General features: G+C 43.2%; 2 protein-coding genes and 1 pseudogene across 4 annotated transcripts; 2 read left to right on the forward strand and 1 right to left on the reverse strand.

Moving 5' to 3' along the window:
* Positions 1-48,077: 48,077 nt before the first annotated feature.
* On the reverse strand, positions 48,078-115,166 carry LOC140210492 (palmitoyltransferase ZDHHC1-like). 2 transcript variants are annotated; one of them, XM_072279484.1, is made up of 8 exons: positions 114,988-115,166; positions 71,307-71,510; positions 67,725-67,900; positions 65,707-65,808; positions 61,628-61,752; positions 55,289-55,444; positions 52,134-52,234; positions 48,078-48,355 (listed from the first exon to the last, which is right to left on the reverse strand). In XM_072279484.1, the coding sequence occupies exons 2-8, from the start codon at positions 71,508-71,510 to the stop codon at positions 48,167-48,169; spliced, it is 1,053 nt and encodes a 350-aa protein (XP_072135585.1). In that variant the 5' UTR covers positions 114,988-115,166; the 3' UTR covers positions 48,078-48,166. The 2 variants fall into 2 exon arrangements, with proteins under 2 accessions (XP_072135585.1, XP_072135586.1); XM_072279485.1 differs by having other exon boundaries at positions 48,224-48,355; positions 52,126-52,234.
* Positions 115,141-190,255, forward strand: LOC140210491 (11-beta-hydroxysteroid dehydrogenase type 2-like). 2 transcript variants are annotated; one of them, XM_072279482.1, is made up of 5 exons: positions 115,144-115,567; positions 160,797-161,009; positions 167,708-167,893; positions 183,903-184,040; positions 185,267-190,255. In XM_072279482.1, exons 1-5 carry the CDS (start codon positions 115,267-115,269, stop codon positions 185,617-185,619), a joined length of 1,191 nt encoding a protein of 396 aa, XP_072135583.1. In that variant the 5' UTR covers positions 115,144-115,266; the 3' UTR covers positions 185,620-190,255. The 2 variants fall into 2 exon arrangements, with proteins under 2 accessions (XP_072135584.1, XP_072135583.1); XM_072279483.1 differs by lacking the exon at positions 167,708-167,893 and having other exon boundaries at positions 115,141-115,567.
* On the forward strand, positions 123,668-123,801 carry LOC140210795 (U2 spliceosomal RNA; annotated as a pseudogene).
* Positions 190,256-253,256: the final 63,001 nt, after the last annotated feature.

A 253,256-nucleotide genomic window follows, 5' to 3' on the forward strand; every position in this document is an offset into this window, starting at 1 on the left:
CACGTAGTCTTATGTTTTCAGCAGTAGGCTGGAGGGCTGTACTACGTAGTCTTGTGTTTACAGCAGTAGGCTGGAGGGCAGTACCATGTAGTCTTGTGTTTACAGCACTAGACTAGATGGCAGTGCCACATAGTCTTGTGTTTAGAGCAGTAGGTTTACGGGGAGTACCACGTAGTGTTATGTTTTCAGCAGTAGGCTGGAGGGCTGTACCACGTAGTCTTGTGTTTACAGCAGTAGGCTGGAGGGCAGTACCATGTAGTCCTGTGTTTACAGCACTAGACTAGATGGCAGTGCCACATAGTCTTGTGTTTACAGCAGTAGGTTTACGGGGAGTACCACATAGTCTTGTGATTACAGCAGTAGTCTAGAGGGCTGTGCCACGTAGTCTTGTGTTTACAGCAGTAGACTAGACAGCAGGACCACGTAGCCTTCTGTTTGCAACAGCAGACTAGAGGGCAGTACCGCGTAGTCTTGTGTTTAAAGTAGTAGTCTGTAGGGCAGTACCACGTAGTCTTGTGTTTACAGCAGCAGACGAGAGGGCTGTACCACATAGTCTTGTGTTTACATCAGTAGTTTAGAGGGCAGTATCACGTAGTCTTGTGTTTACAGCTGTAGTCTGGAGGGCAATACCACGTATTCTTTTGTTTACAGCAGCAGACTAGAGGGCAGTACCATGTGGTCTTGTGTTTACAGCAGTAGTCTAGAGGGCAGTACCACGTAGTCTTGTGTTTACAGCAGTAGACTAGAGGGCAGTACCATGTAGACTTATGTTTTCAGTAGTAGGCTGGAGGGCTGTACCACGTAGTCTTGTGTTTACGGCAGTAGGCTGGAGGGCAGTACCATGTAGTCTTGTGTTTACAGCACTAGACTAGATGGCCGTGCCACATAGTCTTGTGTTTACAGCAGTAGACTAGAGGGCAGTACCACGTAGTCCTGTGTTTACAGCACAAGACTGGAGGGCAGTACCACATAGTCCTGTGTTTACAGCAGTTGACTAGACGGCAGTACCATGTATTCTTGTGTTTACAGCAGTAGACTAGAGGGCAGTACCACGTAGTCCTGTGTTTACAGCAGCAGACTAGATGGCAGGACAACGTAGTCTTGTGTTTACAGCTGCAGACTACAGGGCAGTACCACATAGTCTTGTGTTTACAGCAGCAGATGAGAGGGCAGTACCATGTAGTCTTGTGTTTACCACTGTAGGTTGAATGGCAGTACCACATATTCTTGTGTTTACAGCAGAGGACTAGAGGGCTGTACCAAGTAGTCTTGTGTTTATAGCAGTAGGGTAGAGGGCAGGACCACGTAGTCTTGTGTTTACAGCAGTAGGCTAGAGGGGAATACCACGCAGTCTTGTATTTACAGCAGTAGACTAGAGGGCAGTACCACGTAGTCTTGTGTTTATAGCAGTAGACAAGAAGGCTGTACCACGTAGTCTTGTGTTTACAACTGTAGGTTGGATGGCAGTACCACGTAGTCTTGTGTTTACAGCAGTAGTCTAGAGGGCAGTACCACGTAATCTTGTGTTTACAGCAGTGGACTAGAGGGCAGTACCACGTAGTCTTGTGTTTACAACTGTAGGTTGGATGGCAGTACCACGTAGTCTTGTGTTTACAGCAGCAGACGAGAGGGCAGGACCACGTGGTCTTGTGTTTACAGCAGTAGTCTAGAGGGCAGTACCACGTAGTCTTGTGTTTACAGCAGTAGACAAGAGGGCAGTACCACGTAGTCTTGTGTTTACAGCAGTAGACTAGAGGGCTGTACCACATAGTCGTATGTTTACAGCAGTTGACTAGAGGGCAGTACCACGTAGTCTTGTGTTTACAGCAGTAGACTAGAGGGCAGTATACTGTAGCCTTGTGTTTACAGCAGTAGTCTAGAGGGCAGTACCACGTAGTCTTGTGTTTACAGCAGTAGTCTAGAGGGCAGTAGCATGTCGTCTTGTGTTTACAGCAGTAGAGAAGAGGGCAGTACCACGTAGTCTTGTGTTTACAGCAGTAGACTAGAGGGCAGTACCACGTAGTCTTGTGTTTACAGCAGTAGGGTAGATGGTAGTACCACGTAGTCTTGTGTTTACAGCAGTAGACTAGACAGCAGTACCACGTAGTCTTGTGTTTACAACTGTAGGTTGAATGGCAGTACCACGTAGTCTTGTGTTTACAGCAGTAGACAAGAGGGCAGTAACACGTAGTCTTGTGTTTACAGCAGTAGACTGGAGGGCTGTACCACGTAGTCGTATGTTTACAGCAGTTGACTAGAGGGCAGTACCACGTAGTCTTGTGTTTACAGCAGTAGACTAGAGGGCAGTATAATGTAGTCTTGTGTTTACAGCAGTAGTCTAGAGGGCAGTACAACGTAGTCTTGTGATTACAGCAGTAGAGAAGAGGGCAGTACCACGTCGTCTTGTGATTACAGCAGCAGAGAAGAGGGCAGTACCACGTAGTCTTGTGTTTACAGCAGTAGACTAGAGGGCAGTACCACGTAGTCTTGTGTTTACAGCAGTAGACTAGAGGGCAGTACCACGAAGTCTTGTGTTTACAGCAGTAGGGTAGATGGTAGTACCACGTAGTCTTGTGTTTACAGCAGTAGACTAGAGAGCAGTACCACGTAGTCTTGTGTTTACAGCTGTAGACCAGAGGGCAGTACCATGTAGTCCTGTGTTTACAGCAGCAGACGAGAGGGCAGGACCACGTAGTCTTGTGCTTACAGCAGTAGGGTAGAGGGCAGTACCATGTAGTCTTTTGTTTACAGCAGTAGACAAGAGGGCAGTACCACGTAGTCTTGTGTTTACAACTGTAGGTTGGATGGCAGTACCACGTAGTCTTGTGTTTACAGCAGTAGTCTAGAGGGCAGTACCACGTAGTCTTGTGTTTTCAGCAGTAGACTAGAGGGCAGTACCACGTAGTCTTGTGTTCACAACAGTGGCGTAGAGGGCAGTACCAAGTAGTCTTGTGTTTACAACAGTGGCGTAGAGGGCAGTACCAAGTAGTCTTGTGTTTACAGCAGTAGACTAGAGAGCAGTACCACGTAGTCTTGTGTTTGCAGCAGTAGGGTAGAGGGCAGTACCACGTAGTCTTGTGTTTACAACAGTAGACTAGAGGACAGTACCACGTAGTCTTGTGTTTACAGTAGTATACTAGAGGGCAGTACCACGTAGTCTTGTGTTTACAGCAGTAGGGTAGAGGGCAGTACCACGTAGTCTTGTGTTTACAACAGTAGACTATAGGGCAGTACCACGTAGTCTTGTGTTTACAGTAGTATACTAGAGGGCAGTACCACGTAGTCTTGTGTTTACAGCACTAGGGTAGAGGGCAGTACCACGTAGTCCTCTGTTTACAGCAGTAGACTATAGGGCAGTACCACGTAGTCCTGTGTTTACAGCAGTAGACTAGAGGGCAGTACCACGTAGTCTTGTGTTTACAGCAGTAGGGTAGAGGGCAGTACCACGTAGTCTTGTGTTTACAACAGTAGACTAGAGGACAGTACCACGTAGTCTTATGTTTTCAGCAGTAGGCTGGAGGGCTGTACTACGTAGTCTTGTGTTTACAGCAGTAGGCTGGAGGGCAGTACCATGTAGTCTTGTGTTTACAGCACTAGACTAGATGGCAGTGCCACATAGTCTTGTGTTTAGAGCAGTAGGTTTACGGGGAGTACCACGTAGTGTTATGTTTTCAGCAGTAGGCTGGAGGGCTGTACCACGTAGTCTTGTGTTTACAGCAGTAGGCTGGAGGGCAGTACCATGTAGTCTTGTGTTTACAGCACTAGACTAGATGGCAGTGCTACATTGTCTTGTGTTTACAGCAGTAGGTTTACGGGGAGTACCACGTAGTCTTGTGATTACAGCAGTAGTCTAGAGGGCTGTGCCACGTAGTCTTGTGTTTACAGCAGTAGACTAGACAGCAGGACCACGTAGCCTTCTGTTTGCAACAGCAGACTAGAGGGCAGTACCGCGTAGTCTTGTGTTTAAAGCAGTAGTCTGTAGGGCAGTACCACGTAGTCTTGTGTTTACAGCAGCAGACGAGAGGGCAGTACCACTTAGTATTGTGTTTACAGCAGTAGTCTGGAGGGCAGTACCACGAAGTCTTGTGTTTACAGTAGTATGGTAGAGGGCAGTACCACATAGTCTTGTGTTTACATCAGTAGTTTAGAGGGCAGTATCACGTAGTCTTGTGTTTACAGCTGTAGTCTGGAGGGCAATACCACGTATTCTTTTGTTTACAGCAGTAGACTAGAGGGCAGTACCATGTGGTCTTGTGTTTACAGCAGTAGACTAGAGGGCAGTACCACGTAGCCTTGTGCTTACAACAGTGGGATAGAGGGCAGTACCACATAGACTTGTGTTTCAGCAGTAGGCCAGAGGGCAGTACCAAGTAGTCTTGTGTTTTCAGCAGTAGACTAGAGGGCAGTACCACGTAGTCTTGTGTTCACAACAGTGGCGTAGAGGGCAGTACCAAGTAGTCTTGTGTTTACAACAGTGGCGTAGAGGGCAGTACCAAGTAGTCTTGTGTTTACAGTAGTATACTAGAGGGCAGTACCACGTAGTCTTGTGTTTGCAGCAGTAGGGTAAAGGGCAGTACCACGTAGTCTTGTGTTTACAACAGTAGACTAGAGGACAGTACCACGTAGTCTTGTGTTTACAGTAGTATACTAGAGGGCAGTACCGCGTAGTCTTGTGTTTACAGCACTAGGGTAGAGGGCAGTACCACGTAGTCTTGTGTTTACAACAGTAGACTAGAGGACAGTACCATGTAGTCTTATGTTTTCAGCAGTAGGCTGGAGGGCTGTACCACGTAGTCTTGTGTTTACAGCAGTAGGCTGGAGGGCAGTACCATGTAGTCTTGTGTTTACAGCACTAGACTAGATGGCAGTGCCACATAGTCTTGTGTTTAGAGCAGTAGGTTTACGGGGAGTACCACGTAGTGTTATGTTTTCAGCAGTAGGCTGGAGGGCTGTACCACGTAGTCTTGTGTTTACAGCAGTAGGCTGGAGGGCAGTACCATGTAGTCTTGTGTTTACAGCACTAGACTAGATGGCAGTGCCACATAGTCTTGTGTTTACAGCAGTAGGTTTACGGGGAGTACCACGTAGTCTTGTGATTACAGCAGTAGCCTAGAGGGCTGTGCCACGTAGTCTTGTGTTTACAGCAGTAGACTAGACAGCAGGACCACGTAGCCTTCTGTTTGCAACAGCAGACTAGAGGGCAGTACCGCGTAGTCTTGTGTTTAAACCAGTAGTCTGTAGGGCAGTACCACGTAGTCTTGTGTTTACAGCAGCAGACGAGAGGGCTGTACCACTTAGTATTGTGTTTACAGCAGTAGTCTGGAGGGCAGTACCACGTAGTCTTGTGTTTACAGTAGTATGGTAGAGGGCAGTACCACATAGTCTTGTGTTTACATCAGTAGTTTAGAGGGCAGTATCACGTAGTCTTGTGTTTACAGCTGTAGTCTGGAGGGCAATACCACGTATTCTTTTGTTTACAGCAGTAGACTAGAGGGCAGTACCATGTGGTCTTGTGTTTACAGCAGTAGACTAGAGGGCAGTACCACGTAGCCTTGTGCTTACAACAGTGGGATAGAGGGCAGTACCACATAGACTTGTGTTTCAGCAGTAGGCCAGAGGGCAGTACCAAGTAGTCTTGTGTTTACAGCAGTAGACTAGAGGGCAGTACCACGTAGTCTTGTGTTTACAGCAGCGGACGAGAGGGCAGTACCACATAGTCTTGTGTTTACAGCTGCAGACTCGAGGGCAGAACCACGTAGTCTTGTGTTTACATCAGCAGAGGAGACGGCAGTACCACGTAGTCTTGTGTTTACAGCAGTAGGGTAAAGGGCTGTACCACATAGTCTTGTGTTTACAACTATAGGTTGAATGGCTGTACCACGTAGTCTTGTGTTTACAGCAGTAGACTAGAGGGCAGTACCATGTAGTCTTGTGTTTACAGCAGTAGACTAGAGGGCAGTACCATGTAGTCTTGTGTTTACAGCAGTAGACTGCAGGGCAGTACCACGAAGTCTTGTGTTTACAGCAGTAGACTAGAGGGCAGTAGCACGTAGTCTTGTGTTTACAGCAGTAGACTAGAGGGCAGTACCACGTAGTCTTGTGTTTACAGCAGTAGGGTAGAGGGCAGTACCACGTCGTCTTGTGTTTACAGCAGTAGACAAGAGGGCAGTACCACGTAGTCTTGTGTTTACAGCAGTGGACTAGAGGGCAGTACCACGTAGTCTTGTGTTTACAGCAGTAGGGTAGAGGGCAGTACCACGTCGTCTTGTGTTTACAGCAGTAGACTAGAGGGCAGTACCACGTAGTCCTGTGTTTTCAGCAGTAGACTAGAGGGCAGTACCACGTAGTCTTGTGTTAACAGCAGTAGGGTAGATGGTAGTACCACGTAGTCTCGTGTTTACAGCAGTAGACTAGACAGCAGAAACACGTAGTCTTGTGTTTACTGTTGTAGACCAGAGGGCTTTACCATGTAGTCCTGTGTTTTCAGCAGCAGACGAGAGGGCAGGACCACGTAGTCTTGTGCTTACAGCAGTAGGGTAGAGGGCAGTACCCTGTAGTCTTGTGTTTACAGCAGTAGACAAGAGGGCAGTACCACGTAGTCTTGTGTTTACAACTGTAGGTTGGATGGCAGTACCACGTAGTCTTGTGTTTACAGCAGTAGACTAGAGGGCAGTGCCACGTAGTCTTGTGTTTACAACAGTTGTGTAGAGGGCAGTACCACATAGTCTTTTGTTTACAACAGTAGGCTAGAGGGCAGTACCACGTAGTCTTGTGTTTACAACAGTAGACTCGAAGGCAGTACCACGTAGTCTTGTGTTTATAGCAGTAGCCTAGAGGGCAGTACCATGTAGTCTTTTGTTTCCAGCAGTAGACTAGAGGACAGTACCACGTAGCCTTGTGTTTACAGCAGTAGGGTAGAGAGCAGTACCACGTAGTCTTGTGTTTACAGCAGTAGTCTACCACGTAGTCTTCTGTTTACAGCAGCAGACTAGAGGGCAGTACCACGTAGTCTTGTGTTTACAGCAGTAGTCTAGACGGCAGTGCCACGTAGTCTTGTGGTTACAACAGTAGTATGGAGGGCAGTACCACGTAGTCTTGTGTTTACAGCAGCAGACCAGAGAGCAGTACCACGTCGTCTTGAGGGCAGTACCACGTAGTCTTGTGTTTACAGCAGTAGACTAGAGGGCAGTACCACGTAGTCTTGTGTTTACATCAGTAGTCTGAAGGGAAGTACCACGTAGTCTTGTGTTTACAGCAGTAGGGTAGAGGGCAGTACCACGTTGTCTTGTGTTTACAGCAGTAGACTAGACAGCGGTACCACGTTGTCTTGTGTTTACAACAGTAGACTAGGGAGTATTACCACGTAGTCCCCTGTTTACAGCAGTAGGGTAGAGGGCTGTACCACGTAGTCTTGTGTTTACAACAGTAGGCTAGAGGGCAGTACCACGTACTCTTGTGTTTACAACAGTAGACTAGAAGGCAGTACCACATAGTCTTGTGTTTACAGCAGCAGACGAGAGGGCAGTACCACGTAGTCTTCTGTTTACATCTTTAGGTTGAATGGCAGTATCGCATAGTCTTGTGTTTACAGCAGTAGGGTAGAGGGCAGTACCACGTAGTCTTGTGTTTACAACAGTAGACTATAGGGCAGTACCACGTAGTCTTGTGTTTACAGTAGTATACTAGAGGGCAGTACCACGTAGTCTTGTGTTTACAGCACTAGGGTAGAGGGCAGTACCACGTAGTCCTCTGTTTACAGCAGTAGACTATAGGGCAGTACCACGTAGTCCTGTGTTTACAGCAGTAGACTAGAGGGCAGTACCACGTAGTCTTGTGTTTACAGCAGTAGGGTAGAGGGCAGTACCACGTAGTCTTGTGTTTACAACAGTAGACTAGAGGACAGTACCACGTAGTCTTATGTTTTCAGCAGTAGGCTGGAGGGCTGTACCACGTAGTCTTGTGTTTACAGCAGTAGGCTGGAGGGCAGTACCATGTTGTCTTGTGTTTACAGCACTAGACTAGATGGCAGTGCCACATAGTCTTGTGTTTAGAGCAGTAGGTTTACGGGGAGTACCACGTAGTGTTATGTTTTCAGCAGTAGGCTGGAGGGCTGTACCACGTAGTCTTGTGTTTACAGCAGTAGGCTGGAGGGCAGTACCATGTAGTCTTGTGTTTACAGCACTAGACTAGATGGCAGTGCCACATAGTCTTGTGTTTACAGCAGTAGGTTTACGGGGAGTACCACGTAGTCTTGTGATTACAGCAGTAGTCTAGAGGGCTGTGCCACGTAGTCTTGTGTTTACAGCAGTAGACTAGACAGCAGGACCACGTAGCCTTCTGTTTGCAACAGCAGACTAGAGGGCAGTACCGCGTAGTCTTGTGTTTAAAGCAGTAGTCTGTAGGGCAGTACCACGTAGTCTTGTGTTTACAGCAGCAGACGAGAGGGCAGTACCACTTAGTATTGTGTTTACAGCAGTAGTCTGGAGGGCAGTACCACGTAGTCTTGTGTTTACAGTAGTATGGTAGAGGGCAGTACCACATAGTCTTGTGTTTACATCAGTAGTTTAGAGGGCAGTATCACATAGTCTTGTGTTTACAGCTGTAGTCTGGAGGGCAATACCACGTATTCTTTTGTTTACAGCAGTAGACTAGAGGGCAGTACCATGTGGTCTTGTGTTTACAGCAGTAGACTAGAGGGCAGTACCACGTAGCCTTGTGCTTACAACAGTGGGATAGAGGGCAGTACCACATAGACTTGTGTTTCAGCAGTAGGCCAGAGGGCAGTACCTCGTAGTCTTGTGTTTACAGCAGTAGACTAGAGGGCAGTACTATGTATTCTCGTGTTTACAGCAGTAGGGTAGAGGGCAGTACCACGTAGTCTTGTGTTTACAGCTGCAGACTCGAGGGCAGAACCACATAGTCTTGTGTTTACATCAGCAGAGGAGAGGGCTGTACCACATAGTCTTGTGTTTACAACTATAGGTTGAATGGCTGTACCACGTAGTCTTGTGTTTACAGCAGTAGACTGGAGGGCAGTACCATGTAGTCTTGTGTTTACAGCAGTAGACTAGAGGGCAGTACCATGTAGTCTTGTGTTTACAGCAGTAGACTAGAGGGCAGTACCCTGTAGTCTTGTGTTTACAGCAGTAGACTACAGGGCAGTACCACGAAGTCTTGTGTTTACAGCAGTAGACTAGAGGGCAGTAGCACGTAGTCTTGTGTTTACAGCAGTAGACTAGAGGGCAGTACAACGTAGTCTTTTGTTTACAGCAGTAGGGTAGAGGGCAGTACCACGTCGTCTTGTGTTTACAGCAGTAGAGAAGAGGGCAGTACCACGTAGTCTTGTGTTTACAGCAGTAGACTAGAGGGCAGTACCACGTAGTCTTGTGTTTACAGCAGTAGGGTAGAGGGCAGTACCACGTCGTCTTGTGTTTACAGCAGTAGACTAGAGGGCAGTACCACGTAGTCCTGTGTTTTCAGCAGTAGACTCGAGGGCAGTACCACGTAGTCTTGTGTTTACAGCAGTAGACTAGAGGGCAGTACCACGTAGTCTTGTGTTTACAGCAGTAGACAAGAGGGCAGTACCACGTAGTCTTCTGTTTACAACTGTAGGTTGGATGGCAGTACCACGTAGTCTTGTGTTTACAGCAGTAGTCTAGAGGGCAGTACCACGTAGTCTTGTGTTTACAGCAGTAGACTAGAGGGCAGTGCCACGTAGTCTTGTGTTTACAACAGTTGTGTAGAGGGCAGTACCACATAGTCTTTTGTTTACAACAGTAGGCTAGAGGGCAGTACCACGTAGTCTTGTGTTCACAACAGTAGACTCGAAGGCAGTACCACATAGTCTTGTGTTTATTGCAGTAGTCTAGAGGGCAGTACCATGTAGTCTTGTGTTTACAGCAGTAGACTAGAGGACAGTACCACGTAGCCTTGTGTTTACAGCAGTAGGGTAGAGAGCAGTACCACGTAGTCTTGTGTTTACAGCAGTAGTCTACCACGTAGTCTTGTGTTTACAGCAGTAGACTAGAGGGCAGTACGACGTAGTCTTGTGTTTACAGCAGTAGTCTAGACGGCAGTGCCACGTAGTCTTGTGTTTACAACAGTAGTCTGGAGGGCAGTACCACGTAGTCTTGTGTTTACAGCAGCAGACCAGAGAGCAGTACGACGTCGTCTTGAGGGCAGTACCACGTAGTCTTGTGTTTACATCAGTAGTCTGAAGGGAAGTACCACGTAGTCTTGTGTTTACAGCAGTAGGGTAGAGGGCAGTACCACGTTGTCTTGTGTTTACAGCAGTAGGCTAGAGGGCAGTACCACGTAGTCTTGTGTTTACAGCAGTAGACTAGACAGCGGTACCACGTTGTCTTGTGTTTACAACAGTAGACTAGGGAGTATTACCACGTAGTCCTCTGTTTACAGCAGTCGGGTAGAGGGCTGTAGCACGTAGTCTTGTGTTTACAACAGTAGGCTAGAGGGCAGTACCACGTAGTCTTGTGTTTACAACAGTAGACTAGAAGGTAGTACCGCATAGTCTTGTGTTTACAGCAGTAGTCTAGAGGGCAATACCACGTAGTCTTGTATTTACAGCAGTAGTCTAGAGGGCAGTACCACGTAGTCTTGTGTTTACAGCAGTAGACTAGAGGGCAGTACCACGTAGTCTTGTGCTTACAACGGTAGGGTAGAGGGCAGTACCACGTAGTCTTGTGTTTGCAGCAGCAGTCTAGAGGGCAGTACCACGTAGTCTTGTGTTTACAGCAGTAGTCTAGAGGGCAGTACCACGTAGTACTGTGTTTACAGCAGCAGACGAGAGGACAGTACCACGTAGTCTTGTGTAAACAGCTGCAGACTAGACGACAGTACCACGTAGTCTTTTGTTTACAGCAGTAGGGTAGAGGGCAGTACCTCGTAGTCTTGTGTTTACAGCAGTAGACTAGAGGGCAGTACTATGTATTCTCGTGTTTACAGCAGTAGGGTAGAGGGCAGTACCACGTAGTCTTGTGTTTACAGCAATAGACTAGAGGGCAGTACCTCGTAGTCTTGTGTTTATAATCAGTAGACTAGAGGGCAGTACCATGTTGTCTTGTGTTTACAGCAGTAGACTAGAGGGCAGTACCACGTAGTCTTGTGTTTACAGCTGCAGACTAGACGACAGTACCACGTAGTCTTGTGTTTACAGCAGTACGGTAGATGGTAGTACCACGTAGTCTTGTGTTTACAGCAGTAGACTAGACAGCAGAAACACGTAGTCTTGTGTTTACTGCTGTAGACCAGAGGGCAGTACCTTGTAGTCCTGTGTTTTCAGCAGCAGACGAGAGGGCAGGACCATGTAGTCTTGTGCTTACAGCAGTAGGGTAGAGGGCAGTACCCTGTGGTCTTGTGTTTACTGCAGTAGACAAGAGGGCAGTACCACGTAGTCTTGTGTTTACAACAGTTGTGTAGAGGGCAGTACCACATAGTCTTTTGTTTACAACAATAGGCTAGAGGGCAGTACCACATAGTCTTGTGTTTACAACAGTAGACTCGAAGGCAGTACCACGTAGTCTTGTGTTTACAGCAGTAGGGTAGAGAGCAGTACCACATAGTCTTGTGTTTACAGCAGTAGTCTACCACGTAGTCTTGTGTTTACAGCAGTAGACTAGAGGGGAGTACGACGTAGTCTTGTGTTTACAGCAGTAGTCTAGACGGCAGTGCCACGTAGTCTTGTGTTTACAGCAGTAGTCTGGAGGGCAGTACCACGTAGTCTTGTGTTTACAGACTAGACTAGAGGACAGTAGCACGTTGTCTTGTGTTTACAGCAGTAGGGTAGAGGGCAGTACCACGTAGTCGTATGTGTACAGCAGTAGACTAGAGGGGAGTACGACGTAGTCTTGTGTTTACAGCAGTAGTCTAGACGGCAGTGCCACGTAGTCTTGTGTTTACAGCAGTAGTCTGGAGGGCAGTACCACGTAGTCTTGTGTTTGCAGCAGCAGACGAGAGGGCAGTACCACGTAGTCTTGTGTTTACAGAGTAGACTAGAGGACAGTAGCACGTTGTCTTGTGTTTACAGCAGTAGGGTAGAGGGCAGTACCACGTAGTCGTATGTGTACAGCAGTAGACTAGAGGGCAGTACCACGTAGTCTTCTGTTTAGAGCAGTAGTCTAGAGTGCAGTACCACGTAGTCTTGTGTTTACTGCAGTAGACTAGAGGGCAGTACGACGTAGTCTTGTGTTTACAGCAGCAGACTAGTGGGCAGTACCATGTGGTCTTGTGTTTACAGCTGCAGACTAGAGGGCAGTAGCACGTAGTCTTGTGTTTACAGCAGCAGACGAGAGGGCAGTACCCCGTAGGCTTGTGTTTACATCTTTAGGTTGAATGGCAGTAACACATAGTCTTATGTTTACAGCAGTAGTCTAGAGGGTAGTACCACTTAGTCTTGTGTTTACAACAGTAGTCTGGAGGGCAGTACCACGTAGTCTTGTGTTTACAGCAGCAGACGAGAGAGCAGTACCACGTCGTCTTGAGGGCAGTACCACGTAGTCTTGTGTTTACAGCAGTAGACTAGAGGGCAGTACCACGTATGCTTGTGTTTACATCAGTAGTCTGAAGGGAAGTACCACGTAGTCTTGTGTTTACAGCAGTCGGGTAGAGGGCAGTACCACGTTGTCTTGTGTTTACACCAGTAGGCTAGAGGGCAGTACCACATAGTCTTGTGTTTACAGCAGTAGGGTAGAGGGCAGTACTACGTAGTCTTGTGTTTACAGCGCTAGTCTAGAGGGCAGTGCCACATAGTCTTGTGTTTACAGCAGTAGGTTGAAGGGCAGTACCACGTAGTCTTGTGATTACAGCAGTAGTCTAGAGGGCAGTACCACGTAGTCTTGTGTTTACAGCAGTAGACTAGACAGCGGTACCACGTTGTCTTGTGTTTACAACAGTAGACTAGGGAGTATTACCACGTTGTCCTGTGTTTACAGCAGTAGGGTAGAGGGCTGTACCACGTAGTCTTGTGTTTACAACAGTAGGCTAGAGGGCAGTACCACGTAGTCTTGTGTTTACAACAGTAGACTAGAAGGCAGTACCACGTAGTCTTGTGTTTACATCTTTAGGTTGAATGGCAGTACCGCATAGTCTTGTGCTTACAACGGTAGGGTAGAGGGCAGTACCACGTAGTCTTGTGTTTGCAGCAGCAGTCTAGAGGGCAGTACCACGTAGTCTTGTGTTTACAGCAGTAGTCTAGAGGGCAGTACCACGTAGTCCTGTGTTTACAGCAGCAGACGAGAGGACAGTACCACGTAGTCTTGTGTAAACAGCTGCAGACTAGACGACAGTACCACGTAGTCTTGTGTTTACAGCAGTAGGGTAGAGGGCAGTACCTCGTAGTCTTGTGTTTACAGCAGTAGACTAGAGGGCAGTACTATGTATTCTCGTGTTTACAGCAGTAGGGTAGAGGGCAGTACCACGTAGTCTTGTGTTTACAGCAATAGACTAGAGGGCAGTACCACGTAGTCTTGTGTTTATAATCAGTAGACTAGAGGGCAGTACCACGTAGTCTTGTGTTTACAACAGTAGACTCGAAGGCAGTACCACGTAGTCTTGTGTTGACAGCAGTAGGGTAGAGAGCAGTACCACGTAGTCTTGTGTTTACAGCAGTAGTCTACCACGTAGTCTTGTGTTTACAGCAGTAGACTAGAGGGGAGTACGACGTGGTATTGTGTTTACAGCAGTAGTCTAGACAGCAGTGCCACGTAGTCTTGTGTTTACAGCAGTAGTCTGGAGGGCAGTACCACGTAGTCTTGTGTTTGCAGCAGCAGACGAGAGGGCAGTACCACGTAGTCTTGTGTTTACAGCAGTAGGGTAGAGGGCAGTACCACGTAGTCGTATGTGTACAGCAGTAGACTAGAGGGCAGTACGACGTAGTCTTGTGTTTACAGCAGCAGACTAGTGGGCAGTACCATGTAGTCTTGTGTTTACAGCTGCAGACTAGAGGGCAGTAGCACGTAGTCTTGTGTTTACAGCAGCAGACGAGAGGGCAGTACCCCGTAGGCTTGTGTTTACATCTTTAGGTTGAATGGCAGTAACACATAGTCTTATGTTTACAGCAGTAGTCTAGAGGGTAGTACCACGTAGTCTTGTGTTTACAACAGTAGTCTGGAGGGCAGTACCACGTAGTCTTGTGTTTACAGCAGCTGACGAGAGAGCAGTACCACGTCGTCTTGAGGGCAGTACCACGTAGTCTTGTGTTTACAGCAGCAGACTAGAGGGCAGTACCACGTATTCTTGTGTTTACATCAGTAGTCTGAAGGGAAGTACCACGTAGTCTTGTGTTTACAGCAGTAGGGTAGAGGGCAGTACCACGTTGTCTTGTGTTTACACCAGTAGGCTAGAGGGCAGTACCACATAGTCTTGTGTTTACAGCAGTAGGGTAGAGGGCAGTACCACGTAGTCTTGTGTTTACAAGAGTAGACTAGAAGGCAGTACCACGTAGTCTTGTGTTTTCAGCAGTAGGCTGGGGGGCAGTACTACGTAGTCTTGTGTTTACAGCACTAGTCTAGAGGGCAGTGCCACATAGTCTTGTGTTTACAGCAGTAGGTTGAAGGGCAGTACCACGTAGTCTTGTGATTACAGCAGTAGTCTAGAGGGCAGTACCACGTAGTCTTGTGTTTACAGCAGTAGACTAGACAGCGGTACCACGTTGTCTTGTGTTTACAACAGTAGACTAGGGAGTATTACCACGTAGTCCTGTGTTTACAGCAGTAGGGTAGAGGGCTGTACCACGTAGTCTTGTGTTTACAACAGTAGGCTAGAGGGCAGTACCACGTAGTCTTGTGTTTACAACAGTAGACTAGAAGGCAGTACCACGTAGTCTTGTGTTTACATCTTTAGGTTGAATGGCAGTACCGCATTGTCTTGTGTTTACAGCATTCGTCTAGAGGGCAATACCACGTAGTCTTGTGTTTACAGCAGTAGTCCAGAGGGCAGTACCACGTAGTCTTGTGTTTACAGCAGTAGACTAGAGGGCAGTACCACGTAGTCTTGTGTTTTCAACGGTAGGGTAGAGGGCAGTACCACGTAGTCTTGTGTTTGCAGCAGCAGTCTAGAGGGCAGTACCACGTAGTCTTGTGTTTACAGCAGTAGTCTAGAGGGCAGTACCACGTAGTCCTGTCTTTACAGCAGCAGACGAGAGGACAGTACCACGTAGTCTTGTGTTTACAGCTGCAGACTAGACGACAGTACCACGTAGTCTTGTGTTTACAGCAGTAGGGTAGAGGGCAGTACCTCGTAGTCTTGTGTTTACACCAGTAGACTAGAGGGCAGTACTACGTATTCTCGTGTTTACAGCAGTAGGGTAGAGGGCAGTACCACGTAGTCTTGTGTTTACAGCAATAGACTAGAGGACAGTACCACGTAGTCTTGTGTTTATAATCAGTAGACTAGAGGGCTGTACCATGTAATCTTGTGTTTACAGCTGCAGACTAGAGGGCAGTAGCACGTAGTCTTGTGTTTACAGCAGTAGGGTAGAGGGCAGTACCTCGTAGTCTTGTGTTTACACCAGTAGACTAGAGGGCAGTACCACGTAGTCTTGTGTTTACAGCTGCAGACTAGACGACAGTACCACGTAGTCTTGTGTTTACAGCAGTAGGGTAGAGGGCAGTACTACATAGTGTTGTGTTTACAGCAGTAGGGTAGAGGGAAGTACCACATAGTCTTGTGTTTACAGCAGCAGACGAGAGGGCAGTACCCCGTAGGCTTGTGTTTACATCTTTAGGTTGAATGGCAGTAACACATAGTCTTATGTTTACAGCAGTAGTCTAGAGGGTAGTACCACGTAGTCTTGTGTTTACAACAGTAGTCTGGAGGGCAGTACCACGTAGTCTTGTGTTTACAGCAGCTGACGAGAGAGCAGTACCACGTCGTCTTGAGGGCAGTACCACGTAGTCTTGTGTTTACAGCAGCAGACTAGAGGGCAGTACCACGTATTCTTGTGTTTACATCAGTAGTCTGAAGGGAAGTACCACGTAGTCTTGTGTTTACAGCAGTAGGGTAGAGGGCAGTACCACGTTGTCTTGTGTTTACACCAGTAGGCTAGAGGGCAGTACCACATAGTCTTGTGTTTACAGCAGTAGGGTAGAGGGCAGTACCACGTAGTCTTGTGTTTACAAGAGTAGACTAGAAGGCAGTACCACGTAGTCTTGTGTTTTCAGCAGTAGGCTGGGGGGCAGTACTACGTAGTCTTGTGTTTACAGCACTAGTCTAGAGGGCAGTGCCACATAGTCTTGTGTTTACAGCAGTAGGTTGAAGGGCAGTACCACGTAGTCTTGTGATTACAGCAGTAGTCTAGAGGGCAGTACCACGTAGTCTTGTGTTTACAGCAGTAGACTAGACAGCGGTACCACGTTGTCTTGTGTTTACAACAGTAGACTAGGGAGTATTACCACGTAGTCCTGTGTTTACAGCAGTAGGGTAGAGGGCTGTACCACGTAGTCTTGTGTTTACAACAGTAGGCTAGAGGGCAGTACCACGTAGTCTTGTGTTTACAACAGTAGACTAGAAGGCAGTACCACGTAGTCTTGTGTTTACATCTTTAGGTTGAATGGCAGTACCGCATTGTCTTGTGTTTACAGCATTCGTCTAGAGGGCAATACCACGTAGTCTTGTGTTTACAGCAGTAGTCCAGAGGGCAGTACCACGTAGTCTTGTGTTTACAGCAGTAGACTAGAGGGCAGTACCACGTAGTCTTGTGTTTTCAACGGTAGGGTAGAGGGCAGTACCACGTAGTCTTGTGTTTGCAGCAGCAGTCTAGAGGGCAGTACCACGTAGTCTTGTGTTTACAGCAGTAGTCTAGAGGGCAGTACCACGTAGTCCTGTCTTTACAGCAGCAGACGAGAGGACAGTACCACGTAGTCTTGTGTTTACAGCTGCAGACTAGACGACAGTACCACGTAGTCTTGTGTTTACAGCAGTAGGGTAGAGGGCAGTACCTCGTAGTCTTGTGTTTACACCAGTAGACTAGAGGGCAGTACTACGTATTCTCGTGTTTACAGCAGTAGGGTAGAGGGCAGTACCACGTAGTCTTGTGTTTACAGCAATAGACTAGAGGACAGTACCACGTAGTCTTGTGTTTATAATCAGTAGACTAGAGGGCTGTACCATGTAATCTTGTGTTTACAGCTGCAGACTAGAGGGCAGTAGCACGTAGTCTTGTGTTTACAGCAGTAGGGTAGAGGGCAGTACCTCGTAGTCTTGTGTTTACACCAGTAGACTAGAGGGCAGTACCACGTAGTCTTGTGTTTACAGCTGCAGACTAGACGACAGTACCACGTAGTCTTGTGTTTACAGCAGTAGGGTAGAGGGCAGTACTACATAGTGTTGTGTTTACAGCAGTAGGGTAGAGGGAAGTACCACATAGTCTTGTGTTTACAGCTGCAGACTAGAGGGCAGTAGCACGTAGTCTTGTGTTTACAGCAGCAGACGAGTGGGCAGTACCACGTAGTCTTGTGTTTACATCTTTAGGTTGAATGGCGGTAACACAAAGTCTTGTGTTTACAGCAGTAGTCTGGTGGGCAGTACCATGTAATCTTGTGTTTACAGCAGCAGACGAGAGGGCAATACCACGTAGTCTTGTGTTTACAGCAGTAGGGTAGAGTGCAGTACCACGTAGTCTTGTGTTTGCAGCAGTAGCGTAGAGGGCAGTACCACGTAGTCTTTTGTTTACAACTGTAGGTTGAATGGCAGTACCACATAGTCTTGTGTTTACCGCAGCAGACGAGAGAGCAGTACCACGTCGTCTTGTGTTTACAGCAGTAGACTAGAGGGCAGTACCACGTAGTCTTGTGTTTACAGCAGTAGTCTGAAGGGAAGTACCACGTAGTCTTGTGTTTACAGCAGTAGGGTAGAGGGCAGTACCACATTGTCTTGTGTTTACAGCAGTAGGCTAGAGGGCAGTACCACGTAGTCTTGTGTTTACAGCAGTAGGGTAGAGGGCAGTACCATGTAGTCTTGTGTTTACAAGAGTAGACTAGAAGGCAGTACCACGTAGTCTTGTGTTTTCAGCAGTAGACTGGAGGGCAGTACGACGTAGTCTTGTGTTTACAGCACTAGTCTAGATGGCAGTGCCACATAGTCTTGTGTTTACAGCAGTAGGTTGAAGGGCAGTACCACGTAGTCTTGTGATTACTGCAGTAGTCTGGAGGGCAGTACCACGTAGTCTTGTGTTTACAGCAGTAGACTAGAGGGCAGTACCACGTAGTCCTGTGTTTACAGCAGTAGACTAGACGGCAGTACCATGTAGTCTTGTGTTTATAATCAGTAGACTAGAGGACTGTACCATGTAATCTTGTGTTTACAGCAGTAGACTAGAGGGCAGTACCACGTAGTCTTGTGTTTACAGCTGCAGACTAGACGACAGTACCACGTAGTCTTGTGTTTACAGCAGTAGGGTAGAGGGCAGTACTACATAGTGTTGTGTTTACAGCAGTAGGGTAGAGGGCAGTACCACGTAGTCTTGTGTTTACAGCTGCAGACTAGAGGGCAGTAGCACGTAGTCTTGTGTTTACAGCAGCAGACGAGTGGGCAGTACCACGTAGTCTTGTGTTTACATCTTTAGGTTGAATGGCAGTAACACAAAGTCTTGTGTTTACAGCAGTAGTCTGGTGGGCAGTACCATGTAATCTTGTGTTTACAGCAGCAGACGAGAGGGCAATACCACGTAGTCTTGTGTTTACAGCAGTAGGGTAGAGTGCAGTACCACGTAGTCTTGTGTTTGCAGCAGTAGCGTAGAGGGCAGTACCACGTAGTCTTTTGTTTACAACTGTAGGTTGAATGGCAGTACCACATAGTCTTGTGTTTACCGCAGCAGACGAGAGAGCAGTACCACGTCGTCTTGTGTTTACAGCAGTAGACTAGAGGGCAGTACCACGTAGTCTTGTGTTTACAGCAGTAGTCTGAAGGGAAGTACCACGTAGTCTTGTGTTTACAGCAGTAGGGTAGAGGGCAGTACCACATTGTCTTGTGTTTACAGCAGTAGGCTAGAGGGCAGTACCACGTAGTCTTGTGTTTACAGCAGTAGGGTAGAGGGCAGTACCATGTAGTCTTGTGTTTACAAGAGTAGACTAGAAGGCAGTACCACGTAGTCTTGTGTTTTCAGCAGTAGACTGGAGGGCAGTACGACGTAGTCTTGTGTTTACAGCACTAGTCTAGATGGCAGTGCCACATAGTCTTGTGTTTACAGCAGTAGGTTGAAGGGCAGTACCACGTAGTCTTGTGATTACTGCAGTAGTCTGGAGGGCAGTACCACGTAGTCTTGTGTTTACAGCAGTAGACTAGAGGGCAGTACCACGTAGTCCTGTGTTTACAGCAGTAGACTAGACGGCAGTACCATGTAGTCTTGTGTTTATAATCAGTAGACTAGAGGACTGTACCATGTAATCTTGTGTTTACAGCAGTAGACTAGAGGGCAGTACCACGTAGTCTTGTGTTTACAGCTGCAGACTAGACGACAGTACCACGTATTCTTGTGTTTACAGCAGTAGGGTAGAGGGCAGTACTACATAGTGTTGTGTTTACAGCAGTAGGGTAGAGGGCAGTACCACGTAGTCTTGTGTTTACAGCTGCAGACTAGAGGGCAGTAGCACGTAGTCTTGTGTTTACAGCAGCAGACGAGTGGGCAGTACCACGTAGTCTTGTGTTTACATCTTTAGGTTGAATGGCAGTAACACAAAGTCTTGTGTTTACAGCAGTAGTCTGGTGGGCAGTACCATGTAATCTTGTGTTTACAGCAGCAGACGAGAGGGCAATACCACGTAGTCTTGTGTTTACAGCAGTAGGGTAGAGTGCAGTACCACGTAGTCTTGTGTTTGCAGCAGTAGCGTAGAGGGCAGTACCACGTAGTCTTTTGTTTACAACTGTAGGTTGAATGGCAGTACCACATAGTCTTGTGTTTACAGCAGCAGACGAGAGAGCAGTACCACGTCGTCTTGTGTTTACAGCAGTAGACTGGAGGGCAGTACCACGTAGTCTTGTGTTTACAGCAGTAGTCTGAAGGGAAGTACCACGTAGTCTTGTGTTTACAGCAGTAGGGTAGAGGGCAGTACCACATTGTCTTGTGTTTACAGCAGTAGGCTAGAGGGCAGTACCACGTAGTCTTGTGTTTACAGCAGTAGGGTAGAGGGCAGTACCACGTAGTCTTGTGTTTACAAGAGTAGACTAGAAGGCAGTACGACGTAGTCTTGTGTTTACAGCACTAGTCTAGATGGCAGTGCCACATAGTCTTGTGTTTACAGCAGTCGGTTGAAGGGCAGTACCACGTAGTCTTGTGATTACTGCAGTAGTCTGGAGGGCAGTACCACGTAGTCTTGTGTTTACAGCAGTAGACTAGAGGGCAGTACCACGTAGTCCTGTGTTTACAGCAGTAGACTAGACGGCAGTACCATGTAGTCTTGTGTTTACAGCAGTAGGGTAGAGGGCAGTACCACGTAGTCTTGTGTTTACAGCAGTAGGGTAGTGGGCAGTACCACGTAGTCTTGTGTTTCCAGCAGTAGGGTAGAGGGCAGTACCACAGAGTCTTGTGTTTACAGCAGTAGACAAGGGGGCAGTACCACATAGTCTTGCGTTTACAGCAGTAGACTAGAGGGCAGTATCATGATTCGCTGCTGATCTTTGCATTAAGCAATCCAGACACTCAATTCTTTCTTCTCACAAATGTTTTTACCCGTCCCAGTTAGCCAAGACCCTCCATCATTTGTGTCATTTACATCAAATCAGATCAGTGAGGATTGTGCTGTGCTGCCTTCAGGTCTCATATGCCTCTGGCTACAGGATTGCATGCCCACAGCTCAGTAACTCTAACCACACGTCGTTGGTATGTGGGCGAAAGCCAGAGCACATCATACAGTTGGCACTGACTGCCCAGCTACCAGGGAAACGTGGTGTGGGAATAGCATGCCTCTGCAAGTTAACATAGTCAATGGGCTTAATGGCCTTCTGTGGTGTTGGAAGGAGATACAGAAAAGTGAATTAGGCTATTGTATCAGTCATGATCAATTTTTATGTTAACCTCAGTAAATGTAACCTCAGTCTGTTTGACAATAGGGAGAGAATGTGCATACAATGATATTCTTAAAACACATCGTGCTGAAAATGTACAGGCATCAGCTCACAGAGCAAGGAGGATTATTTTCATCAGGTAACGCTCTGTGCTCTGCTTTGTCAGACACACTGGAGCATGAACTGCTTTTGGCCAACTGCTGATATTTCTCCTTCACCCTTTAAGTTACTTGAAAGAACATGAAATACTGGCATACAGAACAGACACAGCATGGTTTATATTTTGGGTGGTGAGTTGCAGGGTTATCTCTACCATAAGATACAGGAGCACAATTAGGCCATTTGGCCCATCAAGTCTGCCCTGCCATTTATTCATAGCTAATCATTTTCCCCCCCTCATCCCCACTCCCCAGCTTTTACCCCATAACCTTTAATGCCACGTCCAATCAAGAACTAATCAAGCTCTGCCTGACATACACCCAACGACCTGGTCTCCACAGCTGCCTGGGGTAACATATTCTACGAATTTATCACCCTCCGGCTGAAGAGATTTCTCTACATCTCTCTTTTAAATGGGCGCCCCATTTTCCTGAGCTGTGCCCTCTTGTCCTAGACTCCCCCACCATGGGAAACATCCTTTTCACATCTGCTCTGTCAAGGTCTTTCATCATTTGAAAGGTTTCAATGAGATCCCCCCCCCCCCACCAATTGCTCTAAATTTCAGCGAGATATAAGGAGGTACAAAGTGCTCCTCCCTCCGTTAGCCTGCAGGTCTCCCTTGGGCAAGGAGTAGCAGTTGCTTAGCCCCCACCTCACAAAATATCAGGGTCACATGAAGCCATGAGACCTGGTAGTGGATGGTCGTATGAGCAGCTGGTGTATATCACAAGTCCTGGTTATGCAACCACTGACACCAGGCAGACAGTCTCTGAAGAGTATTGATAATGGCTGGGGTCACCTGTCTTGCAAAGGCACGGACCAGAAGGAGACAATGGCAAGCCACTTCGATAGAAAAATTTATCAAGAACAATCATGACAGGACAAAAGGTTTCAGCTGAAATGTCAACTGTACTCTTTTCCAAGGTGCTGCCTGGCCTGCTGAGTTCCTCTAGCATTTTGTGTGTGTTGGTAGGAGAGGAGATTTGGTCATGGGAGAAAGGAAGGAGGAGGGACATCAGAGGTAGGTTAGAAACATAGAAACATAGAAAACTTACAGCACAATACAGGCCCTTCAGCCTCAAATGTCATGGTCCGGTCCGTGAAGTCCGCATTCCGGTTCACGGTCTGATCCATCAACCCTTGCTCCAGGTTTTCCTGTCTACCCTGTTTCTGTCCCCGTTGAGCACGAATTGAGGCAGCTGATCCTGGTTGGGGTTGGCTGCATAAATACCCCCAGAGACCAGGGCGTGGCAGCTGGATTGTTCTTGCTCCTTGTATCCCTTCCCCTGCCTTCTGTTTCCTCGCCTGAAGCCTAGCCTAGCCTAGCCTAGCCTAGCCTAGCCTAGCATAGCCTAGCATAGCCTGGCCTGGCCTGGCCTGTAACTCTCGCCTCACCTGGAGCCACCCTGTATCTATGTCCCTTGCCTCCATCGGGTAAGTCAGGCCAGTTTGCCGTTACCGTGCGGTGGGTTCTGTCTCTTCCTGTCCCTTGCCTCCGTCGGGAGGAGTACTGCGCCCTGCCCAGGAGGAGCTGCAAGACCTCAAGTCTCTAGCCGTGCCTCGCCCCAAGCCAAGCTTTAAGACGCCAAGCCTCGAGCCTCGCCCTAAGCCAAGCTTCAAGACCCCAAGCCCCAAGTCTCTAGCTCTGCCTAGTTCTGGGGTCTGAGCCAGAGGCAAGACCCAGGTACTGGGTCCTTGTCCAGTCTCTGTCTCGGAGTCCAAGCCCGGGCTCCTAGCTCTCTTGTCCAGTCCTGATCCGGGTTCCCGGTTTTCGTGTCCATGTCTTTGCCCTCACCCTGTATCCTAGTCCTGTCCCGAGTACTTCAGTGTCTGTTTCTTGCACTTGGGTCTGTTTCCTGCCGCCTCCTTATGACAACAAAGCTGTGCTGAACATGTCCTATCTTAGAACTACCTAGGCTTTACCCATAGCCCTCTATTTTTCTAAGCTCCATGTACCTATCCAAAAGTCTCTTAAAAGACTCCATCATTTCTGCCTCTAACACAGCCACAGGCAGTCCATTCCACGCACTCACCACTCTCTGCGTAAAAAAAACCTACCCCTGACATCTCCTCTGTACCTGCTTCCAAGCACCTGAAAACTACGCACTCTCGTGCTAGCCATTTCAGCCCTGGGAAAAAGCCTCTGACTATCCACACGATCAATGCCTACCAGTATCTTGTACACCTCTATCAGGTCACCTCTCATCCTCCGTCGCTCCAAGGAGAAAAGACCGAGTTCACTCAAACTATTCTCATAAGGCATGCTCCCCAATCTAGGTAACATCCTTGTAAATCTCCTCTGCACCCTTTCTATAGTTTCTACGTTCTTCTTGTAGTGAGGTGACCAGAACTGAGCACAATACTCCAAGTGGGGTCTGACCAGGGTCCTACATAGCTGCAACATTACCTCTCGGCTCTTTAACTCAATCCCACGATTGATGAAGGCCAATGCACTGTATGCCTTCTTAACCACAGAGTCAACCTGCACAGCAGCTTTGAGTGTCCTATGGACTCAAATCCCAAGATCCCTCTGATCCTCCACACTGCCAAGAGTCTTACCATTAATACTATATTCTGCCATCATATTTGACCTACCAAAATGAACCACTTCACAGTTATCTGGGTTGAACTCCATCTGCAACTTCTCAGCCCAGTTTTGCATCCTATCAATGTCCCACTGTAACCTCTGATAGCCCTTCACAAAATCCACAACACCCCCAACCTTTGTGTCATCAGCAAATTTACTAACCCATCCCTCCACTTCCTCATCCAGGTCATTTATGAAAATCACAAAGAGTAAGGTTTCCCAGGACAGATCCCTGAGGCACACCACTGGTCACCAACCTCCATGCAGAATATGACCCGTCTACAACCACTCTTTGCCTTCTGTGGGGAAGCCAGTTCTGGATCCACAAAGCAATGTCCCCTTGGATCACATGCCTCCTTACTTTCTCAATAAGCCTTGCATGGGCTACCTTATCAAATGCCGTGCTGAAATCCATATACACTACATCTATGACTCTACCTTCATCAATGTGTTTAGTTACATCCTCAAAAAATTCAATCAGTCTCGTAAGGCATGACCTGCCTTTGACAAAGCCATGCTGACAATTCCTAATCATATTATACCTCTCCAAATGTTCATAAATCCTGCCTCTCAGGATCTTCTCCATCAACTTACCAACCACTGAAGTAAGACTCACTGGTCTGCAATTTCCTGAGTTATCCCTACTCCCTTTCTTGAATAAGGGAACAACATCCACAACCCTCCAATCCTCCGGAACCTCTCCCATCCCCATTGATAATGCAAAGATCATCGCCAGAGGCTCAGCAATCTCCTCCCTCGCTTCCCACAGTAGCCTGGGGTACATCCCATCTGGTCCCGGTGACATATCCAACTTGAAGCTTTCCAAAAGCTCCAGCACATCCTCTTCCTTAATATCTACATGCTCAAGCTTTTCAGTCTGCTGCAAGTCATCCCTATCATCGCCAGGATCCTTTTCTGTAGTGAATACTGAAGCAAGGTATTCATTAAGTACCTCTGCCATCTCTTCCGGTTCCATACACCCTTATCCACTGTCACACCTGATTTGTCCTGTTCACTCACGTCCTATCTTCTTGCTCTTGATAGGCAGGGGAGGAGAAGAGGAGGGGTAGGATGGAACCAGAATGGAGAATGGGAAAAGAGAGAAGGGGAAGGAGGCAGAAATTAAAGAGAATCAGATGAATGCATGTTTATGCATCCGGCTACCTAGAGAGATTATGGGACGTTGCACCTCCAACCTGAGAGTGACCTCACTGTGGCAGTAGAGGAGGCCACAGACCGACATGTTGGGTTGGGAATGGGGATTGGAATTAAAGTGGTTGGCCACTGGAAAACCCTGCTTGTTGTGGATGAAGCCACAGTGTTCCTCTTATAGCAGCTGGTTGATACTTTTACAAATGTTTAGCACTGGTAAAAGAGTAAACAATGGGTTTTCCTTTCAGCTGTTTCAACTGAACAGGCATAGCCTTATCAAATTTAAAAGTAGTATTTCGTATCGCGGAGGTTTGTCAAAAGACTCAGCTCGGCCATGTGGGCAATACATAATTATTCAATGCAGGGAGTGGTGTATTTCTGATTTGTACATTACCAGCTACTTACTTCACTTTCGAAAAGACTATGTCAATGTCTGTTGAGGTGATGTTTTTGCCATCAATGATTTTGCAGTCTTTGCACAGCTTGGCCCAGTTTTTTCCGGTCATTTCATTGCCGGTGGCTTTGGTGTCTCCATAGGCCGCAAACTTCTTGAATGACTCATGTAGCATTTGCATGTTCACTGTGCCTCCCTCAGCCATCTTCCTGATGAATACAGAAAGAAATGAAGTCGTCTACTGCAGAGCCTACTGCCGGAAATGCACAAGGCCACTATCAGATCCCTCCCGTACCTAATGAAGAGGCCACTCAGTGTGTGCTGGTGGTCTTCTGCTGCTGCAGCCCATCCACTTCCAGGTCCAATGTGTTGTGCGTTCAGAGATGCTCCTCTGCACACCACTGTTGGAACGTGTGGTTATTTGGGTTATAGACACCTTCCTGTCAGCTTGAACCAGCCTGATCTCTCTCATTCGCATGATGTTTTCACCCACAGAACTGACACAGTTTGGATGTTTTTAAACTGTAGAGGCTGTTTTACACGAAAATCCCAAAAGTTCATAGTTTCTGAGATACTCAAGCTACCCCATCTGGCACCAATGGTCAAAGTCACTTAAATCACATTTCTTTCCCATTCTGACATATGGTCTGTAGAACAACTGAACCTCTTGACCATGCTTGTATAGTTCTATGCAATAAGTTGCTGCCACATGATTGTCTGATTAGATATTTGCATTAATGAGCAGCTGTAGAGGAGTATCTGATGAAGTGGCTACTGAGTGTAAAAACCTTATTTCACCACCTTTCCAGTGAAAAACTGAATTTATTCAAGATCCACAGAGAGTGTGAACAGCTTGCTGTTCATTTGTCAGCAGAGAAGCATAGGTCCAGCACTTGGCCACGTGGTGCGCCGACAACAACCTGGCCCTTAACACCCAGAAGACCAAGGAGATCATTGTGGACTTCAGGCATGCTAGGAGCCACACTCACATCCCCATCTACATCAACGGATCTGTAGTGGAGTATGTAGCAAGCTTCAAATTCCTTGGTGTTCACATTTCTGAGGATCTCACCTGGTCCCTGAACTCCTCCGTCCTAATCAAAAAGGCGCAACAGCACCTTTATTTCCAGCAGAGCATCAAGAAAGCTCACCTCTGTCCCAGGATACTGACGGACTTTTACCGCTGTACCATTGAGAGCATACTCACCAACTGCATCTCAGTGTGGTATGGCAATTGTCCCCTATTGGACCACAACTATTGGACCGCAAACCACTCCAGCGTGTGGTGAAAACTGCCCAGTGGATTATCGGCACCCAATTGCCCACCATTGAGAATATCTACCATAAACGCTACCTGAGCAAGGTGAAAAACATTATCAAGGGTGCATCTCACCCTAACCATGGACTTTTCACTCTCCTCCCATCCAGTAGGCGCTACGGGAGCCTCCGCTCCCGCACCAGCAGGCACAGGAAGAGCTTCTTCCCTGAGGCTGTGACCCTGCTGAACCTCACATCACAGCGCTAAGCAGTATTGCACCCATATTGTACTATCTCAGTACTTTTATATTTGTGTGCTGTAGCACTTACTTTTTATTCGCAGTTATTTTGTAAATAACACTATTCTTTGCATTTCTGGTTAGATGCTAACTGCATTTCATTGGCTTTGTATCTGTACTCGGTACAATGACAATGAAGTTGAATCTAATCTAATCTAATCAGCTCAGCAGAAATGGAGAGCGGGTCAGACCCGGAGGACAGCATTGAAGAGAAGATTTCACCAGAACCCCAGCGGGGCAGTGGAAGTCAGTCCTCGAGACTAGCAGGATAATAAGGGTCGGATCAGGAGATCACCAAGCCATTGATTGTTGCACTGGAAATAAACTGTACCTTCATTATTTCGACCTTTCACCAACTGAAAGCTACTGAGAATAACCAAATAAATGTGTTCTGGGAGGAAAAGAGCTAAAACTTTTCTAAACAGAATGGATTCTAAACTGATGCAAGTTCAAACGCGATGGGGAGAGTAGACCTGAGCCTACTCCTCATTTTACTGAGACTCTGATTTAATTTACTGGATGAAGCTAGATGTGATCCATGTTTGAACATATTTATTGCTCTGCTGAATGACAAACAGTTCTCTAAGTGCAATCACTTCCTGGAAATTACTTATCCCTCTGAACTGGTAACTTCTTTTCCATTGACACAAGAGTGTAATGCCGTACAGTGTCAGTGACCTGGGTTCATCGCTGCTGCTGTCTGCAAGGAGTTTGTACCTTCTCCCCATGACCGTGTGGCTTTCCTTGGCGTGCTCCAGTTAACTCCCACATACTAAAGGTGTACCGGTTAGTAGCGTAGTCAGTCACGTGGTTGTAATCGGGCAGTGCAGGCTCACTGGGAAGGAAAGGGGCCTGCTGCCATGCCCTTCTCTAAGTAAACAAAAATATTTCAAAATCAATAAGACTCCAGGTCCTCAGTCTGGGCTGTAACTGTGTCTACTCTTACGTCTGTTTGGAACACGTGCACTGCTTCTTCCTACAAACGGTTGCTGGATCTCTAGAGTACAGCTGGCATTCTTCACTACGACTTCCACATCAACATGGCTGAAGTAGCAGAATAGCTGGCATAGATTTAACAACAATACTCCCTAAGCTAACACGTGTAACATAAGGGCAGGACGTTCAGAAAGCACTGGCCATTTTATCTGCATTTAGCCTGCAAGCATTTTTGTCCCTCCAAGTATCACTTGCTGTCTGATGTACCAAGTATGTACATCTCATAAGTGTGTACAGCACCCAGCATCAACTGCATGCCCACTGCTGCCAACAACATCACTTGGCACCAACTGCATGGTCACTGCTGCCAACAATATCACCGGGCATCAGCTGCATGCCCACTGCTGCCAATGTCTGTCCTAGTTTAAGAAACAATGAATACACAGCACAGGAAACAGCCCCTTGGCCCACCCTCTCCCCCATCTCTCGACCTCCCTCCCTCTCCCCCTTCTCTCACCCTCCCTCCCTCTCCCCTCTCTCGCTCTCCCTCCCTCCCCCTCTCTCTCTCACCCTCCCTCCTTCTCCGCCTCTCCCGCCCTCCCTCCCCCTCTCTCTCTCTCCCTCCCTCCCCTCCTCTCTCTCGCCGTCCCTCCCTCCCCATCTGTCTCGCCCTCCCTCCCTCTCCCCTCCCTCTCTCACCCTCCATCCCTCCCCCCTCTCTCACCCTCCCTCCCTCTCCTCCCCTATCTCGCCCTCCTTCCCCTCTCTCTCTCACCCTCCCTCCCTCTCTCCCTCTCTCGCCCTCTATCCCAACCCCTCTCCCTTGCCCTCCCTCCTTCTGCCCCCCCTCACCCTCCATCCCTCGCTCCCCCTCTCTCTCTTGCCGTCCCTCCTTCTCCCCCACTCTCTCGCCCTCCGTCCCTCCCCCCTCTCTGGCCCTCCATCCCTTCCCCTCTCTGCCGTTCCATCTTGTGGGATAAAATCTTTCCTGACGAAGGGAATCACTCTGCTTGGCAGGTGAGGTTTGTGGCTGTGAAACAACCTCAGGTTCTGGGGCCTCCTCAGTGGTGGTTGTAGGAGTTGATTCTGGGACTGCTGGAAGTGGTTCTGATAGCAGTAGCGAACTTTCTTCTCTAACAATTGACTCTGCTCTCCTCAACTAACTGATGTTTCCTCTCCAGATGGTATCAGACACAACCTCCACTGTGTAGGAGAGTGGTCCAGTTCCATCCTTAATATTTCTGAGCACCCACCTCTGGTCAGCTCTACAGTCCCTCGTCAGAATGGCTTGTCCAGGACAGAAACATTGAACCTCCTTGTCTGAGGGGTCTTCAGTCTGACTGAGCTACTTGTCCTGTATACTCCTGACATTATGCTTGAGGAGATCCAAGTGTGAGTGCATGGGACAACCCAGGAGCAGAATAGCTGGTGAGTTGTTGGCTGTGCAGAGGGTGGCATCACAATGTGCAAGGAGGAAGTTGGAAAGCTTCTGATTCGGTGTTGGTGTAGTGTGTTCTGCTGACATTGCTTGCAGTGTGTTCTTTAAGTTCTGAACAAAGCTTTCTGCCAAGCCAATTGTAACTGGGTGGTACGGTGCAGATGTAATATGTCTTATTCCATTTATTTTTAGGAATGACTGAAACTGTTCCACAACAAACTGTGGTCCATTGTCACTGAAATGTTCTGGAACACTAGTCCTTGAGACGAGGCATCTCAGTGCATCAACAGTGTGCAAGCCTGTAGCGGAGGCTGTCGGGAGCACTTCTGGCCACTTTGCAGCTGCAAGAAATTTGTGCCCATGAAAGGTCCAGTAAAATCCACATGAATCCTCTGCCAGGGGAGTGCAGGCCATTCCCAGGGTCGGAGGGGTGCTGCTCTTGGCATCTTCTGGACGTGTTGGCATCCTGAATGATGCATGACAAGCCATGCAATCTGCCAGCAACACTTCCATTTTGACCACACCTAAAGTCAAAGAAATGTACAGCACAGAAACAGGCCCTTTGGCCCATCTAGTCAGTGCTGAACCATTTAAACTGCCTGGGACCTGCACTGGGACCAGAGCCATCCATACCTCTACTATCCATATACCTATCCAAACTTCTCTTAGATAGTGAAATCAATTGTGTATGTACCACTTGTGCTGGCAGCTCATTCTACAAAAGTTCCCCTTCATGTTCCCCTTAAGCTTTTCACCTTTCACTCTTAACCCATGACCTATATTTGTAGTCCCACCTAACCTCAGTGGAAAAAGCCTGCTTGCATTTAACCTACCCATATCCCTCATAATTTTGTGTATCTAATCTCCCCTCAATCAACTACAATCCAAGGAATTATGTCCTAACTTAATTAATGTTTCCTTATAATTCAGGTCCGCCAGTCCCAGCAACATCCTTGTAAATTTTCTCTGTGCTCTTTCAACCTTATTTACATATTTCCTGTAGGTAGATGACCAAGACAGCACACAATATTCCAAATTAGACCTCACCAATGTCTTATACAAATTCAACATCCTATCTCCTGCACTCAATACTTTGATCGATGAAGGCCAATATGCCAAAAGCTTTATGACCCTATCAACCTTTGATGTTGCTTTCAATGAATTAGGGACCTGTATTCCCAGATCCCTTTGTTCCACAACATTCCCCAGTGCCCTACTTTTCACTGTGTAAGACCAACTCTGGTTGTGCAACACGTCGCACTGTGTGCATTAAATTCCTCCTGCCATTCTTCAGCCTATTTTTTCAGATTTTCTGGCAAGCTCTGAAGGTCTTCCTTGCTGTCCACTACACCCCCAATCTTGGTGTTATCTGCAGATTTACTGATCCAGTTAACCAGATTACATCCAGATCATTGATATAGATGACAAGCCACAATGGACCCAACACCCGGTCTCTGCAGCACTCCACTAGTCTCAGGCCTCCAGTCAGAGAGGCAACCATCTACTACCAATCTCTGGCTTCTCCTAAAAAGCCAATGTCTAATCCAATCTACGACCTCATCTTGAAGGCCAAGCGACTGAAACTTTTTGACCAACCTCCCATATGGGACCTTGTCAAGTGCCTTGCTAAGGTCCATGTAGACAACATCCACTGCCTGGCCTTCTTAACTTACCTGATAACTTCCTTGGAAACTTCTGTAAGATTGGCTAGACATGACCTACCACACACAAAGCCATGCTGACTATCCCTAATCGGTCCAGGTCTATCCAAATATTCATATACCTCGTCCCTTAGAAAACCTTCCAATAACTACTGATGTCAGACTCACTGGCCTATGATTCCCTGCTTTATTTTTAGAGCTTTTCTTAAACAGCAGAACAATATTAAAGATTCAAAGTATGTTAATTATCAAAGCATGTATAAATTATACAACCCTGAGACTATACAACATTGGCTATCCTCCAATCCTCTGGTACCCCACCTGTCGCTAAGAATGATTTAAATATCTCTGCTAGGACCCTTGCAATTTCTACACTTGCCTCCCACAGGGGAGTCTCAAGACAGCAAACATCTCCTCCTCCTCTGTAATCTGTTAGGGTCCATGAAGTTGATGCTGCTTTGCCTCACTTCTAAAGACTGTGTCTGTCTTCTGAGTCAATACAGATGCAAAAAAAAGCCATTTTTGATCACCCCATCTCCTTTATTGCCACTCATTCTGATCTTCCAGTGGAGCAATTTTGTTCATTTGTTCTTAACATACAGGTATTGTATGTTCTCCTTAGGATTCTCCTTTACCTCGTCTACTTGGACAACCTCATGCCTTCTTTTAGTACTCCTGATTTCTTTCTTAAGTGTTCCCTTTCATTTCTTATAATCCATAAGCACCTCATTTGTTCCTATCTGCCTATACCTGCTATGCACCTTTTGTTTTTCTGACAGGCATATACAAGCTTTGTACTCTCAAAATTTCACTTTTGAAGGCCTCCCACTTACCAAGGACACCTTTATCAGAAAGCAGCCTGTTCCAAGCCACACTTGCCAGATCCTTTTTAATACTATCAAAAGTGGCTTTTCTCCAATTTAGAATCTCAACTTGTGGACCAGACCTATCTTTTCCATTTTTACTTTGAAACTATGGCATTAAGATCACTGAATGTAAAGTGTTCCCCTACACAAACTTCTGTCACCTGCCCTGTCTCATTCCTTAACAGCCAATCAAGTATTGCACACTCTCTCACTGGGACTTCTATGTACTGATTAAGGAAAGTTTCCTGAAGACACTCGACAAACTCTATCCCATCTAATTTTACCATGTTCTTCTACAGTATGGGATTCCCAGTCAATATGTGGAAAGTTGAAATCAGCTGGTATAACAATCTTATGTTTCTTGCAACAGTTTGTGACCTCTCTACAAATTTGTTCCTCTAAATCCCTGGGACGGTTAGGTGGACTGTAATATAGACACATTAATGTGGTCATACCTTTCTTATTTCTCAGTTTCACCCATAACTCCTTCGAAGAAGGAGTCTGAGTGGGAGTGCCGAGAAAGAGATTTTTGAAATTTTTGTTATTTTTTTTTCTCCAACGGCGTTCTGAGAGGCGGGACTGCGCAGGCATGTGACGTCGGGCAGTGCAGCGCGGCAGATTTAAAAGGAACAGATCCTCATAGAGCGGGCAGCGTAGTTTGCGGGCTGCGGAGTGAGCCGGGAGCAGAGTGAAGACTTAAGGGCTTCGGCTCAACTGGCTTAGGCGGAAACGGGCGAGGTGAGGGAGCTTTGGCATTCATTTTCTGTTGTTATTTGAGGAGAGGGGCAGTATGAGTGTGAGGGCAGTTTGCTGTTCTTGGTGTCGGATGTCTCCAAGCCTCCCGGACGTCTACATCTGCGCCAAGTGCATCGAGATGCAGCTCCTAAGGGACCGCGTTACGGAACTGGAGCTGCAGCTCGATGACCTTCGTCTGGTCAGGGAGAGTGAGGAGGTGATAGAGAGGAGTTGCAGGCAGGTGGTCACGCCGGGACCACGGGAGGCAGACAAGTGGGTCACGGTTAGGAGGGGGAAGGGGAAAAGTCAGGTAATAGGGAGTACCCCGCTGGCTGTGCCCCTTAACAACAGGTACTCCTGTTTGAGTACTGTTGGGGGGGACAGCTTACCCGGGAGAAGCGACAGTGGCCGTGCCTCCGGCACAGAGTCTGGCCCTGTAGCTCAGAAGGGTAGGGCAAGGAAGAGGAGGGCAGTTGTGATAGGGGACTCGATAGTAAGGGGGTCAGATAGGCGATTCTGTGGACGCAGTCCAGAGACCCGGATGGTAGTTTGCCTCCCTGGTGCCAGGGTCCGGGATATTTCTGATCGTGTCCAAGATATCCTGAAGTGGGAGGGTGAGGAGCCAGAGGTTGTGGTACATATAGGTACCAATGACATAGGTAGGAAAAGGGATGAGGTCCTGAAAGGAGAATACAGGGAGCTAGGAAGGGAGTTGAGAAAAAGGACCGCAAAGGTAGTAATCTCAGGATTACTGCCTGTGCCACGCGACAGTGAGAGTAGGAATGCGATGAGGTGGAGGATAAATGCGTGGCTGAGGGATTGGAGCAGGGGGCAGGGATTCAAGTTTTTGGATCATTGGGACCTCTTTTGGCGCAGGCGTGACCTGTACAAAAAGGACGGGTTGCACCTGAATCCTAGGGGGACCAATATCCTGGCAGGGAGATTAGCGGGGGCTACTGAGGTGACTTTAAACTAGAATGGTTGGGGGGTGGGAATCAAATTAAAGAGGCTAGGCGTGAGGAGGTTAGTTCACTACAGGGGGATGGGAACCAGTGCAGAGAGACAGAGGGGTGTAAAGTGAGGGTAGAAACAAAAAGTACTATGGAGAAAAGTAAAAGTGGCAGGCCGACAAATCCAGGGCAAGCATTAAAGAGGGCCACTTTTCAGCATAATTGTAAAAGGACTAAGAGAGTTGTAAAAGAGCGCCTGAAGGCTTTGTGTGTCAATGCAAGGAGCATTCGTAATAAGGTGGATGAATTGAAAGTGCAGATTGTTATTAATGATTATGATATAGTTGGGATCACAGAGACATGGCTCCAGGGTGACCAGGGATGGGAGCTCAACGTTCAGGGATATTCAATATTCAGGAGGGATAGACATGAAGGGAGGGAAGGTGGGGTGGCGTTGCTGGTTAAAGAAGAGATTAACGCAATAGAAAGGAAGGACATAAGCCGAGAAGATGTGGAATCGATATGGGTAGAGCTGCATAACACTAAGGGGCAGAAGACGCTGGTGGGAGTTGTGTACAGGCCACCTAACAGTAGTAGTGAGGTCGGAGATGGTATTAAACAGGAAATTAGAAATGTGTGCAATAAAGGAACAGCAGTTATAATGGGTGACTTCAATCTACATGTAGATTGGGTGAACCAAATTGGTAAAGGTGCTGAGGAAGAGGATTTCTTGGAATGTATGCAGGATGGTTTTTTGAACCAACATGTCGAGGAACCAACTAGAGAGCAGGCTATTCTGGACTGGGTTTTGAGCAATGAGGAAGGGTTAATTAGCGATCTTGTCGTGAGAGGCCCCTTGGGTAAGAGTGACCATAATATGGTGGAATTCTTCATTAAGATGGAGAGTGACATAGTTAATTCAGAAACAAATGTTCTGAACTTAAAGAGGGGTAACTTTGAAGGTATGAGACGTGAATTAGCTAAGATAGACTGGCAAATGACACTTAAAGGATTGACGGTGGATATGCAATGGCAAGCATTTAAAGGTTGCATGGATGAACTACAACAATTGTTCATCCCAGTTTGGCAAAAGAATAAATCAAGGAAGGTAGTGCACCCGTGGCTGACAAGAGAAATTAGGGATAGTATCAATTCCAAAGAAGAAGCATACAAATTAGCCAGAGAAAGTGGATCACCTGAGGACTGGGAGAAATTCAGAGTTCAGCAGAGGAGGACAAAGGGCTTAATTAGGAAGGGGAAAAAAGATTATGAGAGAAAACTGGCAGGAAACATAAAAACGGACTGTAAAAGCTTTTATAGATATGTGAAAAGGAAAAGACTGGTAAAGACAAATGTAGGTCCCCTGCAGACAGAAACAGGTGAATTGATTATGGGGAGCAAGGACATGGCAGACCAATTGAATAATTACTTTGGTTCTGTCTTCACTAAGGAGGACATAAATAATCTTCCAGAAATAGTAGGGGACAGAGGGTCCAGTGAGATGGAGGAACTGAGCGAGATACACGTTAGTAGGGAAGTGGTGTTAGGCAAATTGAAGGGATTGAAGGCAGATAAATCCCCAGGGCCAGATGGTCTGCATCCCAGGGTGCTTAAGGAAGTAGGCCAAGAAATAGTGGATGCATTAGTGATAATTTTTCAAAACTCGTTAGATTCTGGACTAGTTCCTGAGGATTGGAGGGTGGCTAATGTAACTCCACTTTTTAAAAAAGGAGGGAGAGAGAAACTGGGGAATTATAGACCGGTTAGCCTAACGTCGGTGGTGGGGAAACTGCTGGAGTCAGTTATCAAGGATGTGATAACAGCACATTTGGAAAGCGGTGAAATGATCGGACAAAGTCAGCATGGATTTGTGAAAGGAAAATCATGTCTAATGAATCTCATAGAATTTTTTGAGGATGTAACTAGTAGAGTGGATAGGGGAGAACCAGTGGATGTGGTATATTTGGATTTTCAGAAGGCTTTTGACAAGGTCCCACACAGGAGATTAGTGTGCAAACTTAAAGCACACGGTATTGCAGGTAAGGTATTGGTGTGGGTGGAGAGTTGGTTAGCAGACAGGAAGCAAAAAGTGGGAATAAACGGGACCTTTTCAGAATGGCAGGCGGTGACTAGTGGGGTACCGCAAGGCTCAGTGCTGGGACCTCAGTTGTTTACAATATATATTAATGACTTGGATGAGGGAATTAAATGCAGCATCTCCAAGTTTGCGGATGACACGAAGCTGGGTGGCAGTGTTAGCTGTGAGGAGGATGCTAAGAGGATGCAGGGTGACTTGGATAGGTTGGGTGAGTGGGCAAATTCATGGCAGATGCAATTTAATGTGGATAAATGTGAAGTGATCCACTTTGGTGGCAAAAATAGGAAAACAGATTATTATCTGAATGGTGGCCGATTAGGAAAAGGGGAGGTGCAACGAGATCTGGGTGTTATTATACACCAGTCATTGAAAGTGGGCATGCAGGTACAGCGGGCGGTGAAAAAGGCGAATGGTATGCTGGCATTTATAGCGAGAGGATTCGAGTACAGGAGCAGGGAGGTACTACTGCAGTTGTACAAGGCCTTGGTGAGACCACACCTGGAGTATTGTGTGCAGTTTTGGTCCCCTAATCTGAGGAAAGACATCCTTGCCATAGAGGGAGTACAAAGAAGGTTCACCAGATTGATTCCTGGAATGGCAGGACTTTCATATGAAGAAAGACTGGATGAACTGGGCTTGTACTCGTTGGAATTTAGAAGATTGAGGGGGGATCTGATTGAAACGTATAAGATCCTAAAGGGATTGGACAGGCTAGATGCAGGAAGATTGTTCCCGATGTTGGGGAAGTCCAGAACGAGGGGCCACAGTTTGAGGATAGAGGGGAAGCCTTTTAGGACCGAGATTAGGAAAAACTTCTTCACACAGAGAGTGGTGAATCTGTGGAATTCTCTGCCACAGGAAACAGTTGAGGCCAGTTCATTGGCTATATTTAAGAGGGAGTTAGATATGGCCCTTGTGGCTACGGGGGTCAGGGGGTATGGAGGGAAGGCTGGGGCGGGGTTCTGAGTTGGATGATCAGCCATGATCATAATAAATGGCGGTGCAGGCTCGAAGGGCCGAATGGCCTACTCCTGCACCTATTTTCTATGTATGGATGTTTCTATGTATAACGCCTCACGAGTCGAGTTCTCCAATCTGCCCTGATGGAGCTCTGCTGTGAAGTTTCCCTGACTAGTAACGCCAGCACTCCTCCTTTAATGCCTCCTCTCTATCACGCCTAAACCAGAATCCCAGAATATTGAGCTGCCAGTTGTACCCCTCCTGCAACCAGGTCTCAGTACTGGCTACAATATCAGAATTCCATCTGTTGATCCATGTCCTAAGCTTATCTGCCTTTCCTGCAATACACATTGCATTGAAATATACACAGCCCAGGACATTAATCACACCATCCTCAAGCTTTTCATTCCTGACTGTGACTGAGGTCTTAACAACATCTGTCTCTACAACCCCTTCTCTACCTGACCGCCAGCCGTTCACCCTCCCTCTTAAGAATGCTAAGGGTTTGATCCGAGACGTCCGGAATCTTGGCACCCAGGAATCATGTTCTCATTCACAGAAGTTCCTTTTTGTTCCCCTAAGTAATGATACCCCTATCCCACAGCTCACGCTCTCCCCCACCCCCAGCCCGAGTCACAGAGCCAGACTCAATGCCAGAGACCTGAGGGTTGGGACTTTGCTCTGTTAGGTTATCTCCACTGACAGTATCCAGAGTGATATACCTGTGGTCGAGGCAGATGGCCACAGGGGTAGCCTGCACTGATGTTTAATCCCTTTCTCCTTCCTGACTGTCACCCACTTTCCTGTGTTCTGCACCTTGTGTATAACTACCTCTCTATATGCACTATCACCCCTTCAGCCTCCTGAATGATCCAGAGTTCATCCAGTTCCAGCTCCAACTCCTCAACACAGAGTGTTAGAAGCTGCAGCTGGATGCACTTCCTGCAAGTAAAGTCGTCAGAGACACTGGAGGTCTCTCTGCCTTCCTGCACCCCACAAGATGAGCTTTCAACTATCCCACCTGGTATCCTTACTGTTCCAACTAAGCAAATATAAAGAAAGAAAATCAATAAATAGACTGTGGGGGATAAAAATCTACATACAGCTTTTTCACCTTCTCTCACTCAAGCCTCTGGTTGTTGAAGCCTCGAAGAACTGTAGCCTAAAAATCCCCACTCTAACCCTATCCACTCCAACAATGGCCACTCCACTTGCTCTTGCCTTATTTTAGTTTGTTCTTGCCAATCAATCTGGCATGTAGTTCCTTCAACACTTTTGCTCTCAGCTTGGATATCGTCTCTCCTGGGCAGAGGGTATTGATCCACTTCCACTACTAGGTTGATGGTAACGTTAAAGTCGCCACAGATCCTGACAGACCCATTCCTCTCGGCTACTGAGACCACTGACACTGCCCATGGGCTCCACTCAACCTTGGAAATAGTTCCTTCAGCCTCCATGCAACCTAGCTCAGTGGCTACTTTATCATGGATGGTATAAGCAACTGGACAGTCTTTGTAAAACTTTGGTGCGGCATTTTAATTTAACACTATTTTACCCTTGATATGTTCAAGCTTTCCAATGCCACTCTTGAGTACTGCTGTGGCATCATCCAGTACCTTTCTTAATTTGCTTTCAGTTGACTCTGTTGCAGGTGATGTTGCTTGCAAATGGTGGATGGATCTCCAATCAAGTTGTAGTTGTTGCAGTCACTCACTTCTTCACTATGCCTGCCCTTTTGTTTTTACCACATACAAGCCTAGTGTGGCTTGTTGGTTGTTGTATTTCACTGTTGCAACTGTTGTTCCCACGGGCACTCTCTCTCTCCAGTTTAGGGTCTTAGGTGGATATCTGCAGATTTCACTTCAGTATCTTAGAAAGGCTGTTCAAACTCATTTGTGCAATGACTGAAACAGCCGAGCCAGTATCTATTGTTATTTTTCACATTGCATCTAGTCCTGTGTCACTCTCATCATCAGATTTTTTCATCAACAGCATGCAGATCAGTGCTCTTTTTGAAACTGCAGCTTGACCTTTTCACTTTTCCTCTTCCCTGTTCAGTCCATTTATTTTTGTCTGCCCAACATGCTCTTTGTATGTGAATTACTTTGTTGCATTTCTGCAAGTTTCGCTTTTAAACCTGCATTGATCGGGTGTTTGGCCAGACAAGTTTCTGCTTAGACTTTACAATTTTGTTTTGTTTGTTTTTACACTCATTCCTGACTGCAACTCAATTTCGTCTCTGTTTCCTGTTTTCATAGATACAGTGATTTCAATTGCTCTTTTAAAGGTAATTTGTGCTTCAGTTCGGAGCTGTTTTTGAATGCTTTGTTTGTAAGATACCACAAACTAAATGATCTCTCAGTGCATCATCAAGCCTGTCACTGAACTGACAATGCCCAGATAATCTCTTCCATTCAGCCACATCCACTGAAAAAAATTGACTCCCTTTCCTTTTGATTCCACTTGTGAAACCTAAAGTATTCCGCAATCACAATGGATTTGGTTCTAAATATTCCTGCATTACTTTCATGATAGCAGCAAAGCTCGTTTCTGCTGATTTGGTTGGAGCCGTCAAACTTGTAAACAAACTAAGCCTTTAAACCCAAAGCATTCAGCAAAACTCGCACTTGTGTCTCATTGGCTACTTCATTTGCTTCAAAATACTGTTCAATTTGTTCCATATACAGCAGCCAGTTATCTCTGTGCAGTTGAACTCCTCTGTCTTTCTGACGTAATCAGCCATTTCTGCTCTTAGATTAAATTTATGCTTATTATCACTCGGTACTCACTGTTTATGAACCAGTGAATTTGTCCAGTTTTTCTGCCTCTTTTAACTTTCTTCCAAAGAGAGACATGCTGTACTGTTTTTTTATAACTTCAAACTTCTCGCTGCATTTCAACAGATAGGCAGCCATCCTGGGTTTGTTTTAAAAATATCTTGTCGCCACTGTCACGTTTTGTAACTGCAAGACATGAAAACTAAATGTGGCACAGTGACTTACGCCATTCATGTACTAGTACATACAGTGTTGGGAAATGTATTGTTAATGCAGCTCGGTAAAAGGAACAATAATGCAGACTATTATCTAAATGGGGAGAAGGTTCAAACGTCAAGAGTGCAGAGGGACTTAGACATCCTCGTGCACAAAATGCCCAGAAGGTTAATTTACAGGTTGAGTCTGTGGTAAAGAGGCAGTTGCAATGTTGGTATGTACTTTAAGGGAAATAGAATATAAAAGCAAGAAGATAATGCTGAGCCTTTATAAAACACTAGTCAGGGTACACTTGGGGTATTGTCAACTGTTTAGGGCCCCATATCTCAGAAAGGATGTGTTTTCATTGGAGAGAGTCCAGAGCAAGTTCATGAGGATGATTCCAGGAATGAAGGGATTAACATATGAGCAGCATTTGGCAGCTTTAGGCCTGTACTCAGTGGAATTTGGAAGAATCCAGAGGGTCTCATTGAAACCTATCGAATGTTGAAAGGACTAGATAGGGTGGATGTGGAGAGGATGTTTCCTATAGTGAGAGTATTCAGAGTTGGGGGGCACAGCCTCAAAACTGAGTGGTGATCCTTTAGAACAGAGGTAAGAAGGAATTCTTTACCCAGAGAGTAGTGAGTCCGTGGAATGCTCTGCCACAGACTGCGGTGGAGGCCAAGTCCGTGGGTATATTTAAGGCGGAAGTTGATTGTTTCATGATCAATCAGGCCATCAAAGGATATGGTGAGAAAGCAGGTGTATGGATTTGAGTGGGATCCGGGATCAGCCATGATGGAATGGTGGAACAGACTTGGTGAGCTGAATGGCCTAATTCTGCTCCTTTGTCTTATGATTATGGGAGGGAAAAGGGGAGGGAAGCGAAGAGGAGAGGGGGAAGGAAGGAAGGAGGGTGGGGGGAAGGAGAATAAGGGGGAAGGGAGGGGGATGGGAGAACCAAGGAAAGGGGAAGAGAGGGGGAAGGTGGAGGGGGGAAGGGGAGAGAAGGGGAAGGTGGAAGGGAAGGGGAGGGGGGGAAGGTGGAAGGGAAGGGGAGAGAGGGGTGAACGTGGAAAGGAAGGGGAGTGAGGAGAACGGTGGAAGGGAAGGGGAGAGGGGGGAAGGTGGAAGGGAAGGGGAGAGAGGGGGAAGGTGGAAGGGAAGGGGAGAGAGGGGGAAGGTGGAGGGGAAGGGGAGAGAGAGGGGAAGGTGGAAAGGAGGGGGAGTGAGGGGAACGGTGGAAGGGAAGGGGAGAGAGGGGGAAGGTGGAGGGGGGAAGGTGGAAGGGAGTGAGGGGGAAGGTGGAAGAGAAGGGGAGAGAGGGGGAAGGGGAAGGGGAGAGAGGGGGAAGGTGGAGGGAGAAGGGGAGAGAGGGGGAAGGTGGAAGGAAAAGGAAGAGAGGAGTAAGGTGGAGAGGGGTAAGGTGGAGAAGGGGAAGGGGAGGAGGGAAACGGAGGAGGATGGTGGAGGGATATGGAGGAGGAGGAGGAAGGTAGGGAGGGGGTGGTGGGGGGGGTGAGGACAGACATGCCTTTCTTTCCCCCTGCCCTGCCAACACTAGTATGAACATGTCCTTTAATGGCTGCAAGCCGGCTGCCGGTTCATCCTGAAGTGAGTGGGACAGCAGGTGTGCAGTATCAAGTCACTAATGATCATATCTCGCACACTAACAACTTAAAGAGAGTGTTGCACTTTTATTAGGATTGTGATTAAATGCTGCATATAACCTGAAATGGCATACATAGGAGGTGCTTCAGTTTCCTCACACCTTCCATAGATGTACGGTTAGGGTGGGGTTAGAGAGTCATGGGCATGCTATGGTGGAATTCTTCATTAAGATGGAGAGTGATATAGTTAATTCAGTAACAAAGGTTCTGAACTTAAAGAAGGGTAACTTTGAAGGTATGAGACGTGAATTAGCTAAGATAGACTGGCAAATGACACTTAAAGGTTTGACGGTGGATATGCAATGGCAAGCATTTAAAGGTTGCATGGATGAACTACAACAATTGTTCATCCCAGTTTGGCAAAAGAATAAACCAGGGAAGGTAGTGCACCCGTGGCCAACAACGGAAATTAGGGATAGTATCAATTCCAAAGACGAAACATACAAATTAGCCAGAAAAAGTGGCACAACAGAGGACTGGGAGAAATTCAGAGTCCAGCAGAGGAGGACAAAGGGCTTAATTAGGAAAGGGAAAAAAGATTATGAGAGAAAGCTGGCAGGGAACATAAAAACTGACTGTAAAAGCTTTTACAGATATGTGAAAAGAAAAAGATTGGTAAAGACAAATGTAGCTCCCTTACAGTCAGAAACAGGTTAATTGATCATGGGGACCAAGGACATGGCAGACCAATTGAATAATTACTTTGGTTCTGCCTTCACTAAGGAAGACATAAATAATCTTCCGGAAATAGTAGGGGACAGAGGGTCCAGTGAGATGGAGGAACTGAGGGAAATACATGTTAGTAGGGAAGTGGTGTCAGGTAAATTGAAGGGTTTAAAGGCAGATAAATCCGCAGGGCCAGATGGTCTGCATCCCAGAGTGCTTAAGGAAGTAGCCCAAGAAATAGTAGATGCATTAGTGATAATTTTTCAAAACTCTTTAGATTCTGGATTAGTTCCTGAGGATTGGAGGGTGGCTAATGTAATCCAGGTTTTTAAAAAAGGAGGGAGAGAGAAACTGGGGAATTATAGACCGATAAGCTTGACATCGGTGGTGGGGAAACTGCTGGAGTCAGTTATCAAAGATGTGATAACAGCACATTTGGAAAGTGGTGAAATCATCGGACAAAGTCAGCATGGATTTGTGAAAGGAAAATCATGTCTGATGAATCTCATAGAATTTTTTGAGGATGTAACTAGTAGAGTGGATAGGGGAGAACCAGTGGATGTGGTATATTTGGATTTTCAAAAGGCTTTTGACAAGGTCCCACACAGGAGATTAGTGTGTAAACTTAAAGCACACAGTATTGGGGGTATGGTATTGATGTGGATAGAGAATTGGTTGGCAGACAGGAAGCCAAGAGTGGGAATAGTCGGGACCTTTTCAGAATGGCAGGCAGTGACTAGTGGGGTACCGCAAGGCTCAGTACTGGGACCCCAGTTGTTTACAATATATATTAATGACTTAGATGAAGGAATTAAATGCAGCATCTCCAAGTTAGCGGATGACACGAAGCTGGCCATAGTGTTAGCTGTGAGGAGGATGCTAAGAGGATGCAGGGTGAATTGGATAGGTTGGGTGAGTGGGCAAATTCATGGCAGATGTAATTTAATGTGGATAAATTTGAGGTTATCCACTTTGGTGGCAAGAACAGGAAAACAGATTATTATCTGAATGGTGGCCGATTAGGAAAAGGGGAGGTGCAACAAGACCTGGGTGTCATTGTACACCAGTCATTGAAAGTGGGCATGCAGGTATATCAGGCGGTGAAAAAGGCGAATGGTATTTTGGCATTCATAGCAAAAGGATTCGAGTACAGGAGCAGGGAGGTACGACTGCAGTTGTACAAGTTCTTGGTGAGACCACACCTGGAGTATTGTGTGCAGTTTTGGTCCCCTAATCTGAGGAAAGACATTCTTGCCATAGAGGGAGTACAAAGAACATTCACCAAATTGATTCCTGGGATGGCAGGACTTTCATATGATGAAAGACTGGATCGACTAGGAGTATACTCTCTGGAGTTTAGAAGATTGAAGGGGGGTCTTATTGAAATGTATAAAATTCTAAAGGGATTGGACAGGCTAGATGTAGGAAGATTGTTCCCGATGTTGGGGAAGTCCAGAACGAGGGGTCACAGTTTGAGGATAAAGAGGAAGCCTTTTAGGAGTGAAATTAGGAAAAACTTCTTCACACAGAGAGTGGTGAATCTGTGGAATTCTCTGCCACAGGGAACTGTTGAGGCCAGTTCATTGGCTATATTTAAGAGGAAGTTAGATATTGCCCTTGTGGCTAAAGGGATCAGTGGGTATGGAGAGAAGGTAGGTACAGGGTTCTGAGTTGGATGATCAGCCATGATCGTACTGAATGGTGGTGCAGGCTCAAAGGGCCGAATGGCCTACTCCTGCACCTATTTTCTATATTTCTGTGCTTTGTGGTGCCAGAGGTATGGCGACACTTGCAGGCTGCCCCTAGCACATCCTCATCGTATGTTGGTTGTGGACGCAAATGTCGAATTTCACTGTACATTTCAATGTTTTGATGTACATGTTACAAATAAAGCTAATCTTTAATCTTTAATTTCTACTAAAAGGAACTCCCAGTTTTAACCAAGTAAATCAGAGTTGCTGTGAATAATTACTATGATTAATCTCAAAGTAGCTGGCTTAGGAACAGATCCTTTCTTAGAAAGTACATTGTTTGCTCTTGTTGATGTCCATCTCCATGAAAATAAAGGGGGCATACGTTAATTTCAGATCGCTGCCTGGTGAGGTTTATTCATCTCTGCACTGAACTGTGGCTGTGGTCTGCAACTTTCACAGTGTGAACTTCAGTTCTGAATGCTATTTGCTTACTTTTATTGTTGGTATGTTTTTTCTCACTTCACACTGGGTGTTTGGCTATCTTCTTTTGTTTTAATGAGTTCTGTTGGGTTTCTTTGCTTTGAGGCTACCTGTAAGATGAGGATCAAGGTTGTATAATGTACGCATACTTGATAATCAATGTACTCTGAACTTTGTCATCTGTCATAATCTGGTTGAATATGACTGTTTTTTAATTTTCTGCATTATTGTATTTATCTTAAAATTCCACCACAAAGAATTGTGTAAATACTATGGGCTCCTGCTGTTGTAAAAAGAGTTATTGATCAGCATTTTTCACAAGCGAAGGGAAGTACTTGTACTTTTTCCACCACAGCAGATCATGTCATGTCCAGTCTATTGCTCAGTGCACTTTCAGCGTGGCTGGTGTCAGGGTCAGTTCCCGAGTCACGCTCTTGATTTATTTTATTGGAGCTCTCTTATGCTGATGCCATGGACAGAGTCACTGATCAGGCTCTGGAATCCAGCTCCTTTGTCTAAGTTTCGACCAAGACCATAATGTGGTCTGGAGTACATGAGTCTGCAGATGCTAGAATCTGGTGGAACAAACAAAACGCTGGAGGAACTCAATGGGTCAGGCAGCATCTTTGGAGAGAAATGGATGTCAACGTTTCAAGTTGAGGCCCTCACATGTACTGCCTGTCCAGACCCAGTTCAGATGAAGGATCTCAACCTAAAACATCAACTGTCCACTTCACTCCACAGTCCCACCACATTCTCCAGCATGTTGTTTGTTTCGCTGGAGCTCGGTAAGTTCCAGCAACACCCAAGTGATAACTCATCTTTTTTGGTTGGTTTATTTCTTTTTGTTTCCTCCCACAGTCCAAAGATCTGTCGGTTTGTAGGTTAATTGTTATAGTAGGTTGTCCTGTGATTAGGCGAGCATTAAGTCAGGGGATAGCTGGGCGGTGGGGCTCGAAGGGCCTATTCCACACTGTATCTTAATAAATAATAAATAATTTTTTAAACATTTAAAGATACAGCACAAAACTGGCCCTTCTGGTCCAACAAACCGCACCACCCAGAAACCCACCGATTTAACCCTAGCCTAATCACAGGACAATTAACCGACTAACCAGTAAGTCTTTGGAATGTGGGAGGAAACCAGAGCACCCGGAGGAAAGCCACATGGTCATTGGGGAAGACATACAAACTCCTTACAGATGGGGCTGGAATTGAACTCTGAACTCCGATGCCTCAAGCTGTAACAGTGTCACAATAACACTTTCCATTACTTTGGTGTTCTGATTGGGTGGTAATTAACTGGATGGATTTTTAATGATGATCTAGTAGTTTAATGGTTATTATTACTTAGCCTAACTTATTCTTTTGAAATTCCAGATTATTTAGCTAACCATATTTAAAAGTCACAACCACTGTGATGGAATTTGACCTCTTGTCCACAGGTCATCAGTGCAAGATCCTGGTCTCGGCCCAAAACGTCGACCATTTATTGATTTCCGTAGATGCTGCCAGACCTGCTGAGTTCCTCCAGCATTTTGTGTGCATTGCTTTGGATTTACAGCATCTGCAGAATCTCCTGTGTGTATGATCTGCTGCTCCACTGTGAAGTCTCTACAAGGGACTTCTACCCTGAAGAACTTTAGATTGTTTCTTCAACATGAGTTCAGTGAACCCTCTCTGACTGCTCCCCTCTTCTGCTCTCCAACTCTTTGACCATGTACTCACTCAAAGCTGCCACTCCTCTATCAGATTCCTTCCTCTCCAGCCCTTGGCCTTTCCCACCCACCTGGCTTCACCTATCACCTTCCAGCTAGCTCCCTACCCCTCTCCACCTGTTTATTCTGGCATCTTCCCCCTTCTTCTTCCATCGTGAAGGAGGGTCTCAGGCTGAGACGGCCACTGTTCCGCCAGCATTTTGTGTGCCTTGCTTTGGCTTTCTAGCATCGGCAGACTTTCCTGAGCTTCTGGCGAATCCTGTTATTTCACCAGCATACTATTTGCTTAATATCCCCTGTTAATAAAAAGTGATCAAATTTAAAATTGGCATTGCATCATCCTTGCATTAATGGCATATACTTGCAGGATTTATTTATTTTACTTAATTGACACCCAGCGTGGAGTTGCTCCTCCGGCCTTTCAGAGCCCACCACCCTGCAATCCCCTGATTTAATCTCAGCCTAATTAATCCATTTACAATGATCAATTAGCCTACTATAACACCGCGGGAAAAGTTTTACTGCTAACGTAATGGTCTTTCTGTGGAAGCAGTGTTTGGTTTATGGTTGGAGATAACGGGTGCTTTGGAATGTGAGCCGTCCGATCAGGGGCGCGGTTTTTTGTGTTGTGTGCCTGACGCCGTTGTGAGCTGGGTCCTTTGTTTGGCAGGAGAGGAAGAGAGAAGACGCTGGAGAGAGCCGGTCGTAGGATTCGATCCAGTGGGGGATCATGATTCGATGGAGCAAGGAGCTGAGGATCGGTGAATCTTACTTTTGGGGAAGAACTGAGCTCCAACTTGTGCATATTTGACTGTTCAAGTACGAGGGGTGATTGATAAGTTTGTGACCTAAGGTAGAAGGAGTCAATTTTAGAAAACCTAGCTCATTTATTTTTCGACATAGTCCCCTCCTACATTTACACACTTAGTCCAGCGGTCGTGGAGCATATGGATCTTGGACCTCCAGAAAGTGTCCACAGCAGGGGTGATTGACAAGTTTGTGGCCTAAGGTAGAAGGAGATGAGTTATTGACTTCAAACTTCCTGCAGTATCACTGAAAGAGTTGAACTGCACGTGCATGTAACGAGAGCTGTATATCTCCTTCTACCTTAGGCCACGAACTTATCAATCACCCCTGCTGTGGACCACCTGGAGGTCCAAGACGCTCTCAGTACATGCACGTGCATCTCAACTCTTTGAGTGAAAATGCAGAAAGCTTGAAGTTAATAACTGATCTCCTTCTACCTCAGGCCACGAACTTATCAATCACCCCTGGTATAATGGGCCCTTTTCTTTACAGACCCTTTAGTTATGATTCATAAATATAATTCCTTTAATCGTATACAGTCAGCGTGCTCTCTGTTGTTTGTAACAGGGTAGCAAATTGCACAGCGTCCACACAAACTGGAGTTTGGGATGGGAGAACTGTCTCAATCTCATGGAATTGGTGAGACTGGAGAGTCTCTTACGCAGCCCAAGGAAACCGGGCTTCCACCAGCTGCTACATCTTTGGACTGTGGGGGGACGCAAAGAAAACACACATGGTCATGAGAAGAATGTACAACCTCCTCACAGGCATCAGCGGGAATTGAACCTGGGTCATCTGTACTGTAAATTGTTGTGCTACGCACCGCCCTTATGCTACCATGTTTTAAAATACTGTTGCCATAGGGACAGATAGGTTCTCCAAAACTTCTTGACTCTCATGTAGAACTCACACAAAGCTCTGTCCCCTCTGTTGCTACATATTATCTGCTCCTGGTTAGGCTTTTTTCCCTCAGTTACACCATTCCTATGTCGTCAACAGTAGGAGCACAACCAGGCCACCAGGAGAATGGGCAAACACTGTACAGGTGAAATGGAGGTCAGTCTGAAACCCAAACAGTAAGGCAGGAGCAATATCTGTTGCTCCTCACTACCACCGCCTCCCCTGCATCACTGAGCTGCCTTTATATTCTTCCATATTCCTCTCAGCCTGTTCCCCACTCCCCCAGCTGTCAATGATCTCCCTTATGTACACAAAGGCATTCTTCCTTCTGTCTGGCCTGGTACTCTTCCTCAATCCTGTTTCATGTGGCAGACTCCTCCTCCCCTCCTTAACTCGCACTGGTATTCCAACCCCAATCTTTTAATCGCATGGTGACATTCTCTATTGCCCTCAACCTCCATGTTTGCGAGCATTTACGATTGTTGCCATTGTGGGTGAAAGTGCATCCTTAAAATATTTCATCCCTTGGAACAGAATCAGAGCAACAGAGCACAGCTCGCCGCCTTAGGACAGGAATGATGAACCAGGAGCAGTGAGTCACACTTTCTACCAGCAAAGAAGGCACTTAAAAGTAAAAGTAGAAATGTAATTTATCCTTTAATGTAAACGCTAGAGAACTTAAGCAACTGAAGAGGGTGCAGAGAGTGCAGGTGTCCTTCTGTCCTTTAGTGGAAGCATCTAAATGACTTCTACTTCTTCACTTTCCGGTCATACGTTCCAGCACCCTGGTAATTTGCAACGTAACCTGTATTTTCTGCTATGTACTCCCTGCCACTGATCCCTTTGCCTTTTCCGCTTTCGTCAAAGCGTTCCTTGTGGGAACCCGTGTACTTAGAGATGTCTGTCAGTCTTTCAATGCCACCTCCTTTAGTTGCAACCTAGAAGGAGAAACGACATTGAAAAGGTTAGATTTTTTTTTAAATATCTGTCGTTTTCACCATAAGTTTGCATTGAGGTCACTGGTCAAATGGGTGAGATTACATTTTTATGTCCAAAACAGATAAAGAGGGACTACAAACTGCTGCATTCATACAAGTTCCACAGGAGATCATGATTACATTTGAGAAAAGGTTTGAAGATAATGGAAGTATTAGGACCTTGTGCTTCACCAGGGTTATTAAAATGGGAATATATGAGGTCTGGTGCTGCCTAGGTTTGTTGGAACTGGAGTTGGCAGTGGGGTCTGAGGTCTGGTGCTGCCCGGTTTACTGAAACTGGTGTTGGCAGTGGGGTCTGAGATCTGGTGCTGCCTGGGTTCACTGGAACTGGAGTTGGCAGTGGGGTCTGGGGTCTGAGGTCTGGGTCTGCCTGGGTTCTCTGAAACTGGAGTTGGCAGTGGGGTCTGAGGTCTGAGGTCTGGTGCTGCCTGGGTTCTCTGGAACTGGAGTTGGCAGTGGGGTCTGAGGTCTGCTGTTGCCTGGGTTCATTGGAACTGGAGTTGGCAGTGGGGTCTGAGGTCTGAGGTCTGGTGCTGCCCGGGTTCACTGGAACTAGAGTTGGCAGTGTGGTCTGAGATCTGGTGTTGCCCGGGTTTGTTGGAACTGGAGTTGGCAGTGGGGTCTGAGGTCTGGTGCTGCCCGGGTTCTCTGGAACTGGAGTTGGCAGTGGGGTCTGAGGTCTGCTGTTGCCTGGGTTCATTGGAACTGGAGTTGGCAGTGGGGTCTGAGGTCTGAGGTCTGGTGCTGCCTGGGTTCACTGGAACTGGAGTTGGCAGTGGGGTCTGAGGTCTGGTGCTGCCCGGGTTCACTGGAACTAGAGTTGGCAGTGTGGTCTGAGATCTGGTGTTGCCCGGGTTCGTTGGAACTGGAGTTGGCAGTGTGGTCTGAGGTCTGGTGTTGCCCGGGTTCACTGGAACTGGAGTTGGCAGTGGGGTCTGGGGTCTGAGGTCTGAAGTCTGGTGCTACCCAGGTTCTCTGGAACTGGAGTTGGCAGTGGGGTCTGAGGTCTGCTGTTGCCTGGGTTCGTTGGAACTGGAGTTGGCAGTGGGGTCTGAGGTCTGGTGCTGCCTGGGTTCACTGGAACTGGAGTTGGCAGTGGAGTTTGAGGTCTGGTGCTGTCCAGGTTCATTGGAACTGGAGTTGGCAGTGGGGTGTGAGGTCTGAGGTCTGGTGCTGCCCGGGTTCACTGGAACTGGAGTTGGCAGTGGGGTTCGAGGTCTGGTGCTGCCCGGGTTCACTGGAACTGGAGTTGGCAGTGCAGTCTGAGGTCTGAGGTCTGGTTCTGCCCAGGTTCACTGGAACTGGAGTTGGCAGTATGGTCTGAGATCTGGTGCTGCCCAGGTTCACTGGAACTGGAGCTGGCAGTGGAGTCTGAGGTCTGGTGCTGCCCAGGTTCACTGGAACTGGAGTTGGCAGTGGGGTCTGAGGTCTGGTGCTGCCCGGGTTCTCTGGAACTGGAGTTGGCAGTGGGGTCTGAGGTCTGAGGTCTGGTGCTGCCCGGGTTCACTGGAACTGGAGATGGCGATGATTGCATTCCCGGAATGAAGGCGTCCAGGGCTATTGGAACCGGGGTCGGAAACAACTGGATCTGTGGTCTGGAGTACTGAGACCTGATGCTTTGTGGAAGCAAGAAAGGCAAAGAACTGGCAGTTGAAGGCATGGATATGGTGGAAGATGAAATGTTGGATGTTTCCATGGTAGGTGAAGGAGAAAGAGGCCTGCAGCTTTGGCAGAGACTGAGACTGGACCTGCAGGTACCTCTGCAGAGTGGAGAGGGTTTACGTGACAAATAGACCTGTTTCAGATTTTATCTTTTTGTACATTCACCTTTAAATATGTTTGCCAATCTCATCCCCTTAAAACTGTATCATTTAGGGCATACTCTAAATTTCTTTTTAACATGGTCCTTATATGGCCATTAACAAGCTTTTATCATCTTCACTTACACCAACGCTCATATAAAAAAAAGTCTCGGCATTGATTCTGTGGGACACTAATACCCGTACACATACTAAGCAAATCTAAAAAGCAACAAATTTACCCAGCTATTTTCCCAAGATCAACACATCTCTTACATAGCAACTTATCAACACCCTTTGAAACCTGTTAGAAATTCATGTTCTTTTCTCACAAAATAGAATTAGTTAAAACACCACTGACCACCTTTCATCAGCTGGTGCCTTTTCCATCAACTCTTGAAGTTCATCCATAATGAGCAGAAACTAACTGATCTATTATTTTATCGAGTTCACATCTCCATCAGTGGTTAGTGATTTTCACTCTCCCGTCTTTGGAAACATTTTCATATTTAAAGTAATTTCAGGAATATAATGGTGAGTGATCTTATTATCAATTTTGTCAAAATAAACTTGGACAGTAATCGGTGCAATACTGGAGGAAGGGGTGCTATGTGAGGGAGATTTGATCTACCCGCTCAAAAGTACCAACAAAAGATACTTTAAAAATATCCTTAAGACAATAGAGATACCCTGACATAAAAAGAAAATTCCTCTAATCATTCCTCAGTCAACATCTCTTCAATTTATTATTCAACCACAAGCCCAGTGCTGATTTCACCGCTGTACAAGAAACTTGCCATGTAAACTCTTTTGAACTCTCCTCCCCCACCCCTACCATCACCTTAAAGCTATCCCTCTTAGCATTTAACATTTCCACCCTGAAACGACGACTGTTGAAGGGTCTTGGCCTGAAATGTTGACTGTTTAATTCCTTCTACAGCTGCCACCCGACCTATTGAGTTCCTCCAGAACTTTGTGTGTTGTTCAGGATTTCCAGCAACCGTACACTCCCTTATGCTCCTGACTGTCTAGATTATCTGTGCTTGACAAGTTTACATTGGAAATCGGTTTATGATTGTCCCATGTACTGAGATACAATGCAACATTTTTGCTTCAGTGCCGTCCCAACACATCAGTCCATTCAGTCAGGTCTTCCTTAGTCCAAGCTTGTTCATCCTCTCCTTATAGCTGATCTCTTTAATCCAGACAACATCCTGGTGAACTTATCTGTACCCTGTTCAAAGCCGCTACATCTTTCTTGTAATGAGGCAAGCAGACCTGCACACAATTCTCCAAATTGTAGCACCACTGCCGACGACGGGAAATCTGTCCTGCCTGCTCTATCACCTTCACACCATAGGTGCTACTTTTAGGGAGCTATGGACCTCCTCCAAAATCCCTCAGTACATCAATCCTCCCAGAAACTCTATCCCTTCATCTTACGTGCAAACTCCCAAAGTGTAACACCTCACACTGGTCCAGATGAAGCTCCAGCCATCATTTCTCTGAGAACATTCCTGATTGGTTAAGATCCTGCTGAATCATTGGACAACCTTCCTCATTGTCCGTAACTGGAGCACAGATGTACTGTACGTTTTCATGTTTCCTAGCACCATGTCTCAATGTTTAGTAGACCTCCACGTTACTGTTTTTTCACTGTTACTCAAACCTTCCTAGACTACTTATATCCTAACTTCCAACCCTTGTCAGTTTATTAGTTAGAATCTATTAACTTCTATTCATTTCTCTACATACAAAATTCTTCCTGTTTCTGCCATTCTTTCATGATTCACAATCCAGTGTCAATATCTTAATCAGCTTAACCTGAGAACATAAGCAAGGTTTTCTGAACAGGCACAGGACAGTATCAGAAGTTATAAAATGCACATATCATTTATAGAAAACTGGCACCTTGCTACCTGAATAGGTCTCAATTGTGAAGCTTCTACTTCATCATTTTCCAACCTTTGACGTTGAGAGTGAAAAAGTTTGTATTCGTAAGTGCTTAGTCGATTCCACACTGTCAGAGAAAGAACGTGTCCAAGTTATGTGCCGCCTGCAAATTCTGCACTGAATCTCTAACGATGTCTTGCAAAATGAGTAATACTATTAAGTTCATTTTGGGTGTTAGTGCTGGGCTTTAGACATAAATGAAAAACAAATTTAGAAGTAAAATTTATTAAGATAGCAAACTGAAAAATACAGGTAAAATGTTTTAAAAGCTTTTGACACTTTAGAAAGAAAATCAAAATGTGTTTTTTTAATGCTGGACACCATTAGAACCTACTTTTATCAAGAAAACATTAAGAAGTTTATCTGATAAACGCTAAAATGTTCATTTTTGCTACTATGTGATATATCAGTGGTTTTGGACGCAATGCACTGTTTTTGCAATTATTCTTAAAGCCTGCTTTCTGAATTGCCAAGCACATTGCTTTCATATAAAAAACACAATTAGGCAGAATATTAGCAAGATATTTTCTGGTTATATGCTTATGGCTGGAGAATTGGCACACGTGCATGCGGTACATCTTGAAAAACAAAAAGGTAACTCTGGCCTTAATTTAATGGACAGAAGAAACACAGGCAAAACATATGAGCCATCAGTAACTCAGAAACACAGAAGAGATTCTGCAGGTGCTGAAAATCTAGAACAACGCACATAAATGCTGGAGGAAGTCAGCAGGCCAGGCAGTATCAATGGAGTAGAATAGACAGTTGCTGTTTCAGGCTGAGACTCTTCATCAGGATTAGAAGTGGGGCGGGGGGGGAGACGCCAGAATAAGGTGGTGGGGGATGATAGGTGAAACAAGGGGAGGGAGAGAGTAAATGAAGGGTAATGATAGACAAAGAGGTGGGAGGTGATACATGGAAGAGGTAAAGGCAAACGGAGTCTGATCGGAGAGGGCAGTGGACCATGGGAGAAAGGAAAGGAGGAAAGACACCAGAGGGAAGTAATGGGCAGGTGAGGAGAAAATAAGGGGCAGCGGGGAGCCAGATTGGGAAATGCAAGAGGGGTGGGAGAGCAGAAGAAATTACCATAGGTTAGAGAAATTAATGCCTATGTCTTCAGGTTGGATCCAACAACCTCTCTGAAATAAAACTTGTATTTCTTTCATTACCACAGCTACTGCAATTTAGAATTATTCAATTGTCTTCAAGTTATAACCCAAGGCTGTAAAAGATGGTACAAAAAACATCTGATTTTCCATATCCATCACATCATTCTCCCTAACTTCTGCCCTCTTCAACACGATCCAAGCACTAGGCACATCTTTACCTCTCCCAACTCTCCATGATCGCTCTCTACATGACTCCCTGGGGCACTTACTCGTCCCCACTCATCTTCTTCCTGGCACTTATCCCTGCAAGCATGACCAGTTCTATACTTGCCCCTCTCTCACCTCCATTTAGGGTCCCAAACAGTCCTTCCAAGTGAGGCGACGTTTCACCTGCAAATCTGTCAGGGTCATCTACTGTATCTGGTGACGCCCCCTCTACATTGGTGTAGGTTGGGTGGCCACTTGATAAGCACTGTTGCTCCCTCTGCCACAAAAGTTGGGATTTCCCCGTGGGCACACATTTCAATTTGACTTCCCATTCCCATTCCGAAATGTCAGACCATGGCCTCACAGACTGTCATGAGGCCACTCTCAGACTGGAGAAGCAACAACTCATATTCCTTCTGGGTAGCCTCACCAGATGGATATATTTAAAGTGTAGTTTGATGGTTCTTGATTAGTCGGGGCATCAAAGGTTATGGGAAGAAAGCAAGAAAATAGGGTTGAGATGGAAAATAAATCAGTGATGATACAAAGGCAAGCAGATTCATTGGCTGAATGGCCTAATTCTGCTTCTGTGTCTTATTGTCTTCAATTACTATATTTTGATTTCTATAATACATTAATTTCTTTATTTGAAAAAACTCAATCTCAGAATGTCCACTTTGCTAATAATGAATTGGCTTTGCAATCTGAATACAACCAAGAGCCACAGAACTATGAGACGCAAGTGATCTGTCGGTCAATTGAATGTGTATGAGAAGTGCAAAGGCCATTTCTATTTACCTTCATTTCTACTTTCTTTGAATCGTTTCCAAATTTTGAACCTGTCCTGTCAGAATCAGGAATGATTAACTGTGTTTGTTCAGGCATCAGGCTTCTAGATTAGTTTGCTAGTTCATTTATTCTGTACTGTGTCATATGACCTGTGGGATCATGGTTTGTCTATGACCATAATTGTTCTTGGTAGATTTTTCTACAGACATGGTTTGCCATTGCTGCCTTCTGGGTAGTGTCTTTACAAGACAGATGACCCCAACCATTATCAATATTCTTCAGAGATTGCCTGGTGTCAGCGGTCACATAACCGGGACATGATACGCACCAGCTGCTCATATGACCTTCCATCACTGCTCCCATGCCTTCATGTCACGCTGGTCTTGGGTTGGGGGGGTGCTAAGCAGGTGCTACACCTTGTCCAAGGATGACCTGTAGATCAGCAGAGGCAAGGAGCGTCCTGCACCTGCTTTGGTAGAGACGTTTCTCCACCCTGCCATTCATCTAGATTAGTAATCCAATTAAATATTACATTTATGCTGCCCTCTGGGTGAGGTTAACAAAGTGCCCGTCTTCCTTTCAATTATTTCATGAAAATAAATGTAAAGAAATGCAAGGTTTGAGGTCTGCACCCTTGCAGCAGAACAGAAGTGGTAAAACTAAAATTATGGAGCACTACCTTGGTGCTGATAATTACAAGGAACAGTCCAGGACAACCAACGTCTTAGTCAAAAAAAATGGAGTTCTCTTTTGGAAAAGTAGGATTAGTTTGCTCGACTGTGTAAATACTGTATGCCAAGCCTATTTTATCATCTGTCATAATTTCTATGATCTGTCAAAGTAGACACTTCCCATAGTAGAGAATTGATCAAGTTCAACTTTTAAATAATCATTTGCTTGTAACAGAATCTTTAAGACATAATTTAAAGAGGCCTTAATTTCTTTTAGAAAAAACAATACTAGCGGTGAATCTTACTGATGTTAAAACTGGAGCAGACATTTCGTACATTACTTACTGAGGTAGGAGTGGAAGAACAGAAGGTAGCACAAAGCTATCAGTGCAATCAGACTTAGTCCAATAGTGACCACAGCGAGAACAAGAAGAGTAGGTGCGTTTATACGAACGGAAAAATATGGCAGAAATGCAAGCCAAGTATTTGCATCATTTACCGCTGTTGGAATAAAGAGTACAAGTTTAAACTGGATTTAAGTTCCAGCAGATCTCTCCCAATCTACCCTTCATTTAAAGGTTCGAGGTATAATGCTGAAGATTCAGAGCAGTAATTGCTCTGAATGATCTACTGACATTCAGCCTGCCTGATTCCATTAAAGGACTTAAACTGGATAAAAGCCCTCATTGTTTCTTTCGTGAAATGTGCATGGGGGATAAAACTATACAAACTTGATCTGCAACGCATGTCCTTTTATCCATATTTCCACAAACATAACGTTAACGTTTTCAAACATTTTAAAAGCTCAATGACTTTCTGATTTTTATAAACTACCTAAAGTGATAAAATAATTCCATCAGAGCAATATAATCAGTGAGACTTACAAATGTTCAAAGAAAATAAATACACTAACATAATATAAGCTTTTTAGTCACTGTGTGGGGGTGTGTGTACACTGTATGCACTAATATACAATAATATTTCAGTCACCGTCGGGGGGTGTGTACACTGTATACACTAATATACAATATTTCAATGTTATTTCAAGGAATTATTATATCAATGAGAAATAACTGAATATTGATAATGTAGTGTTCTCGTGCATACAGTAATTGCATGAAAGCCAGAAACTCCTAATGCCTTAGTTAATATGGGTGTGTGTACACTGTATGTACTAATATACAATAATATTTCAGTCACCGTCAGGGGGTGTGTACACTGTATACACTAATATACAATATTTCAATGTTATTTCAAGGAATTATTATATCAATGAGAAATAACTGAATATTGATAATGTAGTGTTCTCGTGCATACAGTAATTGCATGAAAGCCAGAAACTCCTAATGCCTTAGTTAATATGGATCTCCAAAACACACTTAAATCAAGATGCAGGAGTATTGTTTACCATTAATATTTCAAAATACTTTTCCGCAAAACATTAACGGAATTAAGAATTTCAATTCAGGATTTTAAATACCTCTGTCTTTACAGTTTATATTCAAATTATCAAGTCATTTGAATTAAGTGTTTAAAAAAACTTGAACTGATATTGATTTTTGAAATCTAATCCTTACTTCAATTGTAAATTTTTGTCTTTAAGTTTTCTTCTTTAATTAATTGCGAGTAGTCAAGGGATTGTCCAGCTTTTGCTTCTTTAGTTTTTCAAGTTTTACTTTTACATGACATACTACTGGGTTACGGTCACTATTCCAGTCTGCACCTGGATACATTTTGCATTGAGTCACTGAGTTTCTAAATCTTTGGTTTACAGTAATAAAGTCAATTTGATTTCTGGTGTTATCACCTGGACTTTTCCAGGTCCACAAGCATCTTGGATGGTTTTTAAAGTAGGTATTCATAATGACCTGATTATTCATCTTGCACCATTCTACCTATTTCTCACCTCTTTCATTTCTTTCCCCTAGTCCAAATTTTCCTATGGTATTTCCATCAGCACCTTGTCCTACTTTAGCATTTAGATCTCCCATGACAATAACAATATCTTGAGATTTGCATCCATCCTTTGCTTGTTCAAGCTCTTCACAGAATTTATCTATATCTTCATTTGTTACATCTGTTGTTGGTGCATATACCTGCATAATTGCTAAACCAAATAGTTGTCCTCTGAATCTTACAAGGAGCACTCTTTCTGATATTGCCCAATGTCCTAAAACACTTTTTGCCATGTTTTCATCCATAAGAATATCTACTCCATTAGTATGGGATGTTCCACAATAATAAATTAGTGTTTTATTTCTATTCTGACAAGTTCCAGCACCTATCCAACGAACTTCGCTAATTCCCATGATGTTAATCTTTAGTCTTTCCATTTCATTTATCACATAGTTCAATCTTCCTGCTTGATATAGGGTTCTTACATTCCAATTGGCAATAATTTTCTTTTGTGTTACTTGAATTTTATGGGCACTAGCTTGATGACGGTCGGGGATCCTCTGCTAACCAGAATCAACCCTATCGAGCGAAGCGTCTTCAGAATTGTCTTGAAGATCCTCTTGACGCTGTTGTTGTGTGATACATTTTGTGAGTTTGACCATGGTTTTCTTAGCAAATAGATTCTAGGAAACCTAGTATCTAGCAAAGCTCTGAAAATCCTCAATCAGAGCCTCATCACCGGTTGCAGTTTAGAGTCATACCCAGGACACTATTGTGGGATAAAGTTGGAAAATTATAAATATGCATTAGAATCGACAATCAAACTATTAATTTTCCAAATCTGTAGCTGGTGAATACAGGTAAACCTGTGTTATTTGGTGGGGATGTGGTGGAGCTAGGGTTCTGCTCCTAGAAAGCAATCCACATGACTATCCTACATAATACAAAGCCACAGTATCTAAACAGGCATAAAGAACTGAGAGATGAATATAATTGCTTATATGTTTGCCATCCGCATCAGATTTTTGGGTGATACTTATGAATTCTGCAAGGGAGAATTTCCATTACCCAAACTGACCTAACAAGTGCTGCCTATATAGGGCTGCAATGCACTCATTCCCTTTGTAAACATAATGGTCTGAATTTAAAGTCACCAACCATAGAACTCACTGCTCTTCTCCCAGAAATATTTCCATAAGAATCAGAATCAGGTTTAATATCACTGGAGTACACTGCAATACATCATTATAAAATTATAATTTACATGAGGTATATATACAGTACTGTGCAAAAGGCTTTGTATTTATAAATATATAAATAGGGTGCCTAACACTCTTGGACAGTGCTGTATTTGTCAACGTGGAGTGGTGAGCAAACTTGTAAATCTGCAGAAGCAAAGGTTACTGGAAATGGTGAGCGGGGAGTACGGCAGGAGGGGTCTGGGACAGGTGGCAGTGCAGGAGTGCTGGGGCAGGGGGTGATGTGGGTGCAGACACACCCGGCCCTGAGACACCAGGCAAGGTCACTTGATTCCAAACAATTGGTTTATTGATCATTACAGAATGTCTCCCTCATGCTTCCTGCTCTCTTCCCTCCCCTTTTCCCCAACCATGATTCCGCTCTTCTTGTCCCCTTCCCACTCTCAGTCCACAATAGGGACTCACATCAGAATCAGGTTTATCAGCACTTACATATGTCATGAAATTTTTTATTTTTGTGGCAGCAGTACAGTGCAATATATAAGCTCACTACAGTACTGTACAAAAGTCTCAGACACCCCAGCTATACATGTGTGCCTAAGACTTTTGCACTGTACTGTAGTAAGTATATCTCTCTGTCTCGCTGCCTATACAATTAAATTACGTCAGTAGCGTAAAAAATGAGGGAAGGTTCTTGGATTCATTGTTCATTCAGAAATATTGTAACAAAGGGAAAAAAGCTTAAACGTTGAGTGTGTATCTTCAGGCTCCTGTAACCTCCTTCTTGATGATAGCAATAAGAAGAGGGCATGTCCTGGGTGATGGCAGTCCGTATGATGGATGCTGCCTTCTTAAGGGATCTATAAAGATCCCACAGTTAGAACCTCTTCTCTTTTGACATGTACAGGTGACCTTGTATTTGGGTTACAAGCCACTTAGGTTACAGAAATTCACTTACAGATTTCACAAATCAGTATCCAAAAATCTTGAGACACAGAATAAATTTCGCTCTTACAGAAGTTATGTCAGGAAAAAAACAAAATGTTTAAAAGAAACAAAAGAATATTTTCAGTTTTTATTCACACAAAGGGGTGAGGGAATAAGATTTGGTATAATGTCAATTGTCAGCTGACACAGGAACACACAGGTCAGAGTGCAGCGCTGCCAAGATCAGCACCTGCAAAGCGTTGTGGGAAGATGCAGTACCATGGCCAGCTCCTTTAAGTACAGGTGTCCCCCGCTTTTCGAACGCTCGCTTTACGAAACCTCACTGTTACGAAAGACCTACATTAGTACCCTGTTTTTACTTTCAGAAGGTGTTTTCACTGTTACGAAAAAAACCAGCACACGATAAAAAATCAGTGCGCGATAAAAGGCAGTACGCGCCCCGAGCAGCCACTCTCCCCCCGGATTCGGACAGGCATTCTCGCCGGCATTGCTGAAATACGTTCCTGTGAGCAGCCGTTTGCAAGATAAGGTCTAAGGTGTCGGAAAAGCCTAAAAGTGCTCGTAAGGGTGTTACATTTAGCATAAAACTAGACATAATTAAGCGTTTCTATCGTGGTGAACGAAGTAAGGAGAACGTGAGTTTGGCTTGTGGAAGCTGATGAAGATGATGTTGAAGAGGTTTTGGCATCCCATGACCAAGAACTGATATATGAAGAGCTGATGCAATTGTAAGAGGAAAGGATAGCAATCGAAACCAAATGCAGTAGCTAGCGGAAGTGAAGCAACTGCGTGAGATTTTCGCTGCAATGATAAAGTACAACCTTAATCTTGAAAGGGTACGTTGGTTTAGGGGATATTTGCAGGATGGTCTGAGTGCTTAAAAAGAACTGTATGATAGAAAAATGTGCGCAGCTCAGCAGTCAAGCAAGCCTTCCACATCAGCTGACAAACCTCGACCTTTGACATCAAGGCGGGCAGTCATAGGAGAAGATGAGCTGCCTACTCTAATGAAAACAGACGACACCCCAGTGTCCCACCACCCCAACCCCTGGGCCACAGACAGATACCAATTTGCGGAGAATGCAGCAGTAGCCGGGAGCCACACAGCACATCTTTAAGAAAAAAGCCAAAATAAACATGCTAATTAATTAGGTGTTGCCCGACACGTAATTGTCGGCCCAGATCAGAGGCAATGCAATCGGCAATCGACACTGATCTGGGCTGACAATTACGTGTCGGGTGGCACCTAATTAATTAGCATGTGTATTTCGGCTTTTTTCTTAAAGATGTGCTGTGTGCCTCCCGGCTACTGCTGCATTCCTGCATGCTTCGCGGATCGGTATTGGTCGGTGACCCGGAGGGTGGGGGCCACTGCACCAGCCAAACTCTGTCAACTCAGCCTAACACACCATCATCAGTGTGCTCCGCGCTTTCCCAATTCCGGTAAGTGACACTACACTGTACATACATTATTTCTACTTTATAACGGCTGTGTATTTATCATATCATTCCTGCTTTTACTATATGTTACTGTTATTTTAGGTTTTATGTGTTATTGGGCATGATTTGGTAAGTTGTTTTTGGGTCTGCGAACGCTCACAAAATTTTCCCATATAAATAAATGGTAATTGCTTCTTTGCTTTACGACATTTCGGCTTACAAACCGTTTCATAGGAATGCTCTAACTTCGGATGGCGGGGGAAACCTGTATTCCTAAAGCCTTTACCGCACTTCCACTCAGTCACAATGTTTGAACCCATTATCCCCCCAATCTGCTTCTATTTCTTCCATGATCCCCAATCATTGAATTTCATCCATTTCCAATAGCCCCATTTGTTGAACCTTTTCCTAATGCCCCAGACCTATGCACCAGGGAAAATGTGCCTCACAGGGGAACACAGCACTATGAACCACCTCCTCTCATCTTCGCATCCTTGGACTGGAGAGAGTGTGGCAAAGGAGAGACTGGCCTGTGGCTGTTAACCCACTCAAAGCAGTGACTCATTTCCAAATCTTATGCATCCACAGCACAGTGACCAGAAGTGAAATCTGACAATTTGTGTTGTTTCTTCCACAGTAGTCTTGTCCAACCCCAGAGTCTAATGTTAGCCTCAACTAATAAATAACGGCAGTGGGTTATTTTGTCCTCTCTGATAAAATGGCTTAATGCAAGAGAAAATATTGTGTATGTATACATCCCCACTTGTAACATGGGATTCATAGAAATTACAGCACAGTAAAGGCTCTTCAGAGTCAACCATCGAACCATAATCTAACCCTTCCCTCCTTCAATCATCCATGTGCCTTTCTAAGTGTTGTTTAAATGCCCCTATTGTACCTGCATCTACCACTACCCCTGGATAGGGAAATTGAAATCATCTCTGGAAAATTAGCTAAAATAAGCCAATGGAACTGCAGTGTCTTTATACATGGTCTTGGGCTCCTGCCTAAAGGAGGCAAAAACATCAGACATCTCTATTCGTGAACACACAAGAAAAAGATTCGAAACAGAAGTGACTCCTGAAAGAATCCTCACATCATTCAGACACAGTCAATTCAAACAGGGAGCAAAACAACTTGCCTTGTACAAAGCATCCGAAACATAAAGTCATTGAAATTAAAATTTAGCAAATAAACTTACATTCAAATTTTGGGTTGCTTCGAAGCAGGTTTGGATTGATGAAGAATGCAACAAGCACAAAGCCTGAAATGATGACGATTACCACACTACCAAGGAGAGCAATGATAACAGAGTTCAGGAAGTACCTGCATGAGAAAGCAGATTCAAAACATCAAGTGAATGAGTATTAAAGCATGCGCACTGTAAAGACGTCAGTGACCGGAACTGTTAAAATTCTACTGACTTTCTGCCGTCAAAGCCTATTGAACAGGTGCAGTGCAGAAGGGATGGCTGAGCAATTTTAACAAAGATTAAGAAAATATGAACTTTTTCTTCAATAAACAGTCAAGCGAGTCCTGAGGGGCCTCAGGCTGAAAAGTTGACTGTTTATTTCTCACCATGATGATGCCTGACCTGACCAGTTCCTCAGGCATTTTGCCTGTTACAGCCGCTCTCCATCGACACCAATCCTGCAGTACTCTCACTGTTGATTCGCCTCATATTCTCACCAGCTCCCCGGATCAATCTCTCACCTGCACATTCGGGGCAATTTACAGCAGCTCATTAACCCACCTTTGCCATTTGGGAGGAAATGGGAACACCTTCCTCAGCTTTTGGTCTTTGGCAAGAATCTACAGTGGTGAGGTCCACCTGACACAATCAACATGACAGCCAATCTGTTAACCTTTAAGCAGCTCGTTATTGCCTGTGAATATTCTCCAAAACCTTCTGTCACTGTACAGCAGAGCCATCAGATCATCTGAATGCATCATGTCTTGGCTTTGATTGCAGAAACTGCACAGAGTTGTGTTCACGGCTCAGCACATCACGGGAGTCAGTCTCATCTCTATGAACTCTGTCTATACCTCTTGCTGCCTCTGTAAAGCAGCCAGCATAATCAAAGACTCCAACACCCCAGCCATTCTTTCTTCTCCCCTCTCCCACTGGGCAGAAGATGCACAAGTCTGAAAGCAACTACAACAGGCTCCAGGTGGCTTCTATCCTGCTGTTATAAGACAGCTCCTTTGTGAAATAAAATAGACTCTTGGCTTTGCAATCTTCATTATGATGCTGTACTACACAGCTTACCTGTACTGCACTGTCTCTGTAACTTTTTATTCTCTATCATATCTTGTATAACCTTGTTCTACTTCAAAGCATTTGACTATATGAACAGTATGCAAGACAAGCTTTCCTCTGTATCTCGATACATAACAATAAAAAACCAATAACCAAAATTTGGACACTGAAGCAAATGCTGAGATGGGATGAGCTTAATCAGGGAAAGCAAAATAATATTGAACTGAAAAATGAAATGTTATGCTTGTCCCACAATCAAACAGGAGGTTAAATATCCTCATCTAGTGGTACCTGCAAAACTGATCTCAAAAGCAAAGAGGAATTCATTTTCCAGCTCTGATTTCCAATATTCAAAGCATTCAGTGCATAGTGAATAGTACATTCTGTAAATTTCCTTCTACATTATATTTCTGTGCATCCTCACAACAAACACAGCTTTTAAATGTCAAGGTGCAAAGTACAGTTACCCGATTTTTGAACATACTTTGGAGATCTATTTGGTACCCAGCACTCCCAAACGTGAGTAAAACTGACAGCAGTGAGTCCAGTAACACTAGTTTAAATCATCTGCACCTTACTGAATGAAAACCTTAACAGATGTACTGAAGTAAAATTTCTACGTAAGTCAGCACTCGGAATGAGGCAAAACCATCGATACACCACTTAATACTGCACATCAGGACCATTACATCATACCTCCAATCAATAGCATATACGAGACTTACACTCACAGTGATGGTCAGGGTCTGGCTGAAAATTTAAGTACTTTAGCTTGGTTTGTGTTTGAACGGGCTCTGATTGGACCAAGTTTCAATTTACTGATGTTAAAACAGGACCACGTGACTATACATTGTCATAACAGTTTAATTTCAATTTTTGTTCCACTCAAAAATATTAGGAAATAGCTATGTATATTTTTTCTTATTGACAAGCATGAGAAACCTACTGGCTGCCGATGGAGTAGTAGCATTTTTATAGTTGCTCCTACTCTACTTAATTTACTGTTTCCAACTTGTTTTGAAAACTTACTTTTAAACGCAGTATTGTTTTACTATGGGGGCGCCAAAGCTACTAAAAAAGAAGAGGACCCTTCTATAACTCTGGAATCTTTTATAGAGACACTTCGGAAGCATAAAAATGAACTTTCAGAGGAGTTCCAGCAGAAATTCTGGCAACTCAGTGCTGAATTTAAACAAATGGATGTAAAATTGGATTCTATTCAAAAAACTTTAAGTGAACACAATAAACAGATAAAAGAGAATGAAGACACTTTGAAGATGTTGGATACGAAGACTGATGACCTGGAAAAGAACTGTGATGAACAGTCAAAGGTTAATGAAAAATTAAGACAGAAAATTATTGACTTAGAAAATAGAAGCAGAAGAAATAATTTACAAATTCTGGGTTTTAAAGAGTTAATGGAAGGCAATCAGCCTTTGGAATTTTTTGCAAACCTTTTGGCTAACTTATTTCTGAATATTTTAAAATCTCCACCTAAAGTAGACCGAGCTCATAGATCACCAGTACCAAGACCTCCTCCAGGAGAACGACCTCGTTCAGTGTTAATTTTTCTTCACGACTTTCAAACAAAGGAACTTTTAATTTGTGAATTTCGTTGGAAAGGTATGATTGATTATGAAGGCCAGAGATCAGAATTGTGGAGGATTTTTCATCCCAGGTGTCGAATGAACGCTTCAAGTTTAAAAAGGTTATGTCGGAATTGTATAATAAAGGTTTTAAACCCTCTCTCCGTTGCCCCGCTCGTCTTAGAATCATTTTGGAAAAGGATCCTCAATTCCTTTATCTTTAAGTAATTTAACTGATAATTTTGTAGTTAAACACACTTTGAGGATTTGGGTACAATTTAGAAAATATTTCGGCTTATTGAGTTTTTCACTTCCAGGTCCCATTTTTTCTAACTTTTTTTTAAACCTTCTATGACTGATGTAGTTTTTAAAGAGTGGAATAGATTGGGTATTTAATGTTTTTAGGATTTGTTTGTTGGAGATAGTCTCTCTTCATTTGAACAACTGTCAGCTAAAACCCACATTTTTCGATATTTACAAATTAGAGACTTATTGTGTTCTCAAGTACATACATTTCCTAAAAGTCCAGATAAGAATTTAAAAATCTCTGGGAACAAGATTTACAGATTCCAATTTCTGAGGATACTTGGAATGAAATCTTTAAATTGGTTAATACCGCATCGTTATGTGCCTGTCATTCCCTTCTACAATTTAAAGTGGTTCATAGGGCCCACAGGACTAAAGATAAGCTGTCTCGTTTTTATTCAGATATATTTCTCTATTGTGATAGATGTAACAATGGAGACGCTTCACTAATTCATATGTTTTCGACTTGTCCGACTCTTGAAAAATATTGGAAGGAAGTATTCCAAACTTTTTTCGGTGCTTTTTAAAGTAAATTTTAAACCTAATCCTTTGACTGCCTTATTTGGTATTGTTGGAGGAAATGATATTATTTTGGAGACACATGATTGTGATATTTTGGCCTTTATTTCTCTTACAGCCAGGAGGACATTGGTGCTTCAGTGGAAGGATGCCACTCCGCCTACTCATGCTCAATGGTTAAATGATGCTACGTCATGCTTAAATTTAGAGAAGATCCGCTGTTCAATTTCTGAACCTAGACAAGATTTTTTTTAACATTGTGGGGACCGTTTTTGAATTACTTTCAAAATCTATGGTTTGCTATTAAGCACAGATGTTGGCTAATAATATGTTTTAATATATGATAAGGATTTTTTTCCTTTTTTTTAACCAAACAGCTGTTTTTTTTTCTAGTAGTGGGTTTAGATTTTTCTGTATAATAAAATTATCTCTTTTCAATATTATGTTTAAATTTAATTAATATGGATATGGGGTAATGAGACTATATTTGTGATTCCAATATATTGTAATCGATATATATTATCTCTCCTACTGTACTCTATTCTTTTATGTAAGAAATCAATAAAAATATTGAAAAAGAAAAGACAAGCATACAAAAATCTGACTTACCGGTAATTTCTGCTTCCGACACAATTGTTGAGCCACTTACAATGATGATCAAAATTACAGACACACTTGTTGCATTGTCTGCAGTGCTTGGACCTGTAACCCCTGTGAATCAGATATACAAACAAAATCTATAATGATCTATCATCCTAAAATTACAATAAATATGAAAAAGTAGGAACTTCTATACTTTTCCCACAGAGGGATAACTGTAGGGTCCTTGTGTACTTCTGGTTTGGTCAAAATACGAATAAATTGCACTAACACTGCAGTTCAAATAGCCTACCAATTGTAGAGCATTCTAAAACAGCATCTGTAACGAAACTACATGGCAGGAAGTTGTAACAGATGAACAGTCAAAGTCTCAAGGAGCGCACAGATCAGAGTATTCATTGGGGAGCATCAGAAGAGGTTCACAAGAATGATCCTGGGAGTGGAGGGGTTAATGAAGAGGAGTTTGATGGCTCTGGGCCTGTACTCATTCGAGTCCAGAAGAATGAGGAGGGATCTCATTGAAATATCGGAAGGCCTAGATAGATTGGACATGGAGAGGATGTTTCCAGTAGCGGGGGAGTCTAGCCTCAGAATAGAAGGACTCCACTTTGAACAAAGATGAGAAGGAGCTTTTTGTTTAGCCAGAGAGTGGTGAATTTGTGTAATTCATTGCCACGGATAGCTATGGAGGCCAAGTAATATTTAAATCAGAGGTTGACAAGTTCTGGGTTAGTAAGGGTGTCAAAGTTTATGGGGAGTTGGCAGGAAAATGGGGTTGAGCAGGATAATAAATCAGCCATGATGGATGGAAGAGCAAGCTTGATGGGCCAAATGGCCTAATTGTGCTCCAATGTATTATGTTTGATAGATAATACAGTACCGTGCTGTTTTACCCTGGATGTTCTGAATATCATACTTTCTAAAACCAGCAGGAAGGTGCAGGAGCCTCAGCGTCCACATCACCAGATTCAGGTACCTGATTGTTGCCCCTCAACAATCAGGCTCTGGAATCGGGGCAACTTCACTCGTACCGTCACTGAACTGTTCCCACACAACCTATGAGCTCACTTTCAAACACTCTTTCATCTCATGTTCTCGACATTTATTGCTTAGTTATATATTTCTTTTCTCTTTTATATTTGCACAGTTTGTTGCCTTATGCACGAAGGTTGTTTGACCTTCCTATTGGTTGCAATCTTTCATTTGTTGTATTGTGTTTCTTGCATTTGCTGTGTATACAGGCAAGATAATGAATCTCAGGGTTGTATATGGTGACATACTGCATATGCATGCACTTTGATAATAAATTTAATTTGAACTTTGAAACAGTAGTGCAGTGAACTTAAAGAAATAATTTCTTTGTTGCAAGTTTTTTCAATCAGTTTTACAATTCTAATGCAATAATTTGCAGTTACTAGAAAGGTATCAAATAACTACTGGTTGGAGGCCAAAACTGTTAATATTAATGGTGTAGACATAAAGAGATCAGTTTAGACAATTTTATATCTGCATTGAATAATATACTTAATTTTGTATTATTCTGATGGCTTACGACATCACATGTCTACAAAGACATAAGGTCGGAGGTTAGGTATAAAGTTCTTCAAACCTGATCTGATCAGTTTTATTTGTCACATGTCCATTGAAACATCGAACCATACAGTAAAACGCACTGTTTTGTCTCAGCGGCCAACACAGTCAGAACAACTCCATCACATGTGCTGGGGGCAGCCCCCAAGTACCAGCATGCTTCGGGCACAAACGTAGCATACTCACAATTTAGTAACCCTAGCCCATACATTTTGGAATATAGGAGGAACCAGAGTACCTGGAGGGAAGCCACGCAGTCACGGAGAGAGCATACAAACACCTTACAGTGTTGGGAATTGAACCCCATCTTACAGCTAGTGCTATAAAGTGTTACTCCAACTGTCACACTGCCATTGATCAAATGAGCCTCACCGATCCTCTACTTTGTATATTTTTCAGTTCTAAGCAACAGAAGCATTACTCGGTTCGGTACTTACACGTCAACTTCACAAAGCAGGCAGTAATGATTCTGGAGTACAGGTTTGCGTGTTCGGCAGCGAAACACTGGGGGTAATTTTTTACGTCTCTTGAGCCGAACGTTATCATCAGCTGGGTCAACGGTGGCCGCAATCACATAAAAAGCTAAGTGCCAAGCAAGAGCAGCACCAAAATACTAAAACGGGTTAAGGTTAAAATGTTCTGAATGCTATGGATGAAATTTTGTAACTCTTTGCACATCAGTTTTAAAACACTGAAGTAAAATTAGACATGACCAAGCCAAATAACAACCAGCTATAATTTTAAAGCTGGAACTATGAAATACAGTAATTTTATACACGTATTAAGACACGCAAGTCAGCTATTTCAGCTTTGATCCAAATTAAATGCCTTGCACTATTGGTGTTAAGCTGGTCAAACCAACACCCGAGTAAAATAATTTAATCAATTTGATCCATGCTAATATTTCTTAGGACTGTAAAAGTGAATAGTTCCAAAATATATGCATGAATATTGAAAAAACATTTGTAAGTTCTTCTAAGGTGGTAAAATCATTAGGCTGTTTGTATTAAACCCTGCTCTACTAAAGAATCGACGTCTCAGTCCTAACTAAGGGCCTCAGCCCAAAGCACCAACTCTTTATTCTTTTCTATAGATGCTTTATGGCTTATTGAGTTCCTCCTGGGGGGAGGGGCTGACCTATTTTTTGTTTACTATTATATTCTTTAATGTAGTTTTCCCCAATTTACATTGCATGTTTTGTAGTGTATTCAGATTTAAAGCTTAGATTTAATATTGAAGCAAATCTCTGATAATACTGACCATTCTTCCTTAATATTCTGTCATTAATTCATGCTTTTCCCATTAAACAAAAATACTTCCTTGTGGGTTTTTCAACCTAAAGGTTCTCATAATTCATAAATTTGTCCTGCATGTCTTTGCAGCGCAGTCACTTTGCCCACCCTCATGCAAATGAAGGTGCACCATGATTATATTATAACTGTTGCTGCATATAAGGAGGAGGGGTAGGATTTAGATCAGCCTTAAGGGGTTAAACACAAGTATAGTTGTGGTTCAGAAATTGCTGATGTTGCTGATATGTCTGCACAACACTCACACCAGCGGGAAAAATAACGAGAAAACCCCTTCTTCCAGACAGAAGGTGTCTGATCCAGTAGACTGGTAAGCCATACTTCAACAGAGCATCATCAAATTTCATGGTGTTGTACCTGAAGAAATTTAAACATGTTAAAGTAGTACGGTTTAAGAGCGCCACAATGGGGGAGAGGGGGAGAGGGAGTTTTAGAATTGGAACACCACGTTTTAGGTGGACTCAAGGTGTACAACAAACAGTGAGCAACAAAGTTCAAAGTTTCACCAGAATGAATTTGGGGAGTAAACCCATGGAGGGATATGAAAGTTACACTGGACTCAGAAGTCATGCAGACCCTTTATAAACATATGCATCACATTCAGTACTGGTCATCCCATGACAGCAAAGATGTGAAGGTTTTACAGAGAGCAATAAAAAAAATTTATGAGAGTGATTATGAATGTGATACAACAATTAGAGATATTACAAAAGTTTGCACCACTTTTCTTAGAGGACTCTTGAGTGTAGATTTGGTAGTGATGAGGTGTCTGGACAGGGGGGATAGTAGGAGGCTGTCCCCTTTGGTGAAGGGGTAAAGAACTAAAAGTCACAGGTATAGTTGAAGTCAGGAGTTTACATACACCTCCAAACATAACACTGTCCACTTGTATTGGGCAGTGGTGCCCGGGGGAAGAGGCGCTGGCTATCCACTCTATCTACTCCTCTTAATATCTTCTATACCGCTAGCATGTCTCCTCTCATCCTCCTTCTCTCCAAAGAGTAAAGCCCTAGCTCCCTTAATCTCTGATCATAATCCATAGTCTCTAAACCAGATCTCCTCTGTACCCTTTCCAATGCTTCCACATCCTTCCTCTGGTGAGGCGACCAGAACGGGACATAGCGCTCCAAGTGTGGCCTAACCAGAGTTTTATAGAGCTGCATAATTACCTGGCGACTCTTAAAACTCTATCCCCCGACTTATGAAAGCTAACACCCCATAAGCTTTCTTAACTACTCTAACTGTGAGGCAACTTTCAGGGATCTGTGGACATGTACCCCCAGATCCCTCTGCTCCTCCACACTACCAAGTATCCTGCCATTTACTTTGTAATCTGCCTTGGAGTTTGTCCTTCCAAAGTGTACCACCTCCCACTTCTCTGGGTTGAACTCCATCTGCCACTTTTCAGCCCACTTCTGCATCCTATCAATGTCTCTCTGCAGTCTTCGACAATCCTCTACACTATCTACAACACCACCAACCTTTGTGTCATCTGCAAACTTGCCAACCCACCCTTCTACCCCCACATCCAGGTCGTTAATAAAAATCACGAAAAGTAGAGGTCCCAGAACAGATCCTTGTGGGACATCACTAGTCACAACCCTCCAATCCGAATGTACTCCTTCCACCATGACCCTGTGCCTTCTGCAGGCAAGCCAATTCTGAATCCACCTGGCCAAACTTCCCTGGATTCCATGCCTTCTGACTTTGTGAATATGCCTATTGTGTGGAACCTTGTCAAATGCCTTACTATAATCCATATAGATCACATCCACTGCACTACCCTCATCTATATGCCTGGTCACCTAATCAAAGAAATCTATCAGGCTTATTAGACATGATCTTCCTTTCACAAAGCCCTGCTAACTGTCCCTGATCAAACCATGATTCTCTAAATGCCCATAGATCCTATCTCTAAGAGTCTTTTCCAACAGCTTTCCCACCACAGACGTAAGGCTCACTGGTCTATAATTACCCGGACTATCCCTACTACCTTTTTTGAACAAGGGAGCAACATTCGCCTCCCTCCAATCCTCCGGTACCATTCCCGTGGACAACGAGGACATAAAGATCCTAGCCAGAGGCTCAGCAATCTCTTCCCTCACCTCATGGAGCAGCCTGGGGAATATTCCGTCAGGCCTCGGGGACTTATCCGTCCTAATGTATTTTAGGAATTCCAACACCTCCTCTCCCTTAACATCAATAAATGTTGAGGAAAATCTTGTAAGGCTGCAGAGAAATGGCCAATGTGTAGAACTAACAAGCTACTTGAATGGAAAACGAGCATGAACACAATTCTCCAAATGATCTCCTCCTATGCTGTAACCATTCTATGATAGGGTTCCCTTGTCTGTTTGCCTGCAGGGACAGGCAGTCCTTGTTCACCATTTGCAATAACATTTCCTGGTCTTGTAGTTACTTTAACACTTCAGACTCTACTTTATTACAGGAAAATGTGCTAAATCAGAAGAATAAACTTAATTATAAAATTCATGCAGTATATTTTTACACAATGATTAATACCCACTTCTACTACAGTTCTTTATCAGTTCAAATGCACCTACATTTCCATGCTCACCAAAACTGAAACCAGCATCTTTGCATGATGCAACTTGCACATAAAATCACTGCAAGGAAACAGGTTAGACTGCGCAATTACTTCCTTAAACGTGTACTAGTAAGGTCTTACAGTCCTGTTAAAAAGGATACAATGTAGCCAGCAGGTATCCAATGCCGTGGAAGAAGAGGGATAAGTACACCAACTACAACGATAAGTAAGTACAAGTAGGCTGTCCAAGCCAATATCTGATAAGGATGTGGTGGCCAGCTCCAACCATTGAGCTTTGGGCGCCTGGGGGTGCAGCGTCTTCCAGTACGACAATTTTCCTCTGGTGCAGTTTCACTACCCTCCATCTGCAATGTAACATCAAAAAGTCATATCTAAGCTAACGCTGAAATAGCAATGAAGGTTATGTAGTTCCACTGTCCAGGCAATTCAGTTTACACTGCGTTAACTTTATACCCAGTCATGAGTGTAAAATGAATTCGCATAATACTTCCTATGTAGTTTCAATTCACTTTCCCTCTGCATCCACCTTGATTTTATTTATTCTGTGAGATGGCTTTCTTTACACAATCATTTTCACATCTGCCACACCCTCACCTTTCAGTTTTTTTTCTTCTCCTCTGGCTATATGGCAGCTTGCAAACAGCTTTGAAATGCATTACCACCACCTTCTGAACTGGAGTGTGGGTCAGGATATCGAAATCCTATATACTTATATACAGTACATCTCAAATGCTATAAAAAGGCCTGTATTCTTTCTTTCTTTATTAATCTTTTTATAGATTTTAGAGAAAACAATTATACAGACAACAGGAGAATTATCTCAAATATAGATATCAGCAACAATATAAACAAAAGATGAAATAGATATTATCATAATTACACATAGTAATAAGCAAATATGCTTATATGCAATATATAATAAAAAAGGGACAACTAATTCTCCTCTTATCAATTCATAAAGAGAGGAAAAAAACCTTTAAATTTTAAAATGAATGGAAAAAAACCCCACTGCACTAAAAAAAAGAAAAAAAAGCAAAGGGGGACTGGGCAGTCCATTTGGAGGATACAATGAAGAAAAAAGGAAAGACTTTCTGATCAAATCCAACACTTTGAGAAAAAAAATTTGAAGAGTAATAAATCAACTCAAACGAAAATATAGAATAAAAGGTTACCATATCTGCTCAAACTTAAAGGATGTATCAAATGTCTGACTTCTTATTTTCTCTAAACTTAAACAGGACATAATGGAGGAAATCCAAAAAAAAAGACCGTAGGTGGATTAGAATCCTTCCACTTCAATAAAATAGCTCTCCTAGCCAATAAAGTCGAAAAGGCTATCATATGTTGAGCGGAGACAGGAATATTTCCTGCTTCCGAAGGGATAATCCAAAAATTGCCATAAGTAAATGAGGTTGTAAATCCAGATCCAAGAATTTTGATAGCATTTTAAAAATATCTCTCCAAAAGTTATCTAGCTTTATACAAGACCAAAACATATGAGTTAAAGTGGCCACCTCAATATTACATCCGTCACAAATAGGATTAATATTGGAAAAAATACGCGCTAGTTTATCCTTTGAGATATGGGCCCGATGGATTACCTTGAACTGTATCAAGGACTGACGGGCACACATAGATGAATTATTAACCAAATGAAAAATTTCACTCCATTGATTATCTGAAAATGACTCTTGAAATTCCAATTCCCAAGCACGTTTAATTTTATCATTAGATATCATTCGTAAATTCAATAACTGTTTATAGATTATAGCTATCAACCCTTTTTGAGATGGTTTAAACTGAGAGAGGGTACCTGTCATATTAGGTGGATAAGCAGAAGGGTGATTTGGCAACAAACCACGTAAAAAATCCCTAATTTGTAAAATCTAAAATAGTGTACGTGAGATAAATCATATTTATCCACTAACTGAGAAAAAGACATTAAACAATCCCCTAAAAACAAATCTGGAAAAGTTATTATTCCCTTGGTTTTCCAAATTAAAAAGGCCTTATCCAAAATCGATGGTTTAAAAAAAATTAAGATGGATATTACTAGAAAGAATAAAATTACTTAACTCAAAAAATCTACGAAACTGAAACCAAATTCTTAATGTATGTTTAATAACGGGATTAAAATCTTGTCTACTAGTCTTAGAAAACAAAAAGGGAAGAGGAGCTCCCAGTAAAGAGGCCAAAGAAAACCCTTTCACCGAGTTTTCCTCCAAATCCAACCATGAAGGACATTCATGTATATCTGAATAGTGAATCCAAAGAGTAATATATTGAATATTAATTGCCCAGTAATACATTCTAAAATTTGGCAAAGCCATACCACCATCCTTTTTTAATTTCTGCAATAAGGGTTTACTCAATCTAGGATTTTTATTGTTCCAAATGTAAGATAAGATTATGGATTCTAGTCTGTCAAAAAATGTTTTAGGAACAAAGGAAGGAACTGCCTGAAATATATATAAGAATTTCGGTAAAACTATCATTTTAATAGCATTAATTCAACCTATTACTGGTAATGTCATAGGCGACCATTTAGAAAGCATTTGTTTGGTGTATTCAATTAATGGAAAAAAATTATATTTATAGAGGTCCTTAAAATTTTTAGTAATTTTAATACCAAGATAGGTAAAGTAATTTATAGCAATACTTGATGATTTGGATCTGAGTAATTATTAATAGGAAATAACTCATTTTTATGTAAATTTAAATTATACTCAGAAAATCTACTGAATTCAGAAAATATAGATAACATAGAAGGAATAGATTTCCTAGGATCTGAAATATAAACTAACAGGTTATCTGCATATAATGAAACCTTGTGTATTTTGTCCACTCTCTTAAAACCCTGAACAGTATTAGAATCTCTAAGACCAATAGCAAGGGGTTCTAAAGCCAAGTTAAATAATAAAGGGCTAAGAGGACATCCCTGCCGAGTACCCCTATATAATTTAAAATAGGGAGATTTTTGATTATTAGTTATAACTGCAGCCATAGGGGCATGATAGATCAATTTGATCCAGGAAATGAATCCCGGGCCAAAAGTAAATCTTTCCAAAGCGTCAAATAAGTAAGACCACTCCATCCTATCAAAGGCTTTTTCTGCATCAAGGGAAACAACACATTCAGATTCTTTGGATGGAGAAGAATGAATAATGTTTCATAATCTTCGAATGTTAAAATGTGAATATCTATTTTTAATAAATCCATTTTGGTCACTGGAAATAACAGTAGGTAAAATACTCTCAAGTCTATTAGCCAAGATCTTAGAAAGAATTTTAAAATCCACATTCAATAGAGAGACTGGTCTATTGGAAGCACATTCAGATAATCTTTATCTTTTTTAGAAATTAAAGAGATTGAAGCTTCATAAATAGTTTTCGGTAGAGTCCCAGAGGATATAGAATCAGTGAAAATTTGACATAAATGAAGTGTAAGTGTGTCAGTGAAAGTCTTATAAAATTCCACTGTATATCCATCCGGTCCCAGAGCCTTAGCTGATTGGAAAGAAGATATAACCCTTGCTATTTCCTCTTGTTTAATAGGTGCATCTAATGTATTCATGCTGATCAGCTTCTATCGGACAACTATAGAGAGCCTCCTGCTGTGCAGTGTGGTTTGCCAGCTGCACAGAACAGAACAGGAAGGACTTGCGGCAGGTGGTGAGGGTAGCAGAGCGGGTTACTGGCACAACATTACCCTCCCTCAGAGACATTTATACTGGCAGACTTCAAAAGAAGGCTACTTGTATTTCAAAGGATCCCACTCATCCTGGACATCACCTGTTTTCCCCTCTACCTTCTGGGAAGAGATACAGGGCATTAAGGATGAAAACAAAGAGACTCCTTAACAGCTTCTACCCACAAGCAGTGAAATGTGTAACACCCCCTTCCCTTCTCCTGCCCCCCTCCTAAGATGGTGGCAGCTAAATGCATCACACTTCCAGGAATGGCAGGTGTGCAATAGTCCTACCCCCCCCCCCCTCCATATATTATTAATTTTGGACTGCACTCCTGAGGTTTTAGAGTTTATTTTATGTATATCTTCTTTGTCATGCTGCAAAACGTTGAGCTGCTAAACTGTGTTTCATTGCTCCACAACAATGACAATAAAGATATTCTTATATTCTTATTCTTATATCTGGAATAGAAATTTTAGGTATATTCAATTTTTGCAAAAATCTATTCATAAAAGTAATATTGCTCGAAAATTCAGATTTATAAATATTAGAGTAGAAATCCATAAATATCTTATTAATTTCATAAGGATCTACCATTTCAGTTCTATCAGCTCTTCATATTTTCAGGATCTGTCTTCTAGCCATATTTGCCTTTAACTGACCAGCTAATAATTTGCCTGACTTGTCTCCATGTATATAGGATTGGTTTTTGGATTTAAGAAGTTGCTGTTCAATGGGAAAGGTCAAAAGCAAGTCATACTGTGTTTGCAGTTCCACCCTTTCCTTAAAGAGATCTTCACTAGGCATTACTGAATAAACCTTATCTATTTTTTTAATCATATTAGTAATCAGTAAAAGTACCGCCTTAGTTTTCCTTCTTAAACCTACTGAGTATGAAATTATCTGTCCCCTAAGAAAAGATTTCATCGAATCCCAAATAACCAAATTTGACTTTCCCTCAGTTGTTTTTAATTCAAAAAATAGAGTAATTTGCTCTTTAATAAAATTTACAAAGGTTGAATCTTGTAACAATGAAACATTAAGTCTCCACTGAGGTATCTGAATATTATCAGAAAACTTCAAAGTTAGTTTCATAGGTGCATGTTCTGACAACGCAATCACATCATATGTACACTCAACAACAGAGGGCACCAATCGCATGTCCAGCAAAATATAATCAATTCTTGAATATTTGTGGTAAACATGTGAAAAAAAGAAGTCTTTTTCTTTAGGATGTTTAAATCTCCAAATATCCACCAAACCGTACTCTAATAAAAAAGAATTAATACAAGTCGCAGCTTTATTAGGAAGCGACAGATTGGTGGACGATCTGTCAATCGACGGACTGAGACAGCAGTTAAAGTCACCGTCCATAATCAACTTATATTCATTTAAATTCGGCAATACAGAAAATAGCTTCTTTAAAAAGTTAGGGCTATCTATATTAGGTGCATATACACACGCCAAAGCCACCTTTTAACCACATAACAGACCAGTGACAATTAAATATCTTCCAATTAAATTAGTAACAGTATTAAAATGAACAAAAGGGATTTTAGAATTAATAAAAAGATACCCCTCTTGTTTTATTTACTGATAAAGATTGAAATAAGGGTCCCTTCCAAAATTAAAAAAAAATGATTTTCATCCTGCCTGTGGACATGAGTCTCCTGCGCAAAAATAATATCCACACAAAGTGTTTTTAATTTCTTAAAAATCTTTCTGTGCTTAATAGGTTGGTTCATACCATTTAAATTCCAAGATATTATACTCATTTTATTAAGATCCATATTTAAAGTTTGTGACAAGAATACACATAGATTAAGATGTTAGCTGCCCTGTGCTGGCACCAGTGGGATAAGCAGTTGGTCTGCCACTTGTCTTCAGAAGAGAGAGAGAGATAAGGAAAACAATGGAGCAGCATTTGGAGATGTTAATTAAGGGACGGGAGAGAGTAACAGAAGGAGAGAGCTGTCAAGATCGGCTCCCCCTTTGAACCCTGAACTGTTTGAAGTGATGGACAGGCGATACCCCAGCAGGGGGATAAAAAGGGACAGGTTCGCTAAGGCAAGGCACACACGACACCCGAGGTAACGAGACCCTGGAAGCGGTGCATCTCTCACAAGTCGGTGGAAAGTTTTGGAAGGCCGGTTGCGGGACCAGGCCATAGACGCACAGGGTGGAAAGGCACGATCGGCGGGAACCTGGTGTGTGTCCACCTTTGCCTGGGTGCCAGGTTCACCACAGAGAAACGGTCGTATCTGGAAACGGAGGGGTCACGGTCAGTGACCTCAGATGACATCACAAAGGACTCGCCTGAAAGCTGACTGCGAAGGTCTGTGTGGAAGCCGTTTTGAATATTCATTCGTTTTTGCTCTCTCTCTCCTTCCCCCCACTGTCCATCGCCACGGCAGCGATTACTGCGAACTGAACTGAACTAAATTGAACTGAACTTGGCGTCACTTTGAAACTGGTCATTTACTCCTAGACAACAATAGAGCTTGATTGATCCTGTTATCTTAATTCTGTGTACATGTATGTTTATCATTGCTGAACTGTTGCATTCATTATCCTTTTGATTAGAGTACTGTGTTGCTTGTTTCTTTAATAAAACTTTCTTAGTTCTAGTAATCCAGACTCCAACTGAGTGATCCATTTCTGCTGGTTTGGCAACCCAGTTACGGGGTACGTAACATAAGTGGGGTTCTCGTCCGCGATTTTGAATGCTAAATTTGGGATGGAGTAAATTGATTGGGTCAAAATTACCGGAAGAAAGAAAAGACAAACAGCAGAAATGGAGGCTGAGGAAATTTTAAAGGCGCCGACCTTGGAGGCATTAGAGGATGCCAGGAAATCGGAATTGGTAGCTGTGGCCAAACAGTTGAATCTTGCTAAGGGGAAGTCGACAATGAGGGGAGAGGAGATACACAGAGCTATCGTAGAGCACTATGTATCTGAAGGTGTGTTTCCCCAAGGCGAGCTGGAGGTGGTGTCTATTGAAAAACCTGCCAGAGACGCGGTACAGGTGCAGCTTGAAAAACTGAGACTCGAGCATGAGTTCCGGGTACGGCAGTTGGAGCGAGAAGAGAAAGAGAGGGACAGACAGTTGGAGAGAGAAGAGAAAGAGAGGCAATGGGAGCGAGAAGAGAGAGAGAGGCCGAGGGAAAGGGAATTCGAGTTGGAGAAGTTAAGGATAAGGGCAGAGCAGGGGCCCGTGCCGAACCAAGGTGGAGGAATCCGGGCGACCCAGGAGGTTAGGCTGGTTCCCCCATTTGACGATACCGACGTGGATCGGTACTTTCTCCATTTCGAAAAAGTTGCTACAAGTCAGGACTGGCAAAGGAATAAGTGGGCTGTTTTGCTTCAGAGTGTACTGAAAGGAAAAGCCCAACAAGCTTACTCAGCTTTGTCCGCGGAAGATGCCCAGAGGTATGAGGTGGTGAAAGAGGCCATCCTCAGGATTTATGAGTTGGTCCCGGAGGCATACCTGCAGAGGTTCCGGAATGCGAGGAAGCAGTGGGACCGCACGTATTTAGAGTTTGCCCGTGAGATGCAGACATATTGTGAGCATTGGTGCGCCTCGAAGGGGGTAGAGGGGGATTATGACAGACTGCTACAGCTGATCCTGATTGAGCAGTTTAAAGGTTGTGTCCCTGAGGGTATGAGACCCTACCTAGATGAGGAGGAGGCAGCCACGTTAGCCGCAACTGCTAAGTTAGCGGATGAGTATGCGTTGACGCATAAAATGAAGCTTGCCTTGAGTAAAGGCTACCAGAAGGGTAGTCAGGACGGCGGGAAGAGTCCGCCAGAAAAGTCAGAAAGTAAGCCGGGGACTAGTGAGAAGGATAAGGTAGACCGGGAGCAGTCTGGTAGGAAGTCTCCTGGGGTCGTCTGTTATAATTGCGGGAAAGTCGCGCGTCCAGGTGCTTTGCCCCAAAGAAGGAGGCGGGAAAAGGAAAAACGGCAATTTTGACTGGCTGTATCGAGCTGGTAAACGAACCGCTAGGACAGGACAGGTCTGCCAAAGTTCTGGAACGGCGCGAGAGGTTTATCTCAGCCGGATTGGTGTCAGTGAAGGAGGGGTTAAAACCAGTTCCAGTGCGGATCTGGAGAGACATGGGAGCGTGTCAGTCACTGATACTGAAGAGTGTATTAGAGTTTAGCTCAGAGACCCAGACTGGGGAGATCAAGGTCAAAGGTATTGGGGAAGGAACAGAGGCCGTCCCTTTGCACCAGATACACTTACAAAGCAACCTGGTCTCTGGACTAGTCACGATCGGGGTGAGGTCCGAATTACCGATGAAAGGCGTGGAAGTCTTGCTCGGTAATGACCTCGCTGGGGGAATCGTGTTCCCAGCCATGAGATTGACAGGTCAGCCTGCCAGCATTGAGGCCCCGCCCATGGACTCACAGGTTCATCACGGGACTGCGGTAGTAAATTTAGCTGAGACGTTTCTGCCAGCCTTGTACGAGAAGGGGGTAGAAAGTGAAAAGAAGGAGTGTAGTGAAACAAGAGGTAGTGAGGGAGCTGAGACAGACTTAGCATTAGCCAGGAAAGAATTTGTGCAGGCGCAGGAGCGAGACGAGGGGCTAATGGTTTTGGCAGAGACAGCTCTCTCTGACATAGATTTAACAAGGAAACTAGTAGGCTATTGTGTGGAGGAGGAAGTGCTAAGGAAGAAAGGGAGACCAAGTACCATACCCACAGATGAGGAATGGGGGGTGGTGCAAAACAGTTATGGGGATGAGGTCTTTAACCTGGCCCACAAGGTACCCCCCGGTGGACATTTTGCGGTACTGGAGGAAACAGTTGGTGGAATCATGAAAGAGGTTTACCGGCTGCACTGGAGGAAGGATGTTATTGATTATGGCCGACGCGAACTGAGACGGTCACAGGCTTTTGATATGCTAACAAACCTAGTCGGTGTTAGCGCGGAAATCAATGAAGCTAGGGGCCCCCTGATAAGAGAAAAAAACCATTTTGAAAAGGTGAGTATGGTATTGACCAGATGGGAGAAGGCTATTGTTTTGGCCAGCTCTGCTGATAAGGTCTCTCCCTTAATCTCCGAACAAAGCAACTCTTTAGGAGAAGTAATTAAACGACTCGCAGACGTGTGTTTGATTGTCCCGAGGTGATGCAAAGAACTGTGACGTTGGATGGTGCTTGTTATACTAGGGCAGCCTAGCGAGCAACCTCCTACAGAATGAGTAATTCGGTGACAAAAGGGCTGACGAACACAGAGGTGTGTATTGGCGATGTAATATGGCTGTCTGAAGCCAGCTTGATAGTGAACCTTGAAAAAAATGAGTTCGGCCACACGAAGGTCACTTACCTGGGAATTGTGGTGACACAGGGGCAGCTGGCAGCAATGCAAGCTACAGTGCAGGCTATCGCTGACATCCAAACCCCGACAGACAAGAGGGCCCTCAGAAGGCTCTTGGAGATGGTGTACTGTAGGAAGTTTTGCAATAACTCTGTGGTTACTACCCCTCCCCCTCCTACTAAGCCCTTGCGAGAGAAAACTAAGTTGGAATGGGACGACCCTTGTTATTGTGGTCCGGGACGAAACCCAATGAGAGGTTACATTGATCGCAATTCATCAGTGTTTTTGGCCACTATGAAGTTTCCTAAGTTGGAGCCTGGTCTAAGGGATTATTAATAACACATATAAAAGGAACAGAAAATGTGATGGCTGACTGTCTGTCAGGTGTCGACAACTTCAAATTCACTGTGTTAGCCAAATAGCTGATAAAGATGTGTATGTGTATGTATCAAATAATGTATTCATGTTTGTCATTTTTACCCCGGTAAAAATCCTTAAAGGGGGGAAGTGTGACAAGAATACACATAGATTAAGATGTTAGCTGTCCTGTGCTGGCACCAGTGGGATCAGCAGTTGGTCCGCCACCTGTCTTCAGGAGAGAGAGAGATAAGGAAAGCAATGGAGCAGCATTTGGAGATGTTAATGAAGGGACGGGAGAGAGTAACGGAAGGAGAGAGCTGTCAAGATCGGCTCCCCCTTTGAACTGTTTGAAGTGATGGACAGGCGATACCCCAGCAGGGGGATAAAAAGGGACAGGTTCGCTAAGGCAACACACACACGACACCCCGAGGTAACGAGACCCTGGAAGCGGTGCGTCTCTCAGAAGTCGGTGGGAAATTTTGGAAGGCCGGTTGCGGGACCAGGCCATAGACGCACAGGGTGGAAAGGCACGATCGGTGGGAACGTGGTGTGTGTCCACCCTTGCCTGGGTGCCAGGTTCACCGCAGAGAAACGATCGAATCTGGAAACGGAGGGGTCACGGTCGGTGACCTCAGATGACATCACAAAGGGCTCGGCCAAAAGCTGACTGCGAAGGTCTGTGTGGAAGCCGTTTTGAATATTCATTCGTTTTTGCTCTCTCTCTCCTTCCCCGCACTGTCCATCGCCACGGCAGCGATTACTGCGAACTGAACTAAACTAAATTGAACTGAACTTGGCGTCACTTTGAAACTGGTCATTTACCCCTAGACAATGATAGAGCTTGATTGATCCTGTTATCTTAATTCTGTGTACATGTATGTTTACCATTGCTGAACTGTTGCATTCATTATCCTTTTGATTAGAGTACTGTGTTGCTTGCTTCTTTAATAAAACTTTCTTAGTTCTAGTAATCCAGATTCCAACTGAGTGATCCATTTCTGCTGGTTTGGCAACCCAGTTACGGGGTACGTAACAAGTTTAATTGAAAAATTTTATAAACTAAACTAATGCGCAGGCGCCAACTAAATCCGAAAAAAGGGAGAAGCATGACTCGATCAGAAAGAAAAGCAAAACGATTGACAAAAAAAAACCCTCAGGACTGCCCAGTCAAAAAAAACTAATTTAATAGACTGACCCTCCTCCCCCGGAAACCCAAAAACCATCCAACAGGTGAATGGCATGCTGTTCTAATAACCTTTAACCCCTGTTTCCAGATAGCAGCCCCTGCTTACAAAGTAACACATTACCACCATGAAAAAGACATAACAAAGAATACATAAAGTAAACAGATTCCAAATATTTTCATATTATGTCTAACAATAGTTAAGACCAAATTAACGACGACCATCTTAAATTCATTTAAAATACGCAACCATGTATTCAAAAAAAAGGATAAATCCAACCAACTAATATACAACTAATTTTAAAGACTTACAAATTAAAGAAAAAAATAAGTGAATACAAATATGTTAAATTCAAAACTACATTAACTATTAAAGTCAACCAAATCCATATCTAAGCACTCGTAAAACATACAGTGGACTTTCATCGAAACCGTAACAAACGACTCCCAACTAAAAATTAACTCAAATCAAAGAAAAAAAATGTAAATCTATATACATTAAATCCAAAACTATATTAACTGTTAAAGCAAACAACAACAGATCTAAGTGAGTCAACCATGTCCGTGTCTGGGCGCTCATAAAACGTGGAGCGGATTTTCATCAAAGCCATTACAAACAACACCCAGCTAAGGATCAACTTTTCAAATTGCTTACGAAATGGACTTAAACTCCTTTATAAATTTCCAACCATCTTCTGGAGAGTCAATACGTCTTTGACAAGCATTAGCTGGAGTAATCATCAGACGAGCCGTATAATGCAGAGAAGGGCAACAGTTAATCTTAAAAAGTTCAGCCATAACTTCCTGATATTTAATTCTTTCAGCATAAATTTCTGGGGTAAAATCTTCAACTACACGAATCTTAACTTCGTTATAAATTAGCTTTCCCTTTTCCTTGCATCCCGAAGAATAGCTTCTTTGGTTGTGAAATAATGCAAGCACAGAATTACAGGACGTAGTTTCATTTCAGCTGAAAGTTTAAGACGTGGAATTTGGTGGCTCTGTCCAATATCAGACAGGCTTCGAAAATGTCACTAAAGAGTGAGTATAACATGTTCAAAAAAAACTTTAATGGCTCACCAAATTCCGTATTTTCAGGCAAACCCAGTATGCGTAAATTCATCCTGCAATTTCTGCTTTCCAGATCAATCGTTTTCTTCTTAATTCTTGATAATTCCAAAGTAGTCTCATTAATTTTCTTTTCCATAAAAGCCATTTTCAAATCCTGCTCTTTAATAGTTTGAGACATTAACTCCTGTTCTCTTTCAATTCTGCGAGCGCTCTGCTTAAGCATTAGATATCGATCTTCCAGTTTCCTGAACAGCGAGAATAGTTTTTTCAAGCATTTCACTACCGTTTCTCAATTTATCGATTTTGGTATCCACCGTACCGATCTTCGCATTAATAGCTTCTATTAAAGACAGCATTCTTTCTGAAGTAGAAACTTCCTCTGATTTCTTTGTTTGTTGAGCTTCGGGAAGAGTTTTGCCACTTCTTAATTCGGTTCCAGATCGAATATCAGCCATCGTAATTAAATCGTAAATCCTTCAGCAAAATTAATAAATCTTCAAACTTGAAACGAATCTAGCAGTGGAAAGTAAGTTGTAAAAGATGGAGCTATGACAAAAACGTCTTACTGCATGAGCTGCCAAGTGGAGACTTGGCCTGTATTCTAAGGAACTGCACTATATATTTAAATCAATAATCCTGAGACCCTTTCTGCAAAATACTGCTAATGTTGTATTTTATTCCATGATAACTTTAAAATCAACCATGCTCACTTAACTATATATTGGGCATCATATATGTAGAGGCCCCAAGTCTAGATCTGGCACTCAGCAGCCCCCCATAAGAGCATTCATGGACAATCTGACAGTGATGGCAACATCCGTCCCTGGGTGCAGATGGCTCTTTCAAGGGCTGGAACGGCTCATCTCATGGGCAAGGATGAGCTTTAAACCAGCCAAGTCCAGGTCTCTGGTCCTGAAGAAGGAAAGAGTGGCCGACCGGTTCCGCTTTACCCTGGGAGGGAGCCAGATTCCAACGGTGACAGAAAAACCAGTCAAGAGCCTAGGCAGGATCTTTGACAGTTCCCTGAAGGAGACAGCCGCACTTCAGCAAACTAGAAGCAACTTGATAACCTGGCTCACTGCGATTGACAAATCGGGGCTTCCAGGAAAATTCTAAGCCTGAATGTACCAACACGGAGTCTTGCCAAGGCCACCCTGGCCCCTTCTAGTCTACGAGGTGTCAATGTCAACAGTGGAAGCTCTAGAGAAGACCATCAGTCAGTTGCTCCGGAGGTGGTTGGCGCTGCCCCGGACCTTGAGCAGCATTGCCCTGTATGGGCAATCCACCAAGCTGCAGCTCCCCATCAGCGGCCTATCAGAGGAATTCAAAGTCACTTGAGCCAGGGAGGTTATGATGTACCGAGACTCCTCTGACATTAAAGTCGCTTCGGCAGAAATCCGTGTAAAGACCGGAAGGAAGTGGCAGGCACAGGAAGCTGTTGACAGAGCGAAAGCACGGCCGCAGCACAATATTTTGGTTGCGGTGGGGCGAGCAGGACTGGGCTGTTTTCCCAAACCACGCTACAACAAAACCCACAGAAAGGAGAAGCATCAACTTGCTCAGGACGAGATAAGAGCAGAAGTGGAGGAAGAACGATACAGCAAGATGGCCAGCCTGGACTAGGTGGGAGCAAGTTCTCCTAGACAGAGCTCTGGAGAGCCGAACCATTGTGCATCAAGTTTCTCATCCAATCAGTTTATGACGTTCTCCCAAGCCCGGGCAACCTGCAGAGGTGGGGCATGGCAAACACTCCAGCATGCCAACTGTGCCAGAAGAGGGGCACTTTGGAGCATATCCTCAGTTGTTGCCCGAAGGCGTTGGGGAAGGGTGATACCGCTGGCGCCATGACCAAGTCCTAAGGTCCATGGCAGATACGATTAGCACAGGTATTCAAGACAGCAAAAATCAGTATGCTCCCAAACAGCCCATCACCTTTATTAGAGTGGGGGAGAAGGCTCAGCATCGGCCTAGCTCCTCGGGAGGGCTTCTTACCACTGCACGAGACTGGCAGCTCCAAGTCAATTTGGAGAGGCAGCTCAAGTTCCCAGAGGACATTGCAGCTACTATGCTCCGCCCGGACATGATGATAATATCGGAGTCTACAAAGCAAGTGTCCTGCTGGAACTTACTCTCCCCTGGGAAGACCGGATTGAAGAGGCCAACAAGTGCAAGGGGGCTAAATACGCAGATCTTGTTGCAGAATGCTGGAGCAATGGCTGGAGAGCTCGCTGTGAGCCAGTCGAAGTTGGGTGCCGGGGCTTTGCTGATCATTCATTACAGCGGACTCTTAAACCCCCTGGAGTCAAAGGACTGCAGTGCAGAAGAGCCACCAAGAACATTCTGGAGGCTGCTGAAAAGGCCTCTTGGACACAAGTCGGGGGCTGATCACCCCCAGCTGGGTTGACTGGGCGAGGGTGTCTGATGATTAAAGATCCGAAAAACCCTATGACCCCGGGTTCATCACTGAAGACGTGTCCAAGCAGCACCAGAAGTGCATTCTACAACTGGACACCTCACCAGTACATGCTCAACTATTTCTTACTGATTACAATATTCACACCTCCCATTATTGTGGTTTCTTCATTAAAAACAATGTATTATTTAACCTCATGTGCCCAAACCTCACTCTTATCTTGATATAATCACCTCCTCCCCACTGCATTCCTCAGCCATCCCACTTCTTTCTGGATATTATAAGGATGTCTTCCTCTTCTCTTTTCGTCAAATTGTTTTCTCCACATTTTTTAAATTTCATTTCTAATAATGTTTTCATTTCTCCTTTACTATAATTTATTTGAATGTCCGCTTCAGCTCGTCTAGTTGCCTCCTTTGCTAATTTATGCACCTGCTTGTTCCCTCTAATACCAACATGTGCTGGAATTGACATAAAACATACACAGAGTCCCATCATTTGAAGTCTAAACAAGGTTTGTACTATCTCACACATAATGTCTGGTCCTGCCTCTAACTGTAAATCTCTTAGACTGCTGATTGTTGTTCTAGAATCGACAATATTCCCACTTTCCCTAGTCGCACTTCCTCTACCCACTGCAAATCCGTCATTTCACCTGTATACACTGAGAAAGCATCATCTATCCTTACCTGCTCTTTCATGTTAAAATCAGGCACACGGGTCCTACCCCTCAACAATTATTACTATTTCTGAAGTATCCGTGTACATATCCATTAACAATTCCTGCTTACAGAAGATTCAACTATATTTTGATTTAAAATCACTTTGCTATTTTTCTGTTTGCTTTTGAATAATTTAAGATTTACCTCTGGTGCTTACCACACACCCCAGGGAAAGGCACTATACCATTCACAATCTTATTACTAATCCCTGTCCTTTCTGCTTTTCCTTCAATAATCCATGCAAAACTTTTGATTTTCTTTCTTTCCTTTTCCCAGCATGAATCTAAAAGCTTTGTAGTTGGGTGATTTGCTCCAGGTTCTTGTAGGTGTACCCAATATGTTAACACAAGCTCTGTTCTTCTCAGTTTCAGAGGTGTCTCTCCCAACTCCACCTACATTGCCACCACTGGTGTTGTCCTTATTGCCTCACTGGTTAACCTTAATGCTTGACTTTGAATTATATCCAGCTTATTGAGCACACAGTGTGATGCGGATCCATATACCATACTTCCATAGTCCGGTATTGATCTTATTAATCCCATATAGCTTGCTGTCAAGGATTTCCAATCAGCTCCCCTTTCCTTTCCTATTAAACACCTCATAATATTTAGCCCTTTCTTACTTTTGGTTGTTATTCTTTAATATGTGTTGACCATGCGAGTCTTTTATCAAACCAAATTCCTATAAATTTAAAGGCATTTACTCTTTCAAATTCTGTATCATAAAGTTTTAGTTTTAAGTGTTGTTTTATCCTCTATGAAAAACACTACTTTGGATTTCTCTGCTGGAAATCTGAATCCCCATTTTCATGCCCAATCTTCCACCTTAACTTTTGCCTCCTGAAGTCTCCATGTTATAAATTCTACGTTCCCACCCCTTTTCCACATCACTCCATCATCCACAAATAATAATACTCTAATGCTGCTATTTATATTAGAAAATATATCATTTATCATCATAGCAAATAATGGTGGTTGTCCATCGTATCCAATAATGACAGGAAACCCGTGCAGGAGAGTTTTTAAAATGGAAGAACTGTTGCACTGGGACAGTTCCACTCTCTTGACCTCAGAAGTCTGGGTCCAGTGCTACAAATAAGTGTCATAAGCTGGGGTCTTCCTTGGTTGTAGTGGACGACCATCACATCTTCTGTGCTGTGTCATACATTTTGCACTCCACGGAGTGTTGCAGTACCACATTCCTAGCTGATGGATCTCACTGTAGATCTCATCTGCTCCGCCTGCCGCAGCTGACTTTGCATGCTAGGACAGGCATGTCCCTAGCAAATAATAGTGGACTAACAACACTTCCCTGAGGGGCTCTATTTTCTAATTTGTTTACCTGACATAGATTTCCCTACTTGCACCACGATGGATCTACTAATTAAAAAACCTTCTATCCTATTTAGCATACAACTTCTAATTCCCAATTTATATAACTTAAGATCAAACTTTCCTTCCACATCACTTCATGTGCTTGCTCTACATCAGAAAAGACTGCTACTATGCTTTTTCTGTTCAACTGAGCCCTCCTCACCTCATGTTTTAGGCATCAAACTGAATCCATGGCTCCTCTTCCACTCCTAAATACACTCTGATATTTACAACTACCCCATCTTGTTTCAATGTCATATGTCAATCTCTTATTAATGATTTTTCCATGGTTTTACATAAACATGAGGTTAATCCTATTGATCATTTTCACTATGGACATCTAGACCCTATACACCTCTATCCCCCACAAGGAAGGCCTCAAACTGTTTGTTCTTTTCTGGGCACTTCCACCCTGCCCTCAAATTCACCTGGTCCATTTCTGACAACTCCCTTCCCTTTCTCGATCTCTGGAGACAGCTTATCCACTGATGTCCATTACAAACACACAGACTCGCACAGCTACCTAGACTACACCTTGTCCCACCCTACTACTTGTAAAAACGCCATCCCCTTTTCTTAATACCTCCGTCTCCACCAGATCTGCTCTCAGGATGAGGTTTTTCATTCTAGAATGAAGGAGATGTTGTCCTTTTTCCGAGAAAGGGGCATCCCCTCCTCCACCGTCAACACGGCCCTCAACTGCATCTCTTCCATTTCACACACATCTGCTCTTACCCCTCCCTCCTGCCACCCTACCAGGGATAGGTTCCTCTTGTCCTCACCTACCACCCCACCAGCCTCCACATCCAGGACATAATTCTCCGAAACTTCTGCCAGCTCCAACAGGATCCCACCACCAAACACTTCTTTCCCTCTCCCCACCCCGCCCCCCCACTTTCTGCTTTCTGCAGGGATCTCTCCCTACGCAACTCCCTTGTCCATTCGTCCACCTCAACTGATCATCCTCCTGGCACTTATCCTTGCAACCGGAACAAGTGCCACACCTGCCCCCGCATCTCCTCCCTCACTACCACCCAGGGTCCTAAACAGTCCTTCCACGTGAGGCGACACTTCACCTGTGAGTTTGTGGGGGTCATTTACTGTGCCCGGTGCTCCTGGTGTGGCCTCCTGTATATCAGAGAGACCGCTTCGTTGAGCACCTACACTCTGTCCGCCAGAACAAGTGGGATCTCCCAATGGCCACCCATTTTAATTCCACTTCCCATTCCCATTCCAATATGTTAATCCATGGCCTCCTCCACTGCTGGGATGAGGCCACACTTAGGTTGGAGGAACAACACCTTATATTCCATTTGGGTAGTCTTCAACCTGATTTCTCTAACTTCCAGTAATGCCCCCCAACTCCCCTCCCCTTTTCCCTCTCTCACCAATCCACTTCTCGGCTCTCCCCCTCCAGGTTTCACCTATCACCTGGCAATTCTCTCTCCCCTCCCCACACCTTTTAAATCGACTCCTCAGCTTCTTTTCTCCAGTCTTGCTGAAGGGTTTCAGCCGAAATGTTGACTGTACTTTTTTTCCTCGCCTGCTGAGTTCCTCCAGCATTTTATATGTGTTGCTCAGATTTCCAGCAAATGCAGATTTTCTCTTGTTTGTGCTCTATAACTTTCTGTATAGTTAGGATTTTTGCTTAGTTTATGTATTGGAACTATGATTGCTTCTTTCCATGCTTTAGGGAGTTTCTCTTCTCCCCCATACATGACTAAATAACTTCCTTCCCTTTCTCACTCTAATTAGATAACTTAGTTGATGCTTCCGGGGGATATTTCCTTTGTCTTTCTAAAAATACTACTAAATTCTGTCATGGAGAACATCATATTTAATGTACCTTCAAAATTTCCACCCATCTCTAATGTTTTTGTGCTCCAAGTTCTCTAATAATCTTTCCTCTCTTCTCCGTTTCCTTCATTACTCCTATCGTCAGAACTGTGTATTTTAACAAGTATGTACTAGCATTTCAGTTTTCTCTACCTTTGATATTACAGCTCTCTCTCCATCATAAAACACTGGGAATCCAATTTACCTGGTCAGATTATTCATTCTTTTATCACCTCCCAAACGCTCTCAATATGTGTCTGTATTCCTCAAGTTGCAAAACCTACTCCAATTTCCATTTTTTTTTTACTACTGTTTGCATCTTTCTGTACTCAAGTTAATTTTTGCAAATTGTGCCTCCTCTTTAAACACTCTAACTGGGCTATTGTGATGTCTTTCGTTTGAGCTGTACTCTACTTCCTTGGTATACTTATTGCTGCCGCTGTCATTATCCCTTCTACAATCTTGTCACATAAAAGATCTACATGCAGATTGATTTCAATATTCTGTAATTCTTCATCACTTAAATCTTTAAATTTTCCCCAGTCAGCCTTCCAAAAGCCAGCGTTCCAGCATACTTCCCGATCTATCATGATCTCCATTTCGATTTGTCATAATGATAACTGCCTGTTGTTGTTTCTTTCAAATCCTCCCATCAACATTTTCCTGATAAAGGTGCTGTAACTAATGTTAAATCGATTGTTGGTTCAGAACCTGCATTAAAATTTACTTTTGCCCCACTTCCTACATCTAATCATGCCAGATTTTCCTCTTCCATAAGCTCTATCACTGCTCCATTAACGGTATCATGCTTCCCACATATACTGTACTTCCCTGGGTACCAATTTGCTTCTCCAAACCTTTTCCTTATTTTTTACAAGGACTATTGACATTAATGATTTTAATTGTAAATTCCTTTGGCCATTCTTTGGTTACTAGGTATTCCAGCTCTTCTCCTTTTTCCAGCTGTCAATATTGTAAAAGCTTTTTTAACAGAAGTTGAACAGACAGATACACACACACACACACACACACCCGCCCCCCTTGCATTAACTCTCTCATTTCTTACACTATCATAACCATCAATTACAAAATCTAGTGTTGGGTTAAGCCAACTTTCTTGCACACATATCACATCTGGTGACTTAGCAAAATCTCTCACATGACTCTTAAATTCCTGTCCAACAGTTATTCAAATTCCAGCATTCCTCGGAAGAGTTTACAGGATGAGTATTAGTTACCTTGCAAATAAACCTCAAAACTTGGATCATTCCAACCCAGTTCTACCTGCACTTGCTCCCATGATAGCTCTCTTATATTCAAAAACCTCACTGCTGCCTTCACCGTTGTTTCTATCTTCTCCAATTTAGTTTTTGCTGTTCAAAACAATAACATTTACCATGAAAACTAATTTATCTGCACTAATCACTAATGCTGAATTATTTGACTGACCTTGTCTTGCATATGCATTATTTCCTTTTTTACACAACGCTCAGTTATATTGGCTGGTATATGTCTAGGGGAAATCCCGCCCAGCACCTGCCTGAACGCTTCCCACTGAGTCGGTTGCTGCACCCCTACCACCCGAATCAATCCCAAACATCAATCATCAGCCAGCACACACAGTACATTTTACCCAGTACACTTTATACATATCACCAAGTCTATGAAATTAATATAAATTCCATACAGAAAAGGAAGTAATGGAAAGAAAGGCGCCACACTTATCAAAGTCCAAGTTCTTCGTGCACAACCGTTGGAGCTCAGTAAATTCCTGACGACCACCGGGATCCCGTCGACTCGCGGCTCGGGACCACCCGGAGTGATCGACCGCAGCCTTTCGCACGTCCGCCGTCCTCTCCGTCTCTCCTCCGACTCCCCGCCAAAAACCTCCGTTCCCAGTCATATGAGACAGCATTATCACCCGAAAAAAACAATAACATGAATACCCATTGGCTAATAGAACCCTGCTATCTGTAGTAACCCAAGCAAATGTCTAGCTAGAGACTTTTTCAGCAGTTAACATAACAAAGAAGCATTCCCAAGTATAACATAACAAAGAAGCCATTTTAAATATAACATACAAAAAAAACCCCATAATTTTAATTCTTCTCTTGTTGTTCACTATCCAAACCTTTTCCACATACGACATATTACGCTGTCCCTTCAATTGTTGGACTTCCATTGCTTTTTTTCTAATTTCACATCCCCCATTGGATACTGTCTGGGCCCCACCACAATGACATTTTACCAGTTCACCTTGTCTGCACAGTTCATACATGCGTTCCCCTCCACATCTACCACATCTCTGCCTTCCTTTACATACCTGTGCTACATGCCCATTTATAACACCTAAGTGCAGTGGAACATAGGCTCTGACACTAAAGCATATGAATCCAATGGTTTGTTTTTCTGCTAAGATTGAACCCTGAAATATTAATATAACAGACGTGCTAGCGACCTTTTCTCCATTCTCACTGCTTTTAATCTCTTAATTTCAGTCACCAATCCTGCTTTAATATTTTTCTTTAGTTCCTCTAAGTTTTCTCTAATTGTCACCTCTTCGATACCATTTTTCCACTACACTCTCTTTTCTATAACCTCTCTTTTTGACAATATTTAGTACCTTCATTACTTTGTCCCTCTGTTCCATCACACAGAACCTTTGCAATACTTACATCTCCTGTTACCTTCTTTAGATTGTTAGTCACTGCTAGTGGACTCAATGCATTTACTTCACTGTCTTGCTTAGACTTACACATTACTTTACATTCCTCTCCTGTCACCTTCTTTCAAGCTGATCATTGTTCTCATCATCCTTATCATTTTCTTGTCTACTTCCACTTTTCCTATCTGTCTGCACTTACTTCCACTCCACATGTCCCTGACATCCTTCTCTTCCATTCCAGAAAGACTATCTGCCAGCCCAACCCACTCACAGTTCAGATTATGCCAAACCGTCACACCCTCCCTTCTAGTTTGGTTGTCTTTCACCCAGTTTGATTCCTTCTACACCCATTTCTGTTTAACGCGTTATGTCATTGATCATTAGCCCCTGTTGTTATCTTTGTTTAATCATGTGCTGAGCTATATGCCTACAAATTAAGTTTTTACATGGTACTTTTGTTAATAAAACACCGAAAAAAATCTGTGTAACCTTTAATTTTTTTGGGAAATGAATTTAAAATTCTCTCTTTTCTACTGGCACACTAACACAGAAGACAAAATAAACATCTAAATCAAAATTTATATTAAAAAACTCTAGGGTACCCAAGACCTTTGGACAGCACTACAGGAATGAGGAGAGAGGTTATGAAGGGATATTAAGTTAAACTGAGAACTGGCTGAATGATTAACCACACAGCCCTTTGTGCAGAAGAATCTAGTATCATCTCCCCATGTTCTTTTAGTAATCTGAAAATGAAAGGCATGAGGGAGTGAGGTACACCAGCTGGTTGAGAAGTGATGTCCAGCAACCTCGTGCTCAACGTCAGCAACACCAGGGAATTAACTGTTCACATCAGGAAGAGGAAGCTGGGAGAACCCACACCAGTCCTCATTGAGGGGTCTGCAGTCGAAAAGGGTACGCAGCTTCAAGCTTCTGTGTGTCAGAGAATCTATCCTGGGCCCAAAATATTGAAATAAAGCACCTTCGTGGCTATACTGCATTAGGAGTTTGAAGAGATTTGGCATGTCACAAATTTCTATAGTTGTATGGTGGAGATCATTCTGACTGATAGCACAGGATCGATAGAGGACACGGAGAGATGTACACTAAGCCAGCTCCATCATGGGCACAGGCCACCTCGCCATTAAGGATATCTTCAAGAGATGGTGCCCCAAGAAGGCAGCAGCATCCATCATTAAGGACTCTCACCACTCAAGCATGCCCGCTTCTATTAATTACCACCAGAGAGGAGGTACAGGAGCCTCCTGCCTCTGCCATCAGATTTTTGAATAGTCCACAAAGACAACTTCATTAGTTCTATTTTTGCACTATTTATTTTGTAACTTATAGTAGTTTGCATCTTTGTGTTGCACTGTTGCCACGAAACAACAAACTTCATGACTTAGCAGTCAGTGACAATAAACCTGATTCTGATTTTTATCTTTCAGTCAGCCACACTCCTGTTTTACTAAAACCTCCCAAATTCAAACAACATATTTAGATTTCATTTAACATTCTCTTTGTGAAAACAAGTTATTTTTAAGTCTATCATAATATATAAAGCCTTTCATTCTGACAAATCATTCTTTTCTGTGCCTTCTCCTTAGCTTTAAACTCTTTCTAAAAGCATCCAGCACTTTCCTGTTTCTGGAGATAAGGAAATTATTTCATATATCCAAACAGACCCATCCCATTCAGTTTAAAGAAGCGAGTGGTGACCACACTGAAACATTTTTGCAATAGGCTTTAAGAATCTATGAGCCTTGATGTATATTCTGAAAATAAAGACCTAAATCTAAGGAGATGACGATCGCTTAGGACTGAGTGAGAAAGACCTTTTCACTGAGAAGGTAAGAAATGTTTGAAATTTCCCAGCCTATCAGCTTGTAGGCACTCAGTGTGACTGATAGCTTTTTGAAATGGAAGGTATTATCATGTAGGTAGCAACTGGAAACTGTTTTAAATATATAAAGTAATTTAAAATTCTTTCTGAAGGCTGCTGAGATTGAACAGTTGATATAAAGACTGAAGAACCATAACATGTAATCATTCTGCCAAAAGCTGTCAGTCTCAGCTATGAAGATAGTCGATCAGCTCCAATGCATTGGGACAATGGAGAATCTCATAGATTTAGTAGTACTACAATGAAAAGGCTAACTCCTGACCCAGTCCAAAATGTGAGTGAAGAACTACAAGAGTTCCACTACGGGGCACATATTCCTCCCCTCTCCACTTTCTGCAGTGATCACTCACCATAACTCCCTTGTCTGCTCATCCCTCGCTAATTCCCCTCCAGGCTCTTATCCCAGCAAACTGCCCCTACTCATTGTCCCTCGCCAGCATTCAGGGCCCTAAACGATCTTTCCAGAAGAAGCAGCTTTTCACATGTGACTCCATTAGCGCCATTTATTGCATCTAGTGCTCACAGTGCGACCTCCTCTACATTGCAGAGACCCGAAGCAGACTGGGGGACCACTGCATTGAGCACCTTCTCTCCAGCTGCCCCAACGGTCAGGATATCCTCGTGAGCATCCATTCAATTCCACTTCCAATTCTCACACTGATGTATCTGTCCAGAGCCTCCTCGACTACCACGTTAGAGTGTTAGGCTTGCTAGAAGCAATACCATCCTGATAGTCTCCAACCTGCATCAACATCACAGCTCACCAACTTCATATTCCTCCGACTCCTCACCTCCTTCCCTTTATTCCACAGTCAACTGCCCTCTCCTATCAGATTCCTTCTTGATCAACCCTTTGCCTCTTCCACCCATCACCTGACAGTAACCCCACTTACCTACCTTCCACCTGGATTTGCCCATCACCCATCAACACCTCCTCCCCTCTCGCCCTTTCCTTCTGGCTCATGTCCTCCTCCATTCCAGCCCTGATGAAGGGATTGTCCATTTCTCTCCGAGCTGCTGCCTGACCTCTGAACCCCTCCAGCATCCAGCGCGTGTTGCTGCAGATTTCCAGCACTCCTAATCTCTACTGTCTCTCTACTGTCCCTTTGATCAAAGGTCAAAGTATATTTATATAAAGATTGCATGCAGTAGTCAACCCTGAGACTTAAATTCTCCACAGACAGCCACAAAACCCATTCAAAAAAAACATTCCCCCTGCAAAAAAAATCCCTTGAACAGCAACAAGAACATCACACCCCAACAACAAATAATTCCTGCAAACAGCAACAAGAACATCGACCTGAGCAACATACACAAAATGCTGGAGGAACTCAGCAGGTCAGGCAGTATCTATGGAAAAGAGTACAGCGGGCCAGAAACGTCAACTGTACTCACTGCCTGGCCTGCTGAGTTCCTCCAGCATTTTGTGTATGTCACTTGGACTTCCAGCATCTGCAGATTTTCTCCAGTCTGTGACTGGACATCAACCTGAGGTGGCATTGTTCACTCTCACTATCTGGGCCAGAACAGTGATGCCAGCAGGCTTCAAATGTACCAGGACTCCTTGATACCACAAGCCATGGCAGACCCTGAACTGCCTCAAAGTTGGTCACTCTCACCTCACTACTGGAAAATTGCTGTCTCATCTACATTTGCACCTAGGCTGTGTGATCCAGGCAAAACCAGGCATGGGCACCCAAGCCCAGGTTACGGGAGATTGTCCCATATGACAACACTAATACTTTGGCTGACACGGCATATAACGATGATGAAGATGAATATTTGGGCTGACAATTGAAAGAAAACTGGCTAGGGTAGTTTTACACTGTTTCTGTGAACGTCATACCTGGTCACTTCTTCACGCGTTTGGGAAAGTATTATAAGAGTACTAGACGAGGTTGGCGACAAGGCAATTACAATGCAAGTTTACGAAGTGCGACACTCCTACCTTGGGCCGTGACATTGGCTCTGGGTCTGAGATCCTTACAAAGCACGAAGCGGATCATTATGGTTAAATCCGTTACCGTGAAAACTAACTCGGTTCAGCAATACACAACCATCCCCTTCCCACGGACAGGCAGCCCGACCCGGGGCTCGGCACTGATTGCAATCGAACCGGCCGGACGGCCACCCGCACCATCCCGGAGGGCGGGTTAAATGACCAGCAATGATTTCACCTGGCATGAACCCTGCCACAGCGGACAGTGACTGCCCGCCCTCTCTACTCCCCAAGTGGAAAACACATCCATCCTCCATACCTCTCAACGGTGTTCTGAGCCATTAGAAATGTAAACACCCACTGTCACCACGGTCTACGTTTCAAACTGCCTTCCATCGAGACGTGACAATGCAGTGGACTGCGCCTTCCGACGCTCGCGGAGCGTGGGAAAATTTGGGTCGTTGGGAGAGGGATTGTGTCGAGAAAGAACGTTTTCTTTTCTTCTTCCAACTCCTTACCCTTTCTGATCATCTGCCCGCTCCTCCCCCTCCCAAATAGTCCCAGTGTTTTCCGGCCCTTTCTTAACCCTAGAGCACTTTCATTCTTGCCAACGCCCCTCTTAGGCACAATATACTTTCCGGCGCCCCCATAGTGTAAAAACAAGTCTACCCTATGCTAAAGTGATTCTGCTTTAAATTTTTATCGGTCTTTAAACCTATCTTACACACTACGTTGAACAGCATCTTCGATATCATTGTGACCTTTGAGCTTCAAGCTTCTCTTTCATTTCAAATCTTTTTATTGTATATATAGGAAAAATAACATGAGTACATCGAAGTAACAACACTTACAATGCCTCAAAAAAAACCCATCATCTTAAAGATTGAAAACAAAATTTTGTGATAACAAAAAAAACCTACTAAGCAGAAAAGTGAGAAAAAAAAGAGAACCCATTAGATGTACAACCCCGGAGCCATGCATTGTATAAAAAGCTTCTAAAAATAAACATCAAACCGCCAGCAAAAAAAGAAAATATACTAAAAGAATTTACAATTAGATCGTGGAAAATTTATATCAATTAACTCAAATGATAATAACCAGCAAATAAGCCCCATCTTTTCTCAAAATCAAATAAAGGTTCCAAAGTTCAACTTCTAATTTTCTCCAAACTAAGACGTAGCATCTCTTGAGAGAACCATTGTGACAAAGTGGGAGCTGATGTATCCTTCCACTTCAACAAAATGGCCCTCCTAGCTATCAATGTAACAAATGCAATAACATGTTGGTCAGACACAGAAATACCATGAATATTTTGAGGAACTATTCCAAAAAGCACAGTTAATTTATTAGGTCGTTAATTAATTTTAAGTGCTTTAGAAATTGTTGAGAAAACCGACTTCCAGAACTGTTCCAATATAGAACAAGACCAAAACATATGGGTCAGTGTAGCTATCTCAGTTTTACATCTATCACAATGACTATCAACATTAGGAAAGATTTTAGAAAGTCTCTGCTTTGTCAAATGATAATGATGTACAATTTTAAATTGAATCAATGAATGGCTAGCACAAATTGAAAAAGGGTTGACCAACTTCAATATCCGCATCCAATCCTCCATCATAAAAGTCAAATTAAGTTCCTTTTCCCAATCCTGTTTAATCTTAGACAAAGGACGCTTAGCCCATTGTAATAGTAAATTATAAATTCTTCCAATAGAACACTTAATCAAAGGATTTATACTCATAATAGTATCTAACAGGTCAGCCTCCAATATGTAAGGGAAATTACTTAAATATTTTTGTAAAAAATGTCTAACTTGAAGGTATTGCAAAAAGCGTGAGTATGAAAGAGAATATTTATCGATGTTCAAAGGACATCAATCTATCTTCTTTAAATAAATCCAAAAAAGAATTAATACCTTTATTTTTCCAAAGTAAAAAAATTGGATCACTCAAAGGTGGCTTAAAAAAGCAATTTCGGTAAATTAATCTACAAAGTTTAAATTTTTTAAGATTAAAAAAATTGCGGAACTGGTGCCAAATTTGTAAAGAATACTTAATCACAGGATATAGGTTTAAATTAACAACTTTACTTAATTGCATAGGTAAAGGATCCCCCAATAACGAGGTTAAATAAAACTGTTTTACAACTTTTAGTTCCAAATTGGCCAATCACTCTTATCAACCCAGTATAACCAAAAAGACATATATCGCTGATTAACAGCCCAATAATACATTCTAAAATTAGGCAAAGCAAGACCTTCATCCTTTTTCAATTTTTGTAAATGACATTTACTAATTCTTGGTCTTTTATTATTCCAAATAAAAGATAAAATAATAGAATCAATCCGATCAAAAAACTTCCTGGTCAAAAAAAACAGGAATATTCTGAAATAAATATAAAAATTTCGGTAGAATCATCATTTTAACTATATGAATATGACCAACAAGTGAAAATGTATGTGGACTCCATCTACTAAATAAATACTGCATAGAGTCTACGAAGGGAACAAAATTAGCTTTATAAAGAACCTTATATTTTTTAGTAATTATAGTACCTAAATATCTAAAAGAGTCTGAAACTTTAAAAGGGGTATTATCACATATAGAAACAGAATCATTTAAAGGAAACAATTCACTTTTACTAAAATTAATTTTATATCCTGAAAAACCTCCGAATTCATTAAATAATTTTAGCAAGACAGGAACGTCAGGGTTAGATATATAAACCAATAAATCATCAGCATAATGAGAGACCTTATGCATGGTCTCATTCACAAATATCCCATGGATATTTTTAGCCTCACGAAGAGCAATAGCAAGGGGTTCTAATATTAAATTAAACAACAAAGGACTTAATGGACAGCCTTGCCTTGTCCACCATGAAAGCTGAAAAAAAGGAGACCTACAATTGTTAGTAACAACAGTAGCAATAGGGGCTTTAAATATCATTTAATCCAATTATTGAAATTAACACCAAAGCCAAATTTCTCTAAAACATTGAATAAATATTTCCATTCAACTCGGTCGAACGCTTTTTCAGCATTCAAAGATAGAACACATTGTGGAATTTTAGAAGAGGATGAATATATAATGTTAAGTAGTCTCTGAATATTTGAAAAGGAATAGCGACCCTTTACAAAGCCTGTTTGATCTTTACAAATAATTTTACCCAAAATACTCTCCAACCGATTGGACATTATCTTTGACAAAATCGTAGCGTCGACATTCAGTAATGAAATAGGTCTATATGAAGCACAGTCAGTAGGATCTTTATCTTTTTTAAGAATTAAAGAAATAGAAGCCTCATAAAAAGTAGAGGGTAAGTCACCTTTCACAAAAGAATCCTTAAACATTTCCAACATATACGGAGAGAGCAACTTTCCAAATTTTTAATAAAATTCTATGGGATAGTCATCAAGTCCTGGGGACTTACCAGATTGCATTGAAAAAATAGCTTTATGGATTTCTGCTTCAGTAATTTGAGCATCAAGAGTTTTTCGATCCTCAGCCGAAATTTTAGGAAAAACAATCTTTCGTAAAAAAGCATTCATTTTAGAGGAATCTAACCAACATTGAGGTTTATATAGCTCAGCATAAAAGTCTTGAAAAATCTTATTAATTTCCTCATATTCCTGAGCTAAGGTACCAACTTTCCTATGAATTTTCATGATTTGCCTTTTGGCTGCAGCCATTTTTAATTGAGATGCAAGCAGTTTATTATTTTTATCTCCAGACATATAAAATTGGCTCTTTAACTTAAGCAAATAACCTTCAATGGGATGAGTTAATAACAGGTTATGTTGTGATTGAAGTTCCACCCTTTGTTTAAATAAATCAGTATTGGGGGAAATTGCATAAATATTATCTAAATCTTTAATTTGTTTTGAAATTCTATCTAATTCTGCTTTAGTTTGCTTTTTAAGTTTAGCTGAATAAGAAATAATCTGACCACGTAAAATTTCTTTAAATGTATCCCATATAACTAATTTAGACATACCCCCATATCATTAAAAAGAAAAAATTCTTTTATCTGGGTTTCAATGAAAGTGACAAAGTCAGAGTTTTGTAATAATGTCTGAGACATGTGCCAAGGTGGGCGGGCAAGAGTGACATTATCAAATTCAAAAGACAAACTCAGAGGCGCATGATCAGATATAGCAATAGCATCATATTCGCAGGTTTTAACACTAGGCAAGAAGCGGGGATCGATTATAATATAATAATATAATCGATCCTCGAATATTTTTTATAAACGTGTGAGAAGAAAGAATATTCTCTATTGTTGGGATGAAGATACCTCCACAAATCAATCAACCCAAAATCAATCAAAAAAGAATTAATAAATGACGCGGATCGATTTGGAAGTCGCTGATTGGTTGAGCTCTTATCAATCATAGGATTTAAACAACAATTCTGAAAATCCTTCTTCAGTGACTGCAGATGTAAGCAGTACTCTTGCAAATCACCATATGTGAAAGAGGGTGCCAGACTTTCAATGCAGGGAAACTGTGAGAACATTCTTCTCCCATTGTTTTGCTTATTTATTTCCAAATTTCCAACTCCTTAACCACAGTGGACATTGCTTTTTGCCTGGATTAAGTTAAAATTCTCACCTTACCGTTTCATATTTAGAACGTTCATTTCATCACACAGATCGCCTTGGTATGTCACAGCTCCATATAGAAGCTTAATCTTGCTTCCCAAGCTCTTGTTGAATTGGAGCAAAGATTGAACCCGTGTCAAAAATGATCATAGAAACATGTTAAGCAGTAGCTTTCAGACAGCCAATGTGAAGAAGCAAGCGTTCAAACACATTATCTTAGGCTAACTGGCGAAATATTCTGCTGTTTAATGGATGAGCTTGAATTTTATGATAACAGATAATAGTTTTAGAAAAAGTTGGCTGAGGTTTTTGGCTACGATGTGATGATGATGAATTACACAATGAATTGCAAATTACTTGGAATATCCTTCTTCATAAATGCCACTAAACCAGCATTGCTTCCTTATTATATATGGTGCTCCATCCGATGCACAAGAAATCTTGTTCCTAATTGGAATATTTTTATCCTCAATTTACATTTTGAACTTGTCCTAAATTGATTCTCCATTGATATTTGTTTTTAACTTTTTACAAAACACAATCTCTTCATAAACTTCTCCAATTTTGACAAACAGTGCATATGCCATTAGCAATGCCTCATTGCCTCGCACTGTTTATTCATCCAATTGTATCACAAATACTGTTTTTGTTCCTCTGTGCATAAATGATTCCCAATGTCGTCACTCATTTTGTCAATACAACGAGCTACAGAGTTATTACTCAGAGGAATTGATTTTAAAATACTGGTATCCATTTTGAGAACAGTGGTGAGCATTTCTGATGCAGTGGCATTATTAACCTCTCACCTATTGCATGAGATTTTCCACACTTTGCTATAATTTTGGAAATGTTATAAGAAGCAATGAGACCAATATCAAGGTCATTTTTAGTTTTCTTGGGAAAGTAACTGAGTGTGCAATGCTTTTCAAATGCTTCTTTCATCCTCTGGAACTGAGTAATACCATAAGTGGTCTTTTCAGGGTGTCTTTTACAGAAGTGTTCCTGCAATCTTGATGGTTTCATTCCTTCATTAGACAATACAGATAAGACGCGTGGAGCATTGCTGATCTGATGAGAACAGAATAAAACCGTACTCCAACATTGTATTGACGCACCTTCTATTTCTCAGCAGGATATTTATCCATCGTTATCAGGAATAAACTAAAATTAAAAAATGAACACAATCTGGAAATGCCTATTGGATGTTGACGACAGCAGCGGGTTGACATGGACGAAACGATGGTAGCGGCATGCAAAGGAACGGCGAGGCGAAGTTGAAGATGATCACAACAGTGAAAATTACATTGACGAGGATTCAGATTGGAATCTGGATGTTAGTCGGGACAGAGCTGGTGTTCGGCAAGCTACCTTTCTACCACTCCAATTAGCGTGATTGATCAATCACGTAAGGTCCCATAAAACCATAAGATGGTCGTTGACCGCACATATGCAGCCGAGGTCGCTTTGAACACCTCAAGAGGAATCCTCAGGGTAGGCAGGTTCTATTTCACCTGTTTCCGGTAGATCTGTACTTCACTTACCAAATGTTAAATTGCATGAACTAGTTCAGTGCCACGAGTCAAGCAGAACTGTTGGGCACCGCGGTTGCTAATTTGTGCATCACCAATAACGTCTGTTTGGTCGGTAAGGTCGGATGAGATTACCAAGTTTCAGACGCGTTGTGACGACGAGTGCTCACCGCCTGCAGAGCTGTGGTTCTTCCCGTGTTCCAGTGGCTCATCCTTTTGTTTGGAAGGCCTCAAGTTGGGTGCTGCTTACCACCCCCCACCCAAGAATCCTTAGGACAGGTAGCCACCCTCATGTGGAGTGGTACTGCCCCCACTGGGAATCACTGGTCTAAGCGTTCCACCACAGCTAAATCTGATTTTCATCCAGCAACTTCTGGAGACCACTTCCTAGCACATACCAGGCCATGGCCTCCTACTGCTCCTTTCTCTCACGCTCACTGATTTAGCCAGAGCAGGCTGAGTAATAGATAAAGTACTAACCAGTTGCTTGTTTAAACCTTTCCACCGTCTTCTCTTTAATGTTTAATTTAGTGAAGAAAGCTAATGGCATGTTGGCCTTCATAACAAGGGGAGTTGAATATAGGAGCAAAGAGGTCCTTCTGCTGTTGTACAAGGCCCTGGTGAGATCCCACTTGGAGTATTGTGTGAGTTTTGGTCTCCAAATTTGAGGAAGGACATTCTTGCTATGGAGGGAGTGCAGCGTAGGTTCACTGGGTTAATTCCAGGGATGGCGGGAATGTCATATGTTGAAATATTGGAGCGACTGGGCTTGTATACTCTGGAATTTAGAAGGATGAAAGGGGATCTGATTGAAACATATAAGATCATTAAGGGATTGGACACGCTAGAGGCAGGAAACATGTTCCCGATGTTGGAGGAGTCCAGAACCAGAGACCACAGTTTAAGAATAAGGGGTAGACCATTTAGAACGAAGTTGAGGAAAAACTTTTTCACACAGAGGGTTGTGCATCTGTGGAATGCTCTGCCTCAGAAGGCAGTGGAGGCCAATTCTCTGGATTCTTTCAAGAAAGAGTTAGATAGAGCTCTTAAAGATAGCGATAGGGATATGGGAGGAAGGCAGGAACAGGGTATTGATCGTGGATGATCAGCCATGATCACAGTGAATGACAGTGCTGGCTCAAAGGGCTGAATGGCCTACTCCTGCACCTATTGTCTAGTGTCTATTTTATTCTATTATCCCGGAGCGGCTCCACACCAAGCTAACCCTACTGCATCTGTCAGTAGATTGCAAACATACTGACAGAAAGTAAGCAGTTAGAAAAGCTGAGGTCCAACTTGTCCTATCCAATGTCTGTAAGCACAGGCTGTCCCCAGGGCTGTGTTCTTTCACCCCTCCTGTTCTCACTTTATACAAGTGACTGTACCTCCACACACAAATCCATTAAAATTCTGAAGTCCGCTGATGACAGGACTGTAGTTGTCTATCAAAGAGAGCTGGACCACTTTGCTGCATGGTGTGCTCGTAACAACTCAGAGCCTAATGTATAAAGACAGAGGAAATGAAGATTGACTTTCGTCCACAACACCCTACCCTCACCTTGGAAATTAATATCCAGGCAGTGTCTGGACAAGTCATTCCAATTCCTGAGGACTACCGGTACCAATATATTGAACTGGTCTTCTTATTGCTAGGAAAGACCAGCAGACTTTGCTTTTCCTACACCAGCTTAGGATGCATAACAACTCAGGGCGTATCCTGATGACTTTTTTTCACTCAGCCATCATTGAGAGTGCTGTGACCACCTCTATCACTGTTTGCTTTCCGGCCACGTCCTGCTTCTCCAAAACCTTTCCAGTGAATGGTCTACTAGGCGGAGAAGATCGTTGGCTATTGGGTAAAATACTCCCAACCTTTAAGTACGTCCACGCTAAACGTTGCCGTAAAAAAGCAGCATCCTTCATCAAAGATCCTCACCACCCAGACCATGCTTTTTTCTCGCTGCTGCCATCAGATATAAGGTACAAGAGCCTCAAGACCCCCAGCACCAGGTTCAGGAACAGTTACTACCCCTCGATCATCAGGCTCTTGAACAAACGGGGTAACTACACTCATTCTATTTTTGCTGTTCCCACAAGCAATGATCTCACTTTAAGGACTCTTCATTTAGTTATTTCATGCTCTTATTATTTATTGCTATTTAGTTATATTTGCATTTGTACAGTTTGTTATTCATTGATCCTGTTTACAGTTAATGTTCTGTAGATTTGGTAACTATGCCCGCAGGAAAAAGAACTCAATGAGTTGTACATAGTACATAGATATCTACAGCAATGTTGTGCCGACCATATAACCTACTCTGGGAACTGCCTAGAATTTTGCTACATAGCTCTCTATTTTTCTAAGCCCCATCTATCTTCCTAAGAGTCTCTGAAAAGACCAAATTGTAAATGGACAGGTGTCCCAGAGATCATGCTTCATGGCTGCACTGTTGTAACAATTGCATACAGGGTCATGGAGGCAATCAGTTTCAAAAAGTTCAAAGTACATTACTTATCAAAGTATCCATACTATATTGAGCCCTGAGATTCCTCTTCCCACAGACTGCCACAAAACAAGCACCATAGAACCCATCTGAAGAAAAATTCCACACAACACAGACCATCAAATGCACAAAAAACACATAAAAAAGAATAAATCATGCAAATAACAAGAAGTGAGCAAGTAACACACAGAACAATAATCATCATCAAATTGCAGAGTCCCATAGAGTTCCCAAAGGTGGTTGCAGAGCTAGGTCCGTGCTGGTGCTTCGATCAAATCGCGCAAATAGTGAAAAAAAAGTAAACAAAAACACATGGAATATGAATTGCCGAGTCCCCAAAAGCGAGTCCACAGCCGCGTACAGCGCTGAGGAGATTAAACATCAAACTGCAGAGTCCCCGGTAAAATGAATCCGCAGTCATGAGTCACTGAGGCGATCAAACCTTGAGGTGTGGGACCCAAATCTCCAGCACCTTCCGCTGGCAGCGGCAAGGAGACCGATCAAAGGCAGACAGACAGCGCTGAACACCCATTCATTTTCCACTCTTGTCCTCACCAATTTTAATCTTGCTCGACACTTTAATCAGCGCGGAGTAATGCAGCAAACCCAAGGTTCACCTCTCGCTGTTAGGAATTGATTGCCACCCTTGCACACTTCACTTTCAACCTTGCCGAATTCTCCAGGAGATCGCAAAGGCTCAAAAAACACATTTCTTAAAATTGAAATTACAGGCTGCAATCAATCGCAGTTCAGGAAAAGATACATATTTAAAAGAAGAAGAATATCTAGTAGTTTAGTGAACTGCCTGCAGGATGTTGCCATTGGTCGCTGGCGCCGTCTTGCAAATCACCGTGGAATCCAGCCCTTATGCCCACAGAGTCTATACGAAACATCAGTTATCCAGTTACACTAACCCTATATTAATCCCATTTCTTTTTCCAATATTCTCATCAATTTTCCTGAATGTAACATTTACCCACATGTAAGGGGGTTTCGATTTTTATGTTACTGTGGAGGCTAATTAAAATGGGGTCTTTGTTATGTTAATCTGGGGAATGCGGCCTTGTTGTGTTAAACGCTGAGAAAGTTTGCGCTAGCAGCTTGTTGTGGTTTAGAGGGTGATAAGAAATACGTTATTAACCAATTGAGATAGTTGTTATGGTTTTGGTGTATTTAAAAATACTGTATGCGCGAGGTTTTGGGGCAGAAGGCGGGAGAGTGAGACAGAGGATGGACGAGGTGCTGTGAGCCCGCTAACGGGGTCGGACCCCGAACGAGATGTTTGGCGAGGAAACGGAGACGGACTCGTGTGGAGCGTCTGGTCGACCACTGTTGTTGGTCCCAGGCGGCCGGTCGAGGTGGTCCGAGGTGGGTCGCAGGGTGAAGAAGAAGGTCCTTGAGCTCCAACAGTTTCGTTCACAGAGAGATTGAACTTTGATAAGTATGGCGCCTTTTATTTTCCTTTTATATTTTATTCTCTTTTAATTATATAGTTCCAGTAATATCTATAAACTGTAAATCATTTAATTGCATCTGGTGTATTGTCTGTTATTTGGGCGGGGTGGGGTACCTCACACAGCATCCACACAAACGAATTATCCAGTTTGGCACAGCTGGGGCTGTTTCCCTAGACGACAGCGAGCCGAGCGACCCTGAGGGTGGCCGGGGGGGCTACATTGTGGGGGCTCGTCCAGGATTGAGTCTGCTGGTATGCTATGTGGGTGCCCTGTTTAAATCTGTAATGTGTGTCTCTGTGGGTTATTTGCTGGTGATTGCTGTATGCGTGGTGGGTGAGGTCTTTGTTCGAGTTCGGGCTGGCATTGACGAGTTGGAGGTGGCATTAGGGGCTGTCCATGCGGTTGGGAGAGAGAGGAAAGAGCGGTCTGATTTGGAGGTAGACTCTGCGAATAAATGTTCTAGCTCTGGCAGGCTCCGCCTGGCACTTGGGATAGTGTCCACCCCAAGAGGGGTGGAGGCGTGCGACACGTGGGCGGAGCAGATCTCTCAGTTGTTAGATGAGTGGCAGTGCTCGGTTGAGGGAGAGCGACAGGGATTGGTTGAAAGTTTGAGTAGGCGGGCTGGTGATGGTGTTAGAGCTGTCAGGTTCACTTACACCGTAGTGACAGCTGTCAGTTATTTGAAAGGGGGGGGGGAGTTTTCAGTGTGTCTTCTCTGGCGAGGAGGGCAGCTGAATTGCTTGCAGTGCCAGGGGGATCATTTCAGGGGATCAGCCCCTCCTTCAGTTCAGCTGATCAGAGAGGTGTCGGGAAACTTAGTGGAGGCCCAGTGGGGGAACGGCTTGGGGTCTCTGAGGAAGCACGTTCCCAGCAATGTACCGATGAACTTCCAAAAGAAGAAGACCCTATTCCTGAAGGTTTAGAGGGACCACGCCCCAGGGTGTCGCTATGGATAGAGAGAAGCGATGCTAAAGCTATCCTCGACCCCGGGGCACAGATCAAGTTGTTTTACAGTTCGTTTTACAACCGGTGTCTGAAGCGTTTATCCTTGACAACCACGAGGGCACCGGAGACTTTGGGTACTAGTGGCAGTAGTTATCCAGAAGACGATGATTGGTTAATGACCCTGGAGTTCATGGGGGCATTTTCTGGGCACCCAGTGTGTCGAGTTGCTTCTGAGGACGTGTGTAGCAGCCTTGAGCCAGTACCGAATTTAAACAAGACCCAGCGGTGGTACGGCTTGGGGAAAGTAGCTGAGGGTGAGACCCTCTTAGTAGACGCTCCGAACCACCACGAGGGAGGGGAGTTGACCGCTGAAGACACCTCAGTGAGAGAGAGGTCGCGGCAAATGTACCCTCGCGACGTGGAAGATGAAGGCAGCGTGTGTGGGGATGATGCGATGTGGTTCAGTGTGCTGGATCTGAGGAGTGGATGTTGCCAGATCCCGAGGAGTGCGGCTGTTGAGCCGAAGACGGCCGTTACTAGTTCCCTAGGATTCTTCCGATCCGAAAAGATGCCCAAGGGCATATCCGGAGCCCCTGCATCCTTCCCGCGGGGCATGAGGAAGACCATGGGGGAAGTGAAGGTGTGTGGAGACGAAAGAAAAAGACCCTATTCCTGAAGGCTTAGAGGGACCACGCCCCAGGGTGTTGCTATGGATAGAAGGAAGCGATGCTAAAGCTATCCTCGACCCCGGGGCACAGATCAAGTTGTTGTACAGTTCGTTTTACAACCGGTGTCTGAAGCATTTATCCTTGACAACCGCTAGTGGCAATATACAGAGGCCAATTAATCTATAAAACTAGAATGAGTTTGAGTGTGTGGGGATACTGGAACTGGGATCTGGAGAAAGCCTAGGCAGTCACAGGGAGTAAGGGTAAACTCCACATAGACAACAACCAAGGTCTCTAGCTCTGTGAGTTAGTGAGAATGAGATTCCAGAATCTCTATAACCTAACAATGTGAGGAAACTGCACAAAGATACAAATTTGAGACCAAAATCAAAGGCCATGTGGTGTTGAAAAATCATTTGCCACCTTCCTAAATCAAGAGTTGCAAGGCTAATTTGTGTGTAAGCGTATTGAACCTAAGTGATTACATATGCAAGTTTTAACATTTAGATTATGAAGACACGTAGTCCTCTTTTATTGTCATTTAGTAATGCATGCATTAAGAAATGATACAATATTTCCTCCGGTGTGATATCACAAAACACAGGACAGACCAAGACTGAAAAAACTGACAAAACCACATAATTATAACATATAGTTACAACAGTGCAACAATACCATAACTTGATGGAGAAGTCCATGAGCACAGTAAAAGTTCAAAGTCCCTCAAATGTCCCACATCTCACGCAGACGGGAGAAGGAAGAAAAACTCTCCCTGTCATGCCGACCACAGTCTGACTCTGAGGCATCCGAAAACTTCGAGCTCTGATCAGCTCTCCGACACCAAGTACTGAGCGCCATCTCTGCCCGAATGATTCGACCTCAACCTCGGTCGCCAACAGCAGGCAAAGCCGGGGATTTTGAGGCCTACCCTCCGAAAGATTCCCGACCATGCAGTAAAGACAGCAGCGAACGAGTGTTTCAGAAATTTCTCCAGATGTTCCTCTGTGCTTTCATGTCCATTCTCCATCAAATCAGAATTGTCCACGGCCCCTATTTAACAGACACGATATCATTTTTCACGGGAGGGCTGTGCATGCGCGGGCACGCTGCTTCTCTTCTCCTCCCGCCGATTGAGTACGGATATAAAATTGGCATAACAATGGGGGAGGCTTCCAAAAGTCACCAAAGCATTTTGGCCAGTTTATAATGTCAGTGTTAATACTGTATATTTTAACTAATACATACTTCCATACAACCTTTCACAAATTCAGAATATCCTGGATATTTTACATACTATGGGACCAAAACACGATTTTCAGCACACACTAGTGGATGCCTTCTGAAATAAGCTACAGTCGGGAAATGGGAGCTTGGAGAAGAAGCCTGCATTATGAAAGTCAAAGGCAGAATTGGTGGGCAAAGCTGCTGTCAACTTAATGGAACTAACCATCAAAAATAGCTGTGAAATGATTCATCTTAGCTCAGTGTACAAGAGTAGACCCAGTGCAGTAAAAAGTGCGTTGCAATTTAATCAGTTTTTATGACTGGTGGGGAGATGAAATGAAATTAGGAGAATCTAACTGGGACATAATTCAGAAATGTTAAAGACAGCTTTTCAGGAAAGAAGCTAGCACATAGCTTGTCAACCAAAGAATACCACCAGTTCAGAACTCTTTACCACAAACAGCAGTTGATGCCAGGCCAGTATTCATAGAACCAAAGAAATGTAAAAAAAGTACAACACAGTATAGGCTCTTCAGCCCATAATACTGTGCCGAACACGTACTTACTTTAGAAATTACTTCGGGTTACCCATAGCCCTCTATTTTTTCTAAGCTCCATGTACCTATCCATGAGTCTCTTAAAAAACCCTATCGTATCCGTCTTCACCACCATCATCGGCAGCCCATTCCACGCACTCACCACTCTCTGCATAAAAAACTTACCCCTGACATCTCCTCTGTACCTACTCCCCAGCACCTTAAAACTGTGCCCTCTTGTGGTAGCCATTTCAGCCCTGGGAAAAAGCCTCTGACTATCAACACGATCAATGCCTCTCATCATCTTATGCACCTCTATCAGGTCACCTCTCATCCTCTGTCGCTCCAAGAAGAAAAGGCCAAGTTCACTCAACCTATTCTCGTAAGGCATGCTCCCTAATCCAGGCAACATCCTTGTAAATCTCCTCTGCACCCTCCCTATAGTTTCCACATCCTTCCTGTAGTGAGGTAACCAGAACTGAGCACAGTACTCCAAGTAGGGTCTGACCAGGGTCCTATATAGCTGTAACATTACCTCTCGGCTCTTATACTCAATCCCACGATTGATGAAGGCCAATGCACTGTATGCCTTCTTAACCACAGAGTCAACCTGCTCAGCAGCTTTGAGTGTCCTATGGACTCGGACCTCAAGATCCGTCTGATCCTCTACGCTACCAAGAGTCTTACATTAATACTATATTCTGCCATCATATTTGACCTACCAAAATGAACCACTTCACACTTATCTGGGTTGAACTTCCTCTGCCACTTCTCTGCCCAGTTTTGCATCCTATCGATGCTCTGCTGTAACCTCTGACAGCCTTCCACACTATCCACAACACCCTGACCTTTGTGTCAGAAAATTTACTAACCCATCCCTCCACTTCCTCATCTAGGTAATTTATAAAAATCTCGAAGAGAGACAGTCCCAGAACAGATCCCTGAGGCAAACCACTGGTCACCTACCTCCATGCAGAATATGGCCCGTCTACAACCACTCTTTGCCTTCTGTGAGCAAGTCACTTGTGGATCCACATTGTCATGTCCCCTTGGATCCCATGCCTCCTTACTTTCTCAATAAGCCTTGCATGGGGTACCTTATCAAATGCCTTGCTGAAATCCATATACATCTACTGCTCTACCTTTATCAATGTGTTTGGTCACATCCTCAAAAAATTCAGTTGAGCTCGTAAGGCACGACCTGCCTTTGACAAAGCCATGCTGACTATTCCTAATCATATGAGTCTGATAATAAATTTTACATTGAACTTTATCGACATTTAAAAACCTGTTCCTCGACCGAGCAAAGAGAGGAGCTAAAAAAATACTGCTGACTCCATCCACCGGTCATACATTCACCAATCTGCCATCACGAAGATGCTACAAGTCCATCACCACCAGGACTACACATCATCTCCATCACCACCAGGACCACACATCATCTCCGAGGCTTCTTTCCTGTAGCTATCCAGCTCCTCAACAAATCTCACTCAGGTATAAAATCCCAAATGTCCCAACCCAACATCTGTTAAATAAATGGTCTTTCCTGCTCTCCTTGTTCTGTTGAGAATTATTGAATTTGTTCATATGTTCATGTTTACTGAAGTTTGATTATTGACGTTTGCAAATACGTTAGAGGATTTTAAGAGGCGTTTGGATATGCATATGGATGTAAGGGAGATGGAGGAATATGGATGTGTTTTTGAAGGGATTAGTGTTTGGGTATTTTTGATTTGCTTTTTAGCTAGGTCGGCACAATATTGTGGGCTGAATAGCCTGTTCCTGTTCTGTGTTGTATGTTTGCACATGTGAACATTCTGCCAGTTGTCGATTGCCCATGGCTGTTCACACTATTGTCTTGTAATTGTTGGTTGCCATTGTGTTGTCTGCTATGGTATCGTCCTGTTTTTATGCTTGGCACCAAACCACAATCAATTCTGCTAGGTTTTATATGATTCTGATTCTGATTTATTTAGAGATACGTCCTTTCAGCTCACCAAGCTGCCTCGCCCAGCAACCCACCGATTTACCCCCTAGTCTAAGCAGGACAATTTACAATGACCGATTAACCTACGAACTGGCACATCTTTGGACTGTAGGAGAAACCTGGAGCTCCCGGATAAAACCCACACAAGGAGAACATACAAGCTTTCTTACAGAGGGTGCCAGAATTGAACCCCAAACCACGACTCCCTTAGCTGTAATAGCGTTGCACTAAAGGCTACGTTACCCTGGCCACAATTAGGTTTAATAAACTCTTCAAACACATGTCTTCCAGACATGGGGTCAAATACGTATTTTATTATACGCTAAGTCATGGATAAACTAATGGCCTAGACTTCAATGGCCATCTTCCCTGATTCCGGCCAAAATGTTTTAACCGGATGACGCATCCATAATTATCGTTAGCCTAATCAAATTATACTTCTGACTCCCTGCTAAATGATGTTAACAGTCTGCCTCTCACTCTCCTTCATTATCAAGCATTCCTTCACAGACGAACGCCCTTAGCAAACCAAGAATATTCTTCTACCTCTTCCTCTTCAAACTTCTTCAATAGGATGTCGCTTCTCCAATTATTGCTCTCCTCTCTCAGAATTATTGTTTGAATCTCTCCAACTGTATGTCCATCTTTCAGCGTTCAACAAGAACAATCTCAGAAAAGTACAATTCCTCCTTTGTTCCGTCTTAGCTCATATCCTTTCTCGTTTAGCTCCTTTGCTGTTGTCTACTAGGACGGTTTCATTTGATCTACCAAAAGTTTACCCTACGTTTTACCAAGTTAAACTAACTGAAGTGTCACCTAAAATACTAGTGTCTATTTCCCTAAGTCTGCTAACGATTTCCAGTTCTGTCATAAGACGGGTGCTGGGAGCAGACCCAAATGCAAGACACTGACACTGAAGTACTAGGAACAGGACTAGGTTTATCGAGATAGCAAGGTCAGTAAGGAAGAAACAACGCTGGACATTGACACAGTCCCTGGATGAGACTAGGATTCAGGGCCTGGGCTAGGACTTGGACTAGAGACAGGGGACCTGGACGGGGAAATCCAGAACCAGAGCCTGGGCTAGGACCTGGAACCTGGATCTTGGTTGGGACTCAGAATCAGAACCTGGGTCTAGGCTAGGACTTGGGACTAGGATCTTGGCAAGGACAGGACGAGGTACTCCAGCACAGGATGAGGTACCCCAGCACAGGATGAGGAATCTCCAGCACCGGGCTGGGCGAGGCACCGGAACTAGATGAGGACATGAAGCTCAGATTTGGACCAGGCTGGAACACGGTACCTGGACTTGGTCTTGCAACACAGAAAACCAGAGACTTGGATGTGGACTGGACGCTCAGAGCCTTGGACGTGGACCGAATACTCAGAGCCTTGGATGTGGACTGGATGAGGTACTCCAGGGCAGGGCGTGGCTCTTGGACTAGGTTTGGCTCGGCTCTTGGACTCGGCTTGGTTAGGCTCTCGGGTACGGAGCCGGGACTCCTCCTTGGAGTGCAGGGCAGTACCCTTTCTAGGACGTAGGGCTGGGAACCTTACTAGGACGCATGGCCAGGGTGACTGCTGAGGGACTCCTGGACTAGACGAGGGACTCCTGGACTGGACGAGAAGACGAAGCTTTGACTTGGACAGGACTGGAACACGGCGCCTGGAACTTGGAACACAGGAACACAGAACACGGAGCTGGGACCAGGAACAGGAGCTTGGGAGCTTGGAAACAGGACCTAGGGCCGGGACTCTTCATTCACATGGACACTAAACACGAGGACACAAAGAGATAGTTCCAAACTCAACGATAGATATTCCTTATCTTGGCGTGGCAAGGCTCCGGTCTCACTCTGGTGGTTGAATTTTACAGGGATTCAGGCGAGGCTTTAGAAAGAAGGGGAAGGGAACAGTCCAGCAAGGAGTCCTTGGTTTGAGAGGCATTTATGTGCCAGCCCAAAACGAGAATCAGGTGCCTCAATTAAGGCACCCAATGGAACAAGGGAAAACTGGAAAACCCGGAATAATGAATCGACGGACTGAACCACGAACCGGAATGCGGACTTACCGGACCATGACAGTACCCCCCCCCCCCCCCCATGGGAGTCACCTGGCGACTTAACAGGCTTCCCTGGACTATGGCGACATGGGTGGGGGGGGTGGTATTCAATAGGAGGGAACCCAGGATGGCGAGAATTAAACGACAGTGTCTGTGTTGTTGGGTCCATGTATGACTGGACTGTTCTGTCATAAGGAGGGGGGGGGGCATTGATGGCAGACCCGAATGCAAGATACAGACACTGACACTGAAGTACTAGGAACAGGACTAGGTTTATCGAGATAGCAAGGTGAGTAAGGAAGAAACTACGCTGGACATTGACACAGGCCCTGGACGAGACTAGGATTCAGGGCCTGGGCTAAGACTTGGACTAGAGACACGGGACCCAGACGGGGAACTAGGAATGAGGAGCCTGGACTAGTGACACAGAACTCTGGAACCAGAGCCTGGACAAGGACCTGGAACCTGGGTCTTGGTTGGGACTCAGAATCGGAACCTGGGTCTTGGTTGGGACTCGGAATCGGAACCTGGGTCTAGACTAGGACTCAGGACTAGGATCTTGGCAAGGACAGGACGTGGCTACAGGACAGGACGAGGTATTCCGGCACAAGGTGAGGTACCCCAGCACAGGACGAGGAATCTCCAGTACTGGGCTGGGCGAGGCACCGGAACTAGATGAGGACACGAAGCTCAGATTTGCACAGGGCTGGAACACGGCGCCTGGACTTGATCTTAGAACACAAGAACACAGAGCCTTGTTCGGGGACTGGACGGGGTACTCCAGGGCAAGACGAGGCTCTTGGACTAGGTTTGGCTCGGCTCTTGGACTTAGCTTGGTTAGGCTCTTGGGTACAGAGCCAGGACTCTTCCTTGGAGCACAGGGCCGGGACTCTTTCTAGGTCACAGGGCTGGGACCCTTTCTAGGATGCAAGACCAGGATGACTACCGAGGGAACTGCAGAGGGACTCCTGGACTGGACGAGAACACGAAGCCTTGACTTGGACAGGACTGGAACATGGCACCTGGAACTAGGAACACAGGAACACAGAACACAGATCCGGGACCCCTCCTTGGGAACAGGACTTAGGGTCAGGGCTTTACTCAGAGTCAGGACGCCTCCTTGGGAACAGGACCTAGGGCTGGGACTCTTCTTTGACACGGACACTAAACACGGGGACACAAAGAGATAGTTCCAAACTCAATGATAGATAGTTCCTTATCTTGGTGTTGTAAGGCTCCGGTCTCACTCCGGCGGTTGAACTTGACGGGGATTCAGGCGAGGCTTCAGAAGGAAGGGGAAGGGAACAGTCCAGCAGCGAATCCTTGGTTTGAGGGGTATTTGTGTGCTAAGCCAAAACGAGAATTAGGTGCCTCAATTAAGGCACCCTACAGAACAAGGGAGAAAACAGGAAAACCCGGAACAAGGGTCGATGGACCGGACCATGAACTGGAATGCAGACTTCATGGACCGGACCAAGACTATTCTAATTTGAATTGCCAAATGGATGAACAGAAATTTCTTCCAACAATGAATTGAGAATAGTGAGGCAGCCAACCCTATCCTCCCCCAGCCCTAAGGCCGATAAAGACTTCACAATCTTTATGTCATTTCTGACCCACAGTTCACTTTTTCATCCGAAGGGTCTTGTTTCTATTTGCATTTCTTTGTACAACTTCACCGCAGCCAAAGCTCGTCCGTTGTCCAAATTTCTAGCGGTTGCTCTAGTTACCTGTAACTCCTCGTCAAATTGGCTGGATTCCCTGCTGCTACTTTCTATGAACTAGTTTAGACAAATGTTTATTTCTGGCCCCCAAAACATCACTCACCCCTAAATCCTCCTCTTTTCAGCTCGACTCTGTCATTCTTGATTGTAAATACCGTCTAATCTCTGCACTTCAAATTTTTGCAACGTCAATTCATTCCGATTACACAATTTTACTGAGGTTGATAGCAACAAAATATCTTCCTGTACTCATGCGAAATTTCAGTGAAGGTCAGAGAGGCGCTGTTTACGCAGCGGAACTGTCCTTGCGGAAGGCAATTAAAAGCGATACTTCCGGTCAGCCGTTAGCTTTGCGATTAATGTTGGTTTTGAAACTTCTGAAATGCCACATTTGGAAGAAACCGAGAGCGGCAGCAGTTTAGTTCTAGGCTTGTGTGGGTTCATCGTCGCATCTTTCGCGGCGGCAGTCGTCATTCACTTCTGGAGAACTAACGCAAGTTTGAATTTAAACTACTCCATTTGTACGAAACTGCTGCTGTTATTTGTCGGTTCACGTCAGTTTTACACTTATCTACCGCAATACGCTGGGGTCGTACTTTTCGCTCAGTGTTGTTACCTGGTTTTTCGATCCATCCGTTCCAATGCAATTCTTTCTCCGCATGGGAAGGCTGTTCTAATAACAGGTAGGCAAAACTGGCATGGTTACCGGTTATTCGCGTCTCGCAGGATATTGCTGTAGACTGTCGTGTTCATTAACACCTAATTTTAGCTTTGTTAAATTAAATAACAACCTACATTTATTCATCTATTAATGCCAAATATTTCACAGACTAAAACTAACGACCTCTATCCCTGGCATAATCCCATTTCTTAGTTCCTGTTTGAATCGGACCCGCACCTTTTGTGGTTTATGATTTGTGTCACTGAGATGTGCTTTCGATTACGTGTCTGCTATCTGCGTTTGGGAAAAAATGTTTTTATTGGTACAGTACTTTATTTTTGTGCCTGATCAGAGCAGCCTGTTGCACGGATTGGTGTCTATAGTGGAGAAGACGGTAGCGTCCTGAATATCTGAAGGGAATTAATATCTAACCCGGGACCGAAGCTGACCAAGAGCAATGTAAACAAAGCAACATGACGAAGGGGTCGGGGGGGGGGGGACTAGGTGGGCAGGGTATAGATCCCAGGGAAGGCGTTGTGAAGGGTTTGTTGCGAACTCTGCAGACACCCTAGCAGTTTTCCACAGTATGTGTGCATAAATCTCAGGGGCTACGCCCTTCTGATTATTTTTTGTTTCCGCCAATGTTGCCCACATTATGCTAATGAAAATGAAAGGCATAGCGAAGCTGCAATCAAAGTTAGAAGTAATGGGTTATTTTAGTAGACTAATTCAGTATAAATCAAAAGACCCTTTCTGTTACCATACAAGTTACTTGTTAAGCAACAGTCATTATATGCCCGAAACACAGACATCCCACCTCTCCGGGAAGTTCCGGCAGTCTCCCGCATATCGATAGTGGCTCCCTGAAGCCCGGAAGTTATATACAATATTCCGGAAATGGATTTTTTGAGAGGGAGAGCGAGCGTCCTGTTTGGTCTCTCTTCGTGCTAAGAGTGGTCCCCAACCACCGGGCCGTGAGGAAACAATATGATTTGGCGATATGAGTCAGCTGCACCTTTTCTCATTCCCTGTCACCCACTGTTGAACTTGAACGCACGCGAGGTCATTACCCGCGCGTTATCCATGTCAGCGCGGGACGGAGATCAACTTCTCGAGCTTGCAAATGACGGCGGGCTGAAAAGTATGTTTGAAATAACATCTCTGCCGGCATTCTGGATCAAAGTCAAGGCTAAATATCCTGAGATAGCCACGAAAGCACTGAAAACGTTGCTTCCATTTCCGACATATCTCTGCAATGAATGCAACGAAAACTAAATTGCGGAATAGACTGGACATAAGGAACCCCGTTCCGCCTGCTGCTCAACGGAATAACATACAAATCCTGTGGCTGCCTTTAATTCCTCCTTTTCCCCAGTTTAATTCTTGAATTATTCAACTTTTATTTTCTGGATCTTGGAGGGAAATAGTGGTCATTATGTCGTATCCTTTAAGAACTGGAAAACAGCCTTTTGAACCCAGCAATGGAAAGGGAAAAACTTCGAAAGAAAAATCAGAAGACATGCCTGTCTGGGCTGAGCGTTTGGAACGTGCGTTGATGGATCTCGATAACAAAGTGGATAATAACACTTCTGAATTGAAGTCGTTCCGACAGAGTGTACAGACCATTGAGGAAAATTTCTTTCCCTCAATACTTAGCTTAAACTGTTTGGGTTAATAGTATTGTTTTGGCGCCTTTGCAGACTGTCGTTGCATTCTTTTAGCTTTTGTTTATTGATTAAGTATAAACATTTTTTTCTTTGCTGGGCTTTTTTTTATCTTAAGTTTACATATTTTCTTTGTAAGGGGGAGGGGAGAATTGGGAGAAAGAACTTTTAATCATTATTTAAACTGAGCCGCACGCGGAACCCCGTTCTTATATCTTTTTCTTAGGGATGCGTTCCGGCTCTTTTTTTCTTTCGCCGGATTTTCTTCCTTAGGGATGGTGGGATGTCTGGGGGTACTTTTGTTTCTTGGGGTTTATCGTGGGATTTTTGTTTACACATTTTTTGTATTTTTCCCTATTATGGAGTTCCGGAGCATGCGCATTTTCTATTTGGTTATGTTCATCACCGCCATCTTTGATTAGCCCGCGATGGTATGCGTGTATTGTCGGGTTCAGAATAATATCCAATGGTATTTTAAACAGATAAACGTTATTAGTTGGAATCACCCTATTAAACGAAGGAAGACATTTAAAGTTACTAATCAATTCTAGCCCGATAAATTTTTGCTCAAGAAACGCATATCAGAACGGGCGATCAAAATAGATTTTTTAAAACATGAAAGGGCCTTCAATATCATGCTACATGTCATAATAAAACAGAGTATCTATTTTTATTAAATCTAATATTTTATTTATTCAAGAAAGACATTGTTTCAGATAATAAGTGAAGATTTTTAATTATTAAAGGAACTATTTGTAATAGAAAAATTGTCTTGGTTAATCTATATGGACCTAATGTAGATGATCCTTTTTTAAAAAATGTATTTGGTTTATTACCAGACTAAAATGAATATATGCTGCTGATGGGAAGTGACTTCAACTGTTGCTTAAATCCTTTGATTGACAAAAGCTCAACCAATCAGCAGCCTCTGAGTCGTTCGGCAACACTTACTAATTCCTTTTTAGTTGATTATGATTTGATAAAATCTGGAGAAATTTACATCTTAATGACAGAGATTCTTTTTATTCACATGCTCATAATAAATATTCGAGTTCAGAAATGTGAATATGATGCTATTGCAGTATCGGATCATGCACCTTTAAGTTTAACTTTTGAGTTAAATGATGTTAGTAATGTAAACTTGCCTTGGCGCTTTCCAGAAAATTTATTACAAAGTTTGGACTTTGTTAAATTTATAGAGATTCAGATAAAAGATTTCTTTCTTTTTAATAATACGGGAGATGTTTCGAAATTGATTATATGGAATACACTCAAAGCATATTTGCGAGGTCAGATAATATCTTATTTGGCTAAACTTAAGAAACAGACAAAAATAGAATTAGATGGAACTTCCAAACTAATTAAAGATCTAGATAATACTTATGCAGTTTATTTTCATGTTGATCTATTTAAACAAAGGGTTGAACTTCAATCTCAATATAATTTACTGTTAACTTATCTGATTGAAAGAAATTTGGTTAAATTAAAAAGTCAATTTTATATGTCTGGAGATAACAGTAACAAGCTATTAGCATCTCAACTTAAAGCAGTTAGAGCTAAAAGACAAATTTTAAAAATTTGTAAGAGAGATGGTAGTTTAGCTTGTAGTTATGAAGATATTAATAAAACTTTTCAGGACTATTACAGTGAACCTTATAAATCTCAGTTTCCAGCTGACCCTTCTAATAAGTATGCCTTTTTACAAAAGATTGATTTTCCTAGAGTATCTGTTGAAGATCAGCAAATTCTTGATGTGCCTTTTACTGAAAGAGAAATTCAGAAAGCTATTCTTTCAATGCAATCTGGTAAAGCTCCTGGACTGGATGGTTTTACTGTAGGATTTTATAAAAAATTTGAACATTTGCTTACTCCTTATATGTTAGAAATGCTTAAAGATTCTTTTATGTCAGGAGAGTTACCTTCCACATTTTATGAAGCTTCTATTTCCTTAATCCTTAAGAAAGATAAAGATCCTACTGATTGTGCTTGATATAGACCTATTTCATTATTAAATGTGGATGCCAAAATTCTTTCAAAAATAATGGCTAATCGGATGGAGAATATACTAGCAAAAATGATCTCTCAAGATCAAACGGGTTTTATAAAAGGCCGTTATTCTTTTTCTAACACGCGGAGATTGTTAAATATTATGTACTCATCCCTCTCTAAGACTCCCCAATGTGTTGTTTCTCCAGATGCTGAAGAGGCATTTGGTAGAGTTGAATGGAAAGATCTATTTAAAGTTTTAGAGAAATTTGGTTTTGGTACTAATTTTAATAAATGGATTAGATTGATATATAAAACCCCTATTGCCACTGTTATCACTAATAACTGCAGATCCCCCTTTTTCCAACTTTCTCGGGGTACGAGACAAGGATGTCCATTAAGTCCTCTGTTATTTAACTTGATGTTGGAACCCTTGGCTATTGCACTTCGTGAAGCTAAAAATATTCAAGGAATTTCTATAAATGGGACTATTCATAAGATCTCCCTTTATGCAGATGATCTTTTGGTTTATATTTCGAATCCTGATAAATATATTCCTAGCTTATTGAAATTATTAAATGAATTTGGATTGTTTTCAGGATATAAATTAAACCTGCATAAAAGTGAATTATTTCCTTTAAATGATTCCGCTTCTATATATAACATTCCTTTAAAAGTTATAGATTCTTTTAAATATTTAGGTATTACCATTACTAAAGAATATGGAGACCTTTATAGAACTAATTTAGTTCCCTTAGTGGATTTTATGAAGCAATTTTTTTTCTAGATGGAATCCACTTACACTTTCCTTAGTAGGTCGAAGTCATGCAGTTAAAATGATGATTTTACCAAAATTTTTATATATATTTCAAAACATTCCTATTTTTCTAACTAAGAAGTTTTTTGATCAAGTTGACTATTATTTCATCTTTTGTTTGGAATAATAAAAGACCAAGAATTGGAAAATGTCATTTACAAAAATTAAAAAGGGATGGAGGTCTTACTTCGCCTAATTTAAGAATGTATTATTGGGCGGTTAATATACGTTATGTGTGTTCTTGGTTGTATTGGACCGATAAAGAGGAATGACCATCTTGGGTTGACTTGGAATTGAAAACTGTGTAACAGTTTCATTTAGCTTCATTATTAGGAGCTCCTTTACCTGTACAATTAGCCAAAATTTCTATTCGAAATATAAATCCTATGATTAATCAATCACTATGAATTTGGTATCAGTTTCATAAGTTTTATAATCTTAAAAAAATTAACCTTCATAGTTTAATTTATCAAAACTATTTATTTAAACCTTCACTTAATGATCCTACCTTTTCTCTTTGGAGGAATAAAGGAATTTTTTCCTTTATGGACTTGTTTCAAGAAGGTTGATTGATGTCCTTTGAGAAATTAGTAACTAAATACGCTCTCTCATATTCACATTTTTTGCAATATCTTCAGGTCAGACATTTTTTACAAAAATATTTAAGTAATTTTCCATATATACAAGATTCTGACCTGTTAGACATTATTTTAAAAATGAACCCTTTAGTGAAAGGCTTTATTGGGAAAGTTTATAATTTACTGTTACAACAGAACGGTTATCCTTTACCTAAGATCAAGCAAGATTGGGAAAGAGAGCTTAATATGACCTTGATAACAGAGGATTGGTTGCGAATTTTGAGGCTGGTTAACTCTTCAATTTGTGCCAGTCATTCTCTAATTCAATTTAAAATTGTACATCGTTATTATTTGACGAAGGAGAGATTGTTTAAAATTTTTCCTAATGTAAATAATCAGTGTGATAGATGCAAAACTGAGATAACTATATTGACACATATGTTTTGGTGTTCTGTATTGAAACAATTCTGGAAATCTATTTTTTCTATAATCTCTAAAGTTTTAAGAATCAATTTACAACCTTATAAATTGACGGTTTTGTTTGGCATAATTCCTCAACATATTCACGGTATTTCTATATCTGACCAATATGTAATTGCATTTGTCACATTATTGGCTAGAAGGGCTATTTTATTAAAATGGAAAGATGCCTCTGCTCCCACTTTGATACAATGGTTCTCTCAGGTGATGTTATGTCTTAGTTTGGAAAAAATTAGAAGTCGAACTTTTGATCCTAAATTTGACTTTGAGAGAAGGTGGGGGTTCTATTGCCCGTTATCATCATTTGACTTGAGTTAATTAAGATGGTCCTTTTCTGATGCTTGGTTATATGAATTTGGTTGGCGGTTTGATGTCTTTTTTTATGGAAGCTTATATGGCGCATCGCTCCGGGTTTGTGCTCCAAATGGGTTTTTTTCCCCCCTTTTTTTAGTTATTCAGGTTTTTTCTCTGTTTTAGTTAATAGGGGGTTCTTTTTTTTTCTTTCCTTTTTTCCATGAAAAAAAGCTTTAATACTTTGTTTTTGATTATTATTGATATACTGTTTAGCCTGGTTGATAGTTTAACTTTTACTCTACATATGGATATGTTATCTTGATTATTTTGATGTATTTTTTTCTGTTGTTGATTTTCAATAATAATTAATAAAAAGATTTAAAAAGAAATAAAGACATAAGGAACCCGCTTCGAGTACCGCTGTCTCCCATCACCCCTCTATGGCACCGTCTTGTTGCAGGGAAACAAGCCCAGGGCTCCCACTGATTCAGTGATATTGGTGTGTTACAATGATTTTATATGTTCAGATGAGGAAAATATGCGCTGTGTGTTTAATATCCAAATATTATGATGCTATTGATTTATCACTATATTCATGCGAAGAAAATACGCGCTGTGTTTAATATTAAATTTGTTGGATAAACCCTTTTAGAAATGAAATTGAGTGTATTAACCACTTATAAGTGACTTATAGTTGACTTACCACCTATATTACAGTCGTGATTAACACCTCCCCCCCAGTCGGCCGGTTTGCGGTGCAAAAAATGTTGGGGACCCCTGCTAAGTAGACCTATCAGTTTTCTCTTGGGCGGGCTTTACAGTTGCCCTCAAAAATAATGACAGTGTTGCTCGCTGCACCATTTGCAACGGTGACTTTTCTATTGTCCATTTTGGGTTAAAATGTAAAAGACACGTTGAGGTGAGTTTAACAGGTGTCATTCGTTCATTAGCATAGCTAACGTTATTTAAACTAGCTGGCTGGCTGCTAAGGAGCTACTCTATTGATGTCCTACGTGATGAGGCCAAACTCCCTGTAGACTTAAAGTTGTAATAGAATAAACATGATAATATAAGTACAAATTTTAATGTCACATTTTCTGCATATACCCAACTTCCCAATTTGGTTTACAGATTTAGACAAAATCACTAAACAAACTATTACATACACCCTTGGAGGTCGACCGGGGTTGGGGGAGGGATATGGGGTTGCTGGGGGGGGGGCGCGGGAGTGCTACCTCCCTGAAATGAGTTTTTGCAGGGTGGGATGTCTGGGAATGTGCTCAGTCCAGTGAAACAGCCTTCAAATTAGTCCCCTCCTTCTGTTTTGATTGTTATTATGCTCCAGTAAAGTTGCCTTTTAATGTGTTCATTCCATTTCCTTCTTCCAAGTTACTATTGCAAAGGTTCCTTTGCTTCTTTCAGCAAGTGCTTTGTACTGTAGCTAATACAAAGGCTCGCAGTCTTGGCCAAATGGCTTCCCTGGGGACCGTCATAAGGGTGACAGATAGAAAAACAGGAAACTGCAGTCACAGGAGTTCCTGAATAGGCCAAGATCAGTTTATTGTTTTAAAGAAATATTACTAAATTATATAAATAAAAACAGAAATGGACATATGTAATTTTATTAGAACCCTAAATGAAATTAATGTAAAAATATACTAGATGATGCAAATGAGGCCAGAAAGCAGCTTAGAGTGGGTGTTTGTGTGTGGGGGGGGGTAGGTGAGGCATAACAATTCTTACCTCTGCTCCTGCTTGACCACACACAAACCACCGTCCCCACCCTGCAGGGCCCCACTCCACTTCCGCCCCCACCCCCAAATCACAAACTGCAGATTTGGCAAGGCTCTCTGCAGCAAGACCAGCCAGCGAATATGTAGCAGGAGGCTGGTTCTGTTTGTCTTCCACTGGTCCACGTGTGTTATAATCATTATAAACTGTGAGGCTGTAGCGGTGTGCTACACAGCGCTAGAATAACGACACGTAGCCGGTGAGTTGGAGTTGCAATAAAAGAGATTTATTCAAACTCCGCGGCCTCCTTTAAAGCCTTCCCGTTTCCGCCCTCCCTGGGGTGGGACTACTGTGGGGAATGCATATTCCCAGACCCTTTTCGCGCGCGGGATTTTCCCCTGCTGGTGAAGATGGCCTGGCGCCCTTTTTGGGGTCGGCCCTCTGCTGGCGCGCACCGTTTTGTGAGCCGGTTCGAGTGTGCTGGAAAGTGGGTCGCCACAACATGAAGGCTGAGTTACTGCAGTGGGGTCATCTACCAGAAACGGTTAATCTGCAGAGAGGAGAGAACTCCTGGAGTTTCTGTCGGCCTTTTGGCTAAGATCAAGTGTAGTATCTGTTCTTATCAGACCAGAAGGCGGAGGAGGAGAGTTCGCGCTGACGCAGGGGTGGATCCTAATGCTGATTGGCCTCCAATCTAACACCCCATACCAGCGACGACAGCAGTGAGGAAGAAGATGGCAGCAGCGAGCAGTACATCAGCTCGAGGCCAGGGTATCAAGAACACTGTCAGGCTGACAGTGCGAGACCGGAACGGGGGCACCGGCTTCACCCGAGAGACCTTCATCCGGAAGGTCTTGCTGGATTGCTGCGGATTTACGCCCGATGACATCTACTGCGCCCAGGACTTCGCAGGTTTCTTCGATGTCACTTCCCGGCAGGCTGCAGGGTGGCAGAAGCTGTACCAGCAGCTTCAGCTGAAGGGGACAGAGGCGCCGCTGTCGCTGCTGAAAGCACAGCCCCTCTTTGCAACGGCTACGCAACAGGAAAGGACAATCACGGTGCACATGTTCAACCCGCACGTGCCAGTGGTAGATGTCCTTACGTTCCTCGCTCGGTATGTGGAGAGCGTAGGAACACCAGCAGACGTGAAGGACGGGCTGGGAATCTGGACCAGCAAACGGCAGGTGAAGGTGAAGCTGAGGTTGGATTCCAACGGCGGCATCATCCACCCCCCCTCCGTCTTCGCCATCGGAGGGAACCGAGGGTACATGGTGTACGCGGGACAACCCAGGGTGTGCCGAAACTGCGGCAAGGAAGGGCACATCGCAGCCCAGTGCAGGGTGGTGATGTGCAAGAACTGTAAAATCGAAGGCCACCTGACCAAAGACTGCACGCAGGCCAAGGCCTGCAACCTCTGCGGACAGGCTGGCCACCTGTACAGAGCCTGCCCGAGGCGTGGGGGCACCTACGCACAGGCGACCAGGGGAGGTGCTGGCCCTGAAAGGGCCCAGGCAGATGCGGACGTACCCGCCAGCGCTGCAGATGAGGCACCCGACAGGACGGATGACGAGACCAGGGAGGAAGGTGCAAGCACCCCAAGACCTGCCACCCCACTGCAGACCCTCCAGGACCAGGCAAACGACGAGCAGGAGTCCATGGAGGAGGGGAGAGCTGAGGGGGAAACCGAATGGAAGGTCGTGAAACGAAAAAAGACCCAAAAGGCGGCAGCCAAGCGACAGAAGGCGGAGCAACGCCAGAAAAGGGCAGGGAACCACACAGCCCCTGGTACCCTGTCCTCTTCAGAGGAGGAAGGAGTTGGGGGAGGCCAGCAGCCCCGGCGGAAGAAGCGGCTGGCAGAACAGGTGGAGAGGAGGAGAGAGAGGGGAGAAAGTCTGCTGGCCACCCCCCAAGTACAGGAGGCGGAGAGCAGCAGACGCACAGAGCTCCGGGAATCCGGGAGCAGAGCCACGGCTGGCACCCAGCAGCCGGAAGGGGAAGCAGCCCAGGAAGTCAGCAACCCCCCGGGCCCAGACCCAGAACCAAAACGGCCACACACGGAGGAGTACTACCAGCAGTACCTGAGCCCACAGGAGGTGGAAAACTTCACAAAGGCGGTGGGAATGAAGGCTCAGGATGGCAAGGGTGAGGACGGAGAGCAGCCAAAATAAAAGACTTACAACGATGGCAGACCTTAAATTGGCGTGCTTGAATGTGCGAAGTTTGAAGAGTACTGGGCGATGCGTCAGCACGCTCCAGTACCTGGACACTGTAAAGGCCGATGTGACCTTCCTCCAGGAGTGTGGACTACCACATCTCCGTAACTACCGGAGGTGGTCACGGTGGTGGAAAAAAGGTTTGTCGGTGTGGTCGGGGGGCAACGATTGTCGCGCTTCCGGCCTGGGGATTCTGCTGTGGGGAGGCAACTTCTCAATCACCCAAGTTAAAGAGGTGGTTGCGGGGCGCCTCCTGGTAGCAGATGTCAAATACCGGGGCACTCCGCTCCGGCTGATCAACGTGTACGCCTCCCCCGTGCGGAGCGAGCGGCTGGCCGTCTTCGAGCAGCTCCCACAGCTGCTGGTGACGACCCAGCCGGTCGTTCTGGCCGGAGACTTCAATTGCACCATTGATGCGGCTGGAGGACCCGGCAGTGCCGACGGCAGGCTAGACAGTACCTCCAGACTCCTGAGGGAAATGGTGAAGACAGCCAAGCTGCGCGACGCCTTTGGCACCCCCACAGGTGGAGCACAGCCGCAAGCCACCTGGACACGATCGGACGGCTCAGCCCGCTCCCGGATCGACTTCCTCTTCCTGTCTGAGTCCCTCACGGTCAGGTCCACCGACGTCACGCCGGTCTTCTTCTCTGACCACTGCCTTCTGAGAGCCACCTGTCGCTTACGGGAGGACCAGAAGGCAGGCAGGGGGACGTGGAAGCTGAACGTAAAGCTGCTGACCCCAGAGAACATCGAGGAACTAGAGAGGGAGTACACAGGTTGGAGAACCTTGAAAGCCTTCTTTGATTCCCCGGTTCACTGGTGGGAAGCCACCAAGGAGAACATTAAGAGGTTCTTCATCCGCAAGGGTATTCAGAAGGCAAGGCAGGAGCAGAGGGAACTGCGTAAACTCCAGACAGAGTTGCAGCAACTTCTCCTTCTGCAGTCGAAGGGGGTGGATGTCAGGGAGGAACTGCGAGAGGTGAAGGGCCGGCAAGCCCAGCACCTCGCCGCTGAATCCTCCAAGATCATCTTCCGATCAAGGGTCCAAACCGTGGAGCAGGACGAGACGTGCTCACGCTTCTTCTTCCAAAAGGTGCACAGGGGGAGCTCTGTGATCCACAACCTTAAGGAAGAGGACGGCTCAGTCGCGTCCTCGCAGACCGACATACTGAGGATCTGCAAGTCCTTCTATGCCGGGCTGTACGAGGAAAAGGCCACAGAATCCACAGCCTCCCGCAACTTCCTGTCGTCTATCACGCAGGTCTTAGACGACGGCAAGCGGGAGAGTCTGGATCAGCCACTGACCCTGGACGAGCTGACGGGCTCCATCCGTTCCTTCGGGTCGGGTAAGACTCCCGGAAGCGACGGCTTACCGGCTGAGTTGTACTCGGCTCTGTGGAACTGGATGGGCCCAGACCTGCTGGAAGTGTACAACGCTATGCTTCTGGCCGGCAGTATATCTGAGTCCATGAGGAAGGGCATCATCACCCTCATCGACAAGCAGAAGGGGGAAAGGGAGGACATTAGGAATTGGAGACCCATCTCTCTCCTGAATGTGGACTACAAGATCCTGTCCAAGGCTATCGCCAACAGGGTCAAGTCTGCTCTGGGACAGGTGATCCACCCGGACCAAACCTGTGCTGTACCGGGCAGGAAGATCTCAGACAGCCTCGCGCTGCTGAGGGACACCATCGCCTACGTGCAGGACAGGGGGGTGGACGCCTGCCTGGTCAGCTTGGACCAGGAGAAAGCCTTCGACAGGATATCGCACACGTACATGGCGGACGTGCTCTCCAAAATGGGATTTGGGGAGGGAATCCGGAATTGGATCAGACTGCTCTACACAGACATCCGTAGTGCAGTCCAGGTCAACGGGTGGGAAACAGACAGCTTCCCCATCAGGTCTGGAGTCAGGCAGGGCTGCCCCCTCTCCCCTGTCTTGTTTGTCTGCTGCATAGAACCCTTTGTGGAAGCCATCAGGAGGGATGAGGGCATAAGAGGGGTGACGCTGCCAGGCAGTGGAGGGACCCAAGTGAAAACCTCCCTGTACATGGACGACGTCACCGTCTTCTGCTCTGATCCGAGGTCAGTTCGCAGGTTGATTGGCACCTGCGAACAGTTCGAGCTAGCGTCGGGGGCCAGGGTCAACCGCACAAAGAGCGAAGCCATGCTCTTTGGCAACTGGCCCGACCGATCCAGCGTCCCCTTCACCATCAGGTCCGACCACGTGAAGGTGTTGGGGATCTGGTTCGGAGGGGCTGAGGCGTGCAACAAGAACTGGCAGGAGCGGACTGCCAAGGTGAAACAGAAATTGGGACTGTGGGGAGGGCGCTCCCTGTCGATAACGGGCAAGAACCTGGTCATCAGGTGTGAGGTGCTTTCAGGGCTGCTGTACTTGGCGCAGGTCTGGCCCGTCCCCCGCTCCTACAGCTCGGAAATCACCCGAGCTGTCTTCAGATTCGTCTGGGGATCCAAGATGGAGCGGGTGAGACGAACCGCCATGCACAAGTCCCTGGACAACGGGGGCAAGAACGTCCCCAATGTCGCCCTCACCCTGATGGCCAGCTTCGTATGTGGCTGCATCAGGTTGTGTGTAGAACCCAGGTATGTGGGCACCAAGTACCACTATGTGCCCAGGTTCTACTTGTCGCCCTGGCTGCGAAGGATGGGTCTGGCCCCACTCCCGCGCAACGCCCCAGTCAGCTGGTCGTTGCCGGCATACCTATCCCACGTAGCAAAGTTCTTCCAGGAGAACGCCTTTGACCACAAGGCCATCAGGCAGTGGTCAGCACGAAGTGTCCTGCAGGAACTGCAGGAGAAGGACGTGATGGACACAGTGGGGTGGTTCCCTGAGCAGACTGTCCAGTTCATCTGGCAAAATGCCTCATCGCCAGATCTCACCAACAGGCACCAAGACCTCGCCTGGCTGGCGGTGAGAGGGGCCCTCCCAGTCAGAGCCCTCCTGTACGCCCGGAACGTCGTCTCCGCACCCCACTGCCCACGGGAGGACTGCAGTGAGGAGGAGTCTGTGACCCACCTCTTTGCACACTGCCAGTTCGCAAAGAGGGTGTGGAGGAGGATGGACGGGCTAGTGTCACGTTTCATCCCCAGCAGCTGCGTGACAGAGGACTCTCTGATCTACGGGCTGTTCCCGGGGACGCACACGGAGACCAACATCCGGTGCTGCTGGCAGATCATCAACTCGGTGAAAGACGCTCTTTGGTCAGCCCGAAACTTGGTGATCTACCTGCACATGGAGATGTCCGTGGGAGAATGCTGCCGACTGGCACACTCTCGGCTGCAGGAGTACGTGCTGAGGGACGCACTGAAACTTGGTGCAGCCACCGCAAGGGCCCGGTGGGGAAGGACCACAGTATAGGTTTCTCCACCCGTGGGAGTGGGAGGGGTCGGTGGGCGGGGAGTATACCCCTCAACAATGAGATGCTAAGCTGAACTACTGGAGTGCCACGTGGGTGGCTATAAACACGGGTATTTTACTGAGTATAATGGAAACGTATGTAAAGGATGAAAAGTTATTGAATGGTTTACTGTATATATTTATTTTTGAATAAAGTATATTTTGAAATAAAAAAAAATTTCAACTAGTTGCACGACTGCAAGTTAAGAGGTTTGCTCTGCAAATCGATGAAAGCACATTATGTGATAATAAGGCCCTTCTGATGACTTACTGTATGTTAGGTATTTGAATGATGGTCAGGTCAGTAAGGAAATGCTTTTTGCCCGAAACTTTAAGATTGATACTAAAGGGGAAACTATTTTTGAAGAAGTCAAGAGCTATTTCTTAGAAAGCAATATTCCGCTGCAAAATATAATGGCTTGTGCAATTGATGGTGCTGCTTCAATGGTAGGAAGATACCGAGGATTCATCGCTTATTTAAAAAATATTGTGCCTGATGTTTTTTTGCATACACTGTGTCATCCACCGTCATCATTTGATTGCAAAAAAATTGGGAGGCATTTGAATGACACCTTTGCTGTGGTACTAATGGCTGTGAACATCATCAAAGCAAATACATTTCAAGATCGTCTTTTTTGCCAACTTTGTGAGGACAATGAAGGGGAATTTGAATGGCTACTTGTGCATATGGTTATCAAAAGGTAATTGTTATTGGCACTTTGTTGCAATTTGGGATAGTATTGTAGGATTTCTAAGTGATGAGCAGCTTGCAGAACAAATTGCCAATGCCGAGTCTGACAGATTTTACCTGTCAGATATATTTGAAAAACTGAATTTAATAAACAAACAGTTACAAGTAAAAAGACTTCCGTCACATATCATGCAAAGAGGCTATTCTGCTCTCCTGCTTTTCCCTGTTTTCATGCTTTTTTTTTGCCAATTGTTTTAGTTTTGTTTTCTTCTGGTTAATGGTCTTTTCATTTCTTGAATATAATATTTTCAATTTTGCTACTTTAAAATTCTTAAAGGATTTCTCTGCTTTATGGAGAATAACCTCTGTATCTCCAGTCTTTCCACGTTACTGAACAATTTAATCATATAAAACATTCATGCAAATCTTCTCCCCATCTTGTATATTTCTTAAATGATAGTGTCTAGAAATAGCTGTAATACTCTAGCTGTGACTGTAGTACTCATGTTGGGGCCTAATCAGTAAATTATAATGATTTACCATAGTTTCCTTTTGTTCTGTATACCATGAGCTTTAAAGGGTCTTAAACCCTTAAGGATTTTAATAGAGTAACATTGTAAGATCTTTAACATAGCAACACTGCAAATATTATATTAAGCAGCGGAAAGGCCAATAACCAGAAGAAAAAAATAAGATCTTATTTATTGAAGTTAGTTGTCTTGCTGTGTCCTCCTCTTCATCAGTGTGATCAAGTGTGAACTTTGGGACTGCTTTGCTGGGCATCTGTGCTCAGTGCACTGGGACTTTCTGATGCTTCAGGTTGCTCACCATGTTAACTCCCCTCCCTGTTCCTACACTGACCTGTCTCTTCCATTGTTGGGGTGAGGTTAGATGCAGACCAGGTGAACAGTGCCTCAAATTCCACATGGTCGTGTACAACCTGACAAATCCTCCGCTTTCAGGCGACCTGCACCTGCTCTGTCCTTTTTCTCTCTTCTCCTGATCTGTGCAGTTCCTCCTCCATCCCCACTCTTCTCACTAACCCCCACCACCCTGTCCCTTTCCCCTCCTCCATCCTCTCCATGTGTCCATCACATACGCACTCTTCTTGCAGTTGGCCCCTCCGTCTCCTCGTTTAAGGTTCCACCTTCTTGTTACCTCCACCTAAGATGTCCCGGCCTCTGTTGTCATTTCCATCTTCCCTCCTACGTAGAAACATAGAAAACCTACAGCACAATACAGGCCCTTTGGCCCACAAAGTTGTGCCAAACATTAGAAATTACTAGGCTTACCTATAGTCCTCTATTTTTCTAAGCTCCATGTACCTATCCAAAAGTCTCTTAAAAGATCCTATCGTATCCACCTCCACCACCGTTGCCACAAGCCCATTCCACGCACTCACCACTCTCTGCATAAAAGACTTACCCCTGACATCTCCTCTGTACCCACTCCCCAGCACCTTAAACCTGAGTCTTTTGGCAAATATTTCAGCCCTGGGAAAAAACCTCTGACTATCCACACGATCAATGCCTCTCATCATCTTATACACCTCTATCAGTTCACTTCTCATCCTCTGTCACTCCAAGGAGAAAAGGCCGAGTTCACTCAACCCATTTTCATAAGGCATGCTCCCCAATCCAGGCAACATCCTTGTAAATCTCCTCTGCACCCTTTCAATGGCTTCCACATCCTTCCTGTAGTGAGGTGACCAGAACTGAGCACAGTACTCCAAGTGGAGTTTGACTAGGGTCCTATATAGCTGCAACATTACCTCTTGGCTCCTAAATTCAATTCCACGATTAATAAAGGCCAATACATCATATGACTTCTTAACTACAGAGTCAACCTGCACAGCTGCTTTGAACGTCCTATGGACTTGGACCCCAAGATCCCTCTGATCCCCCACACTGCCAAGAGTCTTACCAGTGATATGATATTCTGCCATCATATTTGACCGACCAAAATGAACGACTTCACACTTATCTGGGTTGAACTCCATCTGCCACTTCTCAGCCCAATTTTGCATCCTATCAATGTCTTGCTGTAACCTCTGACAGCCCTCCACACTATCCACAACACCTCCAACCTTTGTGTCATCAGCAAACTTACTAACCCATCTCTCCACTTTCTTATCCAGGTCATTTATAAAAATCAAGGGTGTCAGAACAGATCCTTGAGGCACACCACCGGTCACCGTCCTCCATGCAGAATATAACCCGTCTACAACCACTCTATGCCTTCTGTGGGCAAGCCAGTTCTGGATCCACACAGCAATGTCCCTTGGATCCCATGCCTCCTTATATTTTCAGTAAGCCTTGCATGGGGTACCTTATCAAATGCCTTGCTACAATCCATACACACTACATCTACCACTCTTCCTTCATCAATGTGTTTAGTCACATCCTCAAAAAATTCAGTCAGGCTGGTAAGGCACTATCTGCCCTTGACAAAGCCATGCTGACTATTCCTAATCATATTATACCTCTCCAAATGTTAAATATTAAATGATTTTGGAAAATTTTCAGGATATAAAGTTAACTTAAATAAAAGTGAATTGTTCCCATTAAATGCTCCTGTTTTTATATATAACAATATTCCATTTAGAATTGTGAATTCTTTTAAGTATTTAGATATTATCATTACTAAAAAATATAAAGATCTTTATAAAGCTAATGTAGTTCCTTTAATGGACTCTATGAAACAATTATTTTCTAGATGGAACCCACTTACACTTCCTTTAATAGGTCGTATTCATGCCATGAAAATGATGATTTTACCTAGATTTTTATATATTTTTCAACATATACCTATCTTTTTAACTAAAAATGTTTTTGATCAAGCTGATTCTATTATTTCGTCCTTTATTTGGAATAATAAAAAAAACAAAAATTAGTAAATATCATTTTCTAAAATCTAAAAAAGATGGTGGACTTGCACTACCTAATTTAAGATTGTATTATTGGGCTGTTAATATTCGACAATTATGTTTTTGGCTATATTGGCTCAACAAGAGCCAAAACCCAGCTTGGATTGATTTGGAATTAAAAGCTATTAAACAATTTCATTTAACCTCAGTATTAGGAGCTCCATTATCTTTACAACTTGCTAAAATTCCAAAGTTAAAACTCTACCGTGTTGTTAAACAGTCCTTATGGATTTGGTTTCAGTTTCACAACTCTTTTAATTTTAAACAATTTAAATTGTCTAGCTCTTTATATCAAAATTTTCTATTTAAACCTTCAATAACCAATCCCATTTTTCTCTTTTGGGGAAATAAGGGGATCTGGGTTTTTTTTTGCAGATTTGTTTAGTGATGGTCGATTGATGACTTTTGAAGAGTTAATTAGCAAATATTCTCTCTCTCAGACACACTTCCTGCAATATCTTCAGGTTAGACATTTTTTACAAAAATACTTATCTACGTTTCCATATATGCAAGAATCTGATTTGTTGGATACTATTTTGAATATGAATCCTTCAGTGAGAGGTTCCATTGGTAGAATTTATAATTTATTTTTACTACAAAAAGATAACCTCTCACTAAAGATTAAACAAGATTGGGAGAGAGAACTTAATATGACCTTTGTTAATGAAGATTGGTCGCGAGTTCTGAAAATGGTCAATTCTTCTTCGATATGTGCCAATCACTGTTGAATTCAATTTAAAATTGTTCACCATTATTATTTAACAAAGGAGAGACTATCCAAAATATTTCCTAACATAGACAACTATCGTTATAGGTGTAAAACTGAAGTAGCCATCTTGTCACATATGTTTTGGTCATGTTCTTCATTAAAATCATTTTGGAAATCTTTATTTTCTTCAATTTCTAAAGCTCTGAAAATTAATTTACAACCTAATACATTGACTGTTAACCTATTAGGAACCAACTCCGGGAGCAATACGTCTTACAATCATCTATAGATATAGATGATTGTAAGACGTATTGCTCCGGGAGTTGGTTCCTAATGTTTTTTTTCTCATGTAGTTAGTGGGTTTCTTTTCTTTTAGTTAGTTGGAGTTCTCTTTTTTCCTTCTTTTCTTTATAAAAAATATTTTTTTTCATTATCATATACTATTCTTTTTTGATAAATTTTTTCAGCTTTATTAACTGTATATATATTTGTTGAAGTCTTGTATCATTTTATAGCTGTAGAAGATTATGTATCAATAAAAAGATGTTAAAATGAAAAAAGATCTACACCACTACCAAAGTCGAAGTTGTTTGAGGAAAAAAAAGGGAAAAAAAACTTACCAAATAATAAAATATATTTATTAACCAACTTCGCTACTTTCACAAGAAGTCAGAGATTATGAAAATAATTTAAAAACGGCCCCCACAAAGTTTGAAAATCTTGGTTAGATTCAGAAATTGAACAACGAACCTGTTTTAAATTTAGGCATGCCATAACATCCCGTAACCACTGAGCATGATTAGGCAGAACAGCATCCTTCCATTTAAACAAAAACGCCCTCCAAGCCATAAGAGAGATAAAAGCCAGAATGTGCAGATCAGATGTCTTCAAAATGATATCTTTCCTTCCAACAATACCAAATAGGGCGGTCAAAGGATTAGGCTTAAAATTTACTTTAAACAGTACAGAAAAAGTTTGGAATGCTTCCTTCCAATATTTTCCAAGACTTGGGCATGTCCAAAACATATGAATAAATGAAGCTTCTCCATTGTTACACCTATCACGGTAGGGAAGATATATCCATATAAAAACGAGATAGCTTAACCTTGGTCATATAAGCCCTATGAACCACTTTAAATTGTAGGAGGGAATGACGAGCACATAACGATGAAGTATTAACCATTTTAAAAATCTCATTCCAAGTTTCTTCAAAAATTGAGGTCTGTAAATCTTGTTTCCAAAGATTTTTAATTTTGTCTAAAGAATCATTTCTCTTTCCCAACAACATACCATAACTGTTGGATATTGAACCATTATAGAATGATTTCATATTAAGAATTTCATCTAATACGTTCTTATCAGGACCATTAGGAAATGTATATAATTGAGATCGCAGAAAATCTCTAATTTGTAAGTACCGAAAAAAATAGGTTTTTGGTAAACTATATTTAGTTGACAATTGTTCGAATGAAGAAAGACTTCCTCCCACAAATAGATCTCAGAAACATGTAATGCCCAATCTTTCCCATTGTTTAAAAACTACATTAGTCAGAGAAGACTTAAAAATAATTTAAGAAAATGGGACTGGAAAGGGAGAATCTCAACAAACCAAAGTGTTTTCTAAATTGTATCCAAATTTTCAAAGTATGTTTGACTACCACATTTTCAGTTATCTTACTTAAGGATAAAGGAAGTGAAGAACCCAAAAGGGAGATAATAGAAAATTTATTCATCGAGTTAGCTTCTAACGAAATCCACCTGGGACAGTCCTTGTGATTAATATAGTATAACCAAATCGTGAGATTCCGTATATTAGCTGCCCAGTAACAAAACCTAAAATTTGGTAAAGCTAAACCTCCATTCTTTTTAACTTTCTGGAGATGGACTTTATTCGATCAAGGACGTTTATTTTTCCATATTTAGGAGGATAAAATAGAGTCCAGAGAGTCAAAAAAGGATTTAGGAATAAAAACAGTTAACGCCTGAAAGAGGTATATAAATTTAGGTAAAACATTCATTCTAATAGAATTAATTCGACCAATCAATGATAACGAAAGGGGCGACCAATTTGATAATGTTCTTGTTATATAATTTAACAAAGTAAGAAAATTTTCTTTAAATAAGTGTTTATAATTCTTAGTAATTGTTACACCCAAATAAGTGAATTGGTTTCTTACAATTTTAAAAGGATGGTTAATATCAGTTAATGGCAAAATATTCAACAGAAAAAGTTCACTCTTGTGTAGGTTCAGTTTATATCCAGAAAACTGACTAAAACAAGATGGTAAATAAAGCACAGAAGTTAATGAAGTTTCGACCATAGAAATGTAAAGCAATAAATCATCCGCATAAAGTGAAACTTCGTAGATAGTACACTTCTGTAAAATACCAGTAATATCATTAGAGTTTCGAAAAGCAATAGCTAAAGGTTCTAAAACCAGATCAAAAATCAAAGGACGCAGAGGGCAACCTTGACTAGTTTCAGGTTGAAGTTAAATGGTTTAGAATTCTGAGAATTAGTAAGAACCTGATCAAAAGGGAATAAATACAATAATTTAATCCATTAAAGGGGGGATCTTATTGAAACGTATAAAATCCTAAAGGGATTGGACAGGCTAGATGCAGGAAGATTGTTCCCGATGTTGGGGAAGTCCAGAACGAGGGGTCACAGTTTGAGGATAAAGGGGAAGCCTTTTAGGACCGAGATGAAGAAAAACTTCTTCACAGAGAGAGTGTGGAATTCTCCGCCATGGGAAACAGTTGAGGCCGGTTCATTGGCTATATTTAAGAGGGAGTTAGATATGGCCCTTGTGGCGAAAGGGATCAGGGGGTATGGAGGGAAGGCAGGTACAGGGTTCTGAGTTGGATGATCAGCCATGATCATACTGAATGGCAGTGCAGGCTCGAAGGGCCGAATGGCCTACTCCTGAAACCTATTTTCTATGTTTTCTTTGAATAAAGTTGGACCCAAAATTAAATTTTTCTAACATTTTAAATAAATAATGCCATTCAACCCAATCAAAAGCCTTCTCAGCGTCTAAGGATATCATACACTCCGATATCTCCTTAGAAGGAGAATAAATAACATTTAATAATTGACGAATATTCAAATGAGAATATCGACTTTTAATAAAACCAGTCTGATCATCAGAAATGATAGATGGTAAGATATTTGACATCCTACAGGCCAGAACTTTAGCTAAAATTAAGTAAATTGGTCTATATGAAGAACATTCAGTTGGGTTCTTATTTTTTTTAAGGATAAGCAAAATAGAAGCTTCGTAAAAAGATTGCGGCAACCTACCTGACTTAAAAGAATCTGAAAAAACTGAACATAAATGAGGTATAAGCAAAGTAGAAAAAGCCTTATTAAATTCTCCAGAAAATCTGTCAGGACCTGGAGATTTCCCTGAATGCAGTAAACGTACAGCCTCGGCTATTTCTTCATGAGAAATACATTGATCCAACTGTTCTCGGTCATCAACAGAAAGTGTAGGGATATTTATTTGGTCTAAAAAATTATCTATTACAGTATTATCTTTAAGAAGATCATAACTATAAAGTTTGGAATAATATTCTCTAAAAGTATCATTTATTTCTAAATGATCATTTGTCCTAATGCTGTTAGCTTTATAAATTTCTTTAATCTGTCATTTAGCACTGGAAGTTTTAATTTGGTTAACCAATGATTTACCTATTTTATCTCCATGAATATAAAATTGACCTTTATCCTTCAGGAGTTGAGCTTCAATAGGGTATGTTAATAAATCATATTTAGTTTTAATTTCAACTCGTCTTTTATATAAAACAGGATCTGAAGTCAAAGCATATTCTTCATCTAACTGTCAGCTGATTGGCTAAATTTTATTTATAGGCATCCCATGAGACCATGGATTTGCACCTTGGAAGGTTTCCATGGCGCAGGCCTGGGCAAGGTTGTATGGAAGACCAGCAGTTGCCCATGCTGCAAGTCTCCCCTCTCCACACCACCGATGTTGTCCAAAGGAAGGGCATTAGGACCCATATAGCTTGGCACCGGTGTCGTCGCAGAGCAATGTGTGGTTAAGTGCCTTGCTCAAGGACACACACGCTGCCTCAGCCAAGGCTCAAACTAGCGACCTTCAAATCACTAGACGAACACCTTAACCACTTGGCTAAATTATTTCTCTCTTTATCAGCTTTTTTCTTAACACTTGCAGTATAAGAGATGATTTGTCCTCTAATATATGCTTTAAAGGCATCCGATATGACAAGGCTAGAAGTTTCCTCCACCATATTCTCTTCAAAAAAAAGAGTGATTTGCCTCTCCAAGAACTTTAAGAAATTCTTGTCAGATAATAAAGTTGAATTAAAATGCCAGAATCTGTTTGTCTGAGGAAAACCGGGAAGCTTTATGGATAAAAGCACAGGAGCACGGTCAGAGATACCAATTTCTTTATATTCACAAGATCGAACTAATGGAATCATTTAGTTATCAATAAAAAAATAGTCAATGCTGGAATACCTATGATGAACGTGAGAGAAAAATGAGTATTCTCTATCTGCAATGCCATATATCTATAATACCACATTTTGTTAAAAATGAATGGATAAACAAAACTGATTTATTAAGTGTCGCTGGTTTAGAAGAGGACCGATCTAAAACTGGATCTAACCAGCAATTAAAGTCTCCTGCAATCACCAATGAGTACAAACTTAGATCAGGCAAAAATGAAAAAAATCGTTCAAAGAATCCTGTATCATCTATATTTGGGGCATAAGCATTAGCAAATATCAACAATGTATTCTCCAATTTCCCTGATACTATAACAAATCGTCCATTAGTATCAGAAGCAACCTTGTGTTGAACAAAGGGAACTGTATTTTCTATAAAATCGAAACACCTCTAGCTTTGGCCTGAAAACTGGAATGAAAGTGCAATTCTTTCCATCGGCTAAAAAAGGCATGAGTTATCAGAATTGCATAAGTGTGTTGCTTGTAAAAAAAATAATTGGGACCTTAAATTTCTTAATATAGGCAAAAATCTTACTTCATTTCAAAGGATGATTTAATCCTTTCACGTTACGACTAAGTAATTTAATATTATAATCCATTTTATTATTATTTAAAAGAGAAATTAAAAGGATAATCCTTAAGAAGATTAATAAAACTAAACAATGACCTATGAGATAATAAAACCAAACAACAGGTTTGACTAAAAATCCCAAACAGCTTCCAAGAAAATAAACCCAAACACCCTCCCCCCTCCCAAAGAGAGAAAGTCGACCAAAGAAAGTCGACACCTACAACTAATAACGACATCCCCCCCTAAAATCTTGCTGGCTTAGCTTTAAATAAATTACTACATTAGAATATTTCAACCTAGTCAAAACAACAGATAATAAAGAGATAGTTAAATCTGGTATCAAAAAAACTCTAGAAAAGTAAGTATTATATAAAATAATATAGACACAGAATATTGGCTCATTAAAATCTTAATATCAAAATAAAACCTTAAGAAGTTCTAAAAGAAAATTGACTACAAGATTCACCAGAGGCAAAATACACAATTATTCATGTAAGTTTTTGTTAAACAGCTCTAACATAACACTCTTAAACTTAGCAGACAAGGTAATAGTACATTAAAACCTTATTCTCAAAATAAATCCTTAAAACGTTCAAAAAGAAAGAGTTGAGTACAAAGTTTAGCAAAGGTAAAATAAACAGTTATTCATGTAACAAATAATAAGCAATCACTTTACTGACTCTAAATATTCCTGAGCCTGGAGACTCGAACGGAACCATTTTTGCGATCCATCCTGCAGTGAAATTCCGAGCTTCGCCGGATACCGTAGAGAAGGTTTAAAACCTTTTTTGTAGAACTCTGACATGACGTTTTTAAACTTAGCCTGTTCCCTCATAACCTCTGCTGAGAAATCTTCAACGACTCTAATCTTTTTTCCATTAAAATCAATCATACCTTTCCGACGAGATTCGCAAATTATACGGTCCTTTGAAACTCATGAAAAGCGATTACCACTGAACGAGGTTTGCTTGCAAATATTCTGTTCCCAGGAATTCTGTGCTCTCAGTCGATCATTGGTGTCGATTTTAAAATATTAGGAAATAACTGAACCAGAAAGTTCGCATAAAATTCTGAAGGTCAATCTTCAGGACCAAGAATTCGTACATTATTCCTTCTACTTCTGTTTTCTAAATCAGTAATCTTCTGTCTTAGTTCGTCGTTAACCTTGGATTGTTTTCCAAAACGCTTTTGCAGGTCGTCTATTTTCTCATCCAGAATCGACAGGAATTCTTCATTCTCTTTTATCTGTTTATTGTGCTTAGTTAAGGTTTCTTGAATAGAATGCAGTTTTGTACTTAATTGTTTAATTTCAGAGCCAAGTTGTTGAAACTCTTTGGAGGATTCCTTTCTGAATCGCTGCAATTCCTCGGACGCTTCCTTTCTGTGCTTTTGCATCAATTCAATAATAGAATCCAAAGATGTAGAAGAATCTTCTTCTTTTTTGCCTTTAGCAGTTCTTGTAGTCATAGTGTCAAATCAGATTGGAAAGTAAAAAACGTACAGTAAACTAGGAGCGGCTGTAAAATGCTGTTATTCCATACACCGCTAACAGGAAGTAAATGTCCTGAATCATGGGAAGTTCACAACTACAGATGGGCTGGGCTGTCCGCACCACTCTCTGCAGAGTCCTGCGATTAATGGAGGTACAGTTTCCATACCAGGCAGTGATGCAGCCAGTCAGGATGCTTTGAATTGTGCCCTTGTAGAAAGTTCTTAGGATTTGGGGGCCCATACCAAACTTTCTCAACTGTCTGAGGTGAAATAGTCGCTGTTGTGCCTTTCTCACCACACAGCTGGTGTGTATACACCAGATGGACTACACCCCAGGGTTCAGAAAGAGATAGCTGAAGAGATGTGGGAGGCATTAGTCATGGTTCTTCAAAAATCACTGGATTTTGGAGGACAGGAAAATTACATGGAGCACTTGATGGTTAGGAGAATGAGCTGCTATCTTATTGATGCCTATCAAATACTGTATGGCCTAGATAAGTGGGGGGGGGGATATCTAGGATCAGAGGGCACAGCCTCAGAATAGAGGTACATTCATTTAGAACAGAGATAAGGAGGAATTTCTTTAGCCAGAGGATGAATCTGTGGAACACATTGCTGCAGGTGGCTGTGAAACAAGAAATTCGCCATTTTTAAAGCAGTGTTTGATAGGTTCTTGATCAGTCATGGCATCAATGATTATGGGGACAAAGACAGGGGAATTGGTATGGGAAAGGATAATACATCAGCCTTGATGGAATGGCGGAGCAGACTTGATGGACGAAATAGCCTAATTCTGCCTTGATCTTTTATAGCCTTATGATCTTACTTATGCTGGATGCTGTAGTGAACATTATTTAAAAGTAAACATATTGAATCTGCATACAGGGATTTTTGGTCATAACTATCTGTACTCATGGCTCAATCTGTGTACTGCTCAACTCAACACTGACCCCTCCTGGTATCTTCAAAATCTGTGTTGAACATTTTAACATGATGGCCAGTCGCCCTGACATGACACTCCACCTCACCAATGACAGTGGCAGGACCTGTGCCTCTTAGGCACCTCAGGTCTACTTTGGAGGAGAAGTTCCTAATCTATAAGGAGCACTGCCACAAGAAAGCAGTGTCCACCACCAAGGACCTCACCAATCAGGCCATGATCTCTTCTCTCTGCTGCCATTTGAAAGCAGCACCAGGAACCTTTTGTTCCACACCATGAGGTTCAGAACCTGTTATATCCTTCATCCATCAGGCTCCTAAACTGGTGTGGATAAGTTCACTTACCACAACTCCGAACTGATTCCACAATCTAAGGACTCGTTTTCAAGCATTCGACAACTAGATAACTTGACAACTCCACAACTCAACTCACATCTGGACAACTCACAACTCTAAATCTCCACAACTCACACCTCACAACTCAAAAACTCTCAACTCCACAACTTACAACCCCACATCTCGACAAGTCTACAACTCCAGAAATTGACAACTCACATCTCAACAACTCAGCTCATAATTCACATCTCCACACTCCATAACTCACAACACCACATCTTGAGAACTCACAACTCCACAACTCACAACTCACAACTCCACAACTCACAACTCCACAACTCCACAACTCACAACTCCACCTCTCAACAACTCACAACTCCACAACTCCACTTCTCGACAATTCACAGCTCCCCATCTTGACAACTCACAACTCCACAACTTGACAACTCACAACTGTACATCTCGACAACTCACAACTCCACATCTTGACAACTCATAACTGCAGATCTCACAACTCCACAACTCACAACACACAACTCCACATCTTGACTGCTCACAAGTCCTCAACTCTCAACTCACAACTCGCAACTCCACAACTACACAAGTCACAGTTCCTTAGCTACATGTCAAACTGTATGATCTTCCTACTTCTGGCCTCACTAGCACGTGGCACAGGTAGCTTTTCTGAGGTCACAACCCTGAAGGTCCTGTCCTTTAATTTATCATCCGAGTCCCCGAACTCATTTTTCAGAACCTTGTCCCTCTTCCTACCTTTGTCATTGGTACATATATGACCACAATCTCTGGCTGCTCAGCTTCCCATCACCCACTTAAGACTACTGAGGAGTGGATCCCAGATGTCCCAGACCACAGCACCTGAGGAGTGGGAGCAACATATCCTCTGGGAATCTCATTCTCATCTCCTTTCTGTTCCCATAATTGACAGATCTCCTATCACCACCGATTGCCTCTTCTCTCCCCTTCCCTCTGAGCCACAGAGACAGTCTTCATACCAGTAACCCAACTGCTGGGTATTTCCTCTGCTCCAATTGCTGGTGCTTTGGGGAGCAATTCAGACAGTGAAGGACAGATACATCCTAAAGATGAGGCAGTACTCTGAAGGGAGGATAAGGCATCCATGGCTGACAAGGGAAGTCAAAGATAGCATAAAGCAAAAGAGAGGGCAAATAATATAGCAAAAAAAAAGGAAGTTAGAGGATTGGGGGCTTTTAAGAGCCAACAGAAGACAACTAAACCACAAACAAGAGAAAATATGCAGATGCTGGAAATCCAAGCAACACACACAAAATGCTGGAGAAGCTCAACAGGCCAGGCAGCAGCTATGGAGAAAAAGCACAGTCAATGTTTTGGGCTGAAACCCTTCGGCAGGACACATGAGGAGGCAACTAAAAAAGCCAGAAGGGGAGGAAAGATGAAATATGAAGGTAACGTAGCCAATTATATAAAGGGTTTCCCAGAATTCTTCTCAGAGATATGAAGAGTACAAGAGAGGCAAGAGTCAACATCTGACCACTGGAAAATGACAAAAGAAGTGACGGACAAGCTTAATGAGTGCTTTGCATCAGGCTTCACTGTGGAAGACACAAGCAATATGCCAGAAGTTGGAGGCAGTCAGGGGGCAGAAGTGAGTGCTGTTGCTGTTACTAGGGAGAAGGAGCTTGGGAAGCTGAAAGGCCTGAAGGTAGTTAAGTTACCTGCACCAGATGGATTACACCCCATAGTTCAGAAAGAGATAGCTGAAGAGATTGTGGAGGTATTAGTAATGATTCTTCAAGAATCACTGGATTCTGGAATGACTTTGGAGGACAGGAAAATTACATGGAGCACTTGATGACTAGGAGAATGAGCTGCTATCTTATTGATGCCTATCAAATACTGTATGGCCTAGGTAGAGTGGCGGGGTGGGGGGTGGGATCTAGGATCAGAGGGTGCAGCCTCAGAATAGAGGTACATTCATTTAGAACAGAGATAAGGAGGAATTTCTTTAGCCAGAGGATGATGAATCTGTGGAACACATTGCTGCAGGTGGCTGTGAAACAAGAAATTCGCCATTTTTAAAGCAGTGTTTGATAGGTTCTTGATCAGTCATGGCATCAATGATTATGGGGACAAAGACAGGGGAATTGGTATGGGAAAGGATAATACATCAGCCTTGATGGAATGGCGGAGCAGACTTGATGGACGAAATAGCCTAATTCTGCCTTGATCTTTTATAGCCTTATGATCTTACTTCTGCTGGATGCTGTAGTGAACATTATTTAAAAGTAAATATATTGAATCTGCATACAGGGATTTTTGGTCATAACTATCTGTACTCATGGCTCAATCTGTGTACTGCTCAACTCAACACTGACCCCTCCTGGTATCTTCAAAATCTGTGTTGAACATTTTAACATGATGGCCAGTCGCCCTGACATGACACTCCACCTCACCAATGACAGTGGCAGGACCTGTGCCTCTTAGGCACCTCAGGACTACTTTGGAGGAGAAGTTCCTAATCTATAAGGAGCACTGCCACAAGAAAGCAGTGTCCACCACCAAGGACCTCACCAATCAGGCCATGATCTCTTCTCTCTGCTGCCATTTGAAAGCAGCACCAGGAACCTTTTGTTCCACACCATGAGGTTCAGAACCCGTTATAGCCTTCATCCATCAGGCTCCTAAACTGGTGTGGATAACTTCTCACACCTCAACTCCGATCTGATTCCACAATCTAAGTACTCATTTTCAAGCACTTGACAACTAGACAACTTGACAACTCCACAAATTGACAACTCCACAACTCAACTCACATCTCAACAACTCACAACTCTAAATCTCCACAACTCACACCTCACAACTCGAAAACTCTCAACTCCACAACTCACAACTCACAACCCCACATCTCCACAACACACAACTCCACAGCTCAACAACTCACAACTCAGAACTCAGAACTCCACGGCTACACAACTCACAACTCCACAACTTGGCAACTCACAATTCTACATCTCGACAACTCACAATTCTATATTTCGACAACTCACAACTCCACATCTCAACAGATCACATATCCAGATCTCAGCAACTCACAACTCCACATTTCGACAACTCACAAATCCACATCTCAACAACTCGTAACTCACAACTCACCACTCCATATCTCAACAACCCACAACTCACAACTCCACAACTCATAACTCCACATCTCGGCATCTCACCACTCCACATCTTGACAACTCATCTCATGACTCACAGCTCCACAACTCAGAGCTCACAACTCACAATGCCACAAATCCACATCTTGACAACTCACAACTCACAACTCGACAACTCACAACTCAACATCTCAACAATTGAAACTCCACATCTCAACAACTGACAACTCACAACTCAACATCTCAACAACTCACAACTCCACAACTACACAACTCCACAACTCACAGCTCACAATACACAACTCACCACTCACAACTTCACAACTCCACATCTCGACAGCTCACAACTCCACTACTCACAACCAACATCTCCACAACTACACAACTGACAATTCCACATCTCAACAACTCGAAACCCCACAACTCCACAACTACACAACTACACAACTCACAACTCCACATCTCCACAACTCACAACTCACCACTGCAAATCTGGACAACTCACAATTCCATAGCTCACAACACACAACTCCACAACTCACAACTTACCTTAAGTCTCACAACTCCACAGCTCACAACTCACAATGCCACAACTCCACATCTCCACATCTCCACAACTCACAACTGCACATCTGCTCAAATCCACAACTCACAACAGACATCTACACATCTCGACAGCTCACAACTCACAACTCCACATCTCAGCAACTCACAACTCCACATCTAGACAATTCACAACTCCACAACTAAGAACTCCACATCTCGACAGCTGACTATTCCACCTTTCGACAACTCACAACTTCACAACTCACAGCTCACAACTCCACAACTCACATCTCCACATCTCGACAACTCACAAATCCACCTTGACAACTCACAACTCCACACCTTGACATCTCACAGTCCCACAACTCCACAACTCACAACTCCACATCTCGACAACTTACAACCCCACAACTCCACAACTCACAGCTCAGAACTCACGATGCCACAACTCCACATCTCGACAACTCACAACTCCACATCTCAACAACTCATAACTCCACAACTCCACATCTTGACAACTCACAACTCCACAATTCCACATCTTGACAACTCACAACTTCACAACTCACAGCCCCACGACTCACAACTCACAACTGCACAAATCCACAACTTACAACTCACAACTCAACATCTCGACAACTCACAACTTCACAACTCACCACTCCATATCTCAACAACTCACATCTCCACAACTCACAGCTCCACAACTTACAACTCACAACTCCACAGCTCCACATCTCGACAGCTCACAACTTCACAACGCACAACTCTGTATCTCAACAACTCACAACTCCATAACTCCACATCTTGACAACTCGCAACTCCACAACTCCACATCTTGACAACTCACAATTTCACAACTGCACATCTCGACAACTCACAACTCCACATCTCAACAAGCACAGTCCCACAACTCACAACTCACAACTGCACAACTCACGATTCACACTTCCACAACTTACACCTCCACAATTACACAACTCACAACTCCATATCTTGACAACTGACAGCTTACAACTCCACTTCTCAACAATTCACAACTCCACAGCTTGACAACTCCGAACTCTACAACTCCACATCTCAACAACTCACAACTTCACAATTCAGAACTCAACAACTCACAACTCTATATCTCAACAACTCACAGCTCCACAACTCACAACTCCAAAACTCCACATCTCGACAACTCATAACTCAAAACTGCACAACTCCACAACCTAACAACTCTCAACTCCACAACTTACATCTCCACAATTACACAACTCCATATCTTGACAACTCACAACTCCATATCTCGACAACTGACAACTCACAACTCCACAACTACACCATTCACAACTCCACATCTCAACAACTCACAACTCCACAACTAAACCATTCACAACTCCACATCTCAACAACTTACAACTCCACATCTCAACAACTCACAACTCCACATCTCAACAACTCATCTCATGATTCACAACTCCATATCTCGACAACTCCCCACTCACCATTCCACAACTGACGCTCTCAGTGTTATCTTTCTATCTGTATATGTATTTGTATTTGCACTGTTTGTCTCCTTCTGCAGATTGATTGTTTGCCAGTCTTTGTGTACAGATTTATAATTAACTGCTCACCTTCTTTCCATCCTAAGGTCAGAAATGAGGATGTCTGTTGAAGATTGCACAATATTTCAAACCCATTTTCAGCTCTTAAGTAAATAAACCAGTTTGTGAAAACATACTACAAGACATAGACAGGGTTTAGACACTAGCTGAGAAGTAGTGATTAATGTTCATAATACAAAAATGCTATACATTTACAACCTTCAACAAGAGTCTAAGCACTTAGATATGAGTCCAAGTGGTCTGGACAACTCATTGTGACCTAACAACACAGCATCAGTGCTGTCCTCATATAGCTGAAGGCATTGTCCTTCCTCCTGATTGATAAAGTGCAGATTAACTTAGGAATTGACAAGGATCACTAAGGAAATAACCTCTTATAGTCTGGAAACACACAACAATATAGAGCTTGTCACATGGGAAGTCAATATGTGCTTTGGTGAGATATTTATGCCAGAACTCCAATGCCTGTGGTTGACTTCTCTTGGTTTACTAAGAGTACAGAGAAGAAAAATGAAAAAATGAAAACAATCTGCAAGTAATTAATTTAAGTGTTTTCATTCAGCGTGAACTTCATAAATGGAATAACTTTAAAAGCATAAAATGTTTTGACACTCAAATAATCAATGAAAATTTGTTTATCACTAGCACTTTTGAGTTTGCCTCACTGTGATGCCCCTCTGTCCTGGGCTCAGGGAAAAAGGCATTTGTGAAAGGCTTCTGTCTGAGCAAGGCCAGTTGTAGGAGAAACTCTGATATCCTGAGAAAGGATAGGTGCCTCCGTGTCTACACTGCCACCTCCACTCAAGTAAATTCACACAGGTAATGTTTTGTACTTGGTGTATAGCCCCTCTTTGTGCCACTGTCATCATGGGTACCAGAATCCAGTCAATGTGGCAAAATGATGACATGCAGAGACACAGCAGCTTCTCTGGCTTCCAATAGTGGTACAGGATTTTAATTCTTAGGAAGTGCTTCAAAGTTTCTAGTCAGGGATTTCAGTTAATCAACGCTCTGTGCACACATTGCTGCAGAACTCTGGGACAGAATTACTTTTAGTCTGCCAGCAGTAGAGTCAATAGACTATGGAGTCTATGGACATTGGACCCGACGATAGCGACCCGGCCTAGGTGGCTCAGCTGAGGAAGTGGCAGATGCAGGAGGTGCGAGAGTAAGTAGTATCACAGCAAGGGAACCGGGGCGCGAGCTGGGCTGAGAGCTAACCCAACCAGGCTGGTGGCACCATCACTTCTCCTGGCCAACATCTGCTTGCTAGAAAATGAAATAAGCTCACCGAGACTGAGAATGAACACACGGAAATGATGAGGAACTGGCTTTCACCAAAACACGGTGAAACAACAACATGTCTGACTTGGCATTTCAGCTCAGTGGGAGGACTGTTCCGCACAGACAGAAACTCCCTGTAAGGGAAATCCAAAGAAGACGGACTCTGTATACATTAACAAAAATTCATGCACAAATTCATCTGTTTATAACATTTACTCTTCTGTGGCAATTGAATGTCTTACAATTAAATGCTGGCCATATTATCTGCTCGGGGAGTTTACTGTTGTGTTCTTCACTGCTGTCTACATACCGCAACCCGACCGCAAATGCCAAGGATACACTGGGAGAGCTTTATGGTGCCGTCAGTTGTCTTCAAGACGAGCATCCGGATGGCCTCTTCACGATTGCTGGAGACCTCAGTCATGTTCATCTGCGGGATATTTCTCCCAAATCCACCAACACATCACCATGGTCAAAAGGGGGAGCAAACAGGCTGGACCAAGTTTATGCAAACAGAGAAAATAGTTACATAGCCACCCCACACCGTCATCTTGGTCTCTCTGACCACACCTCCACAATCCTGGCATATTGGCCACTGCTAACAATGGAGAAACCGGTCAAGAGGACCATGGCCTAATGAAGCTGTCTCTATGCTTCAGTTCTGCTTTGCATGGACGTTGTTCATGGCAGATGTTCAAGAGGCAGCCGCTAACGGAGTAGGCGCAGCCTCAGGGAATGTGCCTCAGTTGTCACCGGCTACATCTGTAAATGTGTAGATGACATTGGTACCTCGAGAGCAGCCATCCCTTGACCCAACCAGAAACTCTGGTTGAACCCAGGGGTGTGCTCCCTACTGAAAGCCTGGGCACTGCCTTCAAGTCTGGTGACAAAACAGGTCTCAGAGCACCAGGAGAAACCTCATCTCAGGCACGAAGAGAGAAAGACCGCCTACACGCAAAATATTCAGCAAGACTGTGTCTGGGATTCAGGGGCATCACTGTCCACGTAAGTGAAGACATGGTTGACTGTCCCAGTGACGCCTCCCTGCTTTCTTTCTTTTTCAATCTTTTTATTAATTTCGAAATATAGAAACAAAACATAGCAATAATACAATAGTAGGAGATATATTGTTACACTTAAGAAAAGTAATTGTAAAATCAAATAGTGTAAGTTAACAAAGCTCCCAATCATGTAGAACTGACAACGGATAATACAAATCAAAAAAAACTGAAAAAAAAATCATGAAAAAGGAAAAAAAAAACAAAACCAAAAAAAAACCTCATCCCCAAAGAAAAACAAAATTAATCAACTAAACTAAAAGACTTGGGCAAAACTAACAACTTAAAAATGGAAAAGAAGAAAACCTCAGCGTCGACGACTCCATTCCCCTCCAACAACAGTACAGAGAGATAAAACGAGTTTGGAAATGATCAAATTGCATCAAGTGAAAATGCTGAATGAATGGCCTCCAAGTTTTTTCAAACTTAATGGAGGGGTCATAAACTGCACTTCTAATTTTCTCCAAATTCAAACATACCATAGTTTGTGAAAACCAATGAAATACCGTAGGAGGGTTAATCTCTTTCCAATTCAACAAAATGGATCTTCTAGCCATTAGAGTAAGAAATGCAATCATCCTTCGTGATGAAGAGGTTAAATTATTTAAGTCTATCATTGGTAGTCCAAAGATAGCAGTAATTGGATGAGGTTGTAAGTCTATATTTAGGACCGTTGAAATAATATCAAAAATATCTTTCCAATATTTCTCCAACAAGGGACATGACCAAAACATGTGGGTTAAAGAAGCTATCTCGGAATGACATCTGTCACATATTGGATTAATATAAGAGTAATAACGAGATAGTTTATCTTTGGATATATGAGCCCTGTGCACTACTTTAAACTGTATCAACCTATGCCTAGCACATACAGAGGATGAATTCACCAACTGAAGAATTTTTTCCCATTTTTCAGTCGGTATATTAATCTCAAGTTCTCTTTCCCAGTCAGCTTTAATTTTATTAGAAGCATCAGGACATAAATTCATAATTATATTATATATAATTGCTACTACACTTTTCTGAGAGAGATTTAAATCTAAGATTTTTTCCAAAGTGTCCATTGGATATGGATGTGGAAAATTAGGGGAGACAGTAATTAAAAAGTTTCTAATCTGTAGATATCTAAAAAAGTGAGATCTGGGTAAGTTATATTTATTAGAGAGTTGATCAAAAGACATAAAACAATTATCCAAAAATAAATCACGAAAAGATATTATACCTTTGGTTTTCCAATCAAAGTAAGCTTGATCCATCGTGGAAGGTTGAAAAAGAAAATTTGATATAATGGAACTTGCTAGAATAAATTGATTAAACCCAAAAAATCTTCGGAATTGAAACCATATCCGTAAAGTATGCTTAACTATTGGGTTGTTCATTTGTTTATATGATTTAAAAGAAGTAAAAGGAAGTAAAGTTCCTAAAACCGAACCCAAGGAAAACCCTTGTAATGAATTAGATTCAAGATTTACCCAATGAGGGTTTAAAGATGCGTCCAAATCTTGTAACCAAAATTTTAAATATCGAATATTAATTGCCCAGTAATAGAATCTAAAATTCGGGAGGGCGAGCCCCCCCTCCTTTTTAGATTTCTGTAGATACCTTTTACCTAACCTAGGATTTTTATTCTGCCAAATATATGAGGAAATTTTTGAATCTACATTATCAAAAAAAGATTTTGGGATAAAAATTGGAACCGATTGGAATATATACAAAAATTTGGGCAAAATGATCATCTTAATAGCGTTAATCCGACCAATCAAAGACAAAGAGATTGGCGACCATTTGGTAAATAAAAGTTTAATCTGATCAATTAAAGGTAAAAAATTAGCTTTAAATAAATCTTTATATTTTTTCATAATTGTTATCCCTAAATATATAAATGAATCAGTAACCAATTTAAATGGTAAACGTCCATAAATAGGTACATGCTTATTTAAAGGGAATAATTCACTCTTACTAAGATTCAATTTGTAACCAGAGAAGTTACTAAATTGAGCTAACAGATCTAGGATAGCAGGAATTGACTTCTCCAGGTTAGAGATGTATAACAACAAATCATCTGCATATAATGATAATCTATGTATTTCATTTCCACGGGTAATACCAACAATATTTGGCGAGTCACGAATAGCAATTGCTAAAGGTTCAAGAGCAATATTGAATAGCAAAGGACTAAGAGGGCAACCTTGCCTAGTACCACGAAAAAGACGAAAAAAAGGAGATCTATAATTATTTGTACAAACCGAGGCTACCGGGGAGTAATATAACAATTTAATCCAAGATATAAATGTCAAATTAAAATTAAATTTCTCAAGAACATTAAATAAATAAGACCATTCAACTCTGTCAAAGGCTTTCTCAGCATCTAATGAGATAATACATTCCGGGGTAGTAAATAAGAGGGTGTAAACAATATTCATTAACCTCCTAATATTAAAGGATGAATAGTGATTTTTAATAAATCCGGTTTGATCCATGGAAATAATTTGAGGTAACACCTTCTCCAATCTAGTTGCTAGAATTTTTGAAAAAATTTTAGAGTCTACATTCAGAAGAGATATCGGTCTGTATGATGCACAATCAGTAGGATCTTTATTCTTTTTAAGAATTAAGGAAATAGAGGCTTCATAAAACGATTGTGGTAATTTACCTAAACTGATTGCTTCCTTGAATATTCTAGACAACTTAGAAGAAAGAATGGAGGAAAAAAAATTTTTAAATTCCACTGTAAACCCATCCGGATCGGGTGCTTTACCAGAATTCAATGATGAGATTGCAGTTATTATTTCTTCCTCTGAAATGGAAGTTTCTAATGATAGGCAATCTTTGGGTGATAGTTTCGGAAAACTCAATTTACTTAAAAAATCATGCGTGAAATTAGAATCATGAGGAAAATCAGAGTGATATAAAGAGGTATAAAATTCTTGAAAGGTTTTGTTTATCCCAGCATGATCAACTGTGAAAATATCATCCTGTTTGCGAATCTTAGTAATTTGACGTTTAACCGAATCAAATTTCAATTGGTTAGCCAGTAATTTACCCGATTTATCGCTATGAATATAAAAATCACTTCTAGTTCTCATTAATTGATTTTCGATCGAGGATGTTAATAATAAGCTATGTTCCAATTGGAGTTCAACTCTGTGTTTGTACAGCTCCTTACTGGGAGAAATAGCATATTTTTTATCGACTTCTTTAATTTTATCAACCAACAGAAGTATTTCATTGTTAATATGTCTTTTCAAACCAGCCGAATAGGAAATAATCTGACCACGGATATAAGCTTTAAAGGCGTCCCAGACAATTCCATTGGAAACTTCTTACGTAGTATTAGTTGAAAAGAAGAAATCAATCTGCTCCTTTATAAATTGGACAAAGTCCTGATCTTGAAGCAAAATAGGGTTAAATCGCCATTGTCTGCTAGTACAGGAGGGATCCATTAACTTGATGGAAAGTTTCATTGGAGCATGATCTGAAATAGCAATAATATCATAATTACAATCAATTACATATGGAATCAAATGAGAGTCAATCAGGAAATAATCAATTCGGGAAAAAGAACGATGTACATCTGGAAAAAAAGGAGAATTCCTTATCATTTGGATGTAGAAATCTCCAAATTTCTGAAATCCCAGAATCCAACATAAAAGAGTTAATAATAGTAGCCGACTTATTCGGTAAAGACGGACTACCTATGGATCTGTCCAACATAGGATTCAAACATAAATTAAAATCACCGCCCATTATCAACATATACTCATTTAAATTAGGAAAGGGAGTGAGTAAGTGTTTAAAAAATTCAGGATAATCCACATTCGGAGCATAAACATTAACCATAGCGACCTTTTTATTAAAAAGTACCCCAGTAATTAACAGAAATCTGCCATTAGGATCTGAAATAATGTCTTGATGAATAAATGTAATTGAGGGATCAATAAAAATTGAAACGCCTTTAATTTTGGCTTGAGTATTTGAATGGTATTGTTTTTTCCAAAACTTAAAGAAGTGTTGATTGTCCTCTTTCCTTACATGAGTCTCTTGTGCAAAAATAATATGAGCATTCAGTCTTTGGAACACTTTGAAAATCTTTTTCCATTTTATTGGATGGTTTAAACCATTTGTATTCCAAGAGACAAAATTAATAATATGAACCATAATTGAAAATTAACCCTTTGGTAAGTAAGGGGTTAACCATAATGTGAGCTCATGAAATCGGAAGAGGAATACATGATTAGAGAGGAACCGGAAATCTCGACACTGCGGACATCTTTGTAGTTCTGAATCAGCCCAATAGAAAAAATTAGGAAAGAAAAAGACTACCCCCTCGCCCAACCCCAAGAACCCCGAACTAAGCCAAAGAAGGCTGAAGAAAGCACTAACTAATACTAACTTTAACCCCATTTCTGCAGGGGGCAACTCCAAAAATATATGTTAAATAGGTGACCTCCCAGAGACTAATATATGTAAAAAATAAACAGTATAGTAAATTAGTCTACATAGTAAAAATTACTAAAATATATGAAATAAAAAAAACAGTATCAATACGTATAATTAGTTAATTATAAACGAGTAAATAAAAAATCGCTTCCAAAAGAAGAAAAAAGATTATGGGAAGAAGAAGCATAAGAGCATGGCGTCCCGAAAAAAAAACAAAGGAGATTATACAAAAAGAAAGACAAGTCGCCATTTTGATTATGCGAAAACCAAAAATAGGAAACATATAACTAAAAATGATCGTCGGATTGAATCATTAATAATAACGAAAAAGAAAAAGTTAAAACAAAAGGTTAACTAAAGGAAAATGATGTTATTCACAGGAGATAAATATTCTATATAAGTTATAGAACCACTATAGTAATAAACAAAGAACAAAAATCTTGGACTTATGAAAAACCTTCATCGCACGGTAGTAAAAGGTTTATTTTAAAGAAAAACACCAGAGAGGAAAATAATTTGGTGCTGGAAGCACCCGACACAGATTAAGAGAGGGTGTCTGTATCAGATGGGAAATTACCATCCAAAAAGCTTCGAGCGGCAGTTGTAGAGTGGAAAACACGACGATTTCCATCGGGAAGAGAGATTCTGAGTCGTGCAGGATACAATAGTGCCGGTTTGAGATTTTTTTGATAGCATTCCGACATTAGAGGTTTAAAAGTCAGTCGTTCCTTCATCACTTCAGGACTGTAATCTTGAACTATCCTGAAGGAATGCTGATGATACTTGATCATCCCTTGTCGACGAGCGGTCTGGAGAAGCTGTTCTTTAACATTGACATAATGGAAACGAAGAATAACTGGTCTGGGTTTGGAAACAGCCGCTGCCGACTTTATCCACGGTATATGATGGGCGCAGTCGAGTAATGGAAGATCGTTGGGAAAAACTGAACCGAACGAATCCTTTAAAAGTTGAGCAAAGAATATTGCAGGATCTCCAACCTCAACGTCCTCGGGTAAGCCAATTAAATGTAAGTTTTGTCTTCTCGATCGATTCTCAAGATCAATAACTTTGGATTTAAGGTGTTGGAGTTGTTTAGTAGTCGAAGCTAGATTCTTCTCTAAGATCTCAACTTTTGTATCCATCTTCTGAGATCTAGTATCCAGCTCAGAAATTTTTGCATCGTGTTTTTGAACATCAGAATTCAGGGATTTCAAAGAATCCGTGATTGATTTTAAATCTTCATTGAGGCTTTGACGATGTTGTTCAAATTGAGCAGTTAAACTTTCAGATAATTTTATCCGATGCTGCTCAAACATTTCCTCCAAACACTTCATCATAACTTCGTAAGTTAATTCCGTTTGTTTAGAGTCACCTTTCTTCTTTCCTCCGTTCCCATCAGCGTCTTTCCCATCTTTGGTTTTAGATCTCGTACTCATTTCTTTAAGCTCAAGAGTTGTAGTTGACAAAAGGAAATCAATTAATCAGTAAATCAGGAAGATAAAGTAAGTCTTCTGGTGTACTTAAAGTTGATTAGATCAAGGAGATCATAGGTTAAAAAGGATAACGGGAATGGAGCGAAGCCAGAGAGACGACGTCATTCCATGAGCGCTCCCTGCAGAATCCTCACCTCCCTGCTTGACACTTTTAACAACTATACCGCATGCTTGGAAGCGTGTAACACAACGCTGGCCGTGAAAGTTACCTCGCTTCCAGACACTCTCTGTACAGCAAACATGATAAGGACTCAAGGAGAGTCAGGGGGCTGGGCCAGTCACCACCCCATGCTGAGCACTCGGGGAGTGTGCACACCAGCTCACTGACGTCTTCACAGAATCTTCAACACTTCACTCATCCTGCCTGCTGGCCCCACATACTTCAAATCAGCCACCATTATCCCCGTTCCAAAGAAGTCTACACTCAGGACAGACCTGATGCTCTCGGGACATTGAGTATCACTCGGAACGTGAAACGTAATTCATGGCGAATCTTGTCGACCTACAGACTCTTGGAAAAAGTCTTTAGCATAGTCTGGAGAAGCTCAGAATATAGATCCACAACTCAAGACATTCGTTATGTAGAAGCGCAACACTCAGAACATAGGCCCAGGACGCGCTGAGAATAGAAGGCACCCTCACCTCCAGCCAACCAATGTCTAAGCTATGAACCTTCACTGGGTCCATTGATTGTGGGGTCCTTCTGACATGATGTGCGCCAGCAACGACTGAGTCCAGGCGTAGAATAATGGCAGTCTCCCATGTAGAGACGGAAACAAGAATTCAAACTAAGTATTGGTGGCTCAAACGAGAAACAATGCCAGACTAATCGTTCTCCCAAACAAGCACCCCTGTGATAAATTGTAATCAGGGATCCACTCTAAATAATCATAGAACATGGAAAGCCCGTGCCAGTCAAAATAAACTTGACAAAATTAAACAGAAAGCACAAGGGCTTAAGGACTTGTTAGGACAACAATACAGGTACTCCAGAAACTGTGGAGCCCAACTCCCTGGAAGGGCTGCTGAAAACATCCCCTGCTCACCTGATCTTTCCTCAGAGCTTGTCATTGTCCAATTTTTGTAATGTCCTTATAAGTCTGCTCTGCACCCTTCCCAGTCTAACTATGGTTGAGTAGCAGGGACAGGTGGGAGAGCAATGTGGACATGGGAAGGGGGAGGGAGCAGCTGGAGTGTGTGTGAGTGAGTGAGTCTGTCACAAGGAAGGACGTTAGGGAAGGCTGACTGGAAGTGAAGGATCTGCGTCGTGAGTAAGTGTTGGGCTGTGAGGATTCACTTTCACCACTCTTGTGAGGCAATGGATTTTTCGCAGCATCTTTTAGCACTCTGGGCAATGTTGTACGTAGCTGAGATTCCTCACTCAGTCTCGTACCACGTAGTCCTGAAGGTTCCCTGCCCCACCGATGTGCACAAGGTGTCCCTCCTTCAGGCACCGTTGCATGAAAGCCCAGAATGCACCCTGCCCCTGAGCCATTGTAAAGGGAAAGTTGCTGCATGGGTGCTGACAATGCGCAAGAGTGCTGTCAAAGCTGCCTAATGCAGTTGCAGCCGCATGGCTTCTTGCAGCAGCTGCAAGAGATTTTAGTGATACTTCTCAGTCACAGTATCAGCAGAAAAAAAAAGAGTAAGGTCAGCTCAAAGTTCAAAGCAAACTTTATTATCAGAGTACATACTTGTCACTACAAACAACCCCGAGATCCTTTTCTGTGGGCATACTTGCAAATCTATAGAACAGTAACTGTAAACAAATTGCGCCAATGCAGGTAATGAATAAATAGCAAGAATAACGAGTATGAAATAACAAGATAACAGAGTCTTTAAATGAGTGTAGTTATCCTCTTTTGTTCAAGAGCATGATGGTTGAGGGGTAGTAATTGTTCTTGAACCTGGTGCTGTGAGTCCTGAGGCAGTTGTACTTTCTACCTAATGGCAGCAGCGAGAAAAGAGCGTGTCCTGGGCGGCGAGGGTCGATGCTATCACCTTATTGAACAATGAGCAGACCTGAGGGCCTACTCTGCTCCTAATTCATGCACTTGTACAGTCATGTTGACTGCTCCTTCAGCAACACAACAGCATGTGAGGACACTTGATAGTACTAATGAATTTCCCATCTTTCAAGAGCTTTCTAAACACCATTAGGGGGTAATGCAACAATGTTTTATTGCCCAAAGACAGGCACGGATGACTTTGGCTCTTATACCAATGTTCAGGACACAAGTGGAGGTTAAAAGCAACCTCAAATGTAGAGAAATCAGTTTTCAGAACTTTCCTCTTTTCAATCCACAAACATGACACTGTTGTGTATTTAATATTTCAGTAATATTTGAGTAATATATTGTTTGTTTAAGTATTCTTTGTTGAATACATAATACATTGTGGGTTATATATAAAAGTACGTCAATGACATACATTATTATGCCGCCATGTCATACGTAAGTGCTTCGCTTCAAGTAAAACTGAAACTAAGACCTCTTCTCTTGAGCTCCCATCTTTTTCTTGCAATTAGTTCAATATTTTGGAGTTAAATATCATAGCACACTCCTACTCTGATCTCTGTCTTCGACTTCTGACAATGTGCGAATGAATTCAATGCAATGCATCTTGTGACAAACACGCTACAGCTTTCTAAAGTCATAGAGCACTACAGCAGAGAAACAGGCCCTATGGTCAATTTAGTCCATGCAGAACGACGATTCTGCCTAGTCCTGTTGAGCTGCACCTGGACCACAGTCATCCATGTACTTATCCAAACTTGTCAAATGTTGCAATCAAATCTGCATTCACTACTTCCACGCAACACACATAAAAGTTGCTGGTGAACGCAGCAGGCCAGGCAACATCTCTAGGAAGAGGTACAGTCCACGTTTCGGGCCGAGACCCTTCGTCAGGACTAACTGAAAGAAGAGCTAATAAGAGATTTGAAAGTGGGGGAGGGAGGGGGAGATCCAAAATGATAGGAGAAGACAGGAGAGGGAGGGATGGAGCCAAGAGCTGGACAGGTGATTGGCAAAAGGGATATGAGAGGATCATGGGACAGGAGGTCTGGGGAGAAAGAAAAGGGGAGGGGGGAAAAACCCAGAGGATGGGCAAGGGGTATATTCAGAGGGACAGAGGGAGAAAAAGGAAAGAGAGAGAAAGAATGTGTGTATATAAATAAATAACGGATGGGGTACGAGGGGGAGGTGGGGCATTAGCGGAAGTTAGAGAAGTCACCAGCAACTTTTATGTGCGTTGCTTGAAATTCCAGCAGCTGCAGATTTCCTCGTGTTTGCGTTTTTAAACTCACTACTTCCACGGGCAGCTCCTTACACACTCAACATATTCCAAGTGAAGAAGCTCCCCCTCATGTTCCCCTTGAACTCCCTTAATGCACGGCCTCTAGAGCTAGTCTCACTCAACCTCAGTGGAAAAATCCTGCTTGCATTTACCCGATCTATACCCCTCACAATTTTATATGCCTCTATCATTCTCCGAGCCTTAAATTTGAGTTCAACAATTTAAAATCACCTGCAATTCCAGTATTTCAATCTCACATATTATCTTCTCATACTTTTCTGATTAGCTGATAATTCTACATTTATTTGTTCTCTCTTTGCATCTCCTATAGCCCCACCTTTTTCTATTCACATATACCTTGTCTACCATATTTCACTCAACTCCATCACCTCTCCAAGTCCTTGCTCTGCATCTTAAATCTCATTTACTCTAACATTTCTGGCAAAGGGTCATTAACCTGAAATTATCTCTCTGTTTTTGCCTCCATTGATGCTGTCGAACTAGTTGAGTATTTCAGTGCTGCTCTGTATTATTTGGATTTCTAGCATCTAAAGCATTAATTTGTTTTAGGATTCCTACAAATGCAAACTTCCTTCCGGTTTAAAAGTCAATTCCCCATTACTCTCTGCTTTATGATCATCAAATGATTCTACGTCCGAGCTTTAACAGCTATTTGATTCCCTGTTCATCCAAATTATGTGATATTTCAAAAGGCATTTGATCTAGAATGGATAAGACCCAACCATATTAAGCTTACCAATCCTCCCTCATTACTATGTCAAAGCTTTGTATCAGCGGCCATCTGACTTGAAGGTCTACGAGCCAAGTTGATTTCTTTTTTTGTAATTTTTTATCTCACTTTTAGAGTTTAATTATTTAGGACACCTGCTTTCTTGCCATCTCTCTGATTCTTTGACAGATTAATTCATTCTATATTGAAGACCAAGAGCTTTAAGTATTTCTAAGGAGGACCCATTAAGCCATCTGTGTTGGATGTATTGGAAATATAATGGAATTTGGTCTCAGATAAGCAGTTCTTGAGAGGCTCATAAGCAACATACCCTCAATTTTTTTTAACACAACTGCATATGAACCATTGTCCTGAGCAGGAAGTACTTACACGGCCTGAAAACTGCAAAATGTTTTTTTGTAACATGAATATTTTGAAAAATCACATACTTTTGATTTTATTTATTAATTGAAGGGTATAATGAAATACAGAACAAAGAAAATCTTTCACATTTCATAAACATTTTCTACTCTGTCTTTATTACAGACCCTTTGTCTATGAGCACTGCCCCGATTCATTTCACATCCAGATGAAAGATGCATTTTAATCATCATTAGGTTATCCAAAGGTTCCACTTCTACCTGGATTTACATTTGATTGAATTCATAAGACTGAATTCATGTTCGCAGTCAGCACTAGAAGCTTGAAATGCTCCAATGATGCAACGAAAATTGACAGTTCTTCAAGTTCTTCATTTCTAAGCACAGACTTCAACATAGCAGTAAACGTCTTAATTGAACCAGTCTTAACTTTCTCAGAAACGACAAATTTGAAATCACACTATATCACAATGACCAATATTTTTGAGGCAACATTTCCATCATAGTTGTGGTAGTAGCTGAGTATTTTTTGTCAGTCACACAAAATTCTCTTTTCCAAATTCAAAATTGGTTGTGTTTTCAATAGCAACAGGGTCAAAAGCTTGCAGTTCTATAGGCTCATCATCAGGAAATCTATTAACCAAGTGATTACATACATAGTCATAGTCATACTTTATTGATCCCGGGGGAAATTGGTTTTCATTACAGTTGCACCATAAATAATAAATAGTAATAGAACCATAAATAGTTAAATAGTACTATGTAAATTATGCCAGTAAGTTATGAAATAAGTCCAGGACCAGCCTATCGGCTCAGGGTGTCTGACCCTCCAAGGGAGGAGCTGTAAAGTTTGATGGTCACAGGCAGGAATGACTTCCTATGACGCTCTGTGTTGCATCTCGGTGGAATGAGTCTCTGGCTGAATGTACTCCTGTGCCCACCCAGTACATTACGTAGTGGATGGGAGACGTTGTCCAAGATGGCATGCAACTTGGACAGCCTCCTCTTTTCAGACACCACCGTGAGAGAATACGTGCTGAATGAATCAAATAATAGGCACAGTATCAATATCAGAACTTATAAACGCAAGCAGATCTCTCACTCTGTCACTCCAATAAACATTATCGCCTAGATACTCTGACCGTAACTTGTTAATTTTTGTTTTTGCATACTGCAGTGCTTCAATTGTATTCAAAGAGCTTTTCTGAAATAATTTACAAAGGGATGCCAGATATTCTAAAACATCATTGACAATTAATGCTAATAATTTCAAAATTACATTAACATTATATAAAAGAAAATTTCAGCTGCACGGCATCAAAGGCTATGTGCGTGGGAGCATTTCAGTTACTATGTGGCCGCACACCGGCGCAGCTCAGAGGGAACAGTGCTCATAAACATATTTGTTTCTTGTATTGTGGACATTTATATTTTTGCCTCTTTACAGGCAGCATTAAATTTATAAGCAGGACAGAACAAAAATAACTAAGAGACTACTTTTTTTTTCCATTGTATTAACATTTGAATAATTACTTACCCCTACTTAATTGCATTGTCTGTCACAGAATCCGGCCATCCCTCTACTAACTCTGTCTGCACTTTCTGCTGCCCGGGGAAAGGAGCCAACATAATCGAAGACCCCCCTCGCTCCGGTCATTCTCTCTTCTTTGCGCCCCCCCCCCCATCATGAAGAAGATCTCACAGTCAACTTCAGCATGGCATCCTGCACCTCATTGTCTACCTGCACCACACGTCCTTTGTAATTGTAACCTTGCATTCTGCGTTTGTTGCTGCCTTTCCCTTTGTACGACATTGACATACTCATGTTTGCAATGTTCCACATGCAAACCACTCTATCGCCGTACATCTGCTAATAACAAACCTATCACCAATGTCTTTTCTTTTCACGTTTAGGTTGTGACTCGGGCTTTGGTCACAGTCTGGCCAAGCGCCTCCATCTTCTTGGCTTCCAGGTGTTTGCAATGGTGCTTCATGAAGAGGGAGATGGAGCGCAGGCTCTCAGGCATTTTGGTTCTGATCGACTCTCAGTAATTCAAATGGATGTTACAGACCGGGCCATGGTCCAAGAAGTTAAGGAAAAAATTGAAAGGCAGTTGGGAAACAAAGGTATGTAAACGATGTTGCAGTGTACCATGTTTCATTTCAAGGTCCTGGAAATGTTCACAAAGTTACTAATACTATAGCAATAGAATAAACATTAATCTGTTCTTCTGAAGGACAACAATTGGTTACTGCCAATGACTGCAAATAAGAAATGTTATAACTTCGCATCAGGTGATGTAAACATGCATAACAATTAACATTACCCATTGCCACATGCAAAATCTGTAACATTGGCACTATAACATGTACAAGAGAAAATCTGCAGATGTTGGAAATCCAAGCAACACACATAAAATGCTGAAGGAACTCAGCAGGCCAGGCAGCATCTGTGGAAAAGAGTAAACAGTTAATGCTTTGGACCAAGACCCTTCTTCAGGCATCATGTCATCATTTAGGATAAAGTTCTGACCTAGGGAATGTACTCGTGAAGTCCTTTATTTTTGGAGCATTGTTTCCTTAACTAAAAAGATTAAAACAGAAGAACAAACATTGGTAGTCTAGTAGTTGATGGAAGAAAGTTCAATTGTTCAGCCTGTCAGTTTTTGGTATACTAACAGCTGAAATGCCTGCAAGAAGATGAAGCTATAGCTAATACAAGGTGACATGAACACACTTCAATAATAAATTTACTTTGACTTTGAAATATTTGCCCAAACATTTTAGCTTTCACAGTATGGTATATAGCTAAAGTCAGACAGGTATAATAGCGATAAACTAATTATTAATCTTGAAAATGATAGAGTCATACAGTACAGTATGAGGTGCTTCAGCCCTGTGCTCTGTCTGCCAGAGAAAGCAGGGTCTCCCAGTGGCCACACATTTTAATTCCACATCCCATTCCCATTCTGACATGTCTATCCACAGCCTCCTCTACTGTAAAGATGAAGCCACACTCAGGTTGGAGGAACAACACCTTATATTCCGCCTGGGTAGCCGCCAACCTGAAGGCATGAACATTGACTTCTCTAACTTCCGTTAATGCTCCTCCCTCCTTTCTTACCCCATTCCTTATCTATCTATTTATTTATTTATTATTTTTTCCTTTCTTCTCTCTCTCTCTCTCTCTCTGTCCCTCTCATACTAACTCCTTGCCTGCTCTCCATCTTCCTCTGGTGCTCCCCTCCCCCTTTCTTTCTCCCTAGGCCTCCCATCCCATGATCCTCTCCCTTCCCCAGCTCTGTATCCCTTTTGCCAATCAACTATCCAGCTCTTGGCTCCATCCCTCCCCCTCCTGTCTTCTCCTATCATTTCGGATCTCCCCCTCCCCTTCCCACTTTCAAATCTCTTACTATCTCTTCTTTCCGTTAGTCCTGACTAAGGGCCTCGACCCGAAACGTCGACTGCACCTCTTCCTATAGATGCTGCCTGGCCTGCTGCGTTCCACCAGCATTTCATAAACACAAAATAATCTGCAGATGCTGGGGTCAAAGCAACACTCACAACACGCTGGAGGAACTCAGCAGGTCGGGCAGCATCCGTGGAAAAGATCGGTCGACGTTTCGGGCCGGAACCCTTTGTCAGGACTGTAGGGGGAAGGGGCAGAGGCCCTATAAAGAAGGTGGGGGGAGGGTGGGAAGGAGAAGGCTGCTAGGTTCCAGATGAAAAACCAGTAAGGGGAAAGATAAAGGGGTGGGGGAAGGGAGGCAGGGAGGTGATAGGCAGGAAAGGTGAAGAAAGAATAGGGGAAAACACAGTGGGTAGTAGAAGGAGGTGGAACCATGAGGGAGGTGATAGGCAGCTGGGGGAGGGGGCAGAGTGACATAGGGATAGAGGAAGGGAGGGGGAGGGGGAGGGAATTACCAGAAGTTGGAGAATTCTATGTTCATACCAAGGGGCTGGAGACTACCCAGATGGTATATGAGGTGTTGCTCCTCCAACCTGAGTTTAGCCTCATCATGGCAGTAGAGGAGGCCATGTATGGACATATCTGAATGGGAGTGGGAAGCAGAGTTGAAGTGGGTGGCTACTGGGAGATCCTGTCTGTTTTAGCGGACGGAGCGGAAGTGCTCGATGAAGCGGTCCCCCAGTCTGCGTCGGGTTTCACATAATAATTGAATCTAATTTCACCACATCCTGTAGCAGCCCACTCCAAATATCAGCCACTCTCTGTGCAAAATATATTCTCCTTAAATCTTCTACCTCCTTCTTGTTTTTAATGCCCTAATGTGGGATAAATATATTTCTATTTGCCCTTCTTATGCCTCTTATATTCCTAGATATTCATGCAACCAAGTTGAACCATTTGGCCCAAATCATCCACATCAAGCAAGTTACCTATCTACACCAATCTCATTTGGTCTGTATCCCTCCTAGCCATGTCCCTGTCTAAATACCTTTAAACATTGTAACTGTAACTGCTTTCACCAGCTCCTCTGGCAGCTCATTTCATACTCCCACCACCCCCGTGTGGAAAAATGAGCTCTCACGCGCTTTTTAAATCTTCCCCCTCTCACCTTGTACCTATGCCCTCTACTTATTATTCCCTCCCTGGGAAAAGTTGCCCTGATAATTTTAAACCGCCCACCCTCCTTCGCTCTGTAGAAAACAGTCCCCATTTATCTAACACAAACACGTGGAAATCTGCAGATGATGGAATTTCAAGCAACACACATAAAAGTTGCTGGTGAACACAGCAGGCCAGGCAGCATCTCTAGGAAGAGGTAGACCTAGAGATGCTGCTTGGCCTGCTGCGTTCACCAGCAACTTTTATGTGTATTGCTACCATTTATCTAATCTCTCATTATAACTCTGAACATCTGGTCCAGGCAGCGTTCCTCTCAATCTTTGCTACAGCCTCTCTAGCTGAGTTACATCCTTCTTATAGCAATTCTAACAATCTGGATTTTACACCTGGATCCTTCAAGAAAATTAGTAACTGATGTTTTTACATGATTGAAGATGCAAAGACCCTCCTACTTTTTATCATTCAGCTTTTTGATTAGAACTGCTGGATTCACAAAGCTTAAACCAAACCAGTTATTAATTTTAATTCTAACCTACCTTCTCAGCTCTAAATTGGTCCTGTACAGTATCTAAAAGTACAAAATCACCACAAGTCCCACTTTGGAGTACAGTGACTAATAAAAGCTTCTTTCTCTTTGATCTTAAGAATTGCAACAAAGCTTAAACATAACGCGGATAAGTACTAGTATGTAAATTAATAGTGACCTGCACAGTCTTGCAATACAATTGCACCTTAATGATATGCACCTGACATTACCCTTAATTAAGTTTAGTGACTTATACTGTCTGTCTTCCTTTAGCATTAACATTGAGCACAGTTCTGAAAATGTTTACAAAAGACTCCTTCCATTGTTTGTAGCAGTTAAAAACCATTCCAAATTTGTTTTTACATCAGTAAGAACTTTGTTCATAATGCAAAATATTTACAAGAATAAGCAGTGCAATGCCTTTTCGCTCGTACTTTCGTAGTCAATGCTTTAAGCAGAACCTTCCACAGCTGTTGCTTAAGTTCAAAGGTAGGAATGACATCAGCTTTGATGATATTAGTACTCTTACGTTGAGGAAAATAAATTTCCAAGTTCAAGTAAAATTTTAATTGGGTGATTTCATCTGCCTTTCCATTGCTATGATATCCATAAGATTCCAAAGCCGAGGAGAATTAATTTACAATGCAAAAATAATTAATATCTTTTGATATGAATCTTCAGAACCAGCTGTTTGGCACTACGATTTTTGAGTTCCTGCAGATTTTGAAAGTATGTCCAATAAGAAAGGATACTCAATGAACTGGATAAATTCAAACACCTTTAACTCTCCAGTTGAATGTAATTTGTGTTTTGGATTGTACATAAATGCTTTTGAAATGGCAAGAAAAGTTTCACTACAACTGTAGAAATAATCCCTCAGTGGATACTTCACTCTCATTGCTGTCATATCCAGACATTGTTAACAGTCAAGCTCCACAGGGAACATCTAACTGGATCCTTTGCATTCCAGAAAACAATTCCACCGAGCTTCATTTACAAACTAATACAATTATTCCTTTCAACACACATAAAAGTTGCTGGTGAACGCAGCAGGCCAGGCAGCATCTCTAGGAAGTGGTACAGTAGACGTTTCAGGCCGAGACCCTTCGTCAGGACTAACTGAAGGAAGAGTGAGTAAGAGATTTGAAAGTTGGAGGGGGAGGGGGAGATCCAAAATGATAAGAGAAGACAGGAGGGGGAGGGATGGAGCCAAGAGCTGGACAGGTGATTGGCAAAAGGGATACGAGAGGATCATGGGACAGGAGGTCCGGGAAGAAAGACAAGGGGGGGGACCCAGAGGATGGGCATATTCAGAGGGACAGAGGGAGAAAAAGGAGAGTGAGAGAAAGAATGTGTGTATAAAAATAAGTAACAGATGGGGTACAAGGGGGAGGTGGGGCATTAGCGGAAGTTAGAGAAGTCAATGTTCATGCCATCAGGTTGGAGGCTACCCAGACGGAATATAAGGTGTTGTGGCTCCAACCTGAGTGTGGCTTCATCTTTACAGTAGAGGAGGCCGTGGATAGAATTATTCCTTTATTTCCTGTGTGCATCCCTTTGTGCCAATCTCAACAAGGCTTCTTTTTGTGATCCTGTATTTTACAGTATGAATTTTATTTGATTTGTTAATCAAGTATGGACTGCAGTGAGAAAACTGCCTTTTATAGTTTAAAGGTAGCTAGCACATTCATAAAAGTGAATATCCAAATTTCCCTTGAGGTGAGTGTTGCCAAAGGGCAAATGCAGAAATACGGTTTGACTCACATTGCTCCTGTTCCTCATTTACTCCAACTAAAATACTGCAACTTTATAAAGAAACACATTATTGAAAGATACTCGTTACTTTAAAAATACGAGGGGTGATTGATCAGTTTGTGGCCTAAGGTGGAAGGAGTCAATTTTAGAAAACCTAGCACATTTATTTTTCAACATAGTCCCCTCCTACATTTACACACTTAGTCCAGCAGTCATGGAGCATACAGATCCCTTCTTTGTAGAAATGGTCCACAGCAGGGGTGATTGATAAATTTGTGGCCTAACATAGAAGGAGATAAGTTCTACAGCTCTCATTACATGCACATGCAGTTCAACTCTTTGAGTGAAAATGCAGAAAGCTTGAAGTTAATAACTCATCTCCTTCTACCTTAGGCCACGAACTTATCAATCACCCCTGCTGTGGACCACTTCTGGAGGTCCAAGACTTCCCGACTTCTACAAAGTAGGGATCTGTATGCTCCACGACCACTGGCCTAAGTATGTAAATGTAGGAAAAATAAATATGCTAGGTTTTCCAAAAATTGGCTCCTTCTACCTTAGGCCACGAACTTATCAATCACCCCTCGTAATATTAGATAACGTGAATTTGACACTGAACCACAGAACATAAGTGAACTGACTAGATAGATAAATACTTTATTGATCCCAAAGGAAACCACAGTCTCACAGTAGCATTACAAATGCACAGATATACAGATATTAGAAGAGAAGTAAGAAAGAATTAAAAAAATTACCTCAGCAGTGTAACAGGACAGGGTAATCATTTCCCCGGCTATAGTTTGACTCATTTTAGAGCCTAATGGCTGAGAGTAAGAATGACCTCGTATAGTGGTCTTTGGAGCAGTGCAGTTGCGTTAGCCTATTACTAAAAGTGCTCCTCTGTTCAGCCAAGGTGGCATACAGAGGGTGAGAAACATTGTCCAGAATTGTCAGGATTTTCCATAGGGTCCTTTGTTCTACCACAGCCTCCGGTGTGTCCAGATTGACTCCAGAGACAGCCTTTCTAATCAGTTTATTGAGCCTGTTGGCATCACCTGTGTTGATGCCATTGCCCCAGCATACCACCGCATAGGAGATTGTACTGGTGACAACAGACTGGTAGAACATGTGAAGGAGAGGCCTGCAGACTCCAAAGGACCTCAGTCTCCTCAGCAAGTAGAGGCGACTCTGGCCCTTTCTGTACACAGCCTCTGTGTTGGTGCTCCACTCAAGTCTGTCATCCAGGTGCACCCCCAGGTACTTGTAGGTCCTCACCACATCCACGTCCTCACATCAATAGTAACAGGGAGCAGTGCAGGCCTAGTCCTCCTAAAGTCCATCACCATCTCCTTTGTCTTACTGATGCAGATGATTCAACTTCCACCAGTTGACAAGTCCTCCACCAGGGCCTTGTATTCATCCTCCCGTGCTCCCTTTATAGACCCAACTATTGCTGAGTCATCAGTGAACTTATGCAGATGACATGACTCAGTGTTGTACCTAAGGTCTGAGGTACGCAGGGTAAACAGGAAAGTCTTGGCCAAACAGGATATTTTAAGAAGCAATACACAAAATGCTGGAGAAAATCAGCAGGTCAGGCAGCATCTATGGAAAAGACTAAACAGTCGGCGTTCTCAGGCTGAGACCCTTCTTCGGCACTCAGAGTGTTGTTGTGTTGCTTTGGATTTCCAGCATCTGCAGCTCTTCTCATGTTTATCTTAACAAAAACAAAGTTTAGGGAGGGAATTCCTGAGCTTAAGGTGTTGGCTAAGTCCCAGAGGTGGAGTGATTAAGATTCTGGTGTTCAAGAAACTTGACACCTAATCGGGTTTAGAGGAGGAAGAGAAGGTTACAGAAATTAGATGCTACCAAATAAACCCAATTTTTATTCCATGGCAGAACAAAAACATCAAAGAATTTTTTTGGAATTCTAATTTTTGCTTTCTGTTTCTGTAGGACTGTACGCTTTAGTTAATAATGCAGGCATCACAACTTGTTTTGGTGATGCGGAAATCATTCCAACAGATGATTTTCAGCAATGCATGAACGTCAATTTCCTGGGAGCAGTTGAAGTTACTAAAACATTTTTACCTTTGATTCGTCAAGCAAAAGGGAGGATAATTAATCTTTCTAGTCCATCAGGTATGTTCTTTATATAGTAATGGAATGCTATTGGCTTGCAGGAAATTATCAGAATAACAATATGAAAGATCTTATTGAGACAAGAAATTACATCTTATCTGAATAGATCACCCTGTCAAGAACATAGAGTAGAGGTATTGATGGGACCCTGCTTGAAGTAATTGACAGCTACTCATACATTATTTTGCAATGTTCTTCTCAAAATAAGTGTTCTACAATGAAGACAAATAGAAATAAATTTCTTAAGGTGGCAGTACTCATCAACAATTGGATTTACTGTTTTAAATTCCAAAGTATCTTGAGGTTTTTCACAAGTTCGGTCACTTGTAGACTACATTAAAATCCAATGCTGCTGTGCTGAAGCTTCACTGATGTTGCATCAGGGTGAATATTCATTACAATAATCAAAGTTCAAAGCACAAAGTAAAGTTCAAAATAAAATTTATTATCAGAGCACATACACGCCACCTCATGCAACTTTGATATTCTTTTTATGGGGCATACTTAGCAAATCTATAGAAAATAACTGTAAAGAGGATCTGTAAACATCAGGAACTGTACACTGTAAACATATGGAAAATGCAGGTAATAAATAAATAACAATATATAATGAGCATGAAATAACAATATAACAGATTCCTCAAATGAGTGTAGTTATCACCTTTTATTCAGTAGCCTGATAGCCGAGGGGTAGTAACTGTTCTTGAACCTGGTGGTGCGAGTCCTGGGGCCTGGGCGGTGAGGATCTTTGATGATGGATGCTTCTTTTCAACGGCAAGGTTTTATGTAGATGTTCTCAATGGTTGAGAGGGTCTTATCCGTGATTTACTGAGCCGTATCCACTACCTTTTGTAGGAATTTCCGCTCAAAGGCATTAGTGTTCCCATACCAGGCTGTACTGCAGCCAGTCTGCACACTTTCCACCACAGATCTATTGAAGTTTGCCAAGATTTTCGATGACATGTCGAACCACTGCAGACTCCTGAGGAAGTAGAAGCACTGTCGTGCTTTCTTTGCAATTATATTTATATAACGGGTCCAGGTCAGGTCCTCTGAGACAGTGACACCCAGGAATTTAGTTACTGACCCCCTCCACTTCTGATCCTCTGACGATTACTGGCTCATGGACCTTTGGTTTCCCTCTTCAGAAGTTGACAATCTGTTCCTTGGTCTTCTTGATATTGAGTGAGAGGTTGTTGTTATTCCACCACTCAGCCAAGTTTTCAATCTCCTTCCACCTTTGATACAGCCCACAACAGTGGTGTCATCGGCAAGTTTGTATATGGTACGTGGCCACACAGTCATAGGCATAAAGCGAGTAGAGCAGGGGGTTAAGTCCACATCACTGATGGAGATTGTGGAGGAGATGTTTTTGCCAATCTGAACTGACTGGGGTCTACAAGTGAGGAAATCCAGGCTCCAATTGCACAAGAGAATATTGAGGCCCAGATCGTGGAGTTTACTGATTAGTTTTGAGGGGACGATGGTGTTAAATGCTGAGATGTAATTGATAAAGAGCATCCAGAAGTATGCATCTTTGCTGTCCAGATGTTCCAGGGTTCCAGCCAACGAAATAGCATCATCTGTAGACTTGTTGCTTCAGTGGCAAATTGGAACGGATCCAAGTCGCTATTCAGACAAGAGCTAGTATGATTCAACACCAGCCTCTCAAAACACTCCATCACAGTAAATGTAAGTGCCACTCATTGAGGCTGGTTACCACGCTTTTCTTGGGCACCGGTACAATTGAAGCCTGCTTGAAGCAGGTGGGTACACACACTGCCAGAGCGAGGGGTTGAAGATATCCGTAAACACACCAGCCAGCACAGGTCTTCAGTACTCCGTCCGGACCGGATCCTTTCCTTGGATTCACTCTCTTGAAGGCACATCATCTTCAGATTCTGAGACCAAAGAATCATTGGGAGGCATGATAGTTCCCCCCTGTTCTGGTGGTCAAAGTGAGCGAAGAAGGCATTGAGCTCATCTGGAAGTGAAGCTCTGCTGTCCCCCATGTCACAAGATTTAACTTTGCAGGAGGTTTATTTAATAAATAATGTTTAATTAACAGAAGCAAGCAACTATACATTTTGTTTCAGTTCCAGATCATCGTGATGTATTGCTAACAATAGTGTATTGAGCCAGATGCATAGTTTAGACATTCAGAACAATGATGCAAATGGAATATCTGGCGTGCTGAGGCAATGTAATGAAATTGTACTTAAAGCTGTAGATTAGTAGAATTGAATTTTCCATAACGTACTTTCCGAGCTACTTCTGTAAGCAATCAATGTTGAACTATCTCAACATACTAACTAATGAATAAACCTTTTGTGCTGAACGATAATGAATTACAATTGTCTGGGAGTTGTTTCCGCGGGGCAAGAGTAACGATTCCATATGTAACTAATTTATAGATGGCATTTTCTGTCCTAATGTGAACGTCAGAATTACTAAGGGTCTGTAAAAGTTTATTTGTTCCATATGTGAAATTTCATTTTTAATAGTTTTCAAAGCAAAATTAAGTTAATTATTACTAATTACCTTTCTCCTCTAAAATATTATTCATGGGAAATTAAATAGCATTGATATGACTAAGAACAGGACTAGTATTTCAATAGGTTTTCAAAAGGTACATTTAATGTCAGAGAAATGTATACAATATACATCTTGAAATTCTTTTTCTTCGCAAACATCCACAAGGACAAAGGAGTGCCCCAAAGAATGAACAACAGTTAAATGTTAGAACACCAAAGCCCCCCCAACTCCCCCCATGTACAAGCAGCAGCAAAGCAATGACCCCCCCCCAGCAAAAAAGCAACGGCACCCCCCAAGCGAGCACTCAAGCGTGCAGAAAAGCATCAATAAAGACACAGACTTGCAGTACCCCAGAGACTACTCGTTCACCTGGTGATTTGACATACCACAGGCTCTCTCTCTCCCCCTAATAAGGGAAAAAGAGGTGTCCCCATTTCACAGCAAGAGGGGAGACATAACAAAACAACTCACCGATTTATGATGTTGAAAGTCTGTTGCATCGCTTTTTCCGAGTTCTGTGCCTCTGGGCACACAGCCAACAGCAAGCCCGCTGCTTGCGATCTTCCTTGTTCTCCCGCGTTGCATCAGTCGACGGCACCAGACAACTGATTCAGGAATTGTAAAAGCAATATAACAGAACTGCTTCATCTTGAGACTGGCCCAGAAAGTTCAGTCACTTGGCATGCAAGATTCAACATTGGCTTAGTGGGAGAAGCGAGAGAGTGGCGCTGGATGATTGCCTCTCTTCCTGCAAGCCTGTGACTGGTGGTGAACTGCAAGTATTGGTGCTGAGTCTGTTGTTGTTTGACATCTATATTAATGATCTGGATGATAGTGTGGTAAACTAGTTCAGCAAATTTGAGGTCACCAAGATTTAGGGGGGGAGGTGCATAATGGACAGCAAGGAAGATTCCCAAAACTTGTAATGGGATCTCCCCCAGATGGAAAATGGGCTGAAGAATGGTAAATGCAGAGAAGGGCGAGGCGTTACACTTTGGGAGGACAAGGTAGGGTAGGAGATACACAGTGAACGGTAGGGCACTGAGAAATCCAGTCAATCAAAGGGATCTGGGAATACAGATCCATAATTCATTGGAAGTGGCATCATAGGTTGGTAGGGTTGTAAGGAGAGCTTTTGGTACTTTGGCCTTTATGAATCAAATTATTGAATACAAGAGTTGGGGTGTTATGCTGAAGTTGTATAAGATGTTGGTGAGGCCAAATTTGAATTTCACTTACCTACAGGAAAGATTTTAGTGTTATTGAAAAAGTACAGAGAAAATTTACAAGGACGTTGCCGGGTCTTGAGGAAAGGTTGAATAGGCTATGACTTTACTCCCTTCAGTGTAGGAGAATGGGGGTGATTGATAGAAGTGTACGTTATTATGGGGGATATAGACAGGGAAAATGCAACCAGGCTTATTCTACTGCATTTGGGGGTCATAGATTAAAGATGAAAAGTGAAATATTTAAAGAGAATCTCAGGCAGAACTTCTTCACTCAAAGGGTGTGTGAGTGTGGAATGATGGATGCGAGTTTGTTTGCAACATTTAAGACAAATTTGGATAAGTACAAGGGTATGGAGGGCTATGATCCAGGTGGGAATAGCAGTTCAACATGGACTAGATGGGCCGAAGGGCCTGTTTCTGTGCTATAGCGCACCGTAACTAGAAAATTATAGGCCTTGAATCCTGAAGAAGGACATTATCAAGTAGGCCACTGCATGGATTGAAACAGTCACTAACATACTTTGGGTGCTACATACACAGAGGCATCTAGACATATGTAGTGGATGTCACTTGTGCAAAATTCCATTGTGTGTGCACATGTGATTCGAAAAGATGATTGATGCAGAAGTAGAACTTCCCTTGACATGTGAGGCCTCCTTCAGAACAACTTAAAATGTGACGTAGATACAAGTCCGTGAGGTCTAGGACTTTGAATCATCTCTATTAGTCCCTTTAAGTTCTCTACCCATTTCCCTCAGTCACCGCAACTGATTTTAAGCCCAATTATTTTGCCTCCCATCATGCACTGAACAGAAGAAAGCACTTTGTATGTATGCCTTGTACAAGGTCAGTTCAGTTGAGCAGAATGCCTTGGTTCTGGTTGCAATAACATTTTATGACAGAAGTCCCACATACAAACTGTACGTTGGTCTATTGCACATCACCTACTTGACATGCATCTCCCAACTCAGTGTGGTTTCTCAGTCATTGGTATCGTACTGTGAGGAAAAGAAAATATTTTGTCTGGTCTGTGATTGATTAAGTATTGAGTTCCTTCCTGATGGTAGCCATTTACAGAGAATTTCTTTTGGTTGTAGCTTGAGATTTCTCCAGACTGCAGAGAAAGTATATGACAGTCTGGCAGATCCATTGCATTAATTTGCTGAAGAGATTTTTTTTAAATGGGAGAAGCAAATGGTTAGTAAACTAATAGTGAGTAAATGAAATTATTGAGGGCAAAACAAAAAGCCCCCGTAGAGCAGATTGAGGTACAATATGACCTTCAAATCTGCTAAATGTGATTTACTAATTTAACTGTAGTTGTAAAATGCTGAATTCCTCAGAGTCATAAAGGGTCACAGCCTTCAAGAGTTATTAGTCCAACCATTGACAATGTGTTGAAAAATCTATATTTTGCAAATCTTGGAAAATGAAGCATCAGAAAAGCCTACAATTATAACTGGTAGAAAGTAGTTTCCAAGTGTTCCTGCATTTTATTTTTAAAACTTAGCACTGACAGATGCCTAAGAGGCTGTAATCCTATAAGGTGCAAATCAATCTGGCTGAAAATCTAAGATAACAAGGGTACAGATGTTGTTCTCCATTTCTTTAGGCACTGAAAGTGAAAAAATATTTCTAAACACATTCTTAAGTTGCAAGTTGCTATTTCGGTTCTAGCTGATATATGAGGTCTGGATGCATAATTTGCAATAATTCAGAATTCCTGTTTCTAAACAGTCTTTGAGATGAAGCCTCATAAAAAGTTGAAGTAGTGAACTCAACGTATCAGTATAATTTGCCGCAGTTGTAAAATCCCTCCTAAAGAAAAAAAATGTATGAAACCTAAATCTGAATGATACCATTAATGATAAGTGCAGTCTGAGTTGTTCTGTTTGGCAAAAGAAAGACTAATTTTATAGAGAAAAATTTACAACTGCAGTGCAGATGTAATATTGCCCAATCTAGTTGGATTGTTAATTGGATTGAATCATTGCTTTACCCTTGGAATATTACATTAAGCCCCCATATGTAGTGTTAATCACACTTCTTGTTCTACGACTCCAGATGTCTCTAATTCTCAATTTTCCTTTCCTAGCCTTTTTTTATTTTTATCCTAGTTATATTCCTAGAGGCCCTCTCCACTTACAAGTTCATTTTTTTCCCATGATCCCTGGCAACTATCTCAGGCCCTCAATCTTTTCGTCAGTAATTCGTAACAGAATGTTGTAAAACTCTGATTAAACACAGAACAGTAGTGTGGAAGCAGATCTTCCTGCTCACAATGGTGTGCCACATTAATTAAACCAGTAGTTAAATGCCTAAATAAGGTAATCTCTTTTGCATAAATGACGTTCACATGCTTCCATTTTCTGCTTAACCACGTACCTATCTAAGAGCCTCTTTAATGTCTTCATCGTATTTACCTCCATTACCACCCTAGCAGCAGATTTCAGGCACCCACCGCTCTCTGTTTTAAAAAAAAATTCTCCCGAACATCTCCTTTGAAATCACCCTCTCTCACCGTAAATGCCCTCTAGTGTTAGACACTTTGACCATTGGTAAAAATACTGGCTGTCTAGTCTATGCATCTCATAATCTTATAGCCCTCAATCAGGTGTCCACTCTGCTTATCCACACCAGTGGAAACAACCCAAGTTTGTATAACCTTTCCTCATAGTACATGCCCTCTAATCCAGGCAGCCTCCTAGTTAACCTTTTTGCACCCCCTCGAAAGTCTCCACATCCTTCCTATACTGGGGACACCTGAAGTGAATTCAATACTCTGGATGCAGTCTAACTAGAGTTTTAAAGAGCTGCAATAAAACTTCTCATCTCTTGAACTCAGTACTACAACTAATAAAGAGAAGCATGCCATATGTCTTCATTACCAGCTTATCAACCTGTGCAGCCTCTTTTAGGGACCTATAGACTTGAACCCCAAGGTCCCTCTATTCATACACTTTGCTATGGGTTTTACCATTGGCAGTATACTGTCCCTTTACATTTGATCTTGCAAAGTGTGCACCTCATACTTGCCAGATTGAACTCCGTCTGCAGTTTCTCTGGCTGTACCTATATCCTGCTGTATCCTTTGACAATCCTCTGCACCATCTCCAACACCACCAATTTTGGTATTGCCTGCAAACTTACTAACCCACCCATTAACATTTTCATCCAGGTCATTTCTATATATTACAAACAGCAGAGATCCCAGTATGGATCCCTGCAGAACAGCACTAGTCACAGACACCACCCTGAAGACCCATTGACCATGATCCTCTGTCTCCTATAGGCAACCCAATTCTGAATCCAAGTAGCCATCATCTCAATCGTTGTTATGGTTAAAGTTAATTGCCTGGACATCAAAAAGTATCTTTTAATGTTAATTTATGCTGATAAAAGACTATTCTGGAAGCAAATCGTGACACTGATTTTCAGGATTCAGGATGCAATAAAGTGTGTGTGTGTGTGTGTGTGTGTGTGTGTTTGTTTCCTTGCCTCTCTGTATTAACAAGCATTCTTGAACTTTGCTTTCCAACATTTCTTGTATCCCTGTTGAAATTTATGTGTCGCCAGTACTTGTATTCTTTTTGTAAAATGCCATTTTTGACTGGTGTATGTGGTCACCATGTGTATGTGTTCCTTCATCTGCTCACTCTGTTGGGGAAACAGAGAAGCAGAGGGATGATGATCTGATTTTGACTTCTGAACCATGGCAATTGGATCAATTGATGCTTAATTATTATACTGACTAGCAGATGAATGGGGGAACTCTCAAACAGCTTTCTGCGATGAGCATGAAAGAAAAATAATGAGTTTCTTTCGTGATGCAAAAAAAATTGTTGTTCTTACAAAATGACTTCCATGCATGTCCCCTTGAAACAATAACATGCTAAATGTGAAGATAGGTCAACACATGCAACGTCGATATTCTTGAGATATGATTTACTGCACGAGATATCATGTTCCCTAAGTACACTTGACTCTACAAGAATGTGGATTTGGGAAATAATGTCCTTTAGGACATAGGTGAAGGAAGTTTTGGAGTTTATCATCAAAACCTGACCCTCTTTGTAAAATACCCATCTCTTGGAGAGAGGGTTTCAGTTTCTACTGTCCTTGCAGTGTTCCAGTAGCCTACCATTCTCCAGGAGGGAAAAATACTATTCTCCAATTAAATCCTTCTGTCAATAACTTTAAATCTGTACTCCTGTTTTTTTTTTAAAAGTGTCTTCTAAATGAAATGGATGCTTTGTCTTTTCTCAATTTTATACATTTCAGTTAGCCTTCTCTTCAACCCCCTCTTTTCCAAAACAAAATCTCCATTCTGTTCAATCTTCTCTCATAAGCACAGTTTTCCAGGCATGACAAGATCCTCTCAAATTTACTCCGCAACTGCTTTAGTGCAATCATGCCCTTCCTATAGTCTAGTGACCAGAAATGTAGGCTATACTCAAACTGTGTCCCGACAAGTTTAGTGCACTATTTCAGTATAAATTATCCCTACCCTTCTATTCTGTACCTTGGCTAATTAGGGAAACCACCCTGCATGTCTTTTCAACTGTCTTCTCTACCTATTCTGTTATCCTTGATGTTGTGAAGATTGTTCTATTTTCTCCGCATGTGTATGCAGTGCAGTAATCTATCATGCAATCAAATCTTTCATTATGCTGATCAGAATTTACAAATGAATTTAGAAAGAAAATCAATCCTACGTTGTAAAGAAATGAATGAAAGGCTTAGACATCCTTTCATTCGTTTCTTTATCCCAATTTTTTTAGCTTGCCAATGAGGGAGAAATTTAAATGACAAGTTAAGATGGGCCTGGCCTTGACTTGCAACACTAGCTCTGTGTCAATAGCATGCCCATGGAAGCCATTTAACTAGCATGTCTTTATTCTCAAATTTGTATGCTTTTATATTGGTACTTCCTAAGAGTGATTCTTCCTAAGGTATGTTTTTGGGGCAGATTGCCCTAAAGTCCAGTAAATCACACTGATAGCATGCAGACTTCCTTGAGTGCACTTTTATATCCAGAGCAAAATGCTGTCTTTGGGAGACTGCCAGGAATAATTGACCAGAAATATACATTAGCTCTGCATGATCAGGTTTCAGAAGGGAGACTATTGCCTGTCGCAGTGCCTCGGACTCCACCCTAATCCCTTGCTGATTCTATTTGTGCTTGATCTGGGCTGGCTCTCTTCTGAAGGAATAACAAATGTCCCGGAAGCAGAAATATTAGGGATATGTAGAGGATCAGAGAAAATTATATTTCAGTGGCCATGAAACTCTTGAGAAATTTAAGTTCAGCAATTTAGCTCTTTGCCCAACTCCCTGGTAGCTATGCCCAACATGATTGGGAATATAAAACTATAAGACATAGGAGCAGAATTAGGCCATTCAGCCCTTTGTATCTGCTCTGTCATTCCATCACAGCTGATTTATTGCCTCCTCAACCCCTTTCTCCTGCCTTCTCTGAATAACTTTTGACACCTCGACTATTTAAGAACCTATCCACCTCTGGTTTAAATATACTCAATGAGTTGGCCTCCAGAGCTGTCTGCAGCAATGATTTCCACAGATTTGTCATTCTCTGGCTGAAGAAATTACCAGTCATCTCTGTTCTAAAGGGACATCATTGTATTCTGAAGCTGTGCCCTCTGATCCTCGAGTCCTCGACTACAGAAAACATACTCTCAACACCCATGCTTTCTAGGCCTTTTAGTATTCAAAAGGTTTCAGTGAGATTCCCTCCCACCATTGTTCTAAGGTCCAGAAAGTACAAGCCCAGGGACATCAAACACTTCTTATACATCAACCCTTTCATTCACGGAATCATTCTTGTGGACTTCTGGAAATTCTCCAGTGCCAACACATCCTTTCTTAGGTACAAGGCTCAAAACTGCTCTCGATATTCCAAGTGTGGTTTGAACTAAGCCTTATAAAGCCTCAGCAGCATTACACATTACTTTTCTATAATAGTCCTCACCAAATGAACGCTAACATTGCATTTGCCTTCCTTACTACTGACTTCATCTGCATGTTAACCTTTAGAGAATTCTGCTCCAGGACACCCAGGTCCCTTTGCACCTTGAACTTCTGCATTTGCTTCTCATTTAGAAAATGCAAAATACTTATTCAGTTCATCTGCCATTTCTTTGTGTCCCATTACTACCTCTCCAGCATCATTTTTCAGTGATCCAATCCACTCTTCCCTCTCTTTTCTTCTTAGCACATTTGAAAAAACTTAACCCTACCATCCTTTCCCTGCCTTAATAGAACATAGCAATGCAGAACTCCATGGAAATGTTCCATGAACAATTTTAAAAGACATCTGAAAAACAAATTAACACCAATGCATCTGAGTATAACAACTGGTTAAATAGTTTCCTGTGGGGTTGCAGATAAATGTAATGCAGGGTAAGGAGGGATTAGAGGACTATAGGGTGTAGGCATCACTCTCCTCTCCATTTCCTGTCCTTACTGCTATATTTGCAAAACTCTATAACTTCAGCATGACAAGTTTGCAAAGGCACGTTCCAATAATACCTGGAAACTAAAATTTGGTAGTAAGTGATTACAGATGCAGGCTGATCTCCCAAGACTTGTGCAAAATGCACAGGAAACAACTTTATCCTGATGCAGGGCCTTGACCTGATTCACCAACATTTTCTTTCCCTCAACAGATGTTGCTCAAACAGTGGACTTCCTCCAGCGGTTAGTTTTAATTTTGCTCCCGATTCAGGGTCTGCAGTCTCTTGTTTGTCCACTATTTCATCCCTGCCCTCCATCGCCCATCACTCCTGCAGGAGATCTGTCTAGACTGCTATTCAGAGCAGGTTGAAGATATACCTGCTCAAAGCTGACAGGGTCTTTCTTTATTGGTTTCTGCTGTAACTCCCAAGTTAGAAAGATCTACTGTCCATTGAGACACTAAATGGATGTGACCTGTCAATACTTATATAAGTATAAAAAAGGGTCCATCAGGAATGACGGAGGCATTTGGATCAGAAGCAACATGCACGCAAGCCAGTGGTAGGGCCTAGTTAGCGCTAAAAAATATTTTGGAAGGGTGATACCCATTTTTTTTCATGGGGTAAGCAATCCTTCTCCCTTATCCTCTCGCTGTCTCTCTGTCTCCCACTCATTCTCTTATTAGGGCACAAAAAAAGCCACTCGGCTCATTCCAGGTCCCATTTGAGCAATCCCATTCCATTCCTGCCCCACTTTAGCTACATTTCCTTCAGAAATGTTTATCGTTTGGTTTCACTGAAATATCAGGATCACTTATTGCTCATTAATACCTTGTTCCTTGCTTTGGGTGGACTGGCAGTCTTTCCACATGATGACGTGTTTTAAACGTGCTGTCACCTGATTTTTGTTTATGACACAAATACATTTGTTACCTTGGTCTTAAAGAAACACCCATTCATCACCTAGCTCCTATATTTCCACCCCGCAACAGTCACTGTTGCAATCCTGGGCTGACAGCAGTCAATATATGGCAATATGCTACAAGCAGCAATACTTCTGTATCTGTAGTTACACTGTCTGTACCTATGGCCACACCGTTCTGTATCTGTAGTTACACTGTCTGTACCTATGGCCACACCGTTCTGTATCTGTAGTTACACTGTCTGTACCTATGGCCACACCGTTCTGTATCTGTGGCCACAACGTCTATATCTGTGGTTACACAGTCTGTGCCTGTGGCCACACAGGCTGTATCTGTGCTTAGATCATCTGTATCTGTGGCTACACAATCTGTATCTGTGGCTACACAATCTGTATCTGTGGCTACACAATCTGTACCTGTGGCTACACAGTCTGTATCCGTGGCTGCACAGTTCTGTATCTGTGATGTTCACTGAGATGTTGATATCAAGATCATGAAACCATAAGATTTAGGAGCGGAATTAGGCTATTTGGCCCATTCAGTCTGCTTTGCCATTTTGATCATGGATAATCAGTGATGGAGGTGGATACAATAGGGTCTTTTAAGAGACTCTTAGATAGGAGCTTAGAAAAATAGAGGGCTATGGGTAACCCTCTTAATCACTTAATTTCTAAATGTACTTAATTTCTAAAGTAAGTACATGTTCGGCACAGCTTTGTGGGCTGAAGGACCTGTATTGTACTGTAGGTTTTCTATGTTTCTATGTAATCCATTTTCCCTCTCGGCCCCAATCTCCTGCCTTCTCCCTGTAACCTTTCATGCCCTTTCAAATCAAGAATCTATCTACCTCTGCCTTAACTATACATAAAGATTTGGTCTCCACAGCTGCCTATGCAATGAATTTCACAGATTCACCACTCTCTGGCTAAAGAGATTCCTCCTCATCTCAGTTCTAAAAGGATGCCCTTCTATTCTGCGTCTGTGCCCCCGGTCTCAGACTCTCCCACCATAGGAAACATCCTCTCCACATCCACTCTATCAAGGCCATTCACCATTTGATAGGTTTCAATGAGGTCACCTCTCATTCTTCTAAGTTCCAGTGAATACAGGCTCAGAGCTATCAAGTGCTTTTCATATGACAAGCCGTTCAATTTTGGAATCATTTTTGTGAACCTCCTTTGTACCCTCTCCAGTTTCAGTACATCCTTTCTAAAATGAAGGGATCAAAACTGCTCTCAACGCTCCAAGTGAGGCCTCACCAGTGCTTTATAAAGTCTCAGCATTACATCCTTGCTTTTATATTCTAGACCTCTTGAAATGAATGCTAAATTTGCATTTTCCTTCCTCACCACAGACTCAACCTGCAAATTAACCTTTAGGGAATCCCAAGTCCCTTTGCGCCTCAAATTTTTGTGTTTTCTCTCATTTCGAAAATAGTCATCCCTTTTATTTCTTCTACTGAAATGCATGACTGTACACTTCCCGACACGGTATTCCATCACCACTTCTTTGCCCATTCTCCTCCTGTAGTCTCTCTCCTCCCTCAAAACTACCTGCCTCTCCACCTATCTTTGTATTGCCTGCAAACTTTGCAACAAAGCCATCAATTCCATCATCCAAGTCATTGATATTTAGCATTAAAAAATTGGTCCCAACACAGTCCCCTGCAGAACACCACTAGTCACCAGCAGTCAACCAGAAAAGGCTCCCTTTATTTCTACTCTTTGCCTCCACCCAGTCAGCCAATCTTCTACCTATGCTAGTTTCTTTCATATAAGCAATGGGCTCTTAACTAGTTAAGCAGCCTCATGTGTGGCGCCTTGTCAAAGGCCTTCTGAAAATCCAAGTACATGACATCAGCTGATTCTCCTTTGTCTGTCCTGCTTGTTATTTCTTCAAAGAATTTCAACAGGTTTGTCAGGCAAGATTTTCCCTTGAAAAACCACGCTGACGACAGCTTATTTTATCATGTGCCTCTAAGTACCTCAAAACCACAACCTTAGCAATCGGATCCAACATCTTCCCAACCACATGATAAAATATTAGTTACGATATAGGGGAGAACTCTGCTGCTTTGTGACAGAATCATACTGTCAGATCTTTTATGTGTATCTGAGTGGGAGGGGTACTTCAGGTTGATGTCTCATCTTCAAGATAGCACCTCTGACAAAACAGCATCCATTTAGTATTGTACAGAAGCTTCAATGCTTTCTGGAGCTGCAATTGAACCCATAACCATCTTATTCAGAGGCAAGAGTCCCAGCACAGAGCCACTCATTCTAGTGAAACATTATAATTAACTCTCCAGGATGGGCACTGGTTCAAAGAGACACAACCTCCCTTTTCCGCTCTTTCAATGGGAACAGCCTGGCTTTTTAACATTTAGTAATAGGACTGCACACTATCTGTTACAGTCTGTGCCTTTTGGCATTATTTCAGTGGTCTGTTGCCAGTCACAACTTTTTCTTTATTGTTGCGACCAGCAAGTAAGTTTATTGATGATACACTGAGTGCAATTTTAGCTGTAAATTCAATCCATTGGCAGAAATAATGCATCAGAGGTCCTACGCCTGGATCCTTCAACTCCAGCCTGACTTGGATTGTATGTTGCAGATGTAATAAGAAATAGGTTTGAGTTGAGAGTATAGCGTATGACGAGGGCACAATCACCCTACGCCACCTTAACTCCCACATTATTCTTTCATTTTCCAATTTAGGTTGCAGTCCATGGCTGGTAAAAGTGAAAACGGCCACCAGGTCATTTCAGGCTACAACGACGGCAAGTGATTGAGGGAGGCTTACATCATAATATCGTTTGCAGCAGAAACAATTTACTAATTTTCTTTATTTTATTCATGTTTTTTTATTCCCTCATGTACAATATTAAGTACAAATAATATTTTTATGAGTTACACACAAAACACAGGAATTCCTCTGAGTCTGGATTGCTCTATTGCCCTAACATTGGCAGATTATCATGTTATAGGCCATATACTAAATTCCCTTGTCGTTTAAAAAACATTGTGAGTACAGGACTAAATAAATGGCTTCAGCCTTGCGGGTATAATATTTTACTACATTTGAAGCACACAGACAGCCAAGCCAACTTTTTAGTGTTACTATAATATTTCACCCATTAAATAATTCTGTTTACAACACTTGTATGTTGAAATTAGTCACTTAATAAAACTGTCCGGCTTCTAATAAAATCCCATGAGTACTTTTACATGTGCATTATGTGCCAACACAAGCAATAACCCAAATTTGTATCTGCACTATAATTGTATTCTGTACAAATAAAATGATTCACTGAGTAAATGGCTTCTCCGACAGTATCATAACTTAGCGGGGGGCACAAGTCCAGCAATGGTTACTGTAGTACTCTGACTATGCATATTTGTAGTTTCTTCTCTACAGCTGCTGAGTTAATTCGGTTGATTTATCGTTCTCTGCATTGATAACTCATCCCAGGCATGCACCAAACCTTTACGCAAATGTATCAGCATAATGAAGGCGCAAGAGATTCTGGAGATGCGGGAAACCTTAAGGAACACACAGAAAATGCTGGAGGAACTCGGCATTTCCTCCCCCACTGTTTCAAGGAATACAAGTAGTCCTAACCAGGTGGAAGAGCTGGCTTGTAACTGGCCGGCAGCTTTTGCGATTGTCCCTGGCAGTGCTGCCTCCTGACCATCAGGCTGCTGTTTACGTAAAACCGATGACGCTAATTTAGAATGCGTTTTGTATCCACCTGCGTCCATGCGTTGTGTTCTTCTCCTCAGCTCCCAGACCATTACGTGGCATAAGAATGACATGGATTAGATGATCAGAGGTGGAGAGGGTCAGTAACTTTAAATTCCATCTCAGGGAACCTGTCCCGGACCCATCATATTGCAAAGAAAGCATGACACCACCAGGCTCTTGAACAGGAGAGGATAACTACACTCATCTATTGAAAAGTCCCCACAACAAATGATCTCACTTTAAGGACTCTATCTTGTTTTTTCAAGCTCTCATTATTTATTGCTATTTATTTATATTTGCTTTTGCAGAATTTGTTGTCTTCTATGTTCTTGCTCTTTCATTGATCCTGTTTACAGTTACAGTTCTATAGATTTGCTGAGCATGCCCACAGGCAAAAGAGTCTCAGGGTTGTATGAGGTGACATGTATGTACTCTGATTATAGATTTCACTTTGAACTTTGAACCCGGGAGGGAGTGGGTGGCACGGATGTGGTACAGGTACAACAGCTGTTCCGTGACCAAGGCTCAGTTCTGACTTCTGCGGCTGTCTTTGTGGATTTTGCTCAGTTTCCTCCAACTCTGTGGGCATGTCCGGGCTCTCCAGTTATTTCCCACATCCCAAAGACATTCTCTTATTAATGGTAAATTGATCATTGTGAAGAGTAAATCAGAGCGGAGACAATGGACATGTAGTGGGTTGCAGAGAACTGGTGGGGGTTTGATGGGATTGATCTAAGAACTCAGTTGGCCAAATGACTTGTTTCTGTGGTGTATGGCAAAACAAGTTATTAAATCTAAAACAGTTGGCCACTAGGCAGTTGTTATTGAAATACCTTGTTAATTTACTCTGAACAGCGTAGCAGCAAGACTCTTCTTATTCTTTAGCTTCTACCATCAGTAGAATTCAACAAGCTCTGAATGTTAAACCAGCATGGTACAATATAAATATAGACCCTCACTGTTTGATGAACCAATTCCATTATTATAGACTATTTTTTGTGCTTTTATATTCTAGTCCTCTTGAGTTAAGTCCAATTTTACTGTGCTCTGATGATAAAATAGAAGTGTATATAGATTGCCTTATTAACGATCTCATGACCAACAGGGGAACTGCCACTTGCAAGAATGTCAACATATGGTGCATCCAAAGCAGCACTGGAATATTTTTCAGATACTCTGCGCCAAGAGATGAAACCCTGGGGAGTACAAATATCCATCATCCAACCCGGTGCTACCAAAACAGGTAAAATGCATTTTGATTAATTAGTGCAACATGCCATATCTGGCTAACAGCAATAACTTTCATTCATAAACTTTCCATATTCTCCCAAGTAGTTGTAAAATAGTTACCAGCAAGAAAAATCTTCCACTCTTGATGAAGGTGCTTTTTTTTTTAGATAATTCAGTTTTTTTTTGATAATTAGTTATCTGGAGTTTTGGTTAAAATGGTTAAAAGTTGATTTGCAAAGAAAACAGGGTGTGCACAGGAGAACTGAAGAGCAGCATTGCAAGGTTTAAAGGGGTTCCAGAAAGTAAATACAACACAGTTGTTTTCCTTCTGCAAGGTGGGGTGTAAGGTGAGAAGGTATTTTGCACAGGAATTTGTAGATAGAGCTGAATATTTTGAATGGTGCTGTGAAAGTTGGCAGAAGTCAGCCACAGAGGAATGATGGACTGTACTGTTTCATGGATTCCATTTGTTGAAAAAAGCAGCTTTGTGTCTATCCAGCGTGTTTCAAAATCGCAGACCAAGGCACTTCATAGTGGCATCTAATTCTTACAAAGCCAGCACCCACAAACAGTACTGTAGTAAGAACTGGTACATAATTTAGCAAAGTTGATTGAAAAATAGATATAATTCATGACTACAGCTCAGCTTTCCTACTGCTTTTCAGAGAGTGCCAGTATTTTTTGTCCACGACAGGGCAGATTGACCTTGGTTTAACATGCCCTCAGGACAGCACCTGAAGTAACACTGCACTAGTGTCAGTATTTTAGCCAAGCCTCTGGAATGAGATTTGACTTCACAACCTTCCTAATCAGGCAAGGAGACTACCAGAGGAATCTAAGATTAGGTACAGAGCTTGAAGGACCTTTTGTGGAATCTGAGATGAAGTATAGATCTTGAAAGACCTTTTGTGGGACCTGAGATGAAATATAGAGCTTGAAGGACCTTTTATAAGAAACATAGATCCTAGATCAACAATATAGAGTTTTTGATAGTTTATGCTTTAACTTGTCTTCAGTACTTAATTGACTCCTGTGACCTGGTGCCAACTTGCTAGCTCTGGTTACATTTGCTTGACTATGAATATTTCTTTCTGATTTGATCATTGCTGATCATGTTTTATCATTAATAATTATTGACACGGGAAGTCCTCATGACATGCAAGATCACCAGTGATGAATAATAATAACAGTAATTACACTATAACATGATGTAAACATTTCTCACATTTTCTATTTAAGGACAAGTTGGAAATGTTGAAGTCTGGGAGCAACATTACAGAAAACTTTTGGAGAACCTCTCTCCAGCACTTCTGGAAGACTACGGAGAAGACTATCTTGCAGAATTAAAGCAAGCCTTTCTCAAAACTGGGCCTCTTTTCCGACAGCATGTAGAGCCAGTAATTGAAACCATTGTTACTGCTTTGTTAGTACAACATCCTAAGCCTAGGTACACCACAGAATATATAATTGATGTGCTAAAAATTATTTACTATTTCCTGCCTTCCTTTATGAGTGATGGTGTTCTCAGCAAGGCTTTTGTTCCACACAAACTTCTACCGAAAGGTGTAAGTTCGAGCAACATCAGCCAGTAGTACTCTAATTTTGAAAACCTTGATATTGTTTTGTTTCAGGCTGCTTATTAATTTTCCGTCATTTTACATCCAATATAGTGTAAGTGTTCAAGTTTATTATCAGGCATACAGAAGGTATTAGTGCCATGGAAAGTTAGCTTTTCACAGAACGAGATGAGAACACAGGTATGATAAAATAAACATACCCAAGTTACACATGTGCAAAATAACTAAAAAAACAAACAATGGCACGAGTGAGAGGGAGAAAATAGATGATAGTCCAAGGTATTGTTAAGGTTATATCAGTCACTTCAAGACTCTGATGGCAGTGGGGGACGATGTTCTTGCTGAACCTTGGCGGGTAGATCTTCAGGGTCCTATATCTTCTACCTTATGGCAGCATTGCGAAGAGGGCATGGGTCAAATAATTAGACAGAGGCTGCCTTCTGACACGTAGCCTCATGGCGTTGTTCTCTTTGGTGCAGAGAGCAGAGAGCTGTACCCATGATGGAACTGGCTGAGTCCAGCAGTTTTTGTAGCCCCTTGTGTTCCAGTGCACTGGAGCTTCCAATGACAAACTGTGATGCAAACGTGTTTGGTGTTGCACTGAACATGATCAAGAGTAGGGTATCCCTCTCCCTAAAGTTACTCTGCCATTGAATAAGATCACAGTTGATCTGATCATTACCTCAGCTTCACTTTCATTTCTCCTCCTCGTATTCCCTACGGAACAAAAGTCTGTGTTGCAAATGAAAGTAGAAGATAAATCAAATGTTCTGCTCTATCTACGGACACGAACATTGAATTGTGAGTGATGAAAAGGCTTATGTAGTGACATTACAGCATTCATAGTAGTCAAAATGGAATTAAATGTTGAATTGTACAATTGACTGCTCCCAGATAACTCTTTGTGGCTTGGTTTTAAAATCATCCCACTTGCTTGTGGTCCCTTTACCTGTCAACAATCTACTCCTGTCAAGCTTTGGACCTTCTGTCTAATACCATAAAATTTTGCCTTGCCCCAATCTAGCAGTTTAATCTGTGGGCCATGTCTGACACTTTCCATAATCAATTTAAAACTAATAAAACAATGGTCAGTGATCACAAAGTGTCACCTCAGTTACTTGTCCCACCCTCTTAACCAAGAGAAGGTCAAGATTTGCTCTCACCCCAGTTAGGCCTTCTATACATTGTCTGAAGAACCTTCCTGAACGCCCTTAACAAATTCCATCCCACCTTAGCCCTTAGCACTATGACTGTCTCAATCCAAATCAAGAAAGCTAAAATTTCCTACTATGCCAACCCTATTGTTCTTGTAACCTTCTAAAATCTCCTTGAATGTTTTTCCCTGAATTCCACATTGACTATTAGAGGGCCTATAGTACAACCCCTACAAAGTGACCATCTCCTGCATACTTCTCAGCTCTACCCATAAAGGGACAACCCCTCAGTCATTTCTTCTCAACTACTGCTGCAAAGTTCTCCTTAATCAGAAATGCAACTCACTCTCCTCTCTTACTTCCATACCTTGGGACACTCCTCCCTCCTGTCAAAGAGATTGGGATGTTCTGCGGTTCCATTTTTGGGACTTTCCTTGGGGCTCAGAAGCCATGAAACTGGGATTTTCTGCTGGTTCATGTGGTTAATATGTGGAGGTTTTCTCGGGATCTCTGATGTCACACAGCTGGGATTTTCTGATGTTCGCTTTGGTCTGGGTTGGGATTTTCTTGGTGATCCTTGTGGTTCTAATGTTTGAACATTACCTGAAGTAGCTGAGCATTATGTTAAGCAGGAGGACCAGACCCTTAGCCACCCAGCTCATTTTTTCTCACCACATAACCCCAGTGGACAGATGGTTGGAGAAAGTTGAATTGGGCCTTTGGAGGCCCTCGAGAATTTGTGGATCTTCACTATCAAGGGGCTGTCTCATTTTGCTGTAGATTCCCCAGTCATTGCCAAGCCACCACCACTTAAATGAAGCCAGATCTTCACCATGAAGCAAACTTTCTAGCAGGAATACGGGACACTGGTGATCTACTGGCAACTACAAGGGCAGTTCTATGGCAGTAAATCCATTTAGCCATTAAATAGACAAAAAGAAATCCAGAAAATCTAAATGGCTGAAAACTTTTTCCCCTAACTGATATAACTTGATATGCTGACTGACCTTGTTTTTTATCTCCCGCACTTTTATCCTTGGTTGTTGTTTTGCATCAAGCAAGTCTATTATGTGAGTTTCTCAGCAAAAATAAAAGTGACAAAAATGAGCTTGTTTGTTAATCTTGGGGTTTGCCTTACTTGAAAGCAAAGCTCGGAGACTGCTCTTTCCCGCCACATTTAATTAGAATCAAACTGACAGCATGTTTATGATATAAAAATCATGAAGTACTGTTTTGGAAGAAAAACAGACAAATCCTCAGACTAAGTACAGATAGTTGGAGAACCCCCTTGACTCCATGAACTTTTTTTCTATACATAATTGATGCATAAAAACAGCTTGTAGTCAATAACATTTATGAAACTTATCATCTAGAAATTATTTAACTTATTGCTGATTTAATAGAGGCAAGATTCAGTCCTTCTGTTCCTTAGCAGAAGAGAACCAGCAAGAGCAGAGATATTAGGTAGCATTTTTTCTGGTAAATACTGCTGCCTTAATGCATCATGGGCCTCTCACTCCAGACACAGATACAGTACTTAATAGAAATGAAGCTGAGGAGACTTGAATTCAACAGCAAGATGATAATAGATGTTTGTCTTCCTGAAATTTCCTAAAACTATAGAACATTAATGTTGTATTGCTTGTAGCCAGGAAAACCAATGTAGCTCTGAACATTTGTGTTCAGGCTCTTTTTAGCTAATATTGGAGGTAGAGGAAGGAGATGGTTTGGTGCCTACTGCTCTCAGAATCAAGTGTGGTGCACTGTTGTGGAATTCAATGGAGCCAACAACTATATCATCATTATACTTAATGAACTACGCAACGGAAGGCAAGGGCTGCTGACGTTTCTAGAAGCAGGGGACAATTTGTTCATAGGCTTAATTCTTTGTCTTCTGTGTTTGAAAGATCTCTTTACTTTAACAATGTACAACTCCCCTTCTTGTTTTTTTTACTGTTTTTAATGGAGGTCGGGTTTGAAGACGTGATTTTAAGTTCTTTAGCTCTACTTGGTTCCAAGTTAGCCCATTGCTTTGCTTTGCTTTTAGTTAGTTGCACGGTGGGTTTTTTTGGGGGTTTTTTTCCTTTTCTCTATTGATATATATATATATATAAATTAGTATACTATTATGTTACCTTATTATGTTATGTTTAAATTACATTGTATCACTTTTTTTCTGTATTAATGTCTCCTGTAATTTTATTATATTCTAACAGTGTATTAGTGCCTATATGGCTTACCTTTTTGTATACTTATTCAATAAAAAGATTTAAAGAACAATGTACAACTCAAGCTGCCTTGAGTGTGAACCTGCCCCTCAGGCTATGACATTCTACAGCGCACTATTGAAAGAATGCAAGTCTGGCATGAGGGAAGCCCAAGGTCCAGGCATCAGAATGTACCAAAGGGGGATATGTTTCCAGTAAAGCTTCGTTCTACAGCAACCAAACACTCCACTGATATTTTAAAACAGAACATGACATGATTAAATCGACTAAGGACAGCTCCTGGAGCATGCCTATAGGATGTCCAAAATTTTTGTTTGTCTCTGCAAAGCCAAGTAGCAAAAATAAAAATGGCCGTAGAATGGTGCAAAGAGACTAGCAGGAATATTAATTGTCCAGATACCAATTTCAGCATCCTTTGATTAGCACTAAAGCTGCATTAGGCCCAGTGCAGCTTGGTCAACACATTCTTCCTTTGCTATTCAGTCTTTCAGACCCCTACTGCATTGTAACCAAGTGTCCAGTAAGTTCTTTATGGTGTGACAGGGTCCTGAATTACCCCTACAAACTGTGCTCAATTACCCCTATGAACTGTGCTTTGGAAAGACAGGGAGAGAGAGTTATTTAACACCAACAACTTGCTTTTAAAAGAGAGAGAGAGAGATGAAGACTGCTCACAGGTTGTTTATACTTCCTTCAAGGACATTTGCCTGCTTGCATTTCTTACACAGAGTGAGGCAGGAGGAGTTTTTTGAGTGACAGTTGATGCTCAACACGTGAAGATAAAATAGAAGGTGAGTTGATAGACCCTCAGACACATGGTTTCGGACACTGAATGAGCCTTGTGTGCCCACAGGAAAAAATGGGTTTTTGGAGGATCGATCAGGCAGATCAATCAGTCACTCTTGCAGTGAAACGGAAAGGGGTTGACTGGTGGGGAGTTGTCCATGTGTCCACCCTTGCCTGGGTGATAGCTTCACCACTGAAAACCAGTCCCCTTTGTTGTGGTCACAGTCGGTGACTCTTAAAGGATTTCGGAGGACAACGAGAAGATCGACAGGGTCAGCTCAACTGAAGACTCAAATCTCTCCCTCTCTCTCTCTCCATCACTACTCAACTCAATACCACGAACTGAACTGAACTTTACTCATCATCATAATACTGTATCTTTTTACCCCTAGACTTGAAGAAGCTTGGTTTTCATATATTTCCACACTTACTGATGTACTTACTTATATATAATCATTGCTAACATGTTTGATTTATCTACATTTATATTACTGTATTGCGTAGTTACTAATAAATATTATTAGTTAATAGCAATACTGGACTCCAAAGTGTTTCCTATTTCTTCTGGTTCCTTATTCCCATCACGGGGTACATGACAATGGTTAGTGCAGGGGACTGGTTCCTTGTCTCAATATTGACAGCCTGAGAAGATGAGGTACAGTTGTAGGAAACCACAGTGCTGCTTTCTTTTGATATCCTAGCACGTTGTTGACTTTAGCACTAATACTCTTCAAAACAATGTCAAATTTGGAACAGTTTTACACTCAAGTGCGAACGCTGAACCAAACTCAGTTGACAGCAACTTCCGAGACTTTGCTGTGCACCAATTCAAAAGGGGATCAGTGTGGAAGCTACATATGGCAGCCATGACAAACCATAGCTGCCATGGCGAACAGGAAATTAAAGAGGGAGGGTGGGGGCTTACAGATTCATTCAATAAGCTGTCAGAGCCCCAGTCAATGAGATACATAATAGGAGGGTGGTCCCATGTGCCAAGAAAGCCATGATAACCGGGGGGGGGAGAGACCCTGACAGGAGCTGACTCAAGCCGCCTCCTCCAAGTCTGAGAATTGAAGCTCTTTGCAAGAGATGTCAGGCTGAGTTGCAGGCAATTAAAAACTATTGTAATAAGTCATTGCAGTAATTAGATCCTGGATTTATTGATGTTGTGTGACCACTGCTGGTTATGCACCACAACATGTGAAGGATCTGTTCTGTAGCATTTGAGCTCTGCTAGCAGGTCTTTGCTATATATTGGTGGTAACAAATAGACTGTAGAAAGGATCAAATAGTTTGCATTAACAGGCTCTTTAAAAAGAAGTATCTCTCTATCAGTAGCTCCCTTATTTCATATGTGAACAGTACTTATCTCTTTTGCTTTGGTGAGCTCTCCCCTTTGACCTTAAACTCCAGCTACTCTTCCGCCAGCACTGACTGCTATCTTCAATTCACCCTCCAATAAAATCTCCACATCTGTTGGGCATGTATTGCAGGGCACATCCAGACTAATGAAGGCCACAGAAATCAATTCTGAGCCTTTCTCAAGCCTATTTTCCAGGAGTTTTATAGCCTCCTGTTGTGCATGTACTTAATGGTGTACTTAGAGAGAACACTGCCATAGGCAGCCATGTAAGTAAACATGGCCCGAATCTCCCAGGATTCATGCTCAGGGCTGTAGTGTTCATGCAGTGCAGATTCCCTCAGGAAAGAACCGTGTGGCCTTCCTGAAGATACTGCAATTCACCATCAGGAACACCTTCATGTTGAGGGATCTGAAAGTTCCCCAGTTTGTAGCAATGTCCAGCTGATCACTAGGAGCCTTACTCAAGATTCAAGATTGCTTATTGCCATTCTTCAGCACATTAGTGTAAAGGAGAATGAAATGATTCTTACTCTGCATCTGATGCATCTAAAAATCACAATAAGCATAAAAAACACAATAAGTAAAAGTATAAAATCAATCCTACAAAACACAATGTACAGTAACCGTTGGGTGTCACCATGCATACCAACGTGAGATTAGCTTATCTAGCATACACAGAGACTGATTGTACGTACGTAAAGTATCTGATCTTAAGGTTAGTGCCACTTTATCATTTCCTGTCAAAGTGATTCTTGGCAAAAAGAACTCCACCAGGTAGCAGCAGAGCCAGTGACTGTGTCAGTGCAGGCGGGAGGTGCGGAGTGCAGCATGAAGTGTCGGTGTATGCAGGGATAAAGGGTAGTGAGTTGCTGTGGAGAGGGGTGGCTGATGTGCATGCAGTAGTGGGGGGGAGGTGGTGGGGTGGATTAATGGGTGGAGCAGTTTGCCAGCCTGACAGCTTGGGGAAAGTAACTATTTTTGAGTCTAGACCTCCTGGTGTAGGTGCCTTGTAGCCTCCTACCTGACGGGTGTGGGACAAACAGTCCATGAGCAGGATAGGTTCCATGGCCACACTCCCTGAGTATTCACATTGTCAATTTCACCAATGACACTGTAGGTTTCCAAAAAAAAAAACAAAGTGAGGCGTGTTATGTTTAACGAAAACCGTAGCTCACTTTATCGAACTCCCTAACCTACACAGCAAAAACACGCTAAAACCCTTTTACGTGACAACATCATTGCTTCAGAGCAGCCTCTTAAGGTGAATCCCCAACTCAATGTCAGTATATTATCTCCTGATTATAATCAGAATATTATCTCCTGATTATATTGCCCTGCACAGGCCCTGCCAGAATTCACTAAAACCGGGACTGTGAGCGTGTCTGGAACTCAGACGAGCCGCCCGACTCGTGTCCTGTGTTCCAAGGGTGGAGGAACGGCAGGTGCCTCTGGCTCATCCAGAAGTGTGTTGACAAACTGATGGTCACGCTGTGATGCCAGGGGCACGGCAGCGGAACACCCCAAATCTCGGTGGGCCAGTTCAAGGCGATCTACAGAAATACATTCAGCTTTACTCCTCTTATCTATAATAAAAAGTCTTTTCTCCCCATTCCAAAACATGAAACAGACGATTGCAAGAAGGTCAAAGGGGACGTTAGTGTGCATCATGCTGGACAAAAACGAATGGGGTGGAGTGTTCATCAACAAGAACCCAAGAGTGCTGTATCCCATGATGGGATGTAGGAATAAGTGCAAAGGAATTGAGTTTACTGAGGAGGGTAGAATGTTGTTGAGAGGCCAACCAGATAGTGGTGGCATCAGGATTGAAATCACCCGGCACTCATAATGGCTGCACATATACCAATTCAGCTGTGGATGACTACAGGTCCTCCTTTGGAGCCATTCCGAGCCCCAACAGGACCCACACTCATCGGTCAGGGAAGCCCTCAGAACAACTTTTAAGGAATGGTGAAACTGGTCGCATAGGTCATTGGACCGTGGGTGATAAGCCCTGGTGTGATGCAGCCTACCACTGAGGTTCTGGGCCATCGCAGCCTAGAAGTCTGAAATGAATTGGGGTCAGATGGGGTACCAAACCGAACAACCCAGGTGCTGATGAATGCCCAAGGCACGTCTGCGGCTGTCGTCCATGCTAGAGGGGTGTCCTCTGGCCACCTGGTGGTATGGCCCACCACGGAAAGAAGGTGGGAGGGAGAGAGAACGAACAGGACCAACAAGGTCCACATTGACAGGTTCAAACCATTATTCAGGGACCTCAAGAGGTGCCAATGGCGGCTGAATATGACAACTTTTGCCTTCTGGCACCCCACACAAGCTGCAGTCCAATCACACACACTCTTTCTGAGGCCATGTCGAACAAACTTTAGTGCAACCAGTTTCTGTAAGGAGCCACGCGTGGAGTCGAAAACAGCCCGTCTCCAGTTTGTGGGCATATTGGGGCAGGGGTGACCGGTTGAGACAGTGCACAGGAGAGAAATCCCAGTCTCCCCAAACTTAACATCAGCCAACTGCAGGTCCGTGACTGCTGTTCGGTAAGCTGGAGGATCGGTGGTTTGGTTGTCTGCCCTGCCAGCATGGTCAACCCCTATGTGTATGGTCTCAGTGGCTGGCCATGAGAGGCAATCAGTCATGGCATTATTTTTCTCCTTGATAAGTTGTATATCTGTTGCGAACTCAGATATGTAGGCCAGGTGGCCACCATGTGCATGAGGGTTTTGTGGTCAATGAACACTGTGAAATGGCGACCCTCTAGAAGAAAATGAAAATGGTGGATGGCCAGATAGAGACGGAGAAGTTCATGGTCAGACGTGCTGTACTTCCTTTCAGTGGGACGGAGCTGTCGGCTGAAGAAAGCGAGCGACTTCCACACACCTCTGACCAATTGTTCGTGCACAGCACCCATAGCATAGTCTGAAGCGTCAGTAGTAACGGCTATGGGTGCACTGGGGAGCGGGTACACCAGTAGGGTTGAGTTGGAAAGAATTCATTTGGTATCATCAAATGCCCTGGTCATGCCCGCTGACCAGTCAAGCACTTGATTAAAGGTATTGCCTTTAAGCCGCTATACAGGGGCAGCTCATGGAATGAAGCGGTGATAGAAATTCACCAAGCCTAAAAACTCCTGCAGTTTTTTAGTAGTGAGGGTGGTGGGAAATGCATAATAGTGGCTATTTTTGATGGGAGGAGTTTCACACATTCTGCAGAGATGCGATGGCTGAGTAAGTCAGCAGGGCTAATAGTCAACCCATGTTGGTTTAAGTTCTTGAAAAGTGTGTGGAGACGAGATACGTGCTTGGATTTGGACTCCCTGGGATCAACTATGTCATCCGGGTAAACAAAACGAAAATCTAAGTCTTTCACTGCAGAGTCCATCAGCCGTCGGAAAATCTGCGCTGCGTTTTTCGGTCCAAATGGCACGTACAAAAACTCAAAGAGGCCAAATGGAGTTATCACAGCTGTTTTAGGAACGTCTCCCGAGCACAAGCATCTGATGGTAGCCCCTAACTAGATTGACTTTGGAAAAAATTAACTTTCCGGCTAAACATGCCAAAATGTCTTGGGTATGTGGGACTGGGTAATGATTGGGGGTGGTGGCCTTGTTTAAGGTCAGTAATCACCTCGTGGGTGGCAACCACCATCGCACTTAGGGAACGTATGGAGGGGCGAAGCCCAGGGACTATTCGAGCGGTGTACAATACCAACTCTTTCCATGTTGGCAAAATCAGCCCTCGCGGTTGCCAGCTTTTCTGGGTCCAGTCTACGCACATGGGCATGGACTGGCGGGCCAGTTGTGGAAATGTGGTTCTCGACCCCATGTTTTGTTACTGTAGTGGAGAACGTGGGCTTGATAAGGATTGGGAATTCACCCAGCAGTCCAGTAGACTCACATACGGTGGTGCATGTGCTTGACAGAGTCATTGTGGGGAACTTACTAGGGGAGCAGGGTGATGACCCAAAGCCCTTGCCATCCACAAGCCAGCAGTTCTTACGATTGACTTATAGACCTTGGGCACACAGGAAATCTGCGCTGAGCTGAGGTCTAGCCACTTTAGCCAGGACAAAGTCCCATGTGTATCGTTGCCCACTGAAGCAGAGTGTCACCCATCATGTCCCATAAGTCTGGATGTTGCTCCCATTGGCAGCCTCCAGTGAGGTTTTGTCACTCTTTGCCTTCTCATCAATAGGCGATGCTGGCTGCACATTCACTTGAGCACCCATGTCACACAGGAAGTGTCGCCCTGAAAGGGTGTCTGTAATGAACAGTAGACGACCCTGGCAACCGGAACCCATGGTGTTCTCAGACCTCTGATGTCCCAACGCGCTGGCACTGTCGAAGCTGCAAGGCAGTCGGCACTTCCTAGCACTCCTACCAAAGTGAGAGTGGTTAAAAGCATAGGCCCAGCGAAGTGTGTTTTGCAGCTGCAGGTGTCCTAGTGTTGGGCACCTTGCTGACTGGGCTTATTGAGGCAGGAAAAGGAGGAGGAATGATGCACCACTGCCTAGCTGAGTGTAGACTATCAGCCATTTTAGCATGTTCCCTATAGTCCATCACAGATGCATTAGCGAAGGCTATGTGAACTTGATCAGGCATTTGCTACATGAAGAGTTCTTTAAAAATAATACAAGGATGGTGATTTCCCAGGAGAGACAGCACATGGTCCATTAGCTCCAAAGGCTTAGCACTGCCAAGGTTGGGCATGGAGAGCAACTGCTTGGCGCGCTCAGACTTCGATAGTCCTAAAGTCTGTAGAAGGTGAGCTTTCTGCAATCAGTATTTATCATTTTCAGGTGGGTGTTCTAGTAGATTCGCCATTCTCGCAGCTGTGGAAATGCTGAGTGATGCTACCATGTCAAAATATATGGTGGTGTTGGCGAAGATTTCTCGCAGAGCGAACTCGGCTGCAGCTTGTACCAAACAAGTGATGACATTTTGCTCCCAAAACTTTGGCAGTTTTGAAGTGACTGTGTAGGCCAACATGTTCCATAACTCTGAAATTGTTCTAGCATTGGGGTCACTAATGTAGGTGTCCACAAATACAATGAAGTGAGGCGTTTTATGTTTAATGAAATCCATAACACATTTTATTGAACTCCCTAAACTAAATGGCAAAAATGAGCTAAAAACCTTTTAGGTAATAACCTCATCACATCAGACCAGCCACTTAAAGGGAAACCCCAACTCAATGTTGGACGTTGTGAAGTGAATGACGTACATTTCTCCCAATTACGTTACCCTACAACACGACAGCTGACTCATCGCCAACAATGGAAAGACAGCCTACAGAGAGGAAGTGGAAGAGCTTGAGGCCTGGTGCCAGGCAAATACCCTCTTCCCCAATGTCAAATTGGCAAAGGAGGTGGCGATAGACTTAAGGAGAATTTGCACCAATCACACCTCTCTGCATTGTCGACACAGCAGTGGAAACTGTAAGCAGTATCAAACTCCTGGGAGTGCACATCATGGTCCCAGAACACATCCTATACAATCATGAAAGTTTGCCAATGCCTTTACTTTCTGGGGAGGCTGATGAGAGCTGGGCTATGCACATAAATACTCGCATCCTTCCACAGACGCACAGTAGGGAGCATCCTAACATGTTGTATCACTGCATGGTACAGAAACTGCACTGTGGTAGTCTGGCTCTGCAAAACCGCCTCGCACATTACCAGCACCAGCCTACCCACCATCAAGGACGTAGATGCAGAAATATTCCGGAAAAAGATCAGCAACGTCATGGAGAATCCCACCCACCCAGCTCACGGACTCTTTGTCCCATTCCCATCGGGGAGGAGGCTACGTAGCATCTATGTCAACCAGTTACTTCCCCCAAGCAGTAAGGCTGATCAACACCTTCCCCTACTAACCTACCTCACCACACCCCCACCACCATTACTTTAACATTTCCTTTCAGTCACCTTACGTACAGACATACCTGTGCCTAGTGTTCATTTATGGACATGCAATCAATCTATGTATGGATATAAGCTATCTTATGTATTTATATATATTGTGTTTTTATTATTATGGTCTTCTTTGCCTTATTCTTAACTGCATTGGATTTGGAGAAACAATTATTTCGTTCCCCTTTACACTTGTTTACTGCAAAATACCGTTAAAACTTGTGAATCCTTCATGATATTTCTGGCCTTTTTCCGGCACCTTATATGTCCTTGCTGGCAGGTTGGCTGGTGCGGGTGATGTTGGGCAGTTTCATCTACGTAGCTGTTGTAGAGCCCTCCTGTCTGATGCAGTGCAGTTTCCGTACCAGACAGTGATGCGGCATGTTAAGGTGTTTCAAACGCACTTAAACTCGTAAATGCAATCAAGCTGAAAGTGGATCAGGTAACACTGATTTTAAGTTTAACTGCACCGCCAGAGGTTTGCAGATTAGTAGAACCTAAACTGGCTAGCAGCAATTTCAACAAAAATTCTACGTAAAGGTATTAGACAAATTCTATTGATGTCTGAAGAACATAGAATTACAAAGTATAGTTTGCTTTAATTTACAAGGTATTGGTGTGCCTCACTGGAATTCATAAGGAGCTTGATATGAAACTAATGTTTTAACAAACATTTAATAAATTTCATATCTCACTACAGTAGGCAACCATTCTTTTAACAGAAACTTTCTTGCACAACCCATTCTCTACCCTCTATAAACTTGAGCTCATTGAAATTAGCACCAAGATTCATTCACTCATCACTCCTGGGCTCACTAACATACAGTGACAACTAGTTCCTGAACATCCCAGTTGTAAAACTTGGTGTTAGTATCTTGTACCTCACCTCCTCTTCAGATCATCGCTTCTCTCACTAAGAAAATTTCCAACAAACATTCACAAACTTTGTATGCCTCATACCTGATCACTTTTATTTTTCATTAGACCATTGACACCTTCGCCAACGGTCTCCTTGCTCAAGCGCCAGAACCTGCTGTATATACCTCTGCTCCTTTAATACAGTCATCTGGCTAACCTGGCTGACCTCAACCTAATGTGACCTCTTTTTTTTGACTCCGTTTCTTTGACTGTACTTTCAATTTATTCAAGGGTTTCAATAAGGATTTGTTCAGTGATCTGACTCCTGTAACTTGAAAGCATATCAGTGGAGAGCCAAATGTGTCGGTGTTTCTAAAGGGCATATGACAGCCCAGTGCTGTGGAGCTTCAGGGGTTTGTTTAACTTTGCTGATCGGGTTAATGAATTCTTGAGGTTGATCTGTACAATATGTATTCGATTTTAAGGAATTTAAGAAATTAATTTTACACTTTTATATTAAACATTAAAATGCAAATAGTTGTAAATAGTGCAGGCTTTTAAACCCTAGAGTATCACCTCAGTTTATTAATTGCTACCTCCCTTGATAATGCATTCTGCTTTGCCAGTATAGCTCAGTACAGAACTGGATGTTCTTTCACCTTCTTGACTTGGCTTCATTACAGATACTGAATCCTTCATCTCTGTATGCAATCCCACAATGGAACCAAATTATTTTAAAATGTTTAACTGTTGCACATTACTGATAAACTCTGGGAGTTTGCTGTTAAACTCTTGTGTTTGTAGTAAGCGTGCTGAAACATTGAACAAAATGTATTTGCTTTGACTTTGGCATGGACTTAGGAGGGTTCCATCATACAGAGATGAGTTTAGTCTTGCAGTTTCAAACCAGTGCCATATAAAATTCAGTCACAGCCATCTTCAAACATAGCTAATGTGTACCTTGTAAGGAATATATTAAGTGCAACACATACAAAGTGTTGGAGGAACTCAGCAGGCCAGACAGCATCTGTGGAAAAGAATAAAGAATCAAACTATTAGGACACTTCATCAAAACTTGAAAGGAAGGGGAGAAGAAGCCAGAATAAGATGGTAGGGGTAGGGGGAGGGGGAGGGGTACAAGCTAGAAGGTGATAGCTGAAGCCAGGTGGGCAGGAGATGCAGGATGAAGTGAGAAGCTGGGAGGTGATAGGTGGAAAAGACAAAGGGCTGAAGAAGAAGGAATCTGATAGGAGAGGACAGTGGACCATGGGAGAAGGGCCACAAGGGAGAGGACAAGAGAAGAGGTAAGTGGAGAGTTAAATTAGGGAGTGGTAAAAGAGAGAGGGGGGAAATGAATGGGAGTTAGATAAATTGACATCCATGCCAACAAGTTGAAGGATACCCAGACGGAACATGAGGTGTTGCTGAGAGAGGCATCACCGCGGTGCCTGATCTAGTCAGTTTTTTACTCACTCACTAGTTCTCCATTTGACCTTGGACCACCTGGATAGTAGCAGTACCTACATCAGGTTATTGTTTATGATGACAGCTCTTCACTCAACACCATCAGACCCTCAGTACTAAACAGCAGGCTTCAAAACCTGGCCCCCTGTACCTCCCTCTGCAACCAGATTATTGATATTCTCACAGGGAGACGACAGTCAGTGTGGATCAGAAATAACATCTCCTCCTCGCTGACAATCAACACCAGTGCATAGCCCACTGCCCTACTCTCTCTACACCCATGACTGTGTGGTTAGGCACAGCTTCAACACCATCTATAAATTTGCCGACGACACAACAATTGTTGGCAGAATTTCGGATGGTGACGAGGAGGCGTACAGCAGCGAGATAGATCAGCTGGTTGAGTGGTGCCTCAACCACAACGTTGCACTCAACATCAGTAAGACTAGGGAATAGATTGTGGACATCAGGAAGAAGAGTTTGACGAACACATTCCAGTCTTCACCAAGGAATGAGCAATCTCAAGAACCTGGCTGTTGGCATCTGTGAAGATCTATCCTGGGCCTAACAGGTGGATACTGTTACAAAGAAGGCTTGACAATGGCTATACTTCATTAGGAATGTGAGGAGACTTGGTATGTCACCCAAGACTCTTACAAGTTTCTACTATGTGCCATGGAGACCATTCTGACAGGCTGCATCACAGTCTGGCATGGAGAGGCCACTGCCTGGGATTGGAAAAGCTGCAGAAAGTTGCACACTCAGCCAGTTCCATTCTGGGCACTCGTCTCCCCCGACACTGGGGACATCTTCAGAAGGCGATGACTCAAAAATGTGGCTTCCGTCATGAAGGACCCCTGTCACCCTGGATACGCCCTCGTCTTATTGCTACCATCAAGAAGCGGGTACAGGAGCCTGAGGACACACATTCAACTTTTCAGGAATACCCATCTTCCCCTCTGCCATCAGATTTCTGAATGGACAATGAACACATGTACACTCGCTCACTGATTTTTCTCCCTTGGCTCTACTTATTTAATTTTTGTTATACATTTCTTATTGTAATCCATAGTTCTTTATTATGATGGATTGCACCATTCTGCTGCTGCAAAACAACACATTTCACAACATATGCCAGTGATATTAAACCTGATTCTGGTTCATGTCCATGCGCAAAAAGGACCAAACCTTAATGATTGCTAATTGTAGCTATGCCATCTTTCTTATTACTTAACACAAACAAGAGAAAATCTGCAGATGCTGGAAATCCCAGCAACACACACAAAATGCCGGAGGAACTCAGCAGGCCAGGCAGCGTCTATGGAAAAGAGTAAACAGTCGACATTTCGGGCCGAGACCTTTCAGCAGGACACTGGTCTCGGCCCGAATCTCGACTGCTTACTCTTTTCCATAGACGCTGCCTGGCCTGCTGAGTTCCTCCGGCATTTTGTGTGTGTTGCTGGGATTTCTTAAGCTTACTGTGGTAGATTAACTTACTGTGGTACGATTCAGGATTTTACTTTAGTCCGATGGGAAGTATTAAAACCTGGTGTTAAGATTAGCTGAACTAAAAACAAAGAGTTTGACAAGTCAGGCAGCACTACAGAAAGAGAAACAGAGTTAAGCAGAGTTAAAAGTTGATAACTCTTCATCAGAATGTTGAGTTCAATGTTACCTAACCTGCTGAGTCCTTCCAACACTGCAATCTATTGATTTGCTTACCTATCTTTCCATCTATTATTTATTTATTTACTTAGCGATTCAGCGTGGAACAGACCCTTCCAGCCAATCGAGTAGCACAACCCAGAAACCCACCTATTTCACACTAGATTAATCACGGGACAATTCACAATGACCAATTAACCTACTGAAAGGTACGTCTTTGGACTGTGGGAGGAAACTGGAGCACCCGGAGGAAGCCCATGCAGTCACGGGGAGAACATACAAACTTCTTTCAGATGGTGGCAGAATAGAACTCCGAACAAATTTTTCCTCTTTTTTTGCACTACTTACTTAATTTATTTTTTATTATAAATAGTTCTTAGTGTAATTTATAGCTTTTATTGTTGTGTGTCGCACTGTACTGCTGGCACAAAACAACAAACTTCATGACACATGCCAGTGATAGTAAACCTGATTCTGATTTTGACATCAAGATTACAAACACCAAGAATGATAAACAGGCTTCTGGATACACCCATGTAAAGCCTATGCTTAGAAGCTGCCCTCTGAAATGGTCCAGCAGGCCATTACGTTCTGTTCCCGATGGGAAATACATGTCGACCTTGCTCGCATGCTTGTATCCTGCGATTAGATTAATAAAAGAGAAGACAGTGTACTGTAACAACTGCCCACTGTGGGCTTTCCTACACAGCAGCAAGACCACACATAAAACAGATCCTATCTAGCTGAGCTCTGGTGACCCAGAGCTTCTGGTTGTTTAATACTTCAGCCTCCTTTAACCTAGACTTCTGTGACTTTAGCCTGCTTCGAAAACTCACTGCAGGGTAGGGAACCATACTTCGCCTTTGGATTAAAGAGATTTCAGTCTCCTGCACACATAATTGAGTTCAGCTATTTCAGAGTGTTTGTTCTGGACAGAAGTTGATAGTTGTTCTGCTGTTGCTATCATCATCTTGGCTCAATTCATCTGCTTTTCTTCTTAACTTGTCTGATTCCTACCCTAATGCGTTATTCAACATCATCCCCCATAACAGCATCACTTAAGTGGATCATTATTACTATTGCCAGTGGTTATTAAAATACTAACCTTCATGAACATTCCTGCCGGCTTCCCTCTTCACTCTGGTTTGTAAACAAAACAATAGCTACTGTTTGGAGACTGAGAAATGGGGTATATATTCGAAATATTCTGTTGCTTTTCAGTCCATTATCTAGATGTGGTCTTTTAAATTACCATATCAGATAAGTATCTCATCATGCTTTCCGCCTGTTGAAAGATCTGCTTGTCGATTTTAGACATCTGAGATGATTGAGGATCTGTGGCTGCAGACGCAGTATCGATGTCAAAATCCACCTCATTAACCACAACTGGACCACAGTCATTTCCCTTCGGCAGAGCACGACCTAACCAAGTGAGTTTTCATGGTGTCTCTGCAGGAACGTTAACAAATCAGGTTTCACATCGAGCAATGTGAGAGGATATTCCCTATCAGCCAAGAGAGGACTGATTTTATTTTGGGAGTGTTCAAGAAGCTAGAGCTGGGGTGTGGATGATTCCAAGGTTGGAAGAGATTACACAGAGAAAGGAAAACCCAGAGAGGAATTTAAAAATGATGGGAAGTTTGAAGTCCAAACTTTGTTTAGCTGCGGGCCACTGTAGGTGAGTGAGTAAGCACACAGGTCACAGGTGAACAGGGTGGGGTGAAGTTTGACATGGGCACCAGTGTTTTGAATACCTCAAGCTGATGGAAGGTAGAATGAGACAGATGTGTATTAGACAGCTCAACACTAGGGTTAACAACGATGTGGATGAGCAGTGCTGGGTGATGTACAGGGGGAGTACTGGTAGTCCTCATGATGATGCTGATGTACAGTACTCTTCTTGGGATCAAGTTTGTCACTAAGGTTTCAGAACATTGTCAGGGAGAGAGAGAGGGTTGGCTGCTCAGGAACTAGATTTATGGCAATGCTTAGTCTCAGTATTTAGCTGGAGCAAATTTCTCCCCACCGAGAAGTACATAGGAAGCAGACTGACAGCTTACAACACAAGAGATACTGCAGATGTTAGAAATCCAGAGTAATACACAGACGATGCTGGAGGAACTCAGCAGGTCAGGCAGCATCTATGGAGAGAATAAACAGTCATCATTTTGGGCCATACCTTTCATCAGAACTGGAAAGAAAGAAGAAAGAAGCCAGAATAAAATGGCGGGCAGACCATATAAGGGGAGCAGTGAGACAGCGTCTCACTGAACTCCTGTAGAAGAGAAGATTTTAACTTCTTCAGGGTAGACATAAGTGAAACAGACATTGCAGTGGAGCAGCAAACCATGAACACAAGAGATTTTGCAGATGCTGGAAATTCAGAGCAACACGCACAAAATGCTGGGGGAACTCAACAGGTGAGGCCACATCTCTGGAGAGGAATAAGTGGCAGTGTCAAGAGTTGTATGAGGAGATAGAGTTGTGTGTAATGTGAAAGCTGATGTTCTGCGTTCAAGTGATGTTACCAAGGGATGGGATGTGGATGAGGAGTAGGAGACTTCGAGCCTATTGTTGCAGAAGTGAGGAGAAAACCTTGGTCAGACCAGATTACATCTGGGCAGTTCAGTTCTCCTAACTATATATGTATAGCTATGGTGCCTAAGACTTTTGCACAGTACTGTGTTTATCGACGTGGAGCAGAAAGCGAGTTTGTAAGTCTCACAGGAGCAAAATATATTGGGAATGAGGGTGGAGCATCACAGGATGGGTGTGGGACAGATGGCAGAGGGTGGTGCGGGTGCAGACACGCCCAGCCCTGAGACATTAGGCAAGGTCATTTGATTCCAAACAATCATTTATCGATCATTACAGAATTTCTCTGGCGCTACCCATTCCGTCCCTCCCCCTTCCCCTTCTCCCAACCATTATTCCTCTCTCCCTACCCCCTTCCCTCTTTCAGTCTACAATAGAGACCCATATCAGAATCATCATCACACTTGTCAAGAAATTTATTTTCTATTCAGCAGTGGTAGAGTGCAATACATAAAATTACTACAGTACTGTGCAAAAGTCTTAGGCACCCTAGCTATATACATGTGCCTAAGACTTTTGCACAGTACTGTACATGATTAGAGAAGGACAACTGAAAAGCACGCTTGTGCTAATCTATTGCAAGAAAATCAGTTTTGTTAGAAATAGACTGTAACAAAAAATACAAATAATCTTACGATCATTATATCTAAGTAACTGAAACATAAGGAGAGGTAATTGTGGAACACTGGGGATTCAAGTCAGAAAACTATGCGCAGGAATTTCAGGCATAAGCAAACTGTACCTTGAAGAGAGTCATCAGGAACGTCTTAAGTATGTGAAGGGTGGCTGAGGGGGAAAAGTCAGAGCAAAACTCATGGACAGTGTGAAGTATTCCAATTACTACATGTCAATGTTCTCATTACATGGTGAATTGTTGTTGCAATAAAGAAACAGACCATGCCATCCAAAAAAAAAGTTCAGAGCTAATATATTCAGTCCTCAAGATCCTTCCAATTCACATATTCTGCTCTTCCTTTCTTCTCTAGCTTCCCTAAATTAATCCATGACAGTCAAACCGACCTATTTTTATGGCAGCAAATACTATTTTCTAGTAATTCTCTGAACACCAAAGTTACTTCTAAATTTGGCCTTGGATTTCTCACTGTCTATCTAATGCCTGGACACCAGTTCAGTTGTCCTCCACAAGTAGAAATATTCTCTCTATGTCCTTTACATTGATCTTCATAAGTTATCCATTTCTGCAGTCTATGTCCTTACTAGGGTATTGAGAGGAAGGTACTTAACAAGGAGCATAATCAATCCATTCTTCCAAGAGGACCAGAGCCTTGCCTGGGTTTGGAGGCTTGCATCCCTCAATGGCCTGGAGAGCTATGTTGGCTGGAGTTGGGGCTTTATGCTTTGGCTCATGGTAGGGTCACCCATACCAAACAGGTCTAAAGGGTAGAGGCTGGACTAAGAGTGTTCACCAGTCCTCCGAGGTTCGAGGGTTCAGCTCAGGGTGGATAACCCTGCTTGGTAAAACAAAATTGTTAAGGAAACAGCAATGAAGAATTCTTCTACACCTGAGTGTGATGGTATTCCTGAGTCTCCAGCCGGGACTTGTATGACTGACCGTGGTGAAAACTGAGGGAAACTACCGACATGCTGAAGGAAGCCCTGAACACTGGCAGAGATGGAGGACCTTCATTGCTGCCTTAAACGCCAGCAGACGTAACGGACAGGAAGTAAGTTAATTCATCTATTGAATTATGGGTTTGTTGTTTGGGAGTCAGCATGTTCACAGCATCCAGAATATTCACTTCCATTGGTGTCTAATATCAACTACAGAAGTTAATAGTAAAAGTAATTGCAGCACTAATAGTAATTGGTGTCTCAGCAACCCCTCCTCCAATATACCAAGATATTCTGTTCTATTGGTGTCCTTTTTTATTTCTCAAGGTTACTCAGAGGTTTATTTTTCTGAGTCACCTATTGCCTAAAAAAATTAACAATTTATATAGAAGTGAAATATTTCACTCCAATGCATATGTTGAAGATGTAAGAAACTTGATTCTTCTCTTTTGGAAGTTGCACACAACGTTCCCTGGATCCCTTCACGTTGTACAACTGTCCTTTATCCGGGTTTCCTCCTTAATGGAATTTCACTTGCTTCACATTTCCAAATTTGAATCCTTTTCAAATGTGTCCTATTACCTCAGAAGGTATTTTGTCACTTAGGAAGTGGCACAGATAGGTTGACTGAAATAGTAAGAAAGTGTGACTGTCATCAATCTTGATTTAGAAGAAAGCAAAAAAAATACGCAAACTGCAGATGCTGAGAAGCTGAAATAAAAGAGAAAATGTTGGAAGTACTCAACAGGTCAGGCAGTATCTCTGGTGAGAAAAACAGAATTAATGCTTCTGCTTGATGATCCTTCATTCAAAGTGAACAAGTGAGAACACCTACGCTCTGTCCGCCAGAGAAAGCAGGATCTCCTGGTGGCCACACGTTTTAATTCCACATCCCATTCCCATTCTGATATGTCTATCCACGGCCTCCTCTACTGTTAAGATGAAGCCACACTCAGGTTGGAGGAACAGCACCTTATTCCGTCTGGGTAGCCTCCAACCTGATGGCATGAACACTGACTTCTCCAGCTTCCGCTAATGCCCCACCTCCCCCTCGTACCCCATCCGTTATTTATTTATTTATATACACACATTCTTTTTCTCTGTCTCCTTTTTCTCCCTCTGTCCCTCTCACTACACCCCTTGCCCATCCTCTGGGTTTTCCCCCCTCCCCCTTTTCTTTCTCCCTAGGCCGCCCATCCCATGATCCTCGCATATCCCTTTTGCCAATCACCTGTCCAGCTCTTGGCTCCATCCCTCCCCCTCCTGTCTTCTCCTATCATTTTGGATCTCCCCCTCCCCCTCCCACTTTCAAATCTCTTACTAACTCTTCTTTCAGTTAGTCCTGACAAAGGGTCTCGGCCCGAAACGTCGACTGTACCTCTTCCTAGAGATGCTGCTTGGCCTGCTGCATTCACCAGCAACTTCTATGTGTGTTGCTTGAAATTCCAGCATCCGCAGATTTCCTCACGTTTGAAGTGAGAACAAAGGTGTGTTTTAAAATACAGAGGGGAAAAGGACTTTCATAGATTTGAGGAACTATATAGCATAGATTCAAGCCCCTTGGCCTGACTTGCTCATCCCAATCAAGTTGTGAAACAGGGTTATCTCTATTTGCCTACATTTGGCCCATATCCTTCTAAAGTAGGGGTTCCCAACCATTTTTATGTCATAGACCAATACCATTAAGCAAGGTGTTTCTGGACCCCAGGTTGGGAACTTCTGCAACCCTTTCCTATACTTGTGACTGTCTAAATGTTTTTAAAACTCATAAGTGTACCCACTTCTAGTACCTCCTTTGCAACTCATTCCATGCACTCAACACCATCTGTATGAAATGTCGTCCCTCAGGTCCCTTTTCAATCTATTGGTCATCCCTCAGTCTCTTGTGCTCCAGAGGCTGAAGCCCTCTCCCTGTACGTGTTCAATATGCTAACTGGTGATGGCAAGCATACCTTCTTCACCAGCCTGTCCACTTGTGTCGGCATTTTCAAGTAGCAATGTATCTGCATACCTAGGTATCTCTGTTCCACAATTTTCTGTCATTTACTGGACACGTCCTGCCCTGGTTAGTCTTATCAAAGTGCAACAGCTGATATTTACCTGAATTAGACTCCATTGTGGTTCTTCAACCTCCTAGCCTGGGTAGATAGGAAAAAATTGAGTATTTGAGGGAGGGAGAAATCCAAGATTGTCAAGGCAAATGCTTTTGGTGCATTTCTTGTTAACATTGCCAATCTAACTGATGAATGTTAATGAAGTAAGATTTCTTTGTCCTGATGGTTTGCATTACAGTTAGTCAATATCAAGAGTATTAGCTTAGGTTCAGAGTTTAAGCAGTGTGCGGAGGGCCCCCATCTGGACTGTGGGCCAGGCAAGTGGCCGAAACCAGGGCCTGGACTAGGTGTGGAGGTGGGATTAAACTGGAACTGGGGATTTGGACTGGGTGTGGAGATGGGACCAGACTGGAACTGGAAATCAGGTCTAGGTATGGAGATTGAATCAGACTGGAACTGGGAGACTGGACAGGGTGTGGAGATCAAATCAGACTAGAACTGGGGGACTGGACACGGTATGGAGTTGGGACCAGACTGGAACTGGGAATCTGGACTGGGTATGGAGATCAAATCAGACTAGAGGTGGGGGACTGAACAGGGTGCTGAGATAGGACCAGACTGGAACTGAGAGTTTATATTAGGTCTGGAGTTAGAATTGTGCTGGAATTGAGGATTTGCACTGGGTGAGTAGCCAGCTGTGAGTTGGGTTGGAAGCATCAGAGAACACATGACAGTGTCTGGTGTGCTTGGCTTTACAAACTGAAACACACAAGCTGAGACTCAACGGGATCTATTTCCGATCTCTTCAAACACATCATTTCACAACACTTATCATATAACATGTAAGCAAAAGGTGAAATAAAGGTGTGCTGGGATGTTAATAGGAGGAATGCCCAAAAGTGTGAAAAATCTGCTGGTCCTGCACCAGGAAAGTCGGGGTTGCCAGTTTATCAAAGATTCACTGTAGAAGGAGATGAACAAGAGCAGTAATGAGATGGAATAATATGGTTACTGTGGAATGCAGAATGTGGTATTTACTGGAAATCTGAAACTAAAGAAAGATGCAAAAAAATTCAACAGATGAGGTAGTATCTGTGAAGAGAGAAAAGCTGAGTTAATGATGTAGTTAGACGTCCCTGAAGACACAAAGCAGCCTTTGGATTCATACTGAATTCTACAATTTCAGTTAATGATCCTTTTCCTGTTTGGGTTAGAACAAGCCAGTTCTGATGTAAAGGAGGTCCCTTCTACATGGGAAGACCCAGGGTGGACTAGTTAACTTCTCTGTGCAGCTTCTGTCCTTTGTCCACAATGAACATCTCACACAGCTGGTTTCATGTCATTTCAACTCTCTTTCCACTCCCAAACCACCTATGTGTTCACAGTCTTCTTCAATGCTACCTGAAGCCAACTACAGATTGGAAGAAAAACATCTCACCTTCTGAAAGTGGTATGAACAGTGAATTTTCTAATTTCAGGTAACTCAACCCTGGTTTCCTTCATGGATATATACAGTATTCACTGGTCCATTTAGGTTTCTTCCCTTGTTGCTCACATTTTCCATTCCCACCCTCCCCCCTCCTAATCCCACATTGGTCCATATGGCTTTCATCCCCTCCCCTATCTGGTTTCATCTTTTGTCTCTGTTCCTCATACCTCCACATACCAGCAGTCTTTTCTTTTTCCTCTCAGCCCTGAATCAGTGTCTTGACTCAAAATGTCAATGTAAACCTTTTACTCCAAGATGCTGCTTGATCTGCTGAATTCTTAGGGTGTTCCTTTATTTTCTTGTTCAATTTTTTTTCAAGATGGCGCTGAGTTATGACCTCAGTTGAAGCCACAGCTCAGACATAGATTTTTAGATTTGTAAGGATGGTTTGGGGGACAGAGAGTAGAGTTGGGGATCAGATTAGGATTTAGGGACAGAGATTTGAGGAGTTAGAGGGCAGGCTGGAGTTTAATTCTCCGCTCCATATCCAAAGGTCAGCGACATAGACGAGGGCTGGAGGCACTGGCATCTTCCAGGACTGGAATTCCAAGCGGGAAGGAGAACGAAGGCCGGTGATTCCCCCCCCCTCCCCCAATACGTGAACCGAGGCCTAGTATTGGGTCCCATGATTTGCGAATCTGGTGCTCAAGATCCGGATTTTGGGTCCTCCTTTGTCATCGTCAGGGAATCGTATGGGCTGCCCCCTGCACATAAACACAAATGTCACATTTCACTATGTTTCAACATACATGTGACAAATAAATCTAAATCTAAATCTGAATCTGATTGGGAGCTTGTCTGAATTGTCTGAAGCAGGGGACAATTCTGAAAGGACGACCCAAAGGAGACAAAGGTTACTCTACTGAGAGCTGCTGGTTAATGTAACTGTTATAACCTCTTGCTGATATATGGCTGATAATAGGAGAAACAAGAATACAGTAAATATTTTGACCATCTGTATCAGAATCTTTAATGGTATTTGATATCTAAAAGTATGACTGTGGGAAGCCATTTGATTCTGTTTTGGGAAAGAAAACAGGAATATTCCCTACAGATCTCTTCGATTTGCAGTGGTACCACTGTTGTTATCTTAGTGGTGGAAAATATGAAATGAAAGCATATAAAAGTATTTACATTATTAATCCTTGAAATACAAAAATAGAATAATCATAATGGAGCAGGCCAATTTTCTGGAACGAACAGAAACAAAGAGGAAACCTGTGCGGATCTGAATGTGCTAAACAAGGCATTTATTTTCTTTTCTTTTTCGAAGAGTTCTAAATTACCAACCAGATAAGATCTTGGGAACAACTCAGTAAACAGCATCGATAGAGAGAGGAACAGATTTACTGTGCCGGGTCAATGATCTTTCACCCAGAGGGAAAGACATTAGTGTTGAACCACTCTCAAACGAGTGCAAAGCCAGCCAAGAGGGGGCAGGAGAAGAACGTATGCCTGTGAGTTAACTGTAGTATTCCCCATCCCAGCCATTCACCCTTTCCTGCTCCGTTTGCCTACGGTTACTTTGAAAGGAAGTCTTTTAAAGAAATTGTTGATTTGTTAATTTATTTTCTTCAAAAAAGATTCTAAGATATTGATAAACACCTCTTACAGTAGACCAGAAAATAATTCCAAACTAAGAGATCACACTTAGTTTGACAGCACTCTTGCATCCAAACCAGTAGGTCTTCATTTTCAGTCCCATTCTAGAGATTGTGCATGAGTACACAAAAGGCCTCGCGAAATCAGCTCCAGATGGTGCCTTGATGAAAGATGGCGGCGCCACGCAGCTCACAGCGGCCACTCTGGTGCTGATGTCTGTTATTTGTCAAGTGGGGTGCCATGCACAATGCCTGATCTGATGGAGACGGACATGAGAGCATGGAGGGACATCTGGAGAAACTTCTGAAATGCTTGCTTCACTGCTGCTGCTACTGTGTGGTCCAGAATGTCTGGAGGGGAAGGCCTTGAGTCCTCGGCTTTGCTTGTTGCTCGGCGGCCGGGGTAGGGTCGAAGCGCTTGGCAGAGGATGGTGCTCAGAGAGGCTGTGTTGGAGGGCTAGTCAGAGGCTCGAAGTTTTCGGACGGACTCAGAGTCCGCTGCGGTCGGGTGCTTCCAATGGTGCTGCATCGGCAAGTTGTCAGTGCTTGGAGGTTCTGCCGGCTGCATGAGACGATGAGTCTATCAGGACTTTGAGATTTTTTTTACCGTGTCCATGGTCTGCTCTTTATCAAATTATGGTATTGCTTTGCACTATTGTAACTATATGTTATAATTATGTGGTTTTGTCAGTTTTTAGTCTTGGTTTGTCCTGTGTTTTCTTGTGATATCATTCTGGAGGAATGTTGTATCATTTTTTAATGCATGCATTAGGGTTAGGGTTAGGGTTAGGGTTAGGGTTAGGGTTAAATGACAATAAACGAAAGTTGGTAAAGTATCTGGCTGACACTCCAGTGTGGCACTGAAGTGTCCTAGGCTGCCTTTCCAACGTGATGTTACATAAGGAACTTGCCTGCTCTCTTACGTGGATATACAGTCCATTCCCTGTGACAATATTCCAAAGGAAGCAGCAAGTTCTCATGTCACACATAGTTTCTCCTGCCTGACATTTGCAAAACTCATCTGGTTATTATCTGTCTGTTGTGTGTGGAGCTTGGCTGCAAAGTGCTTTGGGACAACCAAAAAGATATGCAATGGATACTTCTGAAATGTAAATATTGTTCTTGGAAATCACTGTAATGGACTATATATCAATGCTAAATGAACCTTTCTCTCAGAATGTTAAGGAAGGGTTAGGCTTTTCTCCAGCATGTTGCACATAGCACATATACAAAATGTAAGAATAATAAGTTACCCTGGAAGAGAAATTAACATCTTTATGCATGGAACAATTACAACAAGGCACAGAACAAGATTTACCTTTCGAGACAACACAGCAATAAACAAATTTAGTAAGTATCACTCCATCAACTATTCCTCAAACTCTAATTAATATTTACATCTTCATCACAAGCAAGCTGCTTATGCACAAAAAGGCACAGTGGGTAGCTATTACTAGGAAAGACGTTTTGCACAATACACATTGTATGAAAGCAAGCCTCCAGACATTTTGCAGCCCTCTTCTTTGTCATGTCCAAAGTTACCTCAATATCTCTGATGGGATTTATATGGGAGCTGACTCACATAGTCAATCAACATGGTTTAGACAATGCAAAATGGAAAAATAAGGAGCTCACGATTTGCTCTTTGGCCTAATTTTTGTCCTTACAGTGATAATAAATGCTGTTACTTTATTAAGCAAAACTTTCGTGATGATTAAGGAGTTCAGATACTATTTCTAACCTTTATATTGGCATGGGATAAACAAACCCTCTTGGTCATCTGATGGCCCACTTAGTTTTGATATTTGACAGTGGTGGAGGTCAGAATGGAAGTTGGAAAGGGATATTGGCTCAAGATATTGGTGAGGAGTCGATCAGTCAGAATAGGAGTGGAGTTGGAGAGTGATGGATAAGATGGAGATCACATGGGGAGATAGAAGTCAAGACTTGATAGGTCTTGATTTGCTTTGAGAGAGGCAGAGCTTCCAGTATACAAGCTTCAAGTTCCAGATCTATGTCTAGAGTAACCTAATGTCTGGGCCTTAAACGGACAGAAGTCCCAAAGACCAGGATGAGGTTTTGTATTTCTCTGTATGTGTAATGAAGGAGTTACTGACAATGCAAACTGTTGCTGGCACACATTCAACCCTAGGCAATCTCTCCAACTCAGATCCCTCTCTGAGAGTTGAGAGTTCCTTAGACTTCAACCGCCAGGTTGCTTTGCCTGCTTCCCAGAATTTATTGCTGATGTGATTGGAATCCAAGATCCAAAGTTCAGAATTCGAGTTGATTTATTACGCGTACGTCAAGCACGCTGTGAAATATGCCATTTGCTTTGATTACTAACATACCTGAGATTGTACTGGAAGTGGCCAGCATGTGTTGCCACGCATTCTGATGCTGACATAACAGGCCCACAGTGCTCGGCAGAACAGCACAGAAGACAACGAGCAACAAACAGTAATAGTTTAGGGTAAAAACAAGTCAGGTTCTTCCCTCTCACCCAGGCAAGTACACAATCCTTTAACCCCAGGCCTGGAGCCCCCAGCTTCCAGCAGGCATGTATTGTCCTGCAGACACTGGACATCGACCTCCTCAGGGGGCTCACTCTGGCCAACGGGCCTCATCTTCTGGACTCGGGCCTCGATCCCCAGCATCGATTCCAGGACACGCTGATCACTGAACACTAGGCCTGGAACTCCTGACTCGCCGATGCAGGGACCCCGAACACTAGGCCTCAAATGTTGGGGTCCCACTATTTCACAAACCTAGGGGATCACTGGAACTCCTTTCTCCTGTCTGTATGGATCTCCAACTCTGGATCCTGCTGACAAAGTACTGACTGGGGTGGTGGGGGAGTGGTGCAGGGAGACATCATCCACTGTCAGCTGATCTAACATGCAACATCTGACCACAGATGTCCTGCGTCCATGTCAGAATAGGGACGTAGACTCCTGCTTATTTCCCCGACTTCTCTGTCACAAAATCCTAGCTGCAACTCAATGGAGATCGAAGCTCGGTGCCATCCTGATTTGTCAAGATCAAGTTTATGGTCAAATGCACAAGTATGCACAGGGGCAATGAAAACTTTTCTTGCAGCAGCGTCACGGGCCCATGGCATCTAATATACAGTGTTCACAAGAAAAACTTAAATGACACAAGGAAGGACACAATTAGGCCAAAACCAAAATCAATTGTAATGCTAAGTGGTCACACCTGGTATTTAAGACTCTATGACTGATAAACAGCTGCTCAATAATCAGATTTTGAACCAAAGTTTGCCTCCCCCTAAAGGCCTTATTACCTGTCCTTGGCATAGGTGGAAAGGGACAGAGAATGATTATAGAGGGCTGTAACTTATTGTCTGGTTACAGGAGTAGGTGGAGGGTATGAATGTGCTGACAGTGAATCAGGAGGGTGTGCCCAACCCATCGATTTCCACATCAAACCTAAGTACATCAGACTGTAGGTGAACCCTTGGGACAGTCCAACTGCCAAATTTAATGTTAATAGCTCAATAAGGGGAACTTTAAAAGATGTCTTGAACTTAACAGAAAGGTTATCGTATGAGCTTGAGAAAAGGGGAATGCTGGCAAGTTATCAGAGTGGTTTTAGAAAGGGAAGGAATTCCATGGACTCAGTGATTATGTTAGAGACTGAAATAAGGAAGGCCCAGGCAAATAGAGAGTCAGTAGTGGCAGTGTTCTTTGACATTGAAAAAGCCTATGATATGATGTGGAAGGAAGGATTATTAATTAAACTGCACAAGATGGGGGTTGGTGGGAGAGTTTTTAATTGGATTAAAGATTTTTTGTTTGGTAGAAAAATTCAAGTTCGGATTGGATCAGAATTATCAAAACAGTACATAGTGGAAAATGGCACACCTCAAGGTAGTGTGATTAGCCCGTTACTTTTCATCATTATGATCAATGATGCCTTCACAAGGGTACCAGTGGATATAGGTAGGTCACTGTTTGCGGATGATGGGGCCTTGTGGAAAAGAGGCAGGAACATGGACCATGTAATCAGGAAACTACAAGAAGCAATTGATGAAGTGGTGGAGTGGGGTTATGATTGGGGATGTAGATTTTCAGTAGACAAAGCTCAAACTGTATTTTTTACCAGGAAAAGGGTTGAGGTAGGGAAGAAGTTAAGGATGTATGGGGTTGAATTAGAAAGGGTTGCATCATTTAAATTTCCGGGAGTTATATTTGATTCACGATTAACATGGGCAGACCATATCAGGAAAGTTGAGGAGAAATGTAAAAAAGTAATAAATGTGATGAGATGTTTGATTAGTAGGGAATGGGGAGCAAGTTGTTCAGCTTTGAAGAAAATGTATGTGGCTTTAGTAAGATCTGTATTGGATTATGGAAATATAGTATATGGATCAGCAGCTAGGTCTCTTATAAGGAAACTGGATGTGATTCAGGCTCAGGCCTTGAGAGTGTGCAGTGGGGCTTTTAAAACGTCACCAGTGTCAGCCCTACAGGTAGAAATGGGAATAATGCCTTTGGAACTAAGAAGGATGCAACTGATGGCAAACTATTGGGCTAACTTGCAGGGGCACAATGATTCTCACCCTACTAAAGGAGTGTTGCAGGAGTGCTGGGAAAATGGGAGGTTTCAGAGGGATACCTTTAGTCGGGTAGGGAATGATATCGCGAAAGAATGTGGAGTATTTGATCTGAGGATAAGTCCTTCAGTAGTTTATCCGGTTGTAGCTCCATGGAAGCTTGTATGGCCTGACATAGACCGGCATTTGTTAGAGGTAAAAAGGAAAGAAAGATATAAAATAGATTTGGTAAATGCATTTAACTGTCATGTGATGGAAAAGTATAGTGATTATACTCACATTTATACAGATGGTGTGAAGGAACCTGAAACAGGAGTGACAGGGTTTGGGGTGGTCATACCAGCAAAAGAAATTGGAATCAGCAGAAGAACATCTAATAAGTTAGGGGTGTTTACAGTGGAGATGCTGGCAGTGTTGGTTGCGTTGCAATGGGTGCAGAAAGCCAGACAAGCCAAAGCATTGATATGTTCAGAGTCATCCTCAGTTCTAGCAAGTTTAAGGTCTTTTCACACAAACAGTCGGCAAGATGTACTTTATGAAGTCCTTCAGTTAGTTACAAGAATTGCAAATCAGGGAGGTCAGGTAAAATTTCTATGGGTTCCAGCACATGTAGGGGTGAAGGGGAATGAGAGGGTGGATGAGTTGGCAAAGAGGGCGTTAAAGAAAGAAAATGTGGAAATGCACATTAGTATCAGTAAAGCAGAGGTTAAGTGTGTAATCTGGGAAAAAGTCAACCGAATGTGGCAAGAAAGATGGGACAGGGAGGGGAAAAGGAGGCATTTATATCAAATACAAAAGAGTGTTGCAGTTACTAAGGTAGGTAATGGAAACAGAAGAGAGGAAATTGTGTGGACTAGGTTAAGGCTGGGGCATTGTGCATTAAACAAAACATTGAAAATGATAGGGAAACACCAGACAGGATTGTGTGAGGAATGTCAGGAAGAGGAGTCAGTAGAACATGTAGTTTTGTGTTGCAGGAAGTATGGGATACAGAGAGAGATGATGAGAAATAAATTAAGGGAGTTGGAGATGCAGGAATTCACATTAAAAGGGTTGCTGGGCATGGGTGAGAGAGCACAAGTCCGGGTATTTTTAGCGTTTTTAAGGGGTACAGGGGTTTTTTTATAGAATATGACGAATAAACAGGAATAGGATACTAGGATGGTCAAAGATGGGAGGGTGAAGTGTAGGTTTGTATATATATATATATATGTGTGTGTGTGTGTGTGTGTGTGTGTGTGTGTGTGTGTGTGTGTGTGTGTGTGTGTGTGCGCGCGCGATTGGGTGAAGGGATTTAGAATGTATGTCTAGTGCACATTCTGGAGCAGAGGGTGGCGGTAATGCACCATTAAGCTGGATGCCAACCGCCGTAAAACAAGATACAGACAAACAGACAGAATGTGCACATGCATTTCCTGAAATTCCTGGAACTCATTGAATCAAGGTGGCATTGAATAGCAAAGGGCAAATCTGCAGATAAGAATTGAAATACCATCGCTTCAAGGATAATGCAGGTAACCACTTTCTTTTAGGCTGACTAACAAGGTACCTGCAAATCTGACCAGTCAGGAAGTATCACAGGATCTCACAATTAGGGCATGTGTTGAATAAGACATCCCCAGTCTCTGGGAGTACTCTTCAAACCCGAGGACCACCACTCCATCACTGTAGGGCTAGTGTGCAACTACTGAAGATCGTCCTGTTTAAGAATCCTAGATTCTCAAGGGCTTTGACGTGCGTCCTGGTTTCTTGCTCCTTGAAGCTGATTTGCTGGATAGCTATTCAATAGCAGGGACTTGAAATTAAGTTTATGGTATTCATGGGGAATCAAACCAGTGAGGCTAGATGTCTTCAGACAAAGGTCTTCAGACCACGAGGCAAACCATCAGCATAGTAACGATTTGCCTTGTGTGTTGGCAGATTTGGAGGCTCTTTTCAATAGGCATACCTAGGGCCTCAGAGATATTCAGTACTCTGTATAGCATAGAGTGTCGTTGGATTAGGAGAAAGATGAAGAGAAAGAAGGAGTTGACAAAAGCAGTCACGATAAAATTGTGAATTTCTCACATACAAATCCCTCCCATCCATCCCGCAACCTCTTTGACCCCTTACCATCAGGCAAGACGTACCGCAGCATGAAGACAAGGAATTTTAGGGTGAGAAATAGCTTTTTCCCTCAGGCCGTGAGACTCCTGAACTCCCTGGCACCACCCAGGTCCCATCACATAAGAAGCGTCAGCAGCATTATACTGTTTACCTCTTAACTTGTGTCGTAGGTGCACCTTATGCTAAGTGTCAGTCTTCCAGAATATATTTTATTATTTGTTAATTTATTTGTGGTGATATTACTTTATGTCTTGTGTGTGAGTTATATGTCCTGTGTTGTGCCCCTTGGCCCCGGAGGCAGATTGTTTCATTTACATACACCATGTCGTGGTGTTCCCTCAACCCATGGTCTCACTTTAAGGGCTCTTCGTTTTTTCATGCTCTCATTATTTATTGCAATTTATTTATAGTTGCATTTGCAGTTTGTTGTTCACTGATCCTCCTTATAGTTGCTATTCTACAGATTTGCTAAATATGCCCGCAGCAATAAAGAATCTCAGGGTTGTATGTGGTGATATGTATGTACTCTGATAATAAATTTGACTTTGAACTTTGATGTGGTTGAATGACAATAAACTTTAACTTGAATTTGAACTTGGATTATGGATTAGCTCACCTGTTCATAACGAAGATGCTGAAGACCAGAAGGAGCAGGAGGGGGATGAAGATGAAGGTCAATGCATGGCATTGACACCTTCTTCCCCCTATTGAGATGAGGAGTAATCCATGGTCAGTGATGCTATAGGGATCTTCAATGGAGAGATGATTCTCATCAGAAGCTGCAAAATCGTTCCCTAACGTGACTCAGGTGTTGGAGGGGATGAAGAGAACCCTCACTGGGATGCCGCCTTCAAGTCCACACATATGATCCACAGGAAGCTCTTGACCTGGGGAAGCCTCTGACTGCAGACAACTTTCCAGGTGAGTGGGCTGCCTGAGAATCGGTGATCTCACGAGTGGGGGTAACATTAGTGTCCTGAACCTGCACGTAAGGCGACACGTTTTAGAGCCGGGAGCACGATGCTGTGACAATCAGCTGGCACTCGGACCAGCCTCCAGGTGTGGAGGTGAGCCACAGACAGACCCTGCATCACAGGAGCCTGGTCCCTGCTGCCTTTTCCTGAGAGGTAGTCTTCAGGCCGGCCGCCCTCCCCCGAGTAATGTTGATGGCCTTGCTGAATTTAGCCTGGCCCCATCAGGAACTTTGCAAGTCACATTTCAAACTCCTCTTTCCAGATGAAAAACACCCTGATGCTGTTGCACACGTGCGTTTGACCGGTTTTGAAAACGACCTCGAAAGCCTCATCACTCTGGCCCTCCGTATTGACAAGTGCCTTATGGAGTGTCCCTCTAGATCATCAGCCAGAACCCCAGCTCCATTTCCGGACAATTTCAGGCTGCAGGACCCTCATCGTCCACGACTCCAGAGCCCATACAGTTAGGGAAAGCTCCCTTAACTCCCAAGACCATGAGAAACAGCTTGTGCACTTACCATGGAGCTGCCGATCACCCACGCATCAGGTTCCCACCATGTCTGCGAAACAGAGCCACCATAGAGATGAGGGGTCTTCTACCTGGTAAACTCCCTCCAGCCTCTCATTCCAGCACTATAGCCTGACTCACTCTCTCTGTCCTCCTCCACATCCTGGTACCTCTACGCACACGGGAGGCTGTGGTGGATTCCAACGCAGTAGGGCAGCGTTCTATACTGAACTCCTTGTGTGCAGCTTGGACTCCCTGCTGAGATTGTCTCTCACTCCTTCCACATCTGCCGAGATTGTCTCTCACCCTTTCCGCATCTGCCGAGATTATCTCTCACTCCTTCCGCATCTGCCGAGATTATCTCTCACACCTTCCGCATCTGCAGAGATTATCTCTCACCCCTTCCGCATCTGCCGAGATTATCTCTCACCCCTTCCGCATCTGCCGAGGTTATCTCTCACCCCTTCCGCATCTGCCGAGATTATCTCTCACCCCTTCCGCATTCTGCCGAGATTGTCTCTCACCCCCTCCACATCTGCCAAGATTGTCTCTCACCCCTTCCGCATCTGCCGAGATTATCTCTCACTCCTTCGGCAACTGCCGAGATTGTCTCTCACCCCTTCCGCATCTGCCGAGATTATCTCTCACTCCTTCGGCAACTGCCGAGATATCTCTCACCCCTTCCACATCTGCCGAGATTATCTCTCACTCCTTCTGCATCAAGGCCATTGGCGGCGTACCTTGGGGTCTAGGATGGTCGGAGCGTGCACGCGGCCCACGTACATGAGCACTGGAGAACTCTGTGAATCGACTCAACACTCCTCTCATCTTGAGTTACCCCAGCTCTCCATTCATGACCCTCACTCTGCCGGGTCATCCTGTTCTCTGCTGAGTTGGGGGACCCTCCTTCCTGCAACCTCAGTTGATTCCATCCTCGTAAATCCTTGGAGGTGGAGGAAGCCCCTGACCTCACAATCTCCCACAGACATAACATGGCTCAGCCATCACTTTCAGTGAAAGGAAGGCCAGCACTCTGCCCGCTCACAAACCGTGCATTCGACCTTCTCCTAGGCAGCAACCCTCCCTGACTTTCCAACATCCAGCAGCCTCCATCCTCAGAGATGCTACACAGTTATGTGTTCATCTACCTTGACAACATCCTCATCTTCTCCAGGGATCCCCAAGACCAGGTCTATCACGTCCGCTCAGTCCTTCAGTGTCAACTCAAAAACCAACTGTATTGCGAGATATAAGAATGCTAGTCCAACACCCCAGCCATCTCCTTCCTTTCAGCCCAAGGCATAACTATGGACCCAGAAAAAGTGGACTCCATCATTGACTGGCCCTGACTACAATTCCTCAAACAGCTAGAGCTTCTACCACTGTTTCATCAGAAGCAGCAGCCAAATTGCCACTCATTTCACTGAGTCACCTACCTCAGGGATGACCTGGTCTGCTCTCATGACCACGTTTTTGAGGAGTTCCAGAAATGCTTCACCACTGCTCCCATTCTCAGCTATCTGAACCCCTCCAGACCTTTTGTTGCAGAGGTGGATGCGTCTGATGTGGGTGCTGGGGACATCTTCTCCCAGCGAGGACTAGATGGGAAGACGTACCCTAGTGCCTTCTTCTCACGCAAGTTCAACCCTACACAGTGATGTTATGGAGTAGGAGACAGGGAGCTCCTCACCACTAAATGGGCTTCGGAGGAATGGAGGCGCCGGCTGACAGGAAATACAGAGTACTTCCTGATCTGAACTCACTACCAGAACCTCACATCCATAGACCCACCAAATCAACCCCACGTCAGGCTCGCTAGGACCTCATGCTCCCCCAGCGACCTGGTTCCAAGAACTCTAAGGTGGACACCAGTCATGACAGCTCAACACAGATGAAACAGAGATCAACCCTTAGCCCATCGTTCCACCCTCCCAGATCCTCACTCTGTTCTTCTGGGACGTTGAGATCCAGATCCGCCAGGCCCTACAGCATGAATCTGCTCCGGCCGACACACCTGACAGCCACACGTACATGCCAGCAGCCGGTGGGATCACTCCTCATCCCTCTCCAGCCATCCAAGCGCATGACAGACTTTGGATTTTCTGGTGACCCACCATGATCGCAGATGCAGGTGAGTTTGTATCTTCCTTCCCTCAATGTGCTGAGTCCAATTCCTCCAACCAATGGCCCCTACCGGTCCCTTGACACCTGTGGTCCCACATCACCATGGATTTCAACATGGGTTTGCCCACTTCCCGATTGCGCCATGGTGATCTTGGCGGTGGTGGACCAGTTCTCCAAGGCAGCCCACCTCATTGCCCTCCCTAAGCTTCCATCAGGCACTGAGATGGCAGAGCTGGTTCTCCAACATGGAGTTCGCCTCCACGGGTTCCCTCAGGGCACTGTGTCGGACTAGGGCCCACAATTCGTCTCCCACTTCTGGTGAGGCTTCTGCTCGCTGCCCCACACCTCAGTGAGATTGTCCTCGGGCCAAGAGTCAGTTAGAAAGAGCCAGTCAGTAAGTGGAGAGGTTTCTGTGATGGTTCATTTTCGGTAACCATTCCACATGGAAGAAGCATCTGCTCTGGGCCAAGCTGTCCCACAACCTGCACACCTCCTCTTCCACAGCTCTGTCACCATTTGAACTGCTTCATGGCTACCAACCCCTTTGTCTCCCACAGAGAATCCAACGGTGGAGGTCCAGTCCACCAGGACCCTGGTTTTCCTCTGTCATAATGCTTGGAAGAGGGCATGGAGGGCGATTCTAGCTGCCAACTGCCAGTGGCATCCAGACGGACTACTACAGTCTGGGGACCACATCTGGCTATCAATCTGCCCCTGCGCACCGAATCCGCGAGCTCTCACCCGGTTTATCAACCCCTTCAGGATTACCCATCACATCGACCCAGTCACTTCCCATCTCTAGCTGTCACCGTCCCTCAGGATCATGCCTATCTTACACATGCCCTGCCTCAAGCCCGTTGTCCGTGGACCACTCAGCCCGCCTGAGCCTGCACCTCCGGAACCCAGGACGGTGGAAGGCAGTCCCGGGTGCACAGTTCAGCAGTTCATTAATTCACCCCATCGTGCAGTACCTGGTCGACTAGAAAGGCTGTGGTCTGGAGGGGAGGCCTTGGGTGCCATCCAGTTTCATTGTGAGTCCACTCTGGAGTTCCACCAGACATGTCCACGGGGGTGGGGGGGGGGGGTGGGAGGAGAGGGTGTTTCCTGTCAGGCCTGCACAGATAGGCACCTCCCAGTCTCCACTCAGCTAACAGGAATCACCTGCCATTCACTTCCAGCACATCACCAGTTGCCCACAGCCCATTTAAACCCAGCTCTCATCCACAATCCTTGTTCAGTCATCGAATCAACCAGCTCTCCTCTCCTGTCAGACTCCCTCGTTTCCAGCCTTGACCTTTCCCACCCACCTGGCTTCGCCTATCACCTTCCAGCACACCCCCCTCCCACTTTATTCTGGTATCTTCCCCCTTCCCTCTCAGTCCTGAAGGAGGGTCTCAGCCTGAAACATTGACTGTTTGTTTCCCTAGATGCTGCCTGGCCTGCAGAGTTCCTGTGGCATTTTGCCTGTGTTGCTTTGTTATTTTGCAGTTTATTATTAAAGTTACCGCACACGGCTAAATCATCTCTGCTGCTCCGCGTTTCGGTCAAGCTGCCTCTACATTTCCTGGCAATGCATCACCCTGCGTTGCACCCTGTAAGTGAGGTAAAGGCCTTGCCACACAACATGTTGGATGTTAGCATTGTTTATATTTCACCCGCTATATGAGTTAGCGTTTTATACAATGTGGCTGGATGATACCGAACTCTCCCACTAGTCCTCTGATAACCTTTTTTAATGACCTTGTATTCTGACATGCTGCCTCTCTCTATGTCGCTGTCTTGGGTGTAGAAGATAATATCTGGAGAACAGGCTCTGGCTGTTAGAGTCATGTTGGTTGGTTGGTATCCGTCTGCCTCGAGGGACAATGGGTGATGATGTTCATCATCACAAGCCTGGGCAGAAGATATGGAGATCCTGAGATGCCCAGATGTCAGGACCCCCCTCTTGGCCACTCCAGTGTAGTCCAAAGGAAAGCTGATGAAGCAATACGCTTGGCACCAGCTGGGCTGCAGGAGCTGCCGGAAGGATGTTCAATGACGTCCAGTGTCCAGCGCCTTAGGGGCTCCACTCCAGATTTTCTGTCTGAGATTACTCCTGTAGCCATCGTCTCTCCGGAGGCTGCCCACAAGGCAGTGGGGCTATTTACCCAGTAGCTGGGGATCTGGTTCACGAGCACCAGGGCACGTCTGCACACCGGTGGGCATGTGTGCTACGTGTGCAGGGGCCAGACCTCCTCCCTGTCCTCTGTAATTCAGCCTGAGTCCAAAAGGAGTTCAGTTTCCGTGTGTCACCAGCGAGGAGGCACGACGTGAGGCTTGCTGCTGGAGAGGTTATGTACTGGCAGGGAGAGACTGACACATTCAGCTCTCCTTTTCACAAGACTGCTAGCCTGCGGTGGAAGCTGGAAGTGAGAGCGACAAGGCATTTTGGCACCGCGTGGAAAAGGCCCTTCAGAGTTGCCCATGCCAACTGCACTTCCTAACGAGCTAGTCCCAGGTCCCTGCACTTTGCCCACAGCCCTCAACTTCTCCTATCCATGTACTCACAGCTGTACCATTGATATTTTGCCTTCTCAACCCAAGTAGTCTGGATACTCTGAATTTATCTTTTAATCTGGTGGCTAGGTTGAAAAGTTATTGAAAAGCATTATGTCAACATCCAGAATTCCCAAGACAACAGATCTCACTCTAACCCCGACCCATTAATCCCATACTCCTTCTAGCATGCCAGAATTTTAAAATGCAGCCTTGAGACCTTGCTGCAGTGCCCACAAGACCGAAGACACATGAAGCAACTCTCCCTTGGTGACAGCCCGATCTCCTGGAGCACAAACAGAGCTGAACTGGAGGGACAGATTAGTTGCCCTTGCTGACCCCTCAGGATTCAGTGGGACAGCTTGTATTGTGGCCCCGAGATTTCTGAGGCAAAATAATAGTTCAGAAAGGTAAATGAATGATCATCTTATTTTTATGCATTTCATTGATAATGATGCCCTTAATAGTGGATTTCAGCAGATCGTGATCGTCATGCATCCCTCAAATTATAACTGTAATACCTGTAAAGCGGATTTTCAAAATTCTTACCACAGTCCCTATAACATTAAATGTGGCTCTCAGCCAGGCAGGAGTAACGCAATGACTGCGTAAGAGTATTATGCTTAGACAGCTACTTCAGTTGCCACATTTTCCTGGAGAGTTGCGCTTGTTCTCCGCCCCCCCCCCCCCCCGGAGAAGAGGGTGGCTAAAATATGACAATAGGAAACATTCTGAGCTTGTAGGCCATTGATGAAGCTCAGTTGTAGAGTGTTAAAAACAAAATGATGCTGAAAAAATCTGCATAATAAATCTATTTTAATGAACCATAAAGAGCATTTCTTACTTGAAGATATTTTACCATCTTAAAAGCTTTTTACTATTACTTGGAACTGGATCAACAAAATGGAATTAAATGCTACAGTTAATCTTTGCATTCAAAAGCTCCTCTTCTGCCTGAATGACCTTTGGCCTAAAACAATCTGGGTGGAATCCCCGGCACTTCATGTTGCCGTACATTCATTTCTTGACTGCTTCCAACTTCTTCTGCTAGTGTATAAGATGATGGGAGGCATTAATCGTGTGAATAGTCAGAAGCTTTTCCCCAGGGCTGAAATGACTAGCACGAGAGGGCACAGTTTTAAGGTGCTTGGAAGCAGGTACAGAGGAGAAATCAGGGGTAAGTTTTTTTTTACGCAGAAAGTGGTGAGCGCCTGGAATGGGCTGCCAGCGATAGTGGTGGAGGCGGAAACGATAGGGTCTTTCAAGAGACTCCTGGACAGGTACGTGGAGCTTAGAAAAATAGAGGGTTATGGGTAACTGACTGGCAGACCACAGTACGTGTGCTTGCAACACTGTGTGTCTGACAGAGTGACCAGCAGCACTGGGGCTCCACACGGGACTGTCTTGTCTCCCTTTCTCTTCCCCATTTACACCTCGGACTTCAACTACTGCACGGAGTCTTGTCATCTTCGGAAGTTTTCTGATGACTCTGCCATAGTTAGATGCATCAGTAGGGGAGATGAGGCTGAGTACAGGGCTATGGTAGGAAACTTTGTCACATGGTGTGAGCAGAATTATCTGCAGCTTAATGTGAAAAAGACTAAGGAGCTGGTGGTAGACCTGAGGAGAGCTAAGGTACCGGTGACCCCTGTGTCCATCCAGGGGGTCAGTGTGGACATGGTGGAGGATTACAAATATCTGAGGATACGAATTGACAATAAACTGGACTGGTCTAAGAACACTGAGGCTGTCTACAAGAAGGGTCAGGGCCGTCTCTATTTCCTGAGGAGACTGAGGTCCTTTAACATCTGCTGGAAGATGCTGAGGATGTTCTACGAGTCTGTGGTGGCCAGTGCTATCATGTTTGCTGTTGTGTGCTGGGGCAGCAGGCTGAGGGTAGCAGACACCAACAGAATCAACAAACTCATTCGTAAGGCTAGTGATGTTGTGGGGATGGAACTGGACTCTCTGACGGTGGTGTCTGAGAAGAGGATGCTGTCCAGTTGAATGCCATCTTGGTCAATGTCTCCCATCCACTACATAATGTACTGGGTGGGCACAGGAGTACGTTCAGCCAGAGACTCGTTCCACCGAGATGCAGCACAGAGCGTCATAGGAAGTCATTCCTGCCTGTGGCCATCAAACTTTACAACTCCTCCCTTGGAAGGTCAGACACCCTGAGCCAATAGGCTGGTCCTGGACTTATTTCCTGGCATAATTTACATATTACTATTTAATTATTTATGGTTTTATTACCAGTTACTTATTTATGGTTCAACTGTAACGAAAACCAATTTCCCCTGGGATCAATAAAGTATGACTATGACTATGACTAAGACTATGACTAAGACTATGACTAACCCTAGGTAATTTCTAAGGTAAGGACATGTTTGGCACAGCTTTGTGGGCCAAAGAGCCTGTATTGTGCTGTGGGTTTTCTATGTTTCTATGTTTCTATAGTCAATTCTTCTATAGAAGAAATTAGGACGAAGTAAAGCTTGACATGTTAAATTAACAGAACTATTTCTTTTCCTGATAACTGATTGGCTGAACAAAGCAAACACGCATGAATGCTGTCGACTTTGATTTTACCGATCCATTGACACAGTGGTGCACTCTGACTAATTTATCGTCAAATTAATTTAGTTAAATTTTAATTGAACATGACTTATGATAAACTACAAACTCAAAGGTCATAATCACTGAACATTGTTGTTCAGGTGAACATCACAGTGAATAAACACAATGAATCATAATCCCAATGCTTCTTTTAAAAGGAATATTTCATTACACAATTTAGAAACATAGAAACATAGAAAATAGGTGCAGGAGTAGGCCATTCGGCCCTTCGAGCCTGCACCACCATTCATTATGATCATGGCTGATCATCCAACTCAGAAACCTGCCCCAGCCTTCCCTCCATACCCCCTGACCCCCGTAGCCACAAAGGCCATATCTAACTCCCTCTTAAATATAGCCAATGAACTGGCCTCAACTGTTTCCTGTGGCAGAGAATTCCACAGATTCACTACTCTCTGTGTGAAGAAGTTTTTCCTAATCTCGGTCCCAAAAGGCTTCCCCTCTATCCTCAAACTGTGGCCCCTCGTTCTGGACTTCCCCAACATCGGGAACAATCTTCCTGCATCTAGCCTGTCCAATCCCTTTAGGATCTTATACGTTTCAATCAGATCCCCCCCTCAATCTTCTAAATTCCAACGAGTACAAGCCCAGTTCATCCAGTCTTTCTTCATATGAAAGTCCTGCCACCCCAGGAATCAATCTGGTGAACCTTCTTTGTACTCCCTCTATGGCAAGGATGTCTTTCCTCAGATTAGGGGACCAAAGCTGCACACAATACTCCAGGTGTGGTCTCACCAAGGCCTTGTACAACTGCAGTAGTAACTCCCTGCTCCTGTACTCAAATCCTCTCGCTATAAATGCCAGCATACCATTCGCCTTTTTCACCGCCTGCTGTACCTGCATGCCCACTTTCAATGACTGGTGTATAATGACACCCAGGTCTCGTTGCACCTCCCCTTTTCCTAATCGGCCACCATTCAGATAATAATCTGTTTTCCTATTTTTGCCACCAAAGTGGACAACTTCACATTTATCCACATTAAATTGCATCTGCCATGAATTTGCCCACTCAGCCAACCTATCCAAGTCACCCTGCATCCTCTTAGCATCCTCCTCACAGCTAACACTGCCACCCAGCTTCGTGTCATCCGCAAACTTGGAGATGCTGCATTTCATTCCCTCATCCAAGTCATTAATATATATTGTAAACAACTGGGGTCCCAGCACTGAGCCTTGCGGTACCCCACTAGTCACTGCCTGCCATTCTGAAAAGGTCCCGTTTATTCCCACTCTTTGCTTCCTGTCTGCTAACCAACTCTCCACCCACACCAATATCTTACCCGCAATACCGTGTGCTTTAAGTTTGCACACTAATCTCCTGTGTGGGACCTTGTCAAAAGCCTTCTGAAAATCCAAATATACCACATCCACTGGTTCTCCCCTATCCACTCTACTAGTTACATCCTCAAAAAATTCTATGAGATTCGTCAGACATGATTTTCCTTTCACAAATCCATGCTGACTTTGTCCGATCATTTCACCGCTTTCCAAATGTGCTGTTATCACATCCTTGATAACTGACTCCAGCAGTTTCCCCACCACCGACGTTGGGCTAACCGGTCTATAATTCCCCGGTTTCTCTCTCCCTCCTTTTTTAAAAAGTGGAGTTACATTAGCCACCCTCCAATCCTCAGGAACTAGTCCACAATCTAACCAGTTTTGAAAAATTATCACTAATGCATCCACTATTTCTTGGGCTACTTCCTTAAGCACCCTGGGATGCAGACCATCTGGCCCTGGGGATTTATCTGCCTTCAATCCCTTCAATTTACCTAACACCACTTCCCTACTAACATGTATTTCGCTCAGTTCCTCCATCTCACTGGACCCTCTGTCCCCTACTATTTCCGGAAGATTATTTATGTCCTCCTTAGTGAAGACAGAACCAAAGTAATTATTCAATTGGTCTGCCATGTCCTTGTTCCCCATAATCAATTCACCTGTTTCTGTCTGCAGGGACCTACATTTGTCTTTACCAGTCTTTTCCTTTTCACATATCTATAAAAGCTTTTACAGTCAGTTTTTATGTTTCCTGCCAGTTTTCTCTCATAATCTTTTTTCCCCTTCCTAATTAAGCCCTTTGTCCTCCTCTGCTGAACTCTGAATTTCTCCCAGTCCTCAGGTGAACCACTTTCTCTGGCTAATTTGTATGCTTCTTCTTTGGAATTGATACTATCCCTAATTTCTCTTGTCAGCCACGGGTGCACTACCTTCCTTGATTTATTCTTTTGCCAAACTGGGATGAACAATTGTTGTAGTTCATCCATGCAACCTTTAAATGCTTGCCATTGCATATCCACCGTCAATCCTTTAAGTGTCATTTGCCAGTCTATCTTAGCCAATTCACGTCTCATACCTTCAAAGTTACCCCTCTTTAAATTCAGAACCTTTGTTTCTGAATTAACTATGTCACTCTCCATCTTAATGAAGAATTCCACCATATTATGGTCACTCTTACCCAAGGGGCCTCTCACGACAAGATTGCTAATTAACCCTTCCTCATTGCTCAATACCCAGTCTAGAATAGCCTGCTCTCTAGTTGGTTCCTCGACATGTTGGTTCAAAAAACCATCCCGCATACATTCCAAGAAATCCTCTTCCTCAGCACCTTTACCAATTTGGTTCACCCAATCTACATGTAGATTGAAGTCACCCATTATAACTGCTGTTCCTTTATTGCACACATTTCTAATTTCCTGTTTAATACCATCTCCGACCTCACTACTACTGTTAGGTGGCCTGTACACAACTCCCACCAGCGTCTTCTGCCCCTTAGTGTTACGCAGCTCTACTCATATCGATTCCACATCTTCCCGGCTTATGTCCTTCCTTTCTATTGTGTTAATCTCTTCTTTAACCAGCAACGCCACCCCACCTCCCCTTCCTTCATATTGAATATCCCTGAACGTTGAGCTCCCATCCCTGGTCACCCTGGAGCCATGTCTCTGTGATCCCAACTATATCATAATCATTAATAACAATCTGCACTTTCAATTCATCCACCTGATTACGAATGCTCCTTGCATTGACACACAAAGCCTTCAGACGCTCTTTTACAACTCTCTTAGTCCTTTTACAATTATGCTGAAAAGTGGCCCTCTTTAATGCTTGCCCTGGATTTGTCGGCCTGCCACTTTTACTTTTCTCCATAGTACTTTTTGTTTCTACCCTCACTTTACACCACTCTGTCTCTCTGCACTGGTTCCCATCCCCCTGTAGTGAACTAACCTCCTCACTCCTAGCCTCTTTAATTTGATTCCCACCCCCAAACCATTCTAGTTTAAAGTCACCTCAGTAGCCCCCGCTAATCTCCCTGCCAGGATATTGGTTCCCCTAGGATTCAAGTGCAACCTGTCCTTTTTGTACAGGTCACACCTGCGCCAAAAGAGGTCCCAATGATCCAAAAACTTGAATCCCTGCCCCCTGCTCCAATCCCTCAGCCACGCATTTATCCTGCACCTCATCGCATTCCTACTCTCACTGTCGGGTGGCACAGGCAGTAATCCCGAGATTACTACCTTTGCGGTCCTTTTTCTCAACTCCCTTCCTAGCTCCCTATATTCTCCTTTCAGGACCTCATCCCTTTTCCTACCTATGTCATTGGTACCTATATGTACCACGACCTCTGGCTCCTCACCCTCCCACTTCAGGATATCTTGGACACGATCAGAAATATCCCGGACCCTGGCACCAGGGAGGCAAACTACCATCCGGGTCTCTGGACTGCGTCCACAGAATCGCCTATCTGACCCCCTTACTATCGAGTCCCCTATCACAACTGCCCTCCTCTTCCTTGCCCTACCCTTCTGAGCTACAGGGCCGGACTCTGTGCCGGAGGCACGGCCGCTGTCGCTTCTCCCGGGTAAGCTGTCCCCCCCAACAGTACTCAAACAGGAGTACCTGTTGTTAAGGGGCACAGCCACCAGGGTACTCCCTATTACCTGACCTTTCCCCTTCCCCCTCCTAATCGTGACCCACTTGTCTGCCTCCCGTGGTCCCGGCGTGACCACCTGCCTGCAACTCCTCTCTATCACCTCCTCACTCTCCCTGACCAGACGAAGGTCATCGAGCTGCAGCTCCAGTTCCGTAACGCGGTCCCTTAGGAGCTGCATCTCGATGCACTTGGCGCAGATGTAGACGTCCGGGAGGCTTGGAGACTCCAGGGCCTCCCACATCCGACACCGAGAACAGCAAACTGCCCTCACACTCATACTGCCCCTCTCCTCAAATAACAACAGAAAATGAATGCCAAACCTTCCTTGCCCGTTTCCGCCTAAGCCCGTTGAGCCGAAGCCCTTAAGCCTTCACTCCGCAGCCCGCAAACTACGCTGCCCGCTCTATGAAGCTCTGTTCCTTGTAAATCTGCCACGTTGCACTGCCCGACGTCACACGCCTGCGCAGTCCCGCCTCTCAGAACGCCGTTGGAGAAAAAAAATAACGAAAATTTCAAAAATGTCTTTCTCGGCACTCCCTCTCAGACTCCTTCTTCGAATCAAACCCGAAGCAGGATGTCTGCCCTTTTAAATCTGCCGCGCTGCACTGCCCGACGTCACACGCCTGCGCAGTCCCGCCTCTCAGAACGCCGTTGGAGAAAAAAAATAACGAAAATTTCAAAAATGTCTTTCTCGGCACTCCCTCTCAGACTCTCAGACTCCTTCTTCGAATCCAAAATAATGATCCTTCCGCAGGAATTTAATATTTATATAAAATATTAAAGACATGGTGTTCTGAACCTTGCCAAGACTTTGCAGTTACATTGGCATCATTCGCTGGCACAGAACCCCCGAAAGTGAGAACGTGATTGGACGGCAGATCCAGCACAGGGGACAGGGTGAATGGGTAATGGAGCTAGTTAGTGAGTGACCATGTTTCTTTATCTGTGCCACCTGTCTCCAATAACAGAATAATGGGACATTCCCAGCAGGTCAAGCTGAACTAAATGAGCAAAGAACTGAGCTAATGTTTCAGGTGAGCAACTAACAGCAGGAATGGGCAGTTAGGGAAAGCAAGTTCGGCTGGAGAACTTGATATTGAACACAGACCTATAAACACAACCTCCGAAAGGACGACAGCCTTGATGCAGGGCTTGGAGGCGTGCGTGCCTCGATGACCCGGAGAGCTATGGTGGCTGGAGGCAGGGCTCTAGTAGAGTCACCTACGCCAAAGAGGTCCGGGGCCAGACTAAAAGTGTTCCACTGGTCCCCTGGGTTCAGGGGTTCAGCTCAGGGTTAACAGCCATGACCGGTAAAGCAAAATTGTTACAGAAACAACCAATGGAGAATCCTTCTACATCTGAGTATGACGGTTTTGCTGAGTCTTGCATGAAAACCGAGAGGAAGCTGCAGCTGACAAGATGAAGGAAGCCCTGTACACCGTCAGAGATGGAGGACCTTTATTGCTGCGGTGTAACAGGCAGTGAGTAAATAAGTAGAGGGACGACAAGAGATTGTGTGGATGCTGGAAATCCTGAGCAACACTGACAAAATGCTGGAGGAACTCGGAAGGTTGGACAGCGTCTATGTGAGGAATAGGTGGCCAATGTTTCAGGCTGACACCCAGCATCAGGACTGGAGAGCAAGGGGGAAGAATCCGGGATAAGAAGGTGGTGGGAGGGGAAGAAGCACGAGTTGGCGGTGATAGGTGAAACCAGGAGGGGGGGGAGGGGGGATGGGCAGGTGAGAGAGGGGTTCGAAGTAAGAAGCTGGGAGGTGATAGGTGGGTGAGGTAAAGGGTTGACGAAGGGGAAATCTGATGGAAGAGGACAGTGGACCTTGGGAGAAAGGGAAGGAGGACAGTCCCCTGAGGAACATGATGGGCCGGTGAGGAGAAAGGAAGGGGGTCAGAGCAGAGCCAGAATGGGGAACAGAAAAAGGGAGAAGGGGGAGAGGGAGAAATTTCCAGAAGTTAGAGAAATCATACCATCAGGTTGGAGGCCACCCAGATGGAAAATGAGGTGTTGCTCCTCCAACTTGAGTGTGGCTTTATCGTGGCAGGAGAGGAGGCCATGGACTAGCGTGGCGGAATGGGAATTGGAAGTCGAGTTGAATTGGGCGGCCTCCAGAGAATCCCACCTTTTGCTCCTTACTGTGGTTCTTTTCAAGGGGTAAGTAAGAGGAGACGTCTGCAAGCAGCACCTCGTAAGGTGGAGGTAGAGGCTCGTCCACCATACGACGACAGCACACCGTACCCCCTCCCTTGTCTGTGGGTTTGATGGTGAGTTTGGGGCTGATGCAGAGATAGTGGAGGGCAGTGAATTTTTCAGCGTGTCCTGGTGAAAGATGCTCTGTTGTTCCTCGAGCTCACAATGGAGGTTCGGGGGCACGGAGAGATAAAATGAGAATGGGAGTGGGCTTTTCACTGAACTCGCTCTATTGCTTACTCCGCATGCAAAGGCAAAATAGATGGAGCTACCTCCAGTTTACCACAAAGCACTTCGTTGGGAACCTCAAAGAAGTTCCTGAAAAGAACGCAAGAATTCTGGCTGTTTTCCAATCTGCATGTAAGTAGTTCAATTTTTTCATATTTATTCGAGATTCAAAGTGCATTTATAACCAAAGTATGTATGTAGTATACAACCCTGAAGTTCGTCTTCCCACAGCCAGCCACGAAACAAAGACACTCCATGGAACCTGCTCAAAAAAAATATCAAACACCCAATGCTCAAACTGCAAACTTTTCCAGCTGCTACCATCCGGGAAACGGTACCACAGCAGAAAAGCCAGGACCAACAGGCTCCGGGACAGCTTCTTCCACCAGGCCATCAGATTGCTGAACTCACATTGTCACAACTGTATTTCTATGTTATATTGACTGTTCTGTTGTATATCTTACTGCACATACTATTTATTACAAATTACTATAAATTGCACATTTCACATTTAGACGGAGATGTAACAAAGATTTTTACTCCTCACGTATGTGAAGGATGTAAGGAATAAAGTCAATTCAATTCAATTTAAAAGGAAGAAGGCAAAGGAAGTCGTTTCGACAACTGTGTCATGGCCTTTGGTTGCGTTGTCCACTAGCCGCGCTCTCTTCAGAATTCAATTAACTCTTTTCAGGATAAAGTTAGATTGTTAGACTTTGAATACAAAGGACCAAAATGTGATACTTCTTTCTAAATTGACAGACAGTGTTTTTGAGCAAACCATTCTAGCGCAAAAAAAAACCTACAGCAAAATAATTCAGAGACAGGGGATCCCACTTCCAACAGGTGGATACAAATTTCCGTTTGTCTGAGCTCTGGAACTACAAATCTAGAACAAATGTTAGAGATCTAAGGAAATACTTAAATGACAACAACTCAATTCAGGATGACTCCTAACAGTTCTAATTCCAGATCACAACACAATGTAAATTAAAGTTACCCTTTCCCCAAATGCTCACAAAATGAAGACAATATGGACAGTGCAGTCAGTTTCCTGTCAGCTCTCCAAGATGGCTCACACCATACAGTCAAACTCCTTCACTGAGGCTAACGTTTCTAGCTAGTTGTTTACAATCTCATAAGTTAAAACAGGCACTGATGATGACTTGCTTTCACTCTGCTTCTCTGGACTCTGAGATAAATCTTGAGCCAATATGGGGCCAGTAGGTTTTACCAACCACAAGCAGGAGCTGGCTATTAGTTCCATGTGCCTGTTTCAATGAGATGATTGTTGATCTTTCACCCCAATGCCACCTTCCTGAACTAACCTCCGTGCCTCAATATCTAATGTCTACTGTCTTCAATATCAGTGATTGACACTCTATGGCCCTCTTTTTCAAAGACTCGCCCCCTCTGAAAAAGAAATTTCTTCTCCATTCAATCATAAGATATAGTTTGCAGAATTAGGCTATTTGGTCAATCGAGTCTGCTCCACCACTTCATAATGGCTAGTCCATTTTTCCTCTCAGCCCCAATCTCCTGCCTTCTCCCTGTATTCCTTCATGCCCTGACCAATCAAAAATCTATCAGTATCTGCCTTAAATATACCTAAAGTCTTGGCTTCTGCAGCTGACTGTGGCAATGAATTCCACAGATTCGCTGCTCTTTGGCTAAAGAAATTTCTCCTCATCTCCATTCTAATAGGATACCCCTTTATTCTTAGATTCTCCCATCAGAAACATCCCCTCCACATCCACTCTATCAAGGCCTTTCAGCGGTTGATTGGTTTCAATGGGGCAGCCCTTAATCTTCTGCCTTTCAGTGAATACAGGCCCGGAGCCATCAAACACTCTTCATATGTCAAGATGTTCAATCCTGGAATCATTTTTGTGAACCTCCTTTGAACCCTCTCCAGTTTCAGCTCATCCTTTCAAAGATAGTGGCCCAAAACTACTCACAATACTCCAAGCGAGGCCTCACCAATGATTTATAAAGTTTCAACATTACATCCTTGCAGTCCTCTTCAAATGAATGCTAACATTGCATTTGCCTTCTTCACCACAGACCCAACCTGGGGAACCTTTAGGGCATCCTGCACAAGGACTCCCAAGTCCCTTGTGCCAGAGATTTTTAAGTTTTTTCTCCATTTAGAAAATAGTCAACCCTTTTGTTTCTTCTACCAAAGTGCATGACCATGTACTTCCTGTCACTATATTCCACCTGCCACTTCTTTGCCCATTCTCCTTCTGTAGCCTGCTTATTTCCTCAAAGCAATCTGCCCCTCCACCAACCTTTGTATCATCCATAAACTCTGCAACAAAGCCATTATTTCCATCATCCCAGTCGTTGACATATAACATAAAAAGATCCGGTCCTTACACAGACCCCGTGGAACACCGCTAGTCATCGGCAACCAACCAGAAAAGGCTCCCTTTGTTTCCACTCTTTGCCTCCAGCCAATCGTCCATTGCTTTATCCATGCTAGTTTCTTCCCTGAAATACCATGGGCTCATAGTTTGTTAAACAGCCTCATGTTTGGCACCTTGTCAAAGGCCTTCTGAAAATCCAAGTACATAACATCAACCAATTCTCCTTTGTTTATCTTGCTTGTTATTTCTTTAAAGAATTCCAACAGATTTGTCAAGCAAGATTTTCCCTTGAGGAAACGATGCTGACTATGGCCTGTTTTATCATGTGCCTCCAAGTACTCCAAGGTTCCAAGGTTGTCAAGCTGAGGAGTGGCAATGGGGACAAGCTCCCACTACCTAAAAGTGCTCCTCACGGCATGCACCTCAAATAGCCTCTGACAACCAAGTCCAACTCCTGGCCTTCTCGTGTGGTTTAGCCTCTAAGCCCAGCGGAACTGTTTCTACTGACAGGAGAAGGGGCGAAGGCGGGTCCTGGCACCTTAAAACCAGTGCTTCAGGTAGATGGAGCTTGTCAGCCTGGGAAGGCAGTCCATCTAAGAGAGGGAAAACTCTGATTTCAAGCCTCCACTGCCTAGTGGCCATACCCACTCATGGGAAAGGCTTCGGGAGTAAACCGTGAGGACAAATCCGGAGCTGGATTCCCTAAGGCAGTCCAACATTGCCTTCAACCTCGTTCTGGCAACTCCTGTGACAACACTGGTGCCAAGCTGTATCGGCCCTTGCCCTTCCCTTGGACAACATCGGTGTCGTGGAGAGGGGAGACTTGCTGCTTGGGCAACTACCAGTCTTCCATACAACCTTGCCCAGGCCTGCGCCCTGGAGGGGACACTTTAGACTTTCCAGGCGCAGATCCAAGGTCTCACGAGACTAACGGATGCCACCAAGTACCCCAAAACCACATCCTTAACAATCGATTCCAACATTTTCTCAGCAGCTGAAGTCAGACTAACTGGCCTATAATTCACTTTCTTCTGCCTCTCTCCTTTCTTGAAATGTGGAGTGACATTTGCCTTTTTCTAGTTTTCTGGAACCATTCCAGAATCTACTGATTCTTGAAAGATCATTACTAATGCCTCCACAATTTCTTCAGTCACCTCTTTTAGAACGCTGGGGTGTACACCTTCAGGTCCAGGTGACACAGTATCTACCATCAGACCTTTCAGTTTCCCAGGAACCTTCTCCCTAGTAATGGCAACATCATAAACTTCTGACCACTGACACTCTTGACCTTCCACCATACTGTGAGTGTCTTCCACAGTGAAGACTGATGCAAAATACTTGTTCAGTTCACCCACCAAATCCTTGTCCCCCATTACTATCTCTCCAGCATTGTTTTCCAGTGGTCCAATATTCACTTTCACCCCTCTTTTACACATAATGTACCAGAAGAAACTTCTGATACCCTCCTTAAGGTTATTGGCTAGCTTAATTTTTATTCCATCTTTTCCTCCTCAATGGCTTTTTTAGTTGCCTTCTGTTGGTTTTTAAAAGCTTCCAATTTCTCTAACTCCCACTAATTTTTGCTCTATTATATGCCCTCTCTTTGGCTTTTAAATTGGCTTTGATTTCTCGTTAGCCATGGTTGTGTCATCTTGTCTTTAGAATACACCTTTCTCTTCCTCTTTTCTCATTTGTCCAAATGCCAATCCTTTCCTTTGAGACTGATCCTTGGTTTTAAGCACCCCAGTTGGTTAAATGTTAAATTTTCATTTACTTTGCCAAGCCTGCCAAAACAGGGGACTGAGGGAAGGGACCAAGATTGCATCCTTAGGAAATGGTCGGGTGTGACAGTGTTGACACAAGAATTACAAGTGATGATTTGACCATGGTTCAATAATTTACAATGGAGTAAAATTGACAAACTACTCTGTAAAACAGTGAAGTATCACACACAACAGGCTGGAGGAACTCAGCAGGCCAGGCAGCATCTATGGAAAAAGAGTACAGTCCATGTTTTGGGCTGAGACCCTTCAGCAGGACTGGAGAGAAAAAGATGAGGAGTAGATTTAAAAGGTCAGGGAGGGGAGACAGAAACACAAGGTGATCGGTGACACTGGGAGGGGGAGGAGTGAGGTAAAGAGTTGGGAAGTTGATTGGTGATAGAGATACAGGGCTGGGGAAGGTGGGGGGAGTCTGATACGTGGGGATAGAAAGCCAGAGAAGGGGGAGCAGCACCAGAGGGAGGCGATAGGCAGGCAGGGAGATAAGGTGAGAGAAGGAAAAGGGATGGGGACTGGTGTAGGAGAGGGCAAAGGTGGTGGGGGTGTGCCACTACCGGATGTTTGAGAAATCGATGTTCATGCAATCAGGTTGGGCCTCCCCAGATGGGATATTAGGTGTTGTTTTTCCAACCTGAGTGTGGCCTCATCACGACAGTAGAGGAGGCCATGGTTTGACATATCGGAATGGGAATGGGAAGTGGAATTAAAATGGGTGGCCACCAGGAGATCCCACTTCTTCTGAGGGATGGCGCATAGGTGCTCGGTGAAATGGTCTCCCAATCTACGTTGGGTCTCACTGATGTACAAGAGGCCACACCAGGCGCACAGGACACAGTATATGATAGCAACAGACTCGCAGGTGAAGTGTCGCCTCACCTGAAAGGACTGTTTGGGGTCCTGAATAGTAGTGAGGGAGGAGGTGTAAGGGCAGGTGTAGCAATTGACCGGCTTGCTAGGATAAGTGCCAGGAGGGAGATCAGTGGGGAGGGATGAATGGACAAGGGAGTCACGTAGGGAGTGATCCCTGCGGAAAGCAGAAAGTGGAGGGGGAAGGAAAGAGCTGCTTGGTGGTGGGATCCCATGGAGATGGTGGAAATTCCAGAGAATTAGGCGCTAGACGCGGAGGCTGGTTGGGTGGTAGGTGAGGACAAGAGGAACCGTATCCCTGGTAGGGTGGTGGGAGAATGGGATGAGAGCAGATGTGAGTGAAATGGAAGAGGTACAGTTGAGAGCAGATGGTGAAGGAAGTGAAGCCCCTTTCTTTGAAAAGGGAAGACAACGCCTTCATTCCAGAATGAAAAGCCTCATCCTGACAGCAGATGTGGTGGAGACGGAGGAATTTAGAGAAGGGGTTGGTGTTTTCACAAGTAACAGGGTGGGAAGAGGTCTAGTCCAGGGAGCTATGAGAGTCCATGGGTTTATAGTAGACATCAGTAGTTAAGCTGCCTCCAGAGATGGAGACAGTGAGATCGAGAAAGGGGAGAGAGGTGTCGGAAATGGATCAGGTAAATTTGAGGGCAGGGTGGAAGTTGGAGGCAAAGTGGATGAAGTCGACGATTTCAGCATAGGTGCAGGAAGCAGTACCAATGTAGTCATCGCTGTTGCATAGGAAGAGTGCAGGACAGTCACCAGTGTAGGCTTGCAACATAGACTGTTCCACGTAGACGACAAACAGGCAGGCATAGCTGGGATCCGTGCGTATACCCACGGCTACACCTTTTGTTTGAAGGAAGAGGGAGGAGCCAAAGGAGAAATTATTTCAAGTGGGGACGAGTTCTGCTAGGTGGAGGAGAGTGGTGGTGGAGGGGAACTGGTTGGATCTGGTGTCCAGAAAGAAACGGAGAGCTTTGAGGCCTTCCTGGTGGGGGTTAGAGGTGTATAGGGACCGGACAGCCATAGTGAAAATGAGATGATGGGGACCAGGGAACTTGAAATTATTTTCCTCCCTCACCTTATCCCCTTGCCTGTCTATTGCCTCCCTCTGGTACTCATCCCCCCCCTTTTCTTTCTTCCATGCCTTCTGTCCCCACCTGACTCCCCCTTCCCCAGTCCTGTATCACTTTCACCTATCAACTTCCCAGTTATTTACTTCACCCTTCTCCCTCCTGGTTTCACCTATCACCTTGTGCTTCTCTCTCTGCACCTCCCACGGCCCCCACCGCCCCACCATTTAAATCTACTCCCTACCGTTTTTTTCCTCCAATCCTGGTGAAGGGTCTCGGCCCGAAACTTGGACTGTACTTTTTTCCATAGATGCTGCCTGGCCTGCTGAGTTCCTCCAGCATTTTGTGTGTTGCTGCTTGGGTTTCCAGCATCTGCAGATTCTCTCTTGTTTGTGCAATAGTGAGGTATAACCATTTTCACAATCTGTGACATTACTGACATGCTCACAAATATGCAAGAAATTGAGGGCAACTTCAGATACGAATGAAGCAGAGAAGTGGATAACACAATAATCTACTTGTAGGGGTATTGCTGGAGATCCAGCTCACTGGTGCTTTGGAAGAGCCTTGAGATCACACTCCTGTCTGAACTACACGTTAACCAACTAAATGAAATGCAAGTCGCGGTCATATAATGTCAGAACCCGAACCCGCGTGGGCCAAGAACACTCACCAGGCAACTGGCAGAATCACAGTGTTGAAAGATGGAGTTTCACTACCGAAATCTGACATTCTGTTATCATTATCAGTTACTTTCCAGGAACTTTGTACCTCTGATGCTCCAGCAAAGAAACTATGAAGTGATGTTATTGCATCATGTATATTTGTAATGCTACAGTTCAGCACCTGCGCGTTAACTGAAGTGTAAATACAATAGGCTCACAGTAAGCTAATTTTTCACCTGGTCTCGGCATGCATCATAGGGTTGCATAATTTCCAGACTAGTCCCAACTACCTTTCTCTTGCAGATAGACGTGCCCTCTCCAGCATCTGAACATGAGAAGCCACATCCTGCACTGTGAGGTTAGCAGACTAACTGTTGCTAGAGCTTCTTTTTCCTTTCGTGTTAGTATAATCTCAAAATGAGATCTTAAATGGTGGGGATTAATCTAGAGTTGCAGCAGGAAGGGAGCCAGAGTGCCAGAACGAATGTGGGGTGGTTGTGGAGAAAGGGGTTGTTAAGCCCACATACGAAGTCAGGAGTCGAGAGGCCAAGCGCTGTGGGACTAATGTTCTGAGCTGCATATATTTCAATGAAAAGTGTTTTTTAGGAAAGGCTTAGGGTATGGATCAGCACGTGGAATTTTGAGATTGTAACCATCAGTGAGACTTATCTGCAGGAGGGGCAGGACTGGCAGCTCAATGTTTCGGGGTTCTGTTGTTTCAGACCTGGCAGAGCAGGAGGGATTAAGGGGGAGAGTTGCAATTATTAGTCAGAGAAAATGTCAGGGCAGTGCTCAGTCAGGAGAGCTCCTGAATCTGAATCAGAAATTTGTGACGAGAAATTTGTTAACTTAGCAGCAGCAGTTCAATGCAATACATAATCTAGCAGAGAAAAAAAAATAAATAAAATTTTAAAAAAATAATAAATAAACAAGTAAATCAATTTCATATGTGAGGTAGTGTCCAGAGATTCAATGTCCATTTAGGAATCGGATGGCAGAGGGGAAGAAGCTGTTCTGAATCGCTGAGTGTGTGCCTTCAGGCTTCTGTACCTCCTACCTGATGGTAACAGTGAGAAAAGAGCATGTCCTGGGTGCTGGAGATCCTTAATAATGGACGCTGCCTTTCTGAGACACTGCTCCTTGAAGATGTCCTGGGTACTTTGTAGGCTAATACCCAAGATGGAGCTGACTAGATTTACAACCTTCTGCAGCTTCTTTTGGTTCTGTGCAGTAGCCCCTCCATACCATACAGTGATGCAGCCTGTCAGAATGCTCTCCACTGTACAACTATAGAAGTCTGGTGATGCTTTATGGGTAGAATTGGGGAATAACAAAGCCAAGACCACAGTAATGGGATTATATTACAGACCACCCATAAATCCACGGGATTTAGAGGAGCAAATTTGTAGAGGTCACAGACTGTTGTGATAGTAGGTGATTTTAACTTTCCACATATTGACAGGGACTCCCATACTGTAAAAGGAATAGATGGAAAGAAATTGTCAAATATGTTCCAGAAAGTTTCCTTTCATAGAAGTCCCAACTAGAGAGAGTTGAGTCAGGGCGGGTGACAGAAGTTTGTGTAGAGGAACAATTTGCATCTAGTGATCATAATGACATTAGTTTCAAGATAATTATGAAAAAGGATGGGTTTGGTCTTCAAGCTGAGATTCTAACTTGGAGAAAGGCTGGTTTTGATGGCATCAGAAATGATCTGGCAAGTGTGGACTGTGATAGGTTGTTTTCTGGCAAAGGTGTACTTGGTAAGTGAAAGGCCTTCAAAAGTGAAATTTTGAGAGTACAGAGTTTGTATGTTCCAGTCAGAATAAAAGGCAAAGATAGCAGGTTTAGAGAACCTTAGTACATATTGAAAGATATTGAGGCTTTGGTTAAGAAAAAGAAAAAGGTGCATAGCAGGTATGATCATCTTAATGGTTCCGTCCGTCTAAGTAGACAATGGATACACCCGTTCCGGGGCGCAGACCTGGGCGATGAATATTGAGATCCTGGGCTGCCCAGACATCAAGATCCCCCTCTCAGCCTCGCAGATGTGGTCCAAAGGAATGCGAAGCAGTACATTTGGCATCAGTTTGGCTGCAGGAGCTGCCGGGAGGTGACGTGATACGTCATCCAACCACCTTAGGGGCTCCACTCCGGATTTGTGTAGGGCTTACTCTTCAGCCTTCTCTTCTCCCGAAGATACCCACAAGGCAGTGGGATCCGTAACCCTGGATAGGGGCCCATACCGGGAACTGTCAGCCGGAGCTGGCTGAGCCCGGGACTCGCGTAAGGCAGGGTCGTCACGCCCTGTAGTAGTGACACATGGAGCCACTACCCACTACCCACAGCAGGTACAGGCAGGCAGGGACAAATGAGTACAGGAAATGGAAGAGAACATTTAAGGAAGAAATCAGGAGGGCTAAAAGAAAGCATGAGGTTGCTCTAGCAGACGAGGTGAAGGGGAATCCTAGGGGCTTCTACAGATATGCTCAGAGCAAAAGGACAAAATTGGTCTTCTGGAAGATCAGAGTGGTAATCCATTCATGGAGTTCAAAGAAAGGGGGAGATATTAAATGGATCTTTTGCATCTGTAATTATTCAAAGTTCAAAAGTTCAAAGTACATTTAATATTGAAGTACTGTATGTATACTTTATACAACCTTGAGATTAATCTTCTTACAGGCAGCCACAAAACAAAGAAACCCAATAGAACACATTAAAACAAAAAAAGACCATTGAACACTCAATGTGCAGAGAGAAAAACAAATTGCGCAAACAATAAAAGTAAGCAAATAGCTTTCAAAACTGAAGTTCATGAAAGTGAGTTAGTTGCAGGCCACAGCCTCAATTCAGTACAGAGTTGACTAAACCTCACCGAGCAGCAAGTTGAACACTGGCCCAACACTCAGCCCAGACACCCTGGCCTTTTCAATCTGGCCCACTCTGCCTTGATGCTGCCTCACCTCTGCTCACCTAACCTCAGTTCTGCTGCATTGAATTGTCCCCAATTCCACTCCAGCAATGGCCAAGCATGGGCTCATTCCCTGATCTCTGGCCTGGACCCCACCGCCTCGATTTGGCGTGAACCCCCTTTCTCACGATGTGAGGCAATGCAGCAGTGAGATAATGGACACTATACAAATTACAGAGGAGCAGTGTTTGCTGTCTTGAGGAAAATTAAATCCCCAGGGCTTGACAATGTGTTCTGTCAGAACCTATGGGAGGCTAGTGCAGAATCTGCAGGGGTCCTGGCAGAGATACTTTAAATGTTCTTAGCCATTGGTGAAGTTCTGGAAGATTGTGTGATAGCTAATGTTGTTCCGTTGTTTAAGGAAGACTCTAAGAATAAGCCAGGAAATTATAGGTCAGTGACTCTGACATCAATAGTGGGAAAGTTATTGGAAGGTATTCCAAGGGACTGGATATATAGTTATTTGGATAGGCAAGGACTTATTAGGGATAGTCAACATAGCTTCATGGGTGGTACATCATGTCTAAGCAATCTTACAGAGTTTTGTGAGGAAGTTACCGGGAAAATTGATGAAAGCAAAGCAGTGAATGCTGTCTACTTGGACATTAGCAAGGCCTTTGACAAGGTCCCACATGGGAGGTTGGTCAAGAAGATCCAGTTGCTTGGCATTCAAGATGAGGTAGTAAACTGGATTAGACATTGGCCTTGTTGGAGAAGCAAGAGAGTGGTAGTAGATGGTTGCCTCTCTGACTGGAGGCCTGTGATGAGTGGAGTGCCACAGGGATCAATGCTGTGTTCACTGTTGTTCATCACCTATATCAACGATCTCGATGATAATGTGATGCACTGGATCAGCAAATGTGTGGATGACACTAAGATTGGATATATAGTGGACAGTGAGGAAGATTATCAAAGCTTGCAGCAGGATCTGGACCAGATGGAAAAATAGCCTGAAAAATGGCAGATGGAATTTAACACAGGCAAGTGTGAGGTGTTGCCCCTTGGGAGGACAAACCAGGGTAGGTCTTACATAGGCCACCAAGGGGTGTGGTAGAACAAAGGGATCTGGGAATAGAGATCCATAATTCCCAGAAAGTGGCATCACAGGTGGGTAGGATGGTAAAGAAGGCTTTTGGCACATTGGCCTTCATAAGTCAATGTACCAACTGAAGGAGCTGGGATGTGAAAGCGTGCAGAGAAAATTTACAAGGATGTTGTTAGGACTGGAGGACCTGAGTTATAGGGAAAGTCTGAGTAGCTTAGGACTTTAATCTCTAGAATGTAGATGACTGAGGGCAGATTTGATAGAGGATTCAAAATTATGAAGGGTATAGATAGGGTAAGTGCAAGCAGGCGTTTTCCATTGAGGTTGGGTGAGACTAGAACTATAGGTTATAGGTTAAGGGTGAAAGGTGAAATGTTTAAGGGGAACATGAGGGGGAACTGTTTCACTCAGAGGGTGGTGAGAATGTGGAACGAGCTGCTTGTGCAAGTGGTGGATATGGGGTCGACTTCAACATTTCAGAGAGATTTGGATAGGTAAATGGATGGGAAGGATATGGGGGACTAATGTCTGAGTGAAGGGTACACGGGACATCCATCAGCATCTTTCTGATTAGTTGTCCTCTTGAATTTGATCTTGTAATTGTGTCCTCCAAGAAACAGCCCAGCCCTGCACTCCTGCTGCTCCTGTTAGTGGAAAACCCTTCTGTGGAGTGAAAATGGAAACTAGTGGCTGATGATCAGTAGTGAGGGTGAAATCTCTCTTTTACAAGTACTGGTTGAAATGCTTTACACCCTAAACCAGACCCAACTCTTCTCTGTCGAACTGTGCATGAATTTTCTCTGCAGTGGTAAGGGAATTTGATGCAAAGGCTGTGGGGAGTTAATTTCTGTCACTCATAACATGTGACATGACTGCACCTGTATATGTACGTGGATCGTACAATGTGAGTACAGTGTCTGACATTACCATTTCCTTTGTCTTTTGGAATGTCACCTCACACTGCTTTATCCATTGCTGCTTCTTCCCAATCTGTAGTAATATATTCAAGGGGTAGGGCACAGTTGCTAGGTTTGGCAGAAACCTGTTATGGTAATTGACAATCCTAAAAATGACTACAACTGTGACACATCCTTTGGCCTTGGGCTATCCACCACTGCTTGAAATTTCTCCGCACATTTGTGCGATCCTTGTGTGTCAATAGTGTGACTGCCATAAGTGATGCTTGATTTAAGGAAGTCACACTTGTGCTCTGAGCCCATAATAACACTGCCTTAAGGTTTTGGAGATGTTCCTTGTCATTCTTACTGATAACAATGATGTCATTTTGCTAACACTGTGCGCCTGGGCAGCCTCGTAACACCTGGTCCATAGCTTTCTGCCAGAGTGCAGATGCAGATGTTACTGCAAGAAATAAGCTTATTATAGTGATTAAGCCCTTTGTGAGGGTTTATGGTGAGAAACACTTTGGACTATTCTTCCATCTCCATCTGCAGGTAGGCCTCAGCTAAGTCCACTTTGCTGAAGTGTTTCCCTACAGAAGGGTTTGCAAAGATGTCCTCTATCCTGGGCAGAAGGTATCGATCTACTTTCAGTACTTGGCTGATGGTGATCACTAACATCACCACAAATCCTGACAGACCCATCCTTCTTGGTTACTGGGACCATGGGCTCCACTCAACCTTTGAAAGATTTCTTTCAACCTCCAAGCAATCTGGCTCACTGGCAAATTTATCACAGGTGGTATAAAGAGCCAGATGGGCTTTGTAAAACTCAGGTGCAGCATTTTCATTTAGCACCTTTTCCCCTTTGATATGTTAGAGTTTTCCAGTGCCATCCCTTGAATACTGCTGTGGCATCATTCAGTACCTTTCTTAAATTGCTTGTACTCTATTGCAGGGGATGGAGCATGCAAATGGTAGACGGATCTCCAATCAAGTTGTAATTGTCTCAGCCAATCATGGCCCCACAATGCTGGCCCTCCTGCCTTTGCTTCATACAAACTCAATGTGGCCTGTTGATTGTTGTATTTCACTGTTACCAATGTCACAGGAGTTATCTTTTCTCTAGTTTAAGGATATCTGCAGGCTTCAGTGTCAGTATCTTTGAAATGCCATTTAAACTCATTTTGTGGAGTGACTGAAACAGCCAAGCTAGTTTCTAATTCCATTTTAATTAATTTGCCAATCACTTCTGGTGCATGCCATTTTGCTTGTCTCTTGTTAGTTTTCACTTTATAGATCTCAAGATTACCCAGTCCTGAGTCACCCTCATTATTATCGGATTTTTCATCAGCAGCATGCAGATTAGTGCTCTTTTTGAAACTGCAACTTGACTTTTTATCTTTTTCTCTTCCCTGTGCAGTCCATTTATTTTTCTCTGCCTGACATGCTCTTTGTATGTGCCTTACTTCGTTGGATTTTCTGCAAGTTTAGCCTTTAAATCTGCATTGGCTTGGTGTATGTGAGCCCCTGCCACCATAGTAACACAATTAGATTGGCCAGGCTGTTTTCTGTTCGGATGTTGCAATTTTGTTCACGTTCACTTTAATTTCTGACTGCAACTCAATTGCATCTCTGTCTGCTGTTTCCATTGATACAGTGATTTCAACTGCTCTTTTAAATGTGAGTTGTGCTTCAGTTAGGAACTATTTTTGAATGCTTTCTTGTAAGATTTTACAAACTAAGCAATCTCTCAGTACATCAAAAAGCCCATCACTGAACTGACAATACTCAAACAATTTCTTCATTTCAGCCATGCAAGTTTTGATTCTAAATGTTGCTGCACTTTGTTCATGATATCAGCAAAGCTTACATTGCTTGTTTTGGTTGGAGCTGTTAAACTTCTGAGCAAACTGTATGCTTTGCCTCCTATTGCAGTCAGTAAAACTGGTGTTTATTTTTCATCGGCTATTCCATTTGCTTCAAAATACTCCTCAATTTGTTCAGTATACATATATCATCCAGTCATCTGTTGTGCAACTGAATGCATCCATTACTTGTTAATTTCATCCAATTTCTGCCATTTTTTAAAACTCAAATAGCCCTCTCTCCCCTTCAAAGAAAAATGTGCTGTGCTTCAACTGGTAGGTAGTCATCTCAGGTTCATTTTAAAACTTTGTTGCCACTGTTGTGTTTTGTAGCTCCAGAAACTATTTGGAAGAAAAAACAGGAGCAGGGATATGTTTTGTCTACTTAACTTTTTGTAACACCTGTGTAGCACCCGTCTTATTGCTTGTGACTAGTCACTGCATTCTTTTGAGAAAATCAGATTATACTAGTGATAATAGGTTATCATAAGGTTCCAGGTATCCAAAGGAGGCAGTGAATAGAAACTACACAGTTCTGGGTATAAGGGTTTTTTTTATTTAAAAAAAATGTACAAAATATTTATATGAGCAAGAACAATTCAAAATTCCAACATTCTGTTTTGGTTCCAAATCTTAGATACCAAACCGAAACAAATTTCTCTAATCTCTTTATCTAATTAGATCTAGTGTTATTCCCTATTTAAAAACATAGAAACATACAAAATAGGTGCAGGATTAGACCATTCAGCCCTTCGAGCCTGCACCGCCATTCAGTATGATCATGGCTGATCATCCAACTCAGAAACCTGTACCAGCCTTCCCTCCATACCCCCTGATCCCTTTAGCCACAAGGGCCATATCTAACTCCCTCTTAACTATAGCCAATGAACTGGCCTCAACTGTTTCCTGTGACAGAATTCCACAGATTCACCACTCTCTGTGTGAAGAAGTTTTTCCTAATCTCGGTCCTAAAAGGCTTCCCCTTTATCCTCAAACTGTGACCCTTCGTTCTGGACTTCCCCAACATCGGGAACAATCTTCCTGCATCTAGACTGTCCAATCCCTTTATGATTTTATACGTTTCAATCAGATCCCCCCTCAATCTTCTAAATTCCAACAAGTATAAGCCGAGTTCATCCAGTCTTTCATCATATGAAAGTCCTGCCATCCCAGGAATCAATCTGGTGAACCTTCTTTGTACTCCCTCTATGGCAAGGATATCTTTCCTCAGATTAGGGGACCAAAACTGCACACAATACTCCAGGCGTGGTCTCACCAAGGCCTTGTACAACTGCAGTAGTACCTCCCTGCTCCTGTACTCGAATCCTCTCGCTATAAATGCCAGCATACCATTCGCCTTTTTCACCGCCTGCTGTACCTGCATGCCCACTTTCAATGACTGGTGTATAATGACACCCAGGTCTCGTTGCACCTCCCCTTTTCCTAATCAGCCACCATTCAGATAATAATCTGTTTTCCTGTTTTTGCCACCAAAGTGGATAACTTCACATTTATCCACATTAAATAGCATCTGCCATGAATTTGCCCACTCACCTAACCTATCCAAGTCACCTTGCATCCTCTTAGCATCCTCCTCACAGCTAACACTGCCGCCCAGCTTCAAGTCATCCGCAAACTTGGAGATGCTGCATTTCATTCCCTCATCCAAGTCATTAATATATATTATAAACAACTGGGGTCCCAGCACGGAGCCTTGCGGTACCCCACTAGTCACTGCCTGCCATTCTGAAAAGGTCCCGTTTATTCCCACTCTTTGCTTCCTGTCTGCTAACCAACTCTCCACCCACACCAATACCTTACCCCCAATACCGTGTGCTTTAAGTTAGCACACTAATCTCCTGTGTGGGACCTTGTCAAAAGCCTTTTGAAAATCCAAATATACCACATCCACTGGTTCTCCCCTATCCACTCTACTAGTTACATCCTCAAAGAATTCTATGAGATTCGTCACACATGATTTTCCTTTCACAAATCCATGCTGACCTTGTCCGATGATTTCACCGCTTTCCAAATGTGCTGATACCACATCTTTGATAACTGACTTTAGCAGTTTCCCCACCACTGATGTTAGGCTAACCGGTCTATAATTCCCTGGTTTCTCTCTCCCTCCTTTTTTAAAAAGTGGGGTTACATTAGCCACCCTCCAATCCTCAGGAACTAGTCCAGAATCTAAAGAGTTTTGAAAAATTATCACTAATGCATCCACTATTTCTTGGGCTACTTCCTTAAGCACTCTGGGATGCAGACCATCTGGCCCTGGGGATTTATCTACCTTCAATCCCTTCAATTTACCTAACGCCACTTCCCTACTAACATGTATTTCCCTCAGTTCCTCCATCTCACTGGACACTCTGTCCCCTATTATTTCTGGAAGATTATTTATGTTCTCCTTAGTGAAGACAGAACCAAAGTAATTATTCAATTGGTCTGCCATGTCCTTGCTCCCCATAATCAATTCACCTGCTTCTGTCTGTAGAGGACCTACATTTGTCTTAACCAATCTTTTTCTTCTCACATATCTATAAAAGCTTTTACAGTCAGTTTTTATGTTCCTTGCCAGTTTTCTCTCATAATCTTTTTTCCCCTTCCTAATTAAGCCCTTTGTCCTCCTCTGCTGAACTCTGAATTTCTCTCAGTCCTCAGGTGAGCCACTTTTTCAGGCTAATTTGTATGCTTCTTCTTTGGAATTGATACTATCCCTAATTTCCCTTGTCAGCCACGGGTGCACTACCTTCCTTGATTTATTCTTTTACCAAACTGGGATGAACAATTGTTGTAGTTCATCCATGCGATCTTTAAATGCTTGCCATTGCATATCCACCGTCAACCCTTTAAGTGTCATTTGCCAGTCTATCTTAGCTAATTCACATCTCATACCTTCAAAGTTACCCCTCTTTAAGTTCAGAACCTTTGTTTCTGAATTAACTATGTCACTCTCCATCTTAATGAAGAATTTCACCATATTATGGTCACTCTTACCCAAGGGGCCTCTCACGACAAGATTGCTAATTAACCCTTCCTCATTGCTCAATACCCAGTCTAGAATGGCCTGCTCTCTAGTTGGTTCCTCGACATGTTGGTTCAAAAAACCATCCCGCATACATTCCAAGAAATCCTCTTCCTCAGCACCTTTACCAATTTGGTTCACCCAATCTACATGCAGATTGAAGTCACCCATTATAACTGCTGTTCCTTTATTGCACACATTTCTAATTTCCTGTTCAATACCATCCCCAACCTCACTACGACTGTTAGGTGGCCTGTACACAACTCCCACCAGCATTTTCTGCCTCTTAGTGTTATGCAGCTCTACCCATATCGATTCCACATCCTCCCGGCTTACGTCCTTCCTTTCTATTGTGTTAATCTCCTCTCTAACCAGCAATGCCACCCCACCTCCTTTTCTTTCATGTCTATCCCTCCTGAATATTGAATATCCCTGAATGTTGAGCTCCCATTCTTGGTCACCCTGGAGCCATGTCTCTGTGATCCCAACTATATCATATTTATTAATAACAATCTGCACTTTTAATTCATCCACCTTGTTACGAATGCTCCTTGCATTAACACACAAAGGCTTCAGGCGTGCTTTTACAACTCTCTTAGCCCTTATACAATTATGCTGAAAAGCGGCCCTTTTTGATGCTTGCCCTGGATTTGTCGGCCTGCCACTTTTACTTTTCACCTTACTACTTTTTGCTTCTACCCTCATTTTACACCCCTCTGTCTCTCTGCATAGATTAAGCTTTCATTTTTACTTATCCCTAGTTAGTTAGAAAACCAAATATAATTCCTATTCTCAAGTATTATAGTTAACTTCAGTTTCAGTTCCTGGCAGTATATCTACAAGTTTAAATTCAGATTCAAAAATTATATATACATAGTTTAACTCCTTTCACAATAATTTTCCAACCTTACAACTTTTAAACAAAGTAAATCGCATTCAGAAACTTACCAAAGTCTTTGCAAAGATGTTCAGTTCTTGCAGAAAATCAAATTTGGATTCTTTGAATGAAAATAAACTTATACACCCATCCGTATTAAATCCTCTGCATCATTATACATTTCATTCCTGCGCTGGTTCGTCAACTCTTGGGTAGCTCGCCATCTTGCTTCCTGGTTCGTTGAATGAAATAGATAATAATCCACAGTAAGTCAGTTCACAAACATGTACAAAAACTCAACCAAATCCCTTGGTTTGATTTTACAGAACTAATTCCCAACTTCAGGTCATCATGTATATACTGACCCTTCAGCCTATCATGTCTGTACTAACCCTTCAGACTATCGTGTCCGAACTGACCCGTAAACCTGTCATGTTTGTACTGACACTTTAGCCTACCACGTTCATACATACATTTCACCCTATTGTGTCCATCCACTCTCTTCAGCCGATCATAGAAAACTATGGGTAACCCAAGGTAATTTCTAAAGTAAGTACATGTTCGGCACAGCATTGTGGGCTGAAGGGCCTGTATTGTGCTGTAGGTTTTCTATGTCTCTTACACAGTAGGGATTTTGGACACTGGTCTCTGCCAATATTGTGTCGTTAAAACTGCTACGTGTTATAACTGTAGCTTCAATAGATCTTTTATCACTATTGTCTCTCCTCCAGGGGTTTCACCCTGAGAGTTTCAAGTTAGTAGGGTAAAGATACTCACTACTAATTCTACTCTTAAAAGTTCATGTCTTCAGCTTATAATCATTGTTGCATTTCTCTCCTTGTTTGTCCCGTGTCAGCCATGCCCTGCACTCGCATAATGTTTTTTCTCAAATTCTCCTTTTTTTTAATATCAGTAAACCTCATTTTCATCCCTCCGTAGGTAGAACTTTCTAACATTACAACTTTGAGTTTAATTAACCTGGGTTACATTTTCTTTTCCCTTCTTTTAGTGAGACACTCATACATGATGTGGTGGCGTACTATCGTATAGCATTCACATACTTCTACACATAACCCATAATGAGTTATGCAACCAAAGAATGCTTCATCAAACAACATATTTACAATATTATTCAATTATTACTGAAATAGTAAATACAGTCCACAGTTCATCACCAAAAACAAGGTGGATGAGCTTGAGGCCTGGTGCCTTTAATATTAACAAGACAAAGGAGGTGGCTTTAAAAACACAAACATGAGGAAATCTGCAGATGCTGGAAATTCAAGCAACACACATCAAAGTTGCTGATGAACGCAACAGGCCAGGCAGCATCTCTAGGAAGAGGTACAGTCGATGTTTTGGGCCAAGACCCTTCATCAGGACTAACTGAAAGAAGAGCTAGTAAGAGATTTGAAAGGGGGAGGGAGAGAGGGAGATTCAAAATGATAGGAGAAGACAGGAGGGGGAGGGATGGAGCCAAGAGCTGGACAGGTGATAGGCAAAAGGGATATGAGAGGATCATGGGACAGGAGGCCCAGGGAGAAGGAAAAGGAGGAGGGGGGGAAATCCAGAGGATGGGCAAGGGGTATAATGATAGGGACAGAGGGAGAAAAAGGAGAGAGAGAAAAAGAAAAAGAATGTGTGTATCTAAATAAATAATGGATGGGGTACAAGGGGGAGGTGGGGCATTAGTGGAAGTTTGAGAAGTCAATGTTCATGCCATCAGGTTGGAGGCTACCCAGACGGAATATAAGGTGTTGTTCCTCCAACCTGAGTGTGGCTTCATCTTTACAGTAAAGGAGGCCGTGGATAGACATATCAGAATGGGAATAGGATGTGGAATTAAAATGTGTGGCCACTGGGAGATCCTGCTTTCTCTGGTGGACAGAGCGTAGGTGTTCAGCAAAGCAGTCTCCCAGTCTGCATCGGGTCTCGCCAATATAGAAACATAGAAACATAGAAAATAGGTGCAGGAGTAGGCCATTCGGCCCTTCGAGCCTGCACCACCATTCATTATGATCATGGCTGATCATCCAACTCAGAACCCCGCCCCAGCCTTCCCTCCATACCCCCTAACCCCCGTAGCCACAAGGGCCATATCTAACTCCCTCTTAAATATAGCCAATGAACTGGCCTCAACTGTTTCCTGTGGCAGAGAATTCCACAGATTCACCACTCTCTGTGTGAAGAAGTTTTTCCTAATCTCGGTCCTAAAAGGCTTCCCCTTTATCCTCAAACTGTGACCCCTTGTTCTGGACTTCCCCAACATCGGGAACAATCTTCCTGCATCTAGCCTGTCCAATCCCTTTAGGATTTTATACATTTCAATCAGATCCCCCCTCAATCTTCTAAATTCCAACGAGTACAAGCCCAGTTCATCCAGTCTTTCTTCATATGAAAGTCCTGCCATCCCAGGAATCAATCTGGTGAACCTTCTTTGTACTCCCTCTATGGCAAGGATGTCTTTCCTCAGATTAGGAGACCAAAACTGCACACAATACTCCAGCTGTGGTATCACCAAGGCCTTGTACAACTGCAGTAGTACCTCCCTGCTCCTGTACTCGAATCCTCTCGCTATAAATGCCAGCATACCATTCGCCTTTTTCACCGCCTGCTGTACCTGCATGCCCACTTTCAATGACTGGTGTATAATGACACCCAGGTCTCGTTGCACCTCCCCTTTTCCTAATCGGCCACCATTCAGATAATAATCTGTTTTCCTATTTTTGCCACCAAAGTGGATAACTTCACATTTATCCACATTAAATTGCATCTGCTATGAATTTGCCCACTCACCCAACCTATCCAAGTCACCCTGCATCCTCTTAGCATCCTCCTCACAGCTAACACTGCCACCCAGCTTCGTGTCATCCGCAAGCTTGGAGATGCTGCATTTAATTCCCTCATCCAAGTCATTAATATATATTGTAAACAACTGGGGTCCCAGCACTGAGCCTTGCGGTACCCCACTAGTCACTGCCTGCCATTCTGAAAAGGTCCCGTTTATTCCCACTCTTTGCTTCCTGTCTGCTAACCAACTCTCCACCCACACCAATACCTTACCCCCAATACTGTGTGCTTTAAGTTTGCACACTAATCTCCTGTGTGGGACCTTGTCAAAAGCCTTCTGAAAATCCAAATATACCACATCCACTGGTTCTCCCCTATCCACTCTACTAGTTACATCCTCAAAAAATTCTATGAGATTCGTCAGACATGATTTTCCTTTCACAAATCCATGCTGACTTTGTCCGATCATTTCACCGCTTTCCAAATGTGCTGTTATCACATCCTTGATAACTGACTCCAGCAGTTTCCCCACCACCGACGTTAGGCTAACCGGTCTATAATTCCCCGGTTTCTCTCTCCCTCCTTTTTTAAAAAGTGGAGTTACATTAGCCACCCTCCAATCCTCGGAACTAGTCCAGAATCTAACGAGTTTTGAAAAATTATCACTAATGCATCCACTATTTCTTGGGCTACTTCCTTAAGCACCCTGGGATGCAGACCATCTGGCCCTGGGGATTTATCTGCCTTCAATCCCTTCAATTTACCTAACACCACTTCCCTACTAACATGTATTTCGCTCAGTTCCTCCATCTCACTGGACCCTCTGTCCCCTACT

This window comes from Mobula birostris, chromosome 15 (genome assembly GCF_030028105.1).
Source record: "Mobula birostris isolate sMobBir1 chromosome 15, sMobBir1.hap1, whole genome shotgun sequence".
NCBI classification, from domain to species: Eukaryota; Metazoa; Chordata; class Chondrichthyes; order Myliobatiformes; family Myliobatidae; genus Mobula; species Mobula birostris.

Coding starts and splice junctions, on each gene's coding strand:
- LOC140210492 (XM_072279484.1), bottom strand. CDS start 71,510: ATGGAGGGTAGTGAAACTGCACCAGAGGAAAATTGTCGTACTGGAAGA. Junction 67,901..71,306: donor GGATACCTGCTGGCTACATT/GTATCCTTTTTA, acceptor AACCCGTTTTAG/TATTTTGGTGCTGCTCTTGC. Junction 52,235..55,288: donor GTTCTTCCACTCCTACCTCA/GTAAGTAATGTA, acceptor TTTCTCTGACAG/TGTGGAATCGACTAAGCACT.
- LOC140210491 (XM_072279482.1), top strand. CDS start 115,267: ATGCCACATTTGGAAGAAACCGAGAGCGGCAGCAGTTTAGTTCTAGGC. Junction 161,010..167,707: donor AAGGCAGTTGGGAAACAAAG/GTATGTAAACGA, acceptor CTGTTTCTGTAG/GACTGTACGCTTTAGTTAAT. Junction 167,894..183,902: donor TAATCTTTCTAGTCCATCAG/GTATGTTCTTTA, acceptor CATGACCAACAG/GGGAACTGCCACTTGCAAGA.